At 36.9% G+C, this 288,358-nt stretch overlaps 8 protein-coding genes and 1 non-coding gene across 24 annotated transcripts in view; 7 read left to right on the top strand and 2 right to left on the bottom strand.

The window, feature by feature from the left end:
* The window catches only part of dgkzb (diacylglycerol kinase, zeta b), a 71,972-nt gene extending 12,291 nt beyond the window's left edge, over positions 1 to 59,681 (bottom strand). Inside the window, exons 1-27 of one of the 2 annotated variants that reach the window (XM_035941503.2) lie at positions 36,076 to 36,222; positions 26,368 to 27,386; positions 23,855 to 23,954; positions 21,791 to 21,886; positions 19,953 to 20,030; positions 19,819 to 19,875; positions 19,662 to 19,730; positions 18,374 to 18,445; positions 18,165 to 18,281; positions 16,537 to 16,611; positions 16,292 to 16,393; positions 14,263 to 14,345; positions 13,231 to 13,291; positions 12,669 to 12,782; positions 11,672 to 11,812; positions 11,504 to 11,582; positions 9,646 to 9,701; positions 9,503 to 9,565; positions 8,179 to 8,252; positions 7,807 to 7,918; positions 6,549 to 6,748; positions 5,343 to 5,443; positions 4,949 to 5,040; positions 4,006 to 4,075; positions 3,879 to 3,919; positions 2,157 to 2,350; positions 29 to 118 (exon numbers count right to left, since the gene is read on the bottom strand). In XM_035941503.2, coding sequence (XP_035797396.2) covers positions 29 to 118; positions 2,157 to 2,350; positions 3,879 to 3,919; positions 4,006 to 4,075; positions 4,949 to 5,040; positions 5,343 to 5,443; positions 6,549 to 6,748; positions 7,807 to 7,918; positions 8,179 to 8,252; positions 9,503 to 9,565; positions 9,646 to 9,701; positions 11,504 to 11,582; positions 11,672 to 11,812; positions 12,669 to 12,782; positions 13,231 to 13,291; positions 14,263 to 14,345; positions 16,292 to 16,393; positions 16,537 to 16,611; positions 18,165 to 18,281; positions 18,374 to 18,445; positions 19,662 to 19,730; positions 19,819 to 19,875; positions 19,953 to 20,030; positions 21,791 to 21,886; positions 23,855 to 23,954; positions 26,368 to 27,353 — 3,323 coding nt within the window. In that variant the 5' untranslated portion in view covers positions 27,354 to 27,386; positions 36,076 to 36,222. Of the gene's footprint in view, positions 1 to 28; positions 119 to 2,156; positions 2,351 to 3,878; positions 3,920 to 4,005; positions 4,076 to 4,948; positions 5,041 to 5,342; positions 5,444 to 6,548; positions 6,749 to 7,806; positions 7,919 to 8,178; positions 8,253 to 9,502; positions 9,566 to 9,645; positions 9,702 to 11,503; positions 11,583 to 11,671; positions 11,813 to 12,668; positions 12,783 to 13,230; positions 13,292 to 14,262; positions 14,346 to 16,291; positions 16,394 to 16,536; positions 16,612 to 18,164; positions 18,282 to 18,373; positions 18,446 to 19,661; positions 19,731 to 19,818; positions 19,876 to 19,952; positions 20,031 to 21,790; positions 21,887 to 23,854; positions 23,955 to 26,367; positions 27,387 to 36,075; positions 36,223 to 59,061 lie in introns of those variants that run through there. The other variant, XM_055009202.1, reaches the window with a different exon arrangement.
* Positions 59,682 to 88,567: 28,886 nt separating this feature from the next.
* On the top strand, positions 88,568 to 151,044 carry phf21ab (PHD finger protein 21Ab). 11 transcript variants are annotated; one of them, XM_055006667.1, is made up of 19 exons: positions 88,568 to 88,721; positions 98,661 to 98,700; positions 100,478 to 100,529; positions 101,899 to 101,988; positions 108,928 to 108,960; positions 109,051 to 109,116; positions 117,989 to 118,141; positions 120,304 to 120,543; positions 123,307 to 123,408; positions 126,711 to 127,052; positions 128,139 to 128,249; positions 129,845 to 129,896; positions 129,991 to 130,070; positions 132,868 to 132,928; positions 138,008 to 138,030; positions 138,640 to 138,795; positions 139,109 to 139,184; positions 139,269 to 139,372; positions 141,325 to 151,044. In XM_055006667.1, the coding sequence occupies exons 1-19, from the start codon at positions 88,571 to 88,573 to the stop codon at positions 142,066 to 142,068; spliced, it is 2,676 nt and encodes an 891-aa protein (XP_054862642.1). In that variant the 5' UTR covers positions 88,568 to 88,570; the 3' UTR covers positions 142,069 to 151,044. The 11 variants fall into 11 exon arrangements, with proteins under 11 accessions (XP_054862642.1, XP_054862652.1, XP_054862636.1 ...); XM_055006661.1 differs by lacking the exon at positions 138,008 to 138,030 and adding an exon at positions 138,129 to 138,235 and having other exon boundaries at positions 88,571 to 88,721; positions 128,142 to 128,249; XM_055006652.1 differs by lacking the exon at positions 138,008 to 138,030 and adding an exon at positions 138,129 to 138,235 and having other exon boundaries at positions 88,571 to 88,721.
* Positions 151,045 to 152,313: 1,269 nt separating this feature from the next.
* trnam-cau (transfer RNA methionine (anticodon CAU)) lies at positions 152,314 to 152,385 on the top strand. Its single transcript has one exon. It is a non-coding gene; the product is annotated as a tRNA-Met (tRNA).
* Positions 152,386 to 153,329: 944 nt separating this feature from the next.
* Positions 153,330 to 166,993, top strand: LOC111574726 (uncharacterized). 2 transcript variants are annotated; one of them, XM_023279471.3, is made up of 11 exons: positions 153,330 to 153,643; positions 155,573 to 155,767; positions 157,233 to 157,400; positions 157,642 to 157,773; positions 158,048 to 158,194; positions 158,618 to 158,764; positions 159,201 to 159,347; positions 159,775 to 159,921; positions 161,144 to 161,289; positions 161,368 to 161,707; positions 164,276 to 166,993. In XM_023279471.3, exons 1-11 carry the CDS (start codon positions 153,400 to 153,402, stop codon positions 164,605 to 164,607), a joined length of 2,145 nt encoding a protein of 714 aa, XP_023135239.1. In that variant the 5' UTR covers positions 153,330 to 153,399; the 3' UTR covers positions 164,608 to 166,993. The 2 variants fall into 2 exon arrangements, with proteins under 2 accessions (XP_023135239.1, XP_023135247.1); XM_023279479.3 differs by lacking the exon at positions 157,642 to 157,773.
* A 2,492-nt stretch (positions 166,994 to 169,485) lies between these two features.
* prdm11 (PR domain containing 11) lies at positions 169,486 to 185,209 on the top strand. The gene is made up of 7 exons (XM_023279457.3): positions 169,486 to 169,769; positions 171,487 to 171,543; positions 173,562 to 173,821; positions 173,921 to 173,988; positions 175,731 to 175,918; positions 179,480 to 179,974; positions 181,058 to 185,209. The coding sequence occupies exons 2-7, from the start codon at positions 171,516 to 171,518 to the stop codon at positions 183,211 to 183,213; spliced, it is 3,195 nt and encodes a 1,064-aa protein (XP_023135225.1). The 5' UTR covers positions 169,486 to 169,769; positions 171,487 to 171,515; the 3' UTR covers positions 183,214 to 185,209.
* Positions 185,210 to 196,767: 11,558 nt separating this feature from the next.
* Positions 196,768 to 211,859, top strand: LOC111565537 (CD59 molecule (CD59 blood group)). 2 transcript variants are annotated; one of them, XM_023265656.3, is made up of 5 exons: positions 196,768 to 196,965; positions 200,076 to 200,126; positions 206,477 to 206,540; positions 209,808 to 209,909; positions 211,515 to 211,859. In XM_023265656.3, exons 3-5 carry the CDS (start codon positions 206,486 to 206,488, stop codon positions 211,712 to 211,714), a joined length of 357 nt encoding a protein of 118 aa, XP_023121424.1. In that variant the 5' UTR covers positions 196,768 to 196,965; positions 200,076 to 200,126; positions 206,477 to 206,485; the 3' UTR covers positions 211,715 to 211,859. The 2 variants fall into 2 exon arrangements, with proteins under 2 accessions (XP_023121424.1, XP_035802009.1); XM_035946116.2 differs by lacking the exons at positions 196,768 to 196,965; positions 200,076 to 200,126 and having other exon boundaries at positions 206,296 to 206,540.
* Positions 211,860 to 211,918: 59 nt separating this feature from the next.
* On the bottom strand, positions 211,919 to 221,993 carry kcnj11l (potassium inwardly rectifying channel subfamily J member 11, like). Its single transcript, XM_023265644.3, has 6 exons — positions 221,842 to 221,993; positions 220,737 to 220,899; positions 219,016 to 219,255; positions 217,674 to 217,943; positions 215,826 to 216,033; positions 211,919 to 214,798 (listed from the first exon to the last, which is right to left on the bottom strand). Exons 2-6 carry the CDS (start codon positions 220,893 to 220,895, stop codon positions 214,371 to 214,373), a joined length of 1,305 nt encoding a protein of 434 aa, XP_023121412.1. The 5' UTR covers positions 220,896 to 220,899; positions 221,842 to 221,993; the 3' UTR covers positions 211,919 to 214,370.
* Positions 221,994 to 224,576: 2,583 nt separating this feature from the next.
* On the top strand, positions 224,577 to 242,392 carry zgc:171459 (uncharacterized protein LOC562056 homolog). The gene is made up of 13 exons (XM_023294614.3): positions 224,577 to 225,113; positions 225,884 to 225,977; positions 227,159 to 227,246; positions 227,443 to 227,779; positions 229,357 to 229,450; positions 230,614 to 230,701; positions 230,799 to 231,105; positions 232,570 to 232,663; positions 232,883 to 232,970; positions 234,127 to 234,445; positions 236,218 to 236,311; positions 236,397 to 236,484; positions 238,491 to 242,392. Exons 1-13 carry the CDS (start codon positions 225,050 to 225,052, stop codon positions 239,067 to 239,069), a joined length of 2,334 nt encoding a protein of 777 aa, XP_023150382.2. The 5' UTR covers positions 224,577 to 225,049; the 3' UTR covers positions 239,070 to 242,392.
* Positions 242,393 to 246,814: 4,422 nt separating this feature from the next.
* On the top strand, positions 246,815 to 261,232 carry zgc:101783 (uncharacterized protein LOC447883 homolog). 3 transcript variants are annotated; one of them, XM_055007446.1, is made up of 10 exons: positions 246,815 to 247,107; positions 249,983 to 250,021; positions 251,565 to 251,648; positions 256,699 to 256,764; positions 256,851 to 256,959; positions 257,487 to 257,545; positions 258,346 to 258,396; positions 258,471 to 258,555; positions 259,163 to 259,289; positions 260,556 to 261,232. In XM_055007446.1, exons 2-10 carry the CDS (start codon positions 249,994 to 249,996, stop codon positions 260,643 to 260,645), a joined length of 699 nt encoding a protein of 232 aa, XP_054863421.1. In that variant the 5' UTR covers positions 246,815 to 247,107; positions 249,983 to 249,993; the 3' UTR covers positions 260,646 to 261,232. The 3 variants fall into 3 exon arrangements, with proteins under 3 accessions (XP_054863421.1, XP_054863416.1, XP_054863412.1); XM_055007441.1 differs by having other exon boundaries at positions 246,963 to 247,066; XM_055007437.1 differs by lacking the exons at positions 246,815 to 247,107; positions 249,983 to 250,021 and adding an exon at positions 250,581 to 250,634.
* Positions 261,233 to 288,358: the final 27,126 nt, after the last annotated feature.

Genomic DNA, 288,358 nt, shown 5'->3' with positions numbered 1-288,358 from the left:
GATTCACAGCTTAAATGTGTGATTCTACCTGCAGAGGGTCGTCTTCGAGGAGCTCTGGGACAAAGCGTCGGCCACCGAACTGTCACTGGAAATCCTCTTCCTCTGAAAATCTCTGGCCCTGAAACACACAGACACACAAACAGAGCAGTTATTTCTCTGCAACGAGCTGCTTTTGTGAGTCGATCCTTTGGTTTGTTCCTCTTTGATTGATCTGTGATGTGGAGGAGGCGGCGACAGGTGACATTGTGACCCAGAGACCGAAGCTGAAGATGAGCGGCTCCATGGAAACGGCACTTCAAACGGCAGCAGGAGCTCCATTCATCCCCATAATGACCCACCGCCCTCCACAGCAGCTTCATTCACACTCACTCAGCCTCTGAACTGCTCGTCGTGATGCAACAGCAGCTCTGCAGAACACGTTTCCTCCAGCAGGCAGCGCTCAGGTCTCAGAGAAGTTCTCACGTCATCAACTTCAGTGAAAATAGCAGCACCACACTGCATAAATACTCCATAAAAAAAGGACTAAATTTAGATATGAGTTAGAAGAACTCATGAAAAGCACTGTAAAAGTACTAGTTAAGGAGAAAAAATGGTTGCTGGTCATAATACTGAGGACAAAAACACTGAAATTAGCTCCTTAAATACCCTTAACTCTTTAAACTGCATCCAGCAGGTTTGCAATGGATGCTTTCTTAGAAAAAACTAAACAAAAAACAGGCAAAATGGCACCATGTATCATCAAAAACAGAAAGGATCACTGGATTTTCAACTTTCTGATTGTCCTTAAACTACTCATGTCGGACCTTCCATCAGGAAAATTAACCAAATTTAAGATTAAAAATCATGATATATATTCAAAATCACTTTATTCCACATGTCACATTTTAAAGTTTTTGAGGACTTCATTAGAAGGTTGGAAGCTCACACTTACATACCATAGTAGAACATTTTGTTTTCACTTACTTTTATTTAATTTTGCGGCTTAAGTTTCATTTTCCCTTACACTTTGGCAGTGTTTAAGAAGAGATTCTGCCCTATGTTAAAATACAACCATTAATGACATTAAACAAACATTACAGGACAAACTTTTCGTGACACCAGCACAGGACTTTTGGACTCAAGGCATCTACTTTTTACAAGTATCTAAAACTACCCTGGACATAAAAAAATGGCATTAAACTGTTCCCCGTGTGTTCAAATACCAAGAAGTCTTGATTTGGAGGCAAGAATCAACTCAAAAATATCATATATGGTAGAACTTTTTTATATTTTGTAGCTAAAATCAGCACATTTTCTTCAAAAACTACTGATGAAATTATGAAAATTGTGACAGAATCACTTTCTTCTGACATCTGCAGAATAATTAATTGCTGTAACTTCATTTTCTATTCATTTCTAATAGATTAATCCTGCAATAAATAAGTTTAATTTTCAGTTAAACAGCGGTAGACCTTAGCAGGAGGAACATGTGTGTTACCTCCTGCTGTCAGGAGATTCGTTAACTGGTTAAAAGTCCTGACACGACAGGATTGAAGGTCTAAATCAAGGGTTTGGAAGCAAGTTACCTCCAATAAAAACATAAACACTCTTACACTGGACATGTACCACCAGCGACGGCAACAGAAAGGAGGAGGAAATCTGGGAATGAGATGGATGGTTCGACTTCGTTACATAGCTGATGATCTGAGAATCCCAACTAGCTCTGATGAAAGTTTGTAAAATCATCTGGTCTAAAACCTCTTCACTACATTCTCCGTCCACCTCTTCCTTATTCTGAGGACATTTAATTACAGAAACCAAGCTGCTCTGTAAACTCTGCCATCCAGAGAAGATGAATCTGCACACTAAAGGTTGTAGAAACATGTTATCAAGCAGGAGATCCACAGATGAAGGGTTTGGAAGCAGAGTGGTCAAACCCACTTTGTCAGTTGTTAAGAAAAATGGGTTCAAAGTTTCAACATTCCACTGTAACGCTATATCTGGGTTGTGGGTTCGACTAAAATCTAAACCATAAAATATCACAGAAATTTTATTATTATTGTGGGTTTAGACCACTCTGCTTGTAACCTCCTCAGATGATCCATCCTTTTTCCTCCAGAACTTCCAGAGGTTCTGAACATGTGACCAGACCCTGCAGTGACTGCTGTAGGTCTCACCTGGGAGTAGCTGAGGAGGTCGGGGATGTTGGTGAACAGGGGAAGGCGAACTGCCTCTGCTGGTCCTGATGCTCCTCTGAATCCACCAGGTCCGGCATACCTGGCGAGGTGCCCACCGTCTCCTTGGCGACCAGCTCCGGGTCCAGGATGTAGAGTTCCTCCTGAGAGATCTCCGTCACGTAGTTCAGATGTTCCTGGAGGAAAATAAGAAACATTAGGACGGGGGTGTCAAACTCATTTTAGTTCAGGTTCCACATTCAACCCAATTTGATCTCCAGTGATCAGTAAAATCAGAGCAGATTAACCAATAAATAACAACAACGCCAAATTTTTCCTTTGTTTTAGTGCAAAAAAGTGCATTCTGAACATATTCACATTTAAGGAATTATCTTCCTAAAAAACATTATGAACAAACTGAAAGTTCTTTAGAAAAGTAAGTTAAATTTCAATAACATTATGCCTCAGTTTATCGTTTACACATTACAACTTCCAGATCATAGTTTATCTGTATGTAGTCACAGGTATCTGGAACTGAAAAATATAGTATTTTACTCTTAAAAAGACAAAAAAACAACAAAAACAAGACAAAACATTACCAAAATGAGACACAAAACGACAAAAAATGAGACAAACGACAGAAAACAAAACAAAAAAAGTGACAAAAAAGTTGACAAAAAATTACAAAGCGACAAAAAAATGGACAAATGACACAAATGAGACAAAAAATGACAAAAGCGTGAAACAAAACAACAAAAACGATACAGAAAATGATGAATAAAGCAAAACAAAATGACAGAAATGAGACAAAAAACACAAGCGAGACAAAAAAATACAAATCGACAAAAACGAGAAAAAACAAAAACGTGAGAAAAACGACAAAAAAAGACAAAAAACAACAGAAACAAGACAAAATATTTCAAAAATGGTCTAGAAATTATTTTAAATTTATAGTTTTACAATTTTACAATTTGCAGTTAATGTAAGGTACAGTTAATGTAATTTTTACACTTTACAAAGTCGTCCAGTGGGCCATATTGGACCCTCTGGCGGGCCGGTTTTGGCCCGCAGGCCGTATGTTTCACACCCCTGCATGAGGGTGTTCTCAGGTAGTTTGTTCCTCCTGCTGCCAGAAATAATGGAAGACTGCTGATGTAGAGACTTTTTTCTTTATAAAAGTAACACTGGAGACTGAATGGTCTGCAGCACCTCAGTATCATTCTGTTATAGGGAAAATATTCGCTTTTTTATTTCTTTAAACCAATCACAGTCATCATGCGCAGGGCTAGGCAAAGGATGCAGCCTCTGTGTTGCCTCAAAATAGTGACGAGGGAATTGTTTTGGTGAAATATTTGCATGCAGGGAGGTGGAAACGGAGTTTAAAATGGGCATTTCATCAAAAAAAAACTAGCAGGTCTGCCTTTTGCATGGTTCAGATCCTCCTCAAAGCTTCAAATTTTCAGCTTTTATGTTGCTGCTTGGAGATTTTTGTTGTTGTTGCTTCCTTTCGTGAAGTGGATTTTGAAAATAATAATATGTAAACAGTGGAAAACTCACTATTTAAAGAGTAAATACACCTCGGCTAAATTTGCATCTTTTTCCAGTCAGTTGACTACCATTTGCAATGAAAAAACATAAAAAATTTGCTTCAGATAATAAATAATGTCTGAATTTCATCATGTATTTTGAGTAGCAGTACAGCTGAGAAATTTCTTGATTTCCTACCTGAGCTCGGTCGATCCTGTAGAAACGATCTGCAGTCGTACCTAAAAAACAAACACCAGGTTTGGGGTCAGAGTCTCTGAATGACCTGGAGTCTTTAACAGAAAGTGGTGAGTTGGTTTGGACTTACAGTCGAGGAAACACCACTTCATGGAAAGTTTTTGTGAAGACAGACACTCTCCTTTCATCTCGTCACAGTCCTGAAAGAGCAGAAAAGAGAGAAAGCGTGAAATCTATGAACTCCTCTTGCATTATCCTGCTCCAGTGCATTTAAAATCAGCAAAAAGACACTGCAGGCAGGAAAATATGGTGAATGTAAGAAATCTAAATCACAAAGTTAATGCCAAAAAGCTGAGCTAGATGGCATGTAAACATAAGAAAACTGACAGAAAGAGAAGAACTAAACATTTTCCTCAAATCCAAAATATAAAAGACCATGTTGCTCTTGACTTCAGAGTTGGCAAGGAGTTTTTGGGTAAAGCTCAATTAGCATTTTAGTATTAACACAGTCGTAATTCGTAAAAAAGGACCAATAGACATACAAACATTTTAACTTGTTAACAGCTGATCAGATATGTGGATAAAAATGTAAAAGTGAGCTAATGTTCTGAGAAGGAAGAGTAATGTTTGTTGAAATAGTAAAGGACCAAGAATGGAGCCCTGTGGCACTCCGGTACGGATGGTAACCAAGACTGTGGTACCAAGTCAATGCCAAAACTCCTGAAAATACATCATACAGGTTGTGAAGGCAGTGTAGATGCTGCAGATCAGACAAATAAACATGGCGAGACTCATGGAAAGACATTTTAAGTGTTTGATCAGGGATCGAGGATGAGTTATAGACGCCCAAAAGTTAGCATGCAAACAGCGTTAAAGAGCATTTAAAGGAGAAAACACCTCAAACTTGGCTGATTCTTTGAGCGGTATCAAATTTGGTGTCACCAACAATGCTGGTATCAATCAAATTTCTGGCATTCTCGCACCCCACGTACAGTGTGTCTTGGCTGTTTTCTTATGAACATTGATCAATACATTAATAATTAATGTAAATATGTTGCAATCCTGGGCTGTACCTGGTCCAGGTTGTCCTGTAGACGGTCTATGAGGAGGCGGCAGGTCTCCAGATCGCTGTCTCCAGGGACGGTGATGACTCCCAGCGCCATTGCTGCAGATATATCAGGCCAAAAGTGAGGACAGTACCAGTTCCCATACTTCAAACACTGTTTAAATAGGCCTTATTAAGTAGATTACTGGTCAATAATGCTGTTTTTGAAGCTCTGTTAATTGCACAATGTGGAGAAAGAGGCTGGAATATTGAAAGACTTCAAACATTTCAACCACTTGATTTCTGATAAAACATGATTCCTTGACACACTTGTGTTCACATTTGTTGATTTTCATGGACACAATAGAAGTGAAGATTTTATTAATTCAGCTCCAGTTAAACCTCCGTTAACAGAAACTCACAGGCCTCCTTCAGCTGGTCCTTGTCATAATGCAGAGCCTCATACGCCGCCATGCTGATCCTGTTTACTCTGATCTGCAGCTTCTCAGGAACTGGCTGCTGACTGCACACAAACACACACATATGTTCATTTACACACTGAGCTGAACATGCAGAATAACACTTCGAGGTATAAAACTGTGTCACCTGCAAAGAAAATCTTCACTGATGAATTTGTTCATAATGTAAATATCCAAGGACCAAGAATAGAGTCCTGTGGTTCACCTGACTGATGGTAAGTGGGTTTAACTGAGCAGCAACAGCTTCCTAAGCATGACGCTACACAGTTTGATGCCAGTTAGACTAATGCTAGCTAATTTAGATTAACGCTAATTTGCTTAGAGTACCATTATTCTAATTTAAACTAACGATTGTCTGGGCTACTGTTATCTTGGTTACACTTAAATTATCTTGTTCTGGGAAATGTTAGCTTGTTTAGATTAATGTTATCTTGTTAAGAGTAACATTATCTTGTTTAAGCTAATGTTAGCTTGTTCAGACTAACGTTATCTTTTTTCGGACTAATTTTAGCTTGTTTAGGCAATGTTAGTTTGGTAAGTCACAGCCAGCTTGTTAGTTTAGACTAATGCCATCTTGTTTAGATTGACATTGTCTTGTTTAGACTAGTACTAGTTTGGTTTTACTAACATTAGCTTATTTATACTAATGCCATCTTGTTTAGACAGATTTTTAGATCAACATTATCCTGTTTACAATAATGTTTTCTTAATTAGAAAAGCATTGTCTTGGTTAGACTGACGTTAGCTTGTTTAAATTAACGTTATCTTATTTAGACCAATATTATCTTGCTTAGCCGAATGTTAGCCTGTTTAGACTAATTTGTTTAGACAAATGTTTAATTTAATTAGACTAATTTTAGTCTGTTTACAGTTACACTAGCTTCTTTCGGCTACTGTTAACCTATTTCGACTAACATTAGCTTGTTGCTAACATAGCGATACCTCATAACATAATAAAATTAGTTATAATACATTAATTTGATTGATTTAAAGTTGTTTGGCATCAAATTTTGTAGAATTGTGTAAAGTAAATATTACCAACCACCAATTTTTACCAATTGGTGGCATGGACCTTTAATGAAAGTGTTTTCAGCTGGATCACTGGGACAAATGGAGGGCTATCACTGCTGTCAGCTCAGTGGGTCTTACTCGTTGAGATGGGGCATGGAGATCCTTCTCTTGGCCTTCTGCACCATGTTGGCCTGGTTCCTCAGGTTGATGTGGATGATGGATGGAGCCAGCTTGCAGGGCTCGCCATCCACCTGCATGGGGATGGACTTGAAGGTGGTGAGGGTCACTTCTTTACACTGGTGGAGACGCTCGCCGTGGCCGCCCACCTGCAGCGTGGCCTGCACACAAACAACAACAGGTCGCATCAGGTGGTAACATTTACCTCCGAGCTGAGGGAGGAGGGCGTTTGGATGACATTTATAATGCAGATGAGTGTTCAGAGTGTCTCTGCAGGTTCACCAGGTTCAATTGAACACCTTTTAAGACATTTAACACACACTCACATATTCATTATATGAATAACACCTGTTTATCGAACAGCACTCTACCAAAGCTACACTGTGTCCCGAAAGTTCATTCTCCCCAGAAGAACGAAGCTCAAAGACTGAATAATCAATATAATCAATTTATTCAATAACCAGTATTTCCCCCTTTCACTCTGATCACGGCATTCCGTCTTTCATGCATGGAATGTACGAGGTTCTTGAGTTGTGGACGGTTCTGTCTTCTCCCACTAGAGTTGAGCTGTGTCATGGTGGTCGGTGGTGGATTGGTGAAGATGCGACTGTTCAGGATTCCCCAACAGTTCTCAATTACCCTAACTCTTGGCCATGGCAGCAACGCTTCCAAAATTTGGTTGTGAGTGTAATGCATTTTGGTCAAGCAAGAAATTTATATACTGGGACCTGACAGTTTGACCAGACAAACAACCAAACAGTAGCTGATTGACCAGGTGTAACCAGTTTTGGTGACAAACAATCAAACATGTTGTCCAGTGGGGAGAACAAATTTTTGGGACACGGTGTAGACGAGGTTCCTGACCACGTATGTAACTTTAAGGAAAAGCTGGAATACAGAAATGCTATTTTTTGTCATGCACTGCAGAGCTATTTAGTTGTCAAGGGTAGATCCTGGATTGATTCAAGTATCACAAAACTGACTGCCTCCCTTGGTCACTGTATTAAACAGTAAAAGGCTCCACCTGGTGGGACAACCAGGTACTACAGCTAATTCATGATACTTGAAGTGTGCATATCCTAGAAAAATAGTATCTAGTTGGGGTTCGGTAGCAGCAGATACCTAATTATAAATGACTAAATAGAATTAGGGGCAAAAAAACTTGACAGACATCCTGTTTATGTGGTCTGGTTGCCTGCTGCTGCTGCTGTGAGCTCACCAGAGAAGTCATGGTGAAGCCGATGACTTCGATGCAGCCGTCATCGTGGCGTTGAGGTTCAAAGTCCTGATGCTCGCTGGGGTGACCCCACGGCACGGTGCCGGCACAGTACCTGCAGCAGCAAGAAAAAAGCAATGAAGATTAATATATAAGCAGCTGATTTCTGTTTGATGTCAGTCAACTTTTAAAATGTGAAAATCCCCTGCTTTGGAAACTCATGCTAGTTGAGGGAGTACAAACATTATTGGGAAAGACACCAGCTTCAAATAAATCTAAATCCTCCTTTAAGTAAGTCTAAGCAGATGTAGGTATTTTCCGTCTAGAGAAGTATTTCTATACAGTTATACTGTAGTGCAGGAGGTGAATGAATACCTGGGGATATTGAGGAAGAGCAAACACTGCAGCTTCAGATCCTGAACTTTGGCCGTCAGGTCTGTACCATCACACTGAGGAGGCAGGAAAACACAAACAGATCAGGGCTTCAAATTCTACAGATGTTAGAGGCCTCAAAGGGTGGTGAAACATCGACCAAAGAGTGAATTTTTATTAGGAAATATGGATCCTTCCTTATATATACAGGGTGGGCCATAAGTTTCCATACATAGGAAAATGTATGATGTATATTTTTCTATGTTTCAGATACCCTAGAAGATGTGTTTGACGCTATCTTTGGGGGCCCTTAAAGGCCATGGTGGATCAGGTGAAGATATGAGACATAAATCATCTCAAGGAACGTATCACCAACACCATTACAAGCACAACTTCAACTGGGCTAATGCAAGTTCATCAGCAGTGGAAAACACGTATTAATATGTGTTTTCAAAACAACAGTAATCATATAGAACACATTATATAAATAAAAACGGTTGTCCAACATAAAATGTTTATTTTTCCTATGTATGGAAACTTATGGCCCACCCTGTACACTTCTAGGAACTTTCTGGGGCCATGACACCACCCTTGTTCAAAAACACGGCGATTTTTTTCCATTCCAAGGACTAGTGATTACAAATTAGTTTTATGCTCCAATTTGTATCTGATGGGAACTATTTTGTCTGTTTTCATACTAAATTTCACACCTGTGGGAGTTATATTTCTGGAGATACTGAACCCTTAAAACTATAAAAAATCGAAAATATAAAAAATTCTCGTCTGAAAACATGTGAAACACTCAAAATTCAGCCAAAAATATTTTATAGAACTGTTTTTCGGGATCCCAAACAACAAAAACATAAACTCTGAACAAAATCTTCAACAATAGAGCAACATAACACAGACAGGTCTTTCTATATTCACCCAAAAATCCTCAAAATGACACCAATTATCAACCAGAAACTATAAAATCAGAAGGAATCATTGGTTATCCAATTTTCAGATGGTCCATGAACGCATCATGTGAGACTCGTGGTTCTATCAAGAAAATTAACCAAATCTAAGCTTTAAATTGTGATATTTCATTAAAATTGTACATTTTGAAATAAAATAATTCAAACAAAATAAATGCAAACAGAGAAGCAAGTTGTTGGAAGATACATTCAGCATGGTGAAATATCTTTGCAGAGTGAAAAACAGAATTTGTAGAGGCTGTAAATGTGTACACAGTTAAATATTTTTATAATGTGAAACTTGTATTTTTTGTTTCTTCCTCATTCGGTGCAAAGTTTTATGTGGATTTTCGGTTTCTGTCTGGACTCACCACCACTTTGATGTGCTTGGCGAGGTCTTTGGAGCTCCCTGATAGGAAGTCTGAGAAGGCTGTCTGAAACACACATGTACAAACATCACTGACATGTCCTTATTAACACGGATCAGCAGAACAAGACTGATCGAGACACTCACCCCTGCATAGAACATCTTATTCCTGAAGCGACTGTTGAACTTCTCTGGGTTCGCCTCTGAAAACACCAAAGCAACAGTCAGACGGTGCATTAAAGCCATTAAACACAGAATAATAACCTTCCTGCTTACATTTCCATCCATCATGCGGTTTCTCGGTTTCATTATATGAGATTTTAATTTGATTAGATGCATGTTTATTGATCCCCTGCAGGCTGATGGGGTCACGGAGCAGCAGAGGGAAGGAGGCAGATAAGAACAGAGCGAACACAGCAGCAGCTTTTTAGAAAACATGACGAATAATTACAGCAGTGAGGATCCTGTGTTATACAAACTGAGAGAAGCTTAAAGACATGAGATGAAGGTGCAACCTGCCAAAAACAGGTATAAAGGGTCATAATAATTATAATAACTGGAGCCAATCAGAGCTCTGCAGGTGGAATCTCTGCCTAATATCTGGTTTTACTGTAGTTGCTGCTTGATGAACAGAAGAAAAGGTTCATTCCTTCCTTGCTTGTAGTTGGAAGTTGCCTGTGGTTGTTTTGTGCCTCTTTGTGGTTGTTTTACGTCTCATCATGCATCTCATTTCGTCTCTTCTTTTGCTTCTCTTTCTAACAGGAAGTTTCACCACTAACTAGCCGACCGCAGAGAGAAACAAGTCTGTGGTTGTTTGTTGTCATTTATTTTGTATTTTGATAGTTTCGCATCTCACTTTGCATCTCTGTGTCATAATTCTGCATCTCACTTTGTGCCATTTTGAGGTTCTTCTGTCACTTGTTTAGTGTCTCTTTTTGCACCTCTTTGTCTCTATGTTTTGTCTCATTTTGCATCTTTTTGCCTCCATGTTTTTTCTCATTTTGCACCTCTTTGTCTCCATGTTTCGTCTCCTTTTGCACCTTTCTGTCTCCATGATTAGTCTAATTTTGCACCTCATTGTCACGTTTCATCTCATTTTGCACCTCTTTTGTTGTTGACTTTTTGTTGTCATTTTGTGACTCATTCTGTGCCTCATTTTCCATCTCTTTGTCAGCATTTTGCATCTTACGTTTTCGTTGTCATTCTGCATCTTGTTTTTTATCTTGTTTTGTGTGTCTTTGGCTGACCACCAAGAGAAACAAAACAAATATGTGATTGTTGTCATTTATTTTGCATTTCTGATAGTTTCGCATCTCATTCTTTGCCTTTGTTGTCATTCTGAGGATCTTTTATGCCACTTGAATCAATGTTTTGTCTCATTTTGCACCTTTGTCCTCAAGTTTTGTCTTATTTTGCACCTCTCTATCCAAATGTTTCGTCTAATTTTGCACCTCTTTGTCCCCATATTTTGTCTCATTTTGCACCTCTTTTGTTGTTTTTATTTGTCTCATTTTGTGACTCATTCTGTACTTTCTTTTGCATCTCTTTGTCAGCATTTTGCATCTTGTTTTGCGTTTTGGTTGTCATTTTGCATCTTGTTTTTTGTCTTGTTTTGTGTCTCTTTGGAGACATTTTGCGACTTGTTTAGTGTCCTGTTTTGCATCACTTTGTTGTCATTTTTGTGTCCTTCTTTGTTTCATTTTGTGTCTTGTTTTTCATGTCTTCATGGTTATTCTAAATCTAGTTTTGTATCCTACTTTGTCTGTTTGACAATAGACTGTTGACTCCTGCAGCTTGATTTTCATGTAAATTTGTGCATTTTGCGTCTTGTTTTTCATTTTCTTTATGGTCATTTTTGACAAAATGCTTTGTCTTGTTTTGCATCTCTGTCAGTAATTTCCATCTCGTTTTGTGTCTCATTTTTCTTGTCTTCATGGTAATTTTGTGGCTAATTCTGCATCTTGTTTTGTTCACATAAAACCTGTGCTGGTGTGAGTCTACTGACCTCTGGATTCATGGAAGCCCAGTGTGACGTGAGCGTCGAAGCCCAGACTGAAGTAGTTGTTGAAGACGTCGATGGGAAGCTGAGAGACGGCAGCAGAACAAACATGTTTACAGTGTTTGAAGCTTCATCTGGCTCGGTTTCTGTTATTCCAGCAGATGTTAATCTAACCTTGTCTGTCTGATGCTCATCCCTCTCCTCGGTTCGGGCCTCTGGATTCGCCTCCACGTTCAGGTTCCACCGGTCCAGCTGGACGATGTTTCCATCCTCCACATGTGAGAGGATCTTTGTGATGGGTTCATCAGTGTAGCCCTGATGGAGGACGACAGAGTGAGTCTAAAACTGACTGGTCTGCTTCTGAAATACCTCGGTGACATTCTGGACTGTAGTCTCGACCTCCCCGACTTTTATTTTAATTTTATATTTTTATTTTGTTTGAGCACTTCAATTTCACCACCGTGTCACTTAAGAATAAAACTGTGGTCAACTTTGATAAATTACAAAATGGGACAAAAACATCGACTATCATGTTCACCCTTCATTATCATGAAGTCTGAAGATCCAAAACTTTTGTGCAGAATGGAGCCTGCCGACTTCATCCCCATCAATTACATTACTTCAGTTCAGTTAAACTGCAGTCAAGTTCAAGTCAAACTCACGTCAAACTCCAAATTAAACTACAGTTTAACTAAAGTTAAATTCCAGTTGAACTCCAGTCAAACTTCAAACTCCATTCAAACTCAAGTGAAACTCTTGTTAAACATCAGTTAAACTCCAATTAAACCCTGATAAAACTCTAGATGAACTACAGTCAAACTTCAATCAAAGTTCAACCACATTCCAGTTAAACTTTAAAGTCCAACTAAACACCAGTTAAGCTCCAGTTAAACTCTAGTAAACATCCAGATAAACTTCAGTTTAGCTCCAGTTACACTCCAGTTAAACTCCAGCTTAACTCTAGTTAATCTCCAGCAAACTTCAATCAAATTTCAACCAAACTCCAGTTAAACATCAGTTCAAGTCCAGCTAAACTCCAGTTAATCTCCAGTTAAACTAGTTAAACTGTAATTAAACTCTAATAAACCTACAGACAAACTCCAAATAACTCCAGTTTAACTCTAGTTAAACTCCAGTTAACCTCCAGCAGTTAAGCTCCAGTTAAACTCACCCCTCCCCAGTTAAGGGTCCTGGCCAGGTCGTTCCCAGTCCCCAGAGGGAGGATGCCGACAGGAGGCTGAGGACGGAGCTTCAGCTGGTCCAGAACCGACAGGATCCAGCCCACCTGAACAAAAACAGACTTTCTTTCATTTTCCATTTCTTTAATCTCTACTGAATGTGAATGGAACAAATGTCACACTGATTACTGAAAAACTACAACCAATAACCAACTTTATTTTTATTGGAAGATGCAAAGTTATTCTGTTCAGTTTACAGTCAAACAAAACAGAGAAAAGCGTCACATTGAAGTAACTAGAAACACTAATGGTTTGTTGTTTAAAAATATCGTTAAATGTGATTAATTTTCTCAACTGCTAATTAAATATTGACTCAAATAGTGTTGTAGCGTGAGCTGAAACAAAAGGATTACATGCATAAGAGTGCATAAGTTTCAGTAACTATGCATGTAAAAAGGAAGATTCAAGAAACAGAAGAACCAAGGGAATGAAAAGTTTAAAACAAATAAATAACAACAGCTACAGAAGACTGTTGGTGTATTTATGTAGACTCACCGTCCCGTCTCCTCCACAGGCCAGGATCCTCAGGTTGGGCACTTTGGCATATAACTCCAACCTGCAGGAAACACAAAGCAGAAACTGAGATAAATCCTGAGCCAGCAGGAAAAACTGGAACATGTGTGGATGAAGGTGAACTTTGGGAAGTTATTTAAAAATGAAAAGTGGGGTTCCTCAAGGCTCCGTGTTTAGGCCCCTTCATTTCTCCAAGCTTACATGAATTTTAATTAAGAAAACAGCTACATTTCTTAGCAAAACTGTTCAGATTACTCAGATTTTTAGAAACAGGTGACTCTGGTGTATCGAACAAATTCAGCAAAACATTAAAAAACTGAAATAACTGACTTTAGACCGGAAGAACTATTAAAAATAGTTCAGCTCCAGTTAAACTAGTAAAAGTCCTGTTAAAGTCTAATCACACTCCGGTGAAACTCCAGTAAAATTCCAGTCAAATTTCAATCAAATTTCAGTCATACTCAAGCCAAACTCCAGTTAAACTCCAATTAACCTCCAGTTGAACGCCAAATAAACTCCAGTTAAACTCAAACTCAGCTCCAGTAAAGCTAAAGTTAAACTAGTTAAACTCCAGTTAAACTCTAATTAAATTCTAATAAAACTCAGGTATAACTCAACATAAAATCACATGTGGGGTTCCTCAAGGCACCGTTCTTGGGCCCCTTTACTTCTTCAAGTTTACATGAATTGTAATTAAGAAAACAGTTAAATTTCATATCAGAACTGTGCAGATGATGCAGATTTTTAGAAGCAGGTGACTCTGCTCCATCAAACCAAGTCAGCTAAACAATAATAAAACTCAATATAATTGCCTTTGTACCAGAAGAACTATTAAAAAGTAGTGTTTAGCTTCATTCACTAGCATTCAAAACAGATCCTCTCTTATCTGCTTTGAGACACATTCATGGGACTGAAGTTTCTCCATGATGGCCAGATTCGCTTCATTTCTGGGTCATTATTTAGGCTGCAGATGGAGAAATGGGGAAGTTCGGGGGTTATTGTAGGTGATCTTACCCCTCTTTTGGACCTCCCTTCGTCAGGTCAAACACCTGCCGAGGGTTCAGGTACCACATGAAGGACTGGATGAGCTTTGCTCCCTGGAAGAAAAGAAAACAGAGATTCAAACTGCTTGAAGTGAACAATAAAAACAGAAACATCCTGGGTCTTTTTTCCTATTTTCATTATGTAGAGTGTCTCAATCAGACACGTTTGCCAATAACTAAAAATACAATATTGGGCTATAAAAAACAGAAGTATCAGGTCTTTCCATTACAACCAAAGTCTCAAATGTTTGGATTTCAGTTGAGGTTTTAGGTGCAGAAGTCGATGCTTATTTGTTGACATATTCCCTACATTTTTCCCAGATGTTCAGTATATTTTACCATCTTTCTGCAGCTGTTGTTTCCATCAGATTTTTCATCTTTTTACCGTCTATGCACCAACACAACACAAAGATTTTATGGCTCGTTTGTTTTATTCTGCTGACCTTGTGAAGCACTTTGTAAGCTGGAGTTTGAGAAGTGCTCTTTAAATAACAATATTATTATTGCTTTACTTTCTTTGGCTTAATGAACAATACCTGAGCAGTTAATGGCTTAAATCAAAGAAGGCACTTACAGAGCAGTAAATGTAGCATAAAGCACTATATTGAGTGCACGTGTTTTTAAAAATAAAGACTACAGCCTTGAATGTGCACTCTATAAAAATACAGAGGAAGGTTTGAAGGATTGCATTCTATTTCATTTATGAATTCTCACTGGTTTAATCATTAATTATTTTGCAGATTCTTCCCCAAAATATTTTTATTGTCCTGCTTTTCCAGGTTTCTTTTTGTGAGAACGCATTCAGTATTTTCTTATTCGGTTACATTTTAAATGAGGCTTCTATATCTCGGTATGTTCAGAGTTTAAATATAGGTCGAAAAAATTAATGAATGCACCTATAAACAGCTAATTATCACTGATTTTTAGCACGAAAGTTACTAATCATTTTGTTGTAAACACTAGCGTGCACTCCAGTTAAATTATAGTCTAACTCTAATTACACTCCTGTTAAACTCCAGTTACACTTCAGTTAAAGTTAAGCTGTAGTTAAATTTCTGTCCAACTCCTGTTTAATTCCAGCTAAATTCCAGCTAAACTCCAGTTAAACTATTTACACTTCAGTTAAACTCTGCTAAAACTCCAGTCAAACTCCAGTTAAAGTTAAAATCCAATTAAATTCTAATAAAAATTTGCTAAAACTCCAGAAAAACTACACATAAACTCCAGTTAAATTCCAGTTTAACTACAATTAAACTACAGTTAAGCTCCAGATAAAATCTAATTAAACAACATTTAAATTCCAGTTAAACCCCAGTTTAGCTCCAGTTAAATGCCAATTTAACTCCAATAAAAATTTGCTAAAACTCCAGAAAAACTCCACATAAACTCCAGTTTAACTCCGCTAAAATTCCAGATAAACTTCAGTTAAACTCCAGTTAAACTCCAGTTAAACTCCAGTTTAGCTCCAGTTAAACTCCAGTTTAACTCCAGTTACACTCCAATTAAACTCTAATAATAATTTGCAGACAAATTCCAGATAAAATCCAGTTAAACACCAGTTAAACTACATTTAAATTCTGGTTAAACTCCAGTTTAGCTCCAGATAAACTCCAGTTCAGCTCCAGTTATCATAACTAACTAATCATTTTGTTGTAAACACTAGTGTGCACATATCAGAGGACAGAAACAGTATTAGTATCTGTATATATGTATTAAACTACACATATGGCTGCATATTAATTGCAAATAAAGACATATTTTCAATGGAATTTGAATCCAGAAAGTATTACTAAGAGGCAGTATTACTTAAATCTGAGTACAACCTCAAGGAACAAAGTCTAGAATTCAATAATCTAATAAATGGAGGTGAGTTACATCAGTTTGTCTCCTCTTTCAGATGCATTTTGAACACTATTTTGAGAAATTCCATTAGGAAAATCAACATTAAGCTGTAAAAATCTGAGTATAAAAGAGAATTTCAAAGAAGAGCGGTAAACTACCTGGTTGCCGCCACTCTTTGGGTTCACAAACACCAGCAGAGGCTTCATGAGCTGAGAGGGAACCGGCTTCACCAGGAAGGGCTTCCAGCGGCCATCCTGAACCTGAGACAGAAATCCTGGTCGTATCAGATCTGGAACTGCTGATTAAATGCACTAAGCAACACAGTGTTGAGGCTCCACCAGCTGCTAAGATGCAACAACAACATTTAAACCCAGTGATGGGTGTTTTATCGTCTCCTCCTCACCTCTGCTCCCTTCTTGCTCGACTTGTTGCACTTCAGCGATGTCCTTTTCTTCTTTTTACTGGACTTCAGAGATGTCTGCAGAGAAACAAACGCTAAAAACTAAATTTAAAGAGTCTAAATTCTATGATTTCAGCTTCTGAAGTTAGAATATGTTCTACTTTTCTGTCTTTGTACAAAACAACATCATTGATCTTGAGCTTTGGGAAGCACTAGTCGACATTTTTCACCATTTTTAAGACGTTTTATGAACCAAACGACTGATGTTGTGAAGTGGAAGCTTCTTAAATGAATCCAGAGAGACTCCATTCAGAACTCTGCTCATTTACTGAACATTAAACGCTGCAGCTACAGAACAACACTCCTCATACTTTCCGCAGGACTGTTACTTCCTGTTCACTTCAAAAATAAAAGCACATGAAATACATGCACTTCATGTTATTGCATGCACATGAACTTATCAAAATAAAATCATTTCTCTTTCACTGTATTTAACATGAATGAATAAATATTTTAACTGTATAAATGTACGAATTTTAGCATTTAAACTAAAATAATTCACAAAAAGTAACTGATTAATCCAGAAAGTAATCAACAGTTAAATCATTACATCAGATTTATGTTTGCAGACAGAGACATGGTTTCAAAGCTCCCATATTTTCAGCAAACTATTGACAGTTTTACGTCCCCAGAATGTGTCCTTTAATTTTCCGCTCCAAACACCAAAAAGATAATTTTTTAAATATGACTTTCTAACTCCTGGTTTCAGTGTTTGTAGCTGTTGCTGTCCCCGCCTCCTTCAGGAAGAAGACTCTCTCTGTGTCCATAATTGTCAGGACACAGGGAGACCAGAGGACTTTCTATCACTTTTTTCTCTCTGAGTGATCATTTTTAAGAAAATACTTCACGTGTTTACTGAGTTTGTCTGATATCATAAAATTAAGTGTTTTAGCTGCAGAGTAGCAGCTTAGAAATAGCGCTGACTCGACTGCTGGTTAACATTTAGCTAAAAATGATGCATATCAGTCACTATTTCAACAGAAACAGAAAAATATGTCAATAGAAACAGCTTTATTGTGAATTTGGCTGTATTAAATGCAGTTTATGTGAGCACAGAGAGCTGGAGAGAAGCCAACAGTTGTAAACAACAGCTAGTTTAGTTTGAACTGAAGACAACAGTAACCACTCAGTCCTTTTTTATTGCTGCAAATTAAAGTTTCCACCATCTTTAAATGTGCTTTAGCCTTACAGTTTCCACAGCGCTCTGACCTGTGGACATACCATCAAAGCTAATGTTAGCCACATTAGCTTCCCAACATGCTAAAACTAAAAATTGTCCTGCTGTTATTGGGACAGTGCTGTCAATAATCAAAGTAATCCACTGGGTGTTGCATGAAGACTGTTGTTCACTCTTACAGCTAAAAAGCAGAACATCTGGTGAGCTTTGAGACATTTTAGAGTTTAGCAGAAGCAGCTCTATAAAGTAAATCAACCTGGTGGACTGAGAGGCAGCTGCTCATTCTGACCTGGACAACCATTGGTTAGGTAGCTGGTATGTAGATCACTAAAACTCTTATTGTGTGGTAAATCTGGGAGTCCATCTAGTCGTGTGGAGACTTGAGTTCACTTACCTGCGGCCGTCGGACCCTGATGATCCAGGTGGGAGGGATGATGACGGCAGCGTGAGCTCCCAGAGAGCAGCACTCCTCGATCTGCTGCAGCATGAAGCACGTCACCTTGTTGTGGTACTGAAACGCAGACAGGAAGTGACATCACTGTGACGTGGAAACAGACAGGAAGTCACCTTCTCCATGAACAACAGTTTAAAACATGAACTCACCGCCTGTTTGCACCACGAGCAGCTGATGGCGACGATCTCTTTGCTGTGAAATGAAAACTTCTGCTGGAAGCCCTGTTGATGAGAGACAGTTTGATTAGTTTTAGCCATAAAATAATAATAAATAGTTTAAAAAGTTGACTTCAACAGCAACAAAGTCATTTTCATCCAAAAATATCCAAACAAATGAGTTTGCATCAGAAATCACAACTTTTTTTGTCACTTTTTGGTCGTCATTTATGATTATTTTACATTAGAAACACAATAAAATGTTTGAATTCAGTAGATAATGACAATTATTTTTAATGTTTAATGACCCATTTCTAACGAACATTAAAAAAAATGTTTATTTAAATTTAGCATTTTAGCGTATCTATTAATGTAGCAGGTAATAGTCCTAAAGTTATAGTGTAGTAAAGTCAAAATGTATTAATATTAATAATATAAAAATTATAATAATAATATTAACATATGATTTAAATTGATCAATTTTAGCCTATTTATCAATGTATACAGGTAATAATATTAAAGTTAGTGTCTTAAAATTACAATATATTAATAATACAACTTATTTATATTTATTGAACTTATATATTATTTTATTTTAACTTATATTATATTATATATGAAGTTAAAATATATGAATATCATAATATTAATAGTACATTAATATATTATATATATAATAATGATTGCATATGATTTAAATTGATCCATTTCAGCCTATTTATCAATGTATACAGGTAATAATTACAGTCATACTGTAGTCAAGTTATACTATTTTAATATTTTAATATTAATGATACATTATTATTGTTATTATTAATATATGATAGAGTAACTCTAACTCTATGATGATGATGATAATTATTATTATAATTATTATTATTATTAATTGAACCACTTTATCCTATTTATCATTGTATACAGTAATAATTCTAAATGTTAGTGTAGTAAAATTAGAACAAATTAATATTACAATTTATTAACATTTACTTAGCTTATATTGTATATAGACTTATATCAACATTATAATATTAATAGCACATGCATATATAATATAAATATATATTTAAAAATATCACTAAAATCGATAAATTTTAGCCTATTTATCAATATATACAGGTATAATTGTAAAGATATACTGTAGTAAAGTTATAGTATATTATGAAGCAGTACAGCTTGTTTGTGCTGGGTTCTTTTTTATTCCATGTGTTTGTTTTGCAGACTTATGTTCTACTAAAACTATAAAACTAGATAAAGTGAGGACAGACAGTAAATTAAGTCTCACCTTCCCACACTGTCGACACTTCCCAGTCTGCCGCCTTCTGTGGACCCAGTGGTGTCGAACAACGTTGGGCTGGAAAACAACACATTTGTCAGACAGATTGTAAATCATCCCAGGGGGATTAATAATGATCATCCTGTGGATTAAATCAGGTACTGACCTCTCGAATGGCTCGAGATCCTGGTTCCCTGAACGACGGTTTGCACCTGAAATTAATCTGAACACAAAGAAGAGATGCTGTGAGGAAAAACAGGAGGGAAAACCTGAGAATAAAGCTGTTGATGCACAGTTTACCTTCTCTAGCTGCTCCATGCACATGGTGTGCACCGATATCTTGCATCCAGCACATTTCTTCCTTGCGACGGACTTTTGCTGCAGAACACAACAACAGATTTACTGCAAAAAAAACCGCCTGCTACTGTAAAAAGTATTCAACCCCCTGGAAGTTTCCTCTGAGTAACTGTGCAAAAAAGACACTATTGAGGGAGGCCATCAAGACACCTGTGACTCCTCTGAAGGAGTTACAACTTTTAAAACAACTGTTGTCTGTTCTTCACCCGTCAAAACTTTATGTTAGACAAAGTAGCTCCTATTAGATCTGGACTAGAATTCACCAGAAGACATGTGGAGACTCTGACGTCAACTGGAAGTAGACTCTTTAATTTGATGAGCTCAAAATTGAGCTTTGCAACTCTCAGACTAGATGCTATTTTGGTGGACACCAAATGTACATCATCACAAACACATCATCCTCATTGTGAAGCATGGTGGTGGCAGCATCATGATGTGAAACATGGTGGTAGCAACATCATGATGTGAAGCATGGTGGTGGCAGCATCATGATGTGAAACATGGTGGTGGCAGCATCATGACGTGAAGCACGGTGGTGGCAGCATCATGATGTGAAGCATGGTGGTGGCAGCATCATGATGTGAAGCATGGTGGTGGCAGCATCATGATGTGAAGCATGGTGGTGGCAGCATCATGATGTGAAGCACGGTGGTGGCAGCATCATGATGTGAAGCACGGTGGTGGCAGCATCATGATGTGAAGCACGGTGGTGGCAGCATCATGATGTGAAGCACGGTGGTGGCAGCATCATGATGTGAAGCACGGTGGTGGCAGCATCATGATGTGAAGCACGGTGGTGGCAGCATCATGATGTGAAGCACGGTGGTGGCAGCATCATGATGTGAAACACGGTGGTGGCAGCATCATGATGTGAAGCACGGTGGTGGCAGCATCATGATGTGAAGCACGGTGGTGGCAGCATCATGATGTGAAGCACGATGGTGGCAGCATCATGATGTGAAGCACGGTGGTAGCAGCATCATGATGTGAAGCACGGTGGTGGCAGCATCATGATGTGAAGCACGATGGTGGCAGCATCATGATGTGAAGCACGGTGGTGGCAGCATCATGATGTGAAGCACGGTGGTGGCAGCATCATGATGTGAAGCACGGTGGTGGCAGCATCATGATGTGAAGCACGATGGTGGCAGCATCATGATGTGAAGCACGGTGGTGGCAGCATCATGATGTGAAGCACGGTGGTGGCAGCATCATAATGTGAAACATGGTGGTGGCAGCATCATGATGTGAAGCATGGTGGTGGCAGCATCATGATGTGAAGCACGGTGGTGGCAGCATCATAATGTGAAACATGGTGGTGGCAGCATCATGATGTGAAGCATGGTAGTGGCAGCATCATAATGTGAAACATGGTGGTGGCAGCATCATGATGTGAATAATGATGGTGGTATGCTTCCATGATGATGAGAATTTGATGTTGAAAAACAGTAAAAGGTGGAAACTTCCAATACATTTTATAGGTACTGTATACTGGACCCAGTTTTTATACAGCCAACATTTTAAAAGAGTTTATCAGCTGTAATTAACGACTTTATTAGTGGTTAATTTATCAACGATTAATGATTTACAGGTGTAATATTGGCTCCAGCTTTGTTTTTTAGTGCTTTATTGTGGTAAATGCAGCTTTAATGACCTGAGCTTCAGGAAATCCAGACCACAATCCATCACAAACTCATTATTAACATTAAGTGCTGCAGATTAATTGTTGGTTTAATCCTTTACTAGCTCAAACAAACACTCCGACCAGCCGTTGGACTCACCAGAGACTTGGCGATGCAGTATTGCTCTCCAACGTAGCAGAAATCTCCAGAGCCGCTGGTCTCAAACCAGATGTGGTCTCCAAACTGAGCATTATCCTGCAACAAGAAAACAAAGAAATTGTTTTAACCACAACACACCTGCAAGAAATGTTCATTAAATGTTTAAAAAACAAAATAAACCATTCATTTCAAACATATTCAGACAGATATTTTCTCCATCCTCTCTTATTTATCGCAAACATCCGTCATATGTTCTATTGACAGAGCTGCAGCTTAAAACTCACATGTGACTAAAAGCAAGTTATTATTATTATTGTATATTTTTATAATATATATTTTCCTCCTCCATGACAGTAAACTGAATATCTTCGAAGAAAACATATTTTAAGGCGTTGTCTTGCTTTAGACCAGGGGTGTCAAACTCTTCTTAGTTCAACCCAGTTTGATCTCAAGTGGGCCGGACCAGTAAAATCACAGCATAATAACCTGTAAATAAACACAATTTTCCACATTTTTCCTTTGTTTTAGTACAACAAAAAGTACATTCTGAAAACATTCACATTTAAGGAATTATCTTTTTACAAAACATCATGAACAACCTGAAATTTTTAAAGAAAAATAAATTCAATTTCAGCAATATTATCCCTCAGTTTATCATTTACACATTACAACTTAGAGATCACAGAGTGTCTACAAAGGAACACAACATTTAGTCACATCTGGAACTGAGTCAAATAGTGTTTTACTTAATGATCAAAACAACGAAAGTCAGACAAAAAGACAAAAAATAACAAAACAAGACGAGACGCAAAATGACAAAAATGAGACACAAACGACAAATAATGAGACAAATGATGCAAAACATAACAAAAAAGACTCAAAAATTTGACAAAAAAGCTACAAAATGGACAAAAAATGGACAAATGACAAAAACGAGGCAAAAAATGACAAAAGCGAGAAACAAAATAACAAAAAAATAGACAAGACAAGCGAGATAAAAAAAACACAAAACGACACAAACAATGCTCAAGACAAGTAATAAAGTGAAACATAAATGAAAAAAATAAGACAAAAAACACAAGCGAGACAAAAATGAGACAAAACGACAAAAATATGAGACAAACGACAAGTCAGACAAAAAAAACAACAAAAATAAGATGAAATATGACAATAACGAGGCACAAAAAGATGAAAGAACAATGAACAATCTAGCATTTTACTCCAAACAACTTGTCATGGTCTAGAAATTATTTTAAATTTATAGTTTTACTAATTTACAATCTGCAGTTAATGTCTTCTCTGTAATTTTTTACTCTTTACAAAGTCGGGCCGGATTGGAGCCTCTGGAGGGCCGGTTTTGGCCCACAGGCCTCATGTTTGACACCAGTGGTTTAGATTAACCCTCCTGTTGTCCTCATTTACGGGCACCAAAAAATCTTGCTTTCTTGCCTGAAAAAAATTCAAAAATTTAGCAAATAAATTCCCCAAATTTCTGAAAATTTGCAAAACCTTCAGGAAGAAAATTCCAATAATTCCTTAAAATTTTCCCTTAAAAGTTTTATTTAAAAAAAAACAAAAAACAAAAAAAACCACTACTTTGGCAAGAAAATTCTTGTAAATATTTTCAAAAAATGAGTAAAAATCTTCCAAACAAATCAGTAAAAATATCTAAAGTTATTACATATATATCAGTAAAACTTCTGATATTTTCTTAAGAACATTCCCAAAAAAATCTTTTTTGGGAATGTTCTAAAGAAACATTTTTAACATTTCCTTTTTTCCACTGAAATATGGTCAAAAATTTCCCAAAAATGCTGAAAATGTGGACATCAGAAGTTTCACGACATATATATATTTTTCTTCACATTTTCAAACTTTAAAACGGGTCAATTTGACCCGCAGGACGACACGAGGGTTAAAACTTCAGTCGTGTTAGTGGAGCAGCTGACATGACAATGAATGAATAATATGTAGAGATGAACCACCGCTGATTTTACGTGGCAGATTTCCTTATCGTTTGAACTGCTTCACTGGGTTTCCTCTGTACTGATGAATCAAACTCACCGTCCAGTCGATGCTGCTGCTCGGCTCCTGCAGCGAGTCGCTCTGAGACACGTTGGGTTGAGTCCCGGCGTGCTGAAGGCCCGACTTAGCAATGGCTTTCCTGAAAACACAAGAAACAAGAGAGCTTTTAAGCTGGAAAACTGAAAAATGTTTTGTTTTTTGTCTTGTTTCTGTTTCCGTGTGAAGAACAAATTGAGGTTTTGCTGCACAACCAGAGAAATTAGGTTGAATTTACACAATAAATAAATGTTTGACTGCTGCAGACTTCAGATTCAGGACATAAAACCTGATTTTCCTGTTTACATGAATATAATGTTGCAGGTTTCTTAACATCTCAGTGTTCAGAAGCTGGATCAGGACTTTCTGAAGTTCATCCGGCTTCTTCTAAAACAGTTTCTTCTTTTAAATCACATCTGAAGACTTCTGCTTGTATGTAAAGGCTGTTTAATATATTTTATTTGAACTTGTAGATTCTGAATCTACCACATAATGAGAAATAAAGGTAAAAATATCAGGATTTTAGCTCTAATAGTTCCTGAGATGTTGTTAATCAATAGCCTCAAGTTTCAATGTGAGAAAAAACCTGCAGAAAGTGGGACAACGGGCAGTGTTAAAAAAAAAAGTTTATCTTGGAAAATATTTAATATCTGAAGTTAAAACTTCAGAAATACTTTTATAAATATTTAGATTTCATGCCTATCAAAAATTAAGGGAAATCAGAGATGACTGAGCAGAAATGATTCAAGATGAAATGACCCCATTTAGAAAATATCAGGCGATGCTTTAATATCTGAACTTTTTACTCCCTAAAAGTTTGCATTTCTAAGATGCTGAACATGACTTTTCACGATGTAGCTGCTGAGATTCAGGCGTCTGGACACACTCACATTGATTAACCTGAGAATTAGAGCTGCGATCAGTCGATGAGTCAGTTTCTTTGTTAGCATCGCTGCTAATGAGCCTCAACGGCAGCGTTTGTTTCTGCAGCAGAATCTCTGACTCATGTCAAAAATCATCATTTTAGTGTTTATTCATGACAGTTTATTCCTCCTACATGCTGCTGGGTGTCTGACCACCAACCATATATATATATATATATATATATATATATATATATATATATATATATATATATATATATCTCAGAGATTTGCATTCATGAATCTCAGCTGTTGTGTCCTTGGAGCTCATTTTGTTGTTTTTTTTTTCCCGTTTATCACATAATTCATAAGATGAGTCGGTAAGCACAAATCGACTAATTTATCATGATTCCACGTCATCAACACACCTCATAGATCAATCATTTCAAAACAAAAGAAAGTGAAATATCTATGAAATGTATCCAAAGGTGAAGCATTCAGATGCTGTAAGAAACATTTACGGCTTTTAATACCTTTAAAGGAGCTTTTATTTAACTCCTGGTGATGTTTTGTGCCGCATTATGAGCAGTACAAGCAGAGACTTTTTTTCTAAAATGTTAAAACATATTGTGAACATGTTTTTATGGGTTTGATGTAAATATCAGGCACCTTTCTTGCTTGCCTCTTGTCATATATTCATATTTACATGTGCAGGTAGACAACAACATTCCTGTTTCATATCTAAAGCTACAGTTTTCACAAAGAACCCTTTCAACAGGAGAAATAGAATAACTACAATAACTATCTACCTTTATTAGATAACTGAGGCACGAATCCCAGTTTAACCCTCTGAACCCGACACATTTTCTAACCGTTTTATTTCCTCATTTCACATTTTTCCTCACTGTGGGCTCATTTTTCACTGCAATCTAAAGTCCCACACCTCTGTTGAAACAGAACAACCATGAAGAAGGAGAGAGAATGAAGAAAAGTATTTTCTGAGCAGTTTGACACAAAAGTTAAAAAATTATACAAAAAATAAAAAGAAATTGAACTTCTATATCATTTATGTGGCCAAAATGGAAAAAACTTGAATCAATGTGTGCAACATTTTTCCAATTGCCCACAGCTTTAACCAAAACTGGAAAACAGGTGTCTGTACATATTCTATATACTTAATTATTTACAGTTTTAATTTTTAAATTTCCATACTCTCCTCGCCTCTCTGTGTACACTGCCTGCAGTTCATGCAAAAACTTCGTATATTTGTCAAGCAACCTTCACTTCTCAGATGCTCAGAGAAACTCAGAATTTTTAGTTTTGGAACAAACTGTAATTTTAAGGGAACTTTTATATAAAATGTGAAATAAAGTCATTTTGAGAAAGATCCATTTTTTTAAAAGCTTATTATTGCTTGATTTTCCCAACAGAACTGCATGTCACATGAAAGACTGTCAAGAAGTTGAGATTTTAACAGTTTCCAGCTCTGATAATTGGTGTCATTTTAGTGATTTGTTTAAAAGACAAGATGCCGTTAGAACTCATCGTTGGGTTTCAGGGTTCAGAAGATTAAACTGATGTAAACAAAACAAAACGACACTAAACTGAAACATGCTTCTCTCTGCAGCCCTCAGACTGCAGCCCTCTACATACAGCAGGAAGGCGCTCCAGCTCTCCAGTCTGGAGTCGTAGCTGTGGGCCCCCAGCGGGCTCAGGGCCCCGGGGCCCCTGCAGAAGCCCGGGTGGTTGAGGTAGTAGACGGAGGTCCTGCGGCTGGGCAGCGGGAGGCCTCGGCCCGGCCAGGGGCTGCCGGCCTTGGAGATGGTGGAGATCCTCCTCCTCTTCCTCTGGCTGGAGACTCGGTAGCAGCTGTAGGCAGCCGAGTCTCCGGCGTGGAGCTGAGAGGAGTTCCTCCTCAGGCAGCGAGGGGCCCGGATCAGGGGCCGCGAGGGCAGCTGGGGCCTCTTCACCTCCAGGACGGAGGAGCAGGACGGGGTGGAGGCCGGAGAGCAGCGGGCCTCAGGAGACCAGGAGGCGGAGTCCTCCTCGGCCAGATGCTCCGCCTCCGACGGCTCGCTGCTGTCTGATTGGCTGCCGTCGGAGTAATCACTGCTGTCGTCTCCGTCTGAGTGGAGGCTGCTGGAGCGGGAAAACATCCGAATGTTGTTGGCTCCGCCCCTCACCTCCACCTGCTGCTCGGCCGCCGGTAGCCCCGCCCCCTCCTCGTCCTCCTCCTCCTCGGCCATCTGGATGAGGCTGGCCAGCAGCATGGACGGACCCAGCAGGTGGGTGTCGATGGTGCGCAGCTTCCCCACCTTCCTCCTCCGGACAGCGAACCTCGGGTTGAGGCTGGGGGTGGTGGTGCTGGAGCGTCTCCGGCCGTGTCCCACCCACCTGCAGTGACTCGAGGTCTTGGCCAGACGGCCTCCTCCTGCACTCGGAGGTCCGGCCGGCAGCTGGACGCTGGAGCGCCGCCGCTGGGTCAGAGTGGAGGATGGTAACCCGGCACTGGACCTCCGGCGGGCTTTACTGGTGGGAACGGCCACGCTGGGCCTTCGCTGGCGGCAAGACTTGGCTTCAGCATCCAACTGCAGAGAAGATTCCTTCCTCTTAAAGTGACGACGGAAAAACGTGTCCATGATGGACGCCTGAGGGACTCCAGAGAGAGTCCTCTGTGGAACCAAACAGCTGTTAGCTCGAAGTACGGACAGATTTGGACTAAAAGCTAAAAAAGACAAAGGAAAAGGTGCAACGATAGTCCAGGACTGTGCAAAGAGTTCAGGAACTAACAGGAAGTTGTTATTCAGGACTAGTGAGCAGCAGAAAACGATAAAATTACTGCTCCTTGAAAAATCGCTCAACTCAAATTTCATCCAATTTAACACAGTTTGTTAGAAAAAGCTGCAAATTGGCTGTAATTTAATATTTCTGACTTAAACCAGCGTAAATAAAACCAGAGTTGGGGTTTGCCTGGTTCCTCTTGATCTGAGCAACGCCAAAGGAAAATTTTAAAAAGTAACTTGCTCGTACCACCATGAAGAGTAGATATTTGTGGGGTAAACTTAAAGAACAGTCTGATCTCAAAACACTACCGTTCAAAAGTTTGGGGTCATCCAGGCAATTTCATGCTTTCTGTGAATCTCCCACTTTTATCCATGTGCTAACATAACTGCACAAGGGTTTTCTAATCATCAATGAGCCTTTCAACACCATTAGCTAACACAATGTAGCATCAGAACACAGGAGTGATGGTTGCTGGAAATGTTCCTCTGTACCCCTATGGAGATATTCCATTAAAAATCAGCTGTTTCCAGCTAGAATAGTCATTTACCACATTAACAATGTCTAGACAGGATTTCTGATTAATTCAATGTTATCTTCATTGAAAAAAAAAAACGCTTTTCTTTCAAAGTGACCCCAATCTATTGAACGGTAGTGTAAAAGTGAAAAGATGTTTGCTGATTTAATATAATCATGTAAACAGAGAAAAGCTGAGGACCCAGAACGGAGCCCTGGGGTTCTCCGCTTCAATAACCACCGCTGATTTTGGTCTTTTCACGAGAATTGTTGACAGAAATCCAGAACAGCACCAGACCGATCGATAACCGGACGTTATCAGCGATCCCCACTTTAAAAAACAGACTGCTTGAAAGATATACTTTACTGTGGAACAGTAAAGTTGTTCTTGGGGTTTCTAAAGAAGTATATAAGGTCTAAAACAAACAGGAAACAGTAAAATATGAGATTTACAGACATGTAGCTGGTAGGAATTAACAAGTTAAACTTCATCCTACTCATTTGCAGACATTAATTTAGGTTCTGGTTTTTATTTTTCCTTCATTTTGTGTTTTATTCTCTCTTGTTCCTGCATTTATGATACTAATGGCACGTTTGAAACTAATTTAATGAATAAAAAAATCAGAGCACACTGAGCAGGAGATGAAAATGAAGTGATGCTCTGGCTTTTTATAAAATCTACTCTCTCGTGCTCAGCTCTGCTCATGTTCAATGTTATCATCCCACGTTATTCCCACAACTAGTGGGAACCTCCTCCACCTTCTAGTAGGTTCAGCAGGTGCATTATTATCCACTTGATCAATAAAAAGCACAAAGTAACCTCGAATGCCTCTTGTGATTGTGTGAATAAGTGGAGCTGTCTCTCTGTAAAGCTAGAACATGGAGCTTTGTATCATAAAGACTGAGTTTTAACCCCAAACCATTTCCTTTTGTAAACCTAATGAAACTGTTTTGGTGCCAGTCATATCTTAAAATTGCTGTAATTATTTACATAGCACACAAAGATTCCTTTCCAGTAACAGTCTGAAGCTAATCCAAATTTGACCAATTCTGGACAACACTTGAGTCATGTGGGGGAAATACTGGGTCATTTTGAACAGTTTTTGTCACTTTTTTGGACAAAGTTGAATAATTCTGGGACAATTTTGTGTAATTTTGGACATCTTTTTGTCATCAGCTTGAACACTTATGCTTATGCCAACAACCATTAAGTAAGTAGAGGAAAAGCTAATCTTCTTGACTCACTGTCGTTTGTTGGTTGAACACAGTTCCATTATAAGTTGTCATAACTCAAAAAGATTGATTTAAACTGATGAATTTGTTATTTTTTAGTTGTTGAGCCCAAACATTATTTTTACGAGTGCATGTTTGAACACATTAAGCAGGAAGTTCTAATAGTCCTTCATCAGGATATTTTGACCATCAAACACTTCAATTACCTGCATTCTGATGAATTTCTATGCACCAGTTTTTGCCCTTACTGCCTCTATGAGGAATGTTAAAGCAGTTTTTCCAAATAAAAGTGGACGACTTCTTCAAAGTTTTCAATGAGGGAGGAAAATGCACGTGTTCTAAAGTCTGAAGCGTCTCAAACCATTGCACAGTTCTGTACATCATCATCACCGTAAACACAACAGTAGAACCGCACAACTGCTGGACCACCACACTGACCGAACAACATTTTATTATGTGTTTTTATTGTTTTACAGGCAGCAAATCTGAGCAGCAGAGAAGAGAAATTCACACCAGATGTTGTACTACATATTTTACCACAAAGAAGTCCACAAATTAGATGCGAACATGTTTGTACAGAGCTCCAGAGAAAAGATTTGAAACTAAAACCACACAGACTTCCACAATAAGAACTTTTTTCACTGCATCTCTGCTCAGACTTCTGTTTAGAACCTACATCTTCCCTTTCTGTTTTTATGGTTTGATATTTAAACTATGCAGCACTATGATTCATCTCCTGCTGTTTCTAAATGTGCATTATAAATAAGTTTGGCTTTGACTAATGAAAAGCATCATGAAATAAGCATGGTGGTGGCAGCATCATGATGTGAAGCATGGTGGTGGCAGCATCATGATGTGAAGCATGGTGGTGGCAGCATCATGATGTGAAGCATGGTGGTGACAGCATCATGATGTGAAGCATGATGGTGACAGCATCATGATGTGAAGCATGTGGTGGCAGCATCATGATGTGAAGCACGGTGGTGGCAGCATCATGATGTGAAGCACGGTGGTGGCAGCATCATGATGTGAAGCATGGTGGTGGCAGCATCATGATGTGAAGCATGGTGGTGGCAGCATCATGATGTGAAGCATGGTGGTGGCAGCATCATGATGTGAAGCATGGTGGTGGCAGCATCATAATATGAAGCACGGTGGTGGCAGCATCATGATATGAAGCATGGTGGTGGCAGCATCGTGACATAAAGCATGGTGGTGGCAGCATCATGATATGAAGCACGGTGGTGGCAGCATCATGATGTGTAGCATGGTGGTGGCAGCATCATGATGTGAAGCATGGTGGTGGCAGCATCATGAAGTGAAGCACGGTGGTGGCAGCATCATGACGTGAAGACTAACAAAAGGGCAGCATAACACTTCAGGTCATGGACCAGCTGTAAACACGACGGGATTGACGGCCATCTGAACAGGATTAATCAGTGCTGGCTGTTAGCCTGGTCTGGAACTGAAACAGTGTCATGGCTAAATTCAGCCGAGGAAACCGGAAAATCCCGACTTAATCTGCTCTTCAGGAACTGGCTTGAACACATCGGAGCTGCAGCTACATGAGCGAGCCTGCACACCTGAGCATTAGCAGGTGAGGTAGGGCAGCTTTCATTGGCTCAGCTCCATTCAGAATAATCCAGACAGTGCACCAAACATTGAGCTCCTGATTTCCCTGACTCCCCTGAACACACCACACTGATCAGTGATGAGCTTCATTCAGTCTTCCAGGCAGATTTGATGTTATTTATGTTGTGGAGGCGTGGGACCCCTGCAGCATCATGAATTATAGAGCAGTCAGAGGAAGTGTCGGCTTTTCTCTACAGGCTGAGCAGCACGACAACAGGAGGATGTCGCCGCCACCGCTGTGACACACAACAACAACAGTAATTAAACCCTCGACGACCCGCTGGCTTTCCCAAATAAAAACATCACACCAGCAATTACACGTCACCGATCCACAACCAGCAACACAAACACAACTGCCTGAATCTGTACGCATGTAAGTATTCTACTACGAGAACAAGTGAAAGCGACATAATACAACTACACACACAAAACACTGGCAAAGAGACAAAAAAAACAACTACAAAGAGACATGAAATGACCACAATTGGATGCAAAATGACCACAAAACCAGCAAAATGGAAACAAAGAGTCATAAATTGACCACAAAGACACACAAAACAAAAATAAATGGACGTAATACAATCACAAAATTACATTAAACAAGAAGAAATACACACAAAACAACTGCAAAGCGACACAAAACAGCCACAAAACAAGAAGAAAGTCACAAAAAACTTCAATTAAAGATAAAACAACCACAAAAAATACACAAAACAATCTAAAAGAGACACAAAATAATTAGGAAAAGTCAAAGCAACTGCAAAGAGGCACAAAACAACAACAGAGACACAAAAAACAACAGACAAAACAACAACAGAGACACAAAACAATAACAGAGACACAAAACAACAGCAGAGACACAAAACAACAACAAAGAAACACAAAACAACCACAAAGAGACACAAAACAATTAAAAGGAGATACAAAACGACTACAAAGACACATAAAATGACCACAAAAAGACACAAATTAAACAGAAAGAGACACAACAACCACAGAGAGACAAAAGAACAACAAAGAGACACAAAACAACCACAGACACAAAACAACCATAAAGAGACAAAACAACAACAAAGAGACACAAAACAACCACAGACACAAAAAACAACAGAGACACAAAAAACAGTCATAAAACGATCACAAAGAGACACAAAACAACCACAAAGAGACACAAAACAACCAAGAAGAGAAACATCAATAAGCTCATCGGTCTCTGCTGTCACTAAAACGTCTGAGTTTGTTTGAACAACTTTGTGGTTTAATGATTTCTACTTCAAACTTCTCTGTCGGTTTCATTGTGTTGAGGTTCTGGTAAAAGAAGGACAGAACCTGTTACAGTATTTTGTCACTGAGTGTGGTTCTGTCTGAGGTCGACTCTGATCTCTGCCCTCAGATCCAGTGACGGCGGCTTGGCGCTGCTGATTAGCTGATCAGTGAAACGAGTCTATTTATAGCAGCTGCTCACTTTCACTGCAGCCGCTCAGGTTCCTGCTGCTCCACCGATCACAGGTAACAGGACGCCGAGCTACAAGGCCTCCGTCATCAGGTACAAGATACAGCAGCTCAGTGGAGACGGTCAGAGGGACGACACAACCCCAACACCGAGCCGATTAATACATAAAACATCAGGCTGACAGCTGTGGTTACACATCAGTTTATCAGAGAAAATATATCCAAATGGGCTTCAAGAAAAAAAACTGATTCTACTTTCAGTGTCTTATATATGTAGTATGCATATGAACTGTGATGCATTCACTGACTGTTGTATGAAATAAGAGCATTGAAACACTGCTGCACTAATTTACTGCTGTATTCAGTAAATGCATTTCAATGGTGATGCGTTCACTTACTGTTGTACTTAAGTGTGTTTGAACCGTGGTGCATTCACTTACTATTATAAAAGCTGCATGTATGTGAATGGTGGTGTGTTCACATGCTGTTCTACGAATTAAGTGCATTTTAACCGTGATGTATTCAGTTACGACTTGACAAACTAAGTGCATTCAAACAGTGATGTATTCACTTACTAATGTACTAAGTAAGTACATTTGAACTGTGGTGCTTTCACTTACTATTATAAAAACTACATTCATGTGAATGGTGATGCGTTTACTTACAGTTGCACTTAATACGTGTGTTTTAACAGTGGTGCATTCACTTACTGTGCCACAAAACAAGTGCATTTAACTTTTTCTTGTATGAACGAACTGTATTTGAATGGTGATGTGTTCATTTACAGTTGTACTAAATAAATGTGTTTGAACCGTGGTGCATTCACTTCCTATTATAAGAACTACATGCATGTGAATGGTGGTGTGTTCACATGCTGTTTTACGAACTACGTGTATTTAAACAGTGATGCAATCATTGACTAAAATACTAAATAAGTGCATTTGAATGGTGATGTGTTCACTAGCTGTTGTGCTGAATACGTGTGTTTTAACAGTGGTGCATTCACTTACTGTGCCACAAATTGAGTGCATTATAACTACGATGTATTCACTACTGTTTTACAAACTAAGTACATTTGAACAGTGATGCGTTCACTTTCTCCTGTATGAACCAACTGTATTCACTTAATATTGGGCTTATTAAGCGTGTTTTAACAGTGGTGCATTCACTTACTGGTGCCACAAATTGAGTGCATTTAACTGTGATGTATCCACTTATGACTTGACAAACTAAGTGCATTTAAACGGTGGTGCGTTCACTTACTGTTGTACTAAATAGGTCCGTCTGGACATGGGCACATTCACTTACTGCTCGACAAATTAAGCGCATTTAAACAGTGATGCATTCACTGTTCAACTAAATAAGTGCATTTGAAAATAGATACGTTCACTTACTGTTGTACAAAAAATGTGTGTTTATGTAGTGATGCGTTTACTTTCTGTTGTACAAATTAAGTGCATTGAGCAATGATATGTTCATTGACTGTTGTACAAAATATGTACGTTTGCACAGTGATGCATTCACTTACTGTTGTACTAAATACGTGCATTTGAACAAAGATACGTTCACTGACTGTTGTACAAAATACATGTTTACTCAGTGATGCATTCACTTACTATAATTAGGTGTATAAAAAATGATGCGTTTACATACCTTTGCACAAGCTAAGTACATTGGAACAGTGATGTGTTCACTGTACAAAAAACCATGCATTTGACCAGTGATGCGTTTACTGACTGTAGTATGTGCTAAGTCAGTTTGAACAGTGATGCGTTCGCTTGCTATTGTTTGAAATAAGTGCATTTAAGCAATGATGCGTTTGCTTACTGTTGTACGTGAAGCTGCAGCTACATTAAAATAGTAGAATTTTCAGTATTTTTCTCTTTAATCTCTGAGCAGATGTTTATTTATTTTACTAAAAGTTGCCCTGAAATATGGAGACATGCTAAATGTTGTCAACTAATTTTACATTTTAAAAAAAACTAAAAATAAATCTGTAGGACTCTGTGCAACTGTGAAGCCATCAGTGATTGAAATACAACACAGAGTCACGTGGCAAAAATTCAGTGTTTCAGCTGAACTGCAGGCAGTGTTTCCAAGAAAATTAAATAAAAATATATGTAGTAAAGTATCAATAGTGTGTAGATTAGCCTGTTTTTTTCCAGTGTTGATTGCAGGATTTTTAAATTTTTGTAAAATAAATAATTAAACTTTCATTTTTTTCTTTTTGATTTACAGCATTATAATTATGTTTTACTGCACAGGAGACGTTTCTTCATTCTCTCTGCTTCTAATCCTGGTTGTTCTGTTTCCGTAGAGCTGCAGGATTTTATATTCCAGTGAAAAATGAGTCCAGAGTGAGTAAAAACACAGAAGAAGTGTTTGGAGTTGAGAGGGTTAAACTGCTGAGGTGGATAGAAACAGAGAACAGGTGCAGCAGAGTTCTTATCTTGTTTGCTTTGCTTTTAATTAAACGCTTTTATTCTGTCGTAAAACAACACAAAGCTTTTCTCACCATCGCAGAAGCACACACTGAACTGGAACCAGCGAGTTAAACTAAATACACAAGTAAGAATTTAAGATCAGATCAACTTCATTCATCCCAGAGGAAAGTGTTGAACAAAGCTTAGTGAAATATTCACAATTACAGAGAAGCAGTAATTAAATAGATTCCAAAAAAAGAACACAAATTAAGTGTCAAAGTGTGTGAAGTGTCTACATGGATGCCAAGGAATAGTGTCTAAACTGAATAAAATAACAATAAATAAAATAAATAAGCAAAAAATCAAATAAAATAAAAAATAATAAAACAGCATAAGTACAAAAGATAAACTCTAAACTGTAAACAAAGAAATAGTCTAAAAAAATAAAATAAAAATAAATAAATAAAAATAAATGACTACATAAAATTTTAAAAAATATAAAAAATAAAATAGCATAAGTGCACAATATAAACTCTAAACTGTAAACCAAGGAATAGTGTCTAAAAAAATGTAATAAATAAAAATAAATAAATAGAATAAGGAAATAAATAAAATAAATAAATAAGTAAATAAATAAAATTTTAAAAAATAAAAATAAAATAGCATAAGTACACAATATAAACTCTAAACTGTAAACCAAGAAATAATGTCTAATAAAATAAGAAAAAAATAAGTAAAGAAATAAATTAAATTAAATTAATAAATAAAATAAGTAAATAAATACAATTTAAAATTTTTAAAAATAAAAATAAAATAGCATAAGTACACAATATAAACTCTAAACTGTAAAACAAGGAATAGTGTCTAAAAAATAAATAAATACAAATTAAATAAACAAAATAAATAAATGAGTAACATTTTAAAATAAAAAAATACAAATAAAATAGTATAACTACACAATATAAACTATAAACTAAACAACAAGAAACAGATAAACAGAAAGTGAACTGAAAGTAAACAGATTTGATTGCAAAAAGTCCCTGTTGTGCTGCTGTGATTTAGAAAATAATGAATGAAAACTGGATAATCAGTGTGAGAAGTGGAAAAGCGACTCGTTCTAAAAGTCTTCAGTGGCTGCAAACGGGAGAATCGGAGCGTCGGAGACGGAAAAAGACTAATCTGAGTGTAATCTGTGTCACTAAGTCAGTGATTTAGCAGCAGGTCGACACACGACAAACTACAGGTGGTCCAGCAGGAAGACAAAAACACAACAATAAACAACAACAAGGAGAGAAACAGAAACTAGAGTTTGTTTAAATACAACCTGAGAGGCGTTCGGTCGGTCGGTGCTGCTCGGATGAAGAACAAACACTGAGAGGAGGAGAGAGTTTTAAAATAACTCCAGCAGCTAAACCTGCTCAGAGCGACTGACCCCAGACCAGCCTCTCCTCCTTTTGTAATCGCTGCAGATGAATGGAGCCGCCAGACATCCCAGAATACTCTTCATTAACACTTCAAGGCCTCCGCTGCATTATGGATCAGTTTGAAAACGGGGGATAAACCAACAGGAAGCTGCATGTTAATGCGTCCGGACGCCGCTCTGACTCATCGGGTTCCTCATTAGTCGCCTAAAGAAGCGAATTCTGCCGCTGGCTTCTGCCGTTGCTATGGACGGAGTTCCATGGCAACCGCATCCGACGCTGTTTGTCATTTAGTGGCAAAGATTTTTAACATCGCTCTGAGAAAAAAATTAACTTTAAACAAGGAAGGTTCAGTCGTTAACGTGCAAATTCTGCTGGAATAAACGTCAGCGACAGCAGAAGGAAATTAGAAATTAGTAAGTAACAAAAAATGTGCACTATAAGAAAAAACTAATAAAAAACCCTTTTTAACTTAAAAATGTCAAAAAAACACAAGTTCAAAAACTGTAAAAATGGTAAAAACAACGGGAAAGTCTGTATTGATAAATTAAATAATAACTAACTTTAGCTGATTTAAATGCAGTAAAAAAAAATGTGCAATTGTACAGTGAAACACTAAAAGAACTAATTATTATTTAGCAGTTAACATTTAAATTAATACTTTTATTCTGTCAGTTTACTAGACATTAATTCTAATATAATAAAACAAGAAAAAAGGTGAAATAACAGTTGAAAAATATATTTTTTCTGTCCTTATATACTTTGTTTCAAGCTAACATTTGTAAAATAATATTTTTAGATTTAAATACAATAATAATTGTGTAATTTTAGAGGAAAATGTTGTAAAATAGCTAATGGCTATTTGTAAAATTAAAGATTTCTGATGTGAACATTTACAGTTTGGCCTGTTTGTTCTATAGTTAACATGTAAATTAATATTTTTAATATTGTGAGTTTCATTAGATAGTAATCGTATTTTAACAAAATGAGAAAAAAATGTAAAATAACAGTTGAAAAATATTTTTCTGTTCTTGCATAAATATATATATATATATATAGATTTAGATTTTCAAATTAATCATTCAAATATCTGTAAAATAATATTTTTAAATATTCAAATACAGTAAAAATTGTGTAATTTTGTAGTCAAATATGGTAAAAGAGCAAATTATTATGCGTAAAAATACTAATTTTTGATGTGAACATTTACACTTTTGACCTGTTTCTTCTGTAGTTAACACTCAAATTATTACTTTTATTCTGTCAGTTTTACTGGATATTAATTGTAATTTAGCAAAACAAGAACAAATGTTAAATAAAAATTGTAAAACATTGTAAAAGAACTAATTATTTGTAAAAAAATAAAAATAAAAATACAGATTTGACCTTTCTTCTGTAGTTCTGTCAGTTTTACTAGATCTGAACTATCTAATTATCTCTATCTAGATCTAGATTTGTAATTTCATAAAACAAGAAAAAATGCTAAATAAAATCTTTTAAAATATTGTAAAAAAAATAAATTATTTGTAAAAATGCAGACATCTACTTTAATAAACTCTAAAACATAATTTAAGGGACCTATTTCCTCCACTTCATTAAATGCATGGCTGCAAGATTGAACAAATCTAGTTTACTGATTTAGAAAACCTTGTAAGTTGCAAACATGATGCTGATGAGGTGGTTGTACATATTAATGTTGGTAATTGTAAGTTATTATAATTTAATGTTGGTAATTCAACGTATTTTTCTGTAATTTAAACTCTAATTTCTGCACTAGATGGTTTAAAACTAAATTTAAGTTGACTTCATAAAATCGTCTTGATAATTAGAGTTTTCTCCTCCTTGAGGTCAGGATATGCACATTTTTATTTTTTATCAATGTTTTATTTTGCATTTTATCAACTTAACAACTGGTTTTCATAATTGCAGAAATTAAATAAATATCACACAAAAATTCATTTCAAATAATATGGAAAAAAAAATGAGTTAGAACAACTTCATTTTTAGGAGTAATCGGCTCAAAATGACCTGAAATTGCTTCTAAACCCCACAAAAATATTGAGCTTACATCAAATAAGATATAAAAAGCTGCAAATTCTCACATGTGAGAAGCTGAAACTGTTAAATGTTCAGCTGCACATTAAAGAAATAAGTCAGAATACCAAACAGCTGAATATGTGTAGTATAATCGAGGCTTAAATTATGATTTCTGTTTATCAAATAGTCAGAAACATCAGTAAAACATGCTAAAGTAATACAGCCTGGTTTTCTCTGCTGTAAGGAAGCGATCGTGTCTCCTGTTGGACGTTGTCTCCCCCCAAAGGTCACTGAGACGATCCGTCGTCTGAATCCTTGCTGGTGCCTTTAAATTAGGAGACAGATTTGAAACCTGGAAGCAGCTTAAAAGATCAGCAGCTCCGGTTGGATCTCAGAGTTCACCTCCTTTAGGATTACTGACGACACGACGGACGCAGCTCATTTTATATTTAATGCCGTCACAGCGAAATGTCGGACGTTTTACTGCACTTTATTTATTCTGCTGCCTCAGCAACGGTTTAAGTCGACTTTATATGTGGAAGATGCAGCTAAAAAGCTAAAAATATACGCACTGAAATGTAAACAGGCAAACTGGACTTTAGAGAGAAGGTGTTAAAACTAATTCGAATTCTAAAACCAGCAAGTAAGAAATAAAAAAAAACACGAAAATGACACAATTCATCAGCTAGAAACCAGAAACTTTATCAACTAAATGATTCATCATTGCGACTCCAGCTTTAACACCAGTTTGCGTTAAAAAGGTTTTTATGCAGAAATGAAAAACTTCCATCGACCCTGAACTATAAATCTGCCAATGAGTTTGAAAGACGCGTTTTATTTTTTTTGTAATCTCCAAAATGACACAATTTAATAATAATAATAGAATAAAAGTTCACTGGAAATGACTGAAATGACACTAAAATTAAACCTCATTTTGCTAAATACGCAACTTTTCTTTTAAAATTACTTGTTTCTGAAAGTCTTTGCTTGTTAAACACATTGACAGGATGAGAAAGAAGCTGCTTTAGATAAATGAGGATCTATTAAAGTCCCAGAATAAAGATAAACATCTGGAAATGAGCATCCAGATGTTCAACACACACACAGTGAAGCAGTGAATCCAGTGAGTGTGTTTCATTCTTAATTCCTCCATATTGGATTCCCCTTAAATAATAGCAGCAGCAGGAGGAGCTCAGCTTTCACAGCCGTAAACTGACCCTGGATCAGCTGGAGACTCATTAATCTGTCCAGTAAACAGACAGAGAGCAGCTGGTTGATACACGAGATCAGCTGATCAGATCAATACCTCTGATCAGCTGATCAGATCAATACCTCTGATCAGCTGATCAATGCCTCCTATTGCCTCTCTGCTGGTTCTCTGTGAGACTCTGCTGCCACCGTGTGGATTCGTCGCGTCGCTGCAGGACACAAACAAACTGCAGCAGCTTCATCAAAGAGGTTTAAAAGCGTTTAAACAGGTAAACAGGAAGTGACATCATAGCAGTCCAGCTTCTCTGATTGGCTGCACTTCAATGAGGTCCAGATGATGATTTTTAGAAACAATCTGACGACCCTAAACGCCTCCTGTCGTCATCTTCCTCCTCTTCATCGTCCCTCTGTATAACCAAGGCTGTCCTCCTCCTCCTCCTCATCATCATCATCATCAGCCTTCCTCCACCTCTGCTTCCTCCTCTTCCAGCTACTCAACACCTGTTTTTCTTGTCTTCCAATGGCCTTCCTCTTCATCCTCTATTCTTTCTCTTCCTCCTCCTCCTCCTCCTCCTCCTCTTCCTCCCTCAGAACTACAGTTCTTTTCCTCCTCCTCTTCCTCCTCCTGACCCTCTTTTACCTTTTTCTTCCAGCCTCTCAACCTTCTTCTTCTTCTTCCTTCACCTCCTCTTCCTCCTCTACTTACTCGTTTCCTCCTCTTCATCATCGTCATCCTCCTCCCTCCTCCACCTCCTCTTCATCCTCCTCTTGATAATCCAGGTCACTTTCATCTTCCTTTCCTCTCCTCTTCCTCCTCCTCCTACTCATCGTCATTCTTCTATCTCTGCTCCCTCCTCCTCTCCTCCTCATTTCATTCTTTCTTGGTCTCCACAGTCCTCCTAATAATCCAGATTGTCCTCTCCTCATCTTCCTCCCTCAGTGTCTCCTCCTTCCTCTTCCTGATGTTCCTCCTTTTCTGCTCCACATAGTTCACCTCATCTTCCAACTCCTCACCTCCTCTTTCTTGCCCTCCTCCATCCTCTACTTGAATTATTCCTCCTCCTAATTCTTGTCTTCTTTTTTCTCTCCTCCTCCTTCGGCTCACCCTCCTCTTCTTCAATGACCTCCTCTTCATCCTCCTCCCCCTTCTAAATAATTAAGGTCATTCTCGCCTCCTCTCCTTTTGTCTTCCTCCTCCTCCTCCTCCTCATATTCCAGCTCCTCCTTCCTCCTCCTGATGTTCCTCCTCTTCTGCTCCACATAGTTCACCTCATCTTCCAACTCCACATCACCCTTTCACTCCTAATATTCCTCCTCTTTCTCTTCCTCCTCCTCATCTTCCAACTCCTCACCTCCACTCTCTTATCCTCCTCTTCCTCCTGACCTTCCTCCTCATCCTCTACTCTACGCCATCCTCCTCTTGTCTTTTTCGTCCTCCTGACCCTCCTCTTCTTCCTCGACCTCCTCTTCACCCTCCTCCTCTAAATAATCCAGGCCATCCTCGCCTCCTCACCTTTTTTCTTCCTCTTGCTCCTCTTCCTCCTACTCATATTTCACCTCTCCTTCCTCCTCTTTCTCCTAAGTTTCCTCCTCCTTCATCTCTTCCTCCTCTTCTTCCTCCCTCAGAGCCTCCGTCCTCCTCGTGGACCAGACTATTTATAGAAACAGGGCAGCGAGTGACAAAGATAGCTGCAGGAAATGGGTCTGTGTAATCCCTGGGTCCTGACTGCATCTCACACACACGCACAGACACGCACACACCACACGCACACACACATACATCGATAGAGCTCATGTAAACAGATGCGTCTCCATGACAACAGATGAGGTTAATGTGATGCGGCTGAAAGTTGAGGAGAAGCTGAAAACACGGATCTGGAGTTTGGAGCCGTTTTGTTGAACTAATAAAATAAATGAAGCACAGAACAAAGAGTTTTTTTCGGGTTATCAAGGTTCTGGGGATCGTTTAGTTTCCTGTCTGTGTCTATAAATAGAAACTTCACATAAATGATGTAAATTAAATTAAATAAATCAAGTCAGGAGCCTGTTTTATATGAATAGAGAAGATAACAGTTTATTTTTCTCTGTGTGAAGACAGAGCTGTGATTCTACTTCCTGTACACAGCGATGGAAGAAGTATTGAGATGCTTTACTTCACTGAAAGCACTAAAATACACGATATATTGCTTTAGCATCAACATTACAACTCAATGTAAATTTACAACACAGTACTGGAACCATTTCCTACATTAAAACCACCTGGAAATAGTCATTGTCTGCTTTATGTGGTAGAAATATCAGCTGTAAATGTGTACAAGAAGGACAATGAGTCTGAAAAATAAGAATACTACAGTAGAAGTAGAAGAACTACTGTTAACATTTTTAAAAAGGGCTACACAATTAGCTGTTTTAGCATCAACACTGTGATATAAAATGAGGCAAATGAACTCAAACACATCGCACTACAACTTTTTTCACTGCTCGATACAAAAATAAAACTCAAACAGTTCTTATTTGTCACAAATAATCTACAAGAAACACAAAAAAGGAAGATTTGGTTGCAAAAAAGAAAAGCAAAATCACTTTTAAAGCTCCTAATTGAATCAAATAATCTTTATCATCATGATTTTAAGTCTCACTATTAAAAGAACACGATGAGTTGTGATATTGATGTTTAAAATGTTTATAGAAAAACAACTCGTAGATAAAATTATTTGATTTCAGGTAAATCTGACATTAGAACAATTTATTTTACATTTTTCAAATAAATTTTTGTCTCACATCTGTCTAAATAGAGACTAACAGCTTCTACTGATGCATATGAGGCGTTTAGGGAACATCAGTAAATTGTAGGGTCTATTATTATTAAACTATCTCAAACGCTTAAGATATAAGTTTTTTGCTGCGTAATATAGAAAGAAAACTTGCACAGTCATAATCTTCCATGACCAATCTGTAAGAAAACATGATTTAGTCCGATTAAAGAGTTCATAGTTACACTGATTTAGTTTCTTACTTTATTTAAATGACACAGAGTTTGAGGACATTAAGGTTGCACAGCAAATTGAACGAGGAACAGGGAAGAAATAATAAAAAGGAAGATTTCACTGCTAAAATAGAAATGCAACATCAGTTGTTGGGCTGCACAATTAATGGGAAATTAATCAAAAGCGTGATTTTGGTTTCCTGCAACTAACAGACCATGATTTTTAAAATGCTTGTAGAAAACAGCCTGTGTAAATTTAACATTAAAAGTCCTTATTTCACTCTTTTCAAACTAATTGTTTGTCAAACAGCAGTAACTGAAGGAGACTAGAAGCTTCTCTGTGCACAGCTAACTAGCTAGCTTCTACTGATGCGTATGAGGCGTTTAGGGAACATCTGTAAATTGTAGTGTCTATTTATAAACATGTTCAGACAGTGACGCATATTAGGTGAATTTTAATTAACACTTTGCCTTCAGGAGATGCACATTAGCAGGAACGTAGCACAACATATAAGTGGAAGCAGCATTTTATTTAAATGTGAAGGTGCAATAAATATATCTTGTCTTTAAAACACAACATCAGCTGTAGGCCTGCACAGGTAATTTGATATTAGTCATATAGATTTTGGCTCCTCATAGTTAAATAAACATGATCAACTGATGTATTGACATTTAAAATGCTCATAAAAACAGTCCATGTAGATAAAATCACCTGGTTTCAGGTAAATCTGACAATAAATGCCTTATTTCAATCTTTTCAAGCTGATTTTGGGTCTAACAGCTGCTTTAACTGCTGCATTGCAGTAACTAAATGGAGACTAGAAGCTTCTCTGTGCACAGCTAACTAGTTAGCTTCTATTGTATCCTGTATATGGTGCATTTAGGGAACATCTGTAAATTGTAGTGTCTATTTTTAAGCAGATGTTCAGTCAGTGAAGCATTTTGAGTGAATTTTAATAAATACTTTTCCTTTATTAGATGCACATTAGCAGGAATGTAGCACAACATGAAAATGCAATACAAAATATTTTGTCTCTAAATTAGTGAGCAAAATAATCGTGATTTTTATTTTGAACATAAAGATGCAGCCTGGATCAGTTGTATTGGGATGTTTCAGCTGCAGAAAGGATGCTGAAGACTAAAAACAGATGCTCTGTTTGCAGTATTTTGCATTTGTTTGACCATTTAAATCTGCAGCACAAAGCAGCATTTGAATGTCATCCAAAGAAAAATGCTATTTTTGGTGTCTTTGTCAGTGTTACACCATATGAGAAAGGATCTAAAATGTTTTTTTGAAATTATTTATTCCTTCTATGCTGATGCACTCTCCTACAGAATCACAACAATCATTCTAGAATGATTCATTCTTTCCAAATAAAGAAAATTCCTGCATTTTTACAAATAGTTTTGTCCAAAATCATGCAGCCCGACTATAAATGCAAAAGTCCTGTCATTAAAAGTTAAAGTATGTGAGCAGAATCCTTCACTTCAACCAGATAAGACTCGATGACGTGATGAGAAAGTCTCAGTCTGAGCCGATAACCCGACACATCGACATTTAAAGGAGTCACATTAGCTGCATTTAGCACCACAAAACCTCAGTTTCCTCCTTCGACACCCAAAACCAAGTCTGTTAAACACAAAACAGCATTAAAATGAACTTATTTCTGACAATATTTCATTCACAAACCTAAAAAAATTATCCTTTGGGTGAGGAGTCTCCAGGTTGTTGTGTTTTCACAAAGCACAAGGTGTAACTGTAATATTTTTACTATCATTATTGTTGTTACCGGGTATATTTCTGCACTTTTTTGCAGCCAGGAGGAGGAAGAAGCGACAGAATGCTTAGTTTTTAGCCAAACTAGTTTACATTGAAGGAGATCTACCTGACAGGAAAATCACCTCAAGTTTCACCTCAAGGCTTCTCAGTAAGAAAACCCTGCAGGCCCCGCCTCCACCGGTGATGTCACAGCAGGTGTTTTCCATCAACTGTCAAAAGGTGAAAGACCTGCGGTGACATCACAGGTGGGGGCGTGGCCTGGGCCAGTGTCGGGCTGCAGGGAAACGCAACAAGAGACCAGAGAGTCAGATTCACATTGAAACACCTGATCTGTGTGCGTGAGTGTGCGTGTGTGTGTGTGTGTGTGTGTGTGTGTGTGTGTGTGTGTGTGCGCTGTACTTATTAATGGACATTAATCCGTCTACAAAGTCACACTGCGAGAACTCTACTTCCTTGTAGGGACAAAAAACAGACTCTATAATAGAAATAATCACATGTTAGGTTGGTTTAAGGTTAGATAAAGGTTAGATGAGGGTAAAGTTAAAGTACAACTCGGTTTATACTTAGGTTAGGGTTAAATTTAGGTTATGGTTATGATATTGGTGATGCCCAAAAATCCACAGTGACAAAGAGATGCAAAACAACTATAGAGGGACAGCAAACAATCACAAAGAGACACAAAATGACTACAAACGGATGCAATATACCCACAAAAAGATGCAAAACAACCACAAAGACACACAAAATGGCTACAAAGAGATGAAATATACCCACAAAAAGATGCAAAACAACCACAAAAACACACAAAAGGACTACAAAGTGATGCAATACGCCCACAAAAAGATGCACAACAACCCCAAAGACACAAAAAAATACTACAGAGATGTAGTATCCCCACAAAAAGATGCAAAACAACCAAAAAGAGAGACAAAAGGACTACAAAGTGATGCAATATGCTCACAAAAAGATGCAAAACAACCACAAAGGCACACAAAACAATTACAAACAGACGCAAAATAACTACAAAGACAGGCAAAATGACTACAATGAGGCACGAAACAACTACAAATGAAGGTAAAAAACTTTAAAGAGACATAAAACTAGAAAAGTAACACAATATTGAACAACATCTCTGTTCCTAAGACATGACTTAAACCAAACAGCTAAAGTTCATTTAATCTACGAGACATTAGCAGGTTAGATGACCCCAGTCCATTCTGCTGGCTGTGCTGATGTGAAATGTTAAATTAAATTATGTGTAACCTTTGAGAATGAACTGTTAGCAGTGTAAACAATCTGATGAAAAGCCAAAATAACCAAACACGATCATGACGGAGCTGAGCTGCAGCTACAAACAATGACTGGTCGGTAGAAACAAGGAAACATTCTTTAACGTAGAAATTTCTGAGTCAAAATTTAACAAATAAGACAAATAACTGCTCATTAACAAACACTTAGAGATAAATTTAGTGAGGAATACGTGTTGGTCTGTATGTTGCTGCTGCAGTGACGTACAGCAGGATGTGTCTTTATTATGTTCCAATTATCAACATTTCTCTCTCTAGGGAATTAATAAAGTTACTTAACCTGAAAGCTGATGACAGCACATTACCAGCTTCTTTAAAACATCTCAGTTAAAAACAACACAAGCCGCAAAGCAACAACAAAGAGATGCAAAATCAACAACTACAAACATACGTGGAACAACTACAAGAGAAGCAAAACTACTACTACAAAGAGATTCAAAATGGCTTCAAAGAGACGCAAAACAACAGCCAGTAGTGCAATATGACAAAAACAGATGCAAAATGACCACAATGTGAAGCTAAACAACTGCAAAGAGACGCAAAACCACCAAATACAGATGTAAAATAACTATAAAGCGATGTAAAATCACCACAATATGGTGCAAAAAATGACCACAATATGACCACAATATGATGCAAACACAGTAAGACACACAAAACTACTACAAGGAGACACAAAGCAACAATCAAAAAACTAAAAATGACTATAAAAAGATGTAGAATGACTACAAGGAGACACAAAATGACTACAAAGTGTTACAAAATTGCTCCTCTCTACAACAGTTTGGTTCATAAACCTGCAGCTCTTCAACAACCATCTTCCCATCGACTGAATTAATAAGCAGAAGAAGTGAAACTAAACAGGACCAACTCTTCGTCTCACAGTTTCCTGCTGGACTGAGTGACGGACCGACGGACTCCAGAGACCGAAGTCGACTGAAGCAGCTTTAATGAGGTCAGAGGAAGGCAGCAGGTCCATCGTCATCATCATCATCATCATCCTCACTGATCATTCATCTGGACCATCAATCACATCCACCGACGGCTTCAGGAGAAGCTGCTGCTGGTGGTTTAAAATCACAGCTGAAGGACCAGAATCACTACGTTTCTGCTGCTGCTGGTGGTTTAAAATCACAGCTGGAGGACCAGAATCACTACGTTTCTGCTGCTGGTGGTTTAAAATCACAGCTGAAGGACCAGAATCACTACGTTTCTGCTGCTGCTGGTGATTTAATATCACAGCTGGAGGACCAGAATCACTACGTTTCTGCTGCTGCTGGTGATTTAATATCACAGCTGGAGGACCAGAATCACTACGTTTCTGCTGCTCAACATCTGGATTCTCTTCACATCACCACAATTTTAACCTCCAGATCACTGCAGCAGTATTTATCTACTAAAACCTGAGTATTATTAACACTTCTATCAGTATTTCTACTCATGAAAATGAAAGCATCTAAGCAGGACCATCTATATCTACAATACTTGGAATTTGACCAATCTGAACCAGTACTCCTGTTAGTTTTATTTTGATTTGATTTGATTTGATTTGATTTTACTGATATTTCTGTAAAGTTTCGCTGCTATAAAAATGCTAATTTCTCCACTGTGGGATTAATAAAGACATATCTTATGTCTCTTACATGTGGTACGTCCAAGAGATTGTAAAGCCAGTTTTAAGGTTAAGAAATATATTACAAAATCTGTAAAAAAAAAAAAAAAATTGTGAAAATCTGGCAGCAAGAAAACATTAAGTACTTTACATTTTTTCTTTTTTTGTTTTTTTACTTTTTTAAACAGTCTACATGTAAATAAACATTTATTTTTTCTGTTATTTTTGTAGACATTATTTGTAATTTACCAAAACAGGACAAAGCTGTAAAATAGAAACTCTCAGATTAATGTAATTTTTCAGTCCTTGATACACATTTTTTTCAAATAACAGCAAATATCTTGAAAATAATTACATTTTTAGATTATTTAAATTGAGTTAAAAACTGTGGAATTTAATATTTGCAAAAAAACGCAGATTTTGTGTATTTACTTCTTTTGCCTACAGTCAACATGTATATTAATACTTTTTTCTATGATTTTACTAAATATAATCTGTAATTTAATTTAACAAAACAGGAAAAACCTGTAAAGTAAAAACTGTAAAAGAAAATGTCATTTTATAATCCTTGATCTACACAATTTTTCTTTCAAATAACAGCAAATATCTGTAAAATAATTACGTTTTTAGATTAAAGTGGAGTTCAGAACAGTGGAATTTAATATTTGTAAGGAAAAAAGTAAAAAACTACAGATTTTGTGAGAACATTATTTACATTTTTGCCTTTTACTTTTTTAACAGGTAACATATAAATTAATACATTTTTCTGTAATGGAACAAAAACAGGAATGTCAGAAAAAATATTTTAAATAACAGCAAATATCTATTATTTTGCTGATTTAAATGCAGTAAAATTTTTTCATTTTATAGTCAAAAGTTGTAATGATTATTTGCAAAAATACTGATTTTTGTGTGAACATGTAAATTAATATTTTTTTCCAGTGATTTTAGTAGATATTACCTGTAATTTAACAAAAACAAGACAAATCAATAAAATACAAACTGCAAAACATATATATTTGTAATTTTTCTTTTCCTGATATACACTATTTTCCTTTCAAATAAAATATTTTTTGCTGAATTAAACAGTAAAAATCAGTGTAAATTTTGTGGTCAAACGTCGGAAAATAACAAATTGCTATTTGTAAAACTACGTTATGTACAGTTTTAGCCTGTATTTAGTTTGGTTAACATGTGAGTTATAACAAGTTTTCAAGATCTGGTGAATTTCTCCATGGATGAGTAGTTCAAGGACTGTGGGAAAGTTGAAAACTTGTTCCGTTTCTGGCTGATAAGTGGCGTTGTTGGGAACTTTTTTTAAAAGATAAAATGTCTTTTAATCCTCCGGACAGTTTCTGGCATCCAGAAGGTGAAACACCTGCAGCAGTGTCCACATCTTCTTTTATTTCCACGTTAAAAGAGAAATAAAACGCCCCTGGCTCTATCTAGACAGGAGGAGAGCGACGAAGGTGGACTCCTCATCCTCCTCCTCCTCCTCTTGTCCTTGGAGATCTGCAGATTGAATCCTTCCTCCGGAGTGAAACTCTCCCACCAGGCCCTAAAAATGACCGCTTTTAATTAATTGCTCTGCCAATCCATTAATAGCGGCTATAATTAGAGGACCCTGGGAGTCGCTGGGAGATTAAACCAACCACCTGACTGAACTTGAATCTGCACTTGTTACCTTTTTATTCACAGCAGAGACAAAATCCAGGAGCCAAAGTCACGAAAAACACAGTAATCTGCTTCAGCATCACCATTACAATCTGTAAAATAGTCGAGCTCAGCAGCCAAAGTCACGGAAAACGCAGCGATAGGACCATTTAACGAAGTGAAAGTACCTTAAAATACTCATTTACTTCACTAAAAGTATATAAAAATACAGTATACTGCTTTAGTATCAACATTTCAGGCATAGAGACGTTAAAACGCAGTTTAATGAAGTAAAAATACCTTAAAATACTTTGCTAGATTCAAAATATGAAGTATTACCAGCTTCACGTAGTCTGAGAGGTAAGAATACTTCCAGTACTATGAGAAAAAGTGGCAAATATTTTGCGAAAGGCTGCACAATGTATCGTTTCAGTAGTTTCTGTTCTTTTCATTTTTTTTACTGGATGAAATTCCTCCACTGAGAACAAATAAATCATCTAATATATTTAACATTTCTTATGAGACAATATGTTTGACTTTCTTTTTTAAATCTTGTTTTATAGGTAATAATTTTGACTTTTCACATTATAAAATCACTTTCACATTCACACAATTTCTTACAATTATGATTTTATTTCTACACTTAGACATAGGATTTATTTCTCGATGTTTAGATTTTATATTTGCACATTTCTGATGGACGTTTTAAAATGTTGTCTGATTGTGTGAATGACCGACTGGATCTCTACTTCTTTAATTTAGTTATTTTCTATAAAACATACCAAAATAATCAGTGTTTTGTTGCGAATTGTGAGAGTTTGTGTTGAGAGTTTGGGTGACTAACACACACACTGATGTTACTCAGAATTCACAGCGAATCAAAGAGGAAGTCCGACGTCTCCGTGAGCTCAGGAACACGCCTGATCCGTGTCCTCTACGTGTCTGCAGCCCTCTGAACACGCTAACGTGATCTGACGTCTTATTAAAGGAGTCGTGAAGATTCTGTTCATCTGGGATTAAGTTCCTCAATTAACCCCAAATGAACTCTGAGCAGCAGTTTCTGGGTGCTTTTATTTCACTCCTGTCACATTTTTACTCACTGTGGGCTCATTTTTTACTGCAATACAAAATCCTGCAGCTCGATGGAAACAGAACAAGCATGAAGAAGGACAGAGAATAAAGAAATAATGTCTTCTGTCAGTAAGACACTGTTAGAATGACATGAGACAAAAATAACACAAAAAGACGCAAAAGATTAATGAAAAGATTAAAAAAATGATCCAAAAAGATGCAAAAATGACCCAAGAAGATGTAAAACGTCATGAAAAATGAAAAAGTTCATGAAAAGATGCATAAATGACCTAAAAGATGCAAAAATCACACTAAAAGAGGCACAAATGTCATGCAAAAAATGCAAAAGTGACACAAAACGTTGCAAAAATGTCGCACAAGATGCAAAGATAACCTAAAAGATGCAAAAATGTCACTAAAAGGTGGAAAAATGGCACAAAAACAAAATGCAAAAATTTCACTAAAAGATTCAAAAATTGACCCAAAAAGATGTACACATTTCACAAAACGTTGATGAAATGTCACCCAAAAGATGCAAAAATATCACTAAAACATGGAAAAAGTACACAAAAAGATGCAAAAACGTCACTACAAGATGGAAAAAAAACCTAAAAGATGCCAAAATTTCATGAAACGTTGCAGAAATGTCACTAAAGCATGTAAAAATGTTGCTAAAAGATGGAAAAATCACCCCAAAATATGCAAAAATCTCACTAAAATATGCAAAAATGAAACAAAAAGATGCAAAATTAAATTAAAACACCAAAAAAAGGAAACCGCTGCTTTGTCTGAACACTTCCTGCAATTCAACCTAAAAAATAAAGTTAAAATTGTGACATAAAAACAACCCAAATTGCTAATTAAAGTTGTTTTATGTGAAATAAATTTGATAAGAAGACAGAATTTTGGCTTTTAAGCTCTTAATTGTGCATTTTAATCGCAAAATTTTAACTTTTCATCTCAGATTTGAGCTTTATTATGAGCAGTTTCTAAAAATATAACTAACTTTGATTCTTAATTTTGTCTTTTACAGGCAGAAATGAGTTTCCGCGGCTTTTTATCATGGTATTTATCCTCCAGAGCAGCAGCAGCTTTTAATCAGATCAGATCATGTAAATGTGCTGCAGGACGTCAAAACAAACATGTTGAAACTGATTTAAAACCAGAACCTGACAGCAGACAGCAGCTCCAACCTGTTTTATTCATCTAGATTTAACGGCATTGGCCTGGAGGTAGCAAATTCACTGATCATTTAATGAAGTAAAAGTACCTCCACAGCATTTTAAAAGTACACAAGAAGGATAAGGAGTCTGACAAGTAAAAATACACAGCTGTGGAAGAAGTACTTAGATGCTTTACTTCTCTAAAAGTACTAAAAAACACAAAATATTGCATCAGTATCAACATTACAACATGTAAAAGAGTCGAGTTCAGCAGCCAAAGACACAAAAAATGCAGTATTCTGACCGTTTAATGAAGTAAAAGTACCTTAAAATACTCTGTTAGATTCAAAATGTGACATATTGTCAGCTCCATGTAGTAAAAGTACACAAGAAGAATAACGAGTCTGACGAATAAAAATACACAGCTGTGGAAGAAGTACTTAGATACTTTACTTCACTAAAAGAGATTTAAAAAAACACAATATACCGCTTCAGTATCAAGATTACAATTGTTTAATGAAGTAAAAGTATTTTAAAATACTCTTTTACTTTACTAAAAATACTAAAAAACATCTTATAACACATTGCAATCGGTAAAATAGTCGAGTTCAGCTGCCAAAATTATGTAAAACACAGTATTCTGAGCATTTACTGAAGTAAAAGTACCTTAAAATACTTTGTTAGATTCAGAATATGAAGTATTATCAGCTCCATGTAGTAAAAGTATGAGCAGTAAAAGTACACAAGAAGGATAACGTGTCCGACGAGTAAAAATACACAGCTGTGGAACAAGTATTCAGATACTTTACTTCTCTAAAAGTACTAAAAAACACAATATACTGCTTTAGTATCAACATCACAACATGTAAAAGCAGCCAAAGTCACGTATCACCTCAGTAATCGGACTGTTTACTGACATTAAAGTACCTTAAAATACTCGTTTACTTCACTTAAAGTACTAAAAAACACACTATAACACATTACAATCTGTAAAACAATGGAGATCAGCAGCCAAACTCACGTAAAACACAGTATTCTGACAGTTTAGTGAAGTAAAAGTACCTTAAAATACTCTTAGATTCAAAATGTGATTAAAATACCAATCGTGAACAAAAAAGCACACATTATCTGTAGCCCTGCTCAAGACTTCCTTCATATTCCTGCAGTTTTAAGCCCCTAAAGCAGCAGCGACTCTGTGGGGCTCAAACAGATGTTTACAGCTGGAGTTCAACACTAATCTAACGCTGCTGATCAGAACTTAATGTAGACAAACGGCTGAAAACAATAGTGAAACTTACCGGTGAAAGCAAGACAGAAAGAGCCACAGATTTCTCATAAACCTCACATATAATCAGAATATTTCCGATGCAGCCCTGCTACCAAACTCCAGTCAGATTTTTGCTGTTTAAGTTGAAATTAAAGTTGAAAATAAAAGAGACGCCGAACACCAAAGTTGCTGTTTGATCTGAAGGTTGAACTCCTGCTGACAACATCTGCAACATCTGGTTCAAGATCTCTGGATAAATGAGCGTTACTGTGCAGATAAAACATTCACACTTTCAAGATTTAACGTTGAGGGTTTAACCGCAAAAACAGACAAAATGTGAAGGGACTCTGGAGCTGAAGGAAGCTGGATTCAGAATTCATTGGTTTCTTTATAAACTATCATCAAATCCAAAAGCAGATTCGTCAAACGTCTCGATTGGTCAAAACAGAACTCAGAGGAATTCAGCTTCCTGCCACATGAGACCCAGAAAGGCGGAGATAAACGGAGAGTCTGAAGGCATCACAAGAAGCTCTGCAGGAGGAAACTCTGACATCTGTCTTCCTGAGAAAACCTCAGACACGAGACAGAAAACGGCAGGTTTCGCTTTCGATTCTGAGCCTGAAGTCGACATCGAGGCTTCAGAACCAGAGATCGGTTCAACGAGTATCAGATGATAGTCAGTTTAGAATCCAGCTGCAAACATCTGTATGAGCTCTACAAGATCACTGCTGGTTTAGAGGCTTAAAACAGCAAAAATTTGAATGGAATCTGGAGCAGGGCTGCAGCTAGTGATCATTCTTGTTCTAGATTTATAAAGCATCAGAATACTGTGAAAAAATCCATCACAACATTCCAGAAAAAAAGCAAAATATTGAAGATTTTTTACATTTTAACTTGGTTAAACTACAGAAATGGCAAAAATATGAAGGAAGTTTGATCAGAAAACTGTGAAAAAACTCTAAAATAACATTCAAGGAAATGTAAAAGATTAAAGATTCAGTTCATTTCAACTTAAAAATGTCTGATTTAGATGGTTAAACTACAAAAATGGCAGAAATATGAAGGGAGTTTGATTTTGAATCATTAATGGGAGACAAACGCCATCGTCATTTTGTTCAAAAAACACCAGAAAACCCTGGACTGACAGGTTCTATGAGCCGTTTCTGTGCCTAAAAATAGCAAAAACATGAATGGAATCTGGAGCAGGGCTGCAACTAGTGATCATTCTTGTTCTAGATTTACAAATCACCAGAAAACTGTGGAAAAAAATCCATCACAACATTCCAGAAAATGACAAAATATTGAAGATTTTGTACATTTTAACTTGGTTAAACTACAGAAATGTCAAAAATATGAAGAGTTTGATCAGAAAACTGTGAAAAACTCTAAAATAACATCCAGGAAAATGTGAAACATCGAAGATTCAGTTCATTTTAACTTAAAAAATGTCTGCTTTAGATGGTGAAACTACAAAAATGGCAGAAATATGAAGGGAGTTTGGTAACGAGTCACCACTGGGTGACAAACACTGCTTCCAGTTTGAATATAAAGCATCAGAAAACCTTTTTATTGATGGAGCTAAATCTTGTTTCCGAGCCTGAACCACAAAAACAACCACAAATCTGAAGGGACTTTGGAGCAGAAGCCAAAAATAACGTCATCAAATAGTCTTAAACCTGAAAATACTGACTTCATTGACACATAAGACCAAGAAAAGCTGCAAATTCTCACATTCAAGATCTTGAAAATGTAAAATTTTTAAACTTTTAAGCCACTATCATGATTCATTTTCTGTCAGTTGTAACAGAAGACTGAGAAAAGAAGCATTTTTTGGTCCAAAACTCAAAGAGATGCAGCTAAAACTGAGATGAGTAAAATTTCTGCACACTCCTGCAGAAGCATCTGGCTTAAAATTAAACAAACTGATTCTTAAATTATTCAAATATTTTCAGATTGATTTTCCATTGACTGACACACTGAATAACTCATCAGATTTCCTATTTTCCTTTAAAAAGATCCATTCTTGATGTGGTTACTGATCATAAAACTCGGCAATAAACACATAAATCACAAAGTCAGGGTTCAAAAGTCACAGTTTGTAGCAAAGATTCTGCATAATCAAATAAATCAGCTGACGTTGCCTTCAAAAAAGCCTCATCTGACTATAGTTTGTCCACTAGAAACAACAAAAAGAGGAAAAAATACAGATATTTAAAGTGTATTTTTGGTATTATTGGATATTTTAAACCCTCAAAGATCAACATCTGTGCGAAATATCAGTGAGGACGTTGCATGTAGTTCCTGTGTCGACTTTTAGGAGGTTAAACTTTAAAAAATAGCAAAAATATGAATGGACTCTGGTGCAGAGATGAAACTAATGATCGTTTTTGTTTATGCTGATTATTTTCATAATTAATTCATTAACGATTTGGTCGATAAAATATTGGAAAACAGAGAAAAAAGACCAATAAAACATCCGTATATTCATATTTTGTCTGACCAATACTCAACCCGCCAAAATATTCAGCTTTTAACACACACAAAAGCAGCAAATTTGCACATTTCAGAACTTGGAGTGATCATATTCTGGCAAACATTTACAGAACATCCGTGAAAACGTGTTTAACAGAGCAAAGTAATAAGAAAGCAGCTAAAAACAGCCACAAATCACCAACAGAAAATGTCTTCAGTTAGTCTAAAGTCAGGTAACAGAAAGAAAACTGTGGTTTTCACGTCATTAATCTAAATATGGGAGCATTTTCCAGGTAAACTTCCAACCACGTCAACTTATCACCAGAAATCTATTCAGAAAATCAATTTTTTTATCCAGCTGTTTGATTTCAGGGTCAAATTCCAGCTGACAACATCTGTATGAGCTCCACAGTATCGTTAAATCTGCAGAAATATGAAGGAAATTTGGTCCAACTGATGATTCATTTTGTCCTCGATCATCTGCTGATTATTTTTTCTACATTAATCAACTGAAGACAGTGAAAAATGACTTGTTTTGTCCGACCGCAAAAATCATTGCTCAGTTTAACCTGAGACAAAGAAAAGCAGCAAATTTACACATTTAAAAAGCTCTGCCTTTTTTGTTTTCCTCTACCAAAATGTCCTTTACACAAAAAAATCACTTTATTTCTACAGTTATGATACAGAAAAGGGAGATAAAAACCATTTAAAAAAAATCTACATTTTTATCTCGCTGTTGATTTCAAGGTCACATTCCAGCTGACAACATCTGTATGAGCTTCATTTTATCATTAAATCTGCAGAAACACTAAGGAACTTTGGAAGGAACCCTAACTTAAGCCCAAAAAGCAGCAAATTTGCACATTCAAGAACTTGAAACAACCACATTTTTGGTCAATTTTTGTTCTCCTCTATGAAAATGTCCTTCACACAGAAAAAAAATCTATATAAAAGCAGCTGTAAAATGCAGAAAAATGACCGTTAAAATACTTCAGAAGCTGAGATGACTTTGATGACCAACGTTCTAAATATTCTGTTCAGTTCCTTTTTAGACAAAGAAAAGCAGAAAATGTACTCATTTAAGAACCTGAAACAACCACAGGAAGCTCTGCCATTTCTGCTTTCCTCTAAGAAAATGTCCTTTACACACAAAAAATATATAAAAGCAGCTATAAAACTTTACTTCTACAGTTGTTTTTTCTGTCTAGCTGCTTGATTTGAGGGTGAAACTCCAGCTGACAACATCTGTACGAGCTCCACCGTGTCGTTAAATGTGCAGAAATAACAGTGGAGCAGAGTTTTCTAGCTGCCGTATGAAGCATCACTTCCTTCCTGTTCAAGGCTTGAAGAGCAGCAGGTTCAGGAACTCTGAATCAATGAATGAAACACAGAACCTGAAGGCAGGACGTTCAGCTGCTTCTACTACGGCTTCTCCTCGCAGCATCGATCGCATCTAGAGCTGTTTTCCTCTGTCAAACTCGTGTGTTTTGAGGCTTAAAAATGCAAAAACACAACGAGAATCTGGTTCTAAATCACTATTAGGATGTAAATACCGCCGCTAATTTACTCATAAAGCATCAGACAGCTGAAAATAATCATCACAACATTTCAGAAATTCATCAAATGTTTCATTTAGTGAGACCAAAAGCTGGAGGAAATAAATTTAGTACGTTAAAAATGACAACTTTAACTGAACTCTCCTTAAGTATGAGACGCTGTCAGACCTAAAGAAGCATTTACATGAATAAAATGTACAGTTTCAGAGCTCTAATGTGCAGCTGTGAGTTAGAAAAAAGCAGCTGTATTTTATTTTTTTGGCTGTTGAGACTCAGATCCTTAAAATGCAGGACAAACAGGCTGAGAAACTGCTTTTTCCCCACAGTCCATCAGACGCCTGAACTCAACACAACAGCACACAGTGTCACTTTAATGGTTCTAATGCTGTTTACGTCCAATCTCCTGCCCATATTTATTCCGTTTTATTGGATTTTATTCATCTCCCACACTGTATCGTGCACATCTTGCCTCCTTTGCAGATGCTGTAATTCTTAATATAGTCCTGCTTTACATGTACATTTGATTTTATTATTATTTATTGTTATTTCATGTGGCTTCTTATCGATGCTCCGTCCAGTGGCAGCTATTTGTGTTTTCATCATGCCCTCATTTATGATGACAATAAAGCTATTCTATTCTATGTTTAGCATTAATGGGTGGTGAACAAAGAATCAGCCGCTGAAGGACACTGTAAAAACAAATCTAGGAACAAAAAACACACTAAAAACTGTCGGAACACTGCAACGCTCAGCATCAGTGAAAATATCTGTCAAGTAATAATATTTTTAGCTGATTTTAACAAAGTAAAATTGCTTAATTTACAGTCAGTGTAAAATAACAAATTATTCTTTGGAAAAACACAGATTTTTAACCCCGGTGCTATGACTGCATTTTCATTTTTGATTGGTGGTAGATTTAAAACCAGATTATTCAGATCAATCATTCTTTTTGCGTATGAAATCTGGGGAGTTCCACTAACATTTCACACATTCACCAGGTCTCACGCCGCTTTTTCATTTAAGTTATGGGTTTGTAAATTTACACGATAAAGCGCACATAACAAAAATCTTTGTGCAGCTTTTTTACATTTACAAATTTGAGGGATGCAGCTATGCAATTTCTGTATTTTTAAAAATCTATGTGAAAAAAACAATCTTTTTTTCGGTTTAATGCACTTTTAAGCAATTTATTGTTGTAGTTAAGACATAAGTCAATACGTATTATTAAAACTTGGGATATAACGGTTAAATTGATGTAAAGCAAATAAAATACTCCAAAAAAAATGCACAAAAGGATGTAATAATACAAGAATGTAGAAGGATAATGTGAAAATTATGCACGGTTTTGCCTTGTTTTCTATAGCCAATATATATATATTTTATTTTTCTTCAGTAGTTCAGTTCAATTTTATGTATATAGCTATATTTCATATATTTATATATATTTATTAATATTTATTATATAGCGTCAATTCACATCTCACAGTGACCGTACAAATTTATTATCTGTAATTTACCAAAACTGGAAAAATCTGTAAATCAAAATCTATAACAGAAAGATTGTTCGCCATGTTTTGATTCCTTAGTATACATAATTTTTATTTGAAATAAAGAAAAATATGTGCTTTTTGATGTGGGCATCATGCACAGTTCTGGTCTGTGTTTTTTCATGGTTAACATGTAAAATAATACTTTATTCTAAATTTTACTACAAATCATCTGTAATTTAATAAAACATATAAATAGGTAAAATTACAGTGAATTGTTTAAAAAAATACAGTTAAAAAACATATATTTAGTGTCAATGTTTGGACTTTTTTGTAGTTTTATTGTTGAATGTTTGCCACCAGTGTTTGTGTTTTTTACTTCTCCTCTATTTGAGGTATTTATATTTATTGACTAAGAAACCCTGTGTATTAATAATCAAAAAAAGGTAAAGAATTTTTACATTTTACAGATTTTTCCTGTTTTGTTGAAGTGCTGATAATACCTAAAGGAATGATAAAATATTACTTGTTTTTTTACAAGTAGTAATTGTTTCTTTACTGTAAAATTACTGTTTTGCTACATTTAAATCAGCAAAAAATGTTAGTTTACAAATATTTCCCTTATTAGAAAAGAATTGAAAAGCAGTAAATATTTTGTGCGTGTGTGTCCAGATGTGTCTAGATGTGTATATGTGTGTGTGTGTGTGTGTGTGTGTGTGTGTGTGTGTCCAGCTGAGTTTCTCCAGGTGTGTGTGTTGAAATGTGTGTCCAGGTGAGTACAGGTGAATGTGTCCTAGTGTGTGTCCAGATGTGTGTGTGTGCAGGTGTGTGTGTGTGTCCTGGTTAGCGTGTCCACATGTGTGCGTCCATCCAAGTGTGTGTCCAAGTGTGTGTCCAGATGTGTCCAAGTGTGTGTCCAGATGTGTGTAAGTGTGTGTGTGTGTCCAAGTGTGTGTATCCAGGTGTATGTCCAGGTGTTTGTCCAGGTGTGTGTCCAAGTGTGTCCAGGTGTGTGTTCAGGAGTGCATCCAGGTGTGTATGTTCAGGAGTGTGTGTGTCCTAGTTAGTGAGTCCAGATGTGTATGTCCAGGTGTTTGTCCAGGTGTGTGTCCAAGTGTGTCCAGGTGTGTGTTCAGGAGTGCATCCAGGTGTGTATGTTCAGGAGTGTGTGTGTCCTAGTTAGTGAGTCCAGATGTGTATGTCCAGGTGTTTGTCCAGGTGTGTGTCCAAGTGTGTCCAGGTGTGTGTTCAGGAGTGCATCCAGGTGTGTGCAGGTGAAGCGGACTCACCTCCTGCCGAAGATCCGGAGGCCGGTGAAGGTCCTGCTGTTGTGCTGGCAGCGGGGGGCCGCGGGAGTCTCCGGGGGCGGCTGCGTGTTGGAGGCCGAGGGGGACGACGTGGAGGTGGACGTGGAGCTGGACTCCTCCGCTCCGTCCTGCTGCTCGGGCTGCGGCTCCTCCTGCTGCTCCATGGCCGCCTGGGTGGCTCCTCTCACGGGCGGAGCTGCTGCTGCTGCTGCTGCTGCGGGGTCATCGCGGAGCTCCGGCGGCTGTTCTCTCCCTCCACCACCACCATCCTCCTCCTCCTCCTCCTCCTCCTCTCTCAACTTTCAGCGCTCTTCCTCGCAGCTTCTCTTCACCTCACACCAGGAAGCGCAGCGTGTCCTCGGCCCGGGGTAGGAAGGAGGCCGGGGCAGGAGGTGGGGTGAGAGGCTTCCTTCCTGCCTCCTCTTCGCCTCCCAGCCTGCAGCCTCGGAGCTCCCCGCTCCGCCTCAACTCCGCTCCGTGTCCAGAAGTTTGAAGCGGCTCCGTCCCGTCGCTGCTCCTCCTGCCGACCTGTTGCTGCTTCTCCTCCGCTGCTCTCCGGTCTGAGCGCTTCTCTTCTTTACTTTTTATCTCCGCTCTCAGCCCGTTTCCCTCACCCCGCCCCCCGCAGGGCTCCTAGTCCTCTGATTGGCTGAGAGCGCGGAGGTGAGCGCCACCTGTCGGTAGTTCAGAGTCTCCGCAGCGACTAAAAACAGACACACATGAGGAAATGAACTCATTTTCTCCCCCAGCAGCAGCAGCTTCTGGTTTTTAACCCTCTGAAGCCCAAAGCTGCACTTTCTGGGCGTTTTTTTTTTTTTTTTTTTTTGCTGACACGTTTTTATTCACTGTGACGTCGTTTTTCATCTCAAAATAAACCGGAAACAACACAAACATGACAACTAAAATACAATTAAACATGACAACTAAAATACAATTAATCATTAAATAAGGGAAAAATTATCATGAAATTAAAAATAAACAAACAAATGTTGCCACCAACTGGAAGTAGTATTGTTTTAAATGCTACCGTAATGTTTATATTAACACAGGTGGACTTGCAATGTTGCGAGGATGTTTTGGGAAGGTTCTTGATGGAACACATCATAGAACACTCTTCGATGTTCATAAGTTCCATGATAACAAAGGAAAAATGTTTGTAAACCAACATTCAAAAAATGTTTTCCAGATGTTATTGAGACTTCAGATGACAGAATGTTCTCTATAAGATGTTCCTGTAATGTGATATGTTAACAAGGATGGAACATCTTGGCTGCAATGTTCTGAGGATGATTTGTGAAGGTTCTTGACAGAAGACATCATAGAACACTCTTCGATGTTCCATGATAACAAAAGAAGAACGTTCGTAAACCAACATTTATTTAACGCTTTCCAGATGTTATTGAGTCCTCAGATTATAGAATATGAATCCTAACAAAGGTGGAACATTCTGGCTGCAATATTAAGAGAATGTTTTGGGAAGGTTCCTGAGGAACACATTATGGAACACTCTTCAATGTTCAATGTTCCAGGATAACAAAGAAAGAACATTCATGTTTTCCAGATGTTATTGACACTTCAGAAGGCAGAACGTTCCTTATAAAACATTCCCATAATGTGAATAGTAACAAAGGTGGACTTGCAATGTTCTGAGCATGTTTTGGGAAGGTTCTTGAGGAACACATCAAACGTTCTCTATAAGACGTTCTTGTAATGTGATGTATTAGCAAGGATGGAACATCTTGGCTGCAAGGTTATGAAGATGTTTTGGGAAGGTTCTTGATGGAACACATCATAGAACACTCTTCGATGTTCAATGTTCCATGAGAACAAAGAAAAAACGTTTATAAACAAACATTCAAAAACAGTTTTCCAGATGTTATTGAGACTTCAGATGACAGAAGGTTTTATGAAGTTCCTGTAGCTTCATCTACTAAATGTAGAACATTTGTGGCTTTTTGCTGAGGGAACATAATAGAGAAAGTTCCTCTATATGATATTCTGTATCTACAGTTCCTGGTTGATAAATGGAGTCATTTTGGTAATTTTCGAAAGACAGACGGTGTTGAGGAGTCTCAGAAATGTCTCCTGTACAGTATGGCACAGTTATAATGGCAAAAATCATAAAATAGCAAAAACAAAAGTTGAATTTATTTGATTAAAACATAATCAACGTGTCAGCAGGTGGTACCAATACTGAAAAGAAGGGTGACTCAAGATGCTATAGATATTTAACAGTTTACACGTTTGATTTGTTTCCATAATACACTGCCTGCAGTTCAACCCAGTTTAGCTGAAAAGTCCAGGAATTTTAGTTAAGTGACTGTTGGTCACAGCTGAGTCACTAATGCTTCATTAATTATGCCATGGAGCACAGAATTTTTGGTTTTTCATTGAATCCAATTAATATAAATGACTTAATTTTGGCAATTTTTTAAACAAGACATGTATAACATTAGCACCAAAATGCTGCCAATAAATGTCTTTTTGCAAATTCCACAGTGTGTCTGTTTAATACTTTTGAATAATTGAGAAGTGTAGAATGGAGTGATTTCGATTAAATAGCTCAATTAGCACAAATGAGTAGTTCAAGGAGCGGAAAAACATACATATTCTAACAATTCCTCTCTGCTTTTGAATATATATGATGATAAATGGTGTCATATTGTCTTTGTTTTCACAGATCACATACATTTCAGCCTTGTTTATGGGTTCAAAGGGTTAATCAATGTCCTTAAAAAAATCTTTGAAAGTTTGCGATTTGTCTTTTTCTGAATTGTTCCTATCAATATCAGAAAGCACGACATTGATTTTGACCTTTTGTTCACTAGTACTGTTTTTGTTTTTAAGATATTATCTAAAAACGACGATAATGACTCTCATCATCGTATCGTCTGCTGTTACATTCACACTCAGTGTCTCTCAGCATGCGTCATTACTTCCTGTAGTCCACCTGAAAACTCTGAATTTTTATCTCATAAATATTGGTCACAGCTGAGTCACTCATGATGAACTGATTGTGTCAAAGGGTGTAGAATTTTCTTTGTGTAGTTTTTTGAGGAATCTGGTTTGAGCAAACCGTGAATTTTTGGTGAATTTTTAATCAAGACATGTAGGATGCTGGTTGAATGTGAGTTTCTGTGATGCTCTAATGGGTTCTTTGCTGTGATACAAGCAAAATTCAAGTCAGATTTGGAGCTTAATTTACAAGTTAAAGATCAGAAAATGTCTGAAAGCTGCAAAAAAAATGTCAACAAACTGAAGCCAACAAGCTTCCATAGCAGCGTATAAACACAAACAGCAACACACTGCTGCTAATATATATCTACTGCAATAAATGACATTCACTAAACAAGCATCCAAGTTTAGTTTTGTGCTGCATTTGAAGCAGGGACAGTTCGAGGGTTCAAAGTGATGCAGATTCTGACAGACGACAACATTTAGGTCACAGAAGAAACAGAGTGAAGAAATGACCTCACAATTTAGAGGAGCTGCAACCTTAAAACACCAACGTTAACACAAAAACACACATGCATATCTTTGGTATTATTTATTATATTCATCAATACTTTAACTACAGTATATACATCAGTCTGCACAATGTAACGGTAACAATGATTATCACATAAGAAAATGTGAAAAATTCAGAGCATTTCTGGATGATTTTGGCTCCATTTTTACTCACTGTTGGTTCATTTTTCACTGCAATATAAAATCCTGCACCTCTGAGGGAACAAAACAACCACGAAGAAGGAGAGAGAACTTAATTTAATGTATTTAAGTTACATTACAACCACTCTCTCCACTCTGCTCGTCCTCTGTAGAAAGATGTTTCACCATGCTGAATGTATCTTCCAACAACTTGCTCCTCTGTTCACTACTCAAAATTATTTCATACTTATTCAAAATGACTCAAAATGAGTTTGAAATGACAACTTTCAAGTCATTTTGGACATATTTTTTGTCATTTTGGTCAGTTTTGAGTTCCACAGGTGTTATAAATACTCTGCTCATCATCAGTAGAAAGATGTTTCACCATGCTGAATGTATCTTCCAACAACTTGCTCCTCTGTTTGTTTCTGAACCATGCTGCATTTATTTTATTATGGTATTTTGCTTTCTTTCTGTTTTTTGGCTTTTTTTGTCCTGTTGTGGGCATGTTGTGTCTTGTTTTGGTCGTTTTCTGAGTCATTTCTAGCGTTTTGTATGTTGATATTGTGATTTTGTGTATTGTGTTTGTTGTTTTCTGGCTCAGTTACAGCATTCCATGTCTCTTTGTGAGTTTTTGTTCCCACATTCTATCGATATTTAACTATTTCCATGTTTCCAACCTCTACAGACTTTTTCTTTCTACTCTGCTCATCATCAGTAGAAAGATGTTTCACCATGCTGAATGTATCTCCAACAACTTGCTCCTCTGTTCACTGTTTCTGAGCCATGCTGCATTATCACAGTAGCTGTGATTTTCCTCTCAGTCTCTCTTGTCGTCTCAGTTTTGTGTCTTTATGTTGCATGTGTGTTGTTTATCTCTCATTTTTGTTCCTTGCCTCTCATATTTGTAATTTTGCGTCTTATTTTTGTTGTTTTGTGTCTTATTTATGTCATTTTGTGTCTCTTTGTGGTGGTTTTGTCTCTATATTTGATTAATATTTAACTATTTCCATGTTTACAGCCTCTCCAGAGTTTTTCTCTCTACTCTGCTCATCAGCTGTATAAAGATGTTCTCTTTGCACAGTGACTATTGACTTTGTTTTACTGTATTTTTACCTTCTTGGTTGGTTTTTATTGTCTGTATACTTGTACTCTGTGCTTGTATTGTTGTTTTTATGGTTTTATGCACTGAATGTTTTTATTGTCTGTGCAGCAGGACAAATAAAGACCTTTGATGTGACTTTTATATTACCTGGTGACTGAAAACACTTTATTTTGACATTTTTAGTAACTGACATATGTAGAATAAAGTGATTTTGATGAAATACAGGCGGTTCTTGGTTTACAACGTTCTCCACTTATGGCGTCTCATCATTAGGTCGGAACTGGTTACGTGGAACTAGTTGACAAGCCGAGTGGACGACTACGTCGTCTTGCGGCGCTATAAGGCGGCTTGTTTCCATTCTCTGGTTGTACGCCACCTTGGATTGTGCTACATTCACTAATTTCCTGCCCTTCATTTTGGATCCCAAGCTTAAATCAGACTCTTCTGATGGCAGTGCTTCGAAGAAAAGGAAAGTCATCGCCATGGAAGTGAAACTAGCTATAATAAAACACTCAAGTTGTAAAAACAGGGCAATATATTCTGATATCTTCTTGGAAAATGACTCATGCATGCATGAAAGTGATTGGTGTTCACAACTTTTTCAAAGAACTGATCATGTCGTGATGCATGTAATGGCTTTAGTTACATTTTCACCTGAGTTCCGACTTACAGTGAAAATCGACTTATGTCAATCGGTAGGAGCGGAACTCCGATGTAAGTCGAGGACGTCCGGTTTCATGATTTTAAGCTTAGATATAGTCATGTTCCTAATAGAATCACACATGATTAAGTTGAAAATCTGATGATTGTTTCTGTTTTTGCATTTTCTGGGAGATAAATGATGTAATTTATTGATTCTTTAAATATTATGTGGTTGCTGAAAAAGCTTTATTTTGGCTTTTATTTAAAAAAAAGAGAGAGATGTAGAATAAAGTGATTTTGATGAAATATTGTGATTTTAAGCTGAGATTTAATTCATTTTCCCTTTTGAACCACACATGATTAGGACCAGAATGATTTGAAAGCTGAAAATATGAGTATTGTTTCTGTTTTTACGATTTCTGGCCAATAAATGGTGTAATTTATTGATTTCTAAATATTATTTATTTACAGAAAATATATTATTTTGGTATTTTTCAAACTGAGATTTGTAAAATAAAGTGATTTTAATGAGATATCTTGATTTTAAGCTTAGATTTAGTTCATTTTCCCTTTTGAACCACACATGATTAGGACCAGAAAGGTGTGAAAGCTGAAAATCAGATTTCTGTTTTTACACTTTCTGGCAGATAAATGGTGTCATTCTTGTGTTTTTAAAGGTAAACATGTCTTTCAAACCCTCCGGCGGTGAGCGCTGGGGTTGGGCGGGTTAATACAAACAACAGAAGAAGGGTTCGGGTCCCGAGGAGTCAAACTGAACGCTGTGCGATGAGAAGATCTGCTGCTGCTGCTGCTGCTGCTGCTGCTGCTGCCTCTCACTTGGATCACATTCCTGAAGCGCTGCTCTGCAATGTGCCTCCTCCCACATACAGCAGCTTTTACATAAAGATGCCGAGCGGCCCACACCGCCAGCGAGGTTCTGCAGTGAAGCAGAGGTCGCGGGCCGCACCGAGACCCACGCAGAGTTCTTCACCGTGAGCACGTGGCGGCGGCGTCCCCTGGGCTCCGGCTCCGAGGTGGAACTCAGGTTATTTCTGACAGCCAATTAAAAGAGAGGTGCAAGAGGACGGCTGCTCAGAGTCACTCGTCCCCCCTAAAAAAAGATCCTCCTCCCCTCCCAGATGTGTTTTAAGACTAATAAAAACCGCTCATCAGCTTCATCGTGAAGATCTGCCGGTTTGTGACTCACTTTTATAAATACTAAGCGAGTTTCAAACACATCTGGGATATTCTGTTTGCTACAAGTTACGTGGGGTTTCTGTAGTTTCTTTCTTTTTCGGAAGGTGAGCTGGTTCCTCAGTTGTGGGAGATCTCACTGCATCTAAAGTTCTGGTTCTTGTCTAGTTTTATTATGTGTCTTTCAGGACAGATGCGAGGTGCTGTAAAATTTTCAGTCTTTCTGTTTCCATTGTTTTGTAGAACCCAACAGTTTCGACCGACTTGCTAACTCCAACTGAACCAAAACAACAACAGCTAGGAGCTACTTGATGTAATTCTGGTTCTATGAGAACACAGGAAGTAGAACAATCTACCCTACCATTTCAAAGTTTGGGGTCACCCAGACAATTTCATGTTTTCTAAGAAAACTCATATTTTGATTCATGTGCTAACATAACTGCACAAGGGTTTTCTAATCATCAATTAGCCTTTCAACACCATTAGCTAACACAATGTAGCATTAGAACACAGGAGTGATGGTTGCTGGAAATGTTCCTCTGTACCTCTATGGAGATATTCCATTAAAAATCAGCTGTTTCCAGCTAGAATAGTCATTTACCACATTAACAATGTTTAGACTGGATTTCTGATTAATTCAATGTTATCTTCATTGAAAAAAACTGCTTTTCTATCAAAAATAAGGACATTTCTAAGTGACCCCAAACTTTTGAAAGGTAGTGCGGGTTTGTTTTGTTAGTGACGTGACAACAACAGGACATTACCATCAATAGGACGGTAAAACTGTAGTCTGTCGTCATCAGTGTTTAGTCCTACACAGCAGATTTTCAAAGTTGTTCATAAGTGATTATTTTGGGCCTGCTGTATAAGAAACACAAAGAAAAATGTGGTTTAAAGTCCGACACCTGACTTAAATTAACCAAAAAAAGCATCTGTTGGGGCTAAAGCGGTTCCATAAAGGTCAATTTAAGGTCACATAATCAGGCTAATTCGATTCAGGTTCAGGTAGTCAGTATAACTGTCTCAACATGCTAGTCTTAGGTTTATTTTTGATGAGCTATTAAAGTCAAATAATATGATATCATGCTGAAGAGTCAATGTTAACGCCTTGAGTTTGCTCTTGGGTCAGTGTTGTAGAAATTCAGGTTAAGCTACAGCTCAGCCTGACAGCTAGCGTGATAGTTAATTTGACAATGTGCCTGACAGTCATCGTATCATTTACCATGAGTTAGCCGTTTACCTGACAGTTTCCTGAACATTTATCCTGACACTTAGCCTAACAGATAGCCTGATAGTTAGCCTGGCAGCTAACCTGACAGTTAACCTTTCATTTAGCCTGACTGTCAAAATGATATTTAGCCTGTCAGTTAGCGTTACACTTCGCTGAAAAGTTATCCTGACAGTTTACCAGACAATTAATCTTTTAGCTTGATGGTTCGCCTGACAGTTAGCCCTACATTTAGCCTGATTGTTGGCTGACCATTAGCCCTACATTTAGCATGAAAGTTAGCTTGACAGTAAGTCTAACAATTAGCCTAACAGTTAGCTTGACAGTTAACCTAACATTTACTCTGGCAGTTAGCCTTACATTTAGCATGAGAGCTAGCTTGACAGTAAACTTTACATTTACATTGACAGTTAGCCTATTCAGCTTGACAGTTAGCCTGCCACTTGTTTTCCTGCTCTATGAAACTTTTGTACATTAATATCCTTTTTTTGTTAACAATTAATTCTAACTTCTTAGCTGTACTGAGTGCATAAGGATCACTCAGCTAGAATGTTTTTTTGTTCTAAAAATGTTCTGAAAAAGTTCTTGTGTTGTTTTCAGTGAGAAGTTTTTCTTTAGTTTTTAAGTTCAGTACCTGTTATTATACCACATTACAAATGTTTGATAAAAAGTCATCTGAGACCTCGATAACATCTTGAAAGTATTTTTGAATGTTGGTTGGAGGACATTTTAATTTATTTTCATGGAACGTAATCCATGTTTCATCCTCTGAATGATGACATTACAACGGTCTGAGTGGACTTTCAATGTTTTCAGAATGTTGTTATAAATGATAATTATCCTTAAAATATTATTAGACCCTTTATGGGAAGCAGCATGTCCAGAAAACAGAAACATCCATGTTCACCATCTCCAGGTCCACGAAGTCCTCTGATCAACAGCTGCTGTGGTTTAAGTGGACTGTATAGATCTTCAGGCTTCCTCTCCTCCTCCTCACCTGCAGTTCTTCTTCCTCCTCACCTGCAGCTCCTCTTCCTCCTCACCTGCAGCTCCTCTTCCTCCTCTCCTGCAGCTCCTCTTCCTCTGTGCTGGCTGCTGTTATCTAACTCTGTGGAGGCCACACTATCAGCTCTCAGCTCTCCGTTCAGGGCTCCAGTGAATGTTAGCGATGCGTCGGCTCAGCTGAGATGCTTTTAACCTTTAAGTCTCCAGAGTGTTCACCGGGCCGCTGCAGGCCAAAAATGAACAGCTCACCCTTTCTAAGTCTGATATCCGGCTTTCCTGCTGCCTCTTAGATGTTCAGGAGAGGTTTTTTTTTTCTTCTGGTTTGGTCAAAAACAGCAGCGTGTTGCTGCAACACCAGAAGAAAGAAAAGCAGATCAATTTTACACTAAGAGAAAAGATGAGAGAAGTTTCTGAGTCCCAAGGGAAATTCTTGTGCCAGATATTGTCCAGAACAACCAACACAGACACAGAACAATCACAAAGATACACATATTGACAGCAAAGAGACACAAAATGCCATAGAAAGACATATGACAGCCACAAAGACACACAAAGCAATAATACAGAGACATAGAATGACCACAAAAAGACACTTACTGACAACAAAGAGACACAGAATGGCATAAAAAGACACATGACAACTACAAAGAAACACAAAACAACCACAAAAAGACACAAAATGACAATAAAAGATGCAAGATACCAAAAGAAATCCGTGACAGCCACAAAAAATGCACATAACAACTACAAATGGAGACAAAATGACAATAAAGAGGTGCAAAATGCCATAAAAAGACATGTGACAACCACAAAGACACACAAAACAACAATACACAGACATAAAACAACCAAAAAAAGGCACAAAATGATAGCGAGACACGCAAAATGCCATGCAAAGACACAGAACAAGCACAAAAAGACAAAAAATAACTACAAAGACACACAAAATGACAACTAAGAGACACAAAACCACAAAAAGACACTAAGTGACAACTAAGAGATACAAAACAACCACAAAGAGACACAAAATAACAATTAAGAGACGTATAATTACAACAAATGACATAAAACTACCACAAAGAGGCACAAAATAAAAACTAAGAGACACAAAACAACCACAAAGACACAAACATGGACAACAAACAGGCACAAAACAACCACAAAGAGACACAAAATGACAACAAATGACATACTGCAACCACAGACACAAAATGACAGCTAAGAGACACAAAACCACAAAGACACAAATATGGACAACAAACAGGCACAAAACAATCACAAAGAGACACAAAATAACAACTAAGAGATACAAAGTTACAACAAATGACAAAACAACCATAAAGAGACACAAAATAACAACTAAGAGACACAAAACAACCACAAAAAGACACAAAATGACAAGACACAAAATAACCACAAAAAGACACAAAACAGCCACAAATTGAGACAAAATGACAACAAATAGTGACCAAACAGCCACAGAGAGACACAAAATGTCAACAAAGAATTGCAAAATACCATAAAAAGACACATGATAAACACAAAAAGACACAGAAAACCCACAAAGGGACACAAAATGACAACAAAGTGAAGTAAAATTGCCCATGATCATGAAATATTGTCCACTACAGTGAAAGTGATATTACACCTGCAGTTGAAAAGATGATATTGATGCTGCTGCTGAGTGTTCAGAGATGATTCATGCTGCAGAACAGGGAGGAGTTGGTTGTAAACAGTGGAGAGTTCAGGTGTTCAGAGAGTTGCTCTTTAAAGAAGCAACACCGTCGCTGCTGGACCAGCTTTGAAGCTGTGAGGTGGGAAGAAGCAGCTTTTTCCATCCTCCTTTGGGTCATGAAGTGCTTTAGTGCAGCGGAATGGCGGTACTTTCACTCTGCATTAGTCACTCGTCAGCCATTCAGTGCTGAAGTAGCAGCAGAGTGGCTGCTTCACTCCAGCAGCACCAACTCCAACACACCGCCGAGAATAACTGAAGTTTCACCGACACGAGGAGAGCCGAGAGCTGTGGGCTCCATCTAGTGAGAACACACACCTTCACACTCACATGTTCTCCACAAACACGCTAAAATCATGCTTAACCCTCGCGTCGTCCTGCAGGTAAAAACTGACCCGGTTGAAAATGTGGAAAACAATATACATTTTCACAGTGAAACTTCTGATGTCCACATTTTCAACATTTTTGGGAAATCTTTGAACATTTTTTGGTGAAAAAAAAAGAAATGTTAAAAATGTTTCTTAAGAACATTCACATAAAAATATACATGCAAAAGGCAAACATTATCACAGAATGACACAAAGTGAATATAAAGAGACACAAAATAACCACAAACACTCAACAAAATGGGTACAGGGACACGAATAATGAAAAATAGGAATAAAATAAATTTAAAAATAGACAAAAAAAGACAAAAAAACAACCACAAAAAGACTAAATGACCACAAAATTACAAAAATAAAGACACAAAATGACCACAAAATTACAACAAAAAGACAAAATGATCACAAAGAGACACTGAAGAAAAACAAAATGATAACAAAAATACACAAATGATTATGAAGAGATGCAAAATAACCACAAAGGGACACAAATGACCATAAAAAGACACAAAATAACCACAAAGAGACATAAAATGAAAACAAAGACCCAAAAATGACCACAAAGACACACAAATGATTAATATATATACACAAAGGACAAAAAAACTATCATAAAAAGACAACATGACCACAAAATTATAACAAAAAGACACAAAATGACCAAAAAGAGACACTAAAGTGAAACAAAATGATGACAATAATACACAAATGACTATGAAGAGACACAAAAAAGGCAAAAAACTACCACAAAAAGACAAAATGACCACAAAATTACAACATAAAGACATAAAATGACCACAAACAGACACAAACTCACCACAAAGAGACACAAAAGTACAACAAAGACAAACAAATGCCCAAAAGACATGTAACAACCACAAAGACACAAAAGCTGACACAAAGAGACACTAAATGACAGCAAAGAGACACAATAAGAAATAAAAAAAAATACACACAAAACAACCACAAAAAGACACAAAATTACCACAAAATGGACAAAATGCTGTGTTAACTTTTTGGTCTGCTGTGAGTCTCAGTCACTGATGAATGTTGATTGACTATTGCGTTGTTGTGTTGTGTTGTTGCATTGTTGTGTGGCATTGTTGTGTTGTTGTTGTGTTGTTGTATTGTGTTTTTGTGTTGTTTTATTGTGTTGTTGCATTGTTGTGTTGTATTGTGTTGTTGTTGCGTTGTGGTGTTCTGTTGTTGTGTTGTGTAATTGTTCTGTTGTTGTATTGTGTTGTTGTGTTGGTGCATTGTTGTGTTGTTATGTTGTGTTGTTGCATTGTTGTGTTGTGATGTTGTGTTAGTTTATTGGTCTGCTGTGAGTCTCAGTCACTGATGAATGTTGATTGACTGTTGTGTTGTTGTGTTGTTGCATTGTTGCGTGGCATTGTATTGTGTAGTTGTTGTGTTGTTGTGTGGCATTCTTGTGTTGTTGCATTGTTGTGTTGCTGCGTTGTGATGTTGCATTGTTGTGTTGTGTAGTTGTGTAGTGTTGTTGCATTGTTATGTTGTTGCATTGTTGTGTTGTTGCATTGTTGTGTTGTGTAGTTGTGATGTTGCATTGTTATGTTGTTGCATTGTTGTGTTGTTGCATTGTTGTATTGTGTTGTTCTGTAGTTGTGTTGTTGCATTGTTATGTTGTTGCATTGTTGTGTTGTTGCATTGTTGTGTTGTTGTGTAGTTGTTGCATTGTTGTGTTGTGTTGTGTTAACTTGTTGACAGATGACTGTTGACATGAACCATGTCATTGTGTATAATGTGATCAGCTGCTGTTGTGGGTCTGTCTGCTGAGTCTGGAGTCGTGCAGCAGCCCTCCCTGCACACAGACACACACACAGACACACAGACTGCAGTAATCAGATTACTGCAGCAGTAACACACGCTGCTGTTTGATGTGCAGTAATCAGATTACAGTAATGAGCTGCTGAGAAGCTGCACGACACCAACAAAACCCGTCAGCAGCTTTGTGTGTCAGAGTGTGTTGTTAGTTGTCGTCTTTGTCATGTCTCGCTGTGTGCGACTGTAGATCATTTTAATGCATGCGTTGGGTTCTAACAAGCAACACACTGCAGTGTGTAGCAGGAAACACAACATGAAAACACACAACAGCAGGTCATTGTCATCTAGGGAACACCGGAGAGGACTTTGTGCGTCTTTGTCATTGTTTTGTCTGTCTCTGTGGTCAATTTGTGTCTCTTTGTGGTTGTTCTCTGTCTCTTTGTGGTTATTATGTGTCTTTGTGGTTGTTGTGTGTCTCTTTGCGGCTGTTTTGTGTCTATTTGTGGTCATTTTGCATCTCTTTTTGGTTGTCTTGCATCTCTTTTTTTGCTGTTTTGTGTCTCCATTTGTGTGTCTTTGTGGTTGCTTTGTGTCTATTTGTGGTTGTTTTGTCTCACTTTGTGGCTGCTTTGTGTGTCTTTGTGGTTCTTTTGTATGTCTTTGTAGCTGCTTTGTGTGTCTTTGGGATTCTTTTGTGTGTCTTTGTGTCTGTTTTGTGTGTCTTTGTGGTTCTTTTGCGTGTGTTTGTGGCTGTTTTGTGTCTCTTCGGGGTTGTTTTTTGTGTTTTTGGAGTTGTTTTGTGTCTCTTTGTGGTTGTTTTGCGTCTTTTTTCGCTGTTTAGTGTCTCTTTGTGTTCAGTTTAGTCTTTGTGGCTGTTTTAAGCCTCTATGTGGTCGTTTCGTGTGTCTTTGTGGTTCTTTTGTGTGAATTTTTCACTGTTTTGTGTGTCATGCACGTTTTGTTGCTTTGCATGTTTTTATGGTTGTGATAGGACTCATTTTGGTCATTTTTAGTGTCTCTGTTTCTCTTTGTGATTGTTTTGTGTATCTTTGTGGTGATGTTATATCTCTTGTGGTTGTTTATTTGTTGTTTTCTGTCTATTTCTGGTCATTCATGTCTCTTCTGAGTTTTTCCTGTTTTTGTGGTTGTTTTTGCGTCTAGATGGAGGTGTTTTAAATCCTTTTGTGGTCGTTTAGTGTCTCTTTGTGGTCATTTTGTGTTGTTTGTTGTTAATTTGCAGCATTTCTCCCCATGTTACTTTACAGTTATCCAGTGGGATCTTATCCCTGAACAGTGTCTTGCAGGTAGAATTGTATATTTCTGTATTCCCTATAACATGAACACGCCTTATTGATTAACCCTCATGTCGTCCTGCGGGTCAAATTGACCCAGTTTAAAGTTTGACAATGTGGAATAAATATATGAAACTTCTGATGTTCACATTTTTAACATTTTTGGGAACCAAAATCCAGCGAATTTCGCTGGATTTTGGTTGATTTTTTTTGTGAATGTTCTTAAAGAAAATATTTGAAGTTTCACCAATATGTATGGAATCACTTCAGATATTTTTAGGATTTTTTAAAGTAATTTTTTGGCCTTTTATGGCTTTATTTGATAGGTGCAGTGGAGATGGACAGGAAAGGAGGGAGAAGAGTCAGGGGAAGACATGCAGCAAAGGGCCACAAATGGGAATTGAACCCGGACCGCTGCATCAGGGAAGCCCCTGTACACGGGTCACCTGATCAACCTGTTGAACTATATGGGCGCCCCAGGTTTGGCACAATTTTACTCACTTTTTTGGAAAACATTTACATGAATTTTCTTGCCACATTTGGGGGATTTTTTAAAATAAAACTTTTAAGCAATCATTGGAATTTTCTTCCTGAATGTTTTGCAAATTTAAAGTTTGAAAATGTGGGGAAAAAATATCACTTTGGATATTTATTCAGATATTTTAGGATTTTTTTGAAGATTTTTACATATTTTTTTGAAAATATTTGCAAGAATTTTTTTTGCCAAATTTGGGGGATTTTTTTAAAATAAAACTTTTAAGGAATGGATGGAATTTTCTTCCTGAAGGTTTTGCAAATTTAAAGTTTGAAAATGTGGGAAAAAAATATTTTCACAGTGAAACTTTTGTACTCATTTTTGAAAGAATTTCAAGAATTTTCTTGCCACATTTGGGGGATTTTTTTAAAATAAAACTTTTAACCCTCCTGTTGTCCTCTTTTACTGGCACTCAGCAAAAAAATTCCCCAATTTTGGAAAATTTGCAAAACCTTCAGGAAGAAAATTCCAATAATTCCTTAAAAGTTTCACTTAAAAATTTAATTTTAAAAAAATCCCCCAAATTTGGTAAGAAAATTCTTGTAAATATTTCCAAAAAATTAGTAAAAATCTTCAAAAAAAATCCTAAAAATATCTAAAGTGATTACAAATATATCAGTAAAACTTCTAATATTTTCTTTAAGAACATTCACATAAAAATCAACCAAAATCCAGTGAAATTCACTGGATTTTGGTTGATTTTTTATGAATGTTTTTAAGAAACATTTCTTTTTTCCCACCAAAAAATGTTCAAAGATTTCCCAAAAATGTTGAAATGTGGACATCAGAAGTTTCACTGTGAAAATATATTTTTTTCCACATTTTCAAACTTTGCAACGGGTCAATTTTGACCTGCAGGACGACACGAAGGTTAAGGGAAACTTTTAAGGAATTATTGGAATTTTCTTCCTGAAGGTTTTGCAAATTTTCTGAAATTTGGGGATTTTTTTTCTGAATTTTTAGATTTTTTTTCGGACAAGGATGCAATATTTTTTGGTGCCTGTAAATGAGGACAACAGGAGGGTTAATATTGATTTAATGATAATGGATGGGTTTCTTGCTGCTGGACCTTCGTGTCTGAAGCCTCCTGTGATGTTGCGCTGAGCTGGAGGAGGATGTGTGGATGTCGGGGCTCGGCGTGGAGCTGCCGTGGGGGTGGATTCAGGTGTGGACGCTCCAGTCCGCCTCCAGCACGCCGCCGCTGCCCTCCCTTATGTAAAGAGCGTTATGAAAGCCCGTCGACAGCCTGCTTTGACTCACAGCAGCCCGGTCATGAGTCACTTCCACCAAGGCTGCAAAAAGTAGCGTTATGTCATCAGAGGGCAGCGTTTTGGGTTTTTTTCCCAGCATGCAGCTGGAGCGTTCAGGAGCTCTGTGGGCTGATCTCAGGACACTTCAGTGTCATTTTCACTCCACACGAGCAGCTTTTATCCTTTTCCTCATGCAGATTCATCACTTTTCCTCCTATTATTGTGGTTTGTAGCTCATAGTTTATTCATTTAATAATTACATGAATGAAAATGAGCTGCAGTCGGTGATTAAATAATAAATATATCTGACAGAAAATCATTTTGTGTGGTTTTATTTGCATGTCTTTGTAATCGATTTGTCTGCCTTTTTGTCATTTTTGATCTCTCTCTGGTGATTTTGTGTCTCTGATTGTTTTGTGTCTCTGTGGTCGCTTTGTGTCTTCTTCTGACTGTATTTTTGTCTGGTGTTTTTTTGTGATGTTTTGGTCATTTTCTGAGTCTCTTTGTAGCTGTTTTATGTCACTTTGTGGTCATTTAGGGGTTGATGTGATCATTCTATGTGCCTTTTTGGTCATTTTTAATCTATCTGTGGTCATTTTGCATGTTTACAATTGTTTTATGTGTCTCTGTGGTGATTTTGTGACTGTAAAAGGACTCTATATTGTCATTTCATGTTTCTTCCTGGTCGTTGGTGTGATTCTTACTTGTTTAGAATCCCTGGTTGTTTTATGTGCCTTTGCTGTAGTTTTGTGTCTCTTTGTGGTTGTTTTGTGTCTATTTGTGGTTGTTTTGTATGTCTTTGTGGTTGTGTTGTGTATTATAATGTTTATCATGTTCGATATCTTAGATTAGCCTTTTAGCATGCTAGCCTAAGCTAATTAGCTGTAGACACAGCGTCCCACTGAGGCTCATTTCAGCTCTAGTATGCACTTATATGGATATTTTTGGAGATGCAGATCAACCTCATTTGTTTTTGCAAAAATTCTGTCCACATGAACGCCAGAATAAAATCTCTCCAAGCGCTTGAAAATGCAAAAATGACCACAAACATTGTAAAAAACATGTCTTGCCTGTCTTGCCTTCAGTGATATGCCAAATATCAGAGATGAACATTCTGTCATTTCACATTTACTGCAGACTTCTTTAAAAAAAAAAAAAACTGTCAATTTGAATGACCTAAAACATCATTTGTGTGTGGATGATGAGGCCCAAACACAGATGAAAATGTTAATTTCGCAAAATATCTGTATTAGTGTGGATGAATCAGACAACCAGTTCTTGATTTTGACTCCAAAAAAAATCAGATTTAATAGTTTTTGATCGTGTTTTGGAAAAACGTGACACTACTGTTAATTACTTTCGACAGTAAATTGTAACATTCTAGATAAGCACCAAATAAAAATAATGAGGCGTGCAGAGTACAGCACACAATCTGAAAAGAAGCCAGTGTGTGTCTTGAGAGAGCATGTAAACCAGATCTTGTGTCCTATTTGTTTTTTACTTTGAAGATTTTCCACTTTCACGGCCTCCCGGCCTCCAGCCAGACGCTGCAGCTCACAGCAGCATGAAAGCCCCCCTGATTGGTTAAATGTGTTTAAATTCAGATCTGAACTTCCATCTGAGACGAAGCTCCCGAGAGCAAAGAGCCAGAGCTGCTCTTCAAAGGAGAGCAGACGCAACTGGAAAACTAATCAACACACAGAGCCGAGGAGAGCGCAGGACGGTAACGTTGTTAGTACGACCTAATGAGGCCAGGAAGTTATTATCCTGCACATGATGGATCCACTGCGCTCTGATTGGGTTACACCTAGCACAGCTGTCAGTCACAGCACCGAGCCGGCTGATTGGTCCAGGAGCACAAAACTGGGTCTTCCTTTTGCTAATATAGTGATTACAAAAAGTATTTACCCTCCTTGGAAGTTTTGAATCATGGCCAATTTAATGACTTTTTTGAAAACACCATACAAAAAAAAGAATCTTGTGTTAAAGTGAAATGTTTGCATAAGTATTCACCTCCTTTAAACCAGTATCTAGAAGACGTACCTTTGACTGCAGTGACCGCATTGAGCCTGTGTGGAAAAGTCTTGATCAGCCTTGAACAAACACACCATCAGCAATGTGAAGCATGGTGGTGGCAGCATCATGGTGTGAAGCATGGTGGTGGCAGTATCATGATGTGAAGCATGGTGGTGGCAGCATCATTGTGTGAAGCATGGTGGTGGCAGCATCATGATATGAAGCATGGTGGTGGCAGCATCATGATATGAAGCATGGTGGTGGCAGCATCATGGTGTGAAGCATGGTGGTGGCAGCATCATGATGTGAAGCATGGTGGTGGCAGCATCATGATGTGAAGCATGGTGGTGGCAGCATCATGGTGTGAAGAGCATGAAATGCTGTCAGGTGTGTTTGTGATGATGTGCAGTGTTTGTTGTCCACCAAACATACCGTCTAATCTGATGAACCAAATGCTATTTTTTTTGTCTCTTCAGATCAAAGAATCTTCTTCTAGTTGACTTCAGAGTCTCCACTTGTCTTCTGATGAACTCTAGTCCAGATTTAATTTGAGCTTTTCTTAATAGTGTCGTTCTCTTTGTCATTCTATCATAAAATTTTGACTGATGAAAAACCAACAGTCTCTCCCATTTCAGCTACTGAAGCTTGTAACTCCTTCAGAGGGAGTCATAGGTGTCTTGGTGGCTTTCCTCACTAGACTCTTGTTGTACACACGACATTTTTGTGTCCTTTAAACTTTTAAGTGCTTTGATAAAAAATAATCCAAAGAACTAAATTTTACAGCTTTTCAGTGTGTACTTTGCTTTGAAAGGTGCTTTAGAAATAAACTTTACATGTTAAATAGTAATAAGCAGATAAACTAAAATTGACAATCCCTAATTCAGGAACATGTAAAGAAAATAAACATTTGATAGCTGCTGTAACTCTGTTTCACCAATAGGAGGCGGTGAAACTCCACTGCAGCTCAGTCCAGCAGGAGGCGCAGTGGAAAATCTCCAGAAAACACACAGGGACAACAGGGAGAACAGGTTTATAGTCACAGGAGTGCCACAATAAAATATAAATCTGTTAAACAATAAGGAAATAAATGTGTAAATATAAATAGGAATATATAAATAAAAAGGTAAATTTTGTCTTTGTTTTTTCCTTTTCTCTTTTTTCCCTTTATTATTCCATTTTGTCATTGCCTTTTCCTTTAGTCAATGCCGTTTCTGTTTTGCCTTTGCTTTTAATTGGTGGACTGAGCTGTCAATCAAATGGCTCTGGGCGGGGCTTTCTGTCCAGGTGAGTAGTCAACACCTGATCACAGGACTCCTGCCTGACGTCAGCTCCTAGCACAGCTGATGTCAAGTGACGTCACCGTGGGGCTTCGGCTGATTCTACCAGCAGACACTGAAAGGACTCTGATAGTTCAGTAAGTTAATGTTTATTTTCTTATTGGTGCTGCTTTTAATGCACTTTATATGCAGCTTTAGTGTCAGATATAATGTGTGCCATGCACTCCAGATGTTGGTGGAGTTTATTTCTGTGTGTTTTGACCAGAGAAGAAAGTTAGCATCCAGTAAATATTAGTTTTAATGTTAGCAATGCTAACCGAGCTAGCTGCTCAGTCGTAGCCTGATTAAAGCTAACGTAGCATTAAGCTAACGTAGCATTAAGCTAACGTAGCATTAAGCTAACGTAGCATTAAGCCAACAATGTTTGTGTTAAGTTTCATGTAAACAGCTGAAGTGTGTTGTGTTACTGTAATGTGGTACATTTAGTTAATAAAACTGTTCATGGAGACGCTGGTTCACATTAATGTAACGTTTAGAAAACCTAAATGTGATTAAAACAGTAACGTTAGGTTTCTGTGTTGTCAGTAGTCCTGAATATCTGCTGAGTCTGAAGTTAAACTGGAGAACAATATTTAATCAGTGTTGATGATTCTTCCTGTTGTTTTAATATATAACTTCAGTGTTATAGGTAATAAATTAAACCACACTGACTAAAAACAGGGAAAAAAATCATGATTTGTTCCCCAGAAACACATTGTTTATGTAATTTAATCTATAGTGACATCTTACACTGGACATTTTAATACAGTTTTTGAGCCAATGTGGTTTAATAGTCACTGTGGAGTTTCTGTTTGTTGTTTTCTTATGTTGAATTATTTAATTTTTGACTATTTTACTTCATTTAGGTTTGTTGTAGCATCATATTTGAATGCAGACTTGATTTTTTTACTGAATAAATGAGGGATAGAGCTGCTTTTTTGCAATAAAAGTGACTTTGAATGGATGGATTCATTTCATGATTTCTGCAGAATTCTGGCAAAACCATGAAAGAAAAACTTTATTCTGAGCCCAAATACTGTTGTTTTCCTGTCAAACAGCACAAAGTCAGGCTGCTCAGATCTGTTTGTCTGTATTTTGTCGCCCTCTAGAGGCTGTTTTTAGTCATTACATCCAAATGCAGGGCAGATTCTAATAAAGTTGGAGAGAAAAACTTTAGTGAACGTGTACAAGACAAAGAATGCAACTTATCAGGGGCCTCAAACCTTCAAGGGCCACAGAATCAACAAGTTTACACCATTTAGTTTTGAGTTATTCAGTTAGATTCTAGCATTTTACCTCGTTAGCACGTCCAGATGGTGCTTTTATATGCTAAAAGACGTATAATCAGTGCCACAAATGAGCATTTTACATTGAAACCTCAGTGATACTTAATGATATTCTAAATACAGATGCAGACTCCTGGAGTTTCAGTTATAAACAAACCTGAAGATCCGACCTGTCAGCCTGCAGGGTGGAGCCTTCTGTGTCATTAATCTTTGTCAGTATTTAATTCCAGTTCGAACACGTACGGCTGCATTACTCCAGCATTATAACTGATCACTGTGTGGATCTGCCCTCTGGAGAGAAAACAACGGTGGAGAGAAACATCTGAGACACTTTAAAGGCAGGAATGGACTATTTTCATGGAAGAAAATGTTTAAATATGTGAGTTTGATACACTGAGATGGGTTTTTAAATGTTTAATCAACAATCAGAGAGGGAGTTTAATTAAAATTTAATTGGAAATATCAGGATGTCGGGTCCAGAATCTCAACTCTCGACCTGTATTCAAACTTGAATTATTTAATTTATGCTGTTTAGTTGTGTTTTCTGAAAGTGGAGCCTGTAAAGTTGTATTAATGGAGCATAGGGGAACTGTGAGGCTGCTACTGATAGTTATCTTCATTATCAATTTATCTGACAGGTATTTTTGTAACCCCCTACATCTAAAGTTGTTACAATTTGCAAAGGAGCTCAAGCACAGGAAATAAGCAGACTAGCAAATGCAATATAAAGAAATTTATTTACATAAAATGGTAACACAACTACAAGTCGGAGCCGGAAAACTACAACCGGGACTACTCTAGGTAAACACAGAACTGAGAACTGGACTACTACTAGTGGCTAGATGGACTCATTACAAAAACTCAAAAGCTGACTCACGGTGGGTAAGACCCAGGCAAGAAAGGCAAGATAGTACTAAGCGACCCCAGGTACAAGATAACAAAGCTCTAAACTAAGATGAAGCTAAACTACAAGCTAGAAAACTACAAAAGCTAAACTGCGACTCAAACTACTAGCACTGAGCTCTGAAGAAATACAAACAACGCGAATGACTGTAATAACTGAACTGAGAGGGCTACTTAAATGACTGGTAATCAGATGCTCAGACTGGGCTCAGGGCTGGGAACCCTGCATGTGGTTCTGGACGTGTTGCAGCGGCAGGTTGGTAATAGAGGGAAGCCAGACGGTAGAGACGGCACAGGTGAGTGAATCCCATGCAGGTGTAGGACGAAACCACGAGCTGCAGGCGACGGGGAACCCAGGTGGAACAAAGCAGGAGCAGATGGATCCAGAGCTAGGATGAAGGAAGACAACCAGAGTGACTAAAGGTACGAAGAATCAGAAATCACTATGGCTGGAGATAACACGAGTGAACAGTTACTGGCTGTGTCACGATCTGGCACTGAGAGGTGAGTGGCGTCTGGTTATACTGCGGAGTGTGTGAGGCTTGATTGGTTGCACTCCACCTGCTCCTGCACTAGCTGATGATGACGAACACATGCTGCTGCAATTACTCCATAGACAAGCCTAAAAAGGAAGAAAGGGGAGGAGGAAGAGGGAGACGGGACTATCTAAGCCTGGCAGCTGCCAGCCTGACAAAAGTGCTGCCTGTAGGTTGGAAAGGTATGCTATCTTTTTAAAAAAAAATCACCAAAAATGACACCGTTTATCAACTAAAAACTCAGATTTTCATCTTTCTAATTACTCATGTCAACAAATTTCAGCTTAAAATTATGATATTTCTTCAAAATCACTTCATTCTACATGTCTCATTTAAATATTCTTTAAAAAATAAAGCATTTTACCCCTTATTCTGCAAAAAAAAAAAAACTGATTCAGTTGTGACAAATAGTAAAATTATTCAGGGTTTTTTGGTTGAACTGCAGGCAGTGTTTCCACAGAGAGACTCAGAGGAAAATCCAACCTCTTGGATGAATAAAATAAATGCAGCACGGCTCAGAAACAGTGAACAGAGGAGCAAGTTGTTGGAGATACATTCAGCATGGAGAAACATCTTTCTAAGGATGATGAACAGAGTAGAGAGAAAGTCTGTAGAGACTGGAAACATGGAAATAGTTAAATATTGATAGAATGTGGAAACAAAACCACCACAAAGAGACACAAAATGACATAAATATGACACAAAACAATAAAAATAATATGGAAAATGACATAAAATGGAGATAAAATTACAAAAACTAGGCACAAAACAACAAAAAATGAGAAACAAAACAACACAAATGTGACAAAATGACAAAAAGTCACAAAGCTAAGACAACAAAAGAGCTCATGATTTAATCCGTGATCTCCAGGCTGATTTGATGCAGGATTCTGTTGTTTTCTCTGCTGCTCTCACACTTTCCTCTGTGTGTAAATGAGTTTGTGTATATTTTCCTTCTTGGGCTGAATGTGTTCTGACTTTCCTCTAATCCGCCGCTGACTCACCTCCTGTTTGCGCTCGTGGACACGGTTCTGTTAACGGGATGTAAGAGCAGCGGCTACCTGAGTCTGACCTCACACCTGATTACGGAATATTAAAACGCATCTCACACTTCCACAAACCCGTTCTGTCATTTGGCCGTTTTGAACCTGATCGATGTGAATGTTTCGGCTGAAGCTTTGCCCTGATTCTCCTCCAGGATACGAAGCAGCCTAATGTGCTGCATTTGTGCATTTTGCTGTGATATCCGCTCTGCTGTCGGGGGACTCCTGTTGTTTATCGCATGTTTTAATGCCTCATTTTAACCTCTTTGTCAGGTTCTGTGGCTCAGATGGCAGCTTATGTTCTGTAAGCTCTTCTTCTGTTTGTGTTTCTGAGGATAAAGTCTCTGAGAAGTTGCTTTTTGAGAGATTAAAATCCTCAAAAAGTGGATTTTTATTGAAAATAAAAAATGTTGGAAGTTCCCCGGTGACTCAGAACAAAGGAGTTTGCTCTTGAATGTCTTCATCATCTGCACTACTCTCATGTGGACACGTATCATCACACTTTCACCTCCGTTCTTCACTGTCAGGACTATGCATTCACTGTGGTCATCCTGGCATGATTAGAGCAAACAGAAAGTGACCACAGATTTCCAGAAGTCTCCATTTCTGTCCATCCAAACTAAAAAGACATGCTGAGACTTCTGGAATGTTGTGGTTTCTTTCACTGTGAACTACCACAGTGAATGCATCGTCCTGACAGTGAAGAATGAAGCTGGGAGTGAGATGGTATGAGTGTAAAATGTGACGAGGAGATTTTTATGATAATTTAAATGACAGTGCTACTAATTGAGCTCTGAATATACTCCACATTATTTAGCTCTACATAATGTGATTAAAGGTGGAGTCTGTTATTCTGGAGAAAGATTGTCTAAATGTTTTCATTTAAGGGCCTAAAACAAAGATCTTTGGAAGATCTGCTAACGAGGTAAAAGCACTATGAATAAAATGAACATAAAAATCTCCGTGACACCTTTTACATTAACCCTGGTGTCGTCCTGTCCGTCTAATTGACCCATTTTAAAGCTTGAAAATGTGGAAAAATAAATATTTTCACAGTGAAACTTATGATGTCCACATTTGTGGAAAAAAGAAATGCTAAACAAAAATGTTTCTTAAGAACATTCACATAAAAATCAACCAAAATCCAGCGAAATTCGCTGGATTTTGGTAGATTTTTTGTAAATGTTCGTAAAGAAAATATTAGCAGTTTTACTGATACATATATGTAATCACTTTTATTTATTTTTAGATTTTTATGATTTTTTTGAAAGATTTTTACTCATTTCTTGAAAATATTTGCAAGAATTTTCTTGCCAAATTTGGGGGATTTTTTTTTTTTTTTTTTAAAGAAAACTTTTAAGGGAAACTTTAAGGGAATTATTGGAATTTTCTTCCTAAAGGTTTTGCAAATTTTCAGAAATTTGGGTAATTTTTTTGCAGAATTCTGGGATTTTTTCAGATAAGGAAACAATATTTTTTTGTGCCCATAAATGAGGACAACAGGAGGGTTAATACGGCACCATACCATCACAATCCCACCTCTGTGCTTCACTGTCAGGTCTATGCATTCACTGTGGTAGTTCTGACCGAATTGGAAGCATTGTGATTAAAATCATCATAAAAATCTCCTCAACACCTTTCACACTCATCTGGGCCCACATTATTGCACTTTCATCTGCGTTCTTCTACAAAGGTCAGAGGTCAGGCGTCCCTAAAACAACCTGCAGTAGAAAACAGCTTCTCAATCATCTATTCCAGATGTTGTTGACCTTCTTGTATCTGCAGCTGCTGTGTAGTTCAGGAAACATCAAGTTTTACTTTCCAACATCGCTGGTATTCTTCTTCTTTTGTAGTATTTTCTACAACTTCATGTTCACACCTGCAGTGAACCATCAGGTGGAATTACAACTAGAAATGCAAAACTGAAAACCTTCAAAAATCACATAAAGCATTAAAAACACAATAAAATAAATACAAGCACTATAATAAGCCACATTTAAATTAGAAATGGCAAAACCTCTAAACAGAATCCCAACTGGAACCAGATAAAAATCAGAAATTAGATGCTATAAGACTGTAAAAAATGACATTTGACTTCAAAAACAATCTGACAACCAGTTTTATGAATCTGTTTTATTCTTAAATTAATTAAAATAAAGTAATGGATGACAAACTAACTGCTGAGTCTGTTGGACTGAACTGTGACTCAAATCAAGCCTTAAAACCTCAATTATTTTACTTTATATTGTGTTAAAACTTGTGTTTTATGAAATGTCCTACATTTTTTTCTATGTTACAAGTAAATAAGACAAAAAAAAAAAATTTATCAATCTATTCAAGCATTATTTCATCAGAAGGGTGGAAACCAGCAGTTTTCTTCATGATTATCATCAATATTTCTGGACATGGGTTTTGTTTGGACACTGGACGTCTTCCTACACCTAATCCCCTACATTTTGGTGAATTTTTCTGCACCATTTGTTCCATTTCTGCATCAATTTATGATGAAAATATCTTTATTTTTTAATGCCAACAAGAACACAAAATTCAAACACAATGAGAAAATGCTACGTTTTTTTTAAAGCTCTTTATGCACCTGACAGTTATTTTCTTCAAAATTTGATCTATTATTGTTCCTGAAGTCAAAACGAATGTGTTCAAATATCTTTTTAACAACAGTTAAACAATCTTAAAAAGCAAATTTTAGAAGAAGAATCACATTTGAGAAGCTGCAGATGGATTTTTCTAATAAAATAATAATTTCAGCTCCTCACTCAGTGCTGCTGGAATAAAACGCTTCGAACATGAAACTGAAGCTGCAGAAACACTGAAGGCAGAAATACAAGCAGATGAACTGACTGACACCAGAAATGTGCTGCAGTTCTGTAGAGCAGCGGCTCCTCTCACCTCGATGTCCCACTTTCACAGTAAAATACATGAGGTTAAATAAATTATGACACCGTGGAGAAGAAGCTGATGCAGGAGCAGCCAGCAGGATGAATTTATTTAGTTTATAACCTCTAAAAAAAACTAATTTATGACCAGTTTAAGCACAGAGTGACTTTTTAACTGACATTATTTACTTTAAATTCATTCTAAAGGTAATTTTATGCAGTAATTCATTAGAAAAAGATCAGATTAAAGGAAAAACAGCACCTTAATGTGGTGCATCAGCAGCATCTTTTTATTGTCTCCTCTCTGCAGCGCCCCCTGCTGGATGGATGCCGGTGAATCAAACTTATCTACAAGAGGACATACTGAAAATGCAGTTCCACATATTTAGAAGGCTTAATGTTGGAATTTCTCAGTGCATCATATTTTATAATCACATTATATGATGCTGTGTGTGAAATAAATAACATTGTAGGATTTTATATTTATATTTCTTGGCTAAAATCATAATTTTAGTCCTATTCATCTATCAGAAAGCACCCTCTGTTGTTTTAAATGTGATGAATAACCAGCAGTGATGCTTCATGTGTAAAATATTAGTGTGAAAAGCAGCTTAAGTGTCATTTATTGGAGCATAAATATACTAATGTTCAATTACAAATGAAAGTCCTGCATTGAAAATGTCACTTAAGTAAAAGTATGCGAGAATAAATATGAAAATGTCCTTAAAGTTGTTAATTATTCTTTATTTATTTAGGTTAATTCATTCAGCTAAATAACACAACATAACAAAACAACTCACAAACTAAAAGTTTAATAAAAGCATTAGTAAAAGTAAATGTAAGGTCACATTAAAAAAAAATACAAAAAAATTTTAAAAATACAAAAAATACAAAAATAAATGTGGAATTTTAATTATAAAATAACAATAAATATATGAAATGGAAACACGATTAAAATACCACAGGAAATATAATTTGTTCTGCTATAATAACAATAAAAACTAAAGAGCAGAATACATTTTGAAAAAACAACAGCAACTTGTAAACTGTGAATAAACATAAATTTAAGATGAAATAAGTTAAAAAAGAAATAAAAATATAGAAAAACATGACAATACAACTAATAGGATAATGGGAAAAATAGGAAAATGTACTTTAGGTCAAAATATCACAAGTACAGCTCCTCCATGCAGGAAAATACGACTTAATTTTATATTTATTGAGGTATTTTGATGAGTTTATAACATTGTGTAGAGTAAAAGCAGCTCTAAGTAGCATATAGTGCATAGAAAAATAAAATATAAGTACTAAATTACAAGTGAAAGCCCTGTACTAAAAACATTACTTCAGTAAAAGTATGCAACTACAGTCAGAGAGAATGGAAGAACTCAGTGCAGGAAAATGGCTTTTAGATTTATTATTTTGCTCTTGCAGGAAAATGGAAGCAGCTTGTTTCTGTTGAAGCTGGTTTAGACGAAGGAAAATAAAAACCTCCCATCGCTAATAAAGAGCATTTATACTGACGTCCTCGCTCTGTTTGGTGGATAATTTGTTGATGTACACAGAAACCTTTGAGAGCTTTCATTGTTTTATATATTGTGATGAAGGCGTCCTTGTAAAGAGAACTTCCTGTCAGCGGCCCTCCCTGTTTAAATAAAGCTTAAAGAACACCAGCAGATAAAAACACAGGATAAAATACATAAAATCTAAAATAAACGTAAGGTAAAAAAATAAAAATACTAGCAATAAAAGGCACGAGAACAAGAAGCAGAAAAATAGAAAAAATAGAAAAATAAATGTTGCACATAAATTTATGTACATTTATTTATGTATTTAAAAATACATTTAAAGCCAAATTTTTTTAGAAAAAGAAAGATGATAAAATATAAAATGTGAGTGCTGATTACTTTAAGGTAAATATATGCAAAAAGAAAGACAGTAAGAAACATAGAATATATTAAAAATAAAATAAAAGTTGAAAAAATTATTTAAGATATATAAAAGTATATAAACATAAGAATAAATTATTTAAAAAATTTAAGAAAATAAAAGCAACAAAATACATTAATAAAATATAAGAATAATAATCAAAAAATAACAATTAAATGTTAATTATAAAATAAAACTGAAACCTGAGAATATTTTATTGTTTGTGCTTTTGAACTTTATCTACCCAATTTATCCTGATGTAATGAAAATATTTTTAAAAATTTAGAAAAAATACCAAATGCTTTAAAGTTGTAAGCGGTGAACAGAAATGTAAGGTTAAATAAACAAAAAAAAAATGAAAGATAATAAAATAAAAATATATAAAAGATATAAAAATGAGAATTAAAAAATACTGAAAAATTAAGTTGTGTAAAGTTAAATAAATAAAAGAAAAAAGTAAAAGCCATACAAGACACAAGTAAAAAAAAAAATTAAAAAAAGAGGATGAAAAAGTAGCTATTAAATCTTTATTATGAAACAAAAGTGTTTGTTCTTTTGAAGTTTATCTACCCAATTTATCCTGATGTTATGAAAATATAAATAAAACTGTTGGGGGAAAAATGCCAAAAAATATAACTTGTGAGCTGTGAATACAATTTAATATAATTTTTTTAAATGAAAGAAAATATAAGCAAAAAATATATAAAAAACAAAGAAAATTGAGAATTAAAAAATAAATAAAAGAAACAAAAGACACAAGTACAAAATATATAAAAATTAGGATAAAAATAGCATTATAAAAAAACATAAACCTGAGAATATTTTATTGTTTATTCTTTGGAAGTCTATCTTCCTTATTTATCCTGATGTAATGAAGATAAAAATAAAAATGTACAAAAAATACAAAAAAGAGAAAGCTGTGAATACAAATAAATGTAATATTAAATAATAACAGTAAAAAGTAATATATTATTATTGTTATTATTATTATTATTATTATTATTAATAATAATAATAATAATAATAATAATAATAATAATAATAATAATAATAATAATAATAATAATAATAATAATAATAATAATAATAATAATAATACAAAAATGAAAGAAAATCAAAGCAATAAACGACACAAGTCAAAAAAAATTTTAAAAATGAGAATAAAAAATGTAATCTTAATTATAAAATAATCTGAAAGTTTATCTACCCAATCTATCCTGATGCAATGAAGATAAAAAATAAAACTGTAGTAAAAAATAAATAAATAAAAATAAGTTATAAGCTGTGAACACAAATAAAAACATGGTGTAATAAGTAAAAAGTAATAATAATACAAAAATGAAAGAAAATAAAAACAATAAAAGACACAAGTCGAAAAAAAAATATAAAAACAATTATCTTTATTCTTAATTATAAAATAAAACATATACCTGAGAATATTTTATTGTTTTTTTTATAAGGATCAAACATCAAACGGAAGTAGTTGATCTCAGCACCTCAGAACACGTCTTTGTTATTTTGGAATCCATCTGCAGCACTGAACTGATTTAGAGCCAACAAATGTGACTTTAATCGGTCAAATTCCTCCACTGATTCATTTATTTGTCACCGTGGAAGTCAGTGAGGAGAAAAACAAGAGGAGCAGGAGGAAAAAGGCCGAGCCACCTGTCCTCCTCTTCCTCCTCCTCCTCCTCCTCTGCTGCTGCTTCTTCTTCTTCTTCCACAAAGTGCAACAGTCCGGCGGCTCCAGCAGCAGCGAGCAGCCGAACATGGAGGCTGATCGGCGGCGGGCTGGCAGCGGACGGCCCGGTTGTGGAGGCTCGGAGCCGAAACACGGAGCCAGTCAGCAGCAGCAGCAGCAGCAGCAGCCGCAACACAACAACAACACAACAGCACAAGCAAGTGCTGCCGAGTTTCACGGTGTGTGTCCGTGGCCGTGTGTGCGTGTGTGTGTCTGTGTGTGCTGACTTTCTCTCCATAGAGTTTCACTGAGTTTACATCCGGGTTTTTTCCCTAGGCAATGGGAGTCGCAGCACCGCCGTTCCTTAGGCAAAGTGAAATAAATTCGCCGCACCGACACAAAAAGTAGTCCGCTCCTCGAACACCTCTCCCCGCCGCTCCGCCTCGCTCATCGGCCCGATTTAACGAACTTTAACGGCGACCCGCACCGACATCGAGCCCCGTGTCGCGGACGAACGGGCATTAGCGGGACGTGCGGGTAGTTTTTGTTCCCCTTCCTCCAGCTCCGGAGCGCAGGGATCTGTGCTGTGCTGAGGCTGGAGCTGAATGAGATTGAAGAAGAGTTCTTCTTGTTTTGTAGCTTCAGTTTCTCTGTTTTCACACAAATTTCAACAAAACTAAATCCAAAATACGGCAACTGAACGCGGCTCTGCGGGAAGGAGGCGGCCGGGCTGTTTGTGTGCTGTTATTCCACGGCGGATCGGCTTCTTAGAGATATATATTTAATTAATCTAGAGGAGGACTGCTGCTGAGTAAGTAGTGCACATTGGGGCTTTTTTTAATTTCATAACTTTAATTTTCTCCCCTGTCAAACTTGCCTCCTGCTCGGTTGCCTTTGTCCCGTGTGCGAGCGGCTGTGTGGCGGCAGGTGTGTGAGCTGGCAGCCGGTGTGGGGCTGTGTGTTCCCCGGCTGCTTTCTGTGTGTTTAGCTGGTGTGTTTCTTATTCTAGGAGTTGATATTCTGGAGGACAAGGGGCCGATATAACTTAGACCCACCAACGCCTGCTCGGTGTCAGGGAGAATTTTTTTTTTTTTTTTTAGATGTTTTTCCGAAAGATGGCGTCTTTCGGGACTCTTCCTGACACCGTTTCTCGCCCCTCGCCGTCCGTTTTTCCGCCTCGCCGCCGCCGGAGACGTTAATATTTATCTTTGATGGAAGTTATCAGCGTGGCTCGCAGCGTTAGCCTAGCAGGACTGTTAGCTAGCGTTAGCTTTAGCCGCGGCTAGCACTTGTTCTCCGGGTAACGTCTCGCAGCCTCTCTCTCTCTCGCGCGGAGCAACGTCGGCGGATTCCACGGAGGGTTTTTTCTCTTCTTTTTCCACACCGAAACACCCGAAAAAAAAACCCCACGATAAACCCAACAACCACCACTACCACCACCTCCCCCCCCTCACCACCACCACCACCACCCTTCCTCCACCTCCTCCTCTCCTCTCCTCCGTGGAGAAACGTGAGAGTTCACGGTGCCGAGAGGACGCACAGAGCGAGGCAGGTCGGCTGGCTTCGTCGGGAGAAGCTCCAGACGGCCATAGTGGCTCAATAAGAAGGTTATAAAACATTTATTTGTGCGCCGGAACAAGGAAAACACACTTTTTGGAGTGTTGCAGCGGTGACGGCTCCGTGTCCAAACCTCCATTTTAGCTCGGTTTGTCGGCTCTCGGCCTCTGCAGCGGCATGTGATGCTGATGGAAGTTTATCCAGACAACTTCATGTCCCACCCAGGGAGCAATTACTCCAATTAACCGGCCGCCGTTACACACTGCTGCGAGTACCACAGTACTTTTACTCACCTACTCGCCCCGGGGACGGTCTGCAGGTACTTTACTACACCCGAGTACTTTCATTTTCTGCTACTTTAGACTTGCACTCCACTACACTGTAGTTGTTCTTGTGTCATTGTAATTTAGATGATGCTATGAAGAGTACAAAATGCAGTTTTTTGCCAGTACTAAAATAGTACTTTGTTTATACGTACTTGGAATATACAAATACTTGAATATTTCCCTTTTCTGATACTTTATACTTGTACTTCACAACACTCTACTGGATTCCTTAGTTGTTTTTGTGTAATAGCAGTTTGCACGATGCTATTAAGAGTACAACATGCAGTTTTTTTGGCATCCCTATTGCAGTACTTAGTTTTTAGGTACTTGGAATGTACAAATACTTGAATATTTCCCTTTTCTTATACTTTATACTTGTACCCTACTACCTTCTTTTAAGTCCTTAAGTTGTTTTTGTGTCATTGCAATTTATATGATGCTATTAAGAGAACAAAATGCGTATTTTTGCCAGTACTAACACAGTATTTTGTTTATAGGTACTTGGAATATACAAATACTCGAGTATTTCCCTTTTCTGATACTTTATACTTGCACTCCACTACACTCTCCTGGAGTCTTAAGTTGTTTTTGTGTAATTGCAATTAGCATGTTACTTTTAAGAGTACAACATGCAGTTTTTTTTTTACAAGTACTAATATAGTACTTAGTTTTTAGGTACTTTGAAAATAGAAATACTTGAGTATTTCCATTTTTTGTGCATATTTCCTTGAAGCTTTATTTACTCAGGTGCCCTTGATGCAGGTTTTATGCTGTGGTTTATGGTTAATACATAGTTTTTGTCTCGTACCAGACAACTTAGATACACTATTTGTTTTTTAGGTACTCTTGAGTATTTCTATTTTTTGCTACTCTACTACATTCATCTGAATTCTTTAGGTGCTTTTGTATAATTACATTTTTCTACTACTGAGTACTCCGGTCCCCTTATTGCGCTTGTTAGGTTGTGACATTTAGTAAATAAGTAGTATTTCACAAGTAGTTATACAGTACTTAGCTTGTAGGTACTTGCAGATGGAAATAATGAAGTATTTTATGCTCTTACTCCACTATGTTCTCTGTAGAAGCTTTTAACAAGATACTCAGGTCCTTTTATTACAGGTTTCAGTTCTGTCTTTTACTAATTAAGTTGTTTTTTTGTCAGCACTAATATAGTACTTTGTTTACAGGTACTTGGAACTTTATACTTGTACTCTGCTACCTTCTTTTAAATCCTTAAGTTGTTTTTGTGTAATTGTAATTTATACAATGCTTTTAAGAGTACAAACTACAGTTTTAGGTACTTTCAAATGAAAGTACTTGAGTGTTTTTCTACTTGTACTCTACTGAATTTTCCCTAGAAGCTTTTAACAGAGTACTCAGGTCTCCTTATTGAAGGTTTCAGGCCGTGACTTTTATTGATAAACTAGTTTTTCTATAGTAAGTGCTTAGTGTTTAGGTACTCTGAACTTAGAAGTGCTTGAGTATTTCCCTTTTCTTCTACCTTATACTTGTACTCCACTACACTCATCTGGATTCTTAAGTTTTTTTTGTGTAATTGCAATTTACATGATGCTTGATGAATACAAAATCCAGTTTTTAGGTATTTGTAAATTCAAGTATTTGTGTCGTTTCATATTTAAACTGTACTATATTTTTGTTTGTAGAAGCTTTTTAGCGTACTCGGGTGGCCTCGATGCAGGTTGTATACTGTGGCTTCTGGATAAACAAGTAGTTTTTTATCTGGTAGTAGCACAGTACTTAGTTTATAAGTACTTGGAAAATAGAAGTACAAGAGTATTTCCATTTTCTGCAACTCTGTACTTCTACTCCACTACATTTATCTGGATTCTTTAGTTGCTTTCTGTTAAAATTGCAATTTACATGATTTGCTAAGGAAACAATACAAGAAGAGAGTCTGAAGTACAGTTTTAGTTACTTGGAAATGGAAGTAATCGAGTATTTTCATCCTCGTACTCTACTACTATTATTAGAGTATTCCCGTCCCATTGGCGCAGGTTTTGGGCTGTGGCTTATAGGTAATTAAGTAGTTTATGTCTGGTACCAGCACAACAAAATGCTTAGTTTTTAGGTACTTTGAAAAACTCAAACATTTCCATTTTCTGTGACTTTATACCTGTACTTCACTGCATTCATCTTAATGCTTTACTTCCTTTTTGTGTCACCAGGAAGCTTTAAGGAAGCAAAACAAAAGAAGTAGAGTACAAAGTACAGTTGTAAAGTACTAAGAAATGGAAGTAATAGAGTACTTTATACTTATGTTCCGCTATATGGCTGTTAAACAGATAATACTGCCTTTAGTTTTTAGGTACTTTGAAATGGAAATAATGAAGTATTTTGTAGTCCTTCTTTACTACATTTTCCTTAGAAGCATTTAAAGAAGTACTCTGGTGCCCTTGCCTCAGGTTTTAGGTTGTATTTTATGGTAAAATAAGTAGTTTTTGTCTGGTGCAAATACAGTGCTTAGTTTGTAGGTACTTGGAAAATAGAAGCACTTGAGTATTTCTATTTGTTGCTACTCTGTACTTGTACTCTACTAAATTCATTTAAATTCTGTAGGTGCTTTTGTGTAATTACATTTTTCTACTACTGAGTACTCAGGTCCCCTTATTGCACTTGTTAGCTTGTGACTTTAAGTAAATAAGTAGTATTCCTCAAGTAGTACTACAGTACTTTGTTTTTAGGTACTTTGAAATGGAAGTAATTAAGTATTTTTGTACTGACATTCCCGTATGCTTTTTGTAATTTTTTGTAATTGTAGTACTCAGGTCCCTTTATTGCAAGTTTCAGACTGTCTTTTACTCAAATAGTTTTTTTGCCAGCACTAATGTAGTACTTTATACTTCATACTTGTACTTCATTGTGCTCATCTGACTTCTTAATTCCATTTTGTTAAATTGCATTTTACAGGAAGCTTTTAAGAAGCAAAACAAAACAGCAAAGTAGAGTTTTTAGTACTTAAAAAGTAGAATTCCTAAAGTATTTCCATCGTCTGCTGCTTTGTACTTTTACTTTTTGATTTTATGTAAAAGACAAACATACAAGCTTTAATCAGAGTACTCTGAGCTCATTGTCACGTGTTTTAGAGTAGTTATGCACTTAAAAGTACTTCATGCTGTACTACGTTCATATAAATACTTTGTGTAATTTGCTTCAAGCTTTTAAAGACTAAACAAAAAACAGAGTACTCGGGGTTACAGGAATCATCCTGTGGAGTAAAGTACAGTTTTGTAGTATTTGGAAAATTGTAGTACTTGAGTGTTTCTATTTTCGGCTACTTTGTGTTTGTACTTCACCGTATTTCAGAGGGAAATACTGTATTTACACTTTAAAAACAAACAGTTTTAACGTATAAAACAGAAATCAAAGTACTTTGAACCTCTTGTTGCAGGTTTTAGACTATGACTTATAGTATCTAGCTGGGCTTTCTTAAATATTATTACAATACAACAGTATATAAGTACAGTTTTAAAGTAGTTGTAAATAGAAGTACTTGAGTATTTCCATTTTCTTGTACTTCACTACATTTCAGACAGAAATATTGTAATTTTTTTAGTTTAGTGTACTTTTTCCTCATTTGTATCCAGTACCAGAGCTTTATTGCTTGTTTTTCCTAAGTACTAACACAGTACAGCCGTGTATAAGTACAGTTGTATGGTAATTGATAAATTGAAGTGCTTGAGTATTCCTATGCTGGTATTTGACGACATTTTAGAGAAAACGTGGTAGTTTTTGCTGCACTGCATTTGTCTGACAGCTGTTAGTTTTTGTTTGTATCCCATTTATGTGAAATTTTTGAATTACAAAAGGAAAATGAGAGTATTTGGAGCCTTTTGTCCCAAGTTTTAGACTGTGGTTTACTGCAGTTCAGTAATTTTTTGCAAGTATTAATACAGTATGTTGTCTCTAAGCACAGTTTTGTGGTCTTTGTTAATGGAAATACTTGAGTATTTCCCTTTTCTGCTACTTGATACTAGTACTCCACTACACTCATTTGGATTCTATGCTTTTAAGAGTACAAAATACACTTTTTAGGTACTTGCAACAGGAAGTATTTGAAAATCTTGTACGCTACTGAATTTTCTCAGGTCCCTTTATTGCGGGTTTCAGGTTCTGTCTTTTACTAATTAAGTATTTTATTTGTCAGTGCTACAATAGTACTTTGTTTATCGGTACTTGAAATATAAAAATACTTGAGTATTTCCCTTTTCTGCTACTTCATGCTTGTTCGTCACTACATTCATCTGGATTCTTAAATTGCTTTGTGTGTAATTACTATTTACACGATTCTCTTAAGAGCGTAAAATACAGTCTTTAGGTACTTCCAAATGAAAGTACTTGAGTATTTTTATACTTATACTCTTCTGAATTTTCCCTAGAAGCTTTTAACAAAGTACTCAGGTCCTTTTATTACAGGTTTAAGTTGTCTTTTACTAATTACCGTAAGTAGTTTTTTTTGCCAGTGCTACTATAGTATGTTGTTTATTGGTACTTCAAATGTAGAAATACTCGAGTATTTCTCTTTTCTGTTACTATATACTTGTACCCCGCTCCCTTCTTTGAACTCCTTAAGTTGTTTTTGTATAATTGCAATTCATATGATGCTTTTAAGAGTACGAAATGCAGTTTTTTTGCCAGCCCTAATGCAGTACTTAGTTTTTAGACACTTGGAACATAGAAATACTTGAGTATTTCCATTTACTTCTTCTAATTTATACTTATACTCCACTACACTCATCTGGATTCTTTAGTTATTTTTGTGTATTTACAATACACACGATGCCTTTAATAGTACAAAATGCAGTTTTAGGTACTTACAATGGAAAGTACTTGAGTATTTGGGTATCTTGTACTCAGGTCTCCTTATTGTAGGTTTCAGACTGTGGCTTTTATTAATTAACTAGTTTTTCTCTAGTAAGTACTTAGTGTTTAGGTACTTTTAAACTGAAAAATACTTGAGTATTTCCCTTATCTGCCACTTTATACTTGTACTCCACTACACTCATCTGGATTCTTAAGTTGTTTCTGTGTAATTATAAATAATTATATGATTCTCTTAAGAGTATAAAATAGAGTTACTTGCAAATGAAAGTACTTGATTTTTGAGTGAGTATTGTACTTTTACTGCAGTAAATCCGTCTTAATGCGTTAAATTAGATGTTACTGTACTAAACCTGTAATATTTTTATAAAATACGACACATAGTTAAAGATTAAACTCATTTTCTACCTCATTTCCTCTTTAAACGTCTCAGATGGGTTGGTGATAAATAATAAATCATTTATCCAGTGACCCTTGGGAGGAACTTGAACCGTCGACTGGCTCTAATTTCAGCCAGTTGTGACCTAAAAGGTGCTGTTAATCCTGGACGTTGTATTTGTTTGAGTTTCTGTTAATGCTTCTCGTGTAACTCCACCAGGGGGCGCAGTAGAGAACTGTTACAGCCGCATAGGATGTTTTTCCCTCCAGTTTTTTGCTTTTTTTGGTGCAATTTCACCTCTAAAATGCATTTAAGCGAAACAAGGGAAGCTAAAACCTCCCTGTGTGGTTGTAATCGGTCCCCTTCAGTTTGTTTTAAAGGGTCACAGGCGATAAAAAAGCAGGGAAACTTCTCACCTGGTTGTATTTAGACGGTAGTTGGAGGCGCTTTGTGGAGGCGGAGTGGAAGGAAGTGTTTCTAAAAGAATTACTGTCTGCATCGGTGACTTCAGGGCGTCTGCGTGACAAATACATCAGTGGAGGAGTGTAACTAAGTAAAATCTGATTTATTATTATAGCAGAATTTTAAAAAATCCTCTAGATGAATCCCAGAACTCACATAACCGCTTTTGGATGTACTTCAATGCGCTTCTGGTGTGCTTGTACTTCGTTATAGTACATTCTAGGTGTTATACTCAAACTAAGCTGCATTTCAGGGGAAAATATTCAGAGTATTATAGATTTTTAAGCTTAATTTAGGTAAACAAACGTCCTGTTTTAAAGAGAAATTAAAGATTAGATTAAAGATGAACTACTGGAGTTATTTTTTTAGTCAGAAATGATATTTTCCCAATCACAGAGTACTTTAAAGTACATTTTATTCATGTTATTTCTGTAGTTGAGCAGAATTGTGAATGCAGGGTTTTTGCTTTTAATGGAGTTTTTCTGCTGAACTAAAGGTTTAGAGTGTGAGAGGCTTTGGGCTGTTTTAAAAGACTAAATTTATGTGTTTACAATGAGCGTTGAGTCAACGTAAGTTGACTGGATTCCTCCAAGACTGTGTGTGTGTGTGTGTGTATATATGTATGTATATATATATATATATGTATATATATATATATACATATATATGTATGTATATATGTATATATATATATATATATACATATATATGTATGTATATATGTATATGTATATATATATATATATATATATATATATATATATATATATATATATATATATATATATATATATATATATATATATATATATACATACATATATACACACACACACACACCATTTGGTGTGTTTAATTGGTGTTGTGAAATAAAAAGTACTGCACAGCTGCTGATCCTGTGATACTGTGATACTATAATGCAGGGGTGTCAAACATGCGATGCGGCCCGTGGGCCAAAACCGGCCCTCCAGAGGGTCCAATCTGGCCCGACTTTGTAAAGTGCAAAAACTACAGAGAAGACATTTACTGCAAATTGTAAATTTGTAAAACTTTTAATCTAAAATAATTACTAGACCATGGCAAGTTGTTTTGATCATAAAGTAAAATATTAGATTCCTCATTGTTCTTTTGTCATTTTTTGTCGTTTTGTTTCTCACTTTTGTAATATTTTGTCTTCTTTTTGTCTTTTTTTGTCGTTTTGATAATAAAGTAAAACACTTGATTGCTCATTGTTCCTTTGTCGTTTTGTTTCTCGTTTTTGTCATTTTGTCTCGTTTTGTAATATTTTGTCTTGTTTTTGTTCTTTTTTTGTCTGACCTTTGTCGTTTGTCTCATGTTTTTGTCGTTTTGTGTTTCCTTTTTGTCTCGATTATGGTTTTTTGTCTTATTTTTGTCATTTTGTGTTTTGCTTCATTCATTGTTTTGTGTATTGTTTTTGTCATTTTGTAAGTTTTTTGTCTCGCTTGTCATTTTTTGTTGCTTTGTAACTTTTTTGGTCTAATTTTGTTCTCTTTTTTGTTTTCTTTTGTGTCGTTTGTCTCATTTTTTTGTCATTTTGTGTCTTGTTTTTTAATATTTTGTCTTGCTGATGTTTTTGTCTGACTTTTGTCATTTTGATCATAAAATAAAGTACTATTTGGTTCAGTTCCAGATACCTGTGACTAAATGTTTTGTTTGACTCTGAGCAGACCAGCTTGCATCTGATTAGTTACTCTCAGTAAAAAAAAATTACATATAAACTTTTATTATTATTAATAATAGGTTAAATAACCTTCTTTATTCTTAAAGTTAAATGTTTGACCAATTTTAAACTTAATTGTAACTTGTGTAATGGAGTTATATAATGTGTTAAAGTGACATAAATAAGTTAAAATACATCCACACTGTTTGAAATCAACGTATATTTCATGAAACTGACTTTATTTTCCAGATTAATGTGCTTCTTGGGAAAAAAACACCAACTTATTTCAGTTCTACGTTTAAAATAGAGGAAATAAACAGTTATTAAGAACTATTTACTGACTAATTTATCTGTTAATAATGAGTGTACTCTACCTGCGAACTCATTAGTGTAAATTCAGCATAAAAATTTAATATTTGCAGCATATTAAATCATTTAATCTGGTTATTTTATTCTGAAATGCTAACACTGAGCAGACCAGCTTGCTCCTGTGAATATTCTTATAATTAAGAATTTGCAACTGTTTTTAGATGATTTATCACTTTGATTATTGATCTGTGAATACAGGTTATACAGGTTGATGTTTGCAAAGTTTAAACTCGACTTTTTGTCCCTCTGTTTGAAAAAAAAAAAAAAGCGAGTTAGTTGCGGTGGACTCCATGTAGCTCCTTCCTCTTTGTGAAAGTAACGCCAGAGATCGATGTGAACGCATCGACCGGCCGACCCGGAGACTTCCAGCTCCGTGATGCTCAGACCGGTTAAAAATACTTCCCCTGCTGGGACAATAAAGTCTGACGGACTCAGACTGGAGCTCCAAAGACCTGGGATGTGCCTCGGAATCATTTCTGACTTCGTTATTGCATCTTGCTGCTGTGAACCTGCTGCTGTTTGTTGGAAATACTTTCTCACACGGTGCGTTTGTTGTGCTTCACAGGGCAGCACAGAGGGGTGGAGTCCAGTCCCACAGCCAGGTGGTGAGTCCTGCTTTCATAATTTATAACATAATAACATGACTTTTACTTTATTAGAATACATTCTAGGTGTTACACTCAAACTAAACTGCATATCGGGGGAAATATTCAGACTATTATAGATTTTTCAGCTTCCTTTAGGTAAACAAATGTCCTGTTTTTAAGAGAAATGAAAGATTAGATGAAAAATGGAAACGCGTTTGTGCTGCTTGAGTTGTTTTTTTCAATTAGTATTAAGTCAGATATGATATTTTCCCAGTTACAGACTACTTTAAAGTGCATTTAAAGTACATTTCTATATTTACAGTACACTTTATAATAATAAAGGAATGTGCTTTGGTTAAATGAAATAAGATCTAATAAAAATTATTTCTGCAGCTCGTTTCAAACCATTTATGTCGACCAAAGTGCCGCATACGTCAGACTGTAATGAAAATAAATCAATTTCAAAATAAAATAGTATATCATATAAAAACAGGGCAAAACAAGATGAGATCAAAGTATAAGATAAAATAAATTCTGAATACTAAAAATTTAAATGATGAAGAACTACCTAAATCCATTGAAAACATGTACGTCTTTTTTTTCTATTATAATCTTTTATTATTTTAACTGATCTTACTTTATGACACTGTGTTCGTTAGTCGCCAAGTCCTTTTTCAGTTTTTTCTGTTTCAGTCAAAATGTAAAGTACTTGGAATGCCGTTGATTTGTTTTGAAAGGTGCTTTCTAAATAAAATTAGATTTTTTTGTTAAAATATCAATGGAGGAGGAACTTTATCTTTATAAAATAGTTAATTATATTATTTATCTTATATACAAACTATTTAAGAGTGAAGTTATGGTTTGTCATTCACAGTACAAAGTTATATTTAAACTTTTAAAGAAGTACTCATTTAGTCTTGTAATAAAATAAAAATTATGTTTATAGTTATAGCCAGTTTCATTTCATAATCACGTTATTTCATGTGTTTGACTTAAATAATTAAGTAAAGGTACATTCATGCTATTTAAATTCAACAATAAATATGTGAAAGATTTTAAAGTAACTTTATTTAGCAGACTAATATTTTTCTCTATAGAAAAATACCAACTTGTTTCAGGTAAAGCATCAGATAACGTGTTTAACATTTACTGTGTAAAGCAAAAATTAAATAAACACTAATTAGGGAACTTTAATTTACCGGCTAATTAACTGTTAATAAAGATGCAAATAGCATCTAGTTGTGTTTCATAATTAAATATATTTATACTGTGAGAAGTCAGTAAAAAACAAATTATTATTTGAGCAGTAATGGTGTAAAATATGGTAACATTCAGTTTATTTTTACAGATATTTTGGTTTAAGTAAAAAAGAGACATGATGTGTTTGAGAGCACCGAAAGTAAACAAAGAAATAATAATAAAAAAATGTCAGAAATGATGTGAATTAACTAAACAATAGGAAACTATTACAATTATTATTACATTGAAAGCATGACATTTTAGTTACAAATCATTTTTTCCAGTCAGGACATTATTAAAATGTTTTGTTTTTTATTTAGTTTTAGTTTTTCAATGCCATTGAAATTATATTTAATACATTTTAATAGGAAAATATAACTACCTAAAAATGCAGGGACTTGTAACTTAATATATTTAACTTATTTAATTTAATTATACATCAACATTCAACATGGTTTCAAAATTAATGATGATTTTTTTGTGCACTCTGACTTTTATTAAAGTTCCATGTAGTCTGTTTAATTAACTTTCTGTTTGTTTGTTTGTTTGTTTACAGCGGCACTTTAATGCTTCAGTTGGATGGTTTTCCTACTGGAGACGGTGTTAAGGTAAAATCACACATATGCTTTCATAATTACCATAATATGTCCACACACACAGTAATAATATGTTCACATATACCATAATAATAAAGTCATAATAATTCCATATTAATTATGTCTTAATTACAGTAATAATTCATCAACATATACAGTAATAATGCAGTAAGAACAGGGTCACATATGTCAACGTATACAGTATAAATTCTAGTATGTTATATGTAATAATACATCCACATAAATTATTAGCTGCAGTCATAATATTCCCACATATGCAGTATTAATATAGTAATGTGTCCATATATGCATGATTAATGAAGTAATATATGGTCTTAATTACAGTAATAATGCATAATGCAATAATACAGTACTAGTACAGTAATGTCTACATACATAGTTTCAATTACAGTAATAAATGCATCAACATATATACAATAATATTGTGTTGACTTATGTAGTATTAATACAGTAATAATGCGTCCACATATGCAGTATTAATTACAGGAAAGATGCATGTGCACATAGTTTTTATGCAGTAATATGTGCATATATGCAGTGTTATTGCAGTAATATGTCTACATATACTGTACAATTACAGTAATAATGCATTGACATATACAGAATATATACAGGATATTTCATTGACTTATGCAGTATTAATACAGTAATAATACATACACATGCAGTATTAATATAGTAATGTGTCCATATATGCAATATTAATGAAGTAATAATACATGGTCTTAATTACAGTAATAGTGCATTAATATGCAGTATTAATGCAATTATAATACGTTACTTTATACAGTACAGTAATGATCTGCCTACGTATGGTTTTAATACAATAATATGTCCATAAATGCAGTATTAAAACAGTAATATGTCTACGCATGCTGTATCAATTACAGTAATATATGCAACAAGATATACAAAATATATACAGTGATAATGCATTGACTTATGCAGTATTAACACAGTAATATGTCCACATATACTGTATTGATTACAGTAATAATGCAACAACATAAACAGAATATATAAAGTTATATTTTGTTGACATATTCAGTATTAATACAGTAGTAATACATCACATATGCAGTATTATTTACAGTAACAATACTCCTGCTATGCACTGAGTAAAAGTACTTTAGTGCTAATTGTAGTCTGAACTTTATTCCGTTCACGGCGGTGATGAAATTCAGTCTGGGCCTCCTGTGACCTTGTTTGACCTTAACGTTAAATTGTTACGGTCCGGTCTGATACTGCTGCACGTTGCGTATCCATGACGACATCCGTGACCGCGACCACAGAGCAGGTGATTCCCGTGAAAGCTGCTGTTTACACCTCCGTCCTCCCTCCCCGCGGTGTTTGTGTGCAGGCTGATCGATCGGCTGGCAGACTGACTGGATCCATGATGGAATTACAGACGTTACAGGAGGCCCTGAAGGTGGAGATCCAGATCCATCAGGTGAGACTGGTTTCCAGGCTACTGGGTTACTGGGTTAGTGGGGCCACTGGGCTCCACGCTGGGATCTTTTCTTGTTCTGATGGTTTCCTGAAGAGCTCAGCTTTAACTTTGGAACTTGCATAAAGTGTTTTTTCCATGTTAATTCACTAAACGCCTGATTCCTGACCATCTTCAGTTTGACTGATTGGTTTTAAAGTGGGGTGAATATTGGTTGAGTTGACCAATATCTGGGCTCATACGTAACATTAGTTTATGAGTTAAACATTTGTGAAGGAGGTGGGGTCATGTAGATGTTTGCTGAGCATGGTGGTGGTAGTATCATGCTGCGGATCAATGATGAAGTGCCATAACTTGAGAAATAAAGTAGGTAGAGTCCTGAAATTTAGCAGGCTGATTGATATGTACATAAGGTATGTAAAGCATATAAAATAATATAAACCAGTTATATGATGATGCAAGAATGTCCTTGTTTCTGTCTATTGCCATATTCCACCAACCAAAAAACATGTGTTTTTCCACCTGTGATTGGCGCCAATAGTAGCTTTAAAAATGTAGATTATGATAACAGTCAGAGACATACTTTATGAGAACAAATATTGTAATTCTGTTTTTTGCATTTAGGAAACACGTAATGTTAAAAGTAACCTAAAAGTTGAGTGTTTGTTTTGGAACAGGTACTTTGGCCTTTATTACCAATAATTAGTACAGTATAGCATTAATGTTCTGGTTTGTGTTTTATATATTTTTCATATCTTTGTGGTTGTTTTGTCTCGTTGTTGTGTGTCGTTTTGTATTCGTTTTACATCTCTATGGTCATTTTGAGTCTATTTTAGGTCATTTTACATCTATTTTTTGTCATTTTTGGTCTGTTTTTGAATGTTTTGTGTCTTTTTGTTGTCATTTTGTCCATTGTAATCATTCTGCTGCTTATTTTGGTCATTTTATATCTTTGTCCTTGTTTTGTGGGGTTTTTCGTGTTTGTTTTACATCTCTTTGTGGTCATTTTGCATCTCCGTAATTATTTTGAGTGTCCTTCTTTATATTTTACCTTTTTACGTTTTCTGTCACTTATCAGTCTCTTTTAAGTCGTTAAACACGTTATCTTTTAAGTCGTTTTACATCATTGTATTATCATACATCATTACGTCATTTTGAGTCTCTTTGTGGTGGTTTTATGTCTTTTTGTGCTAATTGTGGGTCTCTTTGTGCATGTTTTGCATCTACTGTGATTGGCACCAATAGAAACTTCGTATGGTGCCCGTCAGAGGCATACTTTATGAAAGAAAAAAAACCTGAAATGACGTTTTTTGCATTTATGGCCAATATTTTAACATACATGGAGCAGACATGATGGTGAAACCACTCCATTAGTGTTCCAACTGGAAGAGGTACATAATATTGTGACTGGGCTATTAGAAAAAAAATTCTACTTTTCCAACTCATATTCCTTCAAATAATTTTCTAAAAGTGGTACCAAAGAATGGGACAAATATGAGATGGTCAGGCGTAAAGTTGGTTTAAAATTTGATGAATTGAGGTGGAATGACCCTAAGTCGCTTATCCTTCGCTAAAATACCCATATAAAGGCTAATTTGTGTACACAAGGGTCTGTTTGAGGTAAATGTTAAGTCAAACAGTTTGTTTAAAGGAAAAATTAACATCTTTCAAGTCTGTATGTTGAAGGAACTCGGCCAATAATCACATTTATGCTGGCTGCAAAAGATCTACTCTTAAAGAAATGTGCTTCATCTGTTGTTTTGTCCATAGAATGTCAGAAAATGGTAAAAATAACTGCAGTTAATGTTTTTAGATCTAAATCTGAAACTTAAAAAGGTAGACGATTTACATACGATCGCCAAACTGATAAAAACACCCATGGTCAATAATAATCCAGGAAAATTAATAATAAAAAACGATGAAATAATAATTTTAAAACTAAATAAAATATAATCTTTGCTGCAGGTAAATCTCATGCTCTCTTCCCCCATATTTTCTCAGTTTCTCCACATTCACTATTAAATATTGGTATGAATATTTGAAGATAGATAAAAGACAGATGCAAATAAAACAGTAGTAGAACAATTTAATATAATAACCACAAAACCCTCAAGTTTATGACAGAAATCAGCAATTTTTCTGCCACATTTATGTAAAGAAATTATTGAAAAAGCAAATATTTATTAGCAAAATCATTGTAGATCAACTTTCTGTTGATTCCACAGTATTAATTACAGTAATAATATGTAGAATATACATTATTAATACATCAGCACATATGTTGCCTCCACATATACCATATTGCAGTAGTAATATGTTCACTTACATAGTCTATAGTATCAGTGCATCCACATATACAGTATTAATTACAGTAATGTCCACATATGCAATATTAAATAGAGTATGAATATGTCCACTTGTGCAAAATTAAGTACAGTAAAATGCACACACATGCAGTTTTGATACAGTAGTAAGTCTGCAGAGATGGGATTAATACAGTATTAATATGTTCACAAATGCAGTATTAATACTTTAATGATCTCCACATATGCAGAAGAAATTACAGTAAAATGTACACATGCAGTTTTAATACAGTAATAATACATCTATATATGCAGGATTAGTTCACTCTTAATATGTTCACATGGGCAGTATTAATATAGTAACGGCAGTATTTATATGTTCACAAATACTGTATTAATGTATTAGTACATCCACTTTACCTTGTTTATGCAGTCACAACATGTCCACATATACTGTATTAATTACAATAATAACAAGAAAAGCATTTGAGAGTGCAGTTCTCCGCCAAGGCTCCTCAGCCGTTGTATGATTTCCGACGGATAAGTCCCAATAAATATGGATACCGAATCGCGTGACCTAAATATGTAGCGGGTAGCGGGAAATGATGGGACTCAGAAACACCCCCACAAATTAATCAATTGTTCTTTGTATCATTTCTGCTGGATAAGTCCACAGCAGTGGATTTGTAGTAGGATCACAATCATGTGATCGTCAGCAGGCATCTGATGTAGTGTTCACTTGTTGTCATAGTTACAGTGACACCATGCGGCTATCTCGGAAGGCTACAGAAATCCTTAACAAATCCGTGGATCCAGACTATAAGCCGCATCACTGTCAAAATCTAATCACTTGGTCCTTGTGTCATTTCTGACCTTCCCTGAAAATTTCATCAAAATCCGTTAGTCTGTTTTTGAGCAGTGTTGCGCACAGACAGACGTACGCCAATCGGCACATAACCACTCCGACAAGGAACGCGGTGTAGTAACAGTACGTCCACATATTTAGTCTCAATTCCAGTAATAGCATGTTCACGTTTACATTACAGTGACAAGTTCTAAATTCTCCAGATATCCAATGCTCGACTCAAGAATAGGAATAATCACCGAGCACCATATATCTGGAGAATTTAGACACCATGTGCTTGACTTAGGGCTGCACAGTGGTGTAGTGGTTAGCACTTTCGCCTTGCAGCGAGAAGATCCCTGGTTCACGTCCCGGCTTTCCCGGGATCTTTCTGCATGGAGTTTGCATGTTCTCCCTGTGCATGCGTGGGTTTTCTCCGGGTTCTCCGGCTTCCTCCCACAGTCCAAAAATATGCTGAGGTTAATTGATCATTCTAAATTGCCCGTAGGTGTGAATGTGAGAGTGATTGTTTGTCTCTGTATGTAGCCTTGTGACAGACTGGTGACCTGTCTAGGGTGTCCCCTGCCTTCACCTGAGTCAGCTGGGATAGGCTCCAGCCCCCCCGCGACCCTAGTGAGGATTAAGCGGTGTATAGATAATGGATGGATGGATGTGCTTGACTTACCTCAAGAAAAGGAGTAATCACAGGATATCTGAAGAATTTGGATATTGTGTTTGCTCAAGAACAGAAATAATCATAGACAACAGGACATATGGAGAATTTAGATATCCTGTAGCTGGCTCACGTTAAGAAGAGGAATAATCCCCGAGCACGGGATATCTGGAGAATTTAGATATCCTGTGCTTGACTTACCTCAAGAATAGGAATAATCAAAGAACACTGGATATCTGGAGAATTTAGATCTCCTGTTTTTGATTCATTTCAAGAATAGGAAAGATCACAGAGCACACAGTGTCTGGAGAATTTAGATATCGTGTGCTCGGCTTACCTCAAGAAAAGGAGTAGTCAAAGAACACAGAATATCTGGAGAGTTTAGATGTCCTGTGTTTGATTTATTTCAAGAATTGTAATAATCTCAGAGCACGGGATATCTGGAGAATTTAGATACCGTGTGCTTGACTCCGATTAAGAATAGGAATAATCATAGAACACAGGATGTCTGGAGACTTTAGATATCGTTTGCTCGACTCACCTCAAGAATAGGAATAATCACAGACTCTGCTGCAGTCTCGTCTGCAGAGTAAGTGCCTTTCAGACACATCCACAGGAGTTTTTCTGTTCGATCTCGGGGGCAAAATGACCGTCTGCAGCAGCCTGACGTGTTCCTGTTGTAGCCTAAATAAAACCACATCTGCTGCTCGCTCCGGACTTAAAGCTGCCTGTTTTAATTCATTTTTCCGAGAGTTTCATTCACAAAAATTTCCTGCTAGAACACAAAGAAGAATTTCTCACCGTGCAGCTTTAAGACGACGGACAAAATGTTAAAAGTTTCATCTGTTGGAGTTGAGTCGGAGGCAGAAAATGTCTTTATGAAGCAAAGAGGTCGTGATTAATATGTGAGGCGTCAGGAGGCCGACAGTCACGGAGATATTAGACGGAGAATATTACAGCCTGTAATGGTTCATCTATTCCTCCTGAACTGCTCCTGCTGGACTTCAGCTTCATTATGAGGCTCCTGGAACAGAAACTCTGAGGCTCAGAGTTCCACCTGGACGTTTTGTTAAAGCGTTATTTGCTGCCTGTCAGCTACAGAAAGCAGGCAGGGTCAGCTTTTAACCTTTTCTGCTCTACTGCTCTATTTTAGAGCCATAACACCTTAAAAGGCACCTGGAATATAATAGCTGTAGCTCTGGAACAACTCGGGTTACTTGAAAGAAAACCCTCTAAAGTGACAAAATGAAAAATATGCGTTTTCCAGTGCAGTGTAGATAATTTATGTATCTATCATAATCTTGTAACTTTTGCCGTCAAGATGCAGCAAAACTTGACTGACAGGGTTCAAGTATAAATAAAATATAACACCAGAATACAGTTTTAAAGTACTCGACTATGAAGTAACTCTACAGTCTTTTATTTTAAACATGTTTATCTGTTATTAAAACTGGTTTCTGTTATTAATGACAAAAGTTGACATAAAGTCAACTTAAGATACTACGTGCAGATAAACAATCTAAGAAAGAATAAAATAAAATGTCTGAAATAATGTTAGGCAACTAAACAAGAAGAAAATAAAGCAACTTATTTTTGTTCTTTTCCAAATTTTTAGGAACTAAAAAGATCGTAGGTTTAAAATTATTGCATTAATAATAGTTTTAATTTTGGCGTCTTTTTAAACTTCAGAAGTTGTGATAAAATATCAGAAAAAAATTTAAAGTAACTAAACAATATAATAGTAAAATTACGTCTTTCTGACTTAATATAATTATTATGAAATAAAACAGTTACAATTATTTCTGAGATAATTAAATTATTTTAAATGTTTTTTGTTGATTTTGTGTTAATTTAAATAGGTGAACAATTGTTAACTTCAGAAATGAAGTTCACATGAAGAGTGTGATAAAGAAATAAAATAAAAGAATGTCAGAAATAATGTATTCATTAAACAATAAGAAAATATAGCAGCGTCTTCCTGGTTCAATTCAAATTTTTATGAAGTTAAAAAAATTGTAGCTGCAAATAGTTTTGCAATAATTGTGTTTCTTAACAGTTTAACAATTTAACAACATTATATAAACACACAAGAGTAAAAATGTACAGTTTTTGTCTCCCAAAAAATTTTAAAATTTAAAACTCAAGAAATTAGGTTCACTTGAAGAATAGTATAAAAAAAGATTAGATAAAAGAATGTCAGAAATAATGTAAAGTAACTAAAAAAGAGGAAAATACAGCAGCATCTTCCTCGTTTAATTATAATTATGAAATTCTACATTGTTTTTAGTTACAATTAGTTTTGTTTGTGATGATTACATTATTAAAAATATATATTTTAGTAAAATTGTGTTGATTTTAACAGTTTAACAGTTTTACAACATTCAGAAATACACATGCTAAAGTTAAAATGTTTTGTACACCTAAAAAAAATCTTTAAACTTAAGAAATCCAGTTCACATGAAGAATATGATGAAGAAATAAAATGAAAGAAATCATTCACAGTAACTAAAACAATGTGAAAGTGGTTTTATTATGATTATTACAAAATTAAATTTAAAAAAAATGTTGTTACATTTGTATTTATTTTAACAGTTTAACTATTTTACTACACTGAGAAATATACACAATGAACAAAAATGTGATTTTTTTTGTCTACTTTATGTGGAAAACATGTATTTTCCAGTAAATATTCTTTATATACAGTTTATAACCCTTTAACTGTCACTGCCAAAACCTGATTTACTGCACTCAGTGTGTCTGTAGGTGCAAAATATATCAGAATAACAAAACAATTTAAGCTGTTTTTGCAAAGATGAGGACTTCTTGAATACCAGATAATTACATATTTGCTGATGTTTGTGAGCAAATCAAACAAAACAAAGATGTTCGTAAAGCTGCAGAAACTGTGTGATTGTTGACTGCTCGTTTTAAATCCTGCAGCCGGAACCTGACAGTTAAATAAAGGTTATTCAAACAAGATGGCGTGGACAGAAAGAGAGAAAAGCGGCGTTTAGTTTGTGCAGCTGCTCGGCTCACAGCTTGCACTTCCTCCTTCTGACCAGCAGGTGTCACTGCTGTGGCTTCATTGTCCTGACTCTCCTTTTCTTCTTCTTCTTCTGCAGAAACTGGTTGCTCAGATGAAGCAGGACCCTCAGGTAAACGCCCACCGCAGGTTTATTTGGCTCTGAAACACCAAGCTGGGTCTCGGCTCACACTCAGAAGCTTTTTGTTTTTTGCTTTTTCAGAACGCAGATCTGAAGAAGCAGCTCCATGAACTCCAAGCGAAGATCACAGCACTGAGCGAGAAGCAGGTAGGTTCCAGCAGTCCGTCTGCAGGGGGTGAAACGAGGAAACGCTGCTTTTAAAGGGGAAGTTCACGTCTTTAAAGCCTGAAGGTTGCAGCAGCTCAGCCACTAGTGACGATCATAGAGGAAGAAAAGATCTAAATGTGTCTGATCAGTGTTGTGTTAGAAAGTGGTTTCAGCAGCTCCGTGTTTCGTTGTTAAATGAGATTCTGAAGCTCAAAAATACAGACCATTTACAGTTTTGTGGTCGTTTTGCATCTTTATGGTCATTTTGAGTCTGTTTCTTGTCATTTTACATCTATTTTTTGTCATTTTGTTTTATGTCTTTTTGTGGTCATGTTGCATCTCTTGTCATTTTGAGTCACTTTGCATCTATTTTCTGTCGTTTTGAGTCTCTTGTTAGTCACTTTACGTCTATTTTTGTCATTTTTGGCCTGTTTTTGGTTGTTATTTGTCTAATTGTTGTTGATTTGTGTCTTTTTGTGGATGTTTTGTATCTGTTGTCATTTTTAGTCATTTTATATCTATTTCTGTCCTTTTTAGTCTCTTATTAGTCACTTTACATCTATTTTCCTGTTATTTTGAGTTTTTGCCATCTTTTTGCATCTATTTATTGTCTTTTTGAGTCTGCTTTTGGATGTTTTGTGTCTCTTTGTAGTCATTCTGCTGCTCATTTTGGTGGTTTTGTGTCTCTTTGTTGCTGTTTTATCTGTTTTTGTGGTCATTTTGCACCTCTGGAGTCTCTTTTTAGTCATTTTACATCTGTTTATTGTCATTTCAAGTCTATTTTTTGTTATTTTTAGTCTCTTTGTAGTCATTTTACATGTATTTTCTGTCATTTTCAGTCTCTTTTTAGTCATGTATCAATTTTTTTGTGATTTTTAGTCTGTTTTTGGATGTTTCGTGTCTCTGTTGTTGATTTGTCCTTTTATGATCATTTTGCACGTCTGTGGTCATTTTGGGTCTGTTTTTATTTATTTTATATCTATTTTCTGTCATTTTGAGTCCCTTTATAGTCATGTTACATCTATTTTTTGTCATTTGGAGTCTGGTTTTGGGTGTTTTTGTATCTCTTTGTTGTCATTTTGTCTCTTTGTAGTCAATGTGCTACTCAGTTTGGTCATTTTGTGTCTCTTCGTTGCTGTTTTATGTCTTTTTATATTCATTTTGTATCTCTATGGTCATATTGAATCTGTTTTTTATTCATTTTTACAGCTGTTTTGTGTTATTTTGATTCTCTTATTAGTCATTTTACATTTGTTTTCTGTTGTTTTGAATCTCTTTCTGTGTGGTTTTGTGTCTTTTTGCGCTAATTTTGTGTATCTTCGTGGACTTTTTGTGTCACTTTGGGGTTGTCCTGCGCTTTTGTGGCTGTTTTACATCGTTCTGTGGTCGCTATGCGCCTCTTTATGGTCATTCTACAACGGTTTATACTTGTGTAGCATCTCTTCATGCTGTTCAGTCTCTTTGTGGTCATTTTGCATCTCTGTGATCATTTTCTGTCATCTATTTTCAGTCATTTTGAGTTTGTTTTGTTTCTTTTTGTGCTGATTGTGGGTCTGTTTGAGGATGTTTTGCGTTTCTTTGTGATAGTTTTGCATTTTGTGGCCATTTTACATCTGTCTGTGGTTGCTATGTGCCTCTTTGTGGCCATGCTGCATTGATTTGTGGTTGTTTGGTGCCTCCTCATACTCTTTGGACTCTTTGTGGTCATTTTGCACCTCTGTGATCATTTTAATTTATTCTTTTTACATACATTTTCTGTCATTTAGAATCCCTTATTAGTCACTTTACAGCCTCTTTTTGTGTGATTTTGTGTCTTTTTGTGATAATTTTGGGTCTGTTTGAGGACATTTTGTATTTCTTTGTGGTAGTTTTGCGTTTTTGTGGCCATTTTGCATCTTTTTGCGGTTGCTGTGTGCCTCTTTGTGGTCATTCTGCATTGATTTGTGGTTGTTTGGTGCCTCCTCATACTCTTTGGACTCTTTGTGGACGTTTTGCATTTCTTTGAGGTAGTTTTGTTTTTTTATGGCTGTTTTAAATCTCTCTGTGGTTGTGTCCTCATACTCTTTGGACTCTTTGTGAACTTTTTACATCTCTTTGTGGACATTCCTTGCCTCTTTATGGTCATCCTGACTTTCTTCTTGGTCATCTTGAGTGTCTTTTAAGTCACTTTGCCTTCACTTTCAGTTGTACTGCTTCTCTTTTCGGTCATTTTGCATATTATTTTGTGCTTATTTTGTGTCTCTGTGGACATTTTGTATCTGGACTTCATAATCATCCTCATGTTGTAAATATATGCCTGTTGGTTCCGTTTCAGACATGAAAAGATGTGATTTCTTGCCTTTTAGGCGCTCACAGTTGCGGCAGTGGCTGCGTGAATATCTTTGTCTGAAGACTCTTTTGATTCACAGCTCTTTTGTTGTTGCCTGTGTTGTTTTTTTGTGTCTTGTGTTTTTATTTTTAACCACTTTCAACATGCCTCCTATTTTTATCTGCTCGCCGCATATTCTACCGTGTTTGTTCTTCTTGTAAAACACTTGGTCCGAGCCGCTTCCACATGAGAATTAGTGGCTTTTAGAGCTGCATTCGATAACACCTACAGGTTTTATGAGGTGTAACACTTTGTACAGCTGCGAGAGTCTGAATGGGAACACATTAGTCAGATTATTGGTAAAAATAGAAAGCTGGGTTTGTATTTGTGCACACAGACTGCTTACATAACATTTAAGGTGTTTTCAGAGTCTCTGCTCCGTCTGTCACCGTGCTGATGTTAACATGCAAATGAGATGCAGGCAGGAGAATAATGGTAATTGCTCAACGCTTTTATCACTTATTGGACTGTGTTTGTCACCAACGCAGAGACGGCATGAATATGGAAGCACAAGAAACCAGAAGTATTTAAAAGAGTGTTGGGAAATATTCTTATTATTATTATCCTTACAATGTGAAAACCATGAGCTGTTTTCACACAGAATAATAATTTTGCTAGAATAAATAAAATAAAAGGAAATTCTAAGAAAAGAATAAATTATTTAAAAAAATAAATAGAATAAAAAAATAAAATATTCCGATGATATTAGTACAATAATAACAATAAAATATTACGATAAAATGACAATAAAATTAAATATATCAAAATATATAGAATAAAATATATTGGTAAAATGAGAAGAGGAAAATAAAGTATTAGAATAAAATTTGTAGAATAGTAATATTTTAAGATACAAGAAATAGTATAAAACTAAATGTGATAAAAGAGTAGATATTAAGTAGAATAAAATTAAATATTGTGATAAAAAATTAGGTTAAAATTTGTATTAGTATTTAATAAAATTAAATATATGTATGTATGTATTTACAAATATAAATAAGTGAACATATATATAAATATATAATTTTAGAAATAAAATGATGTATTTTTGCAACAGTGGTTTTTACAAGGTTACTATTTTTTTCCCCTAATTTTCATCTTAATATTTTATATATATAATTAATATATATATGTTATATTTTATAATATATTTATTTTTTGTATATACTTTTGCTCATTTTTTTCTATATTTGGGTTTACAGGGTTAAGATAAAATCAATAGAATGGGAATAATATATTAATATAAAAATAAGTAAAATAACAACATATTAATAACTAACAAAACTAAGTATAGGAAAATAAAATATTAGGATAAAATATACATAAAATAATAACATGTTAATAATTAATAAAATAAGGAATGTAGAATATAGGAAAATAAAATATTAGGATACTCTGAGGAAAAAAAAACTATTAATATTAAACTAAATATCTTTAGGTTGTGGACAAAACAAAAGACTGTTTGACAGCAGATTTCCATGTCAAGAAATCGTGCAAAAACAAACCTTTTCAGTTAAATGAATTCATTTGAATCAGCTCTTTGTTTAACGTTCCAGTTTGAGGTTAAAAAAAGAGTTACACTTCTTGTTTACATCCCCTACAGCATTATGGGAACTGCAGTTCACAAAACTTAGTGCCATTATTTAAAAAAAACAAAAAAAACAAGACAGAATTATTTCCTGGGGCTTTTGCTACAAATTCTGCTTCTGTTAAAGGGTCACTTTACCTCCTACTCATATCTGGAGGTATTTATGTTCTTTAATGTCAACTATCTGCCGCCACTGCAGAACAATAGAGACGAAGTTTTACTGTTTTACTTCAAGTTGCTTAGAGCACTGAAAAGAGACATTTACAGTGAAAACTTCTCTCTGGAAATAAAATAGCAATAGAAGTATTAAAACCATAGACCTCGCTGCTCTGAGGACCATTTTTCATTGTTTTAAATACTTTTAAAAATAGTTTTATAGATTATCACACTTGTCACACTTGTTTCTGTTTAAATAAATCAGGTTGGCAGTTTTTATTGAGTCTGTTATATCTGTTTTTATACCATTTTAAATTTCCTCTTATATTCCACCACTTAAATTATCAGGAAGAAGTGCTCTATATATAAACAATAATATTATTATTGTGAAAAATAATGCTGCTTTATTGTTCTAGTGCAAGGTTTTAATGCTGTGAGCAGTGAAATTCAAGTTCTATGGGGATTTGTGATGAATTTTCCAGCAAAAGTTTATTTTCTTCGCATTTGAAGGCCAAAACAGTCGGACAAATTAACTTTCTGTTCCATAGACAAACAGGCCGATGTGCATTTTTATCACAAGTCACCATATTTGTTTCTTCTTAAAGGCATGTTGTCTCTAAAGAAACTATAAACTTTAAAAATACGTACAAGTATATTCAGGTATTGAGTTTTCTGACTGTCTAATCTAAGCCTAAAATCATGATATTATATCAAAGCAACTTTATTCTACATGTCTTAGTTAAAATTTGCCAAAAATAAACTATTTGCTCTGACTAGATTTCATAAAAAACAAAAAATTTTGTGCTTCTTGGCGCATCTGTGAAGTGATTAGTGACTCCACTGCGACTACCAGTGATGTGACAAAAATTCAGGAAGTTTTTGGGATGAACTGAAGGCAGTGTGTTCACAGCACAGTGAGAGACGAGTGTGACAGAACACAGACGGACATCTGTGGTATATTCTACCTATATAGTAGAGTACAGGGGTATAGTACATATATAGTATATATGTACTATACCCCTGTACTATACTATATATTATATAGTAGAGTACAGGGGTATAGTACATATATAGTATAGTCCAGGGATATAGTACATATAAACTAGAGTACAGGGGTATTGTATGTATGTAGTATAGTACAGGGGTATAGTACATATATAGTAGAGTACAGAGGTATAGTACATATATAGTATAGTACAAGGGTATAGTACATATATAGTATAGTACAGGGATATAGTACATATATAGTATAGTACAGAGGTATAGTACATATATAGTATAGTACAGGGATATAGTACATATATAGTATAGTACAGAGGTATAGTACATATATAGTATAGTACAGGGATATAGTACATATATAGTATAGTACAGAGGTATAGTACATATATAGTATAGTACAGGGGTATAGTACATATATAGTATAGTACAGGGATATAGTACATATATAGTATAGTACAGAGGTATAGTACATATATAGTATAGTACAGGGGTATAGTACATATATAGTATAGTACAGGGGTATAGTACATATATAGTATAGTACAGGGGTATAGTACATATATAGTATAGTACAGAGGTATAGTACATATATAGTATAGTACAGGGGTATAGTACATATATAGTATAGTACAGGGGTATAGTACATATATAGTATAGTACAGAGGTATAGTACATATATAGTATAGTACAGGGGTATAGTACATATATAGTATAGTACAGGGATATAGTACATATATAGTATAGTACAGAGGTATAGTACATATATAGTATAGTACAGAGGTATAGTACATATATAGTATAGTACAGGGGTATAGTACATATATAGTATAGTACAGGGGTATAGTACATATATAGTATAGTACAGAGGTATAGTACATATATAGTATAGTACAGGGGTATAGTACATATATAGTATAGTACAGGGGTATAGTACATATATAGTATAGTACAGGGATATAGTACATATATAGTATAGTACAGAGGTATAGTACATATATAGTATAGTACAGGGGTATAGTACATATATAGTATAGTACAGGGGTATAGTACATATATAGTATAGTACAGAGGTATAGTACATATATAGTATAGTACAGAGGTATAGTACATATATAGTATAGTACAGGGGTATAGTACATATATAGTATAGTACAGGGGTATAGTACATATATAGTATAGTACAGGGGTATAGTACATATATAGTATAGTACAGGGGTATAGTACATATATAGTATAGTACAGAGGTATAGTACATATATAGTATAGTACAGGGGTATAGTACATATATAGTATAGTACAGGGGTATAGTACATATATAGTATAGTACAGGGATATAGTACATATATAGTATAGTACAGGGATATAGTACATATATAGTATAGTACAGGGATATAGTACATATATAGTATAGTACAGGGGTATAGTACATATATAGTATAGTACAAGGGTATAGTACATATATAGTATAGTACAGGGATATAGTACATATATAGTATAGTACAGGGATATAGTACATATATAGTATAGTACAGGGATATAGTACATATATATTATAGTACAGAGGTATAGTACATATATAGTATAGTACAGGGGTATTGTACTGAAGTTTAATCAGAGTCAATCGATCGTTAAATGCTCCTGTTAATCTGGATGAGTTTAAAGCAGAAAGTCTGAGTTAATAGAGAAAGTTGAAAACCACCTTGATACTTGTTAACTCTGACTGAGGTTTTAGTTGTTGTTGACTCACACCAAGAAAGTCTGACTGTTAAACAGTCTTCATAGTTCAACCTCTGATCTGATAAACACCAGAAAAATGCACCGGTTAAAATAGAAGCGTCCTGTCAAATTAAAATCCTCTCATAATTTATTGATTATAGGTCCAGGTCTATGTAGGATGAAGTCTAGTTAGTGACCTGGGGTCTAGCATGTAGTGGATTAAATGAAGACTTCATTTAGAGAATTTTGCCTCGAGGAATTGTAGTAATGTAATAACTCGAGGATTTTATTGTATATTTTTTCAGCTCAGGAAACACACAGACATCTTAGGTACAAGACTCTGCATTGCAGCCGCTAAACATCACAGCTCTGTGTTCAGAAAACAGTTGAGAGTCGAGGGACATACAAAAAAGAAAAATAAAGCGACAACACCAAAGATAATTTGGTTCAGGTTGTTCAGATATTATTTCAAGTTCTGCACTTTGTTTTAATATGTGCAGTTATGTGAGAAGTTATTTGTTAATAAATGTTGTCAAAATGTTTTTAAACCATACTGAATTTAGTTACTGATTCCATGCAGACGCTAATTAAACTACCAGGTTACATCAACATGTATCACACTAATTCAGTTAGACTTTATGATGTTCCAACCTTTGCTTTAATACATTTCCTCTGACTGGACCTCTTTGAATTTAGCTGAATACCCCTCATTTATTACATTCCAACACAGAGGTGCAGGACTTTATTTTAAAGTTAACATGAGCCCAGTGTGAGTAAACATGGAGCAGTAAATGTGTAGAAGCCATCTGTGGTTCAGAGGGTTGAGTGTGAGCTGAGTGCTGATGACTGATGGGCTCTAAAGGGTTAAAGTTCCTCAGCAGCAGCAGCAGCAGCTATCAGCAGGTGAGGCTGTGATTGGCTGCAGGCTCCAGGTCAGGCTGCTCTCCCAGACGAGAATCAGGCACTTTTCACTGCTTTTTCGTCTCCCGGCGTCTTTATGATTGTGTATCGTTGCATTAAGTTGCTGCTTGAGAGTCAAGTGTTGCTAGGCAACTGATGGTGTTCGTCAGCAGCAGCTTTGTGTGCCGCCGAGCTCCAACGCTCCACATTACAGTCTGTACCGCCATCCTGTTCCTCCTTCTTCTTCTTCTGTCTCTAATCTCTACGGGCTCATAACGAGATGCAGCCAATCAGATCGCAGCTCAACTATTGATTATTGACCTTTTCAAAAGCCAGCTTTATTTGTTCAGCACCGAGGCAGCGAGACGTTTCAGTGTTTTAGTTCATAAAAACACACATTAAAGTAGGTTTTATCATAAAGAATTAACATTTAAGGTAATATGAAGGTAGAAAGTGGACAACAAATTAATAAACTGTTAGTTTAAATTAATAAAAAAAGGTGCTGAAAACGGGTAAGACGCTGATCAGACGTCACTAATTTGCCTCAATCTTAAAGCAGGCTTAGAAATTCTTGCTCCATTTTGTTTACATTTAAGAGTCAAAGGTCTGTTTTTGTCGCTCCATGAATCTGAAAATACTGTGAGAAACAAAACTCAATTTTCTTCATTTTTTAAGGAATAAAATGTTCTATAAATCAGCCTGTAAATAATGCATGAACAAGCTTCTCTGTAAAAAAAGCTTTTAGAATATCGACTGGAATAAAATTTGCCAGTTTGATGAACATAAGAGCTGCTGACATGGAGATATCTGGAGAAAAAACTCAGCATTTAGAGACATTTATTGTAAAATTGCGCACATTTTTATTGGAAACCGCTATTTGAACTGACAATCTAATTTAATGGACACTTAGTTCCATAAATGTCCAATAAATTAACACCTAAATGTGTTTGTTAGATGTTTTTTTTTTTTTTTTACACTATGGAAGCTACAAAGACAAAAATCAGTAAACTGACCAGAACATTTCTGCCTCTAGTGTTTAACCTTTAAAACATTGATGGCAGAAACACACCTGTGGCACTCTGAGGTCAGTAAAACTGAAGCTGCTGCTGTAAATAACATGGATCCCATCCTGTCCTCTGCAGAAAAAGGTGGTGGAGCAGCTGAGGAAGGAGCTGCTGGTGAAGCAGGAACCAGAGGCCAAGCTGCAGCTGCAGGTCCAAACTCCTCCAGCAGGCGGCGACATCAAGCCGGCGAACCTGCTGCAGAGCCAGCAGATACCTGGAGGACTGCAGCAGGTGGGAAAGCTCACAAAACTGGTTGAAACCTGTCATTTATATGAAGAAGAAAGAGAGTTTTGTGTGTTTTTATGCAGTTAAAAATTCACCACAGAGCTGAAACTGTCAAACAACAAAAGCATTTCACAACAGTTTGGATATTTAGTTAAAATTTTGAGTCATTTTTCAAGCAAAAATAGTCAAAATTTGCCCTTTCTATCTCTGCAGATATGAAAAATAACTATAAAAATGGTGGAAAATTGTTTTATAACTGTCAAAACAAACAAAAAAATACACTTAAAGAGTTTAACTGTGTTTGTTGAAGTTCTGTATTTTGGCCCCACTCAACAATAAATTAACTGTAAATTCATTTTTATAGATTTTTCTGGATATTATCTGAAATTAGACAAAACTCCAGAAAATACCAGTTTCTAAAGTTATTCACCATTTTATGTTTTAAAAGAATTAATTATAATGTTTGTTGTTGACATTACACATCAGAAACTGCATGTTTTGGCCTGTTTTTTTCACTCAACAAATAATAAATAAACACTTTATTTCTGTGACTTTACTAGAAACATTATGCCTCAGTTTATCATTTATACATTACAACTTACAGATCAGAATGTTTCTACAAACACTCTGATCAAACTTTTAGTCGCAGAAATCTGGAACTGAACAACATAGTATTTTACTTTATGATCAAAACGACAAAAGACAGATTCAAAAAAGACAAAAAACAACAAAAACAAGACAAAATATTAGAAAAACAAGACACAAAATATTACAAAAAAAGATACAGAAACAAAACAACAAAAAATGAGACAAAACATGAAACACAACAAAAAACAGACAAAAAATTTGATTAAAAAAATGACAAGCGAGAAACAAAACAAAAAAATAGACTAACAACAGAAGCGAGACAAAAAATCCCCACAAAGTGACAAAAATGATACACAAAACAATGAATAAAGCGGAACACAAAATGACAAAAATAAGACAAAAAAACAACAAAAACAAGACAAAATATTACAAAAAGGAAACAATACGACAAAAATGAGAAACAAAACGACAAAAAAAGGCAAAAAAAAACACGATTATGCGAAAACACAAAATGACAAAAAACACAAGTGAGACAAACAGGAAACACAAAAAAACAAAAACAAGACAAAACGACAAAAGTGAGAAACAAAATGACAAAAAATCTGACAAAATGGCAAAAACATGAGACAAACGACAAGTCAGACAAGAAAAGAGAAGAACAAGAGAAAATATTACAAAAAAGAAACAAAAAATAACAAAATAGTTAGAAAACGGCCAAAAATGGACAAATGACAAAAAAATGACAAAACGGAGAAACAAAACGACAAAAAAATAGACAATGCATGCGAGACAAAAAACACAAAACAACAAAAATTAAACAAAAAACAGAATAAAGCAAAACACTGAATGCCTAAAATAAGACAAAAAACAGAGACAAAAAAAGAAACACAAAACGACAAAAACATGACAAATGATAAAAAAAGACAAAAAAACCCAAAAAAGACAAATTGCAAAAAGGACACAAAATGACAAAAGCAAGAAACAAAACGACAAAAAATGAGACTAACGACACGAAATAAAATAAATCAGACAGAAAAAGGACAAAAAACAACAAAAAGACAAAAATTACAAAAAGGAGACACAAAATGACAAAAATGAGACTTAAAACCACAAAAGCGAGAAACAAAGTGACAAAAAATGAGCCAAATGACATGAAACAAAAGTCAGACAATAAAAAGACAAAAAAAGTCCAAATATTACAAAAATGAGACATAAAATTACAAAAGTGAGAAAAAAATGACCAAAAATGAGACAAAAGACACAAAATAAAACAAATCAGGCAAAAACAAAAGACAGGACAAAATATTACAAAAATGAGAAACAAAATGAGAAAAGAACAAAGAGTCGTATTTTACTTTCTGATCCAAACAACTTGTCATGATCTTGAAATTATTTTGAATTTACAGTTTTACAAATTTACAATCTGCAGTTAGTCTTCTCTGTAGTTTTTAAACTTTACAAAGTCGTCGTGCGGGCCGGATCGGACCCTCTGGAGGGCCGGTTTTGGCCCGTGGGCCTCATGTTTGACCCTCTGCTCTAACGTGTCTCCTCTGTGTCTCTTGGGTTAAATCGTCCCTCAGCAGACCCTGACGGTCACGCCGGTCCTCACCACGAAGACTCTACCTCTGGTGCTGAAAGCTGCCGCCACGCCCGCCCTGCCCGGCTCCGTCCTGCCGCAACGCCCGCCCACCGTCGCTATGGTAACCACAGCTATCACCAAACCCGACTCGCAGAACGCGCCCATCAACCTGCAGGTGGCCAGCAAGCTGACCAATCAGAGCTCGGAGCCCGTGCGGCTGGTGTCCAAGAACGCCATGGTGGTAAGACGGCCCGCCTCCTCCCGTCCCGTCCGACTTTACTCAACAGTTTGTGTTGTGATGTGTAGAGCCTAGGGGAGCTTCTGAACGTAGACGAGCGGTTTGTCGGCCCGCAGGGGGGAAGGAAGCGGCAGGATGTCGCTCTAAAAGCAGGCTGTGGTGTGAGTGGTGGCCTCGTAGCAGCCGGACGGGTCGGGTTCATGTCACCGAGCCAAACGATCGTGCAGAACAACAGAGAAGCCGTTACCCAGCGCTCCACAGAACGGCTTTAAAATTCTCCTCATCCACCCAGACTCACAGCTGAGTTAATATTTTCTCAGGCAGAAACTCCACAAAGCTCCGAGCTTAAGGGGTAGAGCTGCACGATATTGCAGAAACTGACACTGAGGGGTTTGGCTTTTTGCTGCAATAGATATTGAAAAAATACAGGATTTTATCAGCAGACGACTTGAAAAACTGTATCTGGATGGAATTAATCGTTCTGTGAGATTTAGGAGGAGAGTACATCTGCATAAAACGTTAAAAATTATTTGTTGTCCAAAATAGCTTTTTACTTTGGATTAAATGTAAATTTGGCTACACTGGTCAGCTTTGTGGTGCTGAAGCTGCATTTTTTTGGTCAACGTCATCGTTTCTGTTGCTGAAATATTTTTATAAACTGCATGATTACGGCCAAAAGGATAATTCTGAGGTTTTTCTTTAATACTAAAGTCATGATTCTTTACTGATTTTAGGGAGAAAATCATTTTATTGCACTTTTAAATGAACACAATGCTGCTTTCACTTCCATGTTGTGCTACATTGCTAATGCTAATGTACATGTTTTTGCACCAAAATAAGCCTTAAAATGATCTTTATGCAAATTAATGCATCTCGTAGAGGCTTAATATTAACAAAATGTATCCGCAACATCTCGCTGTGGCTAAACATCTGCTTAAAAATAGTTACTACAATTTACAGATGTCCCTAAACGCCTCATATGCAGGCTGCAGTAGAAGCTAGCTGGACAGTTGAGAGGGAAATAAGGTGTTTTATGGTCAGATTTATCTTAAAACCAGCTAAAATTATCTAGAAAGCTGTTTTTTTTACTTATTAGCAAGCTAGATAATTTATTTATGTAGCATTTTATCATTTACAGAGGTTACTTGTAGACAGCAAAATAGTGATTTTAGTTAATATTTTTTTTTGCAACCACATTTTCCTTTTCAGTGTTTCTCTTCTGTTGTTCACTCATTTTAAGTTAAATAATTAATAATAAAGTTAATAATTAAACTTAGTTCATCCAAAAACTTAAATTTGAATAAATTATGTTCTATCAGACCGACTTCTCTTGTAGATTAGTCATGAGAGTAGAAGCTGTGTGAGGTTTTCTGTTGCATTAATCCACTAAAGTGGTAGCATGATGTGTTTGAGTTTATTTCATACATTGCAGTTTTTATACTGAAACAGGGCTCCAGATTAACTTTCTCGTTTTGTTGCACCTCCCACCTTGTGGCAGACAAAACACATCACTTCCTGAACATTTTCCTGTAGATAGACGCTACAATTTACCAGAGTTCCCTAAATGCCCCACATTGCAGGTTGCTGTAGCTGCGGTGTGTTCAAAACTGACTTTGAAAAGAGTAAAATAAGTTGTTTTAATGTCAGGTTTATCTTAAAACCAGCTAATATTATCTAGAAAACTGTTTGTTTACTTATTAGGAACCTAGAAAATTTATTTATGTAGGATTTTATCATTTATAGAGGTTATTTAAACAGTTTGACAGGCAAAAGTAGAAGGCAAAATAGTGATTTTAGTGAATATTTCATTACATGTGCAGCTCTACATTTCTTTTTTGCAACCAGATCTTCCGTTTCTGTGATTATCTCCTGCTCGTTGCTCATTTTATGTTGTCAACAAACTATATATTTTAAATAAAGTTAACAAACAAGCTTGATTTGTGCCAGAATTGCAGTAGAGTGTATTAAATCAAAGTTTTATTTGTTTTTTTATTTCATTCTTTGACAAAAGAAAAAAAACCAACAAAAAATAAACATTTCAGTGCAACACAATAACAAAAGTTTCCAAACTTCTGCATAAAAGAGAGCAGAAAGAAGAATGAACTGATGTAATCTGCCCCTTTATAACAATCAGTTTACAATGAGCATTACAAACAAACAACAAACAAAATGCATCTAAAGTCTGAGAGATCCTATCAGTTTTCTCTCATAAAAAACATGATACTATTAATTCATTCAGTTTTTAATAAAATGCTGGTTTTAATTACATTTTTAAATCTTGCGTGTGATTTAGATTCTTTTAGTTCCTTGTCTAGATGATTCCACAGAAATGCAACGTTCCATTAATTTGGTCCTAAATCTTGATTTTATACAGATTTCTGTGGTTGATTAGTGCTGAAAATAGAGAGCTCTGTGAGGTTTTCTGTTGTATTAGTCCTATCATGATGCGTTTGAGTTCATTTCCCACATTGCAGTGTTTATCCTGAATCGATATATCGTGCAGCTCTACTTAATCGGTTACGTTTTTGTGAAATCTTTGAATGTGAAGACCCAAAAATCTGCACTTTACCGCCTTGTAAGAAAAGCAAAATGTCCAAACTCTCCACCTTGAGAGTCTTAAAATCCGTCACATGTTGCCAGATTGACTCCAGGCTCTGTTGTTGTGCACAAACGTTTGGTCACAGTCCTGTTGAAAGTGCAGATGTGAGCTGACAGCAGCGGCCAGATGTCAGCACAGATCCACCATCTGCTGTGGTTTTGTCTCAGGTGCAGGCCACCACCACCACCACCGCCACCGCCCAGCCAATCAAAGTTCCTCAGTTTGTCCCTCCTCCTAGACTGACGCCTCGACCCACCTTTCAGCCACAGGTGCGTCCCTGTAAGACCCGCCTCCAAACCCTAACCCCCGTCAGACCAGTGTGTGTGGCCCGCCGCCCTCCAGCAGGGGGCAGGAGCGCACCAAAGCAAACACTCATGCCTTGCTCCGTGGCACTAAAACATTGTTTGCTCTGTGCTGCCTCTACTCATCTCTTCTCCTCTCGTTGTGCTTCCTTTTAATTTCCCGACTGACCCGTCAACAGGTTGTTTTTCGAGGTTTCCTGCCTGCGTGCGAGTGTGTGTTTTTCACCTTTTTTCGTGGTGAGAGCTTGTTTTCCTGCAGCTTCTTGGTATTTTGTGTTCCTGGCTGTTGGTGTGTTTTTAACCCTTCACGTGGAGACATGTTGTTTGTGTTGAGTAACGCCACTGGGAGCTCTGGCTGCACTGGTCCAGGCAGTTTTATTCACACCAACAGGTATTTTACCTTCTCAGAACGACAGATTCAACCCAGACCCTCCAAAACCGTAATAAAAGAGGACGTCAGGGATCCGACAGGCAGAGCGGACTGGAGTAGAAGTGTGTTAGGCAGCTAAAAAGGGCAAACACAGATGAAGAGTATCGACCAGAAAAGACTTTGAGCCGCTGTAGTGTTCGCAGGATCAGCAGGATCTGGAGGATTACCAGCAGTTTAGGGTTTTCTTTTTGCTTTCTGGAGGGTTTTGGAGGTCGATTTGCATTTTTGATACTTGAATATGGTTGCTATTGATACTGTAGCATGTTAGCATCCACACCTTTATCCTTATGTGCATTAAAATATGGATTATTGATTCTTTAGTGTATTAATATTCTTTTTTTTTGCCACTTTTAGGCATTAAAATTCAGATTATTTATACTTTTCTGTCTTAATGTCCTAGTTTTTGACAGTTTTAAAATCCACATTATGGATACTTTGGTACAGTAATATCCAGGTTTTTGGCATTTTTGTGCATTGAAATTAAGGTTAATAATACTTAACTGTGTTAATATCTAGATTTTTTATAAATTTTGTGCATTGGGATTCAGATTATTTATACTTTACTGTGGTAATATCTAGATTTTTGACACTGTTCTTTAAAATCCAGATTTGGGTACGTTGGTGCAGTAATGTTCAAGTTTTTGGCACTTTTGTACATTACAATTCAGATTATTTATACTTTTCTGTGTTAATATCCAAATTTTTGACACTTTTATGCATTAAAATTCTGATTATTTACACTTTACTGTGTTAGTATCTATATTTTTGCCACTTTTGTGCATTATCATTCAGATTATTTATACTTAACTGTGTTCAAATCTAGATTTTTGACACTTCTGTGCTTTACAATCCAGATTATTGGTACTTTAGTGGAATAATATCCAGATTTTGGACACTTTTGTGCATTGACATTCGGATTATTGATACTTAGTGTTAAAAGCTAGGGTTTTTTTGACAGTTTTATGCTTTAAAATTCAGATTATTTATACTTTACTGTGTTAATATCCTAGTTTTTGGCACTTTGGTGCTTTAAAATCATATTATTGATACTTTAGTGTGTTAGTAAGTAGATTTTGACACGTTTGTGCTTTAAGATCCAGTTTATAGGTACTTTAGTGGAGTAATATCCAGGATTTTGATACTTTTGTGCGTAATCCATGAGCCCACCAGGAGAATAGAATCCTAGTTTAGAGCCAATAAACTGTTTTTTCTGATCCTTGAAAGTATTTAGGTGCTGCGCCAGAATCTTACAATGAGAGGGAAAACCGTGTAGTTGTAGTTTCAGAAGAGTAAAAAGAGAGGAAAGTGCACAACAACTAATTAAACTAAAGCATGCTAATTAATTCACATCTTTGGTTGTGGATTAACATTTTATCTGGAGTATTTGCAGTTGTATCAGCAGTAGTTGTAGTTTTATCAGCAGTAGTTGTAGTTTTATCAGCAATAGTTGTAGTTTTATCAGCAATAGTTGTAGTTTTATTAGCAGTAGTTGTAGTTTTATTGGCAGTAGTTGTAGTTTTATTAGCAGTAGTTGTAGTTTTATTAGCAGTCATAGTTTTATTAGCAGTCGTAGTTTTATTAGCAGTCGTAGTTTTATTAACTGTTTCAGCAGCAGTTGTAGTTTTTTGTGCGTTGTCAGCAGTAGGTTTAGTCTTTTTTTTAGTGGTATTAGCAGTAGTTGTAGCTTTTTTAGTGGTATTAGCAATAGTTGTACTTTTATCGGCAGTAGTTGTAGTTTTATCATCAATAGTTGCAGTTATCAGCAGTATTTGTAGTTTTATTAACTATATCAGCAGTAGTTGTAGTTTTATTATTAGCATCAGCAGTGGATAAAGTTTTATGAGCAGTATTAGCCGTAGTTATAGCTTTATAAGCAGTGTCAGGAGTAGTTGTAGTTTTTTAGGAGTATTTGCAGCATTTGTAGTTGTATTATCAGTATCAGCAGTAGTTGTAGTTTTATTAGCCGTATTAACAGTAGATTGTGTTAGCAGTAGGTTTAGTATTATTAGCAGTATTAGCTGTAGTTGTAGTTTCATTGGAAGCATAAGGAGTAGTTGTAGATCTATGACAAGTATCAGCAGTAGGTTTAGTATTATTAGCGGTATTAGCAGTAGTTGTAGTTTCATTGATAGTATTAGCAGTAGTTGTAGTTTCATTAGCAGTATCACCAGTAGGTTTAGTTTTATTAGCGGTATTAGCAGTAGTTGTAGTTTTATCGATGGTATTAGCAGTAGTTGTAGTTTCATTAGCAGTATCACCAGTAGGTTTAGTTTTATTAGCGGTATTAGCAGTAGTTGTAGTTTCATTGATGGTATTAGCAGTAGTTGTAGTTTCATTAGCAGTATCACCAATAGGTTTAGTATTATTAGCGGTATTAGCAGTAGTTGTAGTTTCATTGATGGTATTAGCAGTAGTTGTAGTTTCATTAGCAGTATCACCAGTAGGTTTAGTTTTATTCGCGGTATTAGCAGTAGTTGTAGTTTCATTGATGGTATTAGCAGTAGTTGTAGTTTCATTAGCAGTATCACCAATAGGTTTAGTATTATTAGCGGTATTAGCAGTAGTTGTAGTTTCATTGATGGTATTAGCAGTAGTTGTAGTTTCATTAGCAGTATCACCAGTAGGTTTAGTTTTATTAGCGGTATTAGCAGTAGTTGTAGTTTTAGCGATGGTATTTGTAGTAGGTTTAGTGTTATTAGCATATTAGTGATAGTTTCTAGCTTTATTAGCAGCGTTAGCATAATTAGCGTTAGCATCAGTCAGCCTGAGGCAGTGGCGTTACCCAGCAGTGTCGTGTCGTTTCGGTGCTGTTTTCTGATTGGCTGTCTGTCGTCACCAGGTCAGGCCAAAGCCGGCCACGCCCACCAACGTCCCCATCGCCCCGGCCCCTCCCCCGCCCATGATGGCGGCCCCCCAGCTGCTGCAGCGGCCCGTCATGCTGGCCACCAAGCTGTCGTCCTCGCTGCCGTCGGCGGCCCCCATCCACCAGGTGCGCATCGTCAACGGCCAGCCCTGCAGCAAGACCGGCTCCACCCCGCTGACGGGCATCGTCATCACCACGCCGGTCTCTGCCACGCCCACCCGCCTCGCCAGCCCCGCCCAGGCGCCCAACCCCGCCCCCGTCCCCACCCCGACCCCCGCCCAGCCGATCCAGATCAGCAGCCTGACCACTGAGCCCAAGGTAGGAGTACACCTGAGTACTGCCACAGTACTGCGCCTGAGCTGTATTACCAAGTCTTTCATTGCTGTGGATCTCATATTTACTGGTATTTACTCAGTTAGTGCACATTCAGCTTCAAGAAGTGTGTGTTTTTTAAGTGAACAATTTTCATCATATCATTAGTTCCTACTGAAGATCTTTAAAAACTCTAGTTTGTATCACAGCAGATACTTTAGCATGTTAGCATCCACATTTTTTATACTTTTGTGCCTTAAAATCTGCATTATTGATACTTTTCTGTGTTAGTATTCAGGTTTTTGCCACTTTTGTGGTTTAAAATCCGGATTATGGATACTTAAGTGCGGTAATATCCACATTTTTGACACTTTTGGACATTAAAATTGAGATTATTTATGCTGTACTGTGTTATCATCTAGGTTTTTGACACTTTTGTAGGTTAAAATTTGAATTATTTATACTTTACTGTATTGATATCGAGGTTTTTGACACTTTTGTGCTTAAAAATCCACATTACGAGTACTTGGATGCAGTAATATCCAGATTTTTGGCATTTTTGTATGTTAAACTTCAGATTATTTATACTTCTGTGGAGTAATATCCAGATTTGTGACGCTTTTGTCCATAAAAATTCAGATTATGGATAATTTGGTGGAGTGATATTCAGGACACTTCTGTGAATAATACATCATGTAAATATCAGGGTTTTTATGGAAGTGGCAGGGACTGTTTTGTGGAGACAACAGTCACATTAATGGTAAATATGGTGGTTTAAATGGAATGGATCTTACTTGTAATAATCATAGAATTTAAGGCTAATGAAGATGAAGGTGTTTAAATCTACAAAGTGTTAAACACACAAATTAAAGCACACGTTTAGTTTAAGAAGTCACTGGATTAAAAGGCTCGTTTTTAGTCCTTTAAGGGATGTTATTTAGCCTCTGTTGTTTGGTTTGTGCTTCAGCTAAGAGAGTTCGACTCCCCTGTATTCCAGAAGTGGATTATTCCACTTAAAGGCTCGTCTGTAATCGATGCTTTTGATTTTCTCTGGGCTTAAACCTGCCGTTATCTCCCTCCTCTTCCTCTCAGCAGACTGTTAAATCAGGAGGAGCAGAGCAGAAGGCCGTCGTCAGCCTCCCTTCCTCCTCCACCCCTCCGCTGTCTCCTCCTCCCAGACCCAAGAAAGAGGAGAATCCAGAGGTAAGAACCGCAGACTGACGACTCAACATCAGCTTCAGCAGGCACAGCATGTTTATTAGGGCTGTAGGGGACCAAAGACTGGAAGTTTACACTCATTTTTTTGTCTGTCATTTGGTCTAAATGCAGCCACACTGATGTCTTCTTTAACATGGTGTCAGTTAGTTTGGGCTCTAAGTAAAAGTTCATTAACTGATCAATAAGTGAGTCCTGGAAAGACTGTTGTTGTCCAGCTTTTCTCCTTAGTGTGCCTATTTTAATACAAGGAAACTATGAGAAGATTCTTATGTATATATCTTTGGCAGATAATCTGTTATTATCCAGGTTATTGACACTTTATTGTGCATTAATATCCAGGTTTTTGGCACTTATGTCTGTTGATGTCTTGGTCATTGATACTTTTGTACACTAAATTCCATGTCATTGACGTTTTTGTGGGTTAAAATGCAGGTTACTGAAAGTTTTGTGCATAATATTAGGGTTATTGACACTTTGTTGTGCATTAATATCTAAGTTTTTGGTACTTTTGTCTGTTATATCTGGGTTATTGATACATTTGTGTGTTAATATTCAGATTATTGACACTTATGTCCATTAATATCCAAGTTATGAACACTTGCATATGAGTAATACTCAAGTTTTTGTTTCTTTTGGGCATTAATATCCAAATTATTTTGCACTTTAGTCAGTGTCTGGGTCAGTGATACATTTGTGTATTAATATTCAGATTGTTGACACTTTTGTCCATTAATATCCCAGTTATGGATACTTGTGTATGCTAATACTCAGGTTTTTGTTCCTTTTGGGCATGAATATGCAGGTTTTTGGCACTTTAGCCTGTGAATATCTGGATCACTGATACATTTGTGCGTTAGTATTCAAATTTTTAAAACTTTTTGCACTAATTTCTGTGTCGTTGGCCCTTGTGTATGTTAGTATCCAGTTTTTTGACAGTTTTGTTTGTTAAAATCCAGTTGGTTTTTGGTACTTTTGTCTGTTAATATCTGGATTATTGACACGTTTGAGCATGAGTGTGCAGGTTTTTGCCACTTTAATGCATTAATAGCCTGGTTTTTGGCACTTTGTTCTGTTAATATCTGGGTCATTGATACATTTGGGTGTTTGTATTAAGATTTTTTTAACTTTTGCACACCAAGTTCCACATTATTGGCACTTTTGTGTGGTAATATCCAGGTTTTTGGTGCTTTTGTCTGTTAATATCTGGGTTATTGATGCATTAATATTCAGATTATTTAAAGTTTTATGCACCAACTTCCATGTTCTTGGCACTTTTGTACATTAATATCCAGGTATTTGACACTTTTGTGCTTCAATATGAAGATTATTGATACTTCGTGTATTAATATTCAGGTCACTGAAGCTTTTTTGTGTGAATGTCGAGGTTATTGACACTACACATGAATATCTTTGCACAGCCACAATGGTTAGCAAATGTAATAACACATCAGTGATCAGAGTTCTTTGTTCTGCAGACAGAGTACTCTTATTTTGGATACTTGAAGTACATTTAGATGGTAATATTTGTGTATTTGTGTGTGTACTTTTTAAACTAAAGGCTCTGTTGATCTCTCTTTCAGAAACTGGCCTTCATGGTGTCTTTGGGCCTCGTAACACACGACCACTTGGAAGGTGGGTTGTAGTTTTAACCGCAGCAGGATCCTGAAGCTGAAGCTGCTGCTGCTGCTGCACATCTGTAGTCAACCTCTGGTGTTTTTATTCACAGAAATTCAGAGCAAAAGACAGGAGAGGAAGAGGAGAACGACGGCCAACCCGGTGTACAGCGGAGCCGTGTTCGAACCCGAGGTACGTTCAAGAGTCTAGCAACACAAAGATGTTTTATTCATAGTTACCTGATGAGCAGTCCTGATAAAACTCAGCCAAGAAGTAATATTCTGTCTTTGGTCGGATTGTCAACTTTAGAACTCGATTGTTGCAGCTTGTGGCTTTAATTTTGCTCAATTCCTGCAGATTTATCCTCACAAAACCAGCTCGTCTGCATTTTTTGTCTCAGATTAGCCCATCTTAGCATAGAAATACTAACTGAAAAATCTGTTTTTGCTACAATTCCACATTTCAATGGCATATTTTCTACAAACAGATGTCAGAAAGTCAGATGCAGGTTATGAATCAGTTTTGCATCCCCATTAATTCTTCCACCCACCGAAACTTTTAGATTGTTCCGTACCAACACACTAAAGCCATTAACAGCAGTTTAAAGTTGATTTGTAAGCCACAATAAACTGTAAAAGATAATTAGGATGAACAGCTTGCATTAGAAACATTTCTTTTTATGACAGCCAAATTGATCGGTTGGCTCCGACTCCTTCCGTCTCTGCTGCTGAAGGGAAGATTTCCGTTAATTTAGCAAAAATCTCAAATGGATTCACTTGAAGGAGAAGAACATATTGACTAGTTGGGTCACGTTGTCCTCTAAAAAGCTGTGCGAGTGCCTTAATACCAGCTGATTATTTTCAGTTGAGAGTTGATTTATGTGGAGAATATTTTGCAGTTTGCAGTATTCAAAGCCTGGAGGTTGTCTTGATTAAACTAAAAGAGGATTTTATGGTTAAAAGGAGTCGTTGCTGCTTCAGTGCATCTGAAAAATAGTCCAACCTTTCCATGGCTGTCCCAACGATTCACCAACCACATTGTATTCATTGGACGTTTGTTGCTTTTGTCACATTTTTCTTCACTATGGGTTCATTTTTCTCTGAAATATAAGGTCCTGCACCTCTATGGAAACAGAGCAACCCAGACTAGAAGGAGTGAGAACAAAAAAATGTTTAATGTACAATTAGACACAGTAAAAAAATCATACAATCATTAGGGAAATTGTGGAAGAGAAAAAAAAGCAAAGATTGAACAACAAAAATAGAAAAAAACACAAAAACATTTCCAGCATTTTTTCCAGGTTGCCTACAGAGGTGTTACCAACGCTGGAAAAAATGGAATTCCACACGTTTTTAGTACTTCTTTACATTTTTACAACCGAATCTACACACAAATTTCTACTGCTCATCCTCTGTAGAAAGATGTTTCTCCATGCTGAATGTATCTCCAACAACTTGCTCCTCTGTTCACTGTTTCTGAGCCATGATGCATTTATTTTATTCATCCAGTAGCTTTGATTTTCCTCTCAGTCTCTCTGTGGAAACACTGCCTGCAGTTCAACCTGAAAACTCTCAGAATTTTTGTCTGGTGACCGTTGGTCACAGTTGGGTCAGTCGAGGTTTCACATTTGCGCTGAGATGCACAGAATTTTTTGTTTTTTACAGAATCTGATTAGAGCAAGCTGTGTATTTTTAGTAATTTTTTAACCTTTAATGATTTTAACCTTCAATTTGGCTAATTTAACTGAAACTAAAGTCACATGTGATTCTTTCAAGGACTATCGGCAAGTTGTACTCGTGAAGTTTCTTTCTGTTTTTACAGTTTTCCGCTGATAAATTTGTGGCATTTTGTGGATTTCTTTTGAAATAAACCCTGCATTTCAAACCCACTAGCTGGTTTTGGGCTTTAGAGCAGCAGTCTCCAACCTTTTTTCCACCACAGACCGGTTTCAAGCAAGACAGTTTTCTACAAACGGTCATTACGCATATAACAAATAACAGTCGTTTTTTATTAGAAATGTGTCCTGAACAAATAAAATTATAGCTGAATGTGTATTTACTTTTTCTTCAGTTTTAGCCTTGAGCCTCTCCATCTTTTCAAAGAAACTCTCCAGAAATGTCTGTTCTTTATTAATTTTGGCAGAAATTAGATTGACGACTTCTTTTATTAACGGTAAACAAGCACAGACAGAAGTGACAGGAAGACGATACAGTAATTTTTTAAAATAAATCACCCTGTAGAGTCTGCTGGAACCCAAATAAAAAAACAAGAGAAGTGCTAAGAGAGGGCTTTACTCCGCCAAGGCTGTTGAGTCGTATCATTTCCGAAGGATGAAATCTTTAATAAAAAATGACCTTGCGCTGAGCACAGGCGTGTGTTACGCATGTGTACGTTATGTACGGATACTGAATCGTGTGACCTAAATATGTAGCGGGCGGTGGGAATTGATGGGACTCAGAAACACCCCCACAATTTAATCAATCGTTCCTTGTATCATTTCTGATGGGTAAGTCCTGATAAGTCCACAGTGGTGGATTTGTAGTAGGATCACAATCATGTGATCGTCAGCAGGCAGCTGATGTAGTGTTCACTTGTTGTCATGGTTACAGTGATGCCGTGCCACTATCTGGCAATGATACAGAAATCTTTAACAAATCAGTGGATCCAGACTATAAGCTGCATCACTGCCAAAATCTAATCACTTGATCCTTGTGTCATTTCTGACCTTCCCTGAAAATTTCATCCAAATCCATTAGTCTGTCTTTGAGTATTGTTGCTAACAGACAGAGAGACAGACGGACAAACGTACGCCGATCGTCACTTAACTCCACCCCGTTCCTTGGCAGAGTAACAAAACGTTTTTTATTCTGATGGTTAGAGACCTCTGCTTTAGAATTAAATTGTCAAGCTGCAGGGAAAGTGTTACAGATGAGTTGTGCGTCGGGTTTAAATTTAACTAACTTGTTCTTTCTCCTTTTTTTTCTTACAGAGGAAAAAGAGTGCAGTGAGTTACCTGAACAGCCCTCTGCACCAGGGGACCAGGAAGAGAGGTCCGTATGAAACACTGGTCAAAGACGGTAAAACCAGAGTAGACACCAGTAGACCCAGACAGAGACGAGTGTTTTGGTTTTACCGAGGCTCAGAACAGTCGACAGCCGTAGATTGGGTAGAATAGAGACTAATATGCTCAGCACTAATAACACGCTGTGAAATTTCCCTCCTTCTCCTGCTTTCTGTTTCCTGTCGCTTCAGTCGGGTTTAAAGCCGGATTTACGCTTGTTTGTCAGAGAACTGCTCACATCAACCACCTCGCAGTAAATACATATCAGCTCGGGCTGCTCCCGTTTCATAAAAGTGAAGACAACAGTCGGTGTGTCAAAGAAGGCTCAGTGTAATCCCCTCATTCTACGATATTATGTCCTTCAGTAAAGCTTCTTATCGGCGAACCACAAAGTTAATGAAAGGTTGTAAACATGAACGTTCGGGGTTTAGAATGAACGCAGGACACGGCTGCATAATTCATCATAAACTGGCGTTAGAAAGCAAACAGAGAGAGTTTAACTATAAAATTAGAGTACAGGACAGATGGAATATGCAGCAATTAAATCAGTCTTTATCCTGGTGTTTCTTCAGGAGAGAAACAAAAACCCTCCACATTGAGGCAGTTTTATTTTATAGATGCAGGTTGAGGCTTCAGAATTGAAATAAAATGAAGAATAATCTAAAATAGAAACCTAAATATTAACCAAGAGGATCAATATTACAAATCAAAATTGGAGAAAGTTGATTAGTTTTCAAAAATACTGCAAGATAGTGACATAGCAAGCTCTGAGCTGCCAGATAAAGTTAATTTGATGCATTTTTATTTATCTGGAGGATGTTTTGGGACATCCTAAATTCTCAAGCACAACATTCTGTGATGCAGGTTTCCTTCTTTACTGTTTGTAATCCAGCATGTTTTGAATCGTGAATTTTATCTGAATTTTAAGCACCTATAAAAGTCCTTTGACACTTTAAAACAAACTCAAACTCATTTTAGTTCAGGGCCACTTACAGCCCAATTTGATCTCAAGCGGGCTGGACCCCTAAAATCTTTATGATCAAAATGACAAAAAAAGACAAAAAACTATAAAAACAAGACAAAATGTTACAAAAAAGAGACACAAAATGATAAAAGCAAGATACAAAGTGACAAAAAATGAGAGAAAAAAAAAAGAACAAAAAGAAGACAAAATATTACTAAAACGAGACACAAAACAACAAAAGCGAAAAACTAAATGACAAAAATGAGACAAATGAAATGGAACAAAACAAAAAGAGATTAAAAAATTTTACGTAAACGTTACAAAGTGACAAAAAATGGACAAACAACAAAAACTAGACAAAAAATTACATAAATGACACAAATGAGAGAAAAATGACAGCAAGAAACAAGACGACTAAAAAATAGACAAAAAGGAAACACAAAACGACAAAAGCATGAGATAAACGACAGAAGTCAGACAAAAAAAACAACAAAAACTAGACAAAGTATTACAAAAATGAGACAAACGACTGAAACAAAACAAAAAAGAGACCAAAAATTAGACAAAAAAGTTACAAAGCAACAAAAAATGGACACAAACGAGACCAAAAATGACAAATATATGAGGAAAACGGCAAAAAATAGACCAAAAAAGACAAGCGAGACAAAAAGGAAACACAAAACGACAAAAACAAGAATAAACCAGTAGAAACAGTTAAGATGATCATTAATTATCACATTTTTATAATCTTTTCAGTTCTGAGCTGTGAAAAGGATCAGAACTTTGTATTTCAAGAGCTGAACAAGTAAATAAAATTCATTCAGGCGTGTTTTCTGCTTCCAGCCACACATATTTTGTTGTTGTTTTTTCTGGTCGCAAGTTAAATCTCACTGGTGAAAACAGCATTTTATAGATGAATCTACAAACTGACACTTAATCAGTAAATTCTCCATCAGCAGTGGTCTCTGCTGAAATATAAACCTGTGCTTGTTTGTGATCTGACCTCGATGAAGAAGCATAAATCTGGTTAAACCTTCATCTTAAAGCCTGTTTAGTTTTCTCCGGGTGTAGTTGAAGTGCATCCTGGGAATTGTAGGCAGAATTAATTTGTGTTCGTTGTCACTGACTGCTTTTCTGAGTCACACTGATGTTTAACTCGACTAACAGGAAGCTCCTTCTGTAACTTCACACCTCAAAAACACTAAAACTGACTCTCAAAAGCTTCAGTTTTTTTTCTCCTGTTTATTTCTGACTGACTTCAGAGGTTTAACATGAAGCGTTGATGTTTCCTTCACAGCCTCCCTCTGACTTGTTTTCAGCAGAAGAAGCTTAATGTTGCTGTCATGTGTAACTCACTGTGTCAGATTTTAGCACATCAGCTGTCATCCTTAACGGTTTGATTTATTGAATTTGAAAGAAGATGTCTCAGGTTGTTCATTTATCTCACTCTGAGAGAAACAGCTGCACCTAAACTTTTACTTTAGAGCTCATAAAAAGCAGAATTTATTGGTATGAATGTGGGAATGAGGTTTGGATTCATGACCTCAGTGCTTCTACAATCCTGTAGCCGCCTCCACTTTTTCATTTGTTGGAAGAATTCTGGACTTGCATGTTGGAAATTGTACTGTAGATTAGCTGTAGTACCTGATTGCACCAGCAGGTGGAGCCTCTTGCTGTTTAATACTGTAGCTACTCAAGTAGGAGGCCTGTGTTGGTAAACAGAGAGCATTGTGGGAGTGTAGCTGGTAAAAAACAACCGTGACAAAGAGTAAAGTGACGCTTAGTGAGCACCCGAGTTGTTAGCAAGCTAAAGTGTGCTACGACAGCGTCACTACAAGCTGGACGAACATTTCATATCCAGTCATTCCTCGCCATATCGCGGTTCACTTTTCATCTTCTCGCTGTATTGCAGATTTTAAAATTGTATATACAGGGGGACCTCGGTTTATGACGTCATCGACCTACGGTGTTTTGTCGTTACGTCAGAACTGGTTACATGGAACTAGTTGGTGAGTGGACGAATATGTCATCGCGTGGTGCTATAAGACGGCTTTGTTTACATTCTCTGGTTGTACGCCACCTTGGATTGTGCTACATCCACTAACTTTTTGCCCTTCATTATGGCTCCCAAGCGTAAGTCAGACTCTTCTGATGCTTCAGAGAAAAGGAAAGCCGTCTCCATGGAAGTGAAATTAGATAGAATAAAACGCTTGGACCAGGGCGAAACACCGACGAACATCAGTCAAGTTGTAAAAACAGGTCAACATATTGTAGCGACCCTCTGTGATGAATGAGTGAGACTTTATCCGGTTCTCTGCTGGTTTATTGAACCTTCATACAGGCTACTGTGGGCTGTAGCCAACGCCAGAATAACTGCAAAAACCCCATAACTTAGCTCCAGAATTAGCTGCCGTTCCCAGCTCTGTCTGCTGCTGACTCTCAGCCAATCAGAGGTGACCTAACTAAACATGGCACGTTCACTGACATCAGGTAAATCTGGAACTGAACAATAAACATTGAAACATCAACAACAATATCAGTTACAATATTCTGTTATCTTCTTGTAAAATGACTCAAGCATGAAAGTCGTTGGTATTCATGACTTTTCCTAAGCACTGATCGATATCATGATGCACGTAACGGCTTTGTTTACATTTTTGTCAGAGTTCGAACTTAATAATCGACTTATGTCAATCAGTAGGAACGGAAATCAGATGTAGGTCGAGGACCCCTGTATCTAATTTTGTACGGCGGGGTTTTGCAATATACAGGTGTTTTTATATCTTTATTATTTTAATTATGTTTACAGTAAAATAAGCATTTTCTAGCCTAAAAAAAGAAAACAATATCAAACAAATATAAACAATAATAATTAAGACACATAAAAAGAATATTAAATCGACATAAAATGCGTAACGTACGGCGCTGGGCTCTGATTGGCTCAGCGACTATAGCATCAGCCTCCTCTGTCTCCTGTGTATAGCAGCGTTCAGCATCGCACCTTGTCCATTTCACATCGACGTCTGATCGCTGCACAGTGTTGCTCTGTAGTGTCGTGTTTTTGTGAATATTTCGTAAAAAACTTAATTATTCAAGCCGTAAGATGTCGATCAAATGTTCTGCACCTTCTAAGGCTTCTGTCACCGAACCCAAGCGCCAGAGGAAGATGTTTACCATCGCAGAAAAGGTGGAACTCCTAAATATGTATAAATAATAAAATAAATATAAGGTGGATACTTCGTAGAGGGTTCTGAAGCCTTAACCCCCGCGATAGGCGAGGAACCACTGTAGTGTGATAATTCCTAATAGTGCGGAAGCTGTAGTGTGGATGTGGGTAAAGTTTGTACGTTGGCATATGTGGTAGTGGGCTTCAAGTTAGTTTTATGTTATCAAATAAGGTTAAGGAAATAATTACAAATTTGCAGCACTAATTGGGACTTCGTGATGTTTTTTGGGTATTCTACAGGGTGTCCCTAAAGTCTGGACACATAAGAAATCTCATGAAATATAATTTTTTTGCCTCCACAGATTAAATATGGCTTTGTCGAAAGATTAAATTCATCGGCTGTCTTTCCATATTTACATCCTTCATGTCCACTGAGAAGCACCAGTTCAACTCTTTCTTCTTTCAACATCATATTTAATCTGTGGAGGCAAAAAAATTATAGTTAATGAGATGTCCAGATTTTAGGGACACCCTGTATGTAGTATTATAGTATGGATACTCACCATGACGATTGAGAATGGTTTAAAGAAACATAAACTAGAATGATTGTGAGGTGCAGTCAGATCATTCTCTACTGTAAAATGAGTTTAAAAAGTGAGACAAAAAGCAGGAAAACATCAGTAACAAGCAGCGATCAGCAGCATTTGTCTCTCAGCTCGACATCTAGTTATAAACTGCAGCTCCAACTTAAAAGACACGAGGTCATGACGCCTGTCCAGGAGACTGAGGTGTGCTAACGTCTGACACGAGTCCATCCAGCAGGTTTGTTCTGGTGCTCAGCTTCAGCTTGCAGTCTCCTGCACTAACACTGCTGTCTGTGCTTCTGACTCCTCCTCTTCCTCCTCTTCCTCCCTCACCGCTCCCCTGACTCATGCTAGCCAACGAAGACTCCCTTTCCAAGGTATGTCATACAGACTGTTTGTTTTTGTTTTTCCCCCCTCTCCATCTTTCTTTTTTTTCTTTGTTTTCCGTCTTTGTCGTCTGTCTCATTTCACCCAGGTCGCCCACCCAAATACAGCAGCGTCCCGGAGCTGGGCAGCCTCACCCCGACCTCCCCCTCCAGCCCCGTCCATCCCCTCCCCCTGCCCAGCCCCAGCTCTGGGGATGTAAGTAACGATGGGGGAGACGGACAGTTCAGAGGGTTGGACACCCCGTCACACACAGTCCTATTGGCCCAGTAGCTCTGTCAGTCATTTACACCCCAACACGTCCATTTGGTTTGTTGTGTCCATGTGATAACCATCAGCCATCAGTCGGTTTTACTTTGATTCAGCCTTACAAAGTGAACAGTGTCCTGTAGCCCATTAATAACTAGAATACACGCTAACTCCCAGATGTCCAGTAACCTTTCTGTGGGCTCAGTGATTAACACACCATGTCCATTAGACATCCAAACAAGGCCAGCTGTAAATTAACAGATCATGGTGCCTCCGCCCACCTCGCCTCTCCTCAGATGGTTGGTGGGGCTCTGCTGGGCAGGGAAACTGATTGGTCCAATTCTTCCTCACAGGGAGACATCCATGAGGATTTCTGCACTGTGTGCAGACGCAGTGGCCAGTTGCTCATGTGCGACACGTGTTCTCGTGTTTATCACCTGGACTGCCTGGATCCACCCCTGAAAACCATTCCTAAAGGCATGTGGATCTGTCCAAAATGTCAAGATCAGGTAACCGCAGCAGCCGAGACTGATCCTGAGTCAGGGGGAAGGGGGTACCTCAGTCCAGAGAGGAGCCTCTCAGGGCCTGTAGCTGTACTGTAGGACTGTTCAAGCCTTTGTAAGCATACACACGATGCAGTATTGTTTTTTTGTGCTTCTGTTTCACTCATTGTGTCAGTAAAGATTGGCATCTCACATCCATCCACTCCATTGCTTGTCCCTTTTCAGCCCCACCATAGGGTGGCGGCTCAATTTGTCCTCCTCAAGTCTTTCTTTTCCCTGAGTCTCAGCCTCTGTGACAACTCCGAGCTTCTCTCTTCAGATCCTGAAAAAAGAAGAAGCCATTCCGTGGCCCGGCACCCTGGCTATCGTTCATTCCTACATCGCTTACAAAGAAGGTGGCGACACATTGGTTTTTTTAAATGGCACGTCTGGCGGGACAAACGAGGACGCACTGACTCTTTGATGGTTCTGTCTTTCAGCTAAAGAAGAGGAGAAGCAGAAGCTGATGAAGTGGAGTTCTGAACTGAAACTGGAGCGAGAGCAGCTGGAACAGAGAGTCAAACAGCTCAGCAACTCCATAACGGTGAGGAACTCTCTGAAACAGCTCAGCAATACGGCGAATACAAGAAAAACAAGAAAAGCACTCAGAGGGTGCAGTACTCTGCCAAGGTTGTTTGGTCGTATCATTTCTGACGGCTGAAATCTTGAAAAAAAAAAGACTGAAATCACAACAACATAGAATGTGGCCACTTAATATAGATGTATCCACAAACAAAATGACCTTGGGCTGAGCACAGGTGTGTGTTCTGCATGTGTATGTTATGTACGAATACCGAGTCACGTGACCTAAATATGTAGCGGGTGGCAGGAATTGATGGGACTCAGAAACACCCCCACAATTTAATCAATTGTTCCTTGTATCGTTTCTGACGGATAAGTCCTGATAAGTCCACAGTGGTGGATCTGCAGTAGGATCACAATCACGTGATCATCAGCAGGCAGCTGACGTGTTCACTTGTTGTCATGGTTACAGTGGCACTGTGCTGCTATCTTGCAATGATACAGAAATCTTTAACAAATCCATGGATCCAGAATATAAGCTGCATCACTGTCAAAATGTAATCAGTTGGTCCTTGTGTCATTTCTGACCTTCCCTGAAAATTTCATTTGTATCCGATAATTCATTTTTGAGTAACGTTGCCGACAGACAGACAGACAAACATACACCGATCATCACATAACTCTGCCATGTTCCTTGGCGGAGTAATAAATAAACCAAGTGGCAGCATCACAAGTAGGGATACCACTAGTGACTATTTTTCTTTCAACTAATCTGTCAACTTTTTTACTGATGAAACAAATATTTTTTCTCCCAAAAAAGAAGCTGAATGACCCGTTCCTTTAAGTTCAGCTGATTTTAACAGACTGTATGTCGTTACATAATGCTGCACAGTATGATGTATAAACAAAATTTTACATATTAAATTGAAAAACTGTAGAATTAAACTGATAAAAATAGAATAGAATAGAATTCCTTTATTGTCACTGTACCAGTACAACGAAATTAAAAATAGCTAAAAGAGGGTTTATTATTTAAGTCTATACTGCAACTCCAAAAGCAATCCAAGTTTCTGTTAAACCCCTTAAGAAAGTAAAGTTCAATCTCTGGATATTTTAAAGCTAAAGCAACTTTTTTTTTCTTTTTTTTTTTTTTAAAAAGCTTTTTTTTACTTGTAGTTTAAAATTTGAAAATATCACTGACTTCACATCAGTCATCTTTAACTTCAGTATTGTGGTTAAAAAAAATCAGGACTTCAGCAGTGCAGCAGCAGTTTGGTTTATGTGGCTTCTTCATTTGCATTTTGTTTTTCTGCTGCTGCTTAAAACTTGTGCATAGTTTTTGAACAATTCCACAAACTGTTAAAGCTTGCTGAGCCTCAAATGGTTTCTGATGTTAGAGCAGAACTCTGGGTTTGAGTATTTTTTTCTCAGTATGAATGCCAGAGGAAGATGATTTCCACTTCTGTCTGCATCAGTTAAATTCAAGACCACATTTCTTCTTGTTATTCTCTTACTCTTTTTTAAATTGCAGTTTGTACAACAGCGAGTTCAAATAAAAAGCAGCACTCTAACTCCAATTATAAGTGCACACCAGTGTGTTTCTACATTGTTAATTTGAAGAATATCATTAAAATCCTCAAACTAATAGTCCAGACCTCTGATTCCCAGGTGTTAACATTAGCTTCACTGCAGTTCACAATGTTTGTGCTTCCGCTAAATCCACAAAAAATGTAAATTCAGCTCACTTCTCTTTGATTTAATCACTTCAAACTTTTGAAAGTTAAGGATATATATAAAAGCAAATTAACCTCCAGATTCAGTAGAATAATAACTCAAATGTTTCCACCTCAGAAGAACAAGTGTTTCATCACCTGGTAGAGGTGAAGCTCTAGATGGAATAAAGATTTGTCCAAAATCTCAAAGTACATAATTCATGTGGTGTCAAATCTGACCCTGTTTTTCTTGTTTCATTAGAAATGCATGGAGACCAAAAACACCATCCTGGCTCGGCAGAAGGAGATGCAGATTTCCTTGGACAAAGTCAAACACCTGATTCGCCTAATCCAAGCCTTCAACTTCAACCAAGCCCTGGCAGAGACGGAGGGTAAAGACGTAAGAGTGCAGGACAGTGCTGAGGCTGCAGGCGCCTCTGAAACTGCACCAGAAACCAACTCTGTGGAGAAAGTGAAACCAAGCAGCTCCCCAACAAGCGGCGGCATCGATGGAGGCGACAAACAGGAAGAGAAAGGAGCCACAGGAAGCAACCAGACGCCCGAAGCCGACGGCCAGCCCGACAAAACAGTCCTAACAGCGGATAACAGCCCCGGTGGAGGGGCGGGGGGTAAGGCGGGGCCTGGGGCAGGGGGAGGGGGTAACACAGGGACCGGTCTCCAGCTGGAGGTCGTGGCCAAGCCTGAGACTGAGGCAGCTCCGGTGGCCGACGTTCCCGCCTCTTCAGCTGTCGCGTCTGTCGCCACCACCAACGGCACGACCGAGCCGACCTGCCCCGACCACAGCCCCACAGCAGGCTGCACCGCCAACGCAACCACCAACTCTGAGAACAAGATGGCTGCCGTCAACCCTCCAGAGACAGCGGTGGAGAAGAAACAGGAGGAGGTCACTGACAGTGACGGCAGCAACACCAACAACAGCAAAACCTCAGAACCCTCCCAGCATTCTTTGCCAGCTCTGGTCAGCAGTTTGGACAATAAAAAATAATGCTACGTCTCTGGAGTCGCGGGAATTCAAACATATATATTAAAAAAAAAAAAAGACTTTGCTTGCACCGTATGGTGCCCTGAAGTTGCCAATCTGTATAAATGTTGTTTGTTTGCATTGTATTGTCAGACTGTGTCAATGGTAGATATACAGCCCAAGTCACATGACTCTGGGAAGACGTAGGCTGTTCCACCCACAAAGCTGGGCTACAGGAAGGCGTACGCACCAGTGTCATCATGCCAATTAGTGATAGACGTCATGGTGGGAATGCTCAAAGGGAGATTTAATTCATCATCACACCAGTGTGTGCCTGTTATAGTGGCCCCTGCGTTCTCTGGTGGGGTGGGGAGACGGTTCACATGGGTACAAAGATAACCGAGAACGTGGAACCAAACATCTGTCAGGGGTTACTGGTCTAAGAAGCAGTGTTGTGATAGTATGAAAAGAGAACCTGTTCATCCCCTCGTCCCAACGAGCTTAATGTGAACAACCTCCTGCAGTCCGATGATCTCCTCTACGTTTGAACTGTCCTGAACCTTAACCATCAGTCCCAACCTGTCCCAGTTAACCCCTAACCCTAAACCAGTCATCATCCCTGTCAATCCACGACTAAACCATCCTTCCCTGTTGAACTTGAACTTTGCTTCTAGAGACTGACGACAAACAAACCTTACCGAAAGGGTTCAGTATGCTTCAAACAAAGTGTCAACTGAGTAGAGATACCCAAAGGCAGCACAAAAACTTGCAACTAATGCCATTAAGGCTGGAAATGTAGATAATATTTTCAGTTTTCCTTGAACAGTCATATCAAAAGTGTAACAAGAATGAAAAATATCATAGACGTAACTGTCAAAAATTATGCAGATACTTTGATCCTTTGAACTTTCTGAATTTCAAGGTTGGAAAGCTTTGGGTGGAGAGGGATGCGAGACGTTGTTTGATGACCTTTTATTAACCAACAGCAGTAACTGCAACCCAGTACAAGTTTTTCCCAGTTTAAGAATTATCTACAACCGATGGGCCCATCCAGAAGACTTAAATTCTACCAGTTGCATGATTGTTGGATGTTGAGGTGGTGTTGGAATAAGGGCTTACAGATATCCCAACAGGCACTTAAACTGACATCCTTATCTTACTGATCTTGAACCAGTCAGGTAACATGATCAGAAGCAGTAAACTTCCCATCCTTCCATTAGCTTTACCCACGCTATCCTGCAGAGGGTTGTGGGGGATAACTAAATTAGAATGTGCAATTCAGTGAAAGGTTGCAGATTGTATGCAGTTGCTGCAGCTTGTACATTTCAGAATCTGGTGTGAAAACTGCAGAACCTCCCCCTTGTCCTTAAAAACTGTAATTCCTCCCAGTCAGCCACTGATTTTAATTATTAGCATTCTTATTAAACCCGACAGCCCAACCAACCTCCCTACTCAGCAACCAGCAGTTCACCTTTACCTTGCCTCCCCTTGGAAAAAAAAGTGCCAGTCAAACTAAAATCTTGCCTCAAAACCACCTCTATATACCTCTCAACTGCTGCGTAAAGACTTTTAAAAAAGTGTTATTGAAGCTTACTTAAACATTTAAACTGAGGTATGCAAGCAAGACAAGAACTTCTACTATAACTGAGAAGACTTTTGGATGTTTCAGGTCAACTTCTTTGTCATTTACAACTTTGTACAGGTCGTTTGAAGCATACTGATGCCTTTAAACAGACTTTCCAAACATAACCTACAACTTAAACCATGACTAAACAAAAATGGCTTTCATGACATGACCGAAACATAAACTTAGCTGTAACCCAGGTAACTGAAGAATCTTTCCTCTCCTCATCCTCTAATAACCTAACATTACCCATTGAAAGTATTGGACACATATTAGTGAAGCATACTGATACCTTTAAACTGAGGTACCTAAGTTCCCCATCGACCAATGACGTTAGCCCTAGCTTACTTTGAAAGACCTGTGAACAAGTCATGTCCATTTCCTTGAACCCAGAAGGCTTCAGTGTGCTTCCGGTCAACTGATAAGTGCAAATTCTAATCTGAAGTGCCGTGTACAACTTTGTGATGGTCATTTGAAGCACACTGATGCCTTTAATCAAACTTTGCCAGCGTTACAATCAATATAAACCATTGACACAACAAAGCAAACATGACTTCCAGACATGACTTAAACCTGAATTTAGCTCTAAGCTAATTGAAGAATCTTACCCACAGAAAGTTTTGGACATGTATTATTAAAGCATACTGATACCTTCAAACTGAGGTACCTGACTTCCCATCAACCAATGATGTAAGTCTGACCTTATCTTTACAGGCCAGCAAACGATTTCTGACTTTTCCTGAACCCAGAAGGCTTCAGTGTGCTTCAGGTCGACTGCTTTTTTCTAAGTCTTGTCTGAAGTGTTGTCTACAACTTCGTAAAGGTCATCTGAAGCACACTGATGCCTTTAAAAAGACTTAACCAAACCAAGTGTTTGATGTGTTATTGAAACATACCAATACCTTTAAACAGGTATCCAACTTCCCCATCAGCAAAGGCCTGCGAACAATTTGGGACCATTTCCTTGAACCCCAAAGGCTTTAGTGTGCTTCAGGTTGACTGCTTTGAGCAAAGTCTCGTCTGAAGTATCGTTTACAACTTCGTAAAGGACATTTGAAAGCACACTGATGTCTTCAAACAGACTTACCAAACTTAACGACAAAAATCCATGACTTCCCCTTTAGCCCTAAGAATCCTTGGTCTCCCAGTCACCCAATGATAAACCCACCAACCAAGAGTCCCAGTTACCCTGCCCTCTCCCCATCTCTCCCCCACTTGCATCCCTGAGCTCAGGCAGAAACGCAGCTGAGCGTCGTACAGAGGACGAGGTCGAACAGGCGCCGTAGCCTAACAGATGTTTTCAGTGGTGTCGGTCAAGTGTAGTGATTGAGTTTTCATTCGTGTGTCAAGTGTGTCAACTGTGAGCACTAAATGTGAAATTGCAATATTGCAATGTCAACACACAAACTATATCTGGGCTGTGTTTCTTTTTTATAGGAAAAGATATTCAGGTCTTCCTAGTCTTCAGAATAAGTGCTTTCTGTTCCTGAACCTGCTGGACTGGCATTATCAACACAAAAAGGAGTCCTCTTTTTGAAGTGGTGATCTTCGCATTCTGTGCATTTCTGTTGAATCCTGAACTGCCAAAATGATGTTGTATCCAAATTCAGCAGGGACGAGTCCACTTACTGTTTTGAAAGATCAAATCATTTGGCGTTGTAAGATATAGATGCTACCATTTCAGAAATTGGAAGTCCCCAGATTGAGACAGGAAAGCTTATTAAACAATAACATTAAAGGAACTTTTTGTCCTTGAAATGGAGGATTTGTCGTACGAGCCTGCTCCTGCAGACGGATCTCAAAGGACGATACCACAAATCCTGAGATTAAAGCACAAGCTTGCTGCATTACAAAGAAGTGCTGAAGAGCTTTTTGTACGTTAATATGGAATTAAACAGAGTATGCATCTCTTTGTTGTGATGTGACTTATCCCCACATTGCCAATATTTTTCTAGGAGGAAATACAAACCTCTGTCTGACATTAAGGCTCAAGTCTAGTTCATGTTTTCAGGAGGAGTGCCCGGGCTTCTGCCATCTCAGAAACCCCTTCATCCCCTCACAGTTAGACATCTCTTTTCTTTCTGGAGCATGTCTGGGCTGAAATGTGACGCTGTTGTCCGTCGGCTTGGTGGCTGTCAGTTCGGGTCTGTCTTTGAATGGTGAACTGATCATGACTTCTGGCTTCTTGTTGGGTATGGGGTGGTTACAAACTCTAGTCTGTTCATTAACGGTGCCTCTGGTTGTGCTGGACTTTATTTTGTTTCTTTTTTTGCTATATTGGAGGGTTGTTGCTTATATTTTAGCCGTCCAACAATGTATTTCACCCCTGATGTGTTGAAATCTTCAAACCTGTTTTTAATCTATGTTGTTTTATTGGTATGGGTTTTACGGCCATGCTAGCTGCACCTGTTCACTGTCTTATGCATCTTTCCAATTAATTTCTGTTACAGACATTCATGTTCTCCAGTAGATGAACCTGACTGATGTTGGTGATCCTCACACCAACGTTTCAATGTGTCCAACAATTTGGTTTATGACCAAACATCTGCAGAAAAGACATTCCCATTATGTGGACCACTACTTAGCTAATGCTAGCATGCTAACATGCTAAGCAAACATGGTAAATATTACTGCTGCAGAGTCAAAGTAAAACTAAGCAACTTGCACAGGCTTTTTGCATAAGCTACAATCAGTACTAGCAAATATAATGGCAGAACTGCCAGCTGACGAAATCTGTCACGTGAAATTATTCTGCACGTGTTAGCATGCTGACATTTTTGCTCAAAGCACGACTGTGTGTAAGGCCAGTATTATACTTTCTTTAAGTTTGTGAGGGTCCATGAGATGTACATTTTAGCAACTCTTGAAGTCCACGAGAATCTGCACAGACCTCCTTATGAATGTTCACGTGCTGCCCAAAATTTGTGTTCATAGGGTGACGACGCATCAAGGTCAGTAGTGTCAACTTGTTGTCCACGGTATCTGCTCATGTCCATATATACTTCCCCACGGGAGTGTAGTGAAGGCTTAAAACTGCGTTCAGTTCGTGTCGGAGGACATAAATTTCCAAGTTGAGCATTCCAAATTCTAGCTTGAAGCATTCCCGACTCCAGGTATCTGGAACAGCAACACAACTGAACCAAATAAACATTTAGTCAGATCGCTACAGGCACAGCCAACCACAAACGTTACAAAATGTTTTATCTTGTGTCATTTACTGATATAACCTCAGTAAAGTTTGGCTTTTGTGGACGCTTGTTCTGCAGACAATGCTGCAACCTCAAGGCTGTAGACTGTATTTAAACAATGGATGTAGCCATGGTGACAAGTGGATTAACATTTGGCCATCGACGTTTTAGCCTTTTAAAACTGGACGTACCAAGCAAGAGGTGGATCTGACTTGAGAACTTGGTGACATGCCCGTGCAGGAGCAAGCTGTCAATCACAAGGTAGCCCCACCCTAAAGCGTAACCTGCTTTATTGGCAATAGGACTATAATTCACAAATTAAATATCTTGCTACATTGAAGCACACTGAAAACTTGCAGTTGAAACCATGAAGTCATTAGGAAAATGTTTACTGAGGTAGCAGATCAAGTGAGAAGTAGACTAATTTTTTTTATAGAATGAAGCTTCTTTTGCAACCAGAGGACTCGCTGCCTGCTAACGAACTTGTCTTTGAATATCTGCAAAGTTTAACTAGATACAGCAATGAAAGAGGAGGCTAACAACGGATATCGTTTAGTTAGAACATCACACATACAGATGACCACTGATGTTACCGATTCCAGATGCTTCTTTTACTGATACAACCTCAATAATGTTCACTTTTGTGGACGCTGTCATACAAGGTGCATAAAACTGATCCGACTTCCTCACATGGAGTTTCAACTTGAGGATCGCCTACTTGAGTAGGAAGTTGCAGGAGCTGCTAGCATGGCCGCAGAGGGTTGTAGACCCTCAGTTCCTCCTTGCATCAGGATGCTATGCTGGTGGACATGGGTGAACATGTTGTTGGGCGGCTACGAACTTTTTTTTTCTTTCATATCACATGGACTCTGAATCAGCATATCTGACACCTGGTTCTCTGACATCAACTGTACAAACTGCCTTCATTCAGAAGATCCCAGAAAGTGTTTGGCCACAGTGATTGATGATGTGATTAGTCTGTGATGAAGAGTTTAGCCGGAAGGAAAACGAGAGCCAGAGATGCAAGTCTAACAGAAAATGGCAACTAATGTGTCCTGAGTTTCTTATGAGTATCATTATTGTGTGTTTTGTTATTTCTTGGCGTACTCGGGTGGATGTTCTTCTTCTTCTTCTTGTTCCTTCTTCTTTCAACATGTCAGACTGTGTTCACTCGTGGATAGAGCAGAGTAGTCATCCAGTCTCTTCACTCAACAACTTTCAAAGAGCCCAAACTTGTTCCAGACAAACTGGACCTTTCCCTTCTGTACAGTAGGTACCTCGAGTGCCTTTCTTCAAACAGCAGATAATATTTGTCTCTTGACTTGCACTGTGACTTGTAGAACCTTACTAACCCTCCGGATAATCCTACCACCCAACCAGACCCGACCCAGCCCGTCCCCCAGGAGCTCCCCTCCAGACTCCGGAGCACAAACCCGGTCCCTTCACCTCAGGCTGCCAGTAGTCAATGCAAGTTGAAACTACATTTCATATTATGCCGTTTTAAAAATCGACCAGATAGTGTTTTGTTGTTGTTTAAAATAGGAGTTGCCTTAAATGTGTTTTAATTTCCTTTTTACATTCGGGGGGTTAAAAAAAAAGATGAAAATAAAGACGCTGATGGAGGTCGGAGGCAGTTTGGCGAGAAGCTGTTGATGATGATGAGATCTCGCTCGGGGTTGTTTTTGTGATGCACTTTTGGTTTGACCAGTATTATTATTATTATCAGAAATCGGGATCCGTCATGCATTTTCTAGCTGGACTCGGGAGCTCGTTTGTTCTGTTTCGAAAAGTCCGCCGTCCCCTCTGTGCTGTGGTTCTTCTTCTTGTGTTTTGGGAGGAGGGGTGAGTTTGCTAAATCAGGTCATGTGAGCCGGAGCCTGTGTGGAATGAACAAACCTAAAACCCAATTAGCAACATCTGTCCACTCGGCGTGGTGGAGCGCATGCCTTCTTATGCAAATTTTTATACAAGACTTGTCAAACCTTTTTTAATATGCATTTTGCTTTTGTTGATTTTTTTTAAGTTTTTATGTGAAACTCAAGTCACCTTTCTTTCTTACTTCTTTTCTTTTCTTTCCTTCTCTCTTTCGTTGAACATTCTGGCGTCCGGATGCCAAACGTGTGCAGTTTTGTTATCGCGGTCGCAATTAACCTTTGCGAGGAGACGTTTCTTTCTGGTGTCGCGTTTTGTGGACGGAGCTGCGAAGGTTTAAGCTGTGGATGTATAAAGGAGAGCTAGATTTAACAAAATCTTAGAAGTCTTAGAGCTTCTAGTGTTTCTATCCGGCTTATTGGCATCACCATTGGTAGAACCACTGCAGGAACATACAAGTCGGATTTAGGACAGTCCGAACCTTTTATATGTGTTCCGGCTGTAAGAACCGACCCTTTAGCGCCTCTTTCATGGCAGAAAAACTACCTACTCTAGGTTAGGTACTCACTGAGAAACTTCTATGTGAGTTTCAAGCTGGTTGGTTAAATTTGGAGAGAACATCAAGCCCCATTTTTTAGCTGATGTCCTCGTCTGGTATCAATCAACATCGGCGTAAACTAACAACAAATCTCTATGTCCTACATGATTATAGAACTCGAGTTTTGTTGTTGTTTTGGTGCACGCAGAAACAGAAAGTCTAAAAGGGACAATTAAGGGTCCATTCCTGCACTGGAAAGTTGCCATTTGTGATGTTGAAACATTTGAAAAGCTTCACCATTAAAAGCTCTGGGGAAGTTGAAGACCTAAAGTTATTCTCAGCCATTCCAAATCTTGACTTACAGTTGAGTTTCTTCTGGCTGGAAATGACATAAAAATAAGACAAAAGACAGTACGACATCGTGTTACTGATGAATTTTAACTGTTGCTATGTTCTTGCTTTTACTAGATGTTCTTTAAATTCCTGCCACATCAGTCAAGCAGTTTTTATAATTGCTGATGTGAGATTCATCAGCATGGTCTTGGTGGTGATTCTTCTTGGCCTCTACTAAGACGTCGATGTTATTCGCCCATCAAATGGCCTGTTATCATTGCACATCATTCAGTCTAGTGGGACGAAAATGTGATCTTATCCATTTATTGATTGGATTCATTGATCCTGTCTGTAACTTTTTATGTCATTTCCAGCCAAGATTCAGTAGAAATCACTGTTTTTCACGGCTGTAATAGAGTTAAATCCAGCAATAATCAGCTCTCTGGTTCCATCCATGGCTGCAGCTCCTCGGTTTAGGTCTTAATTTGAACTGGGCTAATGCACCATGCTGAATGTTGGGACCCGGCAGAGCTGCGTTGGAGGGTCGGGGGGCTCGATCAAGTCTTAAAAACTGTTCCTCGCTTTCTGTTACCGAGCTCTAAAAGTGAATTTATCCAAAGAACACTGCACATGTTTGTTTGGACACCTTGTCGCTGCATATCATCACCTCGTTGGTTTCCCCGCGTCAGCATCGTGTGCATTCACCAAGCTGGAAGACGTCCCGTTTAAAAAAAAAAAAAAAAAGACAAAACTAAACTCTGGTTCCCGTGAAGCAACAGTGGTTCGCTCCGACTCGAGTCTCTTTTCATTTTCTCTCTCCGTTTTAAAACGATCAAGTCATGATTGTGGCCTTCTAGTATTCTGTCGGTACATGACGTCATTAATCGGTTGTTTCCCGCTCAGCCTCCATCCTTCCTTCCTTCCATCCATCCATCCTGTCCGGACCCAACTGTACACCTGCAGCTTCTTACCTCATCCACAGCTGATTCCATTTGGGGGGTGTGTTGAGTGCAAAAAAGAAAAAAAAGAAAAAATGCGTTTTAAAAAAAAACAAAATAAAGAAGTCTTTTTTAATCTTCCATTTGGTGAGATGCATTGTAGCGATATGAATAAAGAAAAAGTTCACCTGGTGTGCTGAATAATGTGTAAATTGGTAATTACACAATCTGAATATTTGTATAATTGTTTGTATTTTTTCATAATGATTTTGGAAAGGAATGTGTTTATTTTTTTGACTTCTGTTCCAGATGTGTCTTCTGTTGGCCTGACATTGTGACTGGTCTGGTGGGATTCTTACCTCTGTATTGAGCCTCTTCTGTGATGAATTCTTTGTATGCAGTGTTTAGGAAATACTGTAGGGAACATGGGGAGGAGTTGATATTAGGAGCATTTGATCAATTTGTATTTATTTATTTTATCATTTTGTTAATAAATTGTGAAAAGCAGAGTGTCTCGTGGCTTTGTTTTTATTCACAGCCTCAGTTTTGTATTTATGATCCATAAGCTGCCATTTTAATTCACATTATTGTTTAGAAAACATTTTTTTTAAATGCAAATACTAATAAAATTCACTAATATATTTTACAAATAAAATAAATATTTATTATATATATATTAATATAAATATTTTTATAAAATAAAAAAAAATAAAAATTGTTATACTAAGAATGAAAATTAAGAATGGAAAAAATAAAATAAAGGCAGTTGCATTTGTGGTGAGAATGATAAATTTGCAAAGAAAATTAAAGTATAAAATGCAAAAAAAACAAACAGTTTGATGAAAATTTAAATGTATAGTAAAATAAAAATAATGGCAGTTACATTTGTGATGGAAGTTAAAATAGAGATGGAATAAATAAAATGAGCTAAATTTAGAACAAAAATTTAAATACTAAATTTAAAAGAAGAAAATAAAACAAGTTACATTGTCATTAAAATTAGATTCTAAAATGGACAAAATAAAATGAAACGTTGCATTTGTGATGAGAATTATGAAATAAAAAAGGAAATTTCTAAAGAAAATTAAAATATAAATGGAAAAAAGGCAATTAATGTGGAATGAAAATTAAAATTAAAAAATGAAATAAATAACAATAATGCCAGTTACATTTGTGGTGAATGTTAGAATAGAGATGGAATAAAAATAAAATTAGGTAAATTCATAATCAAAATCTAAATATGAAATGGAAAAAAAGAAAATAAAACAAGTTAAATTTTTAATTGAAATAAAAATAAAATTAAAAAAAAACACGTGTGGAAAATAAGAAAGTAGAATAAATAAAATGACATTTTTAGAGAAAATTTTAATGTGAAATGTAAAAAAAATTCTATATACTAGTGATGAATATTGAAGTTGAAGATGAGAAATTAAAACAAATTACGGAAAAAATAGACAATGGAAAAAAAATAACAAAGAATCTACGTTTAGATTTAAAAATGCTGTTTGTAGAATAAAACAATAAATAAAACAATTACTAAACTTTGTGTACTATACAGTATTTATTTGTTACCCATAAAGCAACTAGAAGACTTTTATATTATCTTTTAGGAGGAGCTATTTGACCAAAAATACACAATAAAAGCAGACTAAAATAGGAGGTTATCTATTAGTCTTCCTATTGAAGCTATGACTTCCATTACTGTATAATATAATACAGTCCTAAATACTCGTGTCTGTTCCTTTAAATACTCTACTGTGCTCGCGGTTGATGCGAAGCAGAGTGGCGCAGCGGAAGCGTGCTGGGCCCATAACCCAGAGGTCGATGGATCGAAACCATCCTCTGCTAGAAGCTTTTTTTTTTTCTTCACAATGTGTACAACTTTATTGTATCTTTAGTTATTGTACACACATCCTCCGCTGTTATTCAACTTTACAAGATACTCAACTTTTATTTAAAAATCCCGCAACATTATATATATCATTATAGGCTCGCAACCTGTCAACATCTAAATTAGTAGGGTAAATTTATGTAAAATTTATATGGCTTTAATCTTATTCGAAAGCACTTTGGCTCACCGCCTATTGTTTGAATGCCCTGTATAAATAACGATCACTTGACTATTAAGGTTATTTGCTTTAATTATTTTTACATGTATTTATTAATAAATCAACGTATTGCGTTTTCAGATTTGCGTCTGTCCTCTATGTGTTTTTACTGTGTCTTAATTGTTGGTTACGTTGCCTTTAGTGTTTCCTGGTTTTACACACACACACACACACACACACAGATATATATATATATATATATATATATATATATATATATATATATACATATATATATATATATATATATGCCGTTTGCTGTCGTGCTTGTTCTTCTCGCTGTCTTATTTTACATTTTGTATATATAGTTATACTTTTTATCTACTTGTATTATTTGTGCTTTGCACCACAACAGTTGTCTTTTAAAGTCGTTGTACATTGTGTGTGTGTATAATGACAATAAAAAGCATTCTATTCTATTTTGTTTTGTCCGTCGACGCACCTTGTAAGCGCTTGTTATTAAAACTGATGTATAAATAAAGTTATTTTTGTATATATCATAAATTAATATTTTATGTAGTTTTTATTTTTCTTCCGAATCGAGGCAAAAACGGCAAGTTAATCACGATAAAGAAAGACTGAATAGGTAAATAAAATAAGAAAAATTGAAGAAAAAAAATCTGCGTAAGTGACACGTCATGGCGTCACGCAGCGTCACGCCGCAGAGCATTGTGGGAGGTCAGCCATCACTGTTGGCTGTAGTTTGTTTTGGTCCCGGTGGCTCCCTGACTGTACGCGGTCTACTGTGGCTTCAATGGGGGGAAGAAACTGCTGCGTTAAAAACTGCCGCCGTCGGTCTCACGACCACCACGGCAGGAAGCTCCCCAACGGCCTGACCTTCCACTGTTTCCCCGCCTGGAGGACCAACGAAGGCGGCCAGATATCGGAGCTGACGAGGCGGCGGAGGGCGGCTTGGGTGGCCGCCGTGGGCCGGAGTGACATCACCTTCGACAGCATCCCGTCCTCCATGAGGGTCTGTTCTCGACACTTTTACTCCGGTGAGTTCAAACCATAGACTCTGTAAAGTCTTTATATACAGTCTATGGTTCAAACCAAACAACCTGCGGCTTCTTGTTGATGAAAGTTTTTCTGTCATCCATCAGCTTTATTTCAATACTGAGACGGTTTGTTAGAAGTTCTTTTGTTCAAAGTTTAGAAGATACTGTTAAGAACATGGGAAGGAATTCATATCTGGAGCTTTTGATCAATTAATTTTTATTTATTTTATTATTTTTTTAGTCAAAATGTGAAACCCAGAGCTCCTTGTTGACTTGTTTTTGTTTTATTAATGACCTAAGTTTTATTTTCAGGCTTTTTAGGCTTATTGATTTTGAAACACTGAAAAACTTTAGATGTTTAGAGGTCTGAAATTTGTTTTAAGTTTTTAAATGTCTACACCTATACTGATATAACTGCTCTAACATTTTTTTAATACAAGAACTTACAAAAGCATCTGCAATAAAACAAGTTATTATCAAAATGAACATCTGAAATGAAAAAAAATAGAAAAAATTAAAAAATATACACGAGACGGATCCAGTTTATTACCAAGGTACCATCACAAACCTTGGTCTTACTGCCAGCGAAGAAATTAACCTTCTTATTAAGTGGCTGGACCCTAAGTCTTCAGGACATGTAAAAAGGATGAAAGCAGTCAATATACGTCACCCATCTGCTGGCCTGGCTATGATTTGGACAACACTTGAGGAATGTTGTGGCTCACCAGAAGCAACAGAAGGATCCTTGTTCTCCAGAATAGAAAACTTCCATAAGCGCAGTAGTAAAGACCCTCATCAGCTCTGTGAGTTATCAGACTTGCTCTGTGAACTAGAAGCTGCAAAGGAAGATGGGTAATTACCTGTTTTAACCTACCTCAGGACAGCCAGAGGAGGAAGTCTGATCGCGGAGAAGCTGCCTTTTCACCGTCAAGGAAAATGGACGACGGTTGGGTCAAAGTTTAAAGAAGACTATAATGTTGCCTTCCCACGTTTCTCTTTCTTTTCTGAGTTTGTGAGGATAGAGGCCAGAGCAAGAAACGACCTACTTTCAGCACAACTCATGTCTGCTCTGTCATTTCCAGGAAAGAAAAGCCCCCTGCTAATTACAACAGCAGGCCGTCAGTTACGGTGCATAACACAGATGTTCTGAAATGTATATTAAATATAAATCAATGTTACTAGAAGACTCCTCTGACAATCTCAGTGAAAAACATTCTGTCCACTCTATGGTTGAAAACATTTTTATTGGTTTTCCATGTTGTACCTCTGTTTCCAAACCAAAACAAAGATGGCAGCTGCACATAAAACAAAGTCACAGTTTAAAACCAGTTAAATGGTTGGAATATTATTTTATTCTGATGTAAAGAGTGTTTCAGGTATAAAGGAAACCTCTTCAAAACAAATGTTTTGACAGTTTAAGTGTTTTCCACAATGAAGGAAACTCCAGATGAGCCGAGCGTCTGTCACTGTCAATGAAGCCAATGAAGAAAGTTATTTGTAGGTTAAAAAAAATACTAATAAAACACACACAAGACAGAACCACTGGGAAAATTTCCAAACTTCTGATGGCCAGTCAGCACCTGATGTTTAGTTGCTGTTTCAGAAGACAAATAAAGCCAACAAATGAACCCACTGTAAATTCAAATAATGACCCGTTGTGATAAAACGGTCATCAAAATAGCAAACGATGAGAGATTAGTCAATGAGCTGACAGTTTGACCTCAACATGAGCAGAATATCTTTGGATTTTGTGCTGCTAGTCAGTCAAAATGAGACATTTAAATACTTTATTTTTACATAATGACCCTTTCTTTAACATTTTTATTGTGCATTAAATAATTGTTGGATTAGTTGCAGCTCTAGCGTCTATATCATACAGGTTACCGTCTCCCCTGCTGTGTCTGAGACCAACACTATGTGCTTTTACAGGTAGACCAGCGTATGAGATGCTGGAGTCAGATCCAGACTGGGCTCCGTCTCTAAACCTCGGTCATAATGACGGAAACTTGAGACGGGCCGAACGGGTCCCGCTGTCAGTGCAGACAAAGAAGAAGCAGAAACAGAAAATGATTTTAAAGAAGAGACCAGTAGTGGCTTTCACAGCTCCTCAGACACAATCAGAAGGTCAGTATGTCAACAATAATAGACACACAAAGGCCATCCAATAGAAAAAAATTAATGGCAACAAGTTTTAAAATGAAGACGAAGGATGTTAAAGATCAGGATTGGGGCCGATCGAGGCACATTTAACTGATCAGTGTTGACTTTAACGTAAACCCGGTCTTTGTGGCAAGCACACTTAGCGATGCAAATTACGAATAATTTAGTAAATCAATAACTGGTAGCCTTATCAATAAGTAACAGAGTATTTGGTAACACAAAATTAACATAACAGACATTTGTCCTGTCCTGATGTTGCTGTTTTGGTCCATTTACACCCGATGTTAAAAAGGTGGCTCTGTTAAACCTTCCTGGGATTCAGGAACAAACAGAAGCACTGACTGGAGACCATTAAGCATCACAGAAGACTTTATCATGGTGCCCACTGCTAGCTAAACCAACATAATGCTCTCTGCTTACATGAACTGCCTGTAGTCTGAGTGATGCCTCCTCTGGTCTCTATTAGTAATAAGTAAGAGGTACTACATCTAATCTGCAATAGATTTCTTGCATGCATGCAGAGAATATAGGTTTTCACCATCTTTTAAGGCCTCTACACACTGCGATTTTAACAATCTTATGAGTTCACAGCATGCTACACTGTACGACATGAATCGAATAATCTTTGGGCACGATGTGAAGTTTGCTGTGTTCAGATTGTACAATGAAAACACAGCTGAATCTCAGTGTGATTGCAGCTTGTCTTTGGTTGTAAGACCATGACAACAGCTGTCCCTGAACCTGTCTCACAGTGTGACGTAGAGCCACCGATTTAAAGCCATGATTCTCTCATGATTGTTATCTTTCGCCTGGGACAGCCGAAAATCTCACAGTGTGCAGTAGCCTTTAGAGTTTGTAGAGCCACAGTAACCCAACCCTCTAGCACTACATTTCAGACAGTGTCCTACAAAGGTATCTGACTGCTTAATAACATTAAGGAACAGCTTGAATGTAAAGATGCAATTTTCTTTATTAATGCCTTGCAGATTAATTCAGATTTTAAGTACATACACTGAATTCACTTGAGTAACTTTAATGTATTTAAATGCTACTGGATTGTGACTCTGTATTAGCAGACACTACCTGTTACAGAACACAGAGTGGACCAGGGATAAAACCTAATCATGACAACCTAAGTTTAGACCCTATGAACAGAAGCTCCAGTTTGTGCTGTCATCTACTGACGTATGTTCAGTCATGGAGCTACCCATTAATTTCTCTTAGAGTAAATTCAACATCAGCCAGAAGGTTGTTTTACACACTTGTCCACTGTTTTGAAATATGTTTAATGTAAGTTAAGGTTAAAGTGGAAAACAAAGTCTCATATTAGAAACCAGTAAAAAATAAAAACGGTCTGAATGTTATTTTACCCAGATGTAGAAAGTGAGTATTTGGAAACAAGTGTTTTGACAATTTAGGTATATTTCAGATGGGTTCCCACCACTACACCTGGATCAACATGAAGAAGACTCCGGACCGGCTAACTATCTACTGCTGTCAATGAAGTCAAAGAAGAAGCAGATAAAAAAGAAAAAGACAGAAACAAGACCAACGGCGACATCCACAACTCCTCAGACACAATCAGAGGCAGCAGAAGGTCAGAATACCAACAAGGTTTATGTTAAACTCATAAATTTTGACCAGAGGTCATTAAGTGTCACAGAAGTCATTGTCATGGTGCTCGTTGCTAGCTAAACTCCTATGATGCGCTCTAATGTTCTGAAATGTGAAACCAGTTCAAATGGTTGGAATATTATTTCATTCTGACTTAGGAAGTGTTTGGGTAACAAAGGAAACATCTTCAGTACCAGAATTTTGATGATTGAAGTATTTTGCAGATTGGGTTCCATTTTTACACCTGGATTATAGTGAAGGAAGCTCACTGTCAGTGAAGTCAAAGAAGAAGCGGATAAAAAGAAAAAATACGGCGATGTCCACAACTTCTCAGATACAATCAGAGGCAGCAGAAGGTCAGGTTATCAATAAAGTTTATGAATTTTGACTGGAGGTCATTAAGTGTCACAGAAGTCTTTGTCATGGTGCCCGTTGCAAGCTAAACCAACACAATGCTCTCTACTTGCCAAAATGGAACTGTCCATAGCCCATTAAATTCTCTAAAAGCAAATTCACCGGCAGCCAGGAGATAGTTGATGTCACTTTCTAATGATCTGAAATGTGAAATCAGTTAAAATGGTTTGAATATTATTTCATTCTCAGAATTCTGATGATTTAAGTATTTTGCAGATTGGGTTCCATCTTTATACCTGGATCTAAATGAAGGAAACTCGCTGTCGGTGAAGTCGAAGAAGAAGGAGATAAAAAGAAAAAAGACGGAGACGAGACCAGCAGAGACGTTCAAAGTTCCTCAGACACAATCAGAGGCAGCAGAAGGTCAGAATACCAACAAGTTTATGAATTTTAACCTGAGGTCATTAAGTGTCACAGAAGTCTTTGTCATGGTGCCTGTTGCTAGCTAAACTTGCACAATGCTCTCTGCTTGCCAAGATGAAACTGCTCTTAGCCCATTAAATTCTCAAAAAGCAAATTCACCTGCAGCCAGGAGATAGTTTGATGCCACTTTCTAATGTATTTGAAATGTATATGAAATATAAAACAATTCACTGTGTGGTTCAAAACATTTTTTAAGCGGTTTTAAAAATTGCTTCTCTGTTTCCAAATCAAAACAAAGATGGCGGAGTCACAGTTTTGAACCAGTTAAAATGGTTGGAATAGTATTTCATCCTGACTTAGGGAATGTTAGAATAAACGAAACATCTTCAAAACCAGTATTTTGATCACTGAAAAATTTTGCAGATTGGGTTCCATCTTTACACCTGGATTACAATGAAGGAAACTTGCTGTCGGTGAAGTCAAAGAAGAAGCAGATCAAAAGAAAAAAGACAGAGACGAGACCAGCAGAGGCGTTCAAAGTTCCTCAGACACAATCAGAGGCAGCAGAAGGTCAGAATACCAACAAGTTTATGAATTTTGACTGGAGGTCATTAAGTGAAGTCTTTGTCATGGTGCCCGTTGGATAAACTTGCACAATGCTCTCTGCTTGCCAAGATGGAACTGCTCTTAGCCCATTAGATTCTCTAAAACCAAATTTACTGGCAGTCAGAAGAGTGTTTTAAACACTGTCTAAGGTTTTGTAAAAAAAAAAAAAAAAAAAAAAAAAAGACATTCAGTATATGGTTAAAAACATTTTAAGTGGTTTTACAGATTACTTCTCTGTTTCTGAACCAAAACAAAGATGGCAGCTACCAGGACAGGGAACATAGTCACAGTTTTAAACCAGTTAAAATGGTTGGAATATTATTTCATTCTGACTTAGGGAGTGTTTGGGGAATAAAAGAAACATCTTCAAAAGCAGTATTTTGACTGAAGTATTTTGCAGATTGGGTTTCATCTTTACACCTGGATTACAATGAAGGAAACTTGCTGTCAATGAAGTCAAAGGAGAAGCAGATAAAGAAGAAAAAGACGGAGACAAGACCAACGGAGACGTCCACGACTCCTCAGACACAATCAGAGGCAGCAGGAGGTCAGAATACCCACAAGTTTATGAATTTTGACTGGAGGTCATTAAGTGCTGCAGAAGTCTTTGTCATGATGCCCGTTGCTAGCTAAACCAACACAATGCTCTCTTGCTTGCCCAGATGGAACTGCTCTTAGCCCATTAAATTCTCTAAAAGCAAATTCACCTGCAGCCAGGAGATAGTTTGATGCCACTTTCTAATGTATTTGAAATGTATATGAAATATAAAACAATTCACTGTGTGGTTCAAAACATTTTTCAGTGGTTTTACAGATTGCGCCTCTGTTTCCAAAACCAAAACGAAGATGGCGGAGTCACAGTTTAAAACCAGTTAAAATGGTTGAAATATTATTTCATTGTGACATAGGGAGTGTTTGGGGAATAAAGTAAGCATCTTCAAAACCAGTATTTTGATCACTGAAGTATTTTGCAGATTGGGCTCCATCTTTACACCTGGATTATAATGAAGAAAACTTGCTATCGGTGAAGTCAAAGAAGAAGCAGATCAAAAGAGAAAAGATGGAGACGAGACCAGCAGAGACATCCACAACTCCTCAGACACAATCAGAGGCAGCAGAAGGTCAGAAAACCAACAACAACAGACACAAAAAATCTGTTTTTGCCATTTCAAACCCTCAGAAACTCTGCTTGTTCTTCTTAGATGAGTATGAGTCAGATCAAACTGATGTATTTCTTGTTAGCTGCTGTAACTTCTCAAAGACCGACACCTCGATAGCAATTGACATTTGTCACCAAGGTTGCATGGTTACATTAACCACTCGACTAAGTGATTTGCTATCCGTGTAGATTCCATTCAGAAGCCATTATCCATCACAGAAGTCTTTGCCACTTTACAAGCAAAACCCCCACAATGCTCTCTGCTCTGGTGCCTGTAATCAAAGTGGCCACCTCTGTAGGTAGCTACAGTTAAACACAGCAAACCAACTGCAGTCTTTAATTTCATTATAAAGTAAGAGGCGCCACCAGGTACTACAGCTAATTTACAACACATTTTCTGACATGCATGTCCTTTGTTTTCGGCCTTTTCTGTGAATACATTTTCAAATTATTAACGGCAAATTATCAATTAATCATTAACACTCCTAAAGCGAGTTGATTTTGTAACGAATATTAAGGTTTCCTGGAATAATTGGGAATATTCTGAATGAAGCTTGGTAGACTGAAGGTCTGAATAAGTCAGGTCTAAAATTGCAGAGTATTTGAAAGAAGTCTGGTTCCATAGATGTCTGTGTAAGAGCATACATTTGTGCTTTCCAAAGTAGGGTCTGACAGAAAAAGAAAAAAATAAAGGCTGCCACTTGAATAAAATCAAGTCTAAAACTGCTAGAATTTCTGGTACTGTAGAAATCTGTGCTGCCACAACAGAAGTAAATACAGGGGGTCCTCGACTTACGTTGGAGTTCCGTTCCTACGGCGTAACCAAAGTCGGTTTTTGCCATAAGTCAGAACTCCGAAAATGTAAAGAAAGCCGTTACATGTATCACGATATCGATCAGTTCAAAGCCGTCTTAGCACCGTGTCTTGACGTATTCGTCCACTCCGCTCGCCAACTGGTTCCACATAACCAGTTCCAACGAAATGGCGTACGTCGTAAACTGAGGACCCCTTGTAAAGTCATTTCAAAAATTGGGAATATTTTAAATGGAGTTTGGTGGTAGAGATGTCCATGTTGGAAAAACTCGTACTATTGCTTTAAAAATGCTTTAAAAATACTTTAAAAATTTGCATCCTTGGACTGAGGTTAACCTGATAATCAGACTAAACTATAAAGTGTACTACAGGTTTCAAGAAGCCGTCGGTTCCTCCCTGGAGAGATGTAAAATCTGTGCTGCAGTCGCTCATTCAGATCAACACCAACGTCAGTAAGAAGCCTGAAGACGAAACAGTCGACCGTCCAGCCGCAAACAACACAGAACTCAGCTTCAGGGTACGAGTACAACAAATATCTGCTCTCTGTTTATTTGTAGAGTTTCGCAGATTTAACTAACATGATGTGATGTTTCAGGACTTCTTCAGAAATGCTCTGGAGGCGTCTCTGGAAGCCTCCATCAGGTCCAGAGCTCAGTCCAAGGCGTCGTCCTCCAACTCTGAGCTCACGGTGGAGCTGAACCTTCAAGTTCCACCTCTGAAGGGAAAGTCAGACGCCTCCTCTTCATCACTTCCTGTTTCCTCGTCCTCTTCTTCCTGTTTGAACTGTGTCCGGCTGCAGAGGAGGGTGGAGGAGCTGAAGGAGAAGTTGTCTCAGTTTGCAGGAGAACAAGAAGACATGGAGGCTTCAGCTGCTTGGATCAAACCAGAGCAGAACCCTGAGACGATCCACGAGATAGAAGTGGTGGTTCCTGAATGTAAGTTTAGTAAACATGAAGCTTCTGTTGGTTTTATTTGAGTCTTTCACCTCAGAAAATGTGTTTGCTCATCATTTATCTACAGGATTCAACTGTGTTGTTGGATCACATCAAATTAAATTAGTTCTAATCTTAAATTCCTGGGTGGTTTTTGTGATCAAAATGTTCTTCATCTATAAAAAGAAGCCACGACATCACTTCTTCAAGTCTTTGTAGTTGTTTTGTGTCACTTTATGGCCATTTTATGTCTTGTTTCGAAATCTTTGTAACTGTTTTGTGTCAGTTTCTTGCCTTTTTGAGTCTTTGTAGTTGTTTTGTGCCACTATCTGGTCTTTTTGCATACTGTTTCCAAATCGTAGTCATTTTGTCTTACATTTTTACTTTTTTCTGTCTTGTTTCTGAGTCTTTGGAGTTTTCTCTCGCTTTCTGGCCATTTTATGTCTTGTTTTTGAGTCTTTGTAGTTGTTTTGTGCCAATTTTGGCCTTTTTGCATCTTGTTTCCGAATCTTTTTAATTGTTTTGTCTTAGTCCTGAGTATTTGTAGCTGTTTTGTGTCACTTTCTGGCTGTTTTACATAGTTTTTCAAGCTTTGTGGCCATTTGGTGTTACGTTTTTGCTATTTCGTGTCCTGTTCCGAGTCTTTGTAGGCTCTTTTGGCAATTTTGAGCTGGTTTGCATCATGTTTCCCAGAGCTTGTACTTGTTTTGTGTCACTTTCTGATGATTTTGTGTCTTGTTTTTAAGTCTATGCCGTCGTTTTTGTGTTACATTGCTGTTGTTTCGTGTCTTGTTTCCCAGTCTTTGTAGTTTTGTCTCACTTTAGGGTTGTTTTTTTGCCTTGTTTCCAAGTCTTTGTACTCGTTTTGAGTTCTTTTCTGGCTGTTCTGCTTCTAGTTTTTGAGTATTTGTAGTCGTTTTGCGTCACGTTCAGGACTCTGTGCAGCTTGTTTCCGATTTTTTGTAGTTTTTTCTCACATTTTGGCTGTTTTGTGTCTTGTTTTTGAGTCTCTATAGTTGTTTTGTGTCACTTTCTGGCCGTTTTTCAACTTGTTTTAAAGTCCTTATCGTTGTTTGTATCACATTTTTGCGGTTTTGTGTCTTGTTTCCCAGTGTTTGTAGTTTTTTCTTACATTCTGGCTGTTTTGTGTCTTATTTCCAAGTGTTTGTACACATTTTGTGTCACTTCCTGGCTGATTTATTTTTTATTTTTGAGCCTTTTAGTTGTTTTGCGTCACTTTATGGCCATTTTACAGCTTCTTTTTATGTCTTTGTTGCTGTTTTGTGTTGCGTTTTTGTTGTTTCATGTCTTGTTTCCCAGTCTTTGTAGTTTTGTCTCATTTTCTGGCAGTTTGTTGTCTTGTTTCTAATTCTTTCTGAGCTATTTTATATCTCACTTCCAAGTCTTTGTAGTCGTTTTGTGTAACTTTCTGGCTGTTTTATGTTTATTTTTGAGTCTTTGTATTTGTTTTGTGTCACTTTTTGGCATTTTTGTGTCTTGTTTCTGAATCTTTTCAGTTGTTTTTTCATCGATTTCTTGCTATTTTGTGTGTGGTTTCTGAGTCTTTGTAGTTTTAATGTTCTGGCCATTTTATGTCTTGTTTTTAAGTCTTTGTAGTTGTTTTTGCCACTTCCTGGAGGCTCTGAATCTTTCTTCTAAATCTTTTTAGTTGTTTTGTTTCACTTCCTTGACTTTCTGAATCCGTAGTTTTGTGTCACTTTCTGGCCATTTTGCATCTTGCTTTTGAGTCTCTAGTTGTTTTGTGTCACATTTTAGCTGTTTGTGTTTTGTTTCAGAGTATTTGTAGCCATTTTACATCATTTTCTGACTGTTTTTTACAACTTGTTTTTATGTCTTTGTTGTTGTTTTGTGTTGCATTTTTGCTGTTTCATGTCTTGTTTCCACATCTTTGTAGCTTTGTCTCACCTTCCGGCAGTTTTTTGTCTTGTTTCAAAGTCTTTATACTCATCTTGAGTTATTTTTTGACTGTTCTGCTTCTAGTTTTTGAGTTTTCGTAGTCATTTTGTGTCACATTCAAGCCTTTCTGCATCTTGTTTCTGAGTCTCTGTAGTTGTTTTGTGTCACTTTGTGATCATTTTTCAATTTGTTTTAAGTCTTTGTCATCCTTTATGTCACATTTTTGCAGTTTTGTGTCTTGTTTCTGCATCTTTGTACTTTTCTCACATTGTGGCTGTTTTGTGTCTTATTTGTACTAATTTTGTGTCACTTCCTGGATGTTTTGTGTCTTGTTTTTGAGTATTCGTGATTGTTTTGTCACTTTTTAGCTGTTTGTGTTTTGTTTCCGAGTATTTGTAGTCATTTTGCGTAACTTTCTGACGATTTTGCAACTTGTTTTTATGTCTTTGTTGTTGTTTGCTGTTTCATGTCTTGTTTCTGAGTCTTTGCAGTGTATTCTCACTTTCTGGCAGTTTTGTTTCTCATTTCCGAGGTTTTGTATTTTCTTTGTGTCAGGTTGTTTTGTATTAATACCTGTTGCAGCTTCAGAGCATATTTCAGTCAGTTTAGGTTCAGTTCTCTGCAGACGTTTCATGTATCTGTCAATCCTTGCAGGGCCGGAGCTGCTCTCACCTGATCAGGTGGTTCAACGTGACGACAGCAAGGCGAGTCCATCGGGCCAAAAGCGTCGACCGCCTCTTCGCTTCAGGAAGGAGTGGCTCAGCATGTTCTGGTTCCTCCGCTATTCGCCGAGCCTCGACCACATGTGGTGCCACGTCTGCCGCCTTCACGCCTCCTCCATGTACCACAAACTGGCTCTGATCAAAGGCTCCAGAGTGTTCAAGATGGACAGCATCAAGAAGCACAGCAACACCAACTACCACAAGGAGAACCTGGAGCAATACGTGAAGAGCGGAAACAGAATTTCATACCAAATCCTCCTTTAGTTTCATCAGGTTTCTGCTCGACGTCACTTTAGGAAGCAGGTAGAAGCTGCTGAAACAACACGATCTGGGCGGTAGAACTAGGGATCGATCGATTATTGTGGCTGATATTTGGCAATTTTACGATCATCAGTATTGGCAGTTATTTTTATGTTCTGTTTCAGGTCTGAATAGTCTGTCTGTCGTCACTCTGTGATCTCAGAAATGTCTGTTAAGGAGAGAAAACTGCACAAGAAACACAAACCGGGAAATTAGCTTCTTTCACAGTGGCTACGCTAAGGGCTAGCGGCCACAGATTAACCTGAAACAGAGTCTGGTAAACAATAAGTAATAACAGTTATCGACCAATATGTTGTTTCTTTTCTAGGGCTGATAGTTGATAATCAAGAAATGCCAATAACCGATATTTGGAACTGATACAGATGTTTTAACAGCATGTGACAGCAGAGAACAGTCGTGTTATTTATCAGTGAATGAGGTAAATTGCATGCTTGTAGCTGAGAGCAGTTTGAAGTTTGTGATTAAAAACATATTTTTGGCAGCAAATGTAATTTCAAGGCTTCATTTTCTAACAATATCAAGCTTATTTTTGAGTTATCAAGAGCAAATATTCTCATAAAATGTACAAATATACACAAAATTAAGCCTAAAATGATTCATAGTGATGAAAATCTTGATTAATAGTAAATTTTTATGCAACCAATGTGCTTTTTCTGACTGGAAATTATGTAAATCAGTGACAAAAGTGGTACGATGTAAGGATCCCCATACTCATTCTGATTATTGATGATCAAGAAAGGCTGATAACGGATATTTGGAGCCAATATACATTAAATGTAGTGTTTTGACAGCATGTGAGAACAGAGAATATGACATTCATGACTAGGCATCTTCATTAATAAGGGCAACTGTAACTGAATATATAAAATAGGAATGGGAGGGATTAAATCAGGATGCTGTCCTCTGTTTATATGAGATTGATCAGTTTGTCTCCTGCAGGTATGTCTGCTGTTCTTCTGTTTTCTTAATATTTCACAGTTTTATCACTTTTATTGCCCATTAAGGTCGAGATCTTAAAGAATTATTAATTATTGTTTTCCAGACTCTGTTTCAGGTTAATCTGTGGCTGCCTTCTGACTTAGCCGCTAGCCGTTAGCATAGCCGTTAGCCACTGTGACAGAGAGAGGAAGCTGATCAGACCTGAAGTAGAACATTTCATTTATCAATTATTGGTCAATAAAAATACAGATAATTGATAAAATACCACATATTGGCAAAAAAAATGGTCTCTACCTAATTTGTAATGTTGAAAATGCAGGAAAACTGAACAAGTACCAAGCAAACCAGGAAATTAGCTTCTCTCACAGTGGCTAACGGCTATGCTAACGGCTTACGACCAAGTTAGAAGGCGGAGTAGTGCATTAATTGATCAATTATGGGTCAATAAAAAGACAGATAATTGATAAAATACCAAATACTGGCAAAGAAAACGGTCTCTACCCAATTAATAATGCTGAAAATGCAGAAAAACTGAACAAGAAACAAGCAAACCAGGACGTTAGCTTCTCTCACAGTGGCTAACGGCTATGCTAATGACTAGCGGCTAAGTTAAAAGGCAGCCACAGATTAACTCGAAGAGTCACTCCTATTTCTATTTTACCTATTCAACTATAGTCACCCATATTGATGAAGAAGCCTAGTAATGACTGACAGGTTCTCTGCTGTCACATGCTGTTAAAACATTATATTTAATGCATATCGGCTTCAATTACCAGTCATCCTCTTTCTTAACCTCCAATAATTAGCCCAATAAACCCACAAACCGGTCGATCCCTATGTAACACACTAGATTCAAAGACTAAAACTGCCAAAAAGGGCTGCAGCTAATCATTATTTTTATTTTTGATTGTTACAAACAACCTCACACCTTTATACCTCATAAACTTTGTGTTCAAACATAGAAATCCTGTTTTTTCCAGCTGTTAAAGAGCTGTAGCATCACTGGAGGATGTAGTTTTTGTAAAAATTAATCTGCATTAAATACAGAGTGATTTCTAAAACATATTGATTATTTTAGGAGAATTAAACCACTGTGGCTAAACAAACACTACTGTAAACTGATAATATGTATGAAAATGTGTCTCAGTGTATATTTTCCTGTTTGTTTTTCTGTTTTCCGACAGTTTCTCGACCTTTTCATGCCTTTTACTGTATATTTGAAAGTTCTGTCATTATCTACTGAATGCTACTTTTTTAAAAAGACATTATTTTAAATGTTTTATAGTTTTGTATTTTTTTTATATCAATCATAAAAAATATTAACATCCAACAAACCTTTCAGGGTTTCACAGTCTGTTATTTGAATTTTGAGTTTTGTGTTACTCCTGATTTAATTTCAAACTGAAGTGGAAGATGATAAACTCTGGCCATGAAGGGATACACTGCAACAATCAAGCAAAAAATTACTAGATTTATGTACATTTTTTGTTTGTATTTTCTCCAAAACACAGAATAAAATAGTTTGGGAAACATGGGGCTACAAACAAGAAGCCACAAGTTTACAATTTGGAATATTTAGCATGTATTTTGATGATGTAGAGGTATGAGCTAACACACTAGAACTGAATAAGTCAGCTCTAATTTTGAACAAAGTCTGGTAATATAGAAATATAAGAAGGTGTGGGATTTTCTGTTGTGCGATGTATTCTGACAAAAAAAAAATTTTTTACCTTGAATAAAATGTATGAATGAAGTCTGGTACGACAGAAGTCTGAGCAGCTGCATAAAGATTGATGAAACTTAAATCTAAAATTGGGGAATATTTTGTTCTTTTACAGCAAAAAAAAATATGAAATTACCTGACAAATTGTTGATATTCTGAATAAAGTACTTGACTACTACAGAAATACTACTATACAGTGGTGGATAAAAGTTTTCAGGCATCCCATGCTTTTGTAAAATATTGCAATAAGGATCACTCTTAGGTCTTCAATCTTAATTTCTTTTAGTATCATGGTTTGGGGATGCATGAGTGCTGCTGGTGTTGGTCGTCTCACATTGACCTCTGCCAAGTATTGTTCCATTCTCCAAACCCACATGCTCGCTTCTAACTGTTCCGTCAAGGTCCAAACTAGATGTTTCAACAAGATAATGCTCCTTGAACACATCCAGGACCAGTAGAACTTGGCTGCAGGAGCTCAGTATCTAGGTCTTAGAGTGGCCTGATCAATCCTCAGAGCTCCACTGAAAATCTGTGGTAGATTATCAAAAGGTCTGTTTCAAAGCATAAACCAAAGAATTTAGAGAATAAACCCTCCTGTTGTCTTCATTTACGGGCACCAAGAAATATTGTTTCCTTGTCTGAAAAAAATCCAAAAGTTCAGCAAAAAATTCCCCAAATTTCTGAAAATTTGCAAAAACTTCGGGAAGAAAATTCCAATAATTCCTTAAAAGTTTCCCTTAAAAATTTTATTTTTAAAAAATCCCCCAAAATTTGGCAAGAAATTTTTTGCAAATATTTTCAAAAAATGAATAAAAATCTTTAAAAAAAAAAAAAGTCGAAAATGATTACATATCTCTCTCTCTATATATATATATCTATATCTATATATATGGATATAAATATCAGTAAAACTTCTAATATTTTCTTTATGAACATTCACAAACAATCAACCAAAATCCAGCGAGTTTCGGTGGACTTTGGTTGATTTTTTTGTGAATGTTCTTAAAGAAAAAATTTTTAACATCTTTTTTTACCACCAAAAGATGTTCAAAAATTTCCCAAAAATGTTGAAAATGTGGACATCAGAAGTTTCACTGTTATTAGTTGACTCTGATGCTGACAATGTTGAGAACTGACATATTGAAACTGTCAAGAATTTAGTTTTGTTATTTTTTCTTGTAAACAATAAATAAAAAACATGTAATTTGTATTTCTTCTGTCTAATGCAGCCACACCTTTTGAAACACAAACAAGATTTTTCCACAAATATTTCATTGTAATATTTGAGATTGTGTAAAATTTTCAGGATGTCCGGAAACTTTTTTCCACCACTGTAGATACTATAGAGGCTGAAGATGTTTGTAACCACACAAGAAAATAATAAATTCAAGTCTAGAACTGGGAATATTTGAAATGAAGTCTGGTAGAACAGATGTCAGAGCAGGAATACAGATTTATTTTGTGTCTCTGTGGTTGTTGTGTGTCTCTATAATATGTTTTGCCTCTTTGTGGCTGTTTTTGGTGTGTTTGTGGTCAGTTTGTGTCTCTTTGTGCTCATTTTTTGTGGTTGTAGTTATTATAGGGATATTTTGTGTGTCTCTGTGATTGTTTTCTTTTTAAAGTTATTTTGCATGTGGTCTTTGTGGTCATTTTGTGTGTCTTTTGTGGTGTTTTGTTTTGTTGTTGTTGTTTTGTGTCTGTGTTTATTTTGTGTGTCTTTCTGGCTGTTTTGTGTCTCATTAGAGTCTTTTTATTTCTTTGTTGTCATCTTGTGTCTTCTTGTTTTGTGTCTCTGTGATTGTTTTCTTTTTGAGTTACTTTACATGTTGTCTTTGTGTTTATTTTGTGTGTCTTTCTGGTGGTTTTGTGTGTCGTTATAAGTCTATTTCTTTGTCATCATGTTGTGTCTTCTTGTTTTGTGTCGCTGTGATTTCCAATAAACCTGCAGTTTTTCGGTTTATTTTGCTTCAGTAAATGTTAAACTATTAGTTGTGTGTGGAGTTAAACGTGTATTTAAGTATTAAATATACAGTTTTCCAGCTGCAGTGAGTCTGAACTTTAGATTCTGTGTTATTGCTCTGATTCTCTCCGGGGAAACATAGAGGAGGAGCCGCAGCCTCCCGGGCCGCCCTCCGGAGCTCCCTGCCCGGCCTCCCTGCCCGGCCTCCGTCCTCCCTCACCGGCCTGCAGACTCCAAATTCAGCCGGTTAACTTTAATTTTTGCGCAGCTGCTTTCTTCCGTGTTTCCATGTCATTTCCTGTGATAAAACATGGTGGTCACAGCTCGAGCAGGCGACTGAGTCGCTGCGAAAATTGACGCCAAACTTTGCATCTCCGGAGCCCAGCGGCCGGGGCTCCGAGCGCGACTACCCGGGCGAGGCGACGCAGAGCCGGGCTTCCGCCGGGGCAGAGGGTCGGTGTCCCCGCCGCGTCTCCGCACCAGGTGGGTCGGTTCGGTGGCCACTGTGGCCAGTAAAATGGCTTCCGAAAACAGCAGGCAGATTGCCAGAAGCCTGCAGACCGGAGTCGAGCTCAGAAATCGTGGCGCAGATCGGAGCTCCGCCGCAAACCGCCGATAATCCGCTCATTTCTCTCGTTAACCGGCAGCTGGAGACCCGCAAAGTTAGCTGCAAGTTTAGTTGGACGTTTTACGGTTCAGAGAGAAGAGAGTTGAGCAGGATGCAGAGTTTCTGTCCGGGAACAGAAAATGATTTAATTAACTAGGAATGTAAAGAATAATATATTATTATTACATAAAATATGAAGATTATACAAAAAATATATGTTTCTTAAAGACAAAATATGGAGAATATGCAGAAAAATATATTTACTAAAACTAAAAAGGGAACATTATACAGAAAAATACTTTAAATGCAACTAAACTATAAAGATTATGCAGAAAAAATAATTTAATACAACTAAAATATGAAGATTATACAGAAATATATATTTAATTAAACAAAAATGTGAACATATAGAAAAATACTATAAATGCAACTAAAATATAAAAATTATACAGAAAATATGTTTCTTCATCACAAAATATGGATAATATACAGAAAAATGAATTTAATGAAACTAAAATATGAATATTACGCAGAAAAATGAATTTAATGAAACTAAAATATGAATATTACGCAGAAAAATAATTTAATAAAACTAAAATATGAAGATTATGCAGTAAAAATAATTTAATAAAATAAAAATATGAACATACTGAAAAATATCTATTTCTTAAACACAAAATATGGAAAATATACAGAAAAATATATTTAATAAAAGTACTATATAAAGATTATGCAGAAAATATATTTCATTAAACTACAACATGAACATTATACAGAAAAATGTATTAAATAAACTTAAAATAGAAACATACAGAAAAATATGTTTAATAAAATTAAAATATGAACATTATAGAGAAAATATATATTATAAAATACAAAGTATGGAGAATAAATTGAAAAAATCTATTTAATAAAACTAAAATATGAAGATTATCCAGAAAAATCTATTTAATAAAACTAAAATGTGAAGGTTATATAGAAAAAATATATTTAATATAACTAAAATATGAAGATTATATTGAAAAATATGTTTTATTAAACTACAATATGAACATTACACAGAAATATATATTAAAATATGAAGATTATATCGAATAAAACATATTTCTTAAACACAAAATTGGAGAATATACAGAAAAATACATTTCTTCAACCAGAAATAGTATTATTATACAAAACACAGATAGCTGGATTTATATTTATAAAATACTAAATTTATCTTTCTATTTCATCTATTATGAAAACAGAAAATATATTTAATAAACTCAGAATATGAAGTTTATCCTGAAAAATATGTAATAAAATTAAAATTATTGAGATTATACAGTACAAAAAAGTAAAATTTATAAATAACACTGAAGTCATCTCTGTCTATTATGAAAACAGAAAGTATATTTAACAAACCCAAAACAATGGGAATTACACAGAAAATAAATTTATTAAACACAAAAGATGAAGCTTATATAGAGAAATAGATTTACTAAAGCTAAAATATAAAGACTATATGGAACACAGTTGAGTTTCTGTTTATAATTTTACCTTTTACTGTTATTTTCCAGCATCACTAACTATCATTTTGTGTTTGTTCCTCAGACCTTCTGAATCTCCAACATGGTTCCATCATGAGCGATCAGCCGCTGGACCTCTGGTGTAAGCTGCACTTTATTCTCAGCTCTTTAGGTTCTCCTCAAAACAAGTTTAAATCTTTAGAAATTAATCCGTTTGATGCTGCTGTTTTTATGGCATTGCGTACATTTTGTATACCTGCATGCCTGTTTGCTCTGGCTAGCGGCTGGTCTAACACTTATTCTAGTGAGAACCTGCAACTATTAGCAGTAATGACGCTAAAGAACAGGCTAACAGGTAACAAAAAAATAATAATAATACAAATAATATTAACATAATATTACGAACATTAGCATAAGTAGAACTATTGTTAGTATACATTCAACAGATGTTGAAATAATAAAATTAACATTAGCATAAATCCAGCTAATGATGGCATAGAACACTAATGTTAGCTTAATAAAGCCATCGTTAGCATAAATAAAACTAACATTAGCATAAATGCAACTAATTTTAGCATAATAGCACTACCATTAGCATAAGTACAACTAATGTTAGTATAAATTCAACTAATGTTGAAATATTAAAGCTAACAATAGCATAAACTATTAAATAGCAACTATTGTTAGCATAGAAGACTAATGTTAGCATAACTAATAACTAATATTAGCATAGTAAAAGCAATGCTAACATAAGTAAAACTAATGTTAACATAAATATAACTAATTTTGAAATTTTAAAACCAACATTAGCATAAATGCAACTAACGTTAGCATAATAGAACTAACATTACCATAAGTCAAAATCAAAGTCAGCTTTATTGTCAGTTCTTCAATATGTACATGACATACCAAGAATTGAAATTTCATTACTCTCTCTTCGTGCAACAGTAGACATTAAATAAAGACTTAGAAAATAAGATATTAAAGGGCAAAAAAGAACAAAGGAAGCAAAATTGGAGCCGAGCAACAACTAACAACTAAGAAAAGCAGAACTGAGTGAAATGTAAACATGACCATGAGATAAAGTGACGGATAAGTAAAACTAATGTTAGCAAAAAATGCAACTAATGTTGAAATATTAAAACTAACATTTGCTTAAATATAACTGTTAGGATAGAAGACTGATGTTAGCATAAATATAACTAATGTTAGCATCATAAAACCAAAGTTAACATAAGTTAAACAAATGTTAACATACACACAGCTAATGTTGAAATATTAAAACTAACATTTGCTTAAATATAACTGTTAGGATAGAAGACTGATGTTAGCATAAATATAACTAATGTTAGCATCATAAAACCAAAGTTAACATAAGTTAAACAAATGTTAACATAAACACAGCTAATGTTGAAATATTAAAACTAACATTTGCATAAATATAACTAATGTTAGCATAAATATAGTTAATGATAGCAAAGAAGACTAATGTAAGCATAAGTATAACTAATGGTAGCATACATATAACTAATGTTAGCATCATAAAACCAATGTTAGCATAAATAAAACTTAGTATAATTACAACTAATGTTGAAATAATAACTAACATTAGCATCGATAAAGCTAGTGTTAACATAGTAAAACCAATGTTAGCATAATAAAACTAATGATACCAAAAAACTTTTGTCACAATTTTAAAAAAAAATTTAATAAAATGAAATGCAACTTACATTAGAATAAAAAAAGCTAATGTAAAAAACTAGAAAGTTAAAAACTTTTTTCATGATTATAGACTAGAATACATCTTTAAAAATAGCATAAACTACTTTGGAGCAAATAAAAGTAATGATAGCTTCAGAAAAGTTAGCACAAAAAAGTTAATGTTAGCATTAAAAACTACATTTGTATCATAGACTGTAGCATAGACAAAACTGATAGCAATAAAAAACTATTTACAATTAAAAAAGTGGGATTCAAAAACAGTAATGTATGATACAATTTACATTAGAATAAATAATACTAAAAATTGTTAGCACAAAAAAAAGTTACAATTAAAAATCAACATAAAAACATTCATTCTTGTCCTTGAAGACCCTTTTGAAATGAGATTATTCCATTCTCTAAATAAATATTCACTAATATTTGCTGTTTGTGCTGCAGTCTGTGAGGACTGTCAGGACTATTTCCAGAAGGAGTGTCCGACCCACGGACCTCCGCTGTTCGTCCCCGACACCCCTGCAGTTCCAGGGACGACCAACAGGGCGGCGCTCACCGTCCCGTCAGGCCTGGAGGTCTTCACCGAGGGGGACGAGGTGGACGTCCGCTGTCTGGATGCGACAATCCCGAAGGGGGCGCTGTTCGGTCCGTACGAGGGGGAGCTGGTGTCCAAAGACAAATCCTCCGGCTTCTTCTCCTGGATCGTGAGTTCAACCAGCCTGAGAGCAGAATTTAACCTGAATTTAAACACGTTTGACGCCTGAATGGGCTTCCTGCACCTGTCTTCTGTTGTCCTATTTCAGATTGTGGATGTAAACAACACGTATCAGTCCATCGACGGCAGCGATGAGACCAAAGCCAACTGGATGAGGTGAAGTTTGACTCATTTTCATCAAGAACTCAGCATCCCCAATGATCATACAGTGCAAAAATGGCAAATAATTTATGCTCAAATGTCTTTCATTCCCATTTTACTAGTGTGGTAACAAAATACATTTATAAAGATCTAACTTCTATTCAGCAATCCGGCTTCTTTTAACCACATAAATACCACAATTGCTCATTTAAATTGTAGATTTAAGGACTGAAGTGACTAAGCTGTAGTTACAGAAGACAAAAAACAATGTGCTGTTATTTGAACTTTTCCCTTAATTTATTATCAAATGTTTACTTTAATAGAATCTGACAGGTCATAGCATGCACTGTAACCCTGGCAGAACATTAAATAAATGCTTTTATGAATCCAAAACCTGGAGACGGGTTTAAAAGACATGTTTTTCAAGGAATCTCTGAAATTGATTATTTAAGAGATTAAATACTTGCTAAAAATAGCATAAAAATATATATAAATCAGCTTTAAAACTGGAATATACTTTCAATAGAAATAAAATAATGATTAGAATATAATAAATCATAAAAACAATAAAATAAATGAATATAATAAGGGAAGACGGTCTCAGTTTCAGCACATTAATCCTCTGAGCCATCTGAACAAGTTTCAAGTAATTTTGGAAAGTTTTCATTTTAGACAATTTTTTTTGTAATTTTGGACCAATTTTGTGTTATTTTGGTCACATTTCAGATTATTTTGTACAATTTTAGCCTGAGAGGAAAATCAAAGCTACGGGATGAATAGAATAAATGCACCATGACTCAGAAACAGTGAACAGAGGAGCAAGTTGTTGGAGATACATTCAGCATGGTGAAACATCTTTCTACTGATGATGAGCAGAGTAGAAAGAAAAAGTTTGTAGAGGTATTTGTAACATCTGTGGAACTCAAAATGGCAAAAAAAGTGTCCAAAATGACTTGACAGTTGTCATTTTAAAATAATTATGAGTCATTTTGAATAAATTTTATGTAATTCAGGATATTTTTAATGTTATTTTGGACAAATTTCAAGTCAATTTAGAGAATTTTACGTGACTTTGGAGAAGTTTCAAGTCATTTTGGACAAATTTTTCATTAATTTTTGGAAATTTTATGTTACTTTGGGCAAGTTTCACATTATTCTGGACAATTTTAGACTTATATCAATAAAATAAATGCGGCATGGCTCAGAAACAGTGAACAGAGGAACAAATTGTTGGAAGATACATTCAGCATGGTGAAACATCTTTCTACAGATGATGAGCAGAGTAGAGAGAAGAACCTTGGAGAAGTATTTGTAACACCTGTGGAACTCAAAACTTACCAAAATTACAAAAAAATGTAAAGAAATGACTTGAAAGCTATCATTTTAAACAAATTTTGAGTCATTTTGAATAAATTTTGAGTAATTTAGGATATTTTTAATGTTATTTTGGACAGGTTTCGAGTCAATTTGGAGAATTTTATGTGACTTTGGAGAAATTTCAAGTTATTTTGGACAATTGTAGACTTAGAAAAACCTACTGGATCAATAAAATAAATGCAGCATGGCTGAAAAACAGTGACCAGAGGAGCAAGTAGTTGGAAGATACATTCAGCGTGGTGAAACATCTTTCTACAGATGATGAGCAGAGAAGTGAGAGGTTGTAAAAATGTAAAAACTTCAAATATCTGTAGCATATTAAGTCACTGTAGGTTTTCCAGTGTCGTTGTATCAGTGCTTATAGTTTGTCTGACCTGCAGGTTCGTCCGGACCTCGTCAGAGGACAGCGACAGGAACCTGACGGCGTTCCAGCACGGCAAGAACATCTACTTCAGAGTCTGTCGGCAGCTGGAGGCCGGAGAGAAGCTGAGGGTTTGGTACAGCGACGATTACATCCAACGACTCCACTGCGTTTCTCAGGAGAGCATCGACCGAAACCTGGACACAGGTGAGGCGGACGTCAGGTGCTTTTATGTATTTTTTGGGTTAAATTTCAGTGCTTTTCAATTTGTTATCATAGAACAAACAAACTAGAACTGTTCAGTGAGGTTCCAAGTATTGAGGTTACAGTTACAAAGGGCTTTATGAGGAGAGTCATATTTATGATGCCCAGTCAACACTTTTGCTGTCGTCTCTTTGTTGAGTCTATTTGGTCCATTTTTCTGCAAATTCTCAATATACACTACTGTTCAAAAGTTTGGAGTCACCCAGACATTCATTCACTTTTAGAAAGCGAGGAACAGTTTTTAAGACTTGATCGAGCCCCCCGACCCTCCAAAGCAGTTCTGCCGGGTCCCAACATTCAGCATGGTGCATTAGCCCAGTTCAAATTAAGACCTAAACCGAGGAGCTGCAGCCATGGATGGAACCAGAGAGCTGATTATTGCTGGATTTAACTCTATTATAGCCGTGAAAAACAGTGATTTCTACTGAATCTTGGCTGGAAATGACATAAAAAGTTACATAGCATTATAAGTTAATGATAAATTTGAAATATTCCTGTGTTTTTAATTCAAAACACCACATCTCAATTCATTAATTGGTGGAAACTGGTGCAAATTTTTCAGAAAGTGCCACTTTTAAACCAATCGAAATGCTGCTCATAATGCTGTTGTGCAAAACCTTGCACATCATTCACATCCATTTACACTACTGTTCAAAAGTTTGGGGTCACCCAGACAATTTCATGTTTTCCATAAAAACTCACACTTTTATTCATGTACTAACATAATTGCACAAGGGTTTTCTAATCATCAATTAGCCTTTCTGGAAATGTTCCTCTGTACCCCTATGTAGATATTCCATTAAAAATCAGCCACTAGAATTGTCATTTACAACATTAACAATGTCTAGACTGTATTTCTGATTCATTTAATATTATCTTCATTGAAAAAAATAGATTTTCTTTCAAAAATAAGGACATTTCTAAGTGACCCCAAACTACTTTATGTAGGTAGTCAGGTTAGTCGGCCATTATCGCCTCAATTCTTTTCGATGTAGTTGCGATTTAGTGGCACCTAGGAGAAACTAAACTCCTACAAAGTGGACATGCAAATCAGCAGACTTTCACCAAAAAGTTTGATTCCCATCTTTGTCTAGTTTTGACGAAGATGGGAATTGAACTTTTGCAGGTTTTTTTTGTCAATATTTGGTTCAGTTTAGCCTCCAGAATGACTTGGTTAGGTTTAGAAAATATCATAATTTGGGTTAAAACACACCCGTTAAAGTTACAAAGCTCCATTTTGTAGCTTTACAGGGCCACAGAGAGATTTCAAACCCACAGAATCACAAGACTGGAAGAGTTGGGCAGCATTACTGGGGTTATTTTCCATTTGTCAAAGACTGGATCAGTGAATCCAATCAATAAATGGATAAGATCACATTTTTGTCCCACTAGACTGAATGATGTGCAATGATAACAGGCCATTTGATGGGCTGATATCATCGACGTCTTAGTAGAGGCCAAGAAGAATCACCACCAAGACCATGCTGATGAATCTCACATCAGCAATTATAAAAACTGCTTGACTGATGTGGCAGCAATTTAAAGAACATCTAGTAAAAGCAAGAACATAGCAACAGTTAAAATTCATCAGTAACATCTCTAACACAACGTCTTACTGTCTTTTGTCTTATTTTTATGTCATTTCCAGCCAGAAAAATTTCTAAGTGACCCCGAACTCTTGAACGGTAGTGTATTTGTGAGTCTCTCCATGTCAAATATGTCCTCAACAATGTCTTTCCATTGGTGATGATGGGTGTTTTATGAGAACAGGAAGCCGTATGAAGAGCAATCGAAAAGTTGTGGGACTGTGTCACGGTCGTGCAACACATTCAAGCATTAACTGTCACGAATCACCTTGTTAGGACCTTCTTCTCTTCCCCAAAATGAAATCAAAGTTAAAAAGTTGCCATTTTGACACAGTTTTTCAGACGGTGTTTGACGTTTATTTAGAATAGGGCTTTTAGGGAGCTTTGCAAGTGTTGCAGGAGCACTGGGAGAACAGCATTAGCGGGAATTTCGGCCAATTTTAAATCAGTTTCTGAGTTTTATTGGTACAGTCGCTAAACTTTCTGACTGCACCTTGTCAACTCATAAACACAGTAGATCCAGGAAGATGTCGAGACACTTTCAGGTGTCACCAAACAAACCAGACAAAACAAACACGTCATTCATGTTTACAGGAGGAAGGAAGCAGGTGTCGGATTTAGTTTCAGTCACAAAACATTTCAGTCGCACATTTGTGTTCTTCTCAGTGTTTCGAGGCTACAGCTGTCTCCGTCTTTGTGTACAGTTACCATGGTTACAGGAGTTATTCTGGTCTGCGGCTCGGTGTTCACATCCCTGTGCTCTGCGGTGATACAGCAGGATGACTCTCCTCAGTAAATCCACACATTCAGCTCTGCAGCTGCTGTTTGAAAGGCAGCAGCATTATTATGTTTATCTTTAGCTAGAAAGAAAGTTTATTTCTACAGATCCTCGTCACATCATACAGATTTGATGTAAGGTAAAGTGTTTCACATGCAAAAAGTGAAAAAAAAAACAAGATAAAATACAGGTAAAAGCCTGAAAGTTTCACTGTTCATCCGTCTTAAAATGAAAAATATGCCCCTAAAAACAGATGTTTTCTGAGTAATTTTTGGCGAATCATGTGGAAACCTCAGACTATCTATTAGTACTTTGTTTATTGTGGTGCAGCTTGTCATTTCTGCCCAATTAATTACAAAATTTAGATTCTTGTGACCAAATATTTCATACTAGAAAGTGTTCTTTATGTGTTATTGTGTATTATTGTGACATGCAGCTACAAGTGGTTCAGAAAACATCATTAGTTGACTTCTGCATTTTCAGTTTGTTAATATGAGCTCCAAGGTGGGACTTTTCATGACTGCTTAAATCTTTTTCATATTACATCTCACCCATAATCAGAGATTATTTGATCTACTTGTCCAATATTACAGAATCTGAATTAATGACATGATGAGAAACAACTGTGAAAATTTCAGCCTTTTATCTTTAATGGTTCCTGAGATATTTGTCATTAAAACATAAAATTTCAATGTTTGAGAAACCCTGCTAAAAGTGAGTCAATGGGCAATTTTATAAACAGTTTATCTCGGAAAGTGTTTGTCATATTAAGGTAAAATTTGGTAAATGTCTGTATTTTATGCTCTAAAAATTTCAGGCAAATCCGGAACAGAAATTGTTCTAAAAATGTGATGATTTCAGATCAAATTACCCCATGAATGCTGTTCTCCAGCAGATGGAGCTGTTTCACCATCTTTTATCTCCTGTGTGCTTTATTCTCCAATAGTTTTTATTTGGTGTATCTTATTATCATCCTGTCAGTCACCTGTACAGCACTTTGATCTGCTCGAACATGAAAGGAAATCTTTAAATAATATGTGATTGGTTGATTGATTAATTGAGAACCAACCTACTTGACTCAGAACATTTGTCTTCTTCAAATCGCAGCTTTAAATAACTAAAAAAACGGTTTTATTCCAGATCCCGGCCATCCAGCAGTGCTGCACAAACTTCAGAAGGATTTCAAATCTCCGTGCCTGCAGTCGGCTCTGCAGGGCAAACTGTGCTCCAGCAAACAGCCCAGCGAGGATTCGGACGGTCAGCCTCCGGCCAAGAGAAAGAAGATCGACCTGATCTTCAAAGACGTCCTGGAAGCTTCTCTGGAAGATTCCCGGTCCAGATCCTGCCTCCCCGGAGACTGTAAGCTGCCGACGCTCGGGTTCAACTCTTCTGAGAGCGGCTTCAACATTCCAGACCTGAAGGTGGAGGAGAAAGAGGAGGAGAACCAGAGCGGAGAGGAACCTTCCACTTCCTTCTGCCCCAACTGTGTCAAGCTGAGGAGGAGGATCATGGAGCTGGAGGAGGAACTGACCCGCCTCAGGGCAGGAAAGGGTGACGGAACCGGACCACCTGAGAAGGTGCAACTGGATCAAGGCCCACCGCACCCCGAACAAGGCCCCATCGAGGACTTCCAAGGTGAGGCAATACTCAGGAGGACAGCAAGTCTTCATCTTTTTTACACAGCTGTTTGTTTTTATTGAAGATCTTACTGTAAAGCTATGTAGCTTTAGTGTTACACTCTGATTCCTCACCACTTTCTTAGGGTTTTTGGGTTTTTTTTTGCTTCTGTCACCTTTTTCCACACTGTTGCCTCATTTTTCACTGCAATATAAAGTCCTGAAAAAAACCTGGAATCAACATGTCCAACAGCTTTCCAGGGACCCACTGGTGTTACCAATACTAGAAAAAACAGTGATTCTACAGATCAGAGATACTTTGCTGCTTACATTTTTACATCTTACACAGCCTGCAGTTCAGCTGAAAAGTCCCCGAATTTTAGTCACGTGACTGTTGGTGCAGAATCTCGTTCGAGCAAAGAGTGTATTTTGGTCAGAATTTTAAATGAGACGTGTAGAATAAAGAGATTTTGATCAAATATCATGATTTTAAGTTCAGATTTGATTAATTCTCCCAACAAAACCATACCTTACACATGATTAGTTCCAGGACTGTTGGAAAGTTGAAAATCCAAGAACTCTGGTTGTGTTTAGTTTCTTGATAAATGGTGTAATTTGGGAAATTAAAAAAAAAAGAAAATATGTTTAGCAAATCAAACACCAAGTTTTAAGGTACAATGTGATAAGCCTTTATTAATTCCACAGTGGGGAAATTTGGATGTGAAAAGTTTGACCTGCTCTTGATGCTACATGAATTGCCAAAGTCAGTTGAATCTATCTTCTGAACACCATTAAAGTCATTCCAGCCAACAGTTCTTGAGATATTTCCCCAAAAGTATGAAGCGTCAAGATGAAAAATAAGAAAATCACTGAGTTCAGGAAGATTTATACTCTGTAGACTGAATGTTTGTACAGCAAATCCAAACAGTTAACAAACCAAAGTGTAATTGTTGTTGCATATCAACGAACATTAGTATTTCACCATTTTTTAGCTTTTTTTTTCTGACACTCTTGCTGCCAGATTTTATTTCAGTTTTTTTTTTAAATGTGAGAAGAGTTCATCATGCTGTTGAAGAGAGTTTGACAGAGTTTGTCTCTGCAGGGATGGAGCCCTTGACGCCCACTCAGGTGGTTCTGGATGAAGACGACCAGGACATGGACTCAGCTGATGAGTCCATCACAGCAGATCTGGTGATTTCTCCGGAGGACTCGTCAAAGCTTTCGGCTGTAGGAAGCAGACGGATTCGCCGCTTCAAGCAGGAATGGCTGAAAAAATTCTGGTTCCTCCGTTACTCGCCGACCCTGAACGAGATGTGGTGCCACGTCTGTCGCCAGTACACCGTCCAGTCGTCCCGCACCTCGGCCTTCATCATCGGCTCCAAGCAGTTCAAGATCCACACCATCAAGCTGCACAGCCAGAGCAACCTTCACAAGAAGTGTCTGCAGCTGTACAAGCTGCGCATGCATCCAGAGAAGACTGAGGAAATGTGCAAGAACATGATGTTGTTGTTTAATGCAGCGTACCATCTGGCTCTGGAGGGGCGGCCCTTCTCCGATCTCCGTTCGCTGGCCGAGCTGCTGAAGAAGTGCGAGCTCAAAGTGGTAGATCAGTACATGAACGAAGGCGACTGTCAGATCCTCATCCACCACATCAGCAGGGCTTTAAAGGAGGATCTGGCTGAGAAGATGCGCCTTTCGCCCTTCCTGAGCGTCATCATGGATGCACAAAATGACGACCTCTTCTCCGACATGGTGGCCGTCTATGTCCAGTTCATGACCAACGAGGGCTCCCCGAACACGGAGTTTCTGTCCCTGCAGAGACTGAGCATGGCCAGCGTGGACGGGTACCTCCAGGTGATGGATCGTGCCTTCAGCATCCTCGGCCTCCGGTTTCAGGACATGCTGGTGGTTGGTTTGGGCGTAGACGGCACCAACATTTCTTCAGGGATGAGGGCAAACCTGTACATTGCTGTCCAGAAGACTTTTCCCTGGATCCTCTGCCTCCCCATCATGATCCATCGGCCTCATCTGGAGGTTCTAGACGCCATCAGCGGGAAGGAGCTGTCCTGCCTGGAGGACCTGGAAAACAACCTGAAGCAGCTGCTCAGCTTCTACCGCTACTCCCCTCGCATGATGGCAGAGCTGCGATCCACAGCTCCAACGCTGTCCGAGGAGACAGAGTTCCTGGGAGACATCAGAGCCATACGCTGGATCATCGGAGAACCAAACGTCCTCAACGCCCTCATCAAGGATTACCTTGAGGTGGTCGCACACCTGAAGGAGATCAGCAGCCAGACACAGAGGGCTGATGCTTCAGCCATCGCACTCACCCTCCTCCAGTTCCTCATGGACTACCAGTCAGTCAAACTTATCTACTTCCTGCTGGATATCATCGCTGTCCTCTCGCGGTTGGCCTTCACCTTCCAGGGGGAGTATCTTCTTGTGTCGCAGGTGGAAGCCAAGATAGAGGAGGCCATCCAGGAGATCGGCCAGCTAGTGGACTGCCCTGGAGAATACCTGCAGGAGTTTGAGGAGAACTTCAGAGAGAGTTTCAATGGCGTCGCTTTGAAGAACCTGCGAGTCGCTGAGTCCAAGTTTCAGTCCATCCGAGAGAAGATTTGCAACCGGAGCCAAGGCATCCTTTCTCAGAGGCTTGACCTGCAGAGTCGCTCATTCGCCAAAGCCTGCCGGGTGCTGGATCTGTCCACATGGCCGCACAGCCACGAGGACCTACAGGCCTATGGGGACGAGGAGATCCAGACCATCTTCAACCACCTGGAGTTGATTCCCTCTGCGGGTCAGGAGGGTTTCCAGGCCCGGACGGAGGCCAGAGGCAGCCTGGTGGTCGAGTGGAAGGACCTGAAAGCTGACTACTACAGTATGAACAGCTTCAAAGAGGTCATCGGTCACATCTGCCGGTACAAGCAACGGTTCCCCCTTCTGAACCGGATCATCCAGGTGGTCCGGGTGCTGCCCAGCTCCACAGCCTGCTGCGATAAAGGCCGAGGGTCTCTGCAGAAGATGTGTAAGAACAACCGCTCCCGGTTGACCCTGGAGCAAATGAATGACCTGCTGACGGTGGCGGTTAATGGGCCGCCCATCACCATCTTTGATGGGAAGCGAGCGTTGGACAGCTGGTTCGAGGAGAAGTCCGGCAGCAGCTACTCGCTCTCGGCTGAGGTACTGAACCGGATGTCAGATCAGAAATCGGTCTTGCACAACGTCGATGTCAACACGGAGTTCTACCCTGACATCTGACAGGAAACCCAGCAGTGTAGTGGTACCACAAACTGCTCTCCAGCCAACCAGACATACATGGAAAGATTCAGTTATTCCGAAAAGTTCGTAGGATTGAAAAGGACTGAAAGCAAATAGTACAATGTCCAGAAATGCAAACTTCACCAAAGCTACTAAAGAAGCCTGAACATAAACTAAATCCCTGCATGTCCCCTGTTGATTCCTGTTTTCTCTGCAGTGGAACAAGTCTATCAAAGGGGCATCATAACGGGGTATTTATGAGCAATAGGTCCATAGGGCCACTGTTGTTCTACTGTACACCCCAAGGCAAACCTTTAAGACAGGGGTCCAAAGTGTCACGGAGGCTCTCTCGGCTTCACCTTCCAAAAAACACTTTAGTGAGACAAAAGAACAACAAAGAGATGCAAAATGACAAAGAAAAACACAATAACTACGATGACATGCAAAACCATAAATGAGAGCCAAAACAATGACAAGTAAAAGAAAAAAGACTACAAAGAGTCACAAAAAAGCCTCAAATACACAAAAAAAACTACAACAAAGTGACGCAAATAGACAAAGAAAAGCAAAGTAATTGCAAAATGACTACAAAGAGATGGGAAAAGACCTCAGAGACAAAATGACAAATAAATATTAAAGGCAACCACAAAAAGACAGAATGGACTCAAAGAGGAACTACAAAAAGACAAAAAACACCACAAAAAGGCGTAAAAAAAACCACAAAGAAACACAAAACAAGGACAATGTGATTCAAAACAACAATGACAGAGCAACATAAGATAACTGCAAAGTGACACAAAATGATCACAAAAAAACAAAACAAGGACAGAAACCCAAACCAACCACATAGTGACATACAGTGACCACAAGGGGACACAAAACTATGACAAAGAGATGAAAAATCCGCCACAAAGAGATTAAAACTATCAAATTGATACAAAACAACTTCAAAGAGACACAAAACTACAACAAAAAGATGGACAACGACCACAAAGAGACACCAAACAACCACAAAGAGACACAGAACAATCACAAAGAGACACAAAACAACCACAAAGAGACACAAAATGACCACAGAGACACAAAATAATCACAGAGACTCAAAACTACAACAAAGAGACACAAAACTTCAACAAAGAAATGGAAAACAACCACAAAGAGACACAAAACAACCACAAAGACACAAAACAGCCACAAAGAGACAAAAAACTACAACAAAGGGATGGACAATGACCACAAAGAGACACAAAACGACCACAAAGAGACACAAAACTACAACAAAGAAGCAAACAGCGACTACAAAGAGGCATAAATCAAGGACAGAGACACAAAACGACCACAAAGAGACAACAATTGGACTCAAAAATGCAGAGAAGGACAGCGTGTGGTCGTGGTTGTGTTGTTTCTACATGTGTGTCCTCAGGGTCAATCCATGTCGTAATGCTGAGCTGGACTTGATGCTGGAATCGTCGGACTCTCGATGGCTCTGCAGCTCTCGATAACGAAGCTCTTGTTTTCCAGCCAACAGACAGTCACACACGACGAACAATCAGTCAGTGTCAAAATAAAAGTCTGTGCTATGAGCTGCTCTCAGTGTGCCTGAAGAAACCCAGATGTACAAAGGCTTTATATTTCTATTAGAAATGCTCTCAGCCCGGCTCCACTCTGTACATACTGTAAATGCTTCGAGCCGGTTTTTAAAGAGGGTATTTTTCTCTTGAATTTCATGATTGTGCCAAAACGATCGAATGACGCACAGTGCGAAAGTAAAAAGGTGCTACGCTGCTCGTTTTAGATGTTTACCGCAGCAAATGTTTTTCCACTGACGCTTCATGTTTGGATGTAACTTCAGTCTTTGCCAAAGCTTCACATAAGTTTTAAAAACTGCATGATCGGCTGCTGCTTTTTAGCACATTCCTCACTGGTGTTTTATAATGATGATTATTAAGATGTCTGCTGGTGTTTAATGCAGAAATAAACGATGGAAAAACGATGAGCTGAGCGAGAGATGAGCTGTTGATTAAATATAATTTTTATCCTTAAGTTAAAGAATGGTTTGACATTCTGGGAATCATAAAATCACTTTTGGATTTCAGATACAGGCGTTTTTCATATATTTTAAAATAATTTTCTCAAAGTTTTCTGTTATTTTTCATATATTTTTAGGCAATTTATTAATATTTTACCATTTTTTTTAAATTTATTTTTTTACTTTTAATAGTTATTAGGTGTATTTAAAAAAACATTTTACAGATATTTTTTATATTTTCAAAAAATATATATTTTTTGCATTTTTATTTAAGATTTCTAAACTGTATTTTTAGAATATGTATCTGTATTTTTATGGCCTTTTTGGACGTTTTTAGTGATTATTTAGGTTGGGTTATTAATTTTTCTTTACCAGTATTTTTAGATTTTTATTCATACTTGTCACTTTGTAGTTTTTAGGGTCCGAGCACCGAATGGTGCGAAGACCCTATTGGAATGCAAGGAATTATTAGGGTCCGAGCACCAACGGTGCGAAGACCCTATTGGAATGCAAGGAATTATTTATTATTAGGGTCCGAGCACCACGAAGTGGTGCGAGGAACCTATTGAAACCCTAGGAATTATTATTATTATTATTATTATTATTCTTCGTCCGCCGGGAAATCGGCCTTTTTGACGCCCTAAACATACACGAAAACGCATGAAAATCGCCACATACATCAGGACCGGCGAAAAATTTGATATTTTAGGCGAATGGCACGCGTGCGTGCCAAAATGGCTCTATAGCGCCCCCTAGAAAATTAACAAAATTCAGCCCCCGGACAGCGTTCGACCTAGATTTCTGAAAATCGGCACACATATGTAACTCGTCAAGACGCACAAAAAAGCCTCATGCATCATTACCCATAATCCAACAGGAAGTCCGCCATTTTGAATTATGAGTCATTTTTGGACATTTTTTAAAATCTATAAACTCAAACAGCGTAACCCCGAGAGAGCTCAAATTTGGCCAGGATATACTCCAGTCATGGGTGATCAAAAGTTATCAAAACGCTCCGCAAAAGTCTGAGGGCGTGGAAATGGCGAGCCACGGAATGCGGCCATTTTGAAATATGATTCATATTTTGGACAATTTTGTCATTTTTGGACATTTTCAAAAGCTATTAACTCAAACAGCGTAACCACGAGAGAGCTCAAATTTGGTCAGGATGGACACCAGTCATGGTTGATCAAAGGTTATCAAAAATGCTCCGCAACAGTCTGACGGTGTGGCCATGGTGACCAGCAGAATGTGGCCATTTTGGATTTCTCGCCATGAAACAGGAAGTGCTGTGTAACCAGCCTGTACATGCTCCAATCTGCCTGAAATTTTACATGCGTGATCAGGGTCCGGCCCTAATCACATCTTTGTGCCACTTGGCGGCCATTTTGGATTTCTCGCCATGAAACAGGAAGTGCTGTGTAACCAGGCTGTACATGCTCCAATCTGCCTGAAATTTTACATGTATGATCAGAGTCCGGCCCTAATCAAATCTATGCCCCACTTGGCGGCCATTTTGGATTTCTCGCCATGAAACAGGAAGTGCTGTGGAAGTAGCCTGTACATGGTCCAATCTGCCTGAAACTTTACTCTCTCAGTTGCAGCGCCTCCTGGTGGATATGCGTGGGCCAGCCGGGCCGCTCGGATGCGAGGACCCGTCCAACGCTGCTTGCAGCTTTTATTGGTTTAGTGGTTGGAAGTCAATAAAACATTAGCGTCAGTCAAATTGAATGCGTCAGTGGATGGAAGTGGTGGTTGCCTTGTGCTGCTCTTCACTTCACTGCAGCTCCATGGCTCCATCTGCTGGATGGACAGAAGTGCAGCAGCTGATGGCAGCTTCTTTGACCTCACGCTGCTGTCAGACCCACAGATTAGGGTTTATTTCAGATATATATAATAGAAAATAGTAATTAAAAAATAAGCTGATGTTGTATTTTTGCAGCAGTGAGTTTTACAGGGTTAAGAGCAACCAGTCAAAGGTTATTACTGAGGATTTTAAACAAAAACATTCAGGCAAACAGTTAACATCATAGGGTGCCTGACATGTTTGTTTTTTTTCCGGGTCGATACAGATTTTTTTTGTAATCAAGGAGATCAATAACCAAGATTTGGAATCACTACACATTTGCAGAAAAAATAAAGTTTTTGAACAGCACATAAAGTTAAGTTAAAATTAAAATAATCATGAGTTGCAGCCTTTGCTTATTTATGTTTTACATGCTGAAGTTGTCCTTCAGTGTTTCACTGATCAGATTGTGCTGTGGGCAGGAACAAGATCAGAGGGAGGCAGCTGCAGCAGACCCAAAGTAGTTTCACATTCATTTATTTGATCAGATTTCAGGGGTCTTTTTTTTTTTTTTTTTTTTTTTTTAAGAAATGGGACCAATAATTGAAAACATGCTAAATATCAGATGGGATCATTGGTGTCACAGGACATCTGCAGACACAGGTCAAAGATTACAAGGAGTTTATTTAACGAATGAAACTAAAACCAACACAGAAAGGATAACTAAACCAAGGTGAAAACAAAAAGGGGAAACCAGACTAATTGTAGGAGAAAGGTTCTGGTTTCAAAGTCTCTGGTCTGGCAGAGCGCGGAAGAATGAAGAACCGGGCCTTCGTGGATTAAGGTGATTGAGAACAGGTGAATCAACCCCTACATCTGTGAGAGAGATGGATGGATGGATGGATGGATGGATGGATGGATAGATAGGTAGGGAGGTAGATGGACCATAGATAGATGGATGGATAGGTAGATTCTGCAGTGGGGAAATTTTCAGTGTGGCAGTAGCAGATAGGAAAAAAAGTAAAAAGAAAAGCAGCACTCAGTGCACAGATATAAATAGATGCTTTCTCCTTAGAGAAGAAATAGAAATGCTTGTAAAAAAAAAAAAACCTTGTGAAATTGCACATATTGACTTATTTACATTTTATTGCAGTTACTTCATGGGTGATCTGAACTACTGGGAGCAGGCTTGATTGAACACAGTCTGACTGCTGCAGGAAGGAAGGACCTCCTTCAAACATCGTGGGTGAAGCAGTCTGTCCCTGAAGGAGCTGCCGGTGATGGTCCTGTTTCCTGCAGGGGGTGGGAGATGTCCTCCATGATAGACAACAGCTTTGTCATCATCCTCCTGTCTACCACCAGCCCAGGACAGAGCTTGCTTTCTTAACCAGTTTCTTTAGTCTCTTCCTGTCTGCAGCCGTGATGCTGCTGCTCCAGCAGACCACTCCATACAGGATGGTTGATACCACCACACAACCATAAAAGGTCCTCAGAATTGCTCCCTGCACCCCGAAGGACCTCAGTTTCCTGAGCAGGTGAAGTCTGTTATGACCTTTCTTACACCGTGTGTTGGTGTTCTATCTCTAGACATGTTTGAATGTCTTTATCAATAAATGGTCAAACACATGTTGAGTGTCAGTTCAGCTCTTTGTTCCACACATGTATATGTTCCTATGTGATTGGTGTCTTGCAGTCAGAGTGTAAAGAATTGAAGCTGTCAGAGGCTTTCTGTGGTGAAGAGGCTGCAGGACATCAGCTGCTCCAACAGGTGACGCCTTTGTTCTTTGGCTCCAACCAGAACCAGCAATAAATCAGCATGAGCTGCAGCTTATCCACCTCATAGAGTGTATAATAAAGAAACCAAGAGGTTTTAGTTGATAGCTGTCTCTAGTGAATGACCAGCAGTGTCTTGTTCAGGTTGTGAGGAGAAGTAAAAAGCTTACAGCAGCTGGTATTCCCAGGTAGTCTCCCATCCAAATACTAACCAGGCCCAACCCTGCTTAGCTTTGCAGATCAGATGAGATTGGGTGTATTCAGTCTCAGAAACAAACCTGCAATGTAAGTTCTGTACCTCACATGATTCAAATCTCCACTCACACCTTTTATTTGTCCTTTGATTGCTCCAGTACTGATTGGTGCCATCATTTAAGCCAATTTACAACAACACCTTGTAGGAAATGTGGTGCAGAGGTAAGTTCTGTGCCTCAGATGTTGAAGATCCATGGTTCAAATCCCCACTCACACTTTTTATGTGTCCTTTGGATGCTCCAGTACTAATTGCTAGCATCATTTAAGCAAAGTTAGAGCAGCATCTTGTAGGACAGGTGGTGTAGAGGTAAGTTTTTTGCCTGGCATGTTGAAGGTCCCCGGTTGAAATCAACCTTAGTACCTTTATTATCTTCACCTCCTTAATAGTTTTGTGTACCATCATTTACGAAAACTAACAGTTATACCCAGTAGGAAGGATAGCGCAGTGGTAAGTTATCTGCCTCTCATCCAGGAGGTTTTTGGTTCGAATCCAGCCCAGGGCTCTTTTGACACTTTTTAAGATAAGATAAAGATAAGATAAAGTTCTTTATTTCTCCCCACTCCAGGGGAAATTTACATTGTTACAGCAGCTTTATTTACAATATATACATACTTTGGCTGTATGACAACCTCTTTCAACCATCATTACAACAAAGTCCACGAAGGACCTTGTGTGAAAGATAGCTCACACATAGGTTGTGTGTCTGTCATGTGGAGGGTCACGGTTCGAATCCCCACTGGGAACCTTGTGGAGGATGATAGCGGAGTGGAAAGGTTGTGGTGTGTGGTGTGGAGTGTCAGTGGATTGGAGTTGAAGGGTGGTTTCTGCAAAACCAAGAAGTTGCCTGAAAAAGGTAAAGAGCGTAAAGAGCGTAAAGAGCGTAAAGAGCGTAAAGAGCGTAAAGAGCGTAAAGAGCGTAAAGAGCGTAAAGAGCGTAAAGAGCGTAAAGAGCGTAAAGAGCGTAAAGAGCGTAAAGAGCGTAAAGAGCGTAAAGAGCGTAAAGAGCGTAAAGATTTAATTTTATTGCACTGTAAAGTTTGAGAAGCTCTCAGCCAAAGACTCACGACATTAAATGTGTTTGTGCTGAGGTTGATTTGTCTCTTGAGGCAATGCGAGTGGAGATTAAAAAGCTAATTTTGTATAAACCACTACCAAAAGGAAAAATGAAGAATGCAAAAAGAGGAGGTGCTCTAGGAACTACACGGTGCCAGACCCCCCCGGCCTGTTCGATGGCCACGTCTGGCCCATGTACCTGCAACACAAGAGGGCGTAAAGAGCGTAAAGAGCGCAAAGAGCCTTTCAAGAAGATTTTTGGCGAATTTTGCCCAAATGTGAAAAAAAAGCTTGAGCAGAGTGGGGGATTGAACCTGCACTCTCCAGGTTCCAAACCACCATCACTACCTCTGGACTACCGGTCCTACATACCCAAATACAGGCTTTTCTTCTATTCGTCAAGGCGGTGACATCAACACTGAAAGAAAAAAAAAAAAATCCACAAAATCAAAAAAAGAACATAATCTACCTACAACTTTTAAAGAACACGCTAAAAAACACAATACTAAAAAGTCACACTCTTCTCCTCATCACTCATTTTTACATTTTAACACAATTTCAAAGCCACACAAATCACATTCTTCATGTCAAATCACTTCTCTTCACTACAAATGGGAGAGAACAGCAAACAAATAAAATACAACTTATGGCTTAAATATCTTCAAAATCTCTTTGCTATTCCTCTACATTCAAATTCCTCAACACCACTCAACAATCACCTGCAGGATCTCTTACTTCTTTCTTAGCTCTGACAAAACATCTTCAAGACTCTGAGAAGACAACTCATTTTCAACACATTTGCTGCTTCGTCTAAGTGTCCACACACATCTCCAGTCATCCACAGGCCTCACCACTGATCAGCTGCACAAACTTACATGTTAAACTTCTCCAAAGATAAAATACAGGCCCTTCTGTCTGATCACAACTTTTACTGGTGGCTCATATTTCAAGTTCATTTCCTTGCAAAGTCTTTATTTTGGATTAAAGTGGGATCTGTGACCAGGCAGATCACTTGTTTATTCTTAGCATTTGGATTTCACTGACATTCCTGTCATGTAGAAAAATAGAAATATCTTTGCATTGATTCAGCTAAACTAACTGCAGACACTGAGAGGCGTAAAGTTCAACAAATGCTGTTTTTATTTACTTCACTGGTGACATCAGTAGATGCTTGCAGTGAAACCACCACTGCAAATATTTATGCATTAAAGTATCACAACTGAAAACTCCCTACAAACGTCCACTTCTAACACCACAAACATTGTCCAGAGGAAATGATATTAGCTGAACATAAAAACATGTAAAACAGCTCTGATGCTTTCATCCTGAGCTCCACTCAAACATTTCACTGTGCAGCAGCTCAGCAGTTTGTTTAAGAAAAGCATTTAGGTTCAATCTGTGAAGCCCAAAACCCACCAGCTTTGAAAAATGACACCATTTACCAGAGTCACAAACTGTAAAAACAGAAGGAATTGTTGGATTTTCTATGTGAATGTGTCGCCTCTCTAGTTAACTCACCCGGTTACGTCTCCGTCCTGACGCTGCTCTGCTGGACCGGAGCTTCTGGACCAGCCGGGTGGACCTTCCTTCACAGATCTTCCCGGTGGGAGTGATTCTGAGTCGGCCTTGGTTGACTGCAAACTCCTTAAAATGGACACATGAGAGGAAATCGTGGACAAATCGATACAACAGCTTGTTCGGTTTGTCCTGTTCTTAAATGGGTAGAAAACTGCTGAGAGCTCTCAGTTCATTTCAATTTTCAATTCAATTTTATTTATATAGCGCCAATTACAGTCAAATTGTCTCGAGACGCTTTACAGAACCCATAAGCCTGACCCCCAGAGCAAGCCAAAAGGCGACAGTGGCAAGGAAAACACCCTTTTAACAGGGAAAAAAACCTCGAGCAGAACCCGGCTCTAATGGCGGGGTCTGAACACATCCACACTCATAAATTTAGAAATACTAATGGCGCCACCTATTGGCAACAGGAAGAAGTTGTCATTACATTTGCACGTGCCATTGCCAGAAACTTTGTCATATCATTCAGAAAATTGGTCAGGTGAGTGGTTACACGTTGACGATGCCACAGTGTGAAGATTTTGACGATTCATAACACGCTGTTACCATGGCAACGCAATGTTGCCGTAATAAACAAAGTACTTTTTGACAGGTTAAAAATGCTCAAATGCTCACCAAAATTACCACACATATCTGTACCGGCAACCCATTTCAGATTTTAGGGAAACTGCACATGTGTGTGGCAAAATGGCTCCATAGCGCCACCTGGAAAATTTCAAACAGTTACTACGGCCAGTACGTGTCACCTAGAATTATGAAACTTGGTAGGTGTATGTAACTCATCAACACGCACAAAAATGTAATTGACACCCATGGCCAAAACCCAACAGGAAGTCGGCCATTTTGAATTATATGTCATATGTTTTGACGATTTTGGGTCATTTTTAGACATTTTCAAAAGCAATAAACTCAAACAGGCTAACCCCGAGAAAGCTGAAATTCGGCCAGGATGTACAGCAGGCATGGGTGATCAAAAGTTATCAAAATGCTCCGCAAAAGTCTGAGGGCGTGGCCATGGCGGCCTCCTGAACTTTGATGCTTTGCCATGAAACATCAACTGCTGTGTAACTGCCCTAAACATGCTCCAATCTGCCTCAAGCTTTACATGTATGATCAGAGTCCCGCCCTTATGACATTCACATGCTGAAATACAGCCACAGTCATAGCGCCACCTGGTGGATAGAAGGAAAATCTCTATAACTAGCCTGTACATGGTCCGATCTGCCTGAAATTTTATATGTGGGATCAGAGTCTGACCCTGATCGCATCCATTGGCCAATATACAGTCTCGGTCGCAGCGCCGCCTGGTGGACGTGCGTGGATTCGCCGACCGGCAAGGATGCGAGGACCCATCCAACGCTGCTTGCAGCTTTAATTATTATTATTTTTCTTTGTGCGACGGGGGAAATGCATTTTTGGGGACCTTATCATACCCCAAAACGCATGAAAGTTGGCACACACATCAGGACTGGCGAAAAATGTGATATTTTGTGGGACTTTTGCATGTATTTGCCAAAATGGCTCCATAGCGCCCCCTACAAACTTGCAAAAAGTGGTCATTAGGCCAACTGGCAGGATGTTTGAGCTACAGCTACAAAATTTTGTATGCATATTCAGCACATCAGGACACACGAAAAAGTCAATCATGGCCACGCCCTAAACCCAACAGGAAGTCGGCCATCTTGAATTAACTGTGAATTTTCTGAGATTAATAACTCAGCGGAGGTAAGTCCGAGAGACGCCAAATTTGCCCAGTATATGCAACAGCCCTATCTGATGAAAAGTTATCAAAATGCTGTGCAAAAGTCAAAGGGCGTGGTCATGGTGGTCATCAAAAATATTGATCCTTCGCCATTAAACAGGAAGTGCTGCCTAACTTTCAGGAACATGTTCCAATCTTTCTGAAATTTTACATGTGTGATCACTGTCCAGCCCTGACGACATCCATGTGGTTATGTACATTGACAGTCATAGCGCCACCTTGTGGTAGCAGGAAATTGACATTTTTTACACTTTGATGTACTATTCTTAGCATGTTGATCAGATTCATCTCAAATGTGGTGACATAAGCCAGAACACATTGATGATGATTCCCAGAGAAAATGGTGACTCGTCATCAAGGGGTGTGTCTGTGGCGGCACGGCGAATTTCGATTTTTCGCCATGAAAATTGAATTATTAATATCTCAGCTGGACATCGTCCAATCCGGACCAAACTTGATATGGTGGAGACCAGTCCGGGTCTGAACACATCCACATTCATAAATTTAGAAATACTCATAGCGCCACCTATTGGCAACAGGAAGAATTTGTCATTACATTTGCACCTACCATTGCCAGAAACTTTGTCATATCATTCTGAAAATTGGACAGGTGAGTGGTCACACCTTGACGATGCCCCAGCCTGAAGATTTTGACAATTCATAAAACACTGTTGCCATGGCAACGCAATGTTGCATGTGACAGACAAAATACTTTTTGACAGGTTAGGAACGCTCATATGCTCGCCAAAATTGCTACACACATCAGGACTGCTGAAATATTTGATATTTTACACAAACTGCACATGACTGTTGCAAAATGGCTCCATAGCGCCACCTGGAAAATTTCAAACATTTACTACGGGCCGTATGTGTGACCTACAGTTCTGAAACTTGGTAGGCATGTGTAACTTGTCAAGACGCACAAAAATGTAATTGACGCCCATGGCCAAAATCCAACAGGAAGTCGGCCATTTTGAATTATATGTCATGTTTTGACGATTTTGGGTCATTTTTAGACATTTTCAAAAGCTATCAACTCAAAGAGGGTAACACCGACAGAGCTGAAATTTGGCCAGGATGTACTCCAGGCATGGGTGATCAAAAGTTATCAAAATGCTCCGCAAAAGTCTGAGGGCGTGGCCATGGCGGCCTCCTGAACTTTGATGCTTCACCATGAAACATCAACTGCTGTGTAACTGCCCTAAACATGCTCCAATCTGCCTCAAACTTTACATGTATGATCAGAGTCCTGCCCTGATGACATTCACATGCTGAAATACAGCCACAGTCATAGCGCCACCTGGTGGATGGAAGGAAATGCTCTATAACTGGCCTGTACATGGTCCAATCTGCCTGAACTTTTATATGTGTGATCAGAGTCTGACCCTCAACACATCCATAGGCCAATATACACTCTCGGTCACAGCACCACCCGGTGGATGGACAGGAAAACCTCTATAAGTAGCCTGAACATGCTCTAATCTGCGTGAAATTTTACACGTGTGATCAGAGTCCTGCCCTGATGACATTCACATGCTGAAATACAGCCACAGTCATAGCGCCACCTGGTGGATGGAAGGAAATGCTCTATAACTAGCCTGTACATGCTCCAATCGGCCTGAAATTTTACATGTATGATCAGAGTCCGGCCCTAATCACATCTTTGTGCCACTTGGCGGCCATTTTGGATTTCTCGCCGAGAAACAGGAAGTGCTGTGTAACCAGCCTGTACATGCTCCAATCTGCCTGAAATTTTACATGTATGATCAAAGTCCGGCCCTAATCACATCTATGCACCACTTGGCGGCCATTTTGGATTTCCTACCATTAAACAGGAAGTGCTGTGTAACCAGGCTGTACAGCTCCAATCTGCCTGAAATTTTACATGTCTGATCACAGTCGGCCCTAATCATATCTATGCGCCACTTGGGGGCCATTTTGGATTTCTCGCCATTAAACAGGAAGTGCTGTCAAACCATCCTGTGCATGCTCCAATCTGCCTGAAATTTTACATGCATGATCAGAGTCCGGCCCTAATCACATCTTTGTGCCACTTGGCGGCCATTTTGGATTTCTCCCCATGAAACAGGAAGTGCTATGTAACCAGCCTGTACATGTTCCAATCTGCCTGAAATTTTACACGTATGATCAGAGTCCGGCCCTATTCACATCTTTGTGCCACTTGGCGGCCATTTTGGATTCTTCGCCATGAAACAGGAAGTGCTGTGTAACCAGCCTGTACATGCTCCAATCTGCCTGAAATTTTACTGTCTCAGTTGCAGCACCTCCTGGTGGACATGCGTGGGCCAGCTGGGCCGCATGGATGCGAGGACCCGTCCAACGCTGCTTGCAGCTTTAATTTATATATTATTTTCATATATTTGTAGATAATTTAATAATATTTTTGTATTTTCTTTTTTACTTTTTCATTATTATTATTTAGGTCAGTTTTTTAAAAATAGTTTTTATATTTTCAAAAAAATAGATATATTTGTCATTTTTATTTCACATTTTTAAACTGTATCTGTAGAATATGTATTTATATTTACCTGGCCTTTTTAGACATTTTTAATTTTTTTTTAGGTCAGTTCATTAAGTTTTCTTTACCAATATTTAAATTTGTAGATATTTATTCATGCTTTTCATATATATTTAAATATGTTGTTAATATTTCAAATACTTTTGTCCATTTTATTATTGCTTAGGTCCTTCTGAGTAGTTAACTGTTACTTTTAGTAACATTTTTCACACATTTTTAAATAATTTCTTGATTTTTTCCAAGCATTTTTGGTATTTTTAGTGTTTGACATTGGTCATTTTGTTAATATTCTCCTTTTTAAAACTATTTTTTATTAATGCTACTTTATTTTATGCAAAACATTTTGGATAGTTTATTTTTAAAATATTTGTAATTATTTAATTAATATTCTTAACAATATTATTTATATTTTCCTGACACTTGATTGTTGTTCTGTTGTGTTAACATTTTTTTTATCTTTTCTTTCATGTTTTACAGACATTTTTTGAAAAAGTGGGGAAAAGGGATGAAACTGAGGACATTTTTGGTGAAGTTCTGAGCTAAAGTGCAGCTTTGAGGTTCTTGAATATTTAAAAAATAATAAAAATAAATGTAATTTTCAATTTAAAATACAAAACGTAAATTATAAATGTATTAATGTAAAAAAAAAAGGTTTTGATAAATCTTTAAAAAATTCAGCTGAACTATTGAATTTATTTGTTTTTATCATCACAGCGAGATAATCACGTGGTAATTTAAGACTACATTTCCCATGATGCTGTGGTGTCTAAACGCCGTTAGCTGTGGGAGGCGTCCTTTCTGACCAGCGGCGGTTTTTGCCCAAGTTTGTTGACATTTTAGTCCAATTAGCGTCATTAAAACTGCGCCGAATTTTCCGTGAGCAGCTGCTGTTTGTGGTTTTTCCGCAAAAGTTCAGACAGAAGTTTTTATTTCAACGTGAAACCGAAGAAAACCTACAAACCCGCGGATTCTGCAGGTAAATATTTCTAACTCGTCTAAAGGAATTTATTGCAGTTTGCTGTCAGTTTAGTTTGTTTGTGTGTTTACTTTATATATTTGGAAATCTGAAAATGTGTGTTTGATGACTGTGTGTTAAAGTTTAACTGAGTTTAAACCTCCAAAGAAGAAGAAGGAAGGAGGTGGGTTGTTGTGTGACGACGCTAAAATTAACTTCCTATCGTTAAAGTGAAGCTAAATGACAACATTCAGAAACATCCTCTGTTTTCTGATCCACTTACTGTTGTTTAAAAAAGCCCCAATTAAAGGCCTAAAGTTGTTTAAATGTCATCAGTGAATCCATAAACACCAGAGCAAAAACATCTGGAACCAGGCTGCTCACATCTGGATTACACTGGAAAAAATTATCATTAAAAAAATAATAAATTCTGCAACTTTTTCAACAATTTATCGTCATTTTACAGAGACAAAATATAAAAAATAGAATAAAACAAAAAAAGATTACAAGACAAAACTTACAGATAATATAATAGAAATTTGAAAAAAAATTAGAGAAAAATTGCAAAAAATATAACAAAAACTTAATTTGTTTTTATTATATTTTTTGATTTTTTTCTCTTAATGATTTGATTAAAAGACAAAACCTAAAATAATATATATAAAAAAACCAGAAAAATTAATTAAGAGACAAAATATGAAAAATATAGTAAAATCCAAACTAAATTGATTGAAACACTAAATTTACAAATAGTGTAATAAAAACTTGAAAAATGAATTAGGACACAAAATGTAAAAAAAAAAAAAAAAAAAAGATTAAAAGACAAAACTTTAAATATTGTAATAAAATTTTTTTTAAAATATTGAAGAGAAAACATGATAAAAAATATAAAAACAGAAAACATAAAAAAACAAATCATTTAATAAAAACAAAATGTAAAAAATATAATAAACTCCCCAAAATTTATTAAAATACAAAACTCTAAATAATATAATAAAACTTTTTTAAAAATTAAGAGATAAAATATGGGGCTGCACAGTGGCGTAGTGGTTAGCACTTTCGCCTTGCAGCGAGAAGATCCCTGGTTCGCGTCCCGGCTTTCCCGGGATCTTTCTGCATGGAGTTTGCATGTTCTCCCTGTGCATGCGTGGGTTTTCTCCGGGTACTCCGGCTTCCTCCCACAGTCCAAAAATATGCTGAGGTTAATTGATTACTCTAAATTGCCCGTAGGTGTGAATGTGTGAGTGATTGTTTGTCTATATATGTAGCCCTGCGACAGACTGGCGACCTGTCCAGGGTGTCCCCTGCCTTCGCCCGAGTCAGCTGGGATAGGCTCCAGCACCCCCCGCGACCCTAGTGAGGAATAAGCGGTGTATAGATAATGGATGGAAGAGATAAAATATTTTAAAAAATGTAATAAAAAGAAAAAATGATTAAAGGACAAAGCTTACTAATAATGTATTAAAAATAAAAAAAAAATCATTAAGTCAAAAAATGTTAAAAAAACATTGATTAACAGACAAAACTGAAAATAATATATTAAAAACGTGAAAAAAATAATTAGCAGACAAAATCTGAAAAAAATGTAAAAATCATTAAAAGACAAAACTTAAAATAAAAAGATAAAAACTTGAAAAAAAGTAGCTAAGACACAAAATGTGAAAAATATAATAAAAACAGCAAAAAATTATTAATTGGCAAAATTTACAAATAATATAATTTAAACTTGAAAAATTGGGACACAAAATGTTAAAAATATAATAAAATTCTAAATAAATTGATTAAAAGACTAAATTTACAAATGATGTAATAAAAGCTTGAAAAAATCATTAAAACGCAAAATGCTAAAAAAAAAAAAACATTGATTAATAGACCAAACTGAAAATAATATAATAAAAACTTATAATGTATATAATAATATAATACATATTATTATAATAATATAATATGTTTCCCTATAATAAAAACTAATTAAAAGACAAAATATGAAAAAAAAAATTATTAGAAACCAAAACTTAAAATTAAAAGATTAAAAACTTAAAAAAATATATATTTAAGACACAAAGTATGAAAAACCAAAAAAGATTAACAAACAAAACTTAAAAATAATAAAATAAAAACTTGAAAAGATTAATTAAGACAAAATATGAAAAAAATATAATAAAAACTACAATATCTAACAAAACTTACCTATAATGCAATAGAAACTTGAAAAATTAAGAGACAAAATATGAAAAATATAATAAAAACCAAAATAAATTGATTAAAGGACAGAATTTACAAATAATATAATTTAAACTTAATTAAAAGCCAAAATATTAAAAATATAATAAAAGCAAAAACATATCATTAAAAGATAAAACTTGCAAATAATGTAATAAAAATTAGAAAAAAATAATTAATAGACAAAATGTAAAAATAAAAAAATATAAAAAACGAAAAAATTATTAACAGACAAAACTTAGAAATGATAAAATAAAAACCTTGAAACTGTAGAAATAATAATACCAAAAACAGAAATAAACTTGTACCAACAAAACATAAATAAATAAATAAGATCATGTGAGAAACTGAGCAAATAAAGTAAAAAAAAAAATAAACCATTTATCAGCCAGAAACTGTAAAAACAGAAGAAAGTAGTTTTAGTTCTACTTTAAGTTACTGTTTATATATTTAGTCCTTGGAGGTCAGAGGTTCTGGACTCTTGCTGCCGTTTAACAAAGAACTCAGCATCAGGTCCAGTTTGAGTCCAGAAGTTATTCGAAGGACGAGTCGGTCTCCAGGAGACGGAGACAGAACAGACTCCAGCCTCCTGCCGGCTTTTTGCAGCTCAGTTTGGACTCCAGGAGTTCAGACGGAAGGAACTGAGCGGACGGGTCGATCAGCGGAACAAAAGCTGACGGGAGGAGATCCGAACGTCCAAACGAGCTGCTGCTGGGACTGAGGCGTCTTTGTCAGAACGAGAACGAAGCGAGCTTTGTGGCCGTCGCCGAGCAGCTGCCTGCCTGACATCACCTGCAGACACTCGGCTGCTTTCACACCACAGAAGAAGAAGAGAGACGCTCAGAGGAGCTTTAATAAACGCTGTGTTTGTCCTAAAGCGTCATTTTATTCTTCTTTTCTCTCCACAGAGTTCCTCCTGTTTGGATTCAGGATTCCTGCGTCTGACATTCATTCATCGAGTGAGTTGAAAGCAGCTTTAATTATTATGACTATAATAATTCCAGTGTACATTATACACATTAATATCTGGTAATTTTTAGCCATATTTTCAATTTGGACTTTTAAAAAAATCCAGAGAAAAAGCTTGAAATGTTCCAAAAAGTTTCACTGGGATGGAAAAGCTGGCACTCCACTTTTAATCAAAATTTTCCAGTTTATTTATATATTTATATATATATGTATATGTATATATATATATGTATATGTATATGTATATGTATATGTATATGTATATGTATATATATATATATATATACATATATATATATATATATATATATATATATATGTATATATATATATATATATATATATATATATATATATATATATATATATATATATATATATATATATATATATATATATATAAACTGGAAAATTTTGATTAAAAGACAAAACGTAGAAAATAGAATAAAAACTAGAAAAAAATCTGATTTAAAAACAAAACAAAAATAAAAACTGAAAAATTCTGAATGAAAGAAAAAGCATTAAAATAAAATTTAAAAAAAGAAATCTTTCATTAAAAGAAAAAACTAAATGAATTACAACTAAAAACACATAAAATAAGAAAAAATAGATTAAAAGACAAAATGTGCAAAAAAAATAAAAACTAGAAGAAATTCATTGAGACAAAATTTAAAAACATATAAATAAAAACAAAAAAATACTGAAAGACGAGACAAAAATAGAATTTTAAAAGCTAGAAAATTTTATTAAAAGGCAAACATAAAAATACTGTTAAAAATAGATTTAAAACTCTGATATTGCTTAAAAATAGATAGAAATAAACTTTAAAAAGAAATAAAAGAATAAAACTGACAATAGAATAAAATGCGTTATGAACAACAATGGGAAAAAAAAGATCATGTAAGAAATTAAGTGAACTAAGAAATTACAGTCAGAAAGTGTAAAAACAAAAAAATAGTAATTACTTTCAGAGGGTTCCTTAAACAAATCATGTGTGATTTTATTGTTTTGGTCAGAAAAAAATTATCAAATCAAGTTAAATATAAATTTTTATCACTTTATTTTACATGTTTGAATCAAAAATATTTCAAAAATAAACCATTTGCTCTAAATATATTCTGTAAAAAAGAAAAAATTCTCTGTTGGTTTGTGCATCCATGAAGATTTTAGTGACTCAACTGTGACCAACAGTCATGTGACAAAAATTCAGATTTTTCAGCTGAACTGCAGGCAGTGTATGTACAAATATAGAAACAGATTAATAATGTAAATAGTAAAATTTCTAAATCATGTAGTCAAACTTTTTCCCAGAATTTTTATCAAACTCTCTCCTTCTTCATGTTGTTCTGTTTCCATTTAGAGGTTCAGGACTTTAGATTACAGAGAAAAATGAGACCACAGTGAGTAAAAATATGACGTTAGCAAAAAAAACGCTCCAGCATCAGAGGGTTAATCGTGACGCGGCACTTTCTGCGGCTCGTTTTCTTCGTCTTCGGTGTAAAAACCTCCAGTGAAACGAGGCTGCAGCTCCTCAGAGGACAATAAACAGAGCGAGCGTCGCCTGGGTTTGTGTCAGATTCACTATCAGTTCCAGCTCGTGACGGTCAGCTGCTGCTACAGAGGAGATTCTGTCCCGCATCCAGCTGCTGCCTCCAGCTTTTGTTCTTCATTCAGCCTCCTTCAGTCCGACTGCAGCCGAATAATCCGACAAACACCAGCAGCAGATACTGAGACGATGGTCCACGATTTTAGGTCCCCTTTGACCCACTTCTGCATCAGGACGCCTTTAGGATGAATCATAGATCTGAAACCGGCGTCTTTTTAAACCAAACTGCACATTTTTAGTCATTTATCAGCCACAAATGAGTGAAATTTGAGTTTTTTGCTGCTGTTTTGTAATTAATTAAATCTTCAGGATCCCTACATGTGGGAAAATTTATCCATGTGACAAATAAAAATAGGTGCTTTTACTTTGATTTCTCTTTTGTTTTTAGGTATATTTTCTATTTGGGCTCAGAAAAATCCAGAACAAAAAGCTCGAAATGTTCCGAAAAGTTTCACAGTAGTGGAAAAATTGGAAGTTTGACCAAACCAAACCAAACTTAACGTTTTTAGTGGGTGAAATTAGACGGTTATGCTGCTGTTTTGTAACTAAAGTATCTTCTGACTCTTGAACACATAAAAATAAAGTCTTGTCCATTTTGTTGCGTTCTGCGGAACATTTTCCGGTAGAATTATATAAATATGTGGATTTATTTTGATTTTCTGCTGCTGTTGTAGCTTGGAAAAGTCACTTTTGTGTTGAGTCGTGTTTCTCCTGACGTACTTTCAACATCATAGTTCAACAATTTGACTTTCTTAACCTGTAAAACTATCTTTTAAACTGACAAATATCATATATGTGAATTAAAGTGCAAAATGAAGCGAGATCAATAAATTCTTTGTCCCTTCCCCGTTTTTACAAAAATGATGTCTTATGGTGGTTTTTAGGACTCTTTAAAGCTGGAATTTGAAATCCAGACAGGTGACGGTAAATTCTGAGTTGACAAGCAACAGAAAATAAACAAACGAGTCTCCTCCAAATGAATGTTTATGTCTACAAAATGGGGTCTGAAAATGAAAATATTCCCATAGAAAAGATATTTTTCCCAGATTATCCATCAATACTTTGGTTTTTGTGGGGCAACATGCTTAGTTCTGAAAGTTCAACAAAAATAAAGTATTTTTCTCATTTTTGTGACCAAATATTTCATATTAAAACTGTTCTATTTGTTTAGTTTTGTATTATTGTTATATATCACTAGTTAACTAATACATTTTTATTCATTTTTTGTTAATTTAAGCTCAAAGATGAAACTTTTCTTTTCATGACGGCTTAATTTTTTTCTCATGTTTCAACTCACCCATAATCTGAGATTAAATAACCTGCTTGTCCAGTTTTACAGATTCTGAATTAATGACATGATGAGAAATAACAGTGAAAATTTCAGGTTTTATCTTGAGTAGTTCTTGAGAAATTGTTGGTCAAACAGAATTTCGATGTTCGAAAATCCTGCTAAAAGTGGATCAACGGGCAATTTTGTGAACGGAAAGTGTTTAATATATGAAGCTAAAATTTCACATTTATCTTTCTAAATATCTTTATTTTTATTTTCCAGGTGTATATTTCAGATTTTCATCTTTAATACTTCCTGTGATATTTGTTGTTCAGGCTCACATTTCAATGTATGGAAAACTGTGCTGAAAGTGAGTCGATGGGTAAATTTTAAAACATATGTTGGAAAGTGTTTAATATATGAAGCTGAAATTTCACAAATATCTTAATAAATATCTGTACTTTATGCTCAAAAAATTTTAGGCAAATCGGAGATGGTTAAGTAGAAACAGTTTAAGCTTTTTTTATGCAGCTCAGTGTCAATTCTGGGGTGAAAAAATGCCCAAATACTTATAAAATCTGCAGAGAAACACAGCTGCATTTTTACACAGCAGAGTAAATCTATCACTTTAAATACCATAAAGTTACTTAAATAAAAGCCTCAGGGTGAAAACACCTCTTGTATTTGGGTTTAAAGGTTAAATTATTTCAGGTTTTTATCTTTAATACTTCCTGAGACGTTTGTTGTTCAAACAGAACAACACGTGGAAAAACGTGCTGAAAGTGGGTCGACGGGTAAATTTTAACGCAGATTATCTCGGAAAGCGTTTGATATATGAAGCTAAAATTTCACAAATATTTTTATAAATATCCACATTTTGTGTTTTAAAAATTTCAGGAAATGGAAATTGGAAATGATTAAGTAGAAATTTTTAAGCTTTTTTTATGCAGCTCTGTGGCAATTCTTAAAAACAAAAAAACCCAAAAATGTACAAATGTGTCACATTTTTACACATCAGAGTGAAAATATCACATTAAATACCAAAAAATGACCTCAATAAAAGCCTCAAGGTGAAAAACGCCTGTTATATTTGGATTTCAAGGTTACATTATTTTAGGTTTTTATCTTTAATACTTCCTGAGATGTTTGTTGTTCAGATTCAAATTATAATATGAAAAATGTTCTGAAAGTGGGTAGGCAGTTGAATTTTAAAGCACATTATCTCAGAAAATGTTTGATATAAGAAGCTAAAATTTCACAAAAATAATAATAAATATCTGTATTTTATTCTCTAAAATTTTCAGGCAAATCGGAGATGATTAAGTAGGAATTTTTAAGCTTTTTTTATGCAGCTCTGTGGCGATTCTTAAAAACAAAAGTGTCCAAATGCTTCACATTTTTTGCACAGCAGAGTAAAAATGTCACATCAAATGCCACAAAATGACCCAAACAAAAGCCTCAGGGTGAAAAACGCCTCTTGCGTTTGGGTTTGAAGGTTAAATTTGTTTGGTTGTGTCAGTGTGTCTCGTCTGCAGCTACAGATTCCAAACCAACGCAGAGCAGAACTCCTCTGATCCTCGTTAAAACTGACATTTCAGAATAAAAGCTCCCTAAATATCTGTTGTGTTTCCATGTAAACCTGGAAATAAACAGAAAACACCACAAGTAGAAGCTGCACCATCAGAAGATCGACACATGAAGCTTTGTTCACAGAGAGAAAAGAAGCTTTGCCACAGTTTAACTAAATAAAGAACACCAGAGTTCATCAGTTAACAAAGAGAAGAGATGAAATGAGGACAAACACAAAGATTCTTTTATTTTACACTCAAACTATTCAACCGATGTCATGGTTTACAGTCAAACAGTTTGGATTCAATTCAAATACAGTGATGGAATAGCAGCGTTTTCTCTGGAGCTCTCAGACTGCATGCTGGGATGTTTTAATATAAAATACATCAAATATTATTTTTTAAAAATTCTGATTGTAGGTTATGTTTCATATTTCATAATACTGATATAACAATTTATAAAAAAGAACAATAATAAGATAAGAGTATAATATAAACTATTATTATTGTTATATACATTAATAGAATTAATTATGTCTTTTTATTTCTCTTTTATTTTAACTTATTTTATTTCATCTTAATAAATAAAATAATATTAATAAAACAATATATCTAAAATATCTAGAAATAAAATTAGATATTTTATTCTAGATATATTTTAATAATAGATATTTTATTTCTGTTATTTTGTCTTATTGTATTCCATTTTAATAAATAAAATAAAAATATAAATAAAATTAATGATCTTGAATATCTAGAAATAAAATAATACATTTTTATATGAATAAAATAAAATATCTTAAATATCTATAAATAAAATATTTTATTTACAGATATTTAAATTTTTTTATTTTATCGTTTGTTTCATCTTAATATGAAAATATAAAGCAAAATGTCAAATATCAATAAAATTGAATATTTTTTAGATTGATATTTAGAATATTTTAGGTCTATCTAGATATATTTTGATAATAGATATTTAATTTTATGTATATTTTTAAATAAAATATTTAATTTCATTTATAGATATTTTATTTGTTTTATCTTATTTTATTTCATTTTAATAAATTTTTCATTTATTTTAATAAATGAAATAAAATAAAGAATCTAAATAAAATAAATTATCTAAAATATTTATAAATAAAATATTTAATTTCATATGAACAAAATAAAATATCTTAAATATTTATAAATAAAATATTTAATTTGTTTATAGATATTTTAAATATTGTAATTATTTTATATTTCTTATTTTATTTTATTAAGACGAAATAAAATAAGATATAATAAAATAATATAAATAGAATAAAATATAAATGAACTAAAATATTTTATTTAAATATATAAATAAAGTACAATATCTATTAATAAAATATATATAGATGGATAGGTGAAGGGCAAAGTCAACATTGATAAAAACGGAATAGGAAAAGAATAATTCAAAAACAATAAACAACATTAAATAAACTAAAATCTGTAAATAAATGTATAAATTGAGACATTAATAAATAAAATATTCTTAGTAACTGTTGTTCTTTGGTTGTTTTTTACTCAGCTGCTGCTTAAATCTTATATTTAGCTTCAAGAATAAACACTAGAAGCAACAAATAGACGCAGACGAGCAGCAGCAGCTAGACGAGCTGCAGCCAGAATAAAACCCTCAGTGATTGTTGGAGGAGGAGGTTCGTCCAGACAGCGAGTCTTTGTGGTCCGAAGCACAAAGAGCAGCTTTCAGCCTCCGGCTGCTTCGGGTCAACAAACACCGTCGGACGTTCTGCTGCTGCTGCTGCTGCTGCTGCAAACCGGCTTCACTTCAGCTTCACTTCAGCTTCACTTCAGCTTCACTTCAGCTTCACTTCAGCTTCACTTCAGCTTCACTTCAGCTTCTGTTTGCAGGGAGTCGACATGAAGCGCTGCCTCGGACTGATGCTGCTGCTCTGTTATGGGATGTTTCATGTAGGTGAGTGGACGCATCTCACTCTGCAGCTATAAAACCAAACCTTAAATGTCACTTATTCACAGCAAAACCAACATTTAGCGGTATTTAGCCTTCAAAGCAAAAAAATCTGTTAAATATCAAAATAATAAGCCTGTAAAATCTGCACAAACACCAAAAGTTGTGTTAATAATGATTATCGTGGTAATTTTAGTCCATTTTAGTCCATTTTAGTTTTAGGTTTTTCACTATAATATAGCTCACTTTACTTAGATTTACTCCATTAAAATGTGTTATTTGTCACATTAGGAGGCTAATAATGAAAGTAAATGAGTCATTTAAATCTCAAGCTGAGTGCCTTAATGTGTAAAAATGCTTTAAATATCAGTTAAACACTGCTTTAACGCCTCGTTTTTAGCATTTAAAATGAAAATATTTGTAACAAATCATAAAGATCTTTTACTGTGATTTAGTTCACTTTATACAGATTAACTTAATTAAAACCAAAATTTAAGAGCTTAATGTTCTTTATTAATGAGCAGAAACAGCAAGTGAGTCATTAAAATGTCAAACTAAATGCTTTAATGTGTAAAAAATCCATTAAATAGCACTAAAACTTTACTTTAACTCCCCATTTTTAGTGTTTAAAATGAGAATCTAAACATGTAATAACTGTTTTCTTCTTCCATAATAATACATTTATTAACAGCTATCATTCCTTTATTATTTACAACTACTAATAAAAATATAGATTAAAAAGCTAATTGCCCTTATTGTAATGACATTATAATGTATGATAAATCTACAATAGTAATGTGTGTTAATAATAAAGTAGAATTTATTTATTTTACGATGTAGTTAGAAAAAATATGAGTTGCTTTAATTTTTTATTCTTTTTTTAAAGCACCTTGTAGCTTCAGTTTTCATCATTCTATAGAAATAAAGTATATTATTATTTTCATTTATTTTTTGCCTAAATGTCAAACTGATTGTCTGTAAAACAATAAAAATGTTTAAAAATATAAATTATTGATTAAAAAAGTACTTAAAAACATACATTTCAATCAATTAATTAAATGTGGTAACACTTTGCTTTAACTCGTGTTTTACATTTAAAATCTTTATTCATGGATTTGGCAATAGACGTAATAATAATAAACACCCTAACATAATCCAGTAGTACAATGCAAATGTCCGTATATGAGATTATGACGACATGATAATGTGTTATGGATGAATAATTAAATATTTAGCTTTCAATTGTTACTCAGCTCCACTTTAATTCATCATTAGGAAACATTAATATTAAATGAACATTAGTATTTTTATTCATGTGCAAGTGAGCAGAATAAAAAATAAATATCATTTATCAATATTAAACCCTTTAAAACACACATATCTGTTCATTTAATTATGAATTACATTTGGAAAACGCATTTAAAGGTGTTTCTTTTTTTTTGTGAATTTTACATTATAAATATTATAAAACACTCCAAATGTGCTTCTGACTACATTATAATGTGATATAAACATTAATTTAGTGTTTAAATTATATTAAATTTACAGTGTTTCGAGGCTAATGGTTAATCAGAGGTATTAATTTGTGTATAAAGCTTTAAGAAAAGGACATTTAAAACAGACAGCAGCTGCTTCATCAACTACAACCAGGACAAGCGTGGGAGTCTCACTTCAGACAGTTTTATTCTTTTGTCATCGTCTGACAATAGAAACAGAAAAATCTGTGAATGAAAACAGCTTTATTGTGAATTCAGCTGTATTAAAATGCAGTTTGTGTGAGCACAGAGAGCAGGAGAGAAGCTAACAGATGTAAACACCAGCTGAGTACATGAACACACAATAACCCAGCCACTTGTTTATTGTCTAGATTAACGTTTCCACTGTCTTTAAATGTCCTTTATGCTTTACAGTTTAAACACAACTCTAACCTGTGGGTACACAATCAAAGCTAACGTTAGCCACATTAGCTAGGGATTCTCCTCTTACTTTGGGACTTTGTTTTTAGGTGTTTTATTAGCATTTCTATCCAGGTTTTGACTTTTTCAGCACTTGGTTTTGTGTGTTTTTTTTCTGCTAGGTGGAAATTTGAATTACTTTGCATGTAACTACTTACAAGCTCTTAAAATATTACCAATATTTCTTTTTTTGAACCTTCCTAACCCTTTGGTCCTTTATTCCTCAATTTATTGACCATTGTGGCAGGGATTTTCCTCTTACGGTGGGGACATTAGCATCAAAAAGTAACTGACTGGATGTTTAGTTCCTCAGATGCTGCCGCTGCATGAAGACCGTTGTGTTCAGTCTTGCAGCCAAAAGCAGAACATTTGCATTTTAGAATTACACAAAGTTTGATGGTGGTACGTAGGATTTATGTGAACTTCTTCGATGACTTGTGAAGCTAATAGACTAACTAGTCATCTGGGGACTGGAGGGATGACAGAAGCAAACATTTCTGTCTCACTTTACACAAAAATGGACTTTCACCATTTGGGACCTTTAATGTGGAACATGAGCTTAACTATTATTTCGTCCTGCAGGTCAAAATTGACTTGTTTTAAAGTTTGAAAATGTGGAGAAAAATATATATTTTCACAGTGAAACGTTTGACGTCCACATTTTCAACATTTTTGGAAAATCTTTGAACATTTTTTGGTGGAAAAAAAGAAATGTTAAAAATGTTTCTTAAGAACATTCACATAAAAATCAACCAAAATCCAGCAAATTTCGCTGGATTTTGGTTGATTTTTATGTGAATGTTCTTAAAGAAAATATTAGAAGTTTTACTGATATATATGGAATCACTTTAGATATTTTTAGGATTTTTTGGAAGATTTTTACTCATTTTTGAAAATATTTTCAAGAATTTTCTTGCCAAATTAGTTTTTTTTTTTTTTTTTTTTTTTAAATAAAACTTTTAAGGGAAACTTTTAAGGAATTATTGGAATTTTCTTCCTGAAGGTTTTGCAAATTTTCAGAAATTTGGGGAATTTTTTTTCAGACAAGGAAACAACATTTTTTGGTGCCTGTAAATGAGGACAACAGGAAGTTTCACACAAGTGAATCATTGAGCTCTTGTTTTACCAGGAGCTCAATGATTCACAGTTTATATTTAATCTGAAACTTGAAAATGGGGTTAAAATCTGAAGACGAAACTCCGTTGTTTCAGGATCACAACAACTCCAGCAGTTGATGTTATCTTCAGAAAAGCCTGGATTCAAGAGAAGCAGCTCCTGAATGTTGTGTAACCGGTTTCTTCTTCTTGTTTTTCTTCAGGGTCTGGACTTCGCTGCTACAAGTGTGCTGATTACACCGGACGCTGCCAGAACGTCCAGGAGTGTACGTTCGAAGACTCCTGCATCTCTCTGAGCGAGAGAGGTCAGTTAAAGCCTCGACAGTTAGCAAAACACAGCAACAACACGTCCAGTCAAAGCTAAAATCAGACCTGAACCTTACACATTTAATGTCACCATGTAAGCTGTATGATGCCACAGACGTCAGAGTTACTGTCAATGAAGACAAAATATGTCAGAGTACAAATATGTGACAAGTAGAATAGAGTAGAAATCAAGTAGAAACCCCTAACTGCCATTATATTGTGCAAAATACAACAATTTTGTGAAGGCTATTCCTGGTTGATGCATTAAGACACACAAAAAGCAACTTTAAAAAGACAAAAATAATTACGAGTAAATCAAAATTACTTTATACAGCTGAGGCACTGTATAATATCACTTAAATGTCAAAGGATTAAAAAATGTATCACCTCCCAATAACTGCTAAGTTTACCAGTAGACTATTTCTTCCTATGAACATTCAAAAACAAATAATTTACAAAGACTTTACTGAAAATTCAGACCCCAAAGTAGAAACTCAATGCAGCTAAACTGACTGCAGCTGTGATTTCTTGCTTAACTGCATAAACATGGTAATAAAATGAGCTGTGAACAGCAGAACTTTCTCAATTTTGGACCCAGAAGCTGTTTCTATTTGCATGTCTTCATCATGGCTCCTCATTGAAAAGAACTGATCTCAAATTGTGATCAGTGTGAGACTTCACAAAGATGGAAAAGGATCCAGGAAGATCAACTAAAAATGAGTGAAACACAGCTGCAGCAGTAATCAGGAGGTACAGAAGGAACCATAGTACCACTAATCATGGCTGCTGTGGTCGTATTTATAAAATGATTCCACAGACAGTGAACTACTTTCACAATGTAGCTTAAAAACCGACAGCAGCTGGTTCAGACTTCAAAACGGGGTTATAGATGGAAATCAGAGTTTCTGTGAAGCTCAGACAGTGTGAAGGACACTTCAGAACATCAACCCCCATCAGCGATGCCCAGCTGTCCAGTACAAAGCAGCATGGATGAAACTTTAGTAAAGAACATGAAAAGAAGCAGGATGAAAGTCTGGAGGACATATAAATTTGTTTCAGGGTGTTTGGTGTGAATCTGATCAGCACTACAGTGAATGTAAGGTCCTGACAGTGAAGAACGGAGGTGCTAATGTGATGATACGGGGCTACATGAGTGCAAAAGATGTGCAGATATTTCAAAATATTGGCTGATGAGATTACTTCCAGGCTGAAGAAGCTTTTCCTGAGAGGAATATTCCAGCATGAGAACCATTAAACCCAAAATCACAATCATTAAGGGTTTCTTAAGAAGAACAAAGTAAAAAAAACTACGATCTGGACAAGCATGTAACCTAGTAGGAAGCCAATAGAATCTATTTTAGAGTTGTGTTGCTCTACCTTGAAACACTTGCATGTTTTAAAGAAGAGAACAGTAGAGCAACACAACTCTAAAATACTACTACACTAAAGTACTAAATTATACACAAAAGCAATCATGAAAGCAGGAAATTATTTGTTTCTGGAGTTATGAGTGAAAAACACAGTGTTTAAAGCATTAAATACTTAAATTTGCACACGTTAAAAGCAGGACTCGCAGCTGTAATCGAGTGTTTCTGTGCGTCCAGGTGGGAAGACGATCCGTCAGTGCATCCGCTACACGGACTGCGATAACTCCCGCCTCACCCAGATGTTCCCGGCCATCTCCGGCTTCACGTACAGATGCTGCAGCAGCAACCTCTGCAACTCCGGCATCACCGTCACCACAGCGACGCCCGCCCTGGCACTGGCGGCGTCGCTGCTGAGCGTCTTTTGGAGCTGGATGTGAAGAGCTTCAGCTTCAGGATCTTTTACTGACAGCCTTTAACACGAGCTAAACTGTCCTCTGTCCCGTTTCTCAGGTCGAAGTTGAAATGACTTTCTTCATTTTGCTAATGTAATTTTCTAATTAACCAATAAACACGACAACTGAACACGTGTCCTGTGTTTTTGTCCAGTTTGTCCAGATGTGGCAATGAAGCTCGACATAAAATACACAAAAACATGTTTATTAAACCTCCTGATAGACTAAAAGACATTATTTCCAACCCAGGAACTACAGCTGGATTATCTAATGCGCTACAGTCTCAGTATTGTCCTTATTTATCTACAGTATAATAATCAATGATAAAATAAGACTAAAGGTACCAGGAGGAACAGAAACACAACAACAACAACAACAAGTCAACACTGATTACACATTAAAATTAGGCTGGTGTGAGTCTGTGTTCAAGCTGGAAAACAAAACAATAAGTAAAACGGTGAGAATGCAGAGGCAGAAACAAATAGTTTTTTGTGGGTTTTTGTGGTTGTCTCAAATTATTTTTTTGTCTCCGTGGGGTTGTTTTTTAAATTTATTTATATCTCCTTGTGGCAATTTTATGTTTTTTGTGGCAGTTTTGTGTCTCTTTGTGGATGTTTTGTGTCTGTTTACTGCAGTTTTGTGTCTCTTTGTGGTTGCTTTGTGTCTCTTTACTGCAGTTTTGTGTCTGTTTGTGGTTGTTTTGTGTCTCTTCTTGGCTGTTTTGTGGTTGTTTTGTCTCCTTGAATAATTTTTTGTCTCTTTTTGGCAGTTTTGTGTTTTTTGTGGCAGTTTTGCATCTGTTTGTAGTTGTTAGTCTGTCGTTACTTGTGTCTCGTGTGGCTGCTTTGCATCTCTGTGGTGATTTTTTTTGTCTCTTGGTGGTTGTTTTCTGTCTCTTTTTGATTGTTTTGTGTCTCTTGGTGGTTGTTTTCTGTCTCTTTTTGATTGTTTTGTGTCTCTTGGTGGTTGTTTTCTGTCTCTTTTTGATTGTTTTGTGTCTCTTTGTGGTTGTTTTCTGTCTCTTTTTGTTTTGTGTCTATTTGTGGTTGTTTTTTCTAATCTCTGTTGTTATTTGTATCTGTTTGTGGTTATTATGTGACAGAAGATTTTTTGTCTCTTTGTTGTTGTTTTGTGTTTCTTTGCTGCAGGTTTGTGTCTCTTTGTGTTGCTTTGTTTCTCTTTGTGGTGATATTTTGTCTCTTTGTGGTTGTTTTGTGCCTGTTTTTGATTGTTGTGTGTCTCTGAGAAGACTTCTTGTGTAGTTGTTGTTGTGGTTGTTTTGCATTTCTTTGTGGCAGTTTTGTGTTTCTTTGCTGCAGTTTTGTGTCTCTTTTGGGTGATTTTTTTTGTCTCTTTGTGGTAGTTTTATGACTGACTGTAGATGTTTTGTGTATCTTTGTGGCAGTTTTACGTGTCTTTGTGTCCCAGGCTGGGCTAAGCCCCGCCCCTCTGTCGGTTGCTGTTCCCCTGCAGGTGTGTTGCCGGTCTGTGGGGCTCTCTGCAGCTGCTGATCAGGTGATTGGTCACAGCTGCGGGAGCCCCACACCTGTAGCGCATTTCCATGGGCTGCTATGAAGACCAGCTTCACACGGCAGGGGACGGCAGATGGTACTGCACAGTGTCAGGACAAGGTTGGAGACCCTCAGCCCCGTTTAGCCCACCAGCCGCCACAGCAACCTGCACCTTCCCCTGTCGTCCTTGTGAAGGACTGGACCCCTGCCGCCCTAGCTGAAGCCATGGCGTGGACCCTTCCCTCCTGCCAGGACTGCACCGACCGGCCAACGTGCTTTTATGGAGCCTGACCCTGTCCTCCTCTATCTGGCCAGTGAGTGTCTGGCGATTGTAAAATTATTCTGTAATAAATTCAGTTAAACCTGCTTCCCGCTGTTCTGTTTGGTCTCTCTGGGGTTCTCTAAAATTACTTACACTGTGACACTTTGTGTTTGCTTTTTTAATCTTTGTCGTTATTTGTATCTGTTTGTAGCTATTATGTGACTCTGAGAAGATTTTTTTGTGTCTTTGTACTTATTTTGCATCTGTTTATGGCAGTTTTGTGTCTCTTAGTGGATGTTTTGTTTCTTTGTGGTGGCTTTGTGTTTCTTTGCTGCAGTTTTGTGTCTTTTGGTGATTTTTTTTTTGTCTCTTTGTGGTAGTTTTATGACTCTGTAGTTGTTTTAAGTTTGTTTGTGGCAGTTTTATGTCTCTTTGTGGTTGTTTTTTTTATCTCTGTCATTATTTGTATCTGTTCGTAGTTATTATGTGACTCTTTGAGAAGATTTTGTTTGTCTCTTTGTGGTTGTTTTGTGTCTCCTTGATGCAGTTTTGCTTCTCTCAGTGGATGTTTTGTTTCTTTGTGTTGGCTTTGTGTCTATTTGTAGCAGTTTTGTGTTACTTTGTGGTCATTTTGTGCATCTTTGCAGTTGTCTATCTACCTGCTGGAACCGTACATAATGATGATCAGTATGTTGTCTATAAATATGAGTGGAAATCATACAGTGTTTTTCCAGTCTTGCAGTTTTTTGTTTTCTGTGGTGTTCATGGTGACGTTTTCCACTTCTGAGCTCCTTCATGTCTTGAGCGTTGCATTGTGGGAGGTCGTTGTGCAGCACCAGTGTCAGCACAGACCCTGCAGTGAGTCCGTTCAGTCGCTGACGTCTCCGAGTCCGTCCTCCACCTGCCGTCCAATCACCTCCAGCTGCACCGTCTTCTTCTGGCCCTTCTGCTCCGCCTGCTTCTCCGGCTTCTCTGATTGGGCATACCAGGGCTGGGGGGCGGAGCTGTCGCAGGCCCGTCCTCCTCTCCGGAAGCCCCCCCTGCCGGCCCGGACCAGCCCCCAGCCCTGCAGCGTGGCGTCGGAGCTGCCCTCCTGGACGCCCCTGGTCTGGTCCAGCTCCTTAGCGCTGAGCGACGACATCCGGACCGGGACGGTGTTCCCGAACTTGGAGTAGTCGACGCAGTAGCGGCCGTCCTCCTCGGTGATGATGGAGACGAAGCGCCGCCCCCACAGGATCTCCTCGGGGGTGTAGGAGGTCCGGGCCTGCATGGTGATGCCTGTGGTCTCCACCACACCTGGAAGACAACATCTACAGGTGAGATGAACCTGAAAACAACACAAACCTGAGCAGGACCAGAGAAAAGATGCACATAAAGAGGAAAAAAACACATTTAAAGCCACACTTATAACGCTCTGCATCAGTTTTTTTTCTATATCTTCATCTCTTCATCACTTTTGTGGTAGTTTTTGTATTTTTTTTCAATATTTTCTTTCCTTTTTTGGTCTCTTTTGAATCTATGTGGTCATTTTTCATTTGTGTCATCATTTTTGGTGTCTTTATGGTTGTTTTTTGTGTCTTTGTGGTCATTTCTTGTCTCTCTGGTTTTCTTGTTTTTTATTTTTCATGGTAGTATTTCATGTTCACATCATGTTTGCTGTCAATTCTTGGCTTTACGTTGTCATTTCTTCATTTTTGTGGTCATTTTTCATCTCTTGTGGTCATTTTTTTGGTCTTTTGTGGGATTTTTTTGTGTTTTTGTGGTAGTTTTTTTTATTTGTGATTTTTTTTATCTCTTTGTTGTCATTTGTTGTCTGTTTGTGGTTGCTTTTTGTGTGTTGCAGCATTTTTTCCTTTCTGTCTTTTTTTTTGTCTCTTTGTGGCTTTTTTATCTGTTTGTAGTTTTTTTTTTTTTTTTTTATATTTTTGTGGTAATTTCTATCTTTTTATGGTAGGTTTTTGTCTTTCTGTCTTCTACTTTTGTCTCTTTTTCCTCAGTTTTTGTCTCTTTGTAGTTGTTTTGTGGTTTTATATTTTTTCAGGCAGCCTTAGACACACAGGAAGTTTCAAATCACCACATATTTATGCATTTCAACCTCTTTGCACTTGACCAAAATTGGTAGTTTTATGTAAATTCTCGTAAGAACCTGACTTGACTTGAAGAGCGAAGACTTGCGCTGCCACAAACGTCTGATTGTATAAAGCAGAAAACATTTTTAGACATATTTTAAACACTAGACAGAGTATTTCTATGCCAGTTAGAGTTCTGTCAGTGTTTTCTGCTGTGGATCCAGGTTTCCAGGACCCAGGTTTCTGTTTCTGACCTTCCAGGATGACGATGATCTCCAGGTCGTCGGAGGCCAGCGACTGGGCCGACAGCTCGTACAGAGGACTTCCTCTCTCCATGGTGTGGCTGATGATCAGAGGAGACACCAGGAAGATGCCGTTGCTCCTCAGAGGATTCTCCACCTGGATGTCCAGCTGACACACCGGGATGACCTCGCCCTCCGCCGTCACCGTCCGCCGGATCACCTGCAGGGACAAACATCAGCGTGAACTAGCCAGGCAGAGTTTAGTTCAGTTTAATTAAACCGGGTTCAGCTTCATCATCTGTCTTTTTGTGGTCATTTTGGCCTCTTTTGTAGTATTTTTGAGTCTCTTTTGTGTACTTGTAGTTGTTTTACATGTCTTTGTGGTCATTTTGTGTCTATTTTTGGCAGTTTTGTGTCTTTTTCTAGTCATTTTATGTCATTTGTGGTCATTTTTGTTTTTTGTGGTCATTTTGACCTATTTTCTAGTATTTTCGTGTCTATTTGTAATCGATTTGTGACTGTTTGAGGTCATTTTGTGTCTATTTTTAAATGTTTTGTGTCTTTATTGGTTGTGACTCTGGTTGTTTTGTGTCTCTTTGTGGTCTTCTGAGTCTGTGTTTATTTTATGTATTTTTGTGGTTGTTTTAACTCTATTTTTGGTCATTTTGTGTCTCTTTGTGGTCATTAGATTGTTTTTGCGTTCATTTTGTGTCTACGTGTGGTCGTTTTTGGTTTGTGTTTGTTTTGTGTATTTTTGTGGTTGTTTTAACTGTCTTTGTGGTAATTTTGTGTTTCTTTGGGGTAATTTGTGTCTAATTGTGGCAGTTTTGTCTCTTTTTGTTGTCATTTTATGTCTTTTTGTGTTTATTTTAGCTGTACTTTTGGTTATTTTGTGCCTCTTTGTGGTCATTAGATTATTTTTGTGGTCATTTTGTGTCTAATTTTGGCAGTTTTCTCTTTCTAGTCATTTTATGTCGTTTGTGGTCCTTTTTAGTTGTTTTGTGGTCATTTTGACCTATTTTCTAGTGTTTTCATGTCTTTTTGCATTTTTTTGTGTCTCTTTGTGGTCATTTAGTGTCTATTTTTAAATGTTTTGTGTTTCTTTTGGTCACATTTTGACTCTGGTCGTTCTGTGTCTTTTTGTGGTAATTTTATATCTTTGTGTTTGTTTTACGTCTCTGTGGTCATTAGATTGTTTTTGTGGTCATTTTGTGTCTATTTTTGGCAGTTTTATGTCTTTTTCTAGTCATTTTGGTCTATTTTTGTAGTGTTTTCAGGTGTCTTTGTAATCAGTTTGTGTCTCTGGGTGGTCATTTTCTATTTGTCTTTTTGTGGTTATTTTGAGTCTGTTTTTCATCATTTTGTGTCTATTTGTGGTCATTAGATTATTTTTGTGGTCATTTTGTGTTTATTTTGGCTGCCTTTTTTTTCTTTTGCCAGTCATTTTGTGTCGCTTTGTGTAATTTTTGGTCGCTTTGAGTCTTTTGTGTTAATTTGGCGTCTCTTTGTGGCTTTTTTAAGTCTCTTTGTAGTAGTTTTGTGTCTTTTGTGGTTGTTTTACATCTTTTTTTTGTCACTTGGTGGTCATTTTTTATTTTCTTTGTAATACTTTTGTAGATATTTCATACCTATTTGTAGTCGTTGGTATCTTTTTGTAGTTGTCTTTTCTTCTCTTTAGAATAGTTTTGTGTCTTTTTGTGGTTGTTATGCATCTCTTTGCTGTCTTTTTGTATCTTTCAGTAGCTGTGTCGTGTGCTTTCAGTCTATAGTTTAAGTTCCAGTGCAGCTGGAACTGCAGCAGACTCACACTGACTTTAGCTGGACGTTGTGTGTCTGTTTTGTGTGTCTGAGCGTCGTCACCTGCAGCTGGACGGTGGCAGAAATGATCATACTCTTCCTCAGGTCTCCGACTCTGAACATGAAGGTGGGCCGGCCGTTTCTGGGCGCGATGACGGCGTTTCTGGAGAAGATGAGCGTCTCGGCTCTGCGGTTGGCCTGAGCTGTTTTCATGAAGACGCAGCCGAGCATGACGGCGTTGATGATCAGACCCAGGATGTTCTGGATGATCAGCACCGTGATGGCCAGAGGACACTCCTCCGTCACCATCCGGCCGCCGAACCCGATGGTCACCTGCAGACGACGGGACGCTTAGAGTCAGTCCTCAGTTCACCAAATTTAAAAACAACAAGCCTGACCGTTTCAGATTTGTCAGATTTTTTTAAAGTGTTGAATATTGATTGAGTTGACCAGGTGTAAAATCTGGGCTCATAGGTAACATTAGTTTTTGAGTTAAAAAGTCTGAAAAAGGGGGACAGAGGAACGAAGCGAATATTCTCAAAATTAATATCCGGATACCACCGTCACGAACGGATATTTGGACATTTGGGTCCAGCCCTAGTTGAAAGAAAAATCATGGTTTTCCGACTCATTGTGCTTCAAATAATTTTACGAAAAGTGGCACCATACTACTACATGCTTGTTTTTAATTTCTTTATCGAGATCTGGTCAAATTTACCATAACCTTGTTAGCAAAGACTCACATAGAAACACTGTGTTGGGAAAGTTAGAAGCAATAATACGTGTTGTACTGATGTCAGCACTGTTTTAAAGTAATTCATGACCAATTATTGGTGGAAAATTGGTTTCCTAGTTCACTGCCTCTTTATTAAATATTGATGCCAATGTTGCTACCATATAGATGGATTTGCCCAATGACTGACGAACGTACAATACTCTACATTTTCACAGCTCCTATTCGTGCCAATCACAGGGGAAAAATTCAGTCTCTTAGGGTGAAAAATAAAGATTTTATGGTATATCGGGTAGAAAGAAACACTGAGATTTTTGGACCACATTTGCACCACCATATAACTGGTTTGTATAATTCTATCAAAGCTGGATTGTACCACTGAAGACCAGATGTACATATCAATGGACCTGCAACGTTTCAGGATTTTAGCTACATTATTTCTCAAGTTATGGCACTTCAAACATTGATCCACAGCATGATACTGCCACCACCATGCTCAGCAAAATTAGACATGACCCCACCTTCTTTAAGACTCTTTAACTCAAAAACTAAAGTTACGTCTGAGTCCAGATTTTTGTCAACTCCATCAATGTTCACCGCTTTAAAATAAATCGGTCAAATTGTAGATGTTCAGGTGAACTGAAGCAGAAAGATCTGGTCGGCTGGACTCACCTGGACCTCGATGGAGAAGAGGAAGGCCGAGGTGAAGGAGTGGATGGCGGTGACACAGGGGACGGGGCCCGGCCCTCCGCTGGGGTCTCGAGGCTCCAGATCTCCGTGAGCGAAGGCCACCAGCCACCAGATCATAGCGAAGAGCATCCAGGAGCAGAGGAAGGCCGAGGTGAAGATGAGGAGGGAGTGCTGCCACTTCAGGTCCACCATGGTGGTGAAGACGTCCTGCAGGAAGCGACCCTGGAACAAAAAGACAGATTCTCATCTTCTAAAACTGGTTTTTATGAGTTTTTACACCTCAGTCCAATAAATTAAAACAGCATCAGGAGGATTTAATGATCCCCGACAATATTTAAATGGATTCTATGTGGACGTTGTTGCAACATATCAATGAATATATTTAGATTAATGGTCATTTCTCAACCAAAACCTCCACATGGGGTCTGTGTGGTCAGACAAGACATGAAAGTAAAAAAATTATTTCAACATTTTTTAAAAAGAAGTGCTAAATCAAGAAAATTATTGTGATAATAATTGGTCATTTTTGTGTCCCTCTTCTTAACTTTATGATCTTTGCAAGATTTTTTCCATTTTATGGTAATTTTTTTTGTAAAAATTGTGGCAATTTTTGGTCTTTGCAGGTGTTTTTTTTGTTGTTGTTTTGCCTCTGTGGCAATTTTTGGCTTCTGGTGTTTTTGTCTCTTATGTGATTTTCATCTCTTTGTTGACTTCTTGTGGTGATTTTTTTTGCCTTTTGTTAAATATTTTTGCCTTTTTGTGGTGATTTTTTGTGTTTTTGTTAAACATTTTTGCCATTTTATATTTTTTCCCCTTTTTGTGGTGATTTTTTGTGTTTTTGTTATATTTTACCCTTTTTGTGGTGTTTTTTTTGCCTGTTTGGGTTTTTTTTTGCCTTTTGTGGTGATTTTGTCTTTTAAAATTTTTTTTTGCCTTTTTGTTATGATTTTTTGCCTTTTGTTCAATATTTTTCCCTTTTATGTGGTGATGTTTTGTGTTTTTGTTATTTTTTTCCCCTTTTTGTGGTGTTTTTTTGGCCCTTTTGTTAATTTTTTGGCCTTTTATGGTGACTTTCTGTCTTTTTAAAAATATCTTTGTCTTTTTGTGCTGATTTTCTTTGCCTTTTTGTTTTTTTTGTTTTTTTTTTTGCCTTGGGAGCATGAGACTTCATTTTCACACATGGATTGACCTCCACAGAGTTCAGACCTCAGCCCCACTGAGAATCTTTGGGATGTTCTGGAGAAGACTTTGTCCGACTCTCCCATCATCAGTATGAGATCTTGGTAGAAAATTAATCCAACTCTGGACAGAAATAAATGCTGTGACATTGCAGAAGCTTATTGAAACGATGCCACGGTGAATGCATGCTGTACTCAATGCTAAAGGCGGACCAACAAAATATTAGAGTGTGTGACTTTTTATTTTTTTTAGATAGGCAGTGTATATAACCTGGGTAAAACTTTAATTTGAATATTGTGGAAAATTTTGAACATCAAACAGTTCATTTTCTGCTTTCTGGTGAATCTTTATGCACCAATTTGTTGTTTTTTTGCATCAATTTGTGGTAAAAGGATGTATTTATATGAAGAAAAAGACTAAATCCAGGCAAAAGTTGACAGATTACAGCATTAGATGATTGAACTCAACCAAACATCTGGTCAGAACTCTGACATCTGGACCGTCTGAAGGTTCTTTTGCTCCACCTGCTCCCTGATGTTCTTGTGGGCCACGTTGCAGGATCCCGTCTTGGTGATGAAGCGAGCTCTCTGCGAGCGGCTCCGGCTCCGGTTGGGCTGGTTCTGGTCCTCGGCCAGACGGGTCAGCAGGAAGCCGTCCGGCAGGAGGCCCTTCCTGGCCAACATGATGCTGCACACACACACAAAATACACATTTACACCAACACAAAGCCTGCATTGTGTCTCTGTGTCATCCTTTCTTTGGTACTTTGTAGTTATTTTTAACCTCTGTCATCATTTATTTCATTTTTGTTGCAGTTTTTGTGATTTTTTTTGGTCTTTTGTGGCATTTTTCTGTCTTTTCAAGGTCTTTCTTGTTTATTTGTAGCTTCTGTTGGGTTTTTTTTTGCATTTTTTTGTGGTTGTTTTTCATCTTTGGTGCTATTTTTTGGTCATTTGTGACATTTTTTGCCTCTGTGGTGGTTTTTTGTCTCTTTATCATCAAATTTTTATCTTCACATTCTTTCTGTCTATTAAATCTGATATAATTTAATAGATACTTAAACTTTTATAACTTTATTATAAATTAAGTTGTTACAGCAGCACTGATATTCAGTAAAGGGGTAAACAATAAGACAACACAGAATATTAGGGTATAAAGTGAAGACAGAATAAAATAAAATGATAAAATGTATAAAATATGACAGAGAAAATATCAACAGGATATAAACCAGTCATTAGATGTAGTTATAAGAGCTGAATTATTCCATGACAGGAGATCTGTGATTCCACATTTATCCTAATGATCAATAACTCAACCTTCTCATGTCCTGTGTTTTACACGTAGAGCCCATATAGACTACATTTAAACCAAATAATACCGGAAAAATCCCGGAAATGACAAGAGAATTCTTAGAAAAATGCTTTAAATTTAAATAAAATGTGTAAATATGTCAGTTTTCTCAGTGATCAGTCACACAGACTGTAAATTTACATTATATTGACACACAGTTACATCTGAATGTCCATTAGCTGATCAGCGAATCAACAAAACAACAAACAAACGTCGGTCTGTGGTCCTGATAAACGTGTAAATAATAATAAACAATAACAAATGATCACGTGATGTTACCTGCGCAGGTACCAGCAGCTGCTCTGATAACCTCAGGACGATGTTTTGTTACCGAGATGATTGTTTGTGTCGAAGCATCGTTCATCCATCAGGACAGAAACACAACCGGCGGCTGCGTCAAGTTTAAACCGGATGTAAGGCTGCATTTCCGGTCATGACCGTCAGAATAAAACACACTTCTGCTGCGCTGTCTGAGAATTATGTGAATTATTTAGGTTTAAACATGAATTATTTATTGTTTACGCTGTGATATTTGTTTTTCAGGTTTATTAGATTGTCAAAATGTGAACTATGTTAATAACATTTATTTTTTAATCACATATAAAGCTCAAAAATAATCGTTTACAGCACATTTTTTAAAGAAAACAAGCAAACCATAACAATATAGTAACAATGATCTGACACAGTTATTCATATATTTAAATAATTATATAATAATTAGATAATTTTTGTTTATCTGGTCGTTTGTTCTTGTTGTGATCATTTTTTAAAATTATTTTTTCTATTTTTGTCGTAGTTTTGTTTTTCTTTCTTTGTCTTTTTTCTGTACATTGCCATTTAAAAAACAATCTTTCCTTGTTTTATTTTCTTTTTGTGATAATTTTGTGTCTGTTTTTTTGTGGCCATTATTTGTCTCGCTGCAATATTTTTTGTCAATTCACAGTCGTTTTTTGTTTGTTGGTTTGTCTGTCTTTTTGCTTGTTTTTTCTTAATGGGATTTTTAAAAATCTTTTTGACATTTTTTCCCTTAATTTATGTCTTTGTCTGCATTTTCTTTCTTTCCTTGTCTCTGTTGTTTTCTGTATTTTTTGTGATTTCATTTCGCAATGTTTATATTTATTGTTTGTTTTTGTTTTTGCTTTAACAATTACTCAGAAAGTTTGACCATAAATTTAGGGTTAGTTAAACAATCATTGTGTGATTCAAAGCAGATACAAAAGGGAGATTTGATCTAAAGAGAGAAAAAAAATCATGAAAATGTCTACGTGACATCTGGCAGCGTGATTTCTGAGAAGACTTTGATTTTTGAAATTCTGCTGCTGTGTTGTGTGATTGTGTTGAACTTGATGCTGCAGGATGCAGAGCAGGTTCATCCTGCAGAGGCTTCCTGCTGCCTGCAGGGGGCAGAACAGGAGCGTTCACCTCCAAACACACTGGGAAACATCAGAAACAAACAAGAAGTTAATTATTCACTAAAAATAAGAGTTTGTATCATTTTGATCAACAGTATTTGAATAAAGTGACATTTCATGTAGTGTCATTAATAAAATAAATGCAGCCAACCTGTTAAATGACCTCATGGTTTGACAGTAATGTGGTGACGTAGCTTTAAATTGATTGGTCAGGGTTCATGGATTTACTGGCAGGTTTCTGTATCCTCCCATTTTCACTCTATCAGCAATCAGTCACATTATTTATTGACAGACTTATTACTGTTCCTCCATTGTTATGATGCAGCAGGGAAGCAGACACTGTGGTGCAGAAAGTAAACAAACAAGACAACATAAACAAAAATGAAGTTAGAATAATCGTAAGGATTAGTACAATATAAGTCCTAATCAAATTTAATAGAAAATAAGAAATTCATAAGTAATCAGCTTATATGTTGGTGATATTTGGAACTTCATCTGTTTCTATGGTAACACACTGTCACATCTGTTTCCAGGGTGACACATAAGTGAATCTATTTCCATGGCAACACAAAAGATCACTTGTTTCTATAGTGACACAAAGGATCCCCTGTTTCTATGGTGACACAAAGGATCACCGGTTTCTATGGTAACACACAGTCTCATCTGTTTCCAGGGTGATGCACTGGTTCATCTGTTTCCATGGGAACATACAGATTCATCTGATTTTATGGTGATACATAAGTGAATCTATTTCCATGGCAACACAAAAGATCACTTGTTTCTATGGTGACAAAGGTTTGTCTGTTTCTATGGTGACACACAGGCTCACCTGTATCTGTGGTACTACAGGTGTATCTGTTTTGATGCTGACACACAGGTTTGCCTGTTTCCATGCTATCATCCACGCACATCTGTTTCCATGGTGACATGAAGATTCATCTGTTTCTATGATGACACATAGGTTCATCTGTTGCCATAGCAACACACAGGTTCTCCTGTTTCTATGGTGACACAAGTTTACCTGTTTCTTTGTTAACACCCAAGTTCATCTGTTTTGAGGTTGACACACAGGTTCACCTGTTTCCCTAGTAACATACAGGCTCATCTGTTTCCATGGTAACATACAGATTTATCTGTTTTTATAGTGACACACAAGTTTATCTGCCCCCATGGCAGCACACCGGTTTACCTGCTCCAGTAACATACAGGTTCATATGTTTCCACGGTGACACATAAGTCCATCTGTTTCTATGGTAACATATTTGGGAGTTGATTGTACGATTCGTTGGTCTTGATTTGTTCTGACCAGCTGTTTTATTTAATTACCGAATCTTTCTTTCCCCAATAAAAATTACACTAATATTATAAATTTATTGTATAAAATAGAAAAAAGATATAATAGATCATATTTACATATTAATAAATTCTATAAATAATTCTGTTGAGTTTGATTTAGTCTATAAAGTTTTTTTTTATTGCTGTTGTTGAATTAAACGTGAAAATGAAAAATTTAAAATCAAAACACTGGACTGTGTATGTTTACGTCCAACCCCGCCCACATCAGTTGAGCGTCACGTGGCGGCCGACCGTCCTGGGTGGAGTTATCGAGCGCTCCCTCCTCTCGGAGCAGAGCGGACGGAATGCAGCTAGCTCCGTTAACGGTAACGGCTTTATTTACACGTTTGTGCTCCTCACCGGCGATGACATGAAGCACCGTCAGGCGGCCGGTGTGGGAGTCAGCCGGAGCTAACGGCCACCGGTGTTGCTGTGCGGCGGGAAGCCCGGTCCGGTGTCGGTTTGTTGTTCGAGGTTAGCTTCCTGAGCTAGCTAGCTGCCTGCTTCTTTTAACGCTTTACCGGGAGTTAGCCTCGGAGGAGACCGATACCCGCCGCCCGCTCACAGCCACGGTTAGTCTGCCCCCGGACCGCCCCGCAGCATGCACGGAGGAGGGCTCCGGTAGGACGGACACAGCCGGTAACACGGCAGCGGATGAAGCTAACACCGGGCCCGAACACCAGCACTCCGCCTCCCTCCCTCCCGGTCTCCCGGTCTCCCGGTCTCCGTCCTCCCTCTTCATGATCGACATGGAGCCTCCCGCCCTCAACCCGCTGCCTCAGTTCCCGGAGAACTCCTACAAGAGTGAGTACCTGAGCAGAGCAGGGCTGCATGTGATGGAGCTCACCTGTATAGAAAACACGTGTAATAAAACACCTGTATCAACTCACCTGTCTAAAAAACATATGTATGAACACACAAGCACGAACATACCTGTATGAGCACATCTGTATAGGAACACACCTGTGTAAACTCACCTGGACGATTTCACCTAAATAAACACATGTATGATTTCACCTGCATGAACACGTCTGTACGAGCACACGTGTACAAATGCACCTATTCGAAGACATGTAGGAACTTACCTGTATGATATCACACGTATAAGCGCACCTGTAGGAATTCACCTGTAGGAAAACACTTGTATGAACTTACATGTACAAACACATCTGTATGAACACACATGCATGAACATACCTGTATATAAACACCTGTACGACCACATTTGCCTGAATACACCTGTATGAACACACATGTATGAATTCACCTGTAATAATACACCTATATAAGCACACCTGTAAAAAAAGCACATGTATGAACATACCTGTATAACTCACCTGAATAATTCACCTGTATAACACACCTGTACGAACACACCTGTATAACACACCTATATGAACACACCTGTATAACTCACCTGAATAATTCACCTCTATATCACACCTGTATGAACTGACTTCTATAAGTCACCTGTGTAACTCACCTGTACGAACACACCTGTATAACACACCTATGTGAACACACCTGTATAACTCATCTGTTCTGTTTAACTCACCTGTCCTCTACCCCTGCAGTGACGGAGGAGGATGTGAAGAGGCTGATTGAGTTCAGGGCCTCCAATGAAGCTCTGTTCACAGGGAAGAGGAACTCTGCCAAGATCGCCTGGAGGTAAGCAGCTGCTGATGGTCAGGATGAGTTTGATTCTTCTGGACAGGTGACGTATGGAGTTACCTGGCGTCTGGGATGACCCAAACTCCCACAGGTAGAGCTCACTGACAGCATTCTGACGGTAAAAAGAAAAATCTAAGAACTCGGGACTGCAGCATTGGAATAGTATTGAATAATCTGCTAATTTTCCACGATCACTTCAACAACACAACACCAGAATCTGCACTTCTTCTCTGTAGCAGCTGACAACGATCCAGTTCTACAGACTCTCTAGACATGGAGGTGCAAGCCGACAACATTATCTCGTCCTTCTAAATGTCCTTCAACTCAACAGAGTGACAAAATGTTCCACGACAACATTAACTCTGCATTACAGATGTGGAACTGTTGCTGTCCTGTGATTTCTGGGTAACAGTTCTGCACATTTTCATTTCCAGTCTAGTCGGCCTGGATTATTGTGGTGGAACAAGAAATATAGAGTTAATTATGTGAAGCACGGTGGTGGCAGCATCATGACGTGAAGCACGGTGATGGCATCACGATGTGAAACACCATACTTCATATCATGATGCTGCCACCACCGTGCTTCATATCATGATGCTGCCACCATCGTGCTTCACATTATGATGTTGCCACCACCGTGCTTCACATTATGATGTTGCCACCACCGTGCTTCACATTATGATGTTGCCACCACCATAATGCTGCCACCACCATGCTTCACATCATGATACTGCCACCACCATACTTCATATCATGATGCTGCCACCACCGTGCTTCATATCATGATGCTGCCACCACCGTGCTTCACATTATGATGTTGCCACCACCGTGCTTCACATTATGATGTTGCCACCACCATGCTTCACATCATGATGCTGCCACCACCATGCTTCACGTCATGATGCTGCCACCACCATGCTTCACATCATGATACTGCCACCACTATGCTTCACATCATGATGCTGCCACCACCATGCTTCACATCATGATGCTGCCACCACCATGCTTCACATCATGATGCTGCCACCACCATGCTTCACATCATGATGCTGCCACCACTGTGCTTCACGTCATGATGCTGTTTATTGTTTTAGTTTATGAAAACAAAATTTGTCCCAAATGACTTAAATAACTCTGTTTGGAAATAATGAATCATTTCAGAAATCTTTCTTCCCCAGCACCATCCTGAAAGGTCTTGGCCTCGAAGGGAAGCTCACTGCCGACCAGATTGCCAAAAAATGGGACAACTTGCGAACAAAATATAAGGTAATGTGCTGCAGTGAAGCTGTGACTCACTTTTCCGGAGGCTTTTTTTTGTTGTTGTTTCACTAAAAACTCTATAAAATGCTGTGTAAGTTTTCTTTCACTAGTCTGGAAAATAGCCTAAAATTGCCAATGTTTTTGCCTGTAGTGTTGGATTAAAAACCGCCATGTTCATGTGTCGCATGTTTTGCTCCTCCAGGACCTGAAGCAGCCCTACCAGGGTCAGGACCACATCGGGGGCGTGGTGGAGTCGTGGCCCTGGTTCCACATCATGGACGAGGCCATGCAGGGCCGCCTCTACAACAGCAACCTGGTGCTGAGTCCGGAGAACGCCGCCAACGCTGCTCACCGCACCAACAGCCAGCCGAGCCAGACCCAGGAGAACACCGACATCCTGGAGTTCCTCATCAAGACGGAGATGGAGGACACGGTGACGGCGGAGACGGCCGAGGACGACGGGACGGTCCACGCCGAGGCGGCACCCATCGAGGGCGTCCCGATGGGCTGGAGGAGGATGTCCGAGTGCTCGTACAAAAGTAGGAAACTCACCTCTGTGTCACTTATTACAGTAAACTTTCCCACTGTTTAACTTAAGAGAGCTTTTTCAAATCCACTGTCAGTGTGAACTGAGTTAAACCCTCTGAACTCAGCAGTTTCGGGGAGTTTTGTTGCTCCTGACATGATTTTTCTTCACTGTGTTTTCATTTTTCACTACAACATGAAGTCCTGCACCTCTGTGGAAACAGAACAACCACGACTAGAAGTAGAGAAAACTCAGAAATGTCTTGTGTGTAGAATGACACAGTTACAGCACCATAAGTCATGAAAAAAGAGAAAAAAATTGAATATCTTGAATAGCATAGAATAAAATAGCCACTGTATTGTCACTCATAACATATGCTAGTTGGTGCAGATTTCAATTAAATTTTCAGTGCATTTGTTTGCCATCGGACTGGAAAAATATTTAAAACAGTATATGAATAAATATCACACTTTATTCAATGTAAACACTTTAAAGTAATATAAGTTTTTTAAAAAACAACAATATAGCAGCGGTTTAGCTTAATTGATTTTATGTAACAAAAATTTAAAAAAACAAATAAAATCAACATGTCTAACATTTTACCAATATTTTTTTCCAGTGTTGTTCTCAGTACTGGAATAAAATGGTGTCATTATTTATGATGACACCATTTTTTTATTTTTATTTATATATATATATATATATATATATATATATATATATATATATATATATATATATATATATATATATGTATATATATATATATATATATATATATATATATATATATATATATATATATATATATATATATATACACACACATGGACAAAATTGTTGGTACCCCTCGGTTAAGGAAAGAAAAACCCACAATGGTCACAAAAATAATTTGAATCCGACAAAAGTAATAATAAATAAAAATTCTATGAAAATTAACCAATGAAAATCAGACATTGCTTTTGAACTGTGGTTTAACAGAATTATTTTAAAAAATAAACTCATGAAACAGGCCTGGACAAAAATTATGGAACCCTTAACTTAATATTTTGTTGCACAACCTTTTGAGGCAATGACTGCAATCAAACCATTTGTGTAACTGTCAGTGAGACTTCTGCACCTCTCAGCAGGTATTCTGGTCCACTCCTCATCAGCAGACTGCTCCAGTTGTCTCAGGTTTGAAGGTTCCTTCTCCAGACGCCATGTTTCAGCTCCTTCCACAGATGTTCAATAGGATTTAGATCAGGGCTCATATACATGTATATATATATATCATATCCTGCAGTTCAGCCTAAAAGTCCCTGAATTTTTACCACATGACTGTTGACATCAGCCGAGTCGCTAAAGGCTTCATGGTTTCCCACAAGAAAGCAGAATTTTTAGTTTTTTGCAGAATTTAATTAGAGCAAATGTTTTATTTTTGGTGAATTTTTAAACGTGACATGTAGAATAAGGTGAGTTTGATGAAATACTGAGATTAAAAGATTAGATTTGGTTCATTTTCTAGAGAGTCAGTCATCTCAGCTGTTTACCTTTAATGTAAATATAAATTGTACTCTTCACCTTTTAAACTGTTTATTCTGTTAACAGTGACCGAACCAGAAACAGAGAGGATGATCAAACTTCGAGCTGCAAACGAAGCTCTCTTCACTGGGAGGAAACATTCAGCCAAACCGGCCTGGAGGTGAGTTTTACATCAACCATAAAAGTCTGTACAGCTGGACAGTGTTTTCATGTTTTTAGACACTTTTTCTACAGATTTTATTAGATTTGTTAAACATTTTCTTTCATTTTTTCTGACAATATTTATCAGACATTTTAGGACATTTTATTTACACTTTAACATTTTCGCCTATTTTGATGTTTTATTTGTATTTTATTGAGACAAAAACATTATTAAATGTTTTACCATTAAAGGGATTTTGTTTTTAATTTTTTGAAGTGATTTTTTTAGGCTGTTTTTATTTTTAAATTAAAATTTTTGGCATTGGCTTGTTATTTATCACTTCTGAGGTTTTATTAATATTTTCAAGCTTTTTTATTTTTCAAATACCGTTTTAGAGTATGTGAATATTTTTAGATCTTTAAGGACATTTTTAAATAGTTTTTCTTCTTGCAATTTATACATGTTTTTGAGGCAAACAATATTTTTCAGGCTGTTTCTTATTTTTACATTTTAATTGTTTTTCAGATATAGAACAGTTTATCTTTCTGAGATGTTGATAATAATTTCTGTTTTTTGACTTTTTATTAGTTTTCACGTATCGTTTAGACTTAATGCATATTTTTATTATATTTTAAAATCTATAAATTGTTTTGATATAATTTTTTTGCCAGACGTTTAAGTCTGTGAGGACATTTTTAATATTTGACAAATAATATTTTAATTTTAATTGGTGTTTCAGTTTTGTTTTTTTTTTTTTTTAAAGCGCTACTTGGACAGTTTCAGGAATCTTTTTAGATCTTTGAGGACCTTTAAAAATATTTCTCCCTTATTTTTCTTTTATTTCATTAATATTTTTACATCCTTGAGGACTTTAAACATTTTTTAAAAAATTATTTTAATATTAATTGATATACTTTTTTTCTTCTGCTGCTCAGCTCCTTGTCAGGTTGGAGCTGCATGGTGTCAAAATGAATTTGACTGCATTAATACTAAATAATAAAAACTGTAGTGTTTCTAGCTTCTGCATAACAAAGAACTGGTCATTTATAACTGTCGTTTTTAGATGATTATAGATGAAGTTTTTGAGAATCATTGGGGCATTGGAGAGGATTCAAGTTTGATTTGCACTCAGATTCACATTAAATAAAACTTAAATTCTCCTTTTTTATTTTTTATTGCAGAGCCATTCTGTATGAGTTGGGTCTTCAGGGGAAACTGACCACAGACCAGTTGGCTAAGAAGTGGGACAACCTGAAGAGGAGATATAAGGTACGTCCACTAACAGTCTGTTCATGACTTGATGCCGTGGCGTCCCAGTGAATTGTGGGTAACCTCCTCCTCCTCCTCCTCCAACCTCCTCCTGCAGGAGCTGAAGTTTCCTGCTCGCGGCGTGGAGACCAACCCCAGCTCGTGGCCGTGGTTCTACCGCATGAACGACGCCATGGAGGGACGCTTCGCCGGCGCCGCCCCCATCCTCACGCCCATCGTGGAGGACGAGGACGAGGACTGCGAGCCGCTGTCGTCCACGCCGAAGAAACGAGCCCGCCGGAGCCGAGGGGGGATGGCCGAGTTCCTGACGGAGTCCGAGATGGACCTGCTGGTGGACAACGAGGAGAAGAACGGGTCGACGGCGCTGGGGGAGCTCCACCGCATGGCCGAGTTCACCTACAAACGTAAGAAACGCCGCGAAACCCACCGTCACATGGGTTTGTTTTCAGACAAAATCAGCAGTTTGTCATTCACTGCTCAGTTTTGGGCTATTTTGCTGTCATACCTTGTCTTCTTTTAGGAATAAAAACATCAAAAATACACATTCAGATGTTTATTTTACCACATTTTGGTCTATTTACATCAGTAGATTGTAATTATAATTGTATAATAACTCAAAAACGATCTGAAATCCTGCTTTCGTCCAGAAAAACGTCAGCAACTCCTACATTCTTCAAACTTTCCACTTTTATCCATGTCTATATTCTGAAGGTTTTAACAGGTTTTCTTATATATTAGTCATAGCCTGATTTATTGAAGTTTTTAGTCCCAAAACATGACTTTATTTTCTGATTTGTAGACTTATAAAATAACTGGCCCATGGGTTTATTTTCAGACAAAATCATCAGTTTGTCATTCACTGGTCAATTTTGGGCTGTTTTGCTGTCATACTTACTCTTCTTTCAGCATAAAAACATCAAAAATACACATTTAGATGTTTATTTTACCTCCTTTTGGTCTATTTACATCTGCAGATTGTAATTATAATTGTAGATTACAGGTATAAGATCTCTAAAACGATCTAAAATCCAGCTCTTGTCCAGAAATAACTTCAGCAGCTCTTATTCCTGTCTGTATTCTGAAGGTTTTAACAGAAGATTTTGCTCATATTTTACTCATAGCTTGATTTCTTGAACTTTTTAGTCCCCAGAACATGAAAAAAAATCCATTATGACTTTATTTTCTGATTTGTAGACCAATAAAAAATGGTATCAGTAATCCTCTGTATTGATTTTAACATGTCAAAAAAAGGAAACAAGAATTTTGGAGCTGGTTTTTGGCAATATTCTTATTTTTATACTAGAAATTAATGCAAAATAAAGCATATTTAGATATATATAATGCTTCATTTTCACATTTAAACTTAAAATTAACTTAAAAAAACTGAAAACTTGTGATACAGAACAGAATTGTCTTATTTTATGTTATCATTTGATGAAATTTCATGGTGATATTTAACATAATTTAGCCCTTTTTATCTTCAAACTTAAGAAAAATGTATTATTTTTATACTTGATGCATTATTTATCTTGTCATAAGTCAGATCGGATGTCGACAATCCTAAATTAGGATATTTTGCTGCTTTTGACGGTTAAACAAGATTACAACATGACAATGAGACACAAATGGTGACTGAATTTAGCTTTTATTTTGCTGTTTATGTGCAAAAACCTCCTCCACAGTTGATTAAAACAGAAAATGTATGCGTGATAATAAATCTAGAGTACCGTTTTAAGTCAAAATTATGAGGTGCAATTAATTATTAGCATGAAAATGGGCTTAAAATGTCAAAAATAAAAGCAGAAATCAGCTGATTTTCCCGTCTGCCTCCTCTGATAGCTGAACTCTTGTTTTTGTTCTTATTTCAGTGACAGAAGACGACACGAGGCGACTGATCGAGCTACGAGCTGCTAACGAATCTTTATTTACAGGGAGGAGGAACACCGCCAAGCCGGCCTGGAGGTGAAGCAGCATTCAGATGTTTTCTGAACAATGTAAAAAAAAGATTCCATTCAAAACACTTGAGACCGCGTGAAGCAATTTTACCGTGATCACTTTTTCGTTAAATAACCGAAACATCTCTGAGCAGAGAAACAGCAAACACAGAAAATATTTAAGGCGTTTGTGAGGAAGTTGTGCTTCACTGAGACTCTCCTGTTTGTGTGTTTTCTTGTCTAAAAGGGGAATCGTGAAGGAGATGGGACTGACAGGGAAGATCACACCAGACCAGGTCGCCAAGAAGTGGGACAACCTGAAGACCAAATTCAAGGTGACAAACCTTCAGCAGCCTGAATGATCTGACTCACAGGAAGCTCGATGCAGAATCTAACCTGGCATGTTTGCCCAAATAAAATAATGAAACGACACATTTGGCTGCACATATGTTTGGTTTTGAGCTTCAATTTATGTTTGCTCTTAATTTAAAGGGCAGAAATTAAAGGTATCTGTAGAAAAAATGCTGTTAAATAGTCAAATGAAATAAAATCTAGATTATCTATATAGCAGTTCTTTGATCATCTGAACCATAAAACCCACTGACAGGTTTGAAAGACATGTTATCTTTTGTAAAAAAAAAAAAAAAATCCCCGAAAGAGCACTATTTAGCAGCCAGAAAATATAAAAACCTTTCACCTTTCTCTCAGTCAGTTTTTGCTTAAAATTGTGATATTTAATCAAAATCATTTTAATTCTTCATATCTCATTTGAAAAATCACTAAAAATACACCATTTGTTCCAAGTAAATTCCGTCAAAAACAAAATATTCTGCACTCCTCAGTGCAACTGAAAAGCCAAGACCAACTTCGCCGTGACTGACATTCACAGGACAAAAAAATCTGAGCTTTCAGGTGAACTGCAGGCAGTGTTTCCACAGAGCAGAGAGGAAAATCAAACCTACTGAATCAATAAAATAAATGCAGCATGGCTCAGAAACAGTGAACAGAGGAGCAAGTTGTTGAAGATACATTCAGCATGGAGAATGCAGAGGCTGGAAAAATGGAAATAGTTAAATATCTGTAGTATGTACAGCCACTTTATCCATTATTAGAGAAAAAAACTGTTTAAAAAAGCCACAGAACTAACTGTAAAGGAGTCATACGACACAGAAGACATTTCTGAGTTCTCTCGACTTGTAGACATATTTGTTCTGTTTCTATAGAGGTGCAGGAGTTTATATTGCAGTGAAAAATGAGCAAACAGTGACTAAATGTAGCAGGAGCAAAAAGAAATCGGTTGGAGATCAGACTGAAGTTCTGTACATGTTAAAAAAAACAGGCAACAACAAAAATATGTGCAAAAAAGCAAGAGAGAAAACAGGATAACAGCTTCTTAAATACAAAAATGTGAGAACTGTGTTTGTGTAGTTTCTGTGTTCTGCCTCTGGAGGGCAGCACTGACTTCTTCTAATCGTTCTGCTGCACCTCCAGGACCTGAAGTTTCCTCCCAGGGGGATGGAGGGCCAGACCAACCCGGCCTCCTGGCCCTGGTTCCAGCTGATGAGCGACGCTCTGGAGGGACGTCTGGTGGGGAAAGCTCCCAGGGTGACGCCGGTCTGGACCAACGAGGAGGACGGCGTGTTCGGCTCGTCTCCGCCCGCCGACCGGGACTGTCTGATGGCCGAGAGGGGCAGCGTGTCGGAGCTGGAGAGCATGGTGGGCGGAGACAACGCCGAGGCCGACGGGAACGTCACCTACATCGACGCCAGCGGGGAGGAGTGTTCGACGCTCTCTGACCTCACCTATAAGAGTAAGACAACAGCTGCAACATCTGTCCAGTGTTTGCTAGAAAAATCTCCAGGGAGAGTTTATTGTAACCCTGGGAGCCTCAGTAGAAAAGAAAGTTAAAAAAGCCTCTTGGATGAATGTGAAAAGTCTTCAAGAACTAGTTTCTTTTGACTGAAGCTCAGAGGAATCCCACAACCTGGAATTCTACACAGATTTACTATAATCTTTGGCCAATAACACAAGTTTTATTTTTTCCTTTATTCATTTATTTTGCTGATCTTCTTCTTCCTTTTGATCATCTGCTTCCATCCAACCCATTCCTCTGCATCCTCTTCTCTCACACCAACTGACTTCATGTCCTTTTCCACTACGTCCATAAACCTTTGTTTTATTATTGAAACAATACAACAAAGTATTACTGAATATATGATATAATTCTGATCACACAATGAGTTTTCAAAGATTATTTTGCCTTCCAAATGTAAAAAAGAAGAAAAAAGCTGCATTTTATTGTGCAAACAGACTAAAGTTTCAGCTTTACCTTCATTAAGGTCAAAATTTCCAAAGTCACGAGGCAAACGGTGAAAAATTCAACCTAAACCAGGTGTGAAAATGTGATTGGATAATTGGTTTAACAGGTAATTCAGATCTAGTGGAGGATGAAACCATAAAATGGGAGTTTCAAAGACCAAAAAAAACTGATAAAAAAAGTCAATAAAATGACAATGAAGACAAAAACGACGACCACAAAAACAAAAAACTGTAAAAAGACACGATACAACCAAGTATTACTGAATGTATGAACTGATTCTGATCACACGATGAATTTTCAATGATTGTTTTGCCTTCCGAATGTAAAAAAAATAAAAGGAACTTTATTGTGCAAACAGGCTAAAGTTTCAACTTTCAGTGATTTTGAGAAATGATGGCTTATTTCAATGGCAAAATTTAAAAACAACAAACCAAGAATCCGTTCATTTGTAGTTCTAAACATATTTAGGGTGTTTTTACTCACGTTTTGTCTCTCCCAAAATGTTATTCCTCTCCCCTAAAGCATCCATTACAATTGCATGTAAATAAACGATTATGCAAATTAGGTGATGATGTCATGTGGTGACATCTAGCGACTTTTAGGAGAGCCAATAGCTACTTTCCTTACTGAGAATAAATCCAAAAATGGGAGTTTCCAAGACCTAGAGATGAAAAACTACCACCACAGCAAAAAAAAAGATTTAAAAAGTCACAAAAAGAAAATAAAATGAGAACGAAGACCAAAAAAAATGACCACGAAAACAAAAAACACTAAAAAGACACGATACAGCCAAGTATTACTGAATATATGAACTGATTCTGATCACATGATGAGTTTTCAAAGATTATTTTGCCTTCCGAATGTAAAAAAGAAGAAAAAACAGCTTTTTGTCTTGCAAACAGACTAAAGTTTCAACTTTATCTTCATCAAGGTCAAAATTTCCAAAAACAGGAGGCAAACGGTGAAAAATTCAACCTAAACCAGGTGTAAAAATGTGATTGGATAATTGTTTTAACAGGTATTTCAATTCTAGTGGAGGATGAAACCATAAAATGGGAGTTTCCACAGTCTGTCTGAACTATTATTTGTTTTTTTTATCTGTTGTGCAGCAAAATTTGACTGGAATGTGTGTTTAGAAACAGCTCATCTACCCTGAAAACAGTAGTTTAAAGCAGTAGTTTACATTGTTTTCAGCGAACAGCAGGCTGTCTACATGTAATAAAAGTTTGCTCTGCATTTAAAAACCTGTGTTTGCATCACAGTGACGGATCAGGACACCAGGAAGATGATTAAACTTCGAGCTGCTAACGAGGCGTTGTTCACCGGGAGGAGAAACGCTGCCAAAGCTGCCTGGAAGTAAGAATCAAACCTCTTTTAAAGCTTTAATAGTTGTATAGATGAAGCTGCCGTGTTCACGTCGTCTGTCCTGACTTTAATCCAGAGCCATCCTGAAGGAACTTGGGCTGCAAGGGAAGGTTTCCACCTACCAGATGGCAAAGAAGTGGGACAATCTGAAGAGGAGATACAAGGTAGACGTCCGACGTACTGCTTCATGTAGACTCGGAACTATAGTTCAACACCAGCTTCAACAATCATACACTATTTATTTACCTTTATTTAACCAGGAAGTCCCAGTGAGATTAGAGATCTCTTACAAGCGAGACCTGGCTGAGATAGCAGCCATACAAAATGTAACAGTTGTATAAAACAGATACTTGATGCACAATTAAGCAATAAACAGTAAAATAATAAAACAGATTGTCAGCTATTCAAAGAGAGTAATGTCTCAAGGAAAACACTGACATTCCTCCTTCACTTTATTCTTTATAATATCGCATCAATGTTGAGCCCAAAAACTGAGTGACCCATTCAGTAAAGACCGTTTTTAAATCCCTCATTTTGCTGGATATTTAAATTTACATGACGTCACTGTTGTCAGATTATTAATATTTTTACCGTCTTCTGGGAAAAACGGACTCATCTGAATGTCTCAAACTTGAGAGTTTCATAGTTTCATAGGACGTGATTAAAAAAATTAATCTAATTGTTTAGAGGCTTTGTAATTAATTAATTGTGATTAATCACTTTTTTTGTCAAATAGCAATAGTTGACACAATAAGCAAAGTTTTTCAATTCAAATAAATGTTGGTTGACGACCGAATCGATGAATAGAAATATACGTGAACTTAATAAAAAATGTTTGTTTCATTTATATTTATCTGCATTTTTCATCTGTCTGCTGCATTCACAGATTACTGCAAACTCAAAGTGAAATTATAGCGATTATATTCAGCATTTTAAGACTTTTTGTAAACTCAAGCACTTTCAATGTCTTGAAAAGTGGTCTATTATGGGATGGCTACACCATTTGCCGGTACCAGGACTGTTGCAGCTAAACATATGGTGCATCGCGCGGGGCTCATTTCCATAAAGTAGTTTCATTTATGGAAATGAGGTGTGGGCAAAGGAGGTCCGACGCATTGTGAAACGTCTAAACTAGCCGTCGTTGAACCAAAACCGGGACAAATTCAGCAGCTTATTTCTTACCTCAGATGCGTTTTAGAAATACTTTTTGATGAACAGTTTTCATAAAGAAAAGAGAAAGTTTGCGACCGAGCTGCCATGTTGGTCCAACGTTTCTGCGCTGATTCACTGAGGCCGTTTCTCAATACCAAGTACGTACTCGGGAGTCCGTACTGCGAGAACGCAAGTACGAACAAGTGTGCATATTGAGGAACATCCTCACTGCATCCTGTACATCTTCTTCATGGCTGGAAAATGGACTTTAGGTTCATTACCACCACCTACTGGGCTGGAGTGTTCATCACTGTTACTGGTGTAGCAGAAATAAGAGATCTTACTTTATTTAATGCGTTATTACTCCACCAAAGAACGTGGCGGAGTTATTTGGCGATCGGTGTACGTTTGTCGGTGAATCTGTCTGTCTGTTAGCAACATTGCTCAAAAATGGAATAACTGATTTGGATGAAATTTTCAGGGAAGGTCAGAAATGACACAAGAACCAAGTGATTAGATTTTGAGAATGGTGCGGCTTATAGTCTTGATCCATGGATTTGTTAAGGATTTTCCATTGCAAGATATAGCAGCCGGCACGGCGTCGCCGTAACCATGACAACAAGTGAACGCTGTGTCAGTTACCTGCATCAATTCCCCAGACCTGCTACATATTTCAGTCACGCAATTTGGTATCTGTACATAACGCACACATGCACAACACATGCCTGTGCTCCCGCAAGGTAATTTTTTGTTTATTTAGGTAGTCTGTGGGTTGATGTATATTAAATGGCCAGATTCTTTGTTGCCGTGATTTCTGAATACACAAATTGAGAAATCTTGAGTCTTGACGGAGCACTGTGCTCTCTCAATCATAATTAACACATTATAGTCCCAGCCCTAGTTATTAGATTTCTTTCACCTCCCACTCCTCATTAAAGCTGCTTTTAATGAATATTTTCTGTGTTGATTTACTATTTTGTGTTTCTAATAGCAGCTGAACTCTCCTCCTCCTCCTCAGGACCTGAAGTATCCTCCCGTTGGGATGGAGAGTGTAGCGGACGGCGCCTCCTCCTGGCCGTGGTTCCACCTCATGAACGAAGCCATGGAGGGCCGGTTGGCGAGCAGCGCCCCCCTCCTCACCCCCGTCACCCAGGACGACGACCAGCACCCCGACCCTGCCCCCCGACACAGGCCCCGCCCCCTGCCACCCCCTCCTCCTCCTCCCCCCTCCTCCTCCTCGGACTACGGACAGGACTCGTTCGCCGACGCTGCGGACCAGAACCAGCGCGGCCCGGAGGCCTGCGACGGGCCGCTGGGCGGGCTGGAGCGGGAGTGGGAGATGGTGGAGAGGGAGAGGGCGGCGCTGGAGCGGGAGAGGGAGATGGTGGAGAGGGACCGGGCGGCGGTGGAGAGGGACCGGGCGGCGGTGCAGGCCGAGCGGCTGTGGCTGGACCGGGAGAGGGCGGCGGTGGAGCGGGACCGGGCCATGGTGGAGCAGGAGAGGGCGGTGCTGGGCCGGGAGAGGGAGGTTCTGGACCAGAGAGCCCTGATGCTGAACTCTGTGGGGCACTCTGGACACCTCAACACCCTCATGTAGGCTCTGGGGGGGCGTGGAGCGTCCCTGTACAGAACTCCTGTTGGTCCTGGATGGACCTGCTGCACCTCTGGATCCAGATGCTGCAGCTGCTGGTCTTCCACACGGAGCTGGTGAAGGACTGAGCTCGCTGGGGGGCTGGTCCTGGACATGTGCACCTCCAGGGGGGTCGACGTCTGAACAGAAGAGCTGCACAACTCAACAGTCGAGAGGTTTAACGTTACGTTTAATGACAGAAAAGCTTTTTGTTTACACGACGGCCTGAGTCGCATCTTTACACTTTCCGCCTTTTTCCTTCGGTTTTCTGCTCATGATTCAACTCTGAGAGGAAGAACACATCTCCAGTTCAAGATTCTCCTCAAAAAAAGAAAACTATCAATTCATCACATTAATTTTAAGTCACTTTAATGGTTCCTTTCAGATCTGAGGTCTGTACTACGAAGCAAGATTAATTACATATCAGATATTTAGACTCTGAAGTTTTCAGTTTCATGATGGTGACTCTGTTTAAACCTGCTAGATCACCATGGTAACTGATGCTGCATCCCCCAGGTCAGGTTCTGTTCAGAGTTTAAGTTTTAAATCAGCTGTAAGAAGCGACTCCCTTTGACCAGTTTGTTCCCTGATGATGCTCTGATCGCTTCAGTTTTATCTGCAAACCTGTTGAGCTGAAAGTTATTGTCGTGCTGCTGCAGGAACCTACATGGATTTAGTTAGTGTTCCTCTTGTCTAACATGTTGTTGCTTCATTTTGTGCAGAAGAAGAATCACATGACACTTCCTTTTATGTTAACCTGCACTAAAGAGTCTAAAAGATGAATCTCTTGTTAACAAAGAGAGTCAGGAACCGCCATCATCTCTGACTGGATTTTTAGCTTTTCTTTATCCAGTTAACACAAAAAAGTCTGGATTTGTCAAACTTGCTTCGTTGTGAACCTCTCAGATCCTGGATCAACTGGTAGCACACAGTAAAAAAACATTTTTTTTTCAGCAAAGATCCATTTTATTTAGCAAGTTTAGGATTGTTTTCCCATTAAACATTTGATTTAAATGGAACAGGAACAGAATAGTGCAAAGAAAAGAAGCTTAAAAATGAGGAGCATCATTCCTCTATCTTGTCCTTGATGTCACCTTTGGTTTGCACCAAACTGACCAATTTTGGTGAAGTTTTAAGGGTCAAACGTTGGTTTAACATGATTAAAATTGGGTTGTTTTAATTACTTGCAGTATTTTTACTTGGTCCTGATGCTTGATTTGAGGACTATAGAGTCAAATTTGCCTATTGGTAGAGGCATCTTAGGCCAGAAAGTCTGAATTTGTCCGTCTTGCTTCGTAGTAAACCTCTCAGATCCTGGATCAGCTGGTAGCAGACAGATTAAACACAGTTTTCAGAGGGTCTGAGCAGCCGGACAGGAGGAATCCAGGGTGAAAACACCATGAAGCTATCGACGCTCATGTTAGATTTTATTTTTATTTACTGTTATTGAACCTAGAAGTCTCGTACGCACAGTTTGTCTGCCTGAAACCTGCAGCTCAGGAGCGTTTTAAGAGTATATATTATGGTACATGTGCAGGTTTTTTTAACTCACAACAACTTTTATGCCCCTTTCTCTGCCTGTGTTGGAAAATCACGCAACAAATAACCAAGAAAACACTAAAAATTGCCAACAGACACCCACAAACTCGAGGATCCCGTAGAGTTTGTCGATAAAAACTGTTCTGATTGTGCAGCTCGGCCCGTTCAGACGTCTGAGTCCAGACGAGGAGTTTCTTACTGGTGTCTGGAGGTTCACACCAGTGTTCCCAGTTAACCACCCTGCATGTAGACTAAACAACCAGGACGAACCACTCTGGACCGACGACCTCCTCGCAGAAGGTTCCAACTCATCAATAAACGCTCTGAAATCCACCCAACAGACGCCCGAACAGACAACTTCCTTCTTTGTATTTATTTATGTCATATTTTTAATTTAAAGTCGGCTTCAGTTCTTCTCGTTGTGTGTAAATGTTGCGTTGGAGTCACAGAAAAACTTCTAAAACTGAGCTTCTGAATACAATCATGACACTAAAAACGAAAAAATCAATCACCAAGTTATGTTTTGATAATAGATAAAACAGTTTGAGTACATTTTTATTTAAAAAAAAAAAAAAAAAAAAACATCTAAAGTCTTTAATTTCAGCTTCTTAAATGTGAATATTTTCATTTCTTTCTCCTCTATGATGATAAACTGAATATGTTAAATTTTTGATTGATTTTCACCATTTTCTTACATTTTAGAGACAAAAAAAATAATCGAATATTCCAGAAAATAATTTACAGCATAAAAAAAATCCACCTGTGAAACACCAGTTTGATATCAGACCGAACTGTTTCCATTTTAATTCATGTTCTTTTAAACGCAGAATAAATGTATGTAGGTCTCATTTACTACAGAAAAGAATAAGAAAATAAAAGTTTATATTACATTATTGACAGGAAAAATTAGTAAAAAAAAAAGTTAAAACATGTTAATTAGAGCATTTAAAATTCAAAAACATCAGCTAGAAGTCAAATAAGATGAAATTAAAAGCCTGAATTTCCCAAAAAGATAAAAAATAATGTGTCTGTCGCAACATTTAAAAGATTTAAACAAAATACAGAAGCCATAATAATGATAATTTGAACTTTCCTCATGTAGAACTTTCCTAAAAGAGTGTAAATAAAACTGCAAATCTACTTAAATATGAGAAAAATATACATACAAACATCTTTTTGTTCAGTTTGTATGTCGGCTAGATAACAATATTACAAAATAAAATTTAAAAAATATTAATTAGAGCATTTAAAAAACAAAACAAGTAAACATTAAAACAAGAGCAACTGGAAGTCAGTTTAGATTCATTTAAAATAAAAAAATCAACTTGAAACAGAATTTCAAGCAGAATACAGAACCCTTATATAAAATGTCTCTGAAATTGCCTTATAGTAAACATAGAAATTAAATAAACAATTTAGAAGATAAAAAATGCACAAAAATGAACAATTTTGTATTTTGGCTGTAATTTTTTTTATGTTTAAAAGGAAAAATGGATTTTTTGGTTTTTATTTTCAGTAAAATCAGATGTTTTACTGTGACTCTAAATGTTTGAGGTGAGCAGACGGTGAAGCTTTGCAGCGTTTTTTATTTTTTTATTTTTCTCTCAGTCACTTTAAAAAAACACCTGAATGTTTTTTACACTCGTGTAAAGTTGCCTTTTGTTTCTGTCTCTGTGCTGTTTGTCTGACGTGGAAAAAAAAGATGCAGTCGAGGATTAAAGTTCAGTCCTGAAAACGGTTTGATAACACGAGCAGAAAAAGTCCACTTCCTGTTTTTATGTTATTGTTTCCTGAGTTTTTAGTTACAGCAGAAACATCGAACACATCAGCAGAATTTAAAAGGTAAGAACAATTTTCTTCTCTTTTATGGATGTTTTGTGCTTTTGCTGATGCTGGAGTCGGTCCTGATGCTGGATTTGAGGACTATAAGAGTCAAATTTGTCTATTTTTATGCAGGTATACGTATCTTAGGTTGTTTTTTTCATTAAATATCCATTTTATTTAGCAAATTTAATTTATTTCCATTAAGTATTTGATTTAAATGGAACACAAACACAGAATAGTGCAAAGAAAAGAAGCCTAAAAGTGAAGAGCATCATCCCTCTGTCTTGTCCTTGGTGTTACCTTTGGTTTGCACCATATGGAGCATTTTTGGTAAAGTTTTAAGGATTCAAACTTTAGTTTAACATGATTAAAATGGGGTTCCTTTTGAATATTTTCAGTATTTTTAAACTCGGTCCTGATGCTGGACTCAGCCTTAAAGCTGGAGTCAGTCCTGATGCTGGAGTAGAGGAAGGTGAAGAGTCAAATTTCTATATTTTTATGCAGATAGAGCTATCTAAGGTTGTTTTTTTCCCATCAAATATCCTTTTATTTTGCTAAATGAAGCCAGTTAGCAGTGCCATGTGTCATCCCTCTATCTTGTCCTTGGTGTTACCTTTGGTTTGCACCATATGGAGCATTTTTGGTAAAGTTTTAAGGATTCAAACTTTAGTTTAACATGATTAAAATGGGGTTCCTTTTGAATATTTTCAGTATTTTTAAACTCAGTCCTGATGCTGGAGTAGAGGAAGGTGAAGAGTCAAATTTCTATATTTTTATGCAGATAGAGCTATCTAAGGTTGTTTTTTTTCCCATCAAATATCCTTTTATTTTGCTAAATGAAGCCAGTTAGCAGTGCCATGTGTCATCCCTCTATCTTGTCCTTGGTGTTATCTTTGGTTTTGCACCATATGGAGCATTTTTGGTGAAGTTTTAAGGGTTCAAACGCTGGTTTAACATGATTAAAATGGGGTAAAGTAAACGTATGTCTGTTTAATCAGGAAAATATACTGTAATCCATGTAGAAAAATGCCTTCTGTGACTGTTAGACTACAATAAAAGGGCAAAAGACAGTATTTTTTTCTGATTATCATGACAAACTTTTACTTTAAGTGGCATTTTAAATAAAGAACTTATCAAGCACTTTCACTTCAGTAAAGGTGGAGAAAATAGTTCAGTCCTTTAATTAAAGTACTCTATTCTAAGTTAAAATCCTGCATTTAAAATGTTAAGTATCTCAGTATAATCAGGAAAATATACTGTACTGTACTATACCTGTACAGGAGGCATTTTTCTGCCATGAATACAGTATATTTTCCTGATTATACTGAGATACTTTTACTTTTAGTGACATTTTGATTGTTAGACTTTAACTTGTAATGAAGTACTTTCACTTTAGTAAAGGATGTAAATATTTCTTCCACCATTATCTAAATAAAAGTACTCGATTACTAGTAGAAGTCCTGCTAAATATACTGTATTCAAAGCAGAAAAATTCCTCCAGTGACTGTTAGACTATAATACAGTTTATTGTCTCATTAGATTATTGTTATTATTGGATTAATGTAAACTAATTGTTTTATTTATTTAAAATCTGGGTTCATCTGCTGATCATTTCCTCCATTTTTCATTCATAAAAATTCTAAAAAATAGTGAGAAATAACATCAAAGGTGCTCAAAATGAATCTAAAAATCCATTTTAGGTCAATTCACACATTAATTAATTGAGTAATCGTTTCAGCTGCACCTGAATAAATAGTTCATTTATATACTAGATGTTGTATTTTACTAGTTTTTAAAAATATTTTCAAGAATTTTCTTGCCAAATTTGAGGGATTTTTTTAAGGGAAACTTTTAAGGAATTACTGAAATTTTCTTGCTGAAGGTTTTGCAAATTTTCAGAAATTTGGGGAATTTTTTTGCTGAAGTTTGGGATTTTTTTCAGACAAGGAAATAATATTTTTTGGTGCCTGTAAATGAAGACAACAGGAGGGTTAATACGATTTGTGTAACAAATGCTAACAGATGCTAATGCAGTGTTTAAATAAAGATGGAATTCCTGGTATAAGCTGCTAAATGCTCATCAATGCTAATTGTTAACATAAATTGCAAATTACATGACATGGATGCAGGCAAATAGATAAAAATGATAAAAAAAAAAAAAAATCTGATTTTACAGCCTGTATAGTGAAAATAGTGTGTTTTGTGCTGCAGCTGTTGTAGTTTCTGACCTGCAGCAGATCAGAGCTTCACTGAGCTGCTTGGTGTCATCCTGAAACAAAAAGACACACCATCAGGCTGCAGGTCGAACAGGAAAATCAGGATCATTCAGAAATATGTGGACAAGATGCAAAACAGGACAGGATCATCGTCGACATGCCTTCAGCCCTGGAGCTGCTGCAGGTGTCATCAGGGTGGATTTAGAGGCTTAAAGTCTGAAACGTCTGATCTCTGAAGAACTACAGGAAGTTCAGATGAAGCTGCAAGTTCAAGCACAACCAAGTGATGGATCTGTTTCTATACTTCACGCTGCATTTAGAAATTAAAGCCAGTAAAACTCAAAAGAAAACAGGGAAAACCTGGCAGCAAAAACTGTTAAAAAAAACAAACAAACAAACATCAAAACAACAGCAAACATCTGTAAATTAATTCTATTTTTAACTCATTTAAATACAGGGAAACGGTGTAATTTTACAGCTACACATTGCAAAAGAACAAATTACTAAAATGTAAAAATACGGATTTTTAATTTGTACTTTATGCCATTAAATTAATACTTTTTTAGTAAGTCCGTAAATAGATTTTTACTAGACATTATCTGCCATTTAACAAAGCAGGAAAAATCTGAAAATAACGGGTCATTATTTTTAGTTAAGTTTCTTTCAAGTAACTAAATTTTACATTTTTTTGCTGATATCAATGCAGAAGAAATCTGGATTATACAGTCAGATATCAAATAATAATATATATAAAATACATATATAATAATATAAAAATACAGATTTCTAATGTTTATGTTTTTTTAGTTTTTTTTTACAATCAACATATAAATTAAAATATTTTTGTGATTTTAGCTTCTCTTACCTGTGATTTAACAAAAGAAAAAATATTTAGCATTTTACAATTATTAACATATAATTTGTCTTTCAAATAACCACAAATATCATTAAAATAACAATGTTATTGTTGATTTAAATGCAGTAAAACTGTAATTTTATGGTAACGCATTGTAAAATAACAGATTGCTATTTGTAAGATACTGAGTTTTTTAAAAAAATTTCTTACAGTCAACTTGTAAGTTTTTTTTCTGTGATTTTACTGTGATTTTACTAAGTAATTTTACTAAGTAATTTTTTCTGTGATTTTATTGTGATTTTACTACATATTATTTGTAATATATATATATATATATATTCTTAGAAAACAAAACTAACTATATTTTTCAAAAAATTGCAGTCTAATACATAATTATTTAGTGGAAAAGCAGAATATTTGTGATACGTAGCAAACAATCAGTGACAAAATTTCATTAAAGATATAATTAAGATACAGAAAAATGCAACAAAAATGTTTATTTTATGTATTTTTTTTTACAATGCGGGGCTTTTACTTTTAATAGAATATTTTTACTTTGCTGTATTCTCACTCTTAAAATTATTTGAAGCAACTTAGTTCCACCACTTCAGTAAATGCAAGTTGCAAGATAAATAAAAAACATCTGATTTATTGCTCTTGGATAAACTATTTAAGTTTAAAACTTTATTTTGAAAGGTTTAGTTGATGTAAAAATGTTGCATCAACTTGAAATTCTGTGTAATTTAAACTCAAATTTACATTTTAATAGATGTATCACTAAATTCAGGTTGAAGCAACTTAATGAAAACAGATTTTTTTGTCCTCTTTCCAAGCTACAAAACTCAATTAAAAAAAAATAAAATCTCACTTTAAAAACTTGTCTTTATAATTACTGTAATTTAGTTCATAACACTTTAAAAATGCCTTCAGAATAATGTGGAAATACTGGTTGGACCAACTAGTTTCAAGTACTGTCATGCATAATCAACCAGTTATTAAATTATTTAAAAAAAAAAAAAAACATTTGTCGAGGAAAAGTTAATTCTCCCAACTCTGTGTAGTTTGTTGGTTGAGCATAATTTAATTAAAAGTTGGTGTTTTTTGTCTAAATTTCTCAGTTATGAAGGCTAATTATTATATTTTACAGTGTAATACTTCTGCAACTACTGCAGTTGTGTATTATTGATGTGTTTTAGCAGATAAATCCAGAGTATTCAGAGTATACTTTTACTGGAGTAATTACCTCTCATTGTGATTTTATCAGACGGACTGACCTACTGCCGACTGCTGATTGGCTGGAACCCAATTCTCTGGCTGCTGATTGGCTGGAACCCGATTCTCTGGCTGCTGATTAGCTGGAACCCGATTCTCTGGCTGCTGATTGGCTCTCCGGCTGCAGGAGGCGGAACCGGATTGTCCTGTTGGACCAGAACGTCTCCGGAACTCATCGGGGTCAGAGAACTCGTGGGAGCATCAGGAAATGTTCAGCGCCGGTCAGTGAGTCTCTTCAGCCTGTTTTACCTGCACAGGTGTGTTTCCAGGTGTCCACAGGATTCTTTACTCTGTTCAGGTAAAACTACAAATGAAAAATAAAAAGACAAACCTGCAGCAGGAGTTATTTCTGTCAGCTTACAGGGGAAAAAAATCCAACATTTTCAGCTTTTTATTTGACAGTAGACTGAATATTTTCACTTTTAGCTCCAGAAAGCTGCACATTTTATTTTATTAGAGGCTTTATTTGGTGTTTTTCTGCTGTTGAGTTTCTGCGGGAGCTGAAATAATTAGTCAGTTAATGATATTTTATTAATATTTTCTGAGCTGGTTTCAGGTTTTCACACATATTTGCTGCTTGTCTGTATCTTACATAACTATAAACTGAATATTTTTGTGTTTTAGTCCGTTAAAGAGAAAAAAATATATATTTAAATATGCGATTTTTGTCTTTTTGAGTATTTTAAAGCAGACTCTAAATGCATTTTCTCTCTGATTTTGCTGTTTTTTAGACCGTTATAATTATTTTTCAGATTTTCTGTGTCTTTAATAACAGTAAACTGAATTATTTTTGTGTTTTGAGACATTTAAACGTAATTTTCATTTTATAACATCTTATAGGCGACTCCGAAGCCGCGTTTCTTTACTTTTTTTAACAGGAAACTCAATATTTTCGCTTTTAACTACAGAAAGCTGTCATTTAATGAGGTTTTATTAATGTTTTCTGAGCTGATTTCAAATTTTCTCACTTATTTGCTGCTTGTCTGTGTCTTACATAACTATAAACTGAATATTTTTGTGTTTTAGTCTGTTAAAGAGAAAAAAAATCTGTATTTAAATGTGCAATTTTTGTCTTTTCCAATATTTTAAAGGAGCTTCTTAATGCAGCTTCTTTCTGATTTTACTGATTTTTAGTCAGTTTTGCAGATTTTCTGTCTTTTATGACAGTAAACTGAATATTTTTCTATTTTGAGACATTTAAACATGTAATTTTCATTTTATAACATCTTAAAGGCGACTCTAAAGCAGCGTTTCTCTGCTTTTTTAAACATGAGATTGAATGTTTTCACGTCAGTTTTGTAGATTTTCTGTCTTGCTTGACTATAAACTGAATATCTTTGTGTTTTACTCCATTAATGAGAAAAAAAATCTATATTTAAATGTGTGGGGTTTTTTTTTTTTCAATTTTACTGTATTTTATAGCAGCCTCCGTCAACAGTTAGTTAATTGTGATAATTTTTCAGATTTTCTGTGTCTCTAATAACAGTAAACTGAATTATTTTTGTGTTTTAAGACATTTGAACATGTAATTTTGATTTTCTCATATTTTATAGGTGACTCTAAAGCAGCGTTTCTTTACTTTTTTAAACAGGAGACTCAATATTTTGGCTTTTAGCTACAGAAAGCTGCAAATTTTATGTTCTAAAATTTAATTAAGCATTTTTCTGATGTCGAGTTGCTGCAGACAATGAAATAATTAATCAAATTATAGTATTTTATTAATTATTATTATTATTCTGAGCTGTTTTCAGCTTCTTGCGTTTGTTTTGTTGTTTTCCTGGTTTTATTACATGACAGTAAATTTAACATTTTCCTGTTTTGGACTGTTAATCTGGAGAAACTAAATGTTTAAATGTGTGATTTTTATTTTTTTCAGTGCTTTATCAGAGACTCTGAATGCACAGTTTTCCTACTTTCATGGAAGCTGAAAAAAATAGTCAGTTATTTTAATATTATTATTGATGAGTTGGTTTCAGTTTCTCACACGTTTTATTACATGACATTAAACTCATTTCTTTATGTTTTACGTCATTAATCAGGCAAAACTAAATAGTGATTTAGTTTATTTCTCAATATTTTATCAGAGCCTCTGAACGCAGCCTGTTTCTAGCTTTACAAGAGCTTAAACAGTTCAGATTAATTAATAGATGTATTTTGTCTTACATGGTATTAAACTCATGTTGTTCCATAAACTGATGTAATGAGTCAGTTACATAATTTATATAATAACCAGGAGTCGTTCTCTAACTGGTTCCAGCTTCATGTGTTTGCTGCTTTTCTATACGTTCTTACATTTCTTATATAACACTAAACTGAATATTTTTGTGTTTTAGATTGTTAATAAGACAAATTTTGACATTTTAACGCAAGCTTTTTCCTTTCCAACCTTTAATGCAGGACTCTGAATGCACCGTTTCTCTGCATTTGCAGGAAATATTTAGTAAAATATTTCTATTTTATTAATCATTTGTGAAGTTTTCTGAAACGCTTACAGCTTCTCATTTGTGAGGATTTGCTGTTTTTATGCATTTTATTTCATAAACTGAAGATTTTTAGAATTATTTTTCAATGTTTTGGTATTTTTCAGTCAATTCTTAAGTCAAAATCTAATAATTGATTTTTTTTCTTCTTCTTTTGCTTCTATTACCATGAACGGAGGTTTTTGGATTTTGCTGCTCCAAAAAACCAAACAAAATATTAAAATATGTGACTTTAGGATCTGCAAAACTGTGGTGATTTAATATTTTCTGAAAGCTTATGGTTAGAATGAGTGATTGGGAAGCTAACTGGCAGATTTTTATATTTATTTTATATATGTTATTATGTTAAATTTATATTCTTTATTTTCTTTTAATTGCTTATAGAAGTTTAAAAAAGTCAAAATGCAGCAAAAATGTAAAAAAAAAAAATTTAAAGGAAAATATTTCCAAATTATCAAGAAGTTAAGAGAAATAACATCTACAGGTTGAAGCCGCTGTGTTTTATGTTTTTCTCTGTGTTTTAATTTATGATTCATGGATTTATTTGGACACTGGAGGATTTTTATCTACTGACATTTTCCAGACAGAATGATTATTGTGAATAAAACATATAAAGGATACTCAGTGAAAGTGACGTTCTTCCTGTTTTTCTTTCTTCTAATTTGCTTTTTTTTGGTATGTTTGTTTGAACAGGAAAACCCAAAATGATTATCCGACGGAGCATCAACAGACGTAAGTCTTTATCACTGCGGCCACCTCCTACTCACTACAAAGAGATTTAAAAACAACCACAGAGACACAAAACAACCACAAACAGACACAAAACAACCACAAACAGACACAAAACAACCACAAAGAGACACAGAACAACCACAGACACACAAAACAACCACAAAGAGACACAAAACAACCACAAACAGACACAAAACAACCACAAAGAGACACAGAACAACTATAAATAGACACAAAACAACCACAAACAGACACAAAACAACCACAAAGAGACACAAAACAACCATAAATAGACACTAAACAGCCACAAAGAGACACAAAACAACCACAAATACATACAAAACAACCACAAAGTGACACAAAATGACCCCAAGGAGACAAACTCTGTATGCTTGTTTTTCTTTTGTAGTCACTGTTGTAATGTGAAAAACGTTAAGATGTGTTGAGATGGTCATACATGTAATGTAGGGGTGTATCCACAAGGCGGCAGTGTGAAGCCAGAGTGACATATGAAGAAAGTGACCTCTGGTGGTTGTCTGCTCTAGTTGTTCATGAAGACCTCTGCCCTGTAACATGTATTGTGCATACGTCCGCATGGACTTTTTGTTATCGAGTAGGTTCTAGATAAAACACCGATAAAACGTGAGCAATGTGTCGCGTGCTTTCTTTCCCGTGGTAAAGTTACCACAGTCATTGTGTCTCTTTATGGTTGTTTTGCATCTATTTGTGGTTATTAAGTGTCTCTTTGTGATTGCATTGTGTCTATTTGTGCTCATTATGCGTCTTTTTGCGGTCGTTTTGCATTTTTTGCAGTCATTTTGTGTCCCCTTATGGTTGTTTTGCATCTATTTGTGCTCTTTATACGTCTTTTTGTGTTTTTTTGTCTCTTTGTGGTTGTTTTGCATCTCTTTCTACTTGTTTTTTGTCGTTGTGTGGTAATTTTGAGTGTATATGTGGTTGTTTTGCATCTGTTTGTGGTTGTTTTGTGTCTCTTTGTTGTTGTTTTGCATCAAATTGTGATTGTTCTTTATCTTTGTGGTTGTTTGCATATATGTGTATTGGTTTTATCACTCGCTGTAGTCATTTTGTGTCTGTTTGTAGCTCTGGTTTCAATACTAGTGTTTGTTACTATAATAAAGATCAATATTCCTCATCACTTTCCATTATAACATGTTCCTGTTGTGTTATCAGACCAAAGTATGCGGAAAAATAATCACACACGCGTGAAACATCTTGTTTTATTCACAGCCTGAGGAAGAAAACCAGATTATCAAAGGACGTTATGATTTGCCTTATCTCTGATATACATTTTGTTGAGACATTTTCCACAAACGGAGCATCTATAAGTTGAACCTGTTTGGTAGCTGAGTTATCCCAGTCGTCTTCTGTCAGGACGAGTACGTCAGGATTTTGGCCCAGCGATTTCTAAATTCTTCTGCATCATATAGCAGCGGGAGGAAGACACTTTAAACTGGTCTGACTGGTGTCACTGGTGACGTTTACACATTTCTGACGTAGTTGTGTGTCTTTGTGTCTCCCTCAGGGGTTTTGCAGAGTGTCGTGGTGTTGGTGCCGATGGTTATTTTCTTTGCACTCATTCTGCAGTTCTACAACAACCCGTTCAAAAGTAAGTCTAAGAACCACGTCTGATAAGCCCGGAAGATGTTATCTTTGAAGAAAATCTCCAAAATTGCACCTTTTAGTTGCCAGGAACTGTAAAACCAGAACGTTCCAACAGATTTTCAGCCAGTTCTTCAGCTAATCATGCATAAAGCGAGTGTCAGTCTGAGAAAACTAACCACAATCTAAGCTTAAAATCATGATTTCATCAAAATTACTTATCTTCCTTCAAAAATCGCCAAACGTAAATCATTTGCTTTCACCCGATTCTGTAAAAAACAAAAAATTCTGCACTCCTGGGGGCAACACATAACAGAAATTCAGGAACTTTTTGGCTTGAGACAATATGAAAACAAATGAAAAATGTAAACATCTATCACTAAAAGAACCTCCATTTTTTCCCCCCAGTGTTAGCAACAATTACAGGATTAATTTTTTTACAGTTTTGCAAAAATAAAATTACTTTTGCAGTGCTTTATGGCTCTGTAACTGTGTCAGAAGACATTCCTGAGTTTCATCGTTGTGCTGTTTCCACTGAGGTGCAAGAATTTGACAAAAATATGTGACAGGAGCAAAAAGAAAAAAAAAATGCCCAAAGCTGTTCAGAAGCTTAAATCCAGGATCCAGATGCAAATTTCAGTGGATGTTTTTTTTAAGCTCATAAATGCTTGATAAAATCCAAATATGCACTAACAAACTGTTGTACAAATAAATCAGTTTGACGTAACTTAAGCTTTCTTCCATTGTTTACAGTGTTTTAAACAGGATTCTAATGTAATACCAGACATTAAGAACAAGCATGACATCTTAATTACCATTGTAGCAACCAATATCCTAATAATGGCCAATAATGTAATAAAGTTTTTGAGCCAATAAAGACATTACATTTTGCCAGTAATGTAAAAAGTTATTATGTTATTGGTTGGTTATTACGTTAATGGCCTAGCATTTAAAAATCTTTTGAAAATGTAGTACCTGCAGCCGATAAAGTAGTAATACATAAATAGTACTGCATTTCTTCTTTTATATATAAGATGACTGTTCCATTAGTATTATGAAGTTCTTCTCAGTAATGTAGCTTTTGGCGGTAAACTGCCAAAGCTACAAATAGTGGTTTAAAGACAACAAGGTGAAGGTTCTAGCTGAATTTGAAAAGGCTGTTCACTCATGATTCCACTTTGAAGCACGGTGGTGGCAGCATCATGATGTGAAGCATGGTGGTGGCAGCATCATGATGATGTGAAGCACGGTGGTGGCAGCATCATGATGTGAAGCACGGTGGTGGCAGCATCATGATATGAAGCATGGTGGTGGCAGCATCATGATGTGAAGCACAGTGGTGGCAGCATCATGATGTGAAGCACGGTGGTGGCAGCATCATGATGTGAAGCATGGTGGTGGCAGCATCATGATGTGAAGCACAGTGGTGGCAGCATCATGATGTGAAGCATGGTGGTGGCAGCATCATGATGATGTGAAGCACGGTGATGGCAGCATCATGATGTGAAGCACGGTGGTGGCAGCATCATGATGATGTGAAGCACGGTGATGGCAGCATCATGATGTGAAGCACGGTGGTGGCAGCATCATGATATGAAGCACGGTGGTGGCAGCATCATGATGTGAAGCACGGTGGTGGCAGCATCATGATGTGAAGCATGGTGGTGGCAGCATCATGATGTGAAGCACGGTGGTGGCAGCATCATGATGTGAAGCATGGTGGTGGCAGCATCATGATGTGAAACACGGTGGTGGCAGCATCATGATGGAAAGCATGGTGGTGGCAGCATCATGATGTGAAGCACGGTGGTGGCAGCATCATGATGTGAAGCACGGTGGTGGCAGCATCATCATGATGTGAAGCACGGTGGTGGCAGCATCATGATGTGAAGCACGGTGGTGGCAGCATCATGATGTGAAGCACGGTGGTGGCAGCATCATGATGTGAAGCATGGTGGTGGCAGCATCATGATGATGTGAAGCACGGTGATGGCAGCATCATGATGTGAAGCACGGTGGTGGCAGCATCATGATATGAAGCACGGTGGTGGCAGCATCATGATGTGAAGCACGGTGGTGGCAGCATCATGATGTGAAGCATGGTGGTGGCAGCATCATGATGTGAAGCACGGTGGTGGCAGCATCATGATGTGAAGCACGGTGGTGGCAGCATCATGATATGAAGCACGGTGGTGGCAGCATCATGATGTGAAGCACGGTGGTGGCAGCATCATGATGTGAAGCACGGTGGTGGCAGCATCATGATGTGAAGCACGGTGGTGGCAGCATCATGATGTGAAGCACGGTGGTGGCAGCATCATGATGTGAAGCACGGTGGTGGCAGCATCATGATGTGAAGCACGGTGGTGGCAGCATCATGATGTGAAGCACGGTGGTGGCAGCATCATGATGTGAAGCACGGTGGTGGCAGCATCATGATGTGAAGCACGGTGGTGGCAGCATCATGATGTGAAGCACGGTGGTGGCAGCATCACGATGTGAAGCACGGTGGTGGCAGCATCATGGTGTGAGGCACGGTGGTGGCAGCATCATGATGTGAAGAATGGTGGTGGCAGCATCATGATGTGAAGCATGGTGGTGGCAGCATCATGATGTGAAGCATGGTGGTGGCAGCATCATGATGTGAAGCATGGTGGTAGCAGCATCATGATGTGAAACACGGTGGTGGCAGCATCATACAGTTTTATGTGAGGACTGAATTATTTTCCTTGAAAAATGTTTGAAAAAGGTTTAAATGAAACATTTTCCGAGAAAAAAAAGCAGTAAATTCATTTGACAATGCAACATCCAACAGAGACACTGACATGAAATTATGAATTTACATATATAAGCAAATAAACAATATGCTAAATAAAGATTTTGTACAACAAATAATTCTCAAATTGGTTCTTAGACCCGTAATCCTTGATGAATGAATTTGACGACTATGCCATCCACTACACCTATTTTTTGATGAGCAAACTGCACAAAAACTGCAAAAAAAATTTTTATTTCCCAGAAATGTAGTCCTATTTATGCATTATTACATTATCGGCTGCGGTTATTACATTTTCAACAGAATTTTTAAAAAGAATTGTTAATGCTAGGCCACAATAACCAACCAATAGTATAGTAATTTATTACATATTTGCAAGTTATTACATTATTGGCTTTATTACATTGAAAATGGCCAAATTTATTCCATTATTGGAAAGGATTATGTTATTATGTTACTGGTTGCTACAACAGTGAAATGACGAGATAAGAAAGTCCGTTTTTCAAATGGCAACGGTGCTCTTTGTTCAGTAAACATTGGTTTCTAGGGAAGGCAAGCTTATATCAGTGCCTGGGTGTGGAGCTGGATGTCAGGCTCAACAATGCAGTGGAGGTGGGCTGATGCCAGGTGAAATATTTAAACTTGGATCTAACCATCAGGCAGAGAAACTTACAAAACAGAAGACGCTACAAAGCTGCTGTAGCTAGAAGCAACGTTAATGGAGTAACACCAAGAAACAAACAAACTTAACACCAAACTAAAGTAAAAGAGTTAAGTTAATAAACAACGTAAAAGTTTCAGTGGTGGAGACACAGCGGAGGTTTCGTCGGTAGAGAGAGAGAAACAGGACAAAATACTGATTTATTATGGTGTAGCTGTGATTTCTTTTCATTCCATGTGTAGAAAACTGTTGTCAAAGTGTTAAGGGCATATAAAGAAGAACATTGTGTACATTCCTGACTAACACAGAATTATTACAGAAATTAAAACATTTCGATTGTGCCTGTGAATTTAGTTTGGCTTTTTCAGACAAGAATTTACTAATAAAGGAAGGTAGAAGGTAAAAAGAATGCAGCAAAGTGTCCAATCCACCTGAGAATTTGTGGCTGGATTTGAAAAGGCTGTTCACTCCACTTCCACTTTGAAGCATGGTGGTGGCAGCATCATGATGTGAAGCACGGTGGTGGCAGCATCATGATGTGAAGCACGGTGGTGGCAGCATCATGATGTGAGGCACGGTGGTGGCAGCATCATGATGTGAAGCACGGTGGTGGCAGCATCAAGATGTGAAGCACGGTGGTGGCAGCATCATGATGTGAAACACGGTGGTGGCAGCATCAAGATGTTAAGCACGGTGGAGGCAGCATCATGATGTGAAGCACGGTGGTGGCAGCATCAAGATGTGAAGCACGGTGGTGGCAGCATCATGATGTGAAGCACGGTGGTGGCAGCATCATGATGTGAAGCACGGTGGTGGCAGCATCATGATGTGAAGCACGGTGGTGGCAGCATCATGATGTGAAACACGGTGGTGGCAGCATCATGATGTGAAGCACGGTGGAGGCAGCATCATGATGTGAAGCACGGTGGTGGCAGCATCATGATGTGAGGCACGGTGGTGGCAGCATCATGATGTGAGGCACGGTGGTGGCAGCATCATGATGTGAAGCACGGTGGTGGCAGCATCATGATGTGAAGCACGGTGTTGGCAGCATCATGATGTGAAGCACGGTGGTGGCAGCATCATGATGTGAGGCACGGTGGTGGCAGCATCATGGTGTGAAGCACGGTGGTGGCAGCATCATGATGTGAAGCACGGTGGAGGCAGCATCATGATGTGAAGCACGGTGGTGGCAGCATCATGATGTGAGGCACGGTGGTGGCAGCATCATGATGTGAAGCACGGTGGTGGCAGCATCATGATGTGAGGCACGGTGGTGGCAGCATCATGATGTGAAGCACGGTGGTGGCAGCATCATGATGTGAAGCACGGTGGTGGCAGCATTGTAAAGCATGGTGGTGGCAGCATCATGATGTGAAGCATGGTGGTGGCAGCATCATGATGTGAAGCACGGTGGTGGCAGCATCATAACTGACATTACTTTGTAGAAATCTGCTTTTACTTTGACATAAAAGACCCTTTTTTGATGCCATCAGGAAGTCGTTTCTGTGGATGTTTAATGTGAAACTTGATCTCTTCTGTAACCAACATGAACCAGGAAACTACAAACTGTAGTTTCACAGATTTCCGTCTGTTGTTCTTCTGTCTTCGTTCTTCCAGCTGCTTGGAATTTCGCTTTACTGGAAAGCTTCAGTCGGACCTCTGAGGTGGCCGTCAACGTTCCAGGTTTGTGATCAATACACCTGTTTGGGATGATTGAGTGGGCCTGATCGGGTATTGATCGGGTATTGATGGGTGTTTCTTCCTTCCAGACGGGCCCTGTACGATAAAAAGAGAATGTCCTGATGACCACTACAGCTTCTTCATCCAGAGCGGAGCCGCCAACGTGTTTGGTCCAAAGATCTGCATCCAGAATGAGCTGTAAGAGAGTCAGACCTGTGTGTGTCTGTATGGTCGTTTTTTGTCTCTTTGTGGTTGTTTAGTGTCTCTTTGTAGTTGTTTTGTGTGTCTTTGTAGTTGTTTTTGTCTCTTTGTTGTTGTTTTGTGTCTCTTTGTATTTTTTTGTCTCTTTGTTGTTTTGTTTTCATTTGTGATTGTTTTGAGTCTGTGCTTGTTGTAGTTGTATTGTGTCTTATTAGTCTTTTTATTGTTTAATTTTATTAATTTTGCACGTCTGTGTTGTTTTTTTTGTCTCTGTAGTGTTATGTATGTTTTTGCAGTTGTTTTGTGCCTCTTTATTTATGCTTTGTGTCTCTTTGTGGCTGCTGTGTGTCTCTGTGGTCGTTTTGTTTTTGTTTGTGGTTGTTTTTATCTCTGTATTTATATTGTTTCTTTTTAGTTTTTTTGCGTTTCATTTTATTCGTTTTGCGTGTCTCTGTTGGTTTTGTGTCTCTCTGTGGTGATTTTGTGTGTCTGTGGCCACTTACAGAATATTAATCTTGTCTCAGGGTTCTTGGAACAGTATTGAACAATGCTGCAGCTGGAATAAACCTTGTTACAGTGAATGGTGAGTCTTGAAATCACCAACATATTTCACACAATTAACAATAGACAATGAAATGCAGTGCTTGTTCATTTTTTAAAAATTAATTTGTGGTCATTTTGTGCCTGTTTGTGGTGGTGATCTTAATTTTAATGGTAAATTTAAATCACTTTGTTGTTGTTTTATGTCTTTTTGTTGTCCATTTCTGTCTCTTTGTGTTTGTTTTGTCTTTATGTACTTTTTTGTTTCTCTTGATGCCCATTTTGTATTTCTTTGTGATGGTTTTGTATCTTTTTGTTGTCATTTTCCATCACATTTTTGTTGTTTTCTCTCTGTGCGATCATTTTCAGTATCGTTGTGGTAATTTTGTGGTTTTTTGTGGGTTTTTTCATCTTTTTGTGGTGGTTTTGAGTCTCTGTGGTCATATTGTGTTTATTTTGGTGGTTTTATGTCTTTTTTGGTAGTTGTGAGTCTCTGTGGTCATTTTGTGATTCTTTGTGGTGTTTTTGTGTGTTTTTGTTGTCATTTTCTGTCTCTTTTATATTGTATTCTGTTACACTGTTGTGGTTTTGTCTTTTTGTGGTTGGTGTGTGTCTCTTTGTGCTCATTTTGTGTTTCTTTGTGGTGGTTCTGTCTTCTTGTGATAATATTGCGTGTATTTGTTGTTGTTTTCTGTCTCGGTGTGGTGGTTATGTGCATCATCATGGTTGTTTTGTGTTTGTGGTATTTTAGTCAGTTATTTTATCATTTTGAGTTTCTTTGTGGTTTTTGTGTCACAGTAACATGTTGTCACACCTGTTTGTTGTTGTTTTTTTCTGCTGCAGGTAGAACCGGAGCCGTCATAAAGACCGGGACCTTCAACATGTTTTCTGGAGGTGAGTAACACACATCTGACCAGGTGATCTCAGTTTGACATTCAGGTGTCAGACGGTTTGTGTTTGTGTTGCAGAGGTGGAGCCACTCATTGACTTCCTGAAGGAGATCGACAAAGGTTCTGTGGTTCTGGTCGCATCCTACGACGACCCGTCTTCAAAGTAAACGTCTCCTCGCAGTTAATATTGAGTTAATCCACTAACGTCATGTTTGTGTTGGTTTGAGAATGGTTTATGTGTTCAGTTCAGCAAATTAAAGGCTGTTGAAGCCAAAACGTGAGCAGAAACATATTTTACTGAAAAACTAGAACGAACCAAGTCTGATGTTATGATTCTCCTGGATGATCAGAAACGTGTTTTCACTGCAGAGTTACTTTGGACAGTTTTCATGTCCAAATCGGCTCAAGACTTTCCAAAATAACTTGCAATGACCAAAAACGGTCAAAGTGACAAAAATATGCCCAAATTTCCAAAAAAAGATTTGAAAGACGACTAGAAACCTCTATAAGACTGTCTAATTTGAGGAATGAAATCCAAAATGACTCGAAAACAGTCCAAACTGACCTGGATGTTTCCTAGAGTCATAAAAGTTAGTCCAAAATACTCAATAACTGGTCCGGAGTTTGTTAATACTTTGACAAATTGGATCACGATTGCCAGATTTAGGTCACTTTGGACAGTTTTTGAGTCGTTGAGTTCATATTCAGGTTATTTTCGATGACCGGAGGTGTGTTAAAGGAGTTTTTGTCACTGTGTTGATGTGTTTCAGGTTAAATGACGAAGCCAGGAAACTGTTTGTTGAAATGGGAAGTTCTTCGATCCAGACGCTGGGATTCAGAGATAACTGGGTGTTTGTTGGCGGGAAAGGAGAGTCTATGAAGAGCAAGTACGAGAAGGTAAAACACTAAACAGTTTCACTTAAATCCTCTGAACTCCAGTTTAACTTGAATTTTTCTGACTTGAACTTCTTATGAAATTATATTTAACCAACAAACTACATGCTTTTCCTCATCAGTTACATTTTCTTTTGCATTACTTAATGGTTTTCAAACTGATTACATATGAAAATTAAGTTTTTCCAATTAGTATTTCTTTGTTTTTTGAAAATGATTTGTATGATTGTATGATTTGTGTTGTGAGTGCTTACTACATTTTCACGTGTGTTTGTCATTTTTCAAACATTTTTATTCATTTTTGACTGTCTTTTGTCATGCCGGACAAATTTAGAGTCAAGTTTTTATGACTTTGGACAATTTCAAACTGGTTAGGACAGTTTTTGAGCCATTTTGGGAAATTTTTGATACATTTTAAGTAGTCTTTTTCATCATTTTGGATATTTTCTTTGTCATTTAGGACCGATTGTGAGTAATTTTGGACACTTTTTTTGTCATGTTGGACAGTTTTTGAGTAATTTTAGAAAAGTTTTAAGTCGCTTTAAGTGAATTCTTTGTTCATTTTTGACAGCTTTCAGGTCTTTTTGGACAATTTCTGAGTAATTTTGGACTGTTCTAGAGTCACTGTGGTCATTTTTATAATGGTAGACTAAATGTGAGCCCATTTAGACCATTTTTTTTCATTTTGGACATTTTTTTGAGTAATTTCAGAAATGTTTTTAAATCTTTATTCAAATTTGACAGATTTTAAATCTTTTTGGACCGTTTTTGAATAATTTAGGTAGCATTGGACGAAGTCTGAGCCAGTTTTGCCTGGTTTTTGTCATTTTTTGACAAATCTGATTAAAAATGTAAGGTTTTTTTGGACACTTTTTGTCATTTTGAACATTTTTGTCATGTTGGACATTTTTTGGAGTAAATTTGGATGTGTTCCGAGTCATTTTTAGAACTATAAAGACCGTTCAAGCAGCTTTCTTGTCTTTGTGGACATTTTTTGTGTCATTTTGGAAAACTTTTTGTCAGTTTGAAAAATTTTTTGAGTTTTTTTGAACAGGTGTTTTTATTACTTTGGGCAAGTTTTGAGTCATTATGGACAGATTTTTGAATCTTTGTGTACAATTTTCATTTAAATTTGGGTAATTTTTGAGTAATTTTTAGTGAATTTTGGACAATTTTCAGTAATATACTGTTTTGTAACCCGTCGGCAGAAGCAAATGTTCTGTACTGCATTACATTCTTTGTTAATCTCCTTGTGTGTGTCGGTTTCAGTACATAAAGAACGACGCCAGCACCAATAAGTACGAAAACTGGCCGGAGCTGATCAACATGGACGGATGCATCCCCAAACGCCTGGACTGAGCTGGAAGAAGAAGAAACTGGACACATTCACAGGACTGAGCTCACATTTGTACCTTCAGGAATCAGAAAGGACCTTTTGTTCTCCAGCCTGCTGAGTAAACGGGTTTGTGTTTACTGGGCTGCAGCTTCGTTATTTAAACCCAGCGCATGTTTTCACTGCTTCTCCATCGTGTGGTGGAAGCTGGGATCTGTTACAGTCGGCTGCTGTGGCCAAAAGGTGGAAAACGCCTTTTATTTAACCTCCACAATCTCCACATTTCATCTCCACCTCGTCATTTACGACCAGCAGCTTCTCTTTCATCTTTAAGGACTCAGACTCCTCCTGGTTTCTCAACAGGAGTCCAAAGAACAAAAAGCTTCCAAACTTTTAGTGTATTTCAGTAAAAAAACAGGGTAAATGTTTACAGGTTGAAACCATCTTCAGTGCCTTGGTAGGTTTTGTGGAGGAAACAGAAACGTCACATTTTTATTCCTTTTTTTCAGGGTTTTTTTTTCTGTTCTCTCCTTTTTTTTTTTTTTTGTTGTTTTGTTAAGTTACATCTGGTGTAAAATGTTTAAACTAGAGAATAAAACCACACTGACTCGAACCCATCTGTCCACATCTGTCCACTTCTGTTCCATCTGTTCACATCTGTAGATTCACCAGCGATGTGTTTAATTCAGGTGCAGCATCCGAAAGAAAATCTGAAAAAGAAACATGGACAAACCATCATTAAAGGAGAATTCTTAATGATTTAACCTACTGTGTTACTAAAGATAAGCTTTAGGTCATTTTGGGTCGTTTTTGATTCATTTTGCAGAATTTTGAAGTCAGTTTGGAAAGTATGAATTTTTTCCCCCCACATTGGACAAATTTGGAGTCCTTTTGGAGAAGGGTCACTATGAATGTTTTTTTAATATTTATATATATATATATATATATATATATATATATATATATATATATATAAATTTAGAGTCATGCTGGACAGTTTGTGAGGCTTTTAGAAAAATTTCCAACCATTTTGGACACATTTTAAGCCAGTTTCAGTCATTTCTGCTATGTTGGGCAATTTTTAAGTTCAGTGGTTTATTAAATCATTTTGGACTTTTTTTTCTCATTTTGGACAAGAGTGTTGTCACTGTAAATGTAGTTTTTTTTTTTAGATCACAGACAATTTTTTTTAAGATTAAGACATTTGGACAAGTTTTTCTGACTTTCTGACAATTTTTTGGTCATTTTTCAAATGTTTCATGTCCTTTTGCACAATTTTAGAGTCATTTTGGACAAACTTTGTTGTTTTTCTGGACAATTTCCAATGAATTTGGAGTCATTGTGGATAAGTGTTCAGTAATTTTGGGCAGATTTGTGTTACATTTGACCCATTTTGAGTCAATCCAGGCACTTTTTTGACAATTTTATGGGCAATGCGTGAGTCCTTATGGACAATTTTTGTCACTTTGGATACATTTAAAGTCATGCTGGACATATTTTGAGGCATTTTAGAAATGTTTTGGTCATTTCTACCATGTTGGGCAGTGTTTAAATTCAGGGGTTTCATTTTGGACATTTTTTATTTTTTTTTAAATAACTCAAGTTTTGATTCCTTTTTTTTTTTTTTTCAACTTTCAATCAGTTTGAACAGTTCTTTGGTCATTCTTGACAAATTTTGCCACAGACAAAATTAAATCATCATGGACAAGTTTTCAGTCATTTTAAACCATTCCTGTCACTTGGGATGTTTTTCAGTCACTTTGAACATGTGTTTATCAAGTTCAGACAAATTGTTATTGCTTCTGACAAATTTTAAAACATTTTTAGCATTTTTCAGCATTTTTGTCCCTGTGGATACATTTATTTGTTATTTTGTTCAGTTTTTGAGTTAATTTGCACAATGTTTGAATAGCTTTCAACAATTTCTGATTGTTTTGAACAAGTATTCAGTCATTTTAAACCAGTTTTTGCTACTTGTCAGTCTGTATTGACCTGCGACTGTCCTCAGGTTGATCCATCATCATATTCAGCTGCTGACTTTACAGAAAATCAAACATAGAAACAAACCAGCGTATGAATAAGTCATTGATCAAGTCAGACAGCAGGTATCCTGGATGTAGATCCTTAATGCCGTTGTGTTTCCTTTCAGATTGTTAACTGAGCAAACAGGATTTCGTGCCTCACAAAGTTTTAATCACATCCTGCAGCGAACGGCTCTTTGTTCATTCTGTGCCTCAGTGAGAGTAAATATAACTCAGAGGGTTCAGAGGAACCAGCAGAAACACTTCACCCTGTATTTATAACACAGTCTGTGTTTTACAACACAGAGTCACTTGCATTATGAAAACAAACTATGCAGATTATTCTTTAAAAGTCAAACACTCCTGGTGAACAAGATGAAATTATTCAACCAGCAGACATCATAATAAAATCCTCCAGCTGATTACTGACATGAACTTATCTTTTTTATTTCAAGTCCTCTGAAGTTTCATATTCAAATGTGCAAATGAGGTATTATCTCATTAAATGTGCGCAAATTTGCAGCAAAATCCAGAACAGAAATCTGAACATTGTTTAAAACCAGTTTCAAACCTCTTGTGTTTATTTTACAACATTTTCTCCAGGGGACCTCCATGCAAATGAGTCCATATTTAATGAGATAGTAGCTCATATTTATGGTTAAATCAAAACAATCGGACAACTTGTAATATAAAATGATTATATTAATGTAAGTAATCAGCTACTAAAGCTGAAATAAGGTTTGTGTTGTGATTTTTAATAAAAGATAGATGGAAATTTACAGAAAAATATCTGAAAGGCAAAGTTTTTTTCTTCTTCTCTGTTTCAGGATTCTTCAGTTCAGCTGCTCCTAAACACATCAAGCTTTCCACTTTTATTCCTGTCTATCTTCCGTTAGGTTCCAAGGAGGGGTTTGTTCTTTTATCAGTCACAACATGATCAATGGAAGATTTTACTCCAAAAAACATGCAGGAAATTGATTTGTTTTCTGGTTGTTGCCAGCATTGTTTTCTGATTTATGGAGCAATAAAAAGAAAATATCCAAAATCTCTTTTTTTTGAAAAACATTTTACTCTAATATTTTAACAAAAGAAAACAAGAATTTTGACGCTGATTTTATTTAGTATTCAGATTTCTGTACTGTTGATGCATTTTTAGATACACAGTGCCTCATCTGTGTATTTACACTTAAAGTTTTAGAAAATCTGCAATAGAAAAACTAATTAACTTAATGTAACTTAAATAATCAACTTCAGAAATATGTGCATGTTGGTGTGACAATACGGTCCGTGTATTTATCTGGTAATTGGATTTTCCGTTCTGAAACGGGTATTGAAAAACAAAAAAACAGTGGTTATTTGATTTTCGTTTTAAAATACAAAAATTAAAATTGAAATACAAGGAGTTTTTCCTTTTCATGATCAAAAAGCGATATACGATTTTTTTTTAAAAAATGCTTTGATTTTCGTTTTATATTTAGAATAACAAGAAAGTAAAATCAGTAAGAGACAGAAACGAAAAAAGGTCAGTTTTTTTCATTTTCTGAGACCGGAAGTGGTCATCAGCAAGTGTGGAGCCAAACAGAGTACGGTGCATGGACTGTACATACATTTTTTTTCGTGAGATTTCATGGTCAAAATGAGAGATCAGGTGGTCGATCTTAAAATAAATCAATATTGATTTTTTTATAGAGCGTTAAAGTTTTGCGAAGCCAGGGGGCGGGACTACTTGATTGACAGTCCGGTCTGGAATGATTGACAGGTCCTATGGAGGAGGCAGCAGAGACTCTGTTCTCCTCGTTTGGATTAATTCTGATATAATAACTGTTGGTTTATTTATCGGTGCAGCAGCAGAACATTTTCCACAGACAGTTTTCCTGTTCCTGTTTCCCGTTGGCTTGTTTTAACCAGTTTTCTACCTTCGGCTGATTCTACCAGCAGACACTGAAAGGACTCTGATAGTTCGGTAAGTAAATGTTTATTTTCGTATCGTTGCCGCTTTTAATGCACTTTATATGCAGCTTTAGTGTCAGATGTAATGTGTGCCATGCACTCCAGATGTTGGTGGAGTTTGTTTCAGTGTGTGTTGACCAGAGAAGAAAGTTAGGATAGTAAATATTAGCTTTAATGTTAGCGATGCTAACCGAGCTAGCTGCTCAGTCGTAGCCTGATTAAAGCTAACGTAGCATCAAGCTAATGTGTTGAGTTTCATGTAAACAGCTGAAGTGTGTTCTGTTCCTGTAATGTGGTTCATTAAGTTCATAAAACTGTGGCTGGTTGACATTAATGTAACGTTCAGGAAACTTAAATGTGATTAAAACAGTAACGTTAATGTTCTAGTTGTCAGTAATCAGCTTTAATTTGACACTAAAACAGACTCTGATAGTTTTAAATGACATCAGTTTCATTAATTTGTTGAAAATTGTCTCATTTGTTGTTGTGATGTTGCTGCTGATTCATGAAAACCAGATGATCCGTGTTGAAGATACGTTTAGTTCTAGTATCAGAAGTACAAGAAGGAAAATGGAAGTTTAGTTCTGCTACATCAAAGATTTCAGGAATAAAATAACTAAATGAGTCTTTATGCCTCAAACTTTATTTTACAATAAAGAAGTAATGAAATAATCACAGATAATAAAAATATAAATAGCAGAGAAAACCTGAGAGAATAATTTCCTGAAAAGTCTGTGAAGGAAAAGCAGCTTTTTCTCCTGAAAGATCAGAATAAGCGCCAACATCTGCATCTGACAGCATCAAGTCAACCAGAAAGAAAAGAAAATGACTTCTTTCTGATCACATCTGTTCCGCTGCTCACAGTCTGCTGCTGCTCACAGTCTTCACATTTATAGTCCACTTTTAAAAGTTCAGCAGACTGGTGCTCTGCTTTGGAGTGTGACGACGTCGTCGGTGATGTGGAGAGTGAAGTTTCTGTTTCACCCACAGCGTGCTTTAGGGCAGCTGGGTCGAACTTGATGTTTGAAATACTGACCGACAGCTCAGATTTAACTGTCTGTAGTTCCATTTTGATGGGTGTTAAACTTTCACTCAAAGCCGCCAGGAGCTGGGTCTTTAAAATAACCGCCGTCTCGTTACAGAGTGAAAGTAGCAGTTCCTCCTGAAGGTCAGAGATTGAAGCATCTGAGGGCCTCTTCAAAAGAAGACATAGTTGATGAAGGCGTTCTGGAGCAGGACCAGAAAGACCACGACCAAGCAGCCTTGAGATCTTAGGCAGCGTCTCCCTCAGGTGGGTGTCAACGGTGTTCACGGTCAGGTCTCTGGTAGTCCCATCAAAAAACAAAACAGAAAAAAATCTAGATTATAAATCAACATGTAACCAGAGCACTCTGTGTATAACGCCATAGTATAGGATGTAGTTCAGAAAATGTCAAAGTACAGTATACTTTTCAAGAATAACATAGTATGGCCTGTAGTTCATAGTACAGCATGTCGGCAAAAAAAGCCGACTGATTATTATGTGGTTCAAAAAGTGCAAAATGATAGGATGTTGCCTAAAATTGTCATGTATGATATGTGGTTCAAAAAATGTCATAGTGCAGTATATTGTCAAAATAGTATGTTACTCAAGAAAACATCAGTGTATAATATGTCATCTAAAAAATGCCATAGAATAATACTTCATTGCACAAGTAAAAGTATAGTAATTTTTAAAAATGTTCAAATTCTTATATGTTGCTAAAAAACAACTGATTATTATATGATTCAAAAAGTGTAAAATGATAGGATGTTGCCTAAAATTGTCATGTATGATATGTGGTTCAAAAAATATCATCGTGCAGTATAATGTGAAAATAGTGTGTTTTTCAAGAAAACATCAGAGTATAAGATGTGGTCTAAAAAATGCCATAGAATAATATTTCATTACACAAGTAAAAGTATAGTAATTTTTCAAACTGTTTAAATTCTTATAGTATGTTGCTAAACAACAAAAAAAAACTAAACCAAACAAAAACCGTCATAGTAATATGTCAATTAAAAAAGCCTATAGTATAGCGTGTCACCCAACAAACGTCATAGTATAGCATGTTGCTCTAAAAACTTCATAGTATAGCCTTTGGTCCAAAAAACGTCATAGTTTAGCATTTCGCTCTGAAAACGTCATAGTATAGCATGTCACCCAAAAAACGTCATAGTATAGCATGTCGCTCTGAAAACATCATAGTATAGCCTTTGGTCCAAAAAATGTCATAGTATAACATGTCACTCTAAAAACGTCATAGTATAGCGTGTTGCTCTAAAAACATCATAGTATAGCATGTTGCTCTAAAAACGTCATAGTATAGCGTCGCTCTAAAAACGTCATAGTATAGCATGTCGCTCTGAAAACATCATAGTATAGCCTTTGGTCCAAAAAATGTCATAGTATAACATGTCACTCTAAAAACGTCATAGTATAGCGTGTCGCTCTAAAAACATCATAGTATAGCATGTTGCTCTAAAAACGTCATAGTATAGCGTCGCTCTAAAAACGTCATAGTATAGCGTGTCGCTCTAAAAACGTCACAGTATAGCGTGTCACTCTAAAAACGTCATAGTATAGCATGTCGCCCAACAAACATCATAGTATAGCATGTGGCTCAAAAAATGTCATAGTGTAGCATGTTGATCTAAAAACATCATAGTATAGCATGTTGCTCTAAAAACTTCATAGTATAGCTTTTGGTCCAAAAAACGTCATAGTATAGCGTGTCGCTCTAAAAACGTCATAGTATAGCGTGTCGCTCTAAAAACGTCATAGTATAGCGTGTCGCTCTAAAAACGTCATAGTATAGCATGTGGCTCAAAAAACGTCATAGTATAGCATGTCTTTCTAAAAACTTCATAGTATAGCATGTCACTAAAAATGTCATAGTATAGCATGTGGCTCAAAAAACGTCATAGTATAGCATGTTGATCTAAAAACTTCATAGTACAGCTTTTGGTCCAAAAAACGTCATAGTATAGCGTGTCGCTCTAAAAACGTCATAGTATAGCCTTTGGCCCAAAAAACGTGATAGTATAGCCTGTCGATCTAAAAACGTCATAGTATAGCATGTTGCTCTAAAAACATCATCGTATAGCATGTTGCTCTAAAAACATCATCGTATAGCATTTCACTCTAAAAACATCATAGCATAGCATGTCACTCTAAAAACGTCATAGTATAGCATGTCACTCTAAACACATCATAGTATAGCATGTTGCTCTAAAAACGTCATAGTATAGCATGTTGTTCTAAAAACGTCATAGTATAGCATGTTGCTCTAAAAACATCATCGTATAGCATTTCACTCTAAAAACGTCATAGTATAGCATGTCACTCTAAAAACGTCATAGTATAGAATGTCGCTCAAAAAACATCATAGTATAGCGTGTCGCTCTAAAAACGTCATAGTATAGCATGTCGCCCAAATAAAATCATAGTATAGCATGTTGCTCTAAAAACTTCATAGTATAGCCTTTGGTCCAAAAAACGTCATAGTATAGCATGTCGGTCTACAAACGTCATAGTATAGCATGTCACCCAAAAAACGTCATAGTATAGCATGTCGTCCAACAAACATCATAGTTTAGCATGTTGCTCTAAAAACGTCATAGTATAGTATGTCGCCCAACAAACGTCATAGCATAGCATGTTGCTCTAAAAACGTCATAGTATAGCCTGTTGATCTAAAAACGTCATAGTATAGCATGTCAATCTAAAAACGTCATAGTATAGCATGTCAATCTAAAAACGCCATAGTATAGCATGTCGCTATAAAAACGTCATAGTATAGCATGTCGCTATAAAAACGTCATAGTATAGCATGTCGTCCAATAAACATCATAGTTTAGCATGTTTCTCTAAAAACGTCATAGTATAGCATGTGGCTCAAAAAATGTCATAGTATAGCCTTTGGCCCAAAAAACGTGATAGTATAGCCTGTCGATCTAAAAACGTCATAGTATAGCATGTTGCTCTAAAAACATCATCGTATAGCATGTTGCTCTAAAAACATCATCGTATAGCATTTCACTCTAAAAACGTCATAGCATAGCATGTCACTCTAAAAACGTCACAGTATAGCCTTTAGTTCACAGCTGTCAGTAGGTGAGGAGCAATACAAAAACAGTCCAAACGCTGGTTTCCAGAGGGTTAAACGAATATTTATTTGAACGAGTAAGTTCACAACAACACAACATGTGATGGGGTTAAAAGCAAATGGGTGTTAGTAAAATACAAATAAATAAACAGAACTAAAAGTGAACTTCATGTTGACATTGATGGGCATTCCAACCAGGAACAAAGTAAATGATAATCAATATGAAAAAAAACTCTTCCTGTTCACCTCTTAAAACCCAAAAACACACCGCAGTAGCACCCTAAACTAAAACTACCAATGGGTTCCCTGTTTTCCTTTGTGAACAATTCAAAGGTCCCTCTCTATCTCCCCACACATCCACCAACCACTGGAACACATCTCCAAAGTTCTGCTGGACCAGCTCAGCTTCCCCTCAGAAGAAGTGCCGCCACCTGCCAGATGAAGGAGCCTTTTGAGAGGCAGCTGGCATCGTGATTGGACTGTACTTTGGTCTGTTCCAATCCAGCTTCAGCTCCAGAGACGGCAGGCGGGACGAGTCAACGGAGGCTGGATGGACGAAGGCATGAAGCTGAGTACAATCCAGAAAACAACAGAGGAGGAGGAAACAAACGTAGTAGTATAGTAGAAAATATACATCGTATATTGTACAAATAACAAGTCAAAGGAAAGAGACATACATTGTAGAATTGTAGAAATTGTGGGCTGACTAATTTACTGATTATCAGTATTTTATTTTTTACTGATTTACGGTCATAAATACATTTAAAAATGGTGCTACTTTGGCTCTGAACCTTTATCTACCTGTGGTCGCTCTGTCTTCTGGAGTGATTTGATTGGTTATACGTCACAAATAAAACTCCTTTAACTTAACATCTGTAAACAAAACAAAAACGTATCAACAAAGTTTTCTGTTAGAGTTTGTGTTCTTCTAAGTTTAACTCCAAGATTTTAAATATTTTCATTTACTGCAAATGAATATCTACTCCAAATGTCTCACTAATAATCATTATCAGCCTTAAAACAAAACACCCCTCTATACTGGACAACACTTAGTACAGTCCGGTTCCCCCTTCTATAAATCTGCTTGGAATCGTCCACTTCCTGTTTGTCAAAGTGGCCTTCTACCTGGACAGGTTTTGTTGGAGCTCATGCAACAAACATTTTGGGTAACTGCACTTTAACATGGATGGATGACACTGAATTAGAGTCTGTTTTAATGAGACTGAGTTAAGATGTGTAGCTCTGTCATTAAATAGTAAATTATTTCTCTGAATTCACAGAGAAAATTCTGAAATGTTTGCTAGGTTAGCGTCCCACATGTTCTTTGGCTCAGCTAAAGCTAACTCTCTCTCTCTCTGGATCTCTTGAGTTGCTTGTTGTTAAAATATCTTGCTAGAGGTGCTGAAGCTCAGAAAGTCTGAGATGTTTGTTCAAAATAAGCTCATTCTCAAGTCTGATCTGAACTGTCCTCTTTTGTTTGAACTTTCCCTGAACTTAGGAGTTAATGACAGAGCAGCACATCCAGACTCAGTCTCATTTATGTAGAGATTAAACTTCAGTGTCATTCATTGATGTTAAAGTGCAGTTTTTCAAATGTTTGTTGCACATGCTCCCGACCAAACCAGTCCAGGTGGAAGATGATGTGAAGAGAAAGCTCCAGAGGATGAATATCACACATTTACGCTGGAAATAAATGTCCTTTAATTAGACATTGTCATGCAAAAGTTGGATTTCCCTTTAATGATGTTCAAATCTTTGTTGAGTGTTTTGTTGATGTTGCTTTCTAAATGTTTTTTGACACTCGGCCTCAAAGATTAAAACATTTTACGGCTCACAAGCTGCAACAATTTACACATTATCAACTATCTTTCTGACTAAACTAAGATAAAAAGTGAAAAGCTGTCTGATTCCTGCATCATGAATGTAAATCTTTTTGGTTTTTATGACAGTAAACTGAATATATTTGGGTTTGACATTTTATAAACCAAAACAAGAAATGAATTACTGGAGAAAACAATCAACAGATTAATGGACAAAGAAAATGTATTTTCCAACATATATGGCTGAATTACTCCAACATTACAAGATACATACAATTTAATTTAATTTAATTTAATTCAATTTTATTTATATAACGCCAATTACAGGTCAAATTGTCTCAGGACACTTTATTTTTATATTTTTTGTCATATTTAAAAGATGACAAAGTAAGAAATTTAAACCTCTTGACTAATCCAATTTATTATATGGTTTTTAAGAGACTAATCGACAACTAAAATAAATTTCTCCACTAAAACTAATAAACATGAGGTCAAATAGAAGGAACAGTTTTAAATACTGCAGTCCCACGATGACAAGAATAAAATTTCTCAACAAAAACTAAATCTGCTGGTGGATTCCATTAAAGTCCTAATAAGTGATAATAAAGTGTGATACTAAAGGTTTGTGGTGCTAAAAATGTCAAAGTAAAGATATGAAGTTGAACATCTGGATGGAGGTTGATAAAAGTTGACCTTCTTTCATTTCTCTGGAGCGACTCCATGGATTTTATGGATGGTGGTTAAAGACCTGCTCTTCTAGTCGTCGTCCTTCTAGTCGCTGTAAAAAGTCAGTCCATGCTGACCGACTTCAACACCTCTTCATGACAACTTGTTCTGCCTCTGACCTCGTGGAAACTCCAGAAACTCGGGAAGACCTGTGGAGACTGGAAGAACTCGTGGAGACTCGAGGAACTCGTCGGGCGGGGGAAGGTGTGGTGGGCGGTGGAGGGAGGTGGGGGAGTAGAGGGGGGAGGCCGCCACCCACCTCCCCGCCTACTCTCCGCCCTAACTCCACCCAGACTCCGCCTTGGCTCTGCCCATGTGGTCACTTCAGGAACTACGATGCCAAAGGGACGACGAATTTATTTCTTTTTATCTGATCTGTAGCTCAGTGAGTTAAGGATTTGCCTATGGAGCTGCAGGTCGCTGGTTCAAGACCAGACACTTCTTAAATTTTCTCAAAATCCTGACAAAGACAAAGAAAGAAAAAGGCCGGTGGTGGGTCTTGAACCTGCGACCTTCCAGTTGGTAGTCTATCCTCTTATCCTCCTGAGCTACTCGCTCAGATACTAATTCTTCTTTTTTTTGCACATTTATCATCTATTTTTTGTCATTTTCGAGTTTTTTTTTTTAACTCGAGTCTCGACTCGACCGTTTTTCTCAGGAGGTTGGACTTCAGCCTTTGTGCTGGAGGGTTGAACCTTCAGTTCCAAGACTTTCCAAAGCCTCCACACCTCCCGAGTCCTCAGGACCTGAGCTTTCACACAGTCTGAGGGCTGAAATTTTCTAAGTCCCACAGTAGTTCTCTGTTAGATTTAAATTTCAGACAGCCCAAGGACTGATATCTTCTAAGTTCCTGAGTAGTTCTCTGTTAGTTTGAATCTTTCCACAGTCTGAGGACTGAAATCTTAAAAGTTCTTGAGTAGTTCTCTGTTAGTTTGAACCTTCAGACAGTCTGAGGACTGAAATCCTAAAGTTCTTGAGTAGTTCTCTTTTAGTTTGAACCTTCAGAAAGTCTGAGGACTGCAATTTTAAAAGTTTCTCTGTACTTCTCTGTTAGTCTGAACTTTCTGGTTAACAGAAGCCTTACAACTTGTCACCATGAGTCTTGATTTCACATTTAGATCATCCATCTGAGTTCTTGTCAGACCTTCACCTGTGGGTTTTTTAGAAATCCTCAACAAACTTTGATTCTCTTCACTGAACAGTAAAGTTTGTGGAGATCAGAAGGTAACATTAGTTTGATCAATGCCTTCAACTACTAATAGACTTTATCTGGAAAGCAGTTTTCTGAAATGAGTTCTGAGTAAATCTGTCCACAATCAAACCAAGAACATAGAAAAAGGAAATGTTTGAAGAAACAACTTGATGTTTTCATTTCAGACTAGAAAACGCTTGAAGACCTTTATCTGTTTTTGCTCTTTTTGATCGTTTTATTGTTTCTTCTGTTTAATTTGATCTTGTAAAGTTTAACTGGTGTCTTTTCAAATGTTTTGTCTTTAGTTTGATTCTTCTTCAATGTTTAGTTTTGCTCTTTTCTCACCTTTTATTCTTTTCTAATGTCTGATTTGATTTAGAAATGTTTTGTCTTTTTAATGTTTGTTTTTTTTTTTTCAAATGTTTTATCGGCTTGTTTGAAAAATTTCCTTTTCTTTCCCAATGTTTAGTTTTTCGATTAAATCTTAAAGGTTTTTCTTTTTAAATGTTTTAACACCCTTTAATGTTTAATTTTCTTTTTAAATGTTTCATTGTATTTTCTGTTTAATTCCTATTTAAAGTTTTATTGTCTTTAAGATTTAATTTTCTAATTAAACATTTAATTTTTTAATTAAATCTTTTGGCTTTTTAAAGGTTCAATAATCTAATTAAATGTTTTATTTTTTTTAAATGTTTAATATTCTTTTTTAATTGTATTTTTAAAATGTTTCATTATCTCAAATATTTCATCTTTAATGTTTAATATTTTTGTTTAAAAAATATTGCTTAATTTCATAATTACATGTTTTGCATCTTCTGTTTAATTATCCAATTAAATATTTTGTCTGTTTAATATCATTTAACTGTATTTAATGTTTAATTTTCTTTTGAAAAGTTTTATTGTATTAAATATTTTTTCCTTTGATGTAATTGCTTTTTTTAATGTAGTTTATTTCTTTAATCTTTTTTTTCTGTCAAGATTTTAACCCCAAACTTAAAAATGAAACAAACCCTTAAATCACAGTGAAAATAATTCTTTTGTCACAATCATGAGTTAGTCAATTATTCAGTTTATCAATTCAACTTTATTTGTTTAGCACCTTTCACACAGATGACAAAACTAAACAAGCAAAGAGAAAAAACTACTAAAACTATGATTAAAACTCAGAAACATTTTAAAGAAAGATTTAACATGGTGATAAAATATGTTGTGTCCAGGGGATGGAGGGAGTTTATTGAAGTCTTCTTGGGCTCACATGGGAAATCATTTAAAATATAAACTTGATATTCAGTCTAAGGAAACTGCAGAGCAACAGAAGAACCAACAATATCTCCTGTTTTCTCCTTTAATGAGTCGACTCTTCTTGTGCTTTCAGACCAAAGAACTACAGACTCTTCACAACCTGCTCAAACTCTTGGTACAGGACCTCACCACACGGGTCAAGAAGGTTTCTGTCTCATTTCTACTCTGAAGATCACCTTCTCCTGCTCAAACTGCTGACAAATGTTTCTGCTGCTCTAAAGTCTGGTCTCCAGAACTTCCTAAAAACTCTCAAAGTCTCTTCTGCTGCAGGTTGCTTTGTAGAACTGTTCCAGAAAACCTCACTAAACCACATGGAGGGGCCTCAAGATAGTCGTCCAAATGAAACCATACAAAAACCAAACTAGCACAACCCAAACGCTAAAGTCTCCTGCAGCCTACCAGAGAACCTCTGAGAACAGAGAATCAGGACAGGAACTCTTACCTTCTGGACAACCAACGCTGGTTCACAAACAAGAATACAGAATGTGTCTGACCAGAAACCTCTGAAGACTCACTACAGCCAAGATAAAGACACAACTCACCTGCACCAAATCCACTAATCACTGCACACATTAGCACCATGTGCTAACTGTGGCTAAAGAACCACATTTACCAAGACAACTATCCAGTACAAAGCCCTAAAACACACCAAGAAACACATTAAAGACGATTTTACTGCTGGAAGCTGCAAGCCAACGCCTTAAAGAACAAACTAAAGCAACGGAACCAAACCCGGTTCTGTGGTGAAGAGAAGCAGAGGAAATGTTTGTCTGCAGCTAAATAAAGCAGGAAGACACTGAGCTGCTCAGGTGTTCCTGATAACACCAAGCAGCCACCTGGACAGCCAATAGGAACACAGCTTCCTGGAAGTCCAGAGGGCTGGGTTAGTGAAGGAAATTTATTTTAAAGTTGAAGCAGAAAGTTAACAAAGAGAGTTGAAAACCTTCTTCTGATACCTGAAATCTCTGAGTTTTCACACCAAGAACGCGTGAACATGTCAAATTGGTTCCATAGTAGGACGACAAATTTATTTATTTCTCTCTGATCTGTAGCTCAGTGAGTTAAGGATTTGCCTTTAGAGCTGCAGGTTGCTGGTTCAACACCAGACCCTTCTTTTTCTTTTTTTTTTTTTTTTTAAATCATCAATTTTTTATTGAGAAAATCACAGTATAATTAAAGCATGTACACTGAACAGTACAATGTAACCATAACTGGTGATCTTCTGTAACTTTCTTAACATCACACGTTCTGACCCAACTCCCCATCCTCCCTCCCTTTATCCCCCTGCCATCAACAAGCTACAGTACATATACATGTCATGCAACTACATTATCGCAAAACATATAAATGGCAGTTACATAACACTTCATTCTGAGAGTATTTTTCCAAGATCTTCTATCAGTTGTGATCACAGTTCAGTTGTATTAGATGCTGCATTGTTAATCCTTGCAGCAGATAATTCCATATAAGCAATGTCCAGAAAACAGTGACGCCAGTGAGTGAATGATACATCATTAGTTTTCCATCTTTGAGCAATGATCTTTTTGGCCCCCGTGAGACCTGCCAGCCAGATTTTACGCATCTTTCCATGAAGCAATATTTGAGAGTCATCATCCAAAACGTGTACCACGGGATCCATTGGTAGAGGGACTCCTGTTAATGTACTAAGGCAGTTCACCACCTTCATCCAGAGCTCCTGAATTGCTGGGCATTCCCATACAACATGAATAAAGGAGCCTAAAGTTCCCGGGAGACAGTAAGGGCAGTAGGGATCAGGTGCTGCCCCCATTCTATGCCTCACCAATGGAGTTAAATATGCTCTATGGCAATACTTCAGATGTATATAGCGATGATTAGAATTTTTGGAAGCTCTTTCGATATTGCACCAAATTAATTGCCAGTCTGGTTTAAATGCGTCTGTTGAAATGTCTTGTTCCCATGTTTTCATCCCCACAGAGGGCACCACACTTTGTTTCAGCAATTGATCATAAAAAAAAAGACACTATCCTTTTGGGGGCATCTAGTAACAGCTTAGAAATGGGGTGATCCTTCAGTTCCGATCCCCAGGGAACCCCATAGGCTTTACATGCAGATCTTATTCTGAGGTAGAAGAATAAAGAGTGTTTATCAATGTCATATAAGACCAGACCCTTCTTAAATTTTTATCAAAATCCTGACAAAGAAAGAAAAGGCCAGTGGCAGGTCTTGAACCTGCAACCTTCCAGTTGGTAGTCTGTCTTCTTATCCCCTGAGCTATTCACTCAGATATCAATTCATTGTTTAATATCATTCTTGTTTAAAAAGTATTTTTTTTAAATGTTTAATATCATTCTTGTTTAAAACGTGTTTTTTTTTTTAAATGTTTAATTATCTGAAATATTTTCTCTGTAATTTGTAATAATTGTATTTTAAAAATTTTGTTTAATATCATACTTACATGTTATGTATCGTGTTTAATTTTCTAATTCAATATTTTGGCAGTTTAATGAAATTAAACATTTAATACAATTAACTGACATTAAACTGCCAAAATATTGAATTAGAAAATTAAACACGATACATAACATGTAAGTATGATATTAAACAAAATTTTTAAAATACAATTATTACAAATTACAGAGAAAATATTTCAGAGAGAAACAGAGGAAATGTTTGTCTGCAGCTAAATAAAGCAGGAAGACACTGAGCTGCTCAGGTGTTCCTGATAACACTGAGCTGCTCAGGTGTTCCTGATAACACCAAGCAGCCACCTGGACAGCCAATAGGAACACAGCTTCCTGGAAGTCCAGAGGGCGGGGTTAGTGAAGGAAATTTAGTTTAAAGTTGAAGCAGAAAGTTAACAAATAAAGTTGAAAACCACCTTCTGATACCTGAAATCTCTGAGTTTTCACACAAAGAACACCTGAACAAGTCAAACTGGTTCCATAGTAGAACCATGATTGTAAAAACGTCATAGTATGGTGTGTTGCTCAAAAAACATTAGGACCCGGCTGTCTAGGGTCGCCGAGGAGCAACACAAAAACAGGACAAACGCTGGTTTCCAGGGGGTTAGGCAGCTATTTATTTGAAAGAGGAAGTTTACAACAACACAACATGTGAGCAGAAAAATCACAAAGTCTGTCTTTAGTTCAGCTGAAAATAACAGTTTTTGTCTTTTTTATTGACCAAACTTTTCAGGAAGTAGATGAATAATAATTAAAGCTCTCATGTAGAAGTAAACTTATTTTGGATCCTTGTGGAGAGTTTAATCTTAGAGTTTGTAAAGCTGTTGAGTTTTTAGAGTCACATGGATTGTTTTGACATTTAATAACCGAGTCCTTAAATAAAATTACAGTTGTGGATTTCTGTCATTTAGTCTGGACTAAACAAATAACAGCAGCAGAAATCTCTTTCTTTTAAAGTTATTTTTTTGGCCTTTTCGGCTTTTATTTAGGCACAGGGAGATAGAGACAGGAAACAGGGGAGAAGTGTTGGGGGAAGACATGCAGCAAAGGGCTGCTGCATCAAGGACCAGCCCTGGACATGGATCACCTGCTTAACCTGTTGAACTATACGGGTTCCCAACAGCAGCATAAGTCTCAAACGTCATTATGAGGAGTCTGGATTGAGGTTTCTCACTTGATAATGATCAAAACATGAAATTTAGGTTGATTTAAAAGAATATTCCACCTTAAATCTTTGAATGTTGACCTAAAAGGTTGGTTTCAGGAAGTATTCCACCTACAAGGTCCTCAAACATCCACCTTAAAGGAACATTCCACCAAAAATCCTTGGACATGCACCTAAAATGTTGGTTTAACCGAGTATTCAATCCAAAATCCTCAGAGAGACCCGAGGGGCTGGTTAAAAGGAATATTCCACCTAAAACCTCAAATATAGACCCCAAAGGGTGGTTTAGAAAAAATTCTTCATGTCGACCAAAAAAGTTAGTATGAAGGAATATTCCACCTGAAATGTAGACCTGAGAAGTTGGTTTGGAAGAATATACCATCCTAAACATCCTTAAATGTAGACTATAAGATGGTTTGGAAGAAAATTCCACCTAAAATCCTCCAATGTAGACCTAAAAGGTGAGTTTAATGGTATATTCCACCTAAAATTCACTACTATAGACCTTGGAGGTTGGTCTGATGGTATATTCCACCCAGCATCCTGGAACAGAAACTTAAAAAGTTTGTTCAAAGGAATATTCCACCTAAAATCCTTCAATGTAGACCAGAAAATCTTGGTGTAAAGGAGTATTCCACCTTAAATGTAGACCAAAAGGATGGTTTGGAGTAATATTCTACTCTAAATTCTTCCAATGTAGACCTAAAAGGTTGATCTGATGGTATATTCTACCCAACATCCTGGAACATTTACCTAAAAGGTTGGTTTAATGGTATATTCCCAGAAGAACCCTTGAACATTGGGCTTAATGGTATATTCCACCCAAAATACTTGTACATATACCAAGAAGTCAGTGTAAAGGAAATGTAGACCTAAAAGGATTGTTTAAAGGAATATTTAAACGATTATTTTCATTATTTAATAATCTGTTATCAGTCAGAACCCTGGCAAACTTATTTTCATCAGTTTTTTTTTAGTGGAAGTCACAAATAAAGGAGCTCTTGGTTTTTCCCGGCGTTACTGAGTCCAAAGCTGCTGTTTCAACACAGAACGTTCACATGGATCCATAAACCTCTCAGCACTCAAACACCCACAGACAGGAGGCCGGCTGGACCGAGGCTCGGCGGCGTCCTCAGACCCACGAGTCGGGGAGTCGCTGAACTTGTTGGTCCAGTTTGAAGGCCTCCGTGTGGTCCAGTAGAAGTCCACGTAGTCGGTGTTGGCTTTGAACCGCAGCGACTGGCCGCCATCAGGTGGACCAGCTCGTCCTCGTAGGGCTCCTCCTGTAGCCTTGAGGGGACCACAGGAACATTCAGTAGCTGTTGGAGTTCTTCCTGTCAGGCTCGTGGTAGAACGGCTCTGAAGAATCTTGTACTTGTCTTATCTGGAACAATCTAACAGCCTAAACTGTTAACAGCGGTGTAAAGAAGCAAACACTCAGGCATAGATTAGGACTCAAACTAGATTTATTTTAGAAAACAAATCAACTTAGAGGCATTTGTTCACACGTGGCTGAATAGGAGGCCGTCCAATCAGATTTGAGGTCTTCACTCTGTAGGTTGTTTGTTGGGTGAGACTCTTGGACCTCCATCAGCTGACGTGGATGTTTGATGGTCTTCCTCTCTAGTGCCAGATGATTCATCCATGAATTCAGCAGCTACAGACTGAAATGAAGCTCATGCTGCCGTTATTGAATTCCTGTTCCAGATCAGATGTTCAGAGCTCACCTTGAATGCAGCCGTCTGCTGTCTGATAGTTTTTCTCATTGCAGTCTTCAATAAAGTCTTTTTCCTCATGTCAGGATGTGGTGAGACTCTTTCTCAGTCTCTGCAGACGTCCCTCATTGTGCATCTCCAGAGAAGAAACAGAAAAACTGGTCACTGCTTCAGCATCACAAATGCTCTCCAGCATTGAGTATTTTAGGAATTCATTCACTGTGTTGTGAACTTTGAAGGAGCAGAAACTTTACAGCTGCCAAAGATATGAGCTCCAATTCTGGATGTTTTAGGAAATGAAGTTCATCAAATGAATACTTGATTTTTGCTGATAACGCTCATTAAATTACTGAAGAAATCCAACATAAAAACCTGTAAACTCTCAGGCAGCTTTTGTTAAAGTTTGTCTATAATTCTATCATCATGTTCTGGAACCAGGACTCTGCAGAAGTTCCTTCAATCAGATACTTGTGTGTTTCTATTTAAGGCCTCAGGTTTGAACGTACAGCAGAGGATTAGAAAGGAGTGATTTTAATATTTCAATCAGTCCAATAAATGTTTGGAGTAAAAATGATTGAAATTTAGATTTAGATAGATTTGTGTCAAATAATATTGTAGAGTCTCACTTAAATATATCCAATTGAGTTCAGTGTATTTACATTTTATAGAATATTTAATTTCTTAATCTCAATACTGTAGGGTCTGACCCTAAATATTATAATTATGTAAATCTAAATAATAAATAATATTGTAGTGCAGAGTCATAAACTTTAATCAGCTAAACTTACATAATAAATATCACTGCACAATCTTAACCTGAACATTCATATTATTGAGGTAAATTTACATAAATCATAATATTCTAGAATCTTAACTGGAATATGTCTAACATGAATCTTTTTGTATTGTGCTGATAAACAATAACCCGACTTTCAGATAATATTTGTTGTCTGTGATTGAGACTAAATTCCTCCACATTCTGGAACTGGACTGAATTTCCCAAAATGAAACATGGACAGAATTTAACACTCATATATCCATGGCAACGCTAACGTTTCTGCTTCTTACCAAAGTTCACAACACAAGTAAAGATTTTAATGTAAAACTTCAGGAATGACTGCTAACCATAAGTATTCTCATCAATACTTCATGATCAATATCAGGACAGATGTTACAACTCCAGCTGTTACATTAGACTGCAGTTATTCACAGAGAAATTAAAACATCACATTCCTCATAAAAACTAGATGGGACTTTTATTAAATAAAGTGTTGGTGAATAAACAGTGTAAAAAGTGCAAAGCAGCTCCATTAAATCAGGAGATGTGAGACTTCCACAGCATGGATCACCATCTGCTGTGTTGATTCATAGCTTAATGTCAGAATGAACTGAGATAGAAAAGCTGCTTTGAGCTGCAACATTACGGTCTGACAATCCAACACCTTCACAGTTTTCATCTGGTTGTTTTGCTCCAACATGCTGTGAAGTTCAGTTTTTACCTGAATCAATGCAGAGATTCTATTTTCAACCAAGACTGGAATAAAAATTTGAATGTTATGAGGTTATTAATGCAACTAAATCCTTTCAAATGGAAGGATTTACTTCTAATTCAAGTTTCAGTTGGAGCACATTGCATTCACAAAGAAAAACAGCGGTACCTTCATAGCAACATTTAATAAACTTAAAGCTTCCCTGTTGGCTCATTGGTGGAGTTTGTTACTGAGCATCTGAACCTTAAATCCAGTGAGACGACCATCTTCAGTCCAGGCCAGTCAGAGAACTTCAAGACCATCCATCAGCTGGACCAGATGTGGCATCATCTCCCTCTGAACATCTGGATGACAGGAGAAAAGACAGAAATCAAACACAGATCACAGAAATACAATTTATTCACTTTCATCATTTTATAAAAGTAGCATGAACTTTATTAAAACTTGACAACATCAGTAATGAAAGTAAATGTTTTTATCTCATGTTGAAGCTAAATTTAAAGTCAATTTTAATGACAGTTTATCCTGAGAGGAGTGAGAATGGAGCTTTTCTTTCCTTTTTAGAATATTCCCTCAAAATATTCTGTTTATTACTGGCTTTAGAAGCATTTTTCTTTACTTATTTATTTTTAGATACCTCAGACTGATACACTTCGCTGGTTTGCAGATAATTTCATGTACAATGACAATAAAGATCTTCTATTATAACATATTTTGCTAAAACAAGAACTGCAAACCTTCTCAACCATCTCTCAGTCTGCAAAATTCCAACTGCGACCAAGAATTATCTGATGTAATTATTATTATAATCTTTACTGAACCAGACCTGGAATTAATAAAAATCTGTATATGGATATGATTTTCTCTGATGGGACCACTAAAACTGCAGACAATAAAGTAAATGTCTTCTGCACTGCACACATACTACACTTTTGTATAACTCTGGATGTCAGAGTAAAGGCAGACAGATCCACTGATCAGCCACAACATTCTGACCACTGACAGCTGAAGAGAACAACATCCATCATCTTGTTCTAATGCAACGTTCTGCTGGGAAACCTTGACGTTCATGTGGATGTTTGACATGTACCACCACTTAAACACTGCAGGACAAACAACCCCCTAGTCCCCATGGCAACAGCAGTCCTTGATGCCAGCTGCCACCCTCAGCAGGGCAAACTAAAACTATTCAGGAGTGGTCCGAGGAACACGACAGAGCTAAGCTGTTCACCTGGGTTCCACACTCCCCACATCCAGATCTGATGGAGCATCTGTGGGATGGTCCAGGATCAGCCTGGTCTTGGTAGGACCCACCCTGCAACCCACAGGATCCACAGGATCCACAGGACATCCCCAGAGGTTCTGATGAACCACTGGGTCAGAGGAGTTTTAGCAGCATAAATGGACCAACACAGCATTAGTCAGGTGGTCATAATGTTATACTGTTATATTGTCATGCTGATTATATGATCAGTAAATGTTATCATCAATTATAACGTCCACATTGATCAAGAAAAAAAAACAACTATCAGTTCATTCAGAAACTGTGGGGTTAAACCTAAAAACACAGACCTCAACAGCAGTTTGTTTCAAAGCAGAACACCAGCTGGTTTTCACTAAAGAAGCTTTCAGAGCAACAATTAAATGACAGTTTTGTTCTCATTAAGTTCAGAGTCAGCCAAAATAATGTACACACATCAGGAAAAGAAAAACTTATTAAATATTTCATTTGTATAAGTACTTCTGCACATATAGATACCTCTTTCTAAGTTTGATCAAATCACGATAACTGTGTGTCCTGTTGTACGATGTTTTCCCAACAGATGGCGCTACCCTCATGAATGGAGCATCAGAAAGTGACGTCTACAACACATCAGAAATGTCTGGAAGCCAGTGGCCACCACTTTGAGCACCTCTTGTAATTGTAGAGGCCAAAGATAACTTTTATTAATCTCGTGATGTCTGAATAAATTTGGTATTGAAATATTTATGCAAGTTTTTCTTTTCCTGATGTGTGTAAACATTATTTTGGCTGACTCTGTATAATGGGTTTCTGACAGGTCACCAGGCAACATCTTTTTATAATAATGACAAACATACCTGCATTCTACAGGAGTGATTTTCCTCATGTGCAGGTAAAGATGTGTGAGGAGCTTAGAGATGACAGGAGCAGGAGTCATCCTCACTAATTCAGCTTCCACCTAGAAACAGAAAGACCACAAACAAACACACTGATATACTCTCAAACGTTCAACCTCACAGCCTCAAAATATCTGTTTAGGAAGTGTTGTGTTTCTAAATTCTGCTGAAAGCATTGACAGACATTCTCTTACAAGGTTGTGTAAAAAGCAGCCTGTCCTCTGAGCTACTGAGAAATCTTCCTGAATAAAGTTTCTACGTGTAAATCGACTCAACTAAAACTAAAGCCTCAGTCAGAGATAACAGGTATCACAAATTATAAACAGCTTTCTTTGTTAACTCAGACTTTCTGCTTCAACCTCACATAAAAAGGGGAGTTTAACTCGTCAGGTGACTGAAAATGAACGGCTTGTGCAGTTCTAGATCCAAAAGTAGGATGTTTCAACTCATGTTTTACTACAAATACATGCGATAATAAATAAATACAATGGCTGGTTGTTAGTCTATTCACTATTAATGTCATTTTATATACTGATTGAACTTGAGCAGTGGAAGAGAGAAGGAATTTAATGAAATTATGGAGATTCAGAGAGGTAATATTGCGCAATGTTTTGTTCAGAACGGTTTAATTCAAACCAGCTGAATGTTAAACTTCAGTGCAGCTGAACGGGTTTCAGTTAACCGTAAAATAACTCTTTTAAAAGCTAAAATACACAGCAGAGAAATACAGGTTGAGAAGGTCATTCTAATAAGGACGGACAACTGCAGCAGCAACTAACACAGGTGTTCAGCGGTAAGTTAGCCCCTGTGTTAATTAGCCCGCTAGCTAACTTAGCCGCTTAGCTAGCTAACGCGTCCGGACCAACTGCTCAAACACGACAAAACATAACTCTTCACAAGTCGCTGACTTAACGTACAACAAAACAACGCTACTGGTTAGAACTATTTATCTTCTTACCGTGTTTTACTCCAAAAACAAGGTCAACAGTAGTGATGGTCCTCTGATACCCGAGGCTTCGACACATGCGCTGCAGCTCATGAAGCAAACGTATCGAGCCACTGTGCCGAGGCGTGGTTTGGTCACGTGACTCGTGACGTTTGAATCACTTCAGTGACGTTTGAAGCACTCAACTGCTTCGAATCACCTGATTGGTTCGGTTTGTTATGCGAATCACTCAGCGGGATCGAGTGTTCCGGGATAGGAGATCCCTATTTAGTGTTGTTCATTTGAATTGTTTTTCGCAGAATAGATTGGTTTTTTTGCTGTTGTTTTTGCTTTGAGAGTTAGTAGTATGTCAGATTTCGTATTTTGTAGAGAATATATATATATATATATATATATATATATATATATATATATATATATATATATATATATATATATATATATATATATATATATATTCCCAACTCACCACCCCCAAGACACAACACCTGGCACAGAACCTTGTCAGGTGCTTAGCTGACAGACTACAAACCAAAGAAAAGAACAGTTCACTGACTGTTACTACACTTGTGGCTCTGCAGTTCAAAACTTTTGGATTCACCAATCAGAGTGGCAGCCAGTGTGAAAGAACATTTAATAACAGAATGCACAACAGTTAACATAAAGAATACCAAGCAGCAGTCATCTACGTCACAAGCACCACCACAGCCTCGTCCTCCACCACCAGCAGCACCTTCCACAGGTATTCTTTTTCTCTTCTGAATAGGGAATGACTGACATTTCTGGTGATGATGATGATGATCTTCAATATTTTTCAGTTCAACTGTGGAGCCTATTAGACGAAGACGCAAGTAGAGCCTGGTAAATGCAAAGCGCCACAGCGAATGCAATTGTAGAAAGAACGGCAGACCCACTGGCTTACTGGGCAACCCACAAAACCGTTTACCCAAACTTGTACAATGGAGCCAAACATTTCCTGTGTACCTCAGCCTCATCTGTGCCGTGTGAACAGGTTTTTTTTTCTAAGGCTGGGGAGATAGTGAGTAAAAGAAGGAACTGCTTGAGTCCCAAACAATGTTCCCTGTAATTTTTCATGAGTCTGAGCAAACACACAAACTCCCTGAGCGTCCCTTGGACCACTGTGAGCAACATCAGACGTGTGCACTGTGGTCACACCAGCATCACATCCATTCAAGTTACATGGTTCATTAAAAGAATCAAATTACAGCCTTTACATTTCTGTTAAAACACTTTGTCAACAGGAGCCAGTTGAAGGCTGCAGTGATTTTAGTGACACTACAATGTATAAGAGTGAAGTTATTGAATATTTGTCTCTCTTTACTGTTGCAGCAGTTTTGCAAATTGCAGACGGACCCTGTTCACTCCATAGACACCAATGTTATTCCTGTAGCTTGAAAGACAGCTACTTTTGATAAAACTGGGCTTGTAGCACATTGTCTGCCTTGCAACAATGGGAAAGAGGCACCGTTTATGTTTTGACAACCTATATCTAATGAGTTATTGATGCTGGAAGCCCGAATCTGTGAATATCTTTCCAACTTTACTGAACTTGGGGCCACTACCACCTAAGGAGTGATATATTTAATTTTGAAAAAAGCATTTAGCCATACTTAAAGCTTTAAGTGCTTTATTAACACGGAACTAAAAATTTTGTATTGTTTCATTATCACAGGTTCTGTCTGAAAAGAGGTGGCATCATTTTAAACAGTGAAATCAAACTAATAAAATGTAATGACCAACCAGTGAGCAATACTGGATTCTGCAAAAACATAAACAACTTTTTTTTTAAAATCTAAAGCTTATCTTAACACAGTTAATGTATTAACTTATTTTTGTGTGTATGCATGTATTTATTGATTTATTTAGTACTGTTAACATATCAGAGTTCTGAGTGAGTTTTTCTTAAGATAGGCAAAGGCCATTTATTGATTACATATAGGCCCAATGTTTATTAAAAACTAAAAAGCATTTTCAGAAAAACAACTTAGGCATTTATTGAGTCACTAAAATACTGTAGAGTACAGACCACATCAGCATGATTATAAGCATCCTCTGGTAAATGAACAACCAGATACTGATGTCTCTCACCATATGGACTTCAGGAGATGACTGGGGGATGATAAACTGTGACCTACTGGTTGGGTTCTCTCTGTTCTCATGTTTCTTACATGTTTGTCCCCTGACAGCCAGCACAGTTTTTTGAGCAACACACCATACTATGATGTTTTTACAATGATGGTTCTACTATGAAACCAGTTTGACATGTTCAGGTGTTCTTTGTGTGAAAACTCAGAGATTTCAGGTATCAGAAGGTGGTTTTCAACTTTCTTTGTTAACTTTCTGCTTCAACTTTAAACAAAATTTCCTTCACTAACCCAGCCCTCTGGACTTCCAGTAAGCTGTGTTCCTATTGGCTGTCCAGGTGGCTGCTTGGTGTTATCAGGAACACCTGAGCAGCTCAGTGTCTTCCTGCTTTATTTAGCTACAGCCAAACATTTCCTCTGCTTCTCTTCACCACAGAACCGGGTTTGGCTCCATTGCTTTAGTTTGTTCTTTAGGTGTTGGCTTGCAGCTTCCAGCAGTAAAATAGACTTTAATGTGTTTCTTGGTGTGTTTTAGGGCTTTGTACTGGATAGTTGTCTTGGTAAATGTGGTTCTTTAGCCACAGTTTGCACATGGTGCTAATGTGTGCAGTGATTAGTGGGATTGGTACAGCTGAGTTGTGTCTTTATCTTGGCTGTAGTGAGTCTTTAGAGGTTTTTGGTCAGACACATTCTGTATTCTTGTTTGAGAACCAACGTTGGTTGTCCAGAAGGTAAGAGTTCCTGTCCTGATTCTCTGTTCTCAGAGGTTCTCTGGTAGGCTGCAGGAGGCTTTAGCGTTTGGGTTGTGCTAGTTTGGTTTTTGTATGGTTTCATTTGGACGACTATCTTGAGGCCCCTCCATGTGGTTTAGTGAGGTTTTCTGCAACAGTTCTACAAAGCAACCTGCAGCAGAAGAGACTTTGAGAGTTTTTAGGAAGTTCTGGAGACCAGACTTTAGAGCAGCAGAAACATTTGTCAGCAGTTTGAGCAGGAGAAGGTGAGCTTCAGAGTAGAAATGAGACAGAAACCTTCTTGACCCGTGTGGTGAGGTCCTGTACCAAGAGTTTGAGCAGGTTGTGAAGAGTCTGTAGTTCTTTGGTCTGAAAGCACAAGAATCGACTCATTAAAGGAGAAAACAGGAGATATTGTTGGTTCTTCTGTTGCTCTGCAGTTTCCTTAGACTGAATATCAAGTTTATATTTTAAATGATTTACCATGTGAGCCCAAGAAGACTTCAATAAACTCCCTCCATCCCCTGGACTCAACATATTTTATTACCATGTTAAATGTTTTTTTTTTTTTTTTTTTTTAATGTTTTTGAGTTTTAATCATAGTTTTTTTCTCTTTGCTTGTTTAGTTTTGTCATCTGTGTAAAAGGTGCTAAACAAATAAAGTTGAATTGATAAACTGAATAATTGACTAACTCATGATTGTGACAACAGAAGTATTTTCATTGTGATTTAAGGGTTTATTTCATTTTTAAGGTTGGGGTTAAAATCTTGACAGAAAAAGAAGATTAAAGAAATAAACTACATAACAAAAAGCAATTAAATCAAACAAAAAAACTAATACAATAAAACTTTTAAAAAGTTTTATTATTAAAAAGATTTAAGAAATTTAAGATGTAATTTTCTAATTAAACATTTATTTTTTTATTAAATGTTTTGTCTTTTTAAAGGTTTAATAATCTAATTAAATGTTTTGCATTTTTTAAAATGTTTAATATTCTTTAATTTTATTTTTTAAATGTTTAATTATGGAAAATATTTTATCTGTAATTTTTAATATTTGTATATTAAAAATTTTGTTTAATTTCATAATGACATGTATTGTATGTTGTTGAATTATCTAATTCAATATTTTGTCTGTTTAATAGAGTTAAACATTAAATACGATTAAATTATATGTACATATACCACCTTTTAATGTTTAGTTTTCTTTTTAAATGCTTCATTGTATTTTCTGTTTAATTCCTATTTGAAGTTTTATTGTCTTTATGATGTAATTTTCTAATTAAACATTTAATTTTTTAATTAAATGTTTTGTCTTTTTAAGGGTTTAATAATCTGATTAAATGTTTTGCATTTTTAAAAATGTTTAACATTCTTCTTGTTTAATTGTATTTTTTTTAAATGTTTAATGATGGAAAATACTTTATCTGTAATTTCTAATATTTGTATTTTAAAAATTTTGTTTCATTTCATAATGACATGTATTGTATCGTGTCGAATGATCTCATTCAATATTTTGTCTGTTTAATAGAGTTAAACATTAAATTACATTAAATTATATTAAACAGACAAAATATTGAATGAGATCATTCGACACGATACAATACATGTCATTATGAAATGAAACAAAATTTTTAAAATACAAATATTAGAAATTACAGATAAAGTATTTTCCATCATTAAACATTTAAAAAAAATACAATTAAACAAGAAGAATGTTAAACATTTTTTTAAAAATGCAAAACATTTAATCAGATTATTAAACCCTTAAAAAGACAAAACATGGGCGCCCATATAGCTCAACGGGTTAAGCGGGTGATTCACGTACAGGGGCTGGTCCCCGACCCTGGGTTCGAGTCCCGCTAG

The sequence above is a fragment of the Amphiprion ocellaris genome, chromosome 3, assembly GCF_022539595.1.
Source record: "Amphiprion ocellaris isolate individual 3 ecotype Okinawa chromosome 3, ASM2253959v1, whole genome shotgun sequence".
Classification (NCBI taxonomy): Eukaryota; Metazoa; Chordata; class Actinopteri; family Pomacentridae; genus Amphiprion; species Amphiprion ocellaris.
This window is presented reverse-complemented; position numbering and strand designations above follow the sequence as displayed.

What these genes read in the sequence shown, in the direction of transcription:
- phf21ab (XM_055006652.1), top strand. Translation starts at nt 88,571, where the DNA reads ATGGAGGCTGATCGGCGGCGGGCTGGCAGCGGACGGCCCGGTTGTGGA. An exon ending in CTACTGGAGACGGTGTTAAG is followed by an intron (nt 100,530 to 101,898) that starts GTAAAATCACAC and finishes GTTTGTGTGCAG; the next exon opens with GCTGATCGATCGGCTGGCAG. An exon ending in GACCCACCTTTCAGCCACAG is followed by an intron (nt 123,409 to 126,710) that starts GTGCGTCCCTGT and finishes TGTCGTCACCAG; the next exon opens with GTCAGGCCAAAGCCGGCCAC.
- LOC111574726 (XM_023279471.3), top strand. Translation starts at nt 153,400, where the DNA reads ATGGGGGGAAGAAACTGCTGCGTTAAAAACTGCCGCCGTCGGTCTCAC. An exon ending in ACAATCAGAGGCAGCAGAAG is followed by an intron (nt 158,195 to 158,617) that starts GTCAGAATACCA and finishes AAAATTTTGCAG; the next exon opens with ATTGGGTTCCATCTTTACAC. An exon ending in ACACAGAACTCAGCTTCAGG is followed by an intron (nt 161,290 to 161,367) that starts GTACGAGTACAA and finishes GTGATGTTTCAG; the next exon opens with GACTTCTTCAGAAATGCTCT.
- prdm11 (XM_023279457.3), top strand. Translation starts at nt 171,516, where the DNA reads ATGAGCGATCAGCCGCTGGACCTCTGGT. An exon ending in CGACCGAAACCTGGACACAG is followed by an intron (nt 175,919 to 179,479) that starts GTGAGGCGGACG and finishes GTTTTATTCCAG; the next exon opens with ATCCCGGCCATCCAGCAGTG. An exon ending in CCCCATCGAGGACTTCCAAG is followed by an intron (nt 179,975 to 181,057) that starts GTGAGGCAATAC and finishes TTGTCTCTGCAG; the next exon opens with GGATGGAGCCCTTGACGCCC.
- LOC111565537 (XM_023265656.3), top strand. Translation starts at nt 206,486, where the DNA reads ATGAAGCGCTGCCTCGGACTGATGCTGCTGCTCTGTTATGGGATGTTT. An exon ending in TTATGGGATGTTTCATGTAG is followed by an intron (nt 206,541 to 209,807) that starts GTGAGTGGACGC and finishes GTTTTTCTTCAG; the next exon opens with GGTCTGGACTTCGCTGCTAC. An exon ending in CATCTCTCTGAGCGAGAGAG is followed by an intron (nt 209,910 to 211,514) that starts GTCAGTTAAAGC and finishes CTGTGCGTCCAG; the next exon opens with GTGGGAAGACGATCCGTCAG.
- kcnj11l (XM_023265644.3), bottom strand. Translation starts at nt 220,895, where the DNA reads ATGTTGGCCAGGAAGGGCCTCCTGCCGGACGGCTTCCTGCTGACCCGT. An exon ending in ACAAGAACATCAGGGAGCAG is followed by an intron (nt 219,256 to 220,736) that starts GTGGAGCAAAAG and finishes TTTTTGTTCCAG; the next exon opens with GGTCGCTTCCTGCAGGACGT. An exon ending in CTGCCACCGTCCAGCTGCAG is followed by an intron (nt 216,034 to 217,673) that starts GTGACGACGCTC and finishes TTGTCCCTGCAG; the next exon opens with GTGATCCGGCGGACGGTGAC.
- zgc:171459 (XM_023294614.3), top strand. Translation starts at nt 225,050, where the DNA reads ATGATCGACATGGAGCCTCCCGCCCTCAACCCGCTGCCTCAGTTCCCG. An exon ending in ACCTGAAGAGGAGATATAAG is followed by an intron (nt 230,702 to 230,798) that starts GTACGTCCACTA and finishes CTCCTCCTGCAG; the next exon opens with GAGCTGAAGTTTCCTGCTCG. An exon ending in GGCCGAGTTCACCTACAAAC is followed by an intron (nt 231,106 to 232,569) that starts GTAAGAAACGCC and finishes TTCTTATTTCAG; the next exon opens with TGACAGAAGACGACACGAGG.
- zgc:101783 (XM_055007437.1), top strand. Translation starts at nt 250,595, where the DNA reads ATGTATTGTGCATACGTCCGCATGGACTTTTTGTTATCGA. An exon ending in CATGGACTTTTTGTTATCGA is followed by an intron (nt 250,635 to 251,564) that starts GTAGGTTCTAGA and finishes TGTCTCCCTCAG; the next exon opens with GGGTTTTGCAGAGTGTCGTG. An exon ending in ATCTGCATCCAGAATGAGCT is followed by an intron (nt 256,960 to 257,486) that starts GTAAGAGAGTCA and finishes ATCTTGTCTCAG; the next exon opens with GGTTCTTGGAACAGTATTGA.